The 267,779-nt window shown below is 41.7% G+C and overlaps 2 protein-coding genes across 10 annotated transcripts; one reads left to right on the plus strand and one right to left on the minus strand.

Moving 5' to 3' along the window:
• Nucleotides 1-40,549: 40,549 nt before the first annotated feature.
• On the minus strand, nucleotides 40,550-127,748 carry ETNK1 (ethanolamine kinase 1). Of its 3 annotated transcripts, none has more exons than XM_090043623.1 (9): nucleotides 127,600-127,748; nucleotides 70,575-70,834; nucleotides 69,078-69,218; nucleotides 64,935-65,077; nucleotides 63,111-63,167; nucleotides 56,923-57,006; nucleotides 51,331-51,491; nucleotides 48,469-48,542; nucleotides 40,550-47,271 (listed from the first exon to the last, which is right to left on the minus strand). In XM_090043623.1, the coding sequence occupies exons 1-9, from the start codon at nucleotides 127,609-127,611 to the stop codon at nucleotides 47,199-47,201; spliced, it is 1,005 nt and encodes a 334-aa protein (XP_089899749.1). In that variant the 5' UTR covers nucleotides 127,612-127,748; the 3' UTR covers nucleotides 40,550-47,198. The 3 variants fall into 3 exon arrangements, with proteins under 3 accessions (XP_089899749.1, XP_089899747.1, XP_089899748.1); XM_090043621.1 differs by lacking the exon at nucleotides 127,600-127,748 and adding an exon at nucleotides 90,144-90,415; XM_090043622.1 differs by lacking the exons at nucleotides 63,111-63,167; nucleotides 127,600-127,748 and adding an exon at nucleotides 90,144-90,415.
• Nucleotides 127,749-128,070: 322 nt separating this feature from the next.
• Nucleotides 128,071-242,144, plus strand: C2CD5 (C2 calcium dependent domain containing 5). Of its 7 annotated transcripts, XM_090043614.1 has the most exons (28): nucleotides 128,071-128,181; nucleotides 128,644-128,774; nucleotides 135,616-135,702; nucleotides 138,652-138,823; nucleotides 140,516-140,611; nucleotides 142,267-142,422; nucleotides 144,783-144,981; nucleotides 147,480-147,631; nucleotides 152,898-153,092; nucleotides 155,460-155,545; nucleotides 161,176-161,284; nucleotides 188,413-188,527; nucleotides 191,432-191,620; nucleotides 193,418-193,609; nucleotides 196,629-196,815; nucleotides 202,351-202,515; nucleotides 207,282-207,422; nucleotides 211,261-211,324; nucleotides 213,829-213,890; nucleotides 214,960-215,058; nucleotides 215,550-215,639; nucleotides 216,854-216,941; nucleotides 218,202-218,288; nucleotides 233,130-233,180; nucleotides 234,177-234,278; nucleotides 235,158-235,348; nucleotides 237,593-237,739; nucleotides 240,704-242,144. In XM_090043614.1, the coding sequence occupies exons 2-28, from the start codon at nucleotides 128,685-128,687 to the stop codon at nucleotides 240,833-240,835; spliced, it is 3,444 nt and encodes a 1,147-aa protein (XP_089899740.1). In that variant the 5' UTR covers nucleotides 128,071-128,181; nucleotides 128,644-128,684; the 3' UTR covers nucleotides 240,836-242,144. The 7 variants fall into 7 exon arrangements, with proteins under 7 accessions (XP_089899740.1, XP_089899741.1, XP_089899742.1 ...); XM_090043615.1 differs by lacking the exon at nucleotides 128,071-128,181 and having other exon boundaries at nucleotides 128,551-128,774; nucleotides 191,432-191,527; XM_090043616.1 differs by lacking the exons at nucleotides 128,071-128,181; nucleotides 234,177-234,278 and having other exon boundaries at nucleotides 128,552-128,774.
• The last annotated feature ends 25,635 nt before the right edge of the window (nucleotides 242,145-267,779 follow it).

Raw genomic sequence — 267,779 nt, forward strand, 5'->3', positions numbered from 1 at the left:
CCAGTCTCTAACTTCATTGGCTATCAAAAAGATGAGGATATCAGTACCACTATGAACTTTTTGAATGCATATACCTGTGGCTGCTATGCTTTGGGCTGAGCTTAATGCTATTATTGTGTGACATGTTTTATGAGCATGTCTCTTGGTTCAAGATCCATGAGAATGCCTTGTTTATCATGGAGCTTAGGTACAAGATAGGCTATGAGATCCTCGATTTTGCAGGACCTCTAGGGATGCCCAGAAATAGAACTTTAGATACTTATGTAGCTTTACAGGTAAAACCTTGCATTGCTATGAACACTCAAGCACTTAATTGGTTAGCTGGGGTTTGGGTGAATTGCTCATTTGGACCTAGGGGTCTAAATTCTACTTAAGCCTTTTTCTTGGATCAGGCACTAAGGGGTCTGACAGACATGCAGGAAGTGGCATGAGTTACAGCATTCTTCTGGACCCAACAAACATTTTTCCATTGCATCCCAGGGGTTGGGGGATCAAGGTCTAGTTTGGAGTTCTGTATTTGTCTGGAGCTGCTCACCCACTTCCCAGCTCTGGTACCATCTTCAGAATGGGAGAAGGAGAAGGGAGGGGAGGGAATTCTATCTGGGGTTTGCCTAGCCTGTGCCAGAGGGTGGGGTGGGTGGATTGGAGTTGTCCCCCCATCCCCCACCTCAGGTGCCGCCTTTCTATACTGTCCCAGGGGCAAGCCAGCCCATTCCTAGGTGGTCCCAGGTGGCAGGAAGCCAGCAGGGACAGTGCACGGCGCTGGAATCCCACCTCATACTCAAGCTTCCTATGCCCTGTGCACTGTTGGATTGAGCCAGGTGTTGTCTACAAACTGGGGCAGCACCTGCCCAGCTAGCACCCCACCTAGGTGGCCCTAGGGGGTGCCACCACCACAGAGGGAAGCAATGCCCTCCCCCTCCCATCCCCCACAGCCCAGTGGCAACTCATGTGGGTAGGCTTCCCTGAGGAAAAAAAACAAAACAGTGAGGGGCTTTTTATTTATTTGTTTGTTTTTATTCTGGTGGAGCCTGTATGCCTTTCCCATGGCCAGGGAGTGAGCTGCTGGCAGCCCCTGAGCTCCAGGGGCCCTGGTCTTTCTCCCACAGCAGCAGCACCACCCTCCCCCCCCAGGCCACCTGAGGCAGGGTGCTAGTGGGCAGGTGCTGTCCAGGGGGTGCTGCCACCATGGAGGGAAACACCAGGGCCACCCACAGCTCAAGGGCTGCTGGCAGCTTGCTCCTGGTTGCAGGAGAGGTGGGCAGGCTCTTCTGGAAAAAAAAAAAAAGTGGGCGCCTCGCAGCTTTAACTTTTTTGTTGTTGTCCCTGATGGAGCCTGCCCATGGCACAGAGGAATGGAGAGGTTAGCTGCTGGTGTGGCATCGCTGTTCCATCACAGTGATGGAACCCCTAAATTGAAACAGTGGGTCACAATTAAAACCAGCAAATTACAAACCCACTGTTTCAATTTAGGGGAGTTACACTCTCCTCATGTGTACAAGTACCCATAGGTACAAGATTCAGCTGGAGGAGGCTGACCTCCTGGCCAAATGGGACCAGAAGGACATGCTTTGACAGTTCAAAGTAGGCCACCACACCGGGAATATCTTCTGGGTGATAGCTGCCCAGATGGCTGGGCAGGGGCACACATGGCAGTAGTGCCGGACAAAGGCCAACCTTGCAGCCACAGCCCACTAGCAGCTGGCCCAGAGGGACAGATGCCTTTACTGGCTGTGCAGTCCCCACCTGGGTCTGGCAGGTGTGCAACTGGTCACAGGCAGGCAACAGCCCCCACTGCCACTGCTACAGTGGGTAAAGGGTGCAGGGAACTCTCAGGGCTGGTTCAGCAGTCCAGCTGGCACCAAGGGTTGGTGTCCCTAGGTACCAATTGGCTGGGCCCCAGAAGCTCCTGAGAGCAAGTAGCCCAGAGCTACTTGCCAGGGCAGCTTTTCATACTGCTGGGGACAGTACAGGTGCTGGCCTTGGGTTCTAACTCCCCCTGGCTGCAGATCCAGGAGGATCCAGGCAGGGTTATTTTGCCTGAGGTGGCACAATTTGCCCTATGCCAAAGTGCATGTCAAGGCACGTGCACCAAGGCAAAAAGCCCCAGTGCAAATTTGCACTGCTTCTATTTGAGCTGCTGCAAGTACATGTGCCTGTATGTGTGGATGTGTCCAATGTGTCCAAATCATTTCTTTCCACAAGCACATGAATTGGTGAAAAGCATGAGTGAAGTCGGAAACAACAATATTCTCACTAGGTCAGTGATTGCGTCCATAGCCTACTGAGGGCCAGAGAGAAAGAGGGAGACAAAACTTTACAGGTAAAGTCATTTCTTTAATCCCATTCTTTTCACCTATATCCAGAGCCTATCCTTTACGGTTTTAAAAGAAGAACATGAGATTAGAATTATCCATTAAAAGGTTCTGACTTGGGTTTTTTTTATAAAACTGAGTAAGGTTTAAGCCTTTTAACCCAGGCTAGACTACCTCTGTAACTCCTGTATTCTTCCCACACAGAATGAATTCTCTACAGTCAGTTGCCATTTTCTTTAAGCTCATTTTGTGTTGCTTCTGCATTGCAGGGGGTGCATCTACATGCTATACTACTGTGCTGTGGTTACTGTGTATTTATTTAGTATTTGTTTAATCAAATACTAAATAAATGCGAGTTACTGTGCAGTAATGCTGGTGAACACCTTTTAAGTGACATTACTTTCCAGTAGCCTAATATTACTATGCACTAGCATATTAGCACTGTTTGTGCTGTGACATGCTACTGCGCATTATTATTCAGCTACTACACATTAAGCATCTAGTGTAGACGTGCCCAGAGTTGAACTTGTTGGGACAAAGTATCTGACCCACAAACTCTGCTGTGTGCATTTTTAAGTCAGTGTGTGTTACATATCTTTCTTGCTGCCATTACACAGAGAATATAAGTCTGTTATACCTCTCAGCTTGAGAGCATATTAACTCAAGCTGGGATAGTCATGCATTTACTTCTGGGAGGTCCCCAATTCAATCCTTGGTGTTGGCCAAGATGGCACCTCTCTCACACATGTAGATTGATTCTGAACTTGTAAAACGTTGTTTCCATCCCCTACAAAGGTGTTTATGGGCTTGTCAGAACCCTACTGATAGTGTTGATGCAGGTATGTGTACGTGTCTGAGAGCCTAGACATGGAATACACTTACACCAATGTAAACAAGGAATGGACAAATGTTTACCCTACACGAAGGCAACTTCATCCCACTTACGGTAAAATTACTCCTGAAATAATCAGAGATACAACAACATCAGTGTAACTTGCACCACTACAGGGGTTGTGCCTCCACAGGTTGCTTTGGGAAACAGTCTGTAGCTGGCATCCCCTGCCACCTGGTGATAAAACATAGCAATAACAGCTTGCAGTCTAGGAAAAAGCCACCTTTCTACCCCCTGTGAATCCTGGCATACTTTACATTGGTATACAAAAGCAATGTAAATGAATATCATTAACATAAATGTATTGTATGTCCAGGCTCTGTTTGTCTGTAACATATTTCCTTTAGGTAATAAATCTGCTTTTTTAACAACTTTAATTCAGATGTGTCCCTTGCTTTAAGTTCTTTTTTTTATTTATTTTTTTTTACTAGAGAACACAATAGAAAAGTGACTGATGGTTTATTCTTTTCTATATCTCCATGCTATACAATATTTAACACTGCAGCAGCTGTCAATACCCTACCCACTAGCATACCAGCTTTTCCCTGTCACTCATCGTGTCATTTAGAAAGTCTTAAACAGCTTAGAACAGTGAATTTGCTTTTGTTTTCCTCTACCTTGAGTAACCTTTTGTAGCACTGAGCAAAATTAGAAACAAATTACTTTGAATGCCAAACACTTTTGTGAAAATATTCTGATGCTGCACAATACTGCGGGGTGTCAATTAAATTTGAGAAAAATTAAGCTGCTGTGCATTCTTGCTCACTCAGACATTGAGGTAATTATACATAATAAGGAGATCTGTTTAACAATCACTCCAAATCATGGCAACCTTGCAGTGTTATTGTGCTTTATATTAGCTAGTGACAGCAATATTGTTTTTAGAATATGGGAAATTAGCAATAACCCAGACACAGCATAAGCTTAATTTATTAGCAGAATTCTTAACATTACTAGACAAACTCAATTATTCCTACTTTCTGCTTCTTTACAGCCAATCAATGAGACCTGCTTTGCATGTGGCTTGGTTGAAACAAACCATGTAAGATCCCCAGTATCTTGAATAGTGGGGCTTGAACAACAGGTATATAACAAAAAGCATCATTAAGAACCTGAATATTCTGATAATTGTCCAGAGCCACATAGCAATAGGAAGGTTACCTCTCTTGTGTACACAAACAAACATCAGTGGCATATAAAATATATATTTTTAATCAGTTTCCTTTCCAAATGCATCACCACAATGTCACAACTGCTGAAGGATAGGAAAAGAGGGATCTCCTGAGTCACTGCATCCAGTGGCCTGAGACTGCAAGTAACCAAGTCATAATTACTTTGATTTTAAAGGACATGTAATTATGTTTGTTTGAGAAGAATGAGTGCATATGGATGTATTCTTAAATACCTTTAAGAGTCAGGATCCCTTGTGTTATAAAAAGCATGACTTTTCTACCCTTGTTAAAGAGAATGCATGAGCTGTTTGTTTGAATGTGTGCTGGAAAGAGGAATCTGGGGAACATTTTAGGCAGAGGTTTTACCATCAAACAAAGAAAAAGAAGCTCTAAGGATAAATCAGGTTTCCCATATCCGAAACATTCCTTGTTCATTGTTAGAAGAAAGCAGCTCTTTCCCTAAAGTCTTTTTCCACTGTTGTGTGACATTTTGAACCCTCCGGTAGAAAGAAAAAAGAATGCCAAGATTCAGTCCTGTACAAGACCTTCAGAGATAGCCGCTCAAAGAATGGCCTGAGAGCTAAAAGCACTTTTACCAGGATTTGAAACATCGCTCTACTTAATATAGCAAGAGGGAAATACAAGTCATCCTACAATCCACTCAATGAATTATGAAGATGGAGATGCTTGTAAAGCAGTTTCTTAGGAAAACTATAAAAACTATGGCATAATTCCAAAAGAATATGAACATTTCATTCCTAATTTGCTATGGTCTGCAAATAGATGTACTTTCCCAAAGTACCTATAGAAGAGACCTATCGGAACAAATGAATCCAAGGAGGATTACTCCGCGCTGGTCCGGTCCTGCAGGGAGCAAACCAGGAAAGCCAAGGCTGCAACTGAACTCCAAATAGCTTCAGGCATCAAGGACAACAAAAAGTCCTTTTTCAGGTATGTGGGGAGCCAGAGGAAAAGCAAGGGCAATGTTGGACCCCTGCTAAACCAGATGGGGCAACTGACAACTGACGCCCAGGAAAAAGCCAACCTATTAAATAGGTACTTTGCATCAGTCTTTCATCAGTCACACGGGATGCCCATGCCTGCTATGGGACAGGGAAATCTGGGTGAGGGGGATCCCCTACCCTCCATCAATGCTGACCTCGTGAAGGAACACCTTGAGAAGCTGGATACCTTCAAGTCAGCTGGCCCTGACAACCTGCACCCCAGGGTACTCAAGGAGCTGGCGAGCGTCATAGCCCAGCCCCTGGCACGGGTCTTTGAAAACTCCTGGCACTCTGGTGTAGTGCCCGAAGACTGGAAGAAGGCCAATGTGGTGCCGATCTTCAAGAAAGGGAGGAGAGTGGATCCGGCTAACTACAGGCCCATTAGCCTGACTTCTATCCTGGGGAAGATCTTAGAAAAGTTTATTAAGGAGGCCATCCTTGATGGACTGGCCCAGGCTAACATTCTAAGGGACAGCCAGCACGGGTTTGTTGCAGGTAGGTCTTGTTTGACCAATCTCATTTCCTTCTATGACCAGGTGACCTATCACCTGGACAAGGGAGAAGAGATTGATGTCATATATCTTGACTTCAAAAAAGCTTTTGATCTGGTATCCCATGATCACCTCTTGGCCAAACTGCCCAGTTGTGGCCTTGGCTCCACCATGATCCGCTGGCTGGGAAATTGGCTCCGTGGTCGGACCCAGAGGGTTGTGATTGATGGCAGTCAATCATCATGGTGCCCTGTAACCAGTGGGGTCCCTCAAGGCTCTGTCCTGGGACCCATACTGTTCAACATCTTCATTAATGATGTGGACATTGGAGTTAGGAGTGGACTGGCCAAGTTTGCCGATGACACCAAACTTTGGGGCAAAGCATCCACGCCAGAAGATAGGCGGGTGATCCAGGCTGACCTGGACAAGCTCAGCAAATGGGCAGACGAGAACCTGATGGTGTTTAACACTGAAAAATGCAAGGTTCTCCACCTTGGGAGGAAAAACCTGCAGCACCCTTATAGGCTCGGCAGTGCTACGTTGGTTAGCAGTACAGAAGAAAGAGACTTGGGGGTCATAATTGACCACAAGATGAACATGAGCCTGCAATGCGATGCTGCGGCTACTAAAGCGACCAAAATGCTGGCGTGCATCCATAGATGCTTCTCGAGCAAATCCCGGGACGTCATTCTCCCCTTGTACTCGGCCTTGGTGAGGCCGCAGCTGGAGTACTGCGTCCAGTTTTGGGCTCCACAATTCAAAAAGGATGTGGAGAAGCTTGAGAGAGTCCAGAGGAGAGCCACGCGCATGATCAGAGGTCAGGAAAACAGATCTTACGATGACAGGCTGAGAGCCACGGGACTCTTTAGCCTGGAAAAGCGCAGGCTCAGGGGTGATCTGATGGCCACCTATAAGTTTATCAGGGGTGACCACCAGGATGTGGGGGAACATCTGTTCACCAGAGCGCCCCAAGGGATGACGAGGTCGAACGGTCACAAACTCCTGCAAGACCGTTTCAGGCTGGACATAAGGAAGAATTTCTTTACTGTCCGAGCCCCCAAGGTCTGGAACAGTCTGCCAGCGGAGGTGGTTCAAGCACCTACATTGAACACCTTCAAGAGTAAATTGGATGCTTATCTTGCTGGGATCCTATGACCCCAGCTGACTTCCTGCCCTTTGGGCAGGGGGCTGGACTCGATGATCTCCCGAGGTCCCTTCCAGCCCTAATGTCTATGAAATCTATGACTTTGGCATCAGTGGGGAAAGACATCGCAGAGATTGTCTAGTGATTTCAAATTTATAAAAGAAACACTCAGAACAATTACAGTTGATTTCAAAGCTAGGAACATAGGGATAGTATGATATAGGGAAATGCAAAGGGGAAAAAAATCTCATGGCTGGTAGGAAAAATAAGCCATGAATTTCTAGGGCTGGAGTGGGGCATAAAAAAGTACAGGTGGGAGTGTCTGTCCTAAGCAAAGCTGAATGACATCTGTTTACTGAGATCCGAGTCCAAAGACTGCAAGCAGTAGAGCTGAGCAAAAATCAAAATGTGTCTTGAGGGAAATTATATTATTTCATCACTGGACTTTGGAAACAAGTCAATAACATCTCGATTTGAGTTTCTAACAAAACAAAGCACTTTGACATTCCCAAGACCGAGTTGTTTTATTGATCTGACCCGAAATGGGGTTGGTTCAACATTAAACTGCATTTGCTCATTGTGGCATTGTTGCCTTCTAGAAGCTATCATCCAGGGGCTTGATGTTTCCATTGCTTCTTGTGAGCCAGGCTTATTCACAGGAAATAAGTCTATGAAACTAATGTACCACCATCCTTCGGTCTGGGAGAAATCCTCTATCACAAACCTGTCTGCAGAGTCCCCCCAGAGCCTTCAAGTTTCTTCCTGCTGTCCTGCCACTTGTCTAAAGAAACAGACCAAAGTTTGCCCCAGAATAACTTCTTATCCCTGCAAGACTCAGCTTCACTGACCTTATACCAGACCTCACAGGTGCAGAAGGGGAATCTTTGCCAGCCCTAGGATGCCTCCTCTTTGGGCTGTGGAAGAAATTTTAGGTCCTCCTTTCCACAGAGTGGGCTAACCCAGAATATCACTTGCCCAGAGATCACTCTTCACCACAGGCAATCAGTAAGGAAATAAAAAATAAGGATTTATTATTTAGGAGAAAAGAATGATACAAGAAAAACTAACCATAAGTTTGGAGACAGAATAAAAAGACAAGTAAAGTTTCTTATCCTCTCATCTAGCTATACCCTAGCCTTTTGAGATCTGCCAGTATCTCCAAAACTCAGGTTTCCTGCTGATTTTGCCAGCCCTGGCTGCTGGCACCTTCTCCAACCCAGGAAAAAATCCAAAGACCAGGCATACAACATCCCTAAATAACTCCAAGCTGCCCCTATCAGCATTGTTACAGTGGCAGTTGTCCTTAGGTATACATCCCTCAGCTTCTTGGCTAAACAATGTCCAAACTCATAAAGATATATTCAGAACACGTAACATGATCTATGCACTGATAAAAGCAACATAAATGGATGTAGCATAACATGGGCTTTCCAACAAGACTACACATATCACATCGGTGAAATAAACATAAGAAACATTCATGACACCCCATGAACCCCCAGACCATATCACATCCTCATCATCTTATGAGAGATTTTGTCCTCTTGAAAGCAAGCCCTTATGAAAGAATGGGGACCAGAACTACAACTCCTATACTGGGATGCACTGATAAGGAAATGAGGTTCAATGTTTTGTTGAACCAATTCCAAAGGGTATGTGTAGGTTTTGGTCAAATCAACATAAAACTAAATATTTCGTCTTGATTTTTCCAAAGAACATGACAATTTTTAAGACAATTGAAAGTGTTTCCTCCTAAAATTTGGCTATTTCAGGAAACTGAATATTCCATCAGAAAAATCATTCTGACGGACATGCTTTAATGAACAGACATTGATCACTTGTCTCAAGAGTTTTACACAAATGTGAATATAGCAGTCCAGGATATAGCTCAACATATCAGGGAGAAGCATAAATTCAACTCCAAGACCATATTAACTTAGGGGACAAAAAGTATGATTGGCACCTTTGATACAAATGAGCAACTGCAAGTAATCTTCTAGACTGGACCAAAGCCAATGAGATGCTCATAAGATTCATAAAGGGAGTCAGCACATTATTTACCTCTTAGCATATGAGTTAAAAGACAGCTCTACCTGTGAGATGCTAGTAGCTTGTAAACTACTGAGACCAGCCACTGAGCAAGCAAGAGTATGCCATACAAGCAATAAGGAAAGACGAAAAATGTAATCCTAGAAAAAATTGCTTGGGGAGGAGGGGAAATGTTGCTGAAGGGGAAGACAAATGAACAGAATTACCCATTCTTCAAGTAAAAAGTAATTGTGTCTGTCTGCAAAGAATATTACATTTTTATATATTTGGAGACTAACGGCTTTTTAAAAACATAATCATCTCTGAGAAAAGATCAGGGAAGAAGATTTCAACCCAAATGGTGAATACTTAACAAAGCTATAGGTATTTGAAGAGTGAAAGTTTTACAACCAGCTTGGGGACCGGCTTCCAAGGTAAAACTCAAAGCTACAAGGGTGCACAGGTTTCTCATTATACTTATAAACTATATATATTTAGATAAAAGTATTTAGCTGGCTCAGAAAAATCTTCCTGTTAAGGAGGAGTTAGTAGTTAGACCAAGAGAGGGCTTTGCAATGCACATGAATGTCTCATCTGGTGTGAACATTTCAGCACTTCTAGTTTTTCATTCCTTTAGTCTGGACTTGAAATATTATCTCTACTCTGTAAAGCAACTAAGCAAAAACAGCTTAGTGGGGGGCCACTTTTCTTGTGTCTTAGACTTATGTGCTGGGTTGGCAAATAAACAAAATATATGGAAGGTGAATGCGCACTTTTCCTAACTGCTGGCTCTGCAACCTCAGAAAGACCAGATTTTTAAACATATTTAGGGTCTTGGCACAAATTACCTTAAAAACATCGTAAAGGCATCTGAAACAAGAGCAGGTATTAGTTAAGGGATGTTAAACTGACATAAGTACCTTCTAAATATTTCAAAGATATGCCACTACAGCTGAGGTTTATCTTCGATTCATGTTGCCCAGGTCGTTCCAGGGTATTATATGGGTGCTCTGGGGAAATAAAACCCCTTCCTTTTATTCCTCCAGCATTCCAAAATACACAGCTCCCAGCCACCCTCCAAATCTCTAGTGGTCTTCCTGCCCCACCCCCCTCCCACCCTTCCAAGTGGATAACAGCCCTCTCAGCATTTAATTGCAGAGCGAGCAATTAACACCGAAAAATGCAAGGTTCTCCACCTTGGGAGGAAAAACCTGCAGCACCCTTATAGGCTCGGCAGTGCTACGTTGGTTAGCACTACAGAACAAAGAGACTTGGGGGTCATCATTGACCACAAGATGAACATGAGCCTGCAATGCGATGCTGTGGCTAGTAAAGCGACCAAAATGCTGGCGTGCATCCATAGATGCTTCTCGAGCAAATCCCGGGACGTCATTCTCCCCTTGTACTCGGCCTTGGTGAGGCCGCAGCTGGAGTACTGCATCCAGTTTTGGGCTCCACAATTCAAAAAGGATGTGGAGAAGCTGGAGAGAGTCCAGAGGAGAGCCACGCGCATGATCAGAGGTCAGGAAAACAGATCTTACGATGACAGGCTGAGAGCCATGGGACTCTTTAGCCTGGAAAAGCGCAGGCTCAGGGGTGATCTGATGGCCACCTACAAGTTTATCAGTGGTGACCACCAGGATGTGGGGGAACATCTGTTCACCAGAGCGCCCCATGGGATGACGAGGTCGAACGGTCACAAACTCCTGCAAGACCGTTTTAGGCTGGGCATAAGGAAGAATTTCTTTACTGTCCGAGCCCCCAAGGTCTGGAACAGTCTGCCAGCAGAGGTGGTTCAAGCACCTACATTGAACACCTTCAAGAGTAAATTGGATGCTTATCTTGCTGGGATCCTATGACCCCAGCTGACTTCCTGCCCTTTGGGCAGGGGGCTGGACTCGATGATCTCCCGAGGTCCCTTCCAGCCCTAATGTCTATGAAATCTATGAAAATCTATGAGCCAACCCCCCATTCCTTGCCAGCCAGCCACTTTATTGTGCTACACTTCCCCTCAGTTCTGCCTTGATGTTTATTCTGTGCCAGGCAGCAAGCCCTGGCTATTCCTCCCATTTCATAGTCTCTGGGGCCAAGACCACTCCCCCATCCCATCCCAGCCCTTCTGCCCCCAAACCCAACCCCCCCACCTCCAACCCAATCTCAATTCACTGAGACATTGCAAGATTTTAGCCCTTTATTATTATTTTATTACATTTTTATTTCACTCCTTTCTCTTTACTATCCCCCACCATCACCACTTCAAACAGTTTTTCAAGATTTCTCCCCTCCCACCCTCCACTCTGGCTGAGCTCCTGCTGACTGTGGAGCCCATGCTGGTTTCTCTTCCAAGTTATATGCCACTCTCTCCCCCCCTGCTCTTCTACAAGCACCATACCTAGACTCCTGGCAGGCCTGGGTGAACTTTTAGTATCACCCTCCCAGCCCCTTCACTAGAGATAATGATAATAATAATTTTTAAAAATAACCTTTTTGAGCAACCTTTCTGTCCAGGCCCAAGGCAGCTGCCTGGTTCACCCATGCCTGTGTCCAGCCCTATCTCCCACCACGGGTGAGGGATAAAAAACAGCTTCCTGTCCTCTCCCCTGCTCACCAGCCCTCATAGTCATCTGAAATGACATGAAGTCTTCACCAGAGGTTGCTTTAAAAACACCATCCTTTAATGACATCACAACATTCCTCAGATTTGTAGTGTTATACAGGTAACCTGTGCCAAAGCCTAAAGAAACTTAACTCCACATGAAATCAAAATGTAAAACTTTAAAAAAGTATGGAGTCTGTTTCTAAGAGACTTGTTTGGAGCACTTTAAGAACAAGTTACCACATTTTCTCTTGAACAACATGCCCCCCAATAAAGCATGAACCTTGGTTTTGAAAAGCAGAATGTGGAAAAAAAGATATTTCCAGGGTTATAGCTGACTATATCACATAGAGTAAATCATCCTGAGAACACAGAGTTTCCAGGAAGTATGGCACCGAGACTTCTTGGTGCTAACTGCCTCACCCATACTGTCTCATGTGATGCCATACTTCTTGGACATTCTATGGTTCAAAGAGGACTTACTTTATGTCACAAAAAGTTAGATCCCAGGCTTTTGCAAAGGCAGTTTCAAGACTGTTAGTTCTTTACATAATTATTTTGTAAGCTCTTGTAAATAAAGTGTTGCTTCCACATCACAAGCCTCATCAGGATACTACAGGTAACATGCTTGGTGCTTTGGGCACAAACTATAGTGCTCAGCCAACAGCTATGGCTGTGAGAAGGTTAACATAGGACTCCACCATCTTGGCATGGCATACACAGCATCTCGTTTTGTTGCTTTCCCAGCAAAGGAAATAGTTTTGGGGGATGCTTTTTTTGAGGAAAGGGGCATGTGGTATGTAAGAAAATACAGTATCCTCTTCATGAATCACTAGCAATGTACATGTTGTAGCAATAAAAATATATATTTTGTCACTAAAGTCAGGATGTGACTCTAGATACATAGAGAGTAAATCCATTGACTAAGAAGGAGCTTTTCATTAAGTTATTCCTTTACAGAGTAGAACAGCACTTCAGTTTCTGGACAACATAAGTCATTAAAGTATCTTAGTCTGTGAAGCACTGAGGAGGACCAAGGTTTTGGAGCTGAAAAGTGTGGAAGCAGCCTCTGAAAGCAGTGGGATCATCTCCAAAGAAGGAACTAGTAAATCTGTTAATTATATTTACTAATATGGGCAAATAGATGTTGAGGATTAATTCTCACTGTCACCACTGCTTTGGAAGGTGTCATTTCATGGTGCAACTCTCTCTATGGCCACTAGGGGACCCGTGCTATATGGAGTTGGTCAAAATGACCAAATACTAACATGTTTGTTTTCTTTAATTTTTAGTTTTCACCTAAATATTTTTTGAGGAGGGAGGAAGTTATGAAAACCAGTCAGTTTAGTTTAAAGCTATTTGTGATTGAAAAAGAAAACATTTACTTAAGAACTAATACTTCCTATGGCAATTTCTATTTTGACAAAAAAATTACACATGACTAGCACCACCATCATTTGTACTTTATCACTGTCGCAGGGCACTTCAGTACCCTGCTCTTAGTGAGTCTTGAACTTAAGGGGGGAGGTGTGTCACAGGGCACTTCAGTGCCCTGCGCCTACAAAGAGGTACAGGTGCCGGTTGCTGGGGCAACGGCAGTTGGTCAGTTGACCGGAAGGGAGCAGGGTCTGACCTATATAAATACAATCCAGGCTGAGGCTAGAGAGGCAGTTCCCCGCTAGCAGCCGAGGAAGAGGGAGCTCTGCTGGAATAAGCAGAGTAGAGAAGCCTGATGGCCTGAGCAGCTTCTACTTGAGGATACCAGGTGGAGGAAGCCCTGGTAGGGGTTTGAATGATGGTTAGCCAGTTGGCTTAGAGTTTATGTCGTAGCCCAGGGGCTTGAGTTTCTGTTTGTAGTTTTATAAGACCAGGGGACCGGGTGAGGCTAATAGGGGTTGGAGGAGGCCTCATAGGGGCTCCACGGTAGTGTGAGGACCCCGGTGCCAGAGAGGGCACAGCATTCGGGGGTGCACTGACCCCAGCCCTGAGAAGGGGCACAAAGGATTGGGGGGCCAGGTAAGGCTGAGGCTGCCTGAGCCCCACAGGAACTTGTAGACCCAAGGAGGGGATTTGGGGGCCAGGTATGGCTATGGCCACCTGAGCCCCAATTGTGAGAAACCCCAGAGCGGGCACTCGCTTTGAGACCCAAGGAGTGGGGGTTCGGGGCCAGGCATGGCTACAGCCACCTGAACCCCAATCGAGAGCAGGCCCCAGTGCGGGCATGGTCACGAGAGCAGGCCCCAGTGTGGGCACGGTCACGAGAAGCCCCAGAGAGCGCTCGCTTAAGACTCAAGGAGGGGATTCAGGGGCCAGGCACGGCTACAGTCACCTGAACCCCAATTGTGAGAGGCCCCAGTGTGGGCACAGCCATGAGAGAGGCCAGGGAGCATCCGCGTGAGGGCGCAGGCAATTAAGACAGGCCCAGGAAGCCCATAAGGGAGCAGCAAGAGAGTGACCCTACAACCTCTGGTACATCTGTGAGGCTTGGGGCATGGTACAGGGGTGGTAGGAGCCACGCACAGCCCATAAGGCTGGGGTGCACCAAGTCAGTCAATACAGAACAGGGGCCAGAATAAACCAGAACACTGTGTCCAAGGGGACAAAAAGGCAGCCTCCCTTATAAAACAGCTAACATCAAAGATGTGGCGGGTGAGAACGAGGGTGCTTTATCTCAGACTTGGCATGATAGGGGGCGTCCGGAGAGATCACAGCCACTCCTAGGACCCCGCCCCGTGACAATCGCCATGTGTGGCTGGAGGTGCAATACACATGGCTTCCATCTTCTCACCACTGCCCATCAAGGTAGTTGATAGAAACAAAATGACTTGATTCTAAGCTTAGTTGGGACACACTGGTAGCAATGGAAAACACCCTTCAATACAGCACTACATGGCAATGACTACCTTGAAGACATGCGCATGTCTTCAAGTGATCAGTGTAACCGAGATCTCTAGTCTAATACCAAACACACTCAGTTATTAAAAACATGGCTTGTTTCTAAAAGGTTTGGTTTGTAGGAGTAGGCAGGTATTGGATTCCATGTTCTATTGTATCGTTGTTTTTCTACAACACTGGGGGCCTTATGTGGAAAGTCAGTTATGTTGTGACAGACTTAGCCTGATTTCCTAGTGATTACTTGAAATGTTCCATGGCAGCAGGAAAAGAGAAGGCTGTGCTTCCTTTAATACTGACCACATGTAGGAGGACTGAGTGGTTGGCTGACTGCCAGCACCAGCTGTGCAGTGATGGATTTGGAATGCCACTGTCTTATGCTAACTGAACAATAGAATTATTTGCTTATGCATGTGAAGATCTTAAACTGTTCTACACAAGAGAAGAGGGGTGGAGAGAAAAAGAGACAAGAAAGAGAAGTTGAAATAAATAAGCTAGACTGCAGCCAAAAAAGCAGGAAAATTATGGTTGAAGTTCCATTTTTAAATCACTGACATGATACTGATACATTTCTTGGAAAAGAACATTGTGTGGTTTAAAAGCAGAGGCTGTAAGAATAATGCAAATCCATATTTTATCCCATTCTATTCAGATTCTCAATGACTAACCCTGGTATCCAAGTGCTCAGTAAAGGCCAGAGCACTCAGCCTGGAATGAGGTCAGTGCAGCTTTGGAAGCATGTACTTGCTGGTGTAAAACATTATTTCCAAATAATTCCTTAGTGTTTTGTGCATGATACCAACTAGGATTCTGGCTCGTAATTTTAAAAATTCTTCCTCTTACTTTTGAGCACTTTAGAGCCTGTTAGGTATGTCTGGGAAGGCAGCCAAAGAGGAGGGAGCATGGTCACGTGCACAGTGACAAACAATATCAGGATATCTGAGTGAGATAGTAGCTTCTTTAAAGTCTAGTGAATTTTTACTGCTGACTTCCATAAAGCCAGGACATTACTCCTGATGTCAGTTTCCTGCTCTGTCAGGCTCATGGGGTGATCTTGAGCAAGTCATTCGGTTTTGACTTACCTCAGTTTACCCATGTGTAAAATGTGGACAGTGTTTATCATGCTCTACCTCACAGGATTGCTGCAAGTCATAATTCAGCAAGGCCTTAGCCCTCAGAATCCCTATCCATTTATACATTTTGCCAGTTCATTTGTATTCTCTCTCACATTCATACTATGCATGTGAATTATTGGCTGCACTTGTGGGAGAAATACCCATATTTATTTGGATACCACATGCACCCCCCCCCAAAAAAAAAAAAATCAGCCATCCCAAACAGAGGTGCATGTGTTAAACCAGGAAACCAATTTCCATGCTGGAATGGCAGCAGGGGTCTGCCCTCAGCACTGGCCTAGCTAGGACTAAATGTTTCAGCCTATAACAGGGTCCTGCCCCATTACTAGGGGTTTGGGGGAGTCTGAACAGCCCCATACCCCAGAAGCACTTCTGCACACCCACCCCAGACCTGGGAGAACTCACTGGAGGCTGGGGAACCAGGTCTTGGGATGTAGTGAGTCCCACAGCAAGGGAGCTGACACAGGTGTGGGGAGTGAGAGAGGATTAGCCACATGAGCCCAGAGTGGGGAGGATAAAAGACACTGAAAGCAGCCTCAAGGAACTGCATCTGGCCCAGGAGGCAGGCTGCCTGGAGTTGCTAGGGGGTTAAGCAGCTACCAGGAGAGCCCAGAGCAGGGCCTCGGCCAGCTAAAAGGCAGCCAGGGGGTGAAGCCTGGAAGAACAACTGGAAGACAGCTAAGTGATAACTTGTTTAACTTCTTTTGTTTGTTTTGCATAACTAACAAGCCTGGGGTGGCCTCTGGGTATTATCCACTAGCCTGGCTGCAGCAGAGGCAAGGTCCCTGAATGGTGGTTCCTTGGCCAAACCCAGCAGCAAAACTAAAACTGGTCAGCTCAACTAGCTTGACCAAACATATCCTGCTGTGATCTACCCATAGCAGCCTATACAGCCCCACAGAGCAGGGACAGAGTCCAGTCATTAGCATAGCTTCCCCTTCCATTGCTGCAGGGCCAACAGCTACAGGTTGAATCCTCTTGTGGCCGCTGCCCTCTTCATAGTTTCATAGTTGGTAGAGTGGGAAGGGACCCAAGCAGATCATCAAGTCCGACCCCCTGCCGTGGGCAGGAAAGGATGCTGGGGTCAAATGACCTGGCTAGGTAGCTATCTAGCCTCCTTTTGAAGACCCCCAGGAGTGAGCACCACTTCCCTTGGAAGGTGGTTCCAGATCCTAGCTGCCCTGACTGTGACATAATGCCTCCTGATATGTAGCCTGAATCTACTCTCCATGGCCATTATTCCTTGTTACTCGCAGTAGTGCTCAGGGGAACAGGGACTCTCCCATTGCCTGCTGGTCCCCCTTGACAAGTTTATAGATGGCCACCAGATCCCCTCTCCTCCCTCTATTGTGGAGGCTGAACAGGTTCAGGTCCTGTAGCCTCCCCCATAGGGCCTGCCCTGCTACCCCCTGCAGTAGCTGTTAACAGCACAACAGGGGGAAGGTGGAAAATGCTAAAGAGAGGACTCCAGCCCTGCTCCATGCAGCTGGGGTGTTCAGGCATAGGTCAGCTTGTATCATGGTACAGAAGACTCCGAAAAAGATCTTTTTTGCTTCATTCTGCCTTGCTGTAATAAGCTGTCTTTCTTATTGCGGGGAGGGTAATGCTGTGTGAATAAATGCAGTATTAGATGTGAAGGAGGGGCTGGAGCAGTGTAGGGTGCAGAATCCAAATACAGGGGATTGTGCAGGAGGAGGTGCAGTGCCTGTGTAGTACCAAGCACACTGGGACCCTGCTTGTTGTCGTGGCCTCTAGACAGCACTACAGTGCAAGTAATGATAGAAAAATCCATTTCATTCTATTGGCAGTCCCTGGAAATGAGGTCTTGCAGGATTAGACACTGTTAATGTATGTAAATCTCTGATTCTGTCATGCAGTGTCCATACATCCTGTTGAGAAGCTGTTGCATCATGAGTGATGTCATCTCTGTAGAGAGGACCAGTTCTGAAGCCCTTACCCACTTGGGTAGCCCTTACCCCAGGAACTCTAAATAGAGGTTTCCCTTGCTGTACATGCATTGCTGGAAAACAGGGCATAACTCAAATTCACATAAAGGGAACCCATTTTACAATGTAACAAATAGGGATATGTTCCAAGACCTTGACTGTACTGACACCCAGACCCATTTCTACTACTTTTACAAGACGATTTTGGTACTCGCCAACAGCAGACAGTATACACAAGCACAGGACATTATCATAACGGGGATAGCAACTACAGAAACACGTGTTGCAGACAACGAGCAAGAAGCACAGATTCACACAAGAGATTATATTTTGTTGCGTGTCACTGCCACAATGCCCCACACAAAGCAGCTGACTACAGACTTCCACCACACCAATTGTATAAGAGTGAATTTACCTTGCATATAATATTTTTGGTATAAAAAGGGTCATGCATAACAGTGAATTTGCACATACAGAACCCACATAAAGCAAGGGAAACCTGTACATGTGTATGGATAAAGTTATCAGGATCAGTCCCATGGTATGTAAGAAAAGGTCTACACTGCAACTTATTGTCACCTTCCTGGCCTAACCCTCTGACCACTTACCTTAAGAACACTTTTTCTTGCACTGCTACCAGCAGTCTAGTCTGATCCTAGAAGTTCAAATCCAGATTATTTTTATTCCACCTGCAGTATGTTCAGAGTTTACCAAGGTACTACAGGAAGCCAGCAGTGAGCCCACAGCTTCCATCCCTTCCTGTTACTATTGTCTCTGATTGGAGCCCAACATGGCAGAAGCAAAGAACAGGAGGCAGACTAACTCCTAGAAGAATTCTGCTTCAGGAACAGAAACCTGTTGGCCTTCAGCTGCAGCCAGATGACACACATTTGGATGGGAGGCTCCAGTTACCTCAGCTAGTTGGGAGTGACTCTTAGGGTCACCCCTAAATTGCAGTGCCAGCATAACCTAAAGGATTTGGAATGAAAAGTCCTGTGTAAAGACTTCACATGTGTTACTTCATACACTCTCTTCAGTGTTGTGCAATGAACCAACTGTAAATAAATGCATTTAGGCTGATGGAAGAACTCAAATGTATCAGCTTGCTTGGAGACATAGCTGTTTGTCATGCAAAGAGACGCTATAACTAAATTATTAAAATATGGAGGCTACTCTAGGTCTTAAATCATGCTGATATTTATGTGGGAGTAATTCCACTGAGCTCAAAGGCAAAATGTTTTTGCAGGATTGAGGCTTCCATATGTAGAAAATGTGGGGTGGAATCTTAACCCTTGCCACTGATTTCCAGGATTCCTCCCTGTGAGTCTCTTTGGCAATCTGCATTTAATTTTGTAGCAAAACACCCAGTTTTTCTTATCTCTCACACACACGCATGCACACGCGCCTACACACACACGATAGTTATGCATTCCCTTCCCTTCCCCAATTATTTCTGGCTTTTTTTTCTTTCCTTCTCTATTCCCTATAGACAAGCATAAGTGAGCTCAGACTTAGAATAAGCTTTAACATTTTTATTTTGGTAGCAAGTTTTTGGTTTTGGATATCCACTGTTTTATATCGCATTATTATTGGGTTTGCATTGATCTTTACTGTTGTATATTGTATTATTATCATTTTTGTATTGCTTTTATTGTTTCATATGGATATTGTATGGTTTAGACCTGTGATTGTAAGTGAACCAAAGTCGTGTCAAGTTTCCATTTCGTATGTCAAGTCTCCATCTTGTGTCCTCTGCCCGGGCGTCCCCTGTGTTGCAACTGTATGAGTCAAGTTCCCTCCCATGTAAATTGGTTCCCGGATGAATGAGAGTGATTGGGAATGATAGAAATACAATGGTAGCAGGCCTCTACTGAATGGCCTGTAATGACTGGGCCATCACCTCACATTGATTCATCCAGGAACCATGGACCTCACCCAGAAACAGAGACAAGAACCCAGCATTTGAAAGACAAAAGACCCTGCAGAACCAGCAACTCTATTATTGTACCTCACCATTACAGACACCCAAAACTGCACATGCCTGCATGGAGCACACATGCTCAGTACACCAGGGGCTGACCCTTGCCTGGGCATGCCTCCTGTCACTAGGGTCAGACAAGGTCTGCTCCTATAAAAATGGGTAGTGAAGGCAGACCCAGTGGGAATGCCATTTCCATCTCGACCAGACCAGCTTCATGTCACCTATCCACCCCAGAGGCCCTGCTGGTGACCCCCTCTGGGTAACACCTTGCTGAAGGAGACCCCGACTGGCCATCGAGGATCAACTTCCAGCCTGGGACAGGTAGATATTACCTGCACACCTCCTCCTACAATTTGGACTCTCTCTCTCTCTCTCTCTCTCTTCCTGGACTTCAGTGGACTTCAGCCCCTGCACCAAGCCTCTCTAACCCCTGCTGCCATTGTATGTATATGTGGGTGGGTGCAAGGGAGCCAATAAGACATGGTGTCACCATCTCCCCTGTTCAGTAAAACCACTGTCATTTGCAACGCCGAGTTGGGGCATGTTTTACTGAATCCCAGTCCCTTCCCTATCTTAAATTCCAGACTCGTTCTCTCTCTCCTAGCTGCCCCCCCGGCTAGTTTCCTGATCTCCTCCCAATTCCGTCTCCCCTTTTCTGCTACCTCTCAGCTTCTCCTTGATTTCCTGCTGTCCCTGCTGCCTTTCAGCCTCCCGTGCCATCTACTGCCTTTTCCCTGTGACTTTCTGCTGCCTCTCCCTGCTTTTCCACTGCTTCTGCCACCTTTCAGTCTCTCCTGCCACTTTTTCTGTTATTTTCTGCTGTCCCCCTGCTCCCCATGATCCTACTGCCTTTTTTCTGTGACTTTCTGCTGCTTTTCTCTGCTTTTCTGATGCTCTGCTGCCTTTCAGTCTCTCCTGTCACTTTTCCTGTGATTTTCTGCTGTCTGTCTCTGTTTTCAGGCTTCCTGCTGCACCTTCAGTAGTCCTCCCCCAACCCCTGTAGGTTCCCAGCTCCTCATGGCTGTCCTGCAGTTTTCTCCAGCACCTACTGCCACTCCCTGCAGCTTCTCTAGCTGCCGCAGAGCCATCCTCTGGCTGCCCACACCCAAATCCCCTCTTTAACACCCACACTTTCCCTTAGTACCATTTTCCCTCTACCCATCTACCTTTTCAGCTCCCCCATAGCTCTGGCTCTAGTCCCGGCCTCTGTGCCGGGATCGGTCCCCTGTTCTGCAGGCTTTGCGAGTCGTCTTTTAATCAATTAAGATCAATTAACCTAAAGTTACTCCTGAACCTCAGTTCTTCACCCCAGGCCCCTCTAATTTACTGGTTCTAATCCCGGTCCCGGTAACTTTCACTCCCTACCCTTCTACTTTCTTACCTTAACCTTTTCCCAGGTATCCCAAGTACACCAAGCACATACATAAATACATACACATCACAACACCCAACTTAGGAACTCACCTGTGTGTATGTGTAGGTGGGTGGTATGTGTGTGAATCAGTGAATACACATATACATACATATATAGATATCATCGTGTGTGTGGTATATGAATTAGTAATCCATGTATGTGTATTGGATGTGCAGGTATTGGTAAATGATTCTGTCTAAATTTGGTATGTGTAGCATATATGGGCTTAAAGTGGTGATAGGTATGCATGAACTTAGACTGGTTATTTTGAATGTGTGTGTATCTGAGTTGCTAGTGTGGGTGTGTATGCCCAGTAGGGGTGTCTGCACCTAGTGAATGTATGTGTGCGTAACTGATTTTTATGTGTGCATGTGCAATTGTACACTATGCCCTGCTGTCTAACAGCACAATATTGAGATCCTGAGCATTGGCCTGACACCTCAGGGCAACAATTTAACACTTTTTCCTTTTGTTTTTTACTCTCTCTCTTCTATCATTTGACAGAAAACATTTTAAATATTAATTTCTAGATCAAGTTGAAATTTTGTTTGAAACATTTAAAAAAGTTGAAATGTTTTCCACCAAAAAGTCCCGTTCCTTTTTATCTTTTAATATAAATTTGTTTTCTTTTGAAATGTTTCTTATTTGAAATTTTCTTACAACTTTTTCATAGTTTCATAGTTTGTAGGGTTGGAAGGGACCTGAGCAGATCATCTAGTCTGACCCCCTGCGATGGCAGGAAAGAATACTGGGGTCAAATGACCCCAGCAAGATGTTCATCTAACCTCCTCTTAACCAGCCAGCCCAGATGATCTCCACCCTAGAGTTCTAAAGGAACTGGCCGGAGTCATTGCAAGTCCCCTGGCACAACTTTATGAGCACTCGTGGTGCTCTGGTGAGGTACCGGAGGACTGGAAGAGGGCCAACGTGGTCCCCATCTTCAAAAAAGGCAGGAAGGAGGACCCGGGAAACTATAGGCCGGTTAGTCTCACCTCGATCCTAGGCAAGCTGTTCGAGAAAATTATGCTGGCACACATCCAGGAGGGGCCAGCAGGAGACTGCATGCTTAGGGGCAACCAACATGGGTTCATCAGTGGAAGGTCCTGTCAGACCAACCTGGTGGCCTTTTACAATCAGATCACCAGATTGTTAGATGCAGGGGTAGCAGTGGATATAATCTTCCTGGACTTCTGGAAGGCTTTTGACACTGTCTCTCACCCCGTTCTCATTAAGAAACTGGGGGACTATGGTGTAGACACCCACACAGTCAAATGGGTCGCCAACTGGCTGGAGGGCTGCACCCAGAGGGTGGTAGTGGATGGGTCCTTCTCAACCTGGAAGGACGTGGGCAATGGGGTTCTGCAGGGCTCGGTCCTCAGGCCCGCACTGTTCAACATTTTCATCAGCGATTTGGATGAGGGGGTAAAAAGCACCCTGTTCAAATTTCCTGATGACACTAAGATGTGGGGGGACATGGGTACATTGGAAGGATGCAACAGGCTACAATCAGACCTTGACAGGTTACAAGGGTGGGCGGACGAGAATAAGATGGGTTTCAACACAGACAAGTGCAAGGTGATGCACCTCGGGAGGAACAACTGGCACCATACCTACAGGTTGGGGAACTCCCCTCTTATCAGCACAGAGGTGGAAAGGGATCTGGGGGTCATCATTGACTCCAAGATGAACATGGGCCAGCAGTGTGGAGAGGCAGATGCATCTCAAGCAGGTCCAAGGAAGTGATCCTCCCCCTCTATGCGGCACTGGTCAGGCCGCAGTTGGAGTACTGCGTCCAATTCTGGGCACCACACTTCAGGAGGGATGTCGACAGCATGGAGAGGGTCCAGAGGAGGGCCACTCGTATGATCACGGGACAGCAGGGCAGGCCCTATGAGGAGAGGCTACGGGACCTGAACCTGTTCAGCCTCCACAAGAGAAGGCTGAGGGGGGATCTTGTGGCCTGTTATAAACTAGTCAGGGGGGATCAGCAGGCATTGGGGAAGTCACCGTTTCCCCAAGCACCGCCAGGAGTGACCAGGAATAACGGTCACAAGCTGGCAGAGGGTAGATTTAGGTTAGATATCAGGAGGCGCTACTTCACAGTCAGGGTGGCTAGGGTCTGGAACCAGCTTCCAAGAGAAGTGGTGCTGGCTTCTACCCTGGGGGTGTTTAAGAGGAGGTTAGATGAACATCTTGCTGGGGTCATTTGACCCCAGTATTCTTTCCTGCCATGGCAGGGGGTCGGACTAGATGATCTGCTCAGGTCCCTTCTGACCCTACAAACTATGAAACTATGAAACCCCTGGGGCTGTGCACCTCCTGGGTTAGATGGAGGTGCACTCTGGCCAAGAACCTACGTGAGCGTTCAGACCTGGCTGACTGCTCTTCCCAGCAGATGTCCGGGAAGTTCAGGTCCCCCATGACAACCACATCCTTAGCCTTCACTACCTCTGTGAGCTGACCCAAGAATTCCTGGTCAAGCTCTTCACCCTGGTTGGGAGGTCTGCAGTAGACTCCCGCCATTAAGTCCCTTTCACCTTGACTGCCTTGTACTCTAACCCAAAGCACTTCAGAGTGCCCCTCCCCTGGCTCCTTGCTAATTAACGAGGATGTGTATTCCTCCTTAATATAGGATTAATATAGAGCGTCATGCCCCCACCTCTCTTTCCTATCCTGTCCCTCCTGTACAGCCTATAGCCCTTGACATTGACTGCCCAATCATGCGTTTCATCCCACCACGTTTCCGTAATCCCCACTATGTCCGGGCTGGTGTCAGCCAGCAGGAGGGTGAGTTCGTCCTGCTTGTTGCCCATACTATGAGCATTTGTATAGAGGCATTTGAGGCCTCCTGTGGGTGTGTGTACTGACCCCCTAGTCCCAACGTTACCCTGGCCCCTCTCTCTTACCTGTTTGATTGCTTCGCTCGTCGGGCTGGGCTGGGCTGTAGTTGTGGGTGCTCTTTGGTCTGGCAGTCTGATATTTCCTCCGCCCTCATCTTCCCCTTCCCCTGACGAGCCTAGTTTAAAGCCCGCCGGAGGAGGTCAGCCAACCTAGAAGAGAACACACGCTTACCTTTAGGGGAAAGGTGGAGCCCGTCCCACCCCAGCATGTTTCTCGTCGTGATGTGCCGGTCGTGGCTGAGGAAGCCAAAGCCCTCCTCGAAGCACCATTCCTGTAGCCACCAGTTGGTTTCCGCGATGCACGTTTCATGCCATCTGCCTCATCCACTCACTGGCAGGATAGAAGAGAAAACCACCTGTGTGCCCATCTCCTTCAGCACGCACCCCAGAGCGTGGTAGTCCTCCATCAAGCGATCAGGGCTCCTCCTGGCCGCATCGTTAGTACCCACATGGACTAGGACCATAGGGTAATAATCGGCGGGCTGGATTACGGTCTGGAGCATCCCTTTCATGTCCTGAATCCTCGCTCCAGGTAGGCAGTATACCTCGTGTGCCGAGGGGTCCTGGCGACAGACAGGGCCCTCCGTACCTCTCAGGATGGAGTCACCAATGACAATCACGCAACGCTTCTTCCTCCTGGCCTTCTTGCCTCCTTCGGCTTGCACGGGACACGGTGTGCATGGAGTTGCCTCCTCCCCAGTTTTGTCCTGTACGTCCTCCTCCTCCAGGGCTGCCAGAGCTTCGTACCTGTTCTCCAGCCGGACTGTAGAAACTGGTGCTGCCATGTCTCGAGCAGCCCTGGCACTGGAGGTGACCATCTGACACTCAGCAGTGGAGGGCTCATCTTGAGGTGCATCCTCCTTGGTCATACAACCCTGCAGGGAAAGAAAATAGCTGTCAATTTCTTCCTCTGCCTCCCTGATTCCCCTCAGCCTGCTAACCTCCTCCTGGAGCTCCCTCACCTGCACCTCCAGGGCCCTAAGGTGGGCGCCTGCAGGACAGGTGTGGGGGTCCCCAGTCCCTGCCCCCTCAGGCCTTGCTGGGAAGCTCCCACAGGCCAGGGGGTTGGGGGACACAAGCCCCCCTGCAGGCTCCGTCTGGGTGGAGGCCTCAGACAAACCCCGGGAAGGCCGCGCCCCCTGGGCATGGGCCCTGGCAGCATTCCATGTCGACACCATCGTAGGAGTTCCTTGCTGAGTTCGGGTCCTCTGGCCCGTGTTAACAAGAGTCGGTCTCTCAGCCCCTCCTGCTCCCCCTCCGGCGCGAATGCCAGCGCAAACACTGGCACGCTCTTACAGACCGCGCCTGTTTGCGCGCTCTGTTCGCGCGGCTCGGGAGCACAGCTCCCTACCGGCTCAGCTAAGAGGGATCCGGGGGGCTTCCCCTCCGGATCCGGCTCAGCTGCGTCAGCCCCACTTACCTTAGGGGGATCAGCTGCTGCTGCCCCTGCTGCTGCTTCGTTCGCCTCTGCTGCTCTCGTCTCCACTCCAGGTCAGGTAAGGAGGCACACGTGTGTGCAAGACATCTTTTGGAGAAATCATTTGGCATTTTTTGCTGTAGATTATCAACAACATTATCAAATTATTGGAGTTTTTCATTTACCCATACCTTAGTAAAGGAAAATTTCAAAGTTTCAGAAAACTTTTTCAATAAAAAAATATTCTGTGGAATTTTGAAAAAAGTGAAAAATGCATCAGTTTGAACTTTGTGAACTGAAAACATTTTCAGGTTGTTTTGAACAGTATATTTTGACCAGTTCTATAGGTTTCATCCTGGATGGAATTGGTCTAGGTATGCCATAACCCTCTGGCAGTAGGACTTTACTGTGGAGGAATAGACAGACCCTAAAGTATAATGTGCAATTCTGCTGCATCAGTGGCCATGGATACAACTCACCAGAAGCCCAAGGGCTTGACCTTTTTTACATAAATGTACTTGACTGTTATAACCTTCCCACTGCTTCTATGATATGTCTAAAATAAATAAATTGGCTCTCAAAGGAAATAATCATTTTTCTTTTTCTCTCCTTCCTTTTTTTCCATTTTGCACTTCAGTTCCTTCTCTGAAAACCATTTTCTTAGTCATTATGCTTTTTCTCTCCCATCCATTACATTCTATTGACCTTCTTCATTTTTTGCCTTTTTTCTTGCTTACTCCCCACAGGGTGCATCTACACAAGACATTTACTACAGAGCTGACTAATAAGTAATTCGGCAGTAAACATCTCAGCATCTACACATGGACCCCTATTAGGGCTCAAGAAACTAATAACTCCGCTGCAGAGGTTTTTTTCAAGTGCAGCAACACACGTGTCGACGCTCATCTGACTGGCTGGGGCACACGGGTGCTTCAGTGCAAGAACTGCCTGCTGGCTAGCCCCACGCTGAAGCACCCACATGCCTCAACCAGTCCCTCCACAGCACATTGATCCCAGTCAGAGCAGCCGTTGGCTGGCAGACTGACCCGTGGGGTTCCCTGCCAGCCAGGGCTACTCTAGGATGAATAAACTCCAGAGCTGATTGCTCCAGAGTTAATTGCTTCCAGGTGCATGTTCAAACTGTGTGCTCAGAACCAAAAAACTCCAGAGAAATAAACTCCAGACTTTATTCATTTGCACTAACTGCAGGTGTAGACATGCCCTCTGTGTCCATTCTTTATCCTTCTGGTGTCTGTTCCCAACCCTTATCTCCATTACACTTCTCCTTCCTCCACTGACACTTCCCAAACATAGGGAACCTGAGAGAGTACTGCTTAACTCAGGCTCCAAATATATGCTTCTCAGTCATTCATCAGTGCCAGGACTGTGGACAGACAAAGCTCAGACTAACTCAAGCATTATCAGGAAGCATAATACCATTCATAAATCTTTGCTGTACATTCTCCTGAAGTTCAATTATTTCCATACATGGGACACTGTTCCTTAATAGGAGATCCTGACTGAAAAGCATAATTTTCCCTCACTGAAGTTTTGAAGAAAATCTGTTCCAAACCAGAAAAAAGTTGAGATTTAAAATTTTGCAATGGGTTTCATAGTTTCAAGGGTCAGAAGGGACCCAGGTAGATCATCTTGTCCAAACCCCTGCCATGGCAGGAAATAATACTGGGGTCAAACAACCCCAGCAAGATGTTCATCCAACCTCCTCTTAAAAACCCCCAGGGTAGGAGTCAGCACCACTTCTCTTGGAAGTTGGTTCCAGATCCTAGCCACCCTGACAGTGAAGTCATGCTTCCTGATATCTAGCCTAAACCTGCCCTCTGCCAGCTTGTGACTGTTATTTCTGGTCACTCCTGGCAGTGTACGGGGGAATAGTGACTCCCCCAATGCCTGCTGATCCCCCCTGACTAGTTTATAACATGCCAGTAGATCCCCCCTCAGCCTTCTCTTGTGGAGGCTGAACAGGTTCAGGTCCTATAGCCTTTCCTCATAGGGCCTGCCCTGCTGTCCCCTGATCATGTGAGTGGCCCTCCTCTGGACCCTCTCCATGCTGTCCACATCCCTCTTGAAGTGTGGCGCCCAGAACTGGACGCAGTACTCCAACTGCGGCCTGACCAGTGCCGCATAGAGGGGGAGGATCACCTCTTTGGACCTGCTCGAGATGCATCTGTGGATGCATGACAAGGTATGGTTGGCCTTCCTGATTGCCTCCCCACACTGCTGGCCCATGTTCATCTTGGAATCAATTATGACTCCAAGATGCTTTTCTGCCTCCGTGCTGACAAGAGGGGAGTTCCCCAACCTGTAGGTATGGTGCCGGTTGTTCCTCCCCAGGTGCATCAGCTTGTACTTGTCTGTGTTGAATCCCATCCTGAATCCCTAGGTTGAATATAAAAAAATGGTTTAGAGCCTCAAAATATTGAATTTATTAATGCAGAACCATTATGTTGAATCTTTAAACTTTCATATGGTATAATATTAGAGTTTATATTTTAATTAATCAAAATGATAGTCAAAACACTGTTTTTACCTGTCAAAACAAAATGCTTTGACATTTTCAAAATGAAAAAAGTAAAAATTAAGTGTTTTGACATTTCCTCATTAAAATACTTGTCCAAATGGACACACTCCTATGGCACATGTAGATTTTGACAAAATTTCATTTTTGACAGAAAACTGTTTTGCCAATTTTTAAGCCACCTCCAAGCTAAACTGAAAGGAATAAAAAAGTAGTTGTTGGGGGGGAGGGGGACTTTGTAGTGGGATTTTGAAGGAATTAGTTTGAAGCCCAGCACTATTCAATGCTAATATAAAATCACTGCTGATAAAGACACAAAATTTGGCTGAGTAGCAAAAAAAAAAATGAAGAGTAGGAACAATTCAGTTATGTAGAGTGATCTGGATTGATCTGGGCCCATTCCAGCAAAGTGCTGTTTTAATATTGTGAAAGACTGGTTATATATTGAGGAGCAAAGAGTGCAGGCTAGCAAGTATAAAATGACTTAGATGCCTTTCAGAATGACTTCTTTCAAGACAAATAAGTGTCATAGTGGACCAACAGTTAAACATCAACTCCCAATTCAAAGTTGTGGAAAAATGTACTGTTTTGATCCTATGAACTGTGAGGTAAAGAGAAAGAATAGAGAATAGAAGTACAGAAGTGATTTTTACCTCTGTATAGCACTGGTGAAATTGAAAATGGAATACTTGCATCTGCATTTTAAAGGGAGACTGAAAAACCATCGCAGGTTGCAAAGAAGTACTACCGAAATTACTTGACAGCTCAAAGAATAACTTACTATGAGAAACCTAATAAATGTAATCTGTTCAGCACAAGGAAGATTGAGAGATTAATTGATTGATGGTTAAAGAAAACTAGGTGCTAAAGGGCTCTTACCCAGAAAAGAAGGCCTTAACAACTACCGTTATCTGGAAGTTGAAGGCAGACTAGTTAAAATTAGGCCCAAATTTGCCATAGTACCTTGGAACATGGAACCTCAGGAAGTAGTGGAACCTTCTTCACATGATGTCAAATACACAACTGGATTCCTTTCTGGAAAAAACACTTAATTGGAAGACATGCTTTAGTTAAATAGGCACTGGTCTTAAGACAGAAAGAACATGCATGAAATTCTGAGGTTCAACTAGATCATTTACCACATTTTTTCACATGCTTCAAAATAAGACAAACACCTTGTTTTTTGAAGGTATAATCATGGCCAACTATGTGACAGAAAGCCTACCTGGAAACATAGTGGGCACGTTCACACATGCAAGCACGTGCACTTGCAGCAGCTCAAATAGAAGTGGTCCAAATTTGAAATGGGGCTTTTTGCCTCAGCACATGTGCTCAGACATACACTTTGTTGTGGAGCAAATTGTGCCATTTGGGGCAAAATAAGCCCTGCCTGGCTCCTCCTGGATCTGCAGCCAGGGGGAGCTAGAGCCCAGGGCCAGCACTTGTGCTGTCCCCAGCAGTATAAAAAGCTGCCCTGTCCTGGCCCCATCAGTATTAAAACCTGCCCTGATGAGCAGCTCAGGGTTACTTGCCATTAAGAGCTTCTGGGGCCCAACCAATTGGTACCTGGGGACACTAGCCCCTTGTGTAAACTAGACTGCTGAAGCAGCATCCCAAATTCACTTTTTAAAATACACCAAAATCCACATTCTTACACAATTAGAATGAGAGAGAGAGAAAGAAAGAGGGATTGATCAGATGGGCAATGTTTTATTGGTATATTTACAATGTTAAAGAAATTTGGAAGCCTACCAGTGTCTCTAGCATCACAATAAAATAAATCCTAAATATCTATATGTTTTCATGTTTGCTTTGGGCTTCCTTATCACATGGTGTGTGTGTGATGGTGGGGGATGTGGGATTTGCAGGACGGGGCAGAAAGAGAGTGGGGGAATGTGAGTCACTGTGTGGGTAGGTGTGGGGGGACTGTGGGTGTGGGGGCTGCTTAGGAGGGGTGGGTCCTCTGCATGAAGACTGCATGCCCCTGGAAGCAGTGGGCACCTGGTGGCAGTGGTAAGTGGGGAACTCCCGCAGACACTGTCGGCAGTGGGGTGCGGGGTGGCAGGCAGCGACTGCCCACAGACACCGCTGATAGTGTCAGCAGTGCCTTTTCTGAGGGGGTGCACTGCCACGTTCAGGGGGTGCACATGCACCCCCTATTCGTCAACAATGGTCTCCTGACCACCACAGTGCAGCGCCACCCCACCCCCCCAGCACATGGACTACCTTGCCTGCAGGGTCCCAGGCCCCTATGGGGGTAAAGCTTCCCCCTCAGCCCCCCTGCTCATTCCCCTGCTCTTATCCAGCCTTCAGAGGCTGGAGATGAGCAGGAGAACAAGCAGGAGGCTGGAGAGAATAGAAGAATGAGCAGGAGGCTCATTTTCCCCACCCCACCCCTGTTGATTCCCTCAGCTCCCCATTTGTGGCTGGAGAGAGAAGGAGAAGGAACAGGGGGCTGGAGACCAGCAGGAGGCTGGAAATGACCCCCTGGAAGTGAGCTGAACACATTCCCCTACTACCTTCAGCCTCCTGCTGGTTCTCTGGACAGGGGCAGCACTGGGGCCCAGGACACAATCCCAGGATATAGCGACAAGAGGGGGTGGCTCAGAGACCCCAGAGCCTACTACTAGCATGTGGGGATGGAAGGGGTGGTGCTGGACCCCAGTGCCCAAGTCTGGCCCATGGACCAGCCCTATGCTACTCACCTGTCCCAAAGGGCCAAAAGGTTGAGCACCACTGATGTTTCTCATATATAAATACAGATCTACTTCATAATAGATCGTGCTTAGTACTTAGGGCCCTCATCAAGACTGGGAAGACATGGGTTTTTTCTGATTAAGAGCAGGAATGTTTCCTACATGCCAGATGAATGCCCCCATCACTCACTCACCTGCAGAGCTGAAGACATTCAATGAACCAGCATTTTCCACTGAAGAGAGTTTCATCAAAATGATATTACCTAAATTTTATTTATGGCTGTCCTTACTGCTTTGAAGTATATATGTTAATTGTACTATGTACAGTTTCAGTGGACTTTAAAAAAATATATAATACGGAAATAAGTTTGGCTATCTGACATAATGTAAAAACATTATCTTCTTCAGTAAACTGTTATTTTGGGTTGTAACTAAGACTGGAATCCTTTCCTGCTAGGCAGTATGTAAACTTAAAGACAGTTGCTGCCATGAAGACCATACCACTCTTAAGTAGACAAAGGGCATGCCTACACATGCACTTTAATGCACAGTAGCCTATTTTACTGCTTGTTAAACTGTCATATAAAAACATGGTATTACATTAATGCACAGTAAAATAGGCTACTCTTCATTAAACATCATTTTAAAATCATGTGCTTTTGCTACTGCACATTAAGGTAGCCTAATGCACATTTCTTTAGTACTTCACATTGGAGGAACTAAATTTGACTTACATTAGAAAAAGTGCCTTAATGCACATGTAGACACACCCACAGAGGCACAGAAAAAGTGAAGGGATTAGCCCAAAGCAAACCATGGCAGAACCAGGAGTTGTATTCAGGATTCCTGGCTCCTAGTCAGTGGTAAGTTTTGTATGTTGGCTCCTTAACTCACTTGACTTACCATATATATTGGTTAACAGTATAAAGGTGTGTATGATTCAACAAAAATCCCCTCATTCAGTCTGGCACTGTCAAGAAAAAAATATATTAACATTTCCAAGGTGAGGACTGAAATAAAATTACTCTGAAGCAAAATTTAACATATTGCATATTTTGGCACTTGCAGCACTTCTCAATTTGCAACATCCTAGCACAAGCATATTACTTTTAAAGTGAAGTAGCCATAAATCAGGCTACTGTAAGACATGACTTACAAAGGTTCAAGATGAAAAATGGGCATAATGGCCTTGGTCTCATCAATTTACTGATGCATTCCATTTATTTTACTTTTAATTTGAATTACTCAGCCTCCTCCCCTTACCTCCTCCTCCAGGTTCCTTCTCCAAAGACCTACGTGGAAAAAGTAGGAATATTTACAGTTCTACCAGGACTGAATGTGCATTAGCTATCACCTCATTAAAACCTTTTCTATCACACTACCCCACAGCCTATGTTAACAGTAGGAGCCCTGCTGATTACAGTAGGCTCTTTTACCCAAGACATTCCAGATTCACCTTCTCCATACTTTGTTCAATGAGCAAGCCTGAGTCCATTCTGCCTTTACATTTTAAGGCCCAGTCCAGTTATTTTCAAAATTTTCCCCTCAACTTCTTTCATTATAGAAGCCTAAGTAATCAGAGTATGAATGTAACAAGTGCCAAGTGTTCTTCTCCATTACCCCAAATTATTAGCTCTGTTTGAAAATGTAAGCCAGGGGAACACAAGGAAATTACTTTCAATCTCCAACTTGCAAGCTTTCCTTAGATCTTTTCTCCTTAGAAAGCAGTAAACTTTCAGCGTTCTGTCTCCGTACTTTGCTGGCCAAACCCCTTTTTGTCCAAATAGCAATATTTGTAGTTATGCAGGCTACAGTAAGAGAAACTCACTTGTTTTAACGTTCCTATGAAATCTTTAGTGCAAGCCATTTATCTAGCCAGAATATCCTGCTTGAGACAATGGTGTCATTTCTTGGGTCAAATCTTATATATGTTGTTGGAGAGCAAGGCTTTTGTTACAGAATATTTTTAAGTAGCGGCAACACAGTCTGAAACCCACACTATTACTGCCTATACATGTGCTTGGGAGTGGGAGGGAGGAGGCATTTCATTTAGAGCAGTTCCCAGAGAGCTGCTGTAATAAAAATGCTGGAGCATCATGTGTATTAAGCCCCAAAATGTTTAAAAATGGCTACAGGATGCTTTAACTAAAGCTTGTTCAACAAGCTTTAGTTAAAGCACCCCAGCAGCCATTTTTAAACCTGTGGGAGGGTTATACACATAATGCTGTGGCGATGCTAAAGTATTCGAATTAGAATACATTGGAACACATATATAGGCACCATAGGGGCATGTGTAGACAAAATGGAGACCCTGCAGCTGTGGAGGGAAGCACCAGGGCCCTGCGCAGCTCAGGCAGGCTCCAGGGGAAGAAAAAGATCAAGCTTGCTGCTTTTTTTTTTTTTTGCTTGGTTGGAGCCTGCCTATGCAGGCTTCCTGCAGAGCCCCTGAGCTGCATGGAGCCTGGTGCTTTATTCCATGGTTGTAGGGCAGCAAACAAATTCCTTGGAGGAGTTTTAGTTTGCTGCACCCCAAGGCATTTAATGCAAAAGTGTTTAACCTGCTTTAAAGTGTTGTGCACACATGCCCCTTCTTTAGTCTACACATGACCTAGAATGTTAGCTTAACTCACCTGCACAAGGTGACTATTACTAGGTTAGAGAGAAGTACTGCATAAAACACAAACAGCTTAGTTCACATAATCACTCACTTGTTTGAACATATTGGGCTGGTAAACCAGGAAGAAGGCCTTTCTGTGTTTTTCTGTTTGCTTTTAAAACCTCCATTTCCAGAATCCAAAAGATGGAAGTAGTGTTAAATCAATTATAAAAATAAAGGTGCCCAACTACTTCAGACCTGAACAGTCACATTGTGGGGCAGCATCATGAAATGCTTCTTTTCGGATGGGCCAGGCCAAAATCTAAGCTATCTGCATTGGCTTTATTGCCCACCAGCTCTCACACCTGCCCTACAAGTAGAGTTAAGGAAAAAAGCACAGTAACCGCTGCTAGAAAGCTAAGGCCTTTAAGAAGAAATTCTCAAGTATTTAAAAGGTCAAACCACCTGGTTCTTAGTTTCCCTCCCCCACTATGTATAGTCTTTTTTTGTGGTTGTTGTTTCACTGGCAGGGGGGAGGAGGAGGAGGAGGGGAGAATATGCTGCTGTTTGTAAAGTACAACACAATTGGCAAACCCTCGCTTTAGAAAAGTGTAGGTTGTAGCATGCATGACTAACGATTAATGATGCTCATTAAAAAAATGAAGTTCTGGTGAAATTCATTAATGCTTGGCTTGAGTCTTGCTAACAGTTACGCAACATTAAGAGCAAGGCAATTACAGATCTTGGCTGCAACTCATTGAGAGAGAAAAAAATACCTTTTCCTGTTTAACTCAATGGATGACATGCTGCAGTACAAAAAATATGCTGGCTTGAAAAGCTAATGTCACTGTAAGACACACTCACTGAGGCTCCATTGCCACCTGTAGGTGTGTGCTGAAGCTTGCCCTGGGAAAGCATGACACAGAACTAAAGGCACTCATTGAAAAAAATGAGTTAAAATAATAGCTGTGCATCCATCTTAAATAAACCAGATTATTTTGATAAAATCAGCTTTCCCAGGCTTATTTCAAATGCCTAAATCAGTGATTCTCAACCAGGTGTGGGGTGCCATGTGGTGCTACCCAACATTAGTACTATTAGCCTTATAACCATGATTCACAACATAAATCCAGAGATTTTAAATAGGAAACCTTAGTTGTGATCTTTCTGTGTCCTTTGCAATAGAAAAAGCTGCTTTATTATTTTTCTGTAGGCAAAAAGTGAAAACTAAGAGCTAACGTTTTCCAAAGAGTCTTTCCAGATGTGCCTCAAGTCTGTCCAGGGGTACTTTGAATCGAAAAGGTCAAGAACCACTGGCCTAAATATTCTAGTTCAGTAGAGCTCAATTTTTGTACAGCAGCAGGCCAGGTGCTTGCAACCTGGAGGCACCATTCCCTCCAGTTGGGGAAGGAGGGAAAGGAGAAAGAGGGAAAGGAGGTGGCTGCCAGAAGGAGGGAAGGGAGATTTCCTCTGGTAAATAGTACCTGCCACATGGGGGAAGAGAGGGAGCTTACCAAGAGAGCTTCCTTAGTTAGCATCTGCCTAGAAAAATGGGGAATAAAGGAAATTAAGCAGCACCTGCTATAGGGGAGGAAAAAGGGAGAGAGCAGGAAGGGCTGCAGGAACAGCACAGTGCAGGGCAGGAAATGGGATGTGCTGGGCTGAGCTGTTTGCCACTGATCTCCCTCGTTCTAGAACAGATCCAGTCACTTCGAAGGCTAGATATACTAGCGTGTAGATTGAATACCATTGCTCTAGTAGGTACATAGTAATTGAGACCCCTTCGAATAATATTTATGAAATTCTTCATCCCAAAGGATCAAAAACAGGAATCTGTATACACATAACACCATAGAAAGCTGAGGTGAAGAGCAAGCAGGTGAACAACAGGTGACACCATACTTATAGGACAGGAAAGTGAAATCATGTTTAAAAACCTGTGTGTTCCCTTCTCCTATAAGACTTTCTAGTGTCTCCATACAGCAGAGTCAAGATCAGTTCTCTGAAGGACTGCAAAAGAATACGCTTCATGGAAAAGAGGTTCCATCCTAATGGGCTTAAAGCCAGCTTATATTAAAAAAACCCCAACTCTCTTTTCTCTAACTACCAGCATTACACAGTAAAGCTGTGGAGGTTTTGGCATGAGATCTGAGAACAAGATTTACCAAGGGGCTTAGGAACAGCAACCCTGTGCGTTCCTGTGACAAAGTTCAGCACCAGTTTCAGAGTGCCGTTCATAAGCTGATGTTTGGTGCCTGAGGTCTCTTGGAAGGGGAATTTGCAGCATTCAACCTGCTAAACAACATATCAACAGCAGCCAACACCAGGCTCATCTCAAATCTTTCTAAGCCCTCCTCAGATTCAGCTCCACAGCTCCAGAGACTTAAGCAGCAAGCTAGAGGAGTGCTCAGCCCACAGGCCAGACGTGACCCGCTGAACCATCGCATGCAATGGGCAGGGCTCACCACAGGCTGGGAAATTTGGCACCAGGGCAGCAGTGGCAATAAATGCTGCTACCCCTTCCCACTGCCAAAATCCCAAGCTGTGTGCAGCCAGATATGGGATAGGTGCTTCCTGCCCCCACACATGGCCAGATTGGGGCTGAGCAACATCTCCCACCCCCACAATGCAGCTGAATTGGAGCTGGGCCACACCCCCTCCTTCCCATGCAGCTGGATAGGGGCTGGGCTGCCCTCCACTGCACAGCTGGACTAACTCCAAGGGTGAGTTCCAGCCCAAGTGGAGTGGTATTCAACTACTGTTGTACAGACACGCGGAGCCTGAGGAAACAGACCATGTCAAAATGTTTTTGAATGAACTCCAGTCCTACTACCAGAAATCGGTGGGAGAGGACAGAAAGAATGCAGCCAACTCCACCTGGAAAAGAGATGCTTGGCACAGGATGTTCAAAGACTGCCCCTCCTCCTCCCGTCCCCTTTGGAAGGAGAGTGGACAAGGAGAATGAAAAAGACAGCGACACAACTGGACCTGGAGACAGCAAGGAAGACAGCAGTAGAATCAGTAGCAGCGGAAGCTAGTGATGAGGACTGTGAATGAACTGAGAACGTAAACCCCAGATAGGGGCTAGGACTAAGAGCTTGTGATGGGGTTAAGGAAAGGGAGGTGGGTAGGTGCACGGAGATGCAAGGGAGCTGGTGCATTTATTGTAATGGGTGTGCAGTTTCTTAATGTGGTTTTAAGGTGTGTGATGGAAAGTTTACATTAGATGATGTATATATAATTATACATATAGTTTTACAAAAAGGTATTCAACTACCGTGTAGCCAAGAAAACAAAATTCATGGGGCAGAAAACAAATGGAAACTAGAGAAATTATGATTTTCTAGCCCATTGATGAAGGTACTCTCTTTCAGAGCAGAAAGGCCTGTGCTCTTGTCCATACTGCCAACATTTTGCATTTTTATCCAATGACTCTAAAGCAAACAGCATGGTGTCAGGCACAGGTGGAGATCTCTCCTCTCTGAAGGAAACACATTCCTAACTGAACTGGTCAAGCTCTGCTTTCACTCCCATGAATTTTGTCTGTATAGTGGCCCAGCTTCTTCACAAGTTGGTTGGTTGCATGTCCTCATCCTAGCCTGGCCTCTAGCATAGTAAAGATGCTCTCTTGAAAGATAAGCCAAGGAGAATTCCAGGCTAAGGAGAGTTTGGAATCAATGGGCATTTTTACACATGCTTGTGGGGGGAGGGTCATGTTGGAGCCAAGTGCTGTAGCATCTTGCGTTTTAGCATCCCCATGCTTCAAAATGGCATTAAGGGTACTTTAACTAAAGCTCATCAATAGCTGTAAAATTCGTGTCAGGGCAGCCTCCCAGCACATCTACAAACACCCTACGTCTACCACTTCCTAGTCTAGTGCTGTTACCACAATGCTTTTAGGTGGGCAACATCAGCACCACTCTTTTCTCCTGTTTTTGATTAAAATTGCTGTGGGTGCTATACTCGCAACACGAGTCAAAGTTGGGCATGCTCAGAATGCTCCTACTGATTTGGGTCGCCCTAGGGATATAGGTATAAAGGACACCTAATTTGTGAAAGTATGAGCAAGGCTTTTGGCTTAGCCAAGATAACAGACCATCTGGGCATATATAACTACTGAAGTTTAGGCACTGAGGTTTTCTGTCAAAAAAAACTTAGTGTCCAGGAGGCATCAGAAGCACAAACAGGGCAAGACAATGTCTCCCTTTGAAAAAGCTTTCATTATCCTCTCACTGAAGGAAAATATTACTGGTATGTCTCATACTATCGCCTAATGGCATCCCTTTACCTAATGTCATAGATCATGGCGAACAGTCACTAATTGAATTTGTTGCAAGACAATTCTTAATTAGAGATTCGCACACAACTTTGGACTTCCTAAAAAGGGCTTGCTTAGTAAACTTAAGGAGAAGAGAGTGAGTTTTAGGACAAGGCCTTTAACACAAGGGCATTTTTAAATTGGCATATAATCCAAGATGATAACTCACTCTCAATGAATATGGGATAATTAACAGAAGACCAGCCACAGCTACTGTGTTACAGAGAATCTTGAAGATTCATGAAGGAAAAGTCAGAGATGTTGACTGGATCAAGCTAAGCAGTCAATATTTGAATCTACAACTTTGACATTGTTTGATCATTTTATTCTAAACATGAATAAATTGCTAAGATTTATCCATGCATAACTGTAGTATTACTACTTTTGCAGCAAAAACTGTAGATAAGATAAATGGTTTGTTTAGGTCAGTGAAGGCCAAATGAAGCTGAGGCATCTGATAATCTCAAATTATGCAATTCTTAATGCATATCACTACAATTCAACAAGGGAAAATTCAGTAAATCAAAAGATGAGTCATATGGTATTTATTAGTCCAGATTTCTTTTTTCCATGTAGTTTTGTCACTGATTTATGAAGCAAGCTTTGTTGTGTCATACAGTTAAACCACACTGTAAAATAAGTATAATTGCAACGGTTGCATTTGATAGTGCAAAGCTCCTTCTGTTACAGCTCCATGTTGTAAGACTTACTGCATAACAGACATTAAGTTTCCCTTGGGAGAGTCACTGCTGTCCTAGGAGAAACCACAAATGCACAGATGTTAGGAAGGACACTCCAGGAGAAAAAATAACCTGGGAACAAGCAGGATTAAATACTCCTAGGAAAACAAACCTCTGTACACATTTTCTTTTGAGAGAATCCACAGTACAGTCCTTCAGTATCCCAGGGTACTTTGCTCCTTCCCCTCAAACCTCCTAAGGAGACAGTAGCATGTGCTGGACTCTGGACTGTTGCTGCAGTTGAGCAGGGGGCAGAACATCCCCTATCCCCTTTATCAATCCTACATTGTGCTGCAGGGAGACATTGGCTGACCCAAACTGCTCAGTCAACCTATCAGTTTCCCTGTGCACTGCTGCCATCTGTCACCAGGCAGACTCAGGAATCTGTGGAACATGCTGAGATGTGTGGACAGGGTCCACCCATCTGCACAGCATCAGCAGGGCAAGCTCTCTGCTCTTCAAGGGCCTCAGCATTTGAATGTTTATTTGGGCATTTCTAGGTTAGTTTTTCTACCAGGAGAAGAAACTTGTGAGAAATCTTCCAAGTTATTTGAATGCATGCATGCAGCCTTAGCTTACTAAAGTTCATTTTAAGATCAAATTAAAAAGGTGCCATCAGAAAAACTAGATTCATGTGGCTGAATTCTTCCAGCATAGGTTACACTTACACAAAGCTGAAGTATTATGAGACTTCTTTGTACTAATTTAGATTGTGTTTTTAAAAGTACTATAGTCCTCTAATGGCTATATAAGGGAAGACTCATGTTTATTCCAAACATATTTAAAATGAAACTAGATAGGCAAGTTTTACCCTTAGTTCCATGAAATCAATTCCCATGGACAGCAGTAAGCCCTGCATGTACATGAGGAAAAGCAGAACTGGGCTCAAGAAATGTTACTCCCAATATGGTCATTACAGACAATGAGAATTTGAGTGCAACTAAAATCTACTATCTATTTATATGAATCCCCTCTTTTAGATGCATCAGTGACATGAGTCTTTTTAAGGGTGAAAGAGAGTGTAGAATTAACAGGATTTTTTAGAGCTACATTTCAAACATCATTTTTGTTAGAACCCCAAAACACCACTGACTAAGGTCATGTTATAAGTCTCAGGAGTAGTCTCCTTAGATGTTAATGGCAATTTATACTTCAAAGTAATATGGATTGTATCAAAGATTTGGAGGTTTTAGTATATAATCTAACCCTAAATACGGATAGGTATACAGGTTCTGCCCCAAAAGATAACTGATTGTGGCAAGTATGAGTCAGTTGCATGACTGTAAGAGTAGTGAGTGTTAAGTGGTTCATTCACACCACTTCCTAATTCTCCACTTAACTTAATGACCAAAACCACCTTTAATTCCTAACGCAGATTTGCTTATAGGCTGTTTTTTGGAAGCCAAGTACTAAATCCCAAAGAATACCATTTCCAGAGGAATCATTAACACCTCAAATGAGTGGCATTAAAAGGAAAATACATAGCCTGAATAATAGCTGAGCTATTGCATGCTGCTGTATTTAAGCCACTAAAAAGCAAAATCATCAAAAATACATGCCAACAGTGCCATAAGAAACCAGCTCCTTGTTTCCACCAGTTTAATTTACAAAATGAGTGTCCTTCTCTTTGAAAGATGCATTCCTTATTTGATCAGTGGTAGAAGGCCTTTACTAAAATACAGCATCAACACAATGCTTAGAGTCAAAAGAAATACAATGCATTCTAGTAAGAGCTGAGGAATGAACAGAATGCACATTAACTGACACACCACTAAGATAATATGTCTAGCTATTTTTGTTTTATTTTTAGACAAAATCCATTTAACTCATACTTAGCAAAAATGTAACAATAAAAACCATACCAAAAAATATCTTCTAGACAATGGTATGGTGGAATGTTTCCTTATTATGCTATAGCCCCATCTCTGAAAGGGTTTACACAGGTTTGGGTAGCTGGAATAATGGGACCAATAAACCCACTTCAAGTTACATTTAAGATATTGATCGCTTCTCACTGCCCAGACTATTCAAAACACTTTTGTAGAAAGCAGTATAGCACTACCATAGATGTCAGTTGAGATACAAACAGAAATCATCATTGATACATTTATAGTGGCTGCTTTGATAACACTTAAGATTACGATGACTAGAAATTAGAAAGTTTTTTTTTTCAAACTTACTCTGTGTGCGTGCATGCATGAGTGTGAGTACATTGCTGATAGGTCATTTTTAAATTATTTTCCCATATAATCACTTTCATCTTGTGGATCTCTCCCTGGTGTGAAAAATAAACACACCCCACAAAACCCTTTTTAAGATGGTAGATTATGGTTGTAAAAAAAAAAAAAAAAAAAAAAAAAAGCAACAGAAACAATACACAGTAGGACCTCAAAAACTTTCTATCTTAAAAAGATTAAAAATTAGATTTAAAGTGGTTCATGTCCTTTGATGCTTTTCTCCAACTTTTGATTCCAATGCAATAAAGTCAGAACTCAGTGCTTTTCTTTTTCTTCATACAGGCAAACCTTAATGGTCACAGCATTCCTGAGAAGTTTCTAAATTAAAATGTCTGTAAGATAGAAAAACTGGAACATAGAGGTTAAACCACTTCTAAAGACCATAGGGGAGTCAGTGTAATGTGCTGAATGAGAAACCCAGTGTCTGTAGATCTGTCCTCTGCTCAGATCACTCTGCCAGTTTAAACCCATTTCAATCAGCTCTTTTTGTCATTGAATAGGAAGCTATCATTAAGCTATCCATCTATTTCAAACTAGTCAGGATCTTGAAAAGCCAAATAATTATTTGTTCTTATACAAACAAACCAATTGTGCACAAACTTTTAAATATAGGATAGTTTTAAGAAAATTTATTTTCAGTCACTGGCCAGTTTTTTTTTGTTAAAGTAATAAACATAATTGAACAGATCATTTGGTAAATTCTCTTGAAGTCAGACAATGCAATTTCCAGTGTCTGACCACATCAGTAGAACAGTACCACACAACTGGCACGTGCAAACCATTTACACATTTTTCTTTTCCATTCCAGAGGTCTGTAGGCCACAAAGGTTGGCTCATGTTGTTGTGGGCCATCTGGACTTGTGTGGTTCTACCACCTCAGAGAACTTCCCTCATTCCAGCTGTGTGGTTAGCTAGCAGAACACCTACATTGTCCCAGAACAAGCTCTGACTTTGCTGCATTTTTCATAACTAACTATACCAACTGTGTTAAGCCTATGACATTAAAAGGTACAGAAAAAGATCAGCTGCAAGATTGCACTACACCATGTGGAAACATGATCACGTTTTTACTGTTCATCAACTGGAATTACCTCTTGCATTTGGGAAAGAGGACAGGAAGCCAATTGCTAACTAGCAGTTTTGTATTTAATATGTTTCAAATGTATCTTTTTGAAAGGCATATATTAAAACAAAATACCAAAACAGCACTAGAGAGCCCAAACTGATGGGTAGGAGTCAGCCCACTGAACCACCCACAAAGCAAGTGCCATGAGAATAAAAGGGACTGGGATCTGGTGGGTACAAAGTGGAAGGTTTTAGCAAGAAAAAATGTGATTTAAACAAGTATGTCCATTAAAAAAAAAAATGTTTTAGTGGAAGGGGACTAAGGATAGAGTTTAACTTCTGTTAACAGTCAACTTCCTTTTTGAAGTAGTTCAGCTTCAGCACTGAGCAATTTTTCCTTTAGAATTTGATTAAAATCTGTGAACTGCAAAAGTATAGTGAGATCAAAAGGCAGACCAAAGCTTCAACTGGCTTATTTTTCCTTCTTTGTAATTTGTGAATCCCTCCTCCCCTCAAATACTGACCTTTTGATACTTTTTTTTAGATCCCCAAGGCATTTAAAGTTAAATAATGCTTTCCAGGACCCTAGGTAACATGAAATATCTAGCTTCTAAAAAGCATCAGTACTTGTTTTGTCTGGCACATGGATTCTGACAGAATAGGAGTTACACAGTCATTTGTGTCAACTTGACAACCAAGATCATATACATTTAAAAACAAAATGCTTCTTCCTTCTCTGTGCCCCAATATTTTCCAGCAAGTCTGTTAATCACAGCCATGACAGTTAAAAAGGTAATTGTAATTGCGCAGAGCCACAGTATTTGTCAGCTTGTTTCTGAGGTTAATACTTTCAGAACAGGGGGACCTCCTAGCCTAATAACTGTTTATAGTAAGTTGGATGACTACTTGGAATATAGCTGTAACTTCTATACAAGAAAGAAGTTATGGGGTTAAGAAACTTAGTCTAATCCTAGGCAGGATAATACTTCATTAAAGAGAAAAGACGCATCTGACAGAATTCAGTTAATATATTACAGTAAACATTTAAAAATAACTGTATGCTGTTGCACTTTCATACAACATGCAAGTATTGCCATCAACAGTACAAACAAGGTCTACTTTAAAACTGTCACTTTATTCAATTCACAGACAAGACAGACCAATTCACTCTTCCATTTGACTACTGATCTAGGAAAAGCTTATTCTGAGAAAAAGCTGGATATTACTATAGTAGTATAGTACTAGTAGTATAGATAGTACTATATTTTCCTCCTAATAGGTCAGAATGGGATTTGATAGAGGACACTCATTATGACAAGGATAAGTGGGCCACAAATTTAGTAGTTTAAGTGTTCTGGAAAATGACAGCCAGAAGTATTTTAATGATTTGGTCTTTTATTATAACATTCACAAAGTTACAGGGTTAATAATTAATGCTTCTATGACAACAGTTTACATACACTGGAAACTGCTGGTTTAGGAATTTTCTAACAGACCATAACTCACTTCCGTTACTACAGGAACAATACTCTATAGAAAGGGTCCTTAATATTTCTGTTCAGAAGCGACCAGCTGCCAATGATGTATGTGAAGAATTACAAGTGTTCCCATTTAGAGTGAATGAGATTCAACAATTTCCCCTATATTGAAGGGCAATACATTTTCTTTTAATTAGCATTTTAAATTTGCCTTATTACTAGAATATAATTTTTCTTAAGCATATTACTGTATTAATTCCTTTATTTTCAGAATCATTATTCCCAAAAAGCAGATGTTAACATAAAAAGCAAATGGAAAGCAGACAGCAGAGGCAGTAAGACTATGGTGGATGCCTTAATAACAAAATTAATATGTTTTGTTACAGGGTGTGTATCTGATCATCACACAACACACACAGATCCCTTGAATATGGTCAATTTAACAACAACAAGATCAACAAAAAAAGCCAGCACACAAAGGTTGGATATCTTCTTTACATCAAAATTTCTACAAAGGAGAGAGTACAATGCAATACACAAATCCATAAATGCAAGATACAGTACAATTCACACTAATTTACAAATGGTTATTTACAGTGTTGTATGTACATATGCACTCAGACCCAGTTAATGAAAATCAGTTTAAAAATGCCTTTCTAAAATGCAGATTAAGAATCATAGATGGAGTTTTAAAATTATGTGAAACTGGTCATCACTTAAGTCTTTAATGTTTAGATGTTTTAGTAAATCAGGCATGGATTAACCAGGTCTGATTACAGAAATGTGTCAGAAGAAAAAAAATTCACACTATTCTGCTTTACAAAAGCAACCAGGCCACAGGTCTACTGAATGATACTATTCATGCATGAATGCCATTGTTAACAACCCTCTTTATATTTACAATATAGGTTTAAACTACAGCAAGAGTTATTAATTTAGGCATTCATGCCCTTAGTTTAACAAAGGCAACAGAATAACTTCTTGATTAGTCAAAGCCAGAATTACACAGGGATGTTTCTAGAGCTCACTTTTTTCTTTAAATACCCTTAAATTATTACAAAGAGTGAACTTTCAATATGAATTTCAGCAAACAAACGTGTGTTCCTTATTTGAGTGTTCAGGTGGTTGATTAAAAGCTTGTGCAGTTGCAGCTACAGGCCAATTATTTGCAAACCCACAATGCCCTAGCTGCTAGCTGACTCTGCTGTGGGCATAAAAACTAGTTACACCAGCAGGTAAACAATGCCAGGGATCTACATTGTAGCTATTTTTGTAATTACCTGTGCATATGCTCTTACCCCACAAAAGCTGAAGGGTGGCTACTTAGGAGGCTAGCTGTCATTTACCACAGGTTACAAGCACATGCACTCTGCAGTGGATTTACCTATGTAATGGGCACACTGTAAAACTGTCCTCATTTACCCTTTGACGACTGTGTGGTTGTCCCCAATTCGCAGAGTATCTTCTAGCAGAAGAGGAAAGTCCAAGCAGCACCAAATAAAACTGAGGAACATTCCCTAACAGCATCTCTCAAGAGCAACTTATTGCAGAAATTTCAAGCTTATCACATTTTAGTCTTAAATGGGAGTTGGAGCACAGCAGTACTTTTAACATACGAATGAAAAACCAAGCTTCTACTTACAGTGCCAAGCCCAGCCTTGTAACTTAAGTAGCCTTCTGCTTTTAAAATTTAGTTCAAACAAAACTTACGGTGCTAATATTCTTGCTTGTGAGCTCTACATAAAGAGTTCAGTGGAATTAGAAGCTCTACATAACCAAGGCTGAGCTCCAAAAATGAAGCCGAATATGTGAGAACATGGTTACCTGCACTGTAAAAACAAGCTTAAAAACAAAACAGCACAATTCCAAAACAAAATACTACTAGCATGTGACAAGGGAGTTCAGCTTAACAGCAACTGCACTGTCTTTAAAAACAAACAGCCACCCCATATAGATTTTAAAATACAAGATGAGCCTTAGAATAGCTGGGAGACAAGGCTCCATTAATTTAATTTCCCCAGACTAAAATAATTGAAAATGTTGCCACATTTTCACTTCCACATATTTCTAAACTACACATGAACAGTACAAGAAATAGACCAGCCACTCTGGCCAAAAGGACTGCTTTTACCACAGTTCTGAAATCAAGAGCTGAAACACTCCCACACTGAACAGAATCTTAGTCCAAGACACGGCATGCTGAAACGAGAAGCACCTCTTGTGGAGCGTGGAATACCAAATGCAAGATTGTCAGATTCATGCTCTTAGTGAGAAGTCAGGTTTTATTTTGGATACTAATATTAAAAACTACTCATTGCTCGCTAGTTTCATGAGCTCTAGAAACATCCTTGCTAGTGCTACAAAAGGAAAGTGTAACTTTGATTTTTAGCTACTCAGTTCTTTAGACTATACCAAGAGGATCTGCCCAATCTAATTACCCTTTTTTTTTTTTTTAAATAATTACTAACAAAAATGTTAAATCACGTAAAAAAATTTTTTACCCATTTTTTTTTTTGCTGTTTTAAGAATGCGATTGTTGGAAATACAAGATTGGACTAGTCACTACTGAATACAAAACTTAAGAAATGACTTGCTTTTGTAAAACAACAGAATGACATTCACAACTGTTTTTAAGGTGAAAGTGTTTCATTCACATTGATTGCTTTAAGCATCCTGGTACAATCCAAGCTTTTGTCAAGCTTGTGTGTAAATGACACTGTACTACAAAGCAATTTGAATAAATATCTTTGCTGGAGTCTGTGCATCAGGCTCTCCATATCTATTCTTAAGGTAAGTTTGTGTTTGCATATATTGTATATGCACACACTCGGACTTTGTACACGTGGGCACTTAAGTGACCAAAGTGCAAAGTTTTCAGAGGAATAATTGGAGTTGTCTAGGTGGCTGCTCAACTCCACACAGCAATTTAAGATTTAAAGCCTCCTATCCACCTGCACAGTTACTAAGCAAATGTTTTCAATTCATATTTTGTAATTCAGACCATTCTTGGTATTGCAGCTCTTTAAAAAGTTTTATGATCAAAGCCTCATTTGTTCAAACCTCACTCATTTGGAGAAAGTTTGCTGAATGTGAGAATGTACTAGTAAAATTTCTGTTATTATTTGGTAGGAAAATGAGAACACGTAAGAGAATCTACAACTACTTGACTAAGTATTAAAACCCCCCCAGAAGTAGAGGGTAGAAAGAAGTGAAAAAAGAAAGATTAAAATGATATATAGATTGTAAACTTAAGTGGCAATTATTGTTTTGCTCCCAAGTGCAACAGGATTTCCATTCACTAAGCTTTAGATCACGAGTCCATCCTGTTGGCTGCTATTGCAATATGTTAAAATATACACATAGTCCAGAACATAGTGTTCAAACAGTTTTGAAAAACTTTTTTTAATGGGAAGGAATAACTTGAGATGTTAAAATAGTGGTCTTTAAAAAAAAAAAAATGTACATTTACCAAAACAAGAAATCCTTCCACCTTAGTCAGTTTGGTACACTTCCTGTTAGACACTGTGCGATGGTACATATTCCTGAATAATCAGAGGGTCACAAAACCTTCACAGTTCTACAGAGTAGTACACTAAGCAGAAGGGGGGAGGGAAATCAAAATATTGGCATTTATCTATCACAACAAACAGGGAAACCTCTTTATAAAAAGTACCATGATGTGGAAAGCTGCTTTTTATCTTCCTCTTCCTTCCCCTAATTATTGTGTACTACCATTCACATACTTTTTGTATACAGTTCAAAGATTAAAAGTTTTCTGACCATGTACAGTTTAATATAAGTTAAGGTTACTTTAATAAAATAAATGCTAAAAACAAATCCTTTGGAACAATTTCACTGTCTCCACTCGAGTGATGAAAGCAGCAATGGAATCATGTTAAACTCATAATAAATAATTCACATACAACCTGTTAAATTACAAAAGTAAGGATTACCTTGCCATCTCTATGAACTTTTTATAGATTTAGCAAATTTCTAATCCATTTTACATCAACAGCAGTAGGTATGCTCTTCATTAGATTTAACATTAAAAGACTGTTTTAGAGGCATCATTTGTAAAGCAAAACAACGAAGTGAACATTATAGTACTTTAACAAATGTTTAGCTTTTTCCAGTATCTGTTCTCAGAAGAAAAAAAAAGTAGTTATTCTCTAGGATTGCTTCTTCATTTTAAGTTCCTTCTTCATTACTCAGGAAGTTTTAACGCTGTGACCTCTGGCTTCATTTTGAAATACTGGTTAAAACGAACTATTGCATACCTATTCAAAAAGTAAAATTGAAAGTTAGGAAGACCTGAGAATTCTTAAAAAGTCCAACTGTTTATGCCAAGAGTCTCAAAACCTCATTGGATAATTTCCCATTATTTTGAAGTCCCAGGAAGTTGTGCTTATTTATTTAGCATACTGTGCCATCTAGTGGTTACTGTCTAGAAAACTTTCAATTTTGAGAATCTTATGACGGCCTGATTCACTAGTTCAACAAGTTGCAAACACTACGTTCAAGTAAAATAAAACACTGAAATCAGTTTATTCGTTTAGTAACCACACAGCTCAGATTACTAATTTATGTTTGTGTTAAAGTGGCATCTTAGTTTAAATAAAAGAATTTTCAGAAGACACTTTTGTCTTAATAAACAATGTTTTTCCCTCCAAAAAGCAAGGACACTGATGTTTTATTACCTCAACCCCACAACATCAGCCATTATCTGGGTAAGGCACTAAATCCTGTGAAGGATCATTGAGGAAAGCATTTAGATTATGTCTGTGGAACACCCCTTGCCATGTGAAGGTCAGGAAGCCCTTGCTCAGGGCAAATAACTCTTAAGTCTCAGACCTAATGGGAGCCATTTTCAGCTCCAATATGGACATATCACTGGGACCAAGTAACTCAGCTTCTGTGACACTACCACTCCAATTCAGAAATTTACTTATCTAAAACCTCAGTTTGTGAAACTTAAACCATCAATATTTATGAAGCATTTATGAAGTTTTCGAATGCAAGACATTCTTCCTCAGGTCTCTGATCACAGGAAACAATGTCTTGCATTCAAAAGCTTGTTTGACTTTATTCCAACTACACAGTTGGTCCAACAAAAGATATCACCCTAAGAAATCGTTGCCTCTCTCAACTTCTGGACCATCATGGTGACACTCTTACACTACTATAAAGTACTCTAACATATTTTCATAGAGGATATAGGTCATGTTTTAAAATAAAAAGATTTTAAGACATCACAGGGTGAACGTCTCACATTTTTTGTCAATGGAATTTATCTGGGCATCCTGTTTGCCTTGAAATAATCTCACTATACAAATAAGAAATTGTGTGTACAGGTATTTCTTTAAAAAAATCCTGCTTGAAAAATGTTAACTAAAATAAAACTTAGGCAATTTTGATAGTCAGAAATTTGCCTGAGGAAAATAAATTAATCATTTATAGATAGTATAGTCACTTACCCTAGAAAATCAAAGTCAATGGTAGAATATTTGGCTTGAATTAAAGCCCAAAGTCCCCAAAAGAAATGAGAAGCCTAAAGGGAAAAATTATTGGTCAAGGATTAATAAGCTTAACATTCAAGTAATGAATAACATGGTTTGTCTGCAGAAGAATTCTGCAATTACCAAGAGCAAAAATTCATAGTTTTACAAAGAGAAATTTTGTTCAGGCAAATCTTCCTTAAGCAGAAATACCAGAAGTGTTACAAATGCCAATAATGGTAGTCAACTTCATAGAAATAATTCCTTGTCTGGGATCAGTTTTTCTAGAAAGAGTTCCTTCAATAATATTGTAGTAGAATATGAGCTACAGGTCATTTATTAAAGGAAGTGAAGGATGTGTAGCAATGGATCACTTATTTACATATTTGTTTGATTGTGTTACCTTGACACTTACACACCGTACTTTATACTACTAAGAATAAAACCAAATAAAAATCTCATTAGATTTAGATAAACATTATCTGTAACATCACCATTTAAAAAACACAACATTTACAGAAGTTTCACATCTTTTCTGACATTACTTCCCTTTTCCAGTGCAGACAAATTTGTAGGCAGTATTATATTGAAGCTCTGGATTACATGAATTGTATGATTGTTAATGTGGGGTTATTTATTTTTTTAAATACATTTTGGACTTATATATGGCAGTTGAGTTTGATAATTCCCTTGTGAAAGATGCATTTGTGTTTTGGACCACCCATGCTGCATATCATGCTTCAGACTTCTATTTATGTTTTGTAAATAAGTGCTTACAATAACGACCCAAGTCGTTTCCCAAAGCATTCATATACTTCGAGTATTCCACTCAAGTCTCTTTATAGATCTGAACAGTGTGAGCACTTGAAAGACATTTCAAAGTACAGGCATATTAAATGTGCATCTCTCACACGAACCATTTCAGTTTTGATCAACGTGTAGCAGTAGCACTTTGGAGTTTTTACACCAATCCTCATTAATTCTAGTTCCTGTTTTTCCTAATATAACCATGCACTAAGTTTAACTACATTAAAGGAGCCCCCAGTTCCTGTGGTTTACAGTATTTGTACATGTGTGGTCTGAAGATGCATCTTGAGCAGTTATGTAAACAAAGCCCCTATCCTGTTAGGCATTAATACAACCAAAGTTTAGAACTCTTGAAACAATGCTACACATTTTGAAGCAAACCACTAACTTAAACTAGAAAAAGTAGATTTGCAGCTAATTCAAGTAAATGGACAGCTGAATGAAATTACCACAGTTGGTAAAAAGGCTTACAACAATAAACAAGCAACAAATGCTGCAATACTATCTAGAATAAGGGCTTGTTTAGTGGGCCATCTTCCTGAAAAGCAAACCAAACCCCACTAGCTTTCTGCCAGAAGATTGGAGGAAACTGTGGAGATTAGTCAAGTCTATCTGGACCAAGAATTCAGCAGCAGCACTGAATAATTCTCTCCAGATGCAGCTGACAAGGCAATATTTACTGCCCAGATGTTTACCTCCCTGGGCATAAATCTGTATTACCATTACCTTTGTAAAAATTTTAAATCTGGGCAAGGGACAACTGCCATGAAACGTCATACTGATCTCCTGCAAAGTAGGATCAAACCTGATTAGCGCTTGGTAAACTGGGTATATTAAAGATATAAAGCTATAACAAGTGGCATTAGGAAGTCAGCCCTTCCTCAACCACTGCTCCAGCACTGTAAAAGTTACAGTTTTTCAAGTGAGAATGGATAGGAAAGGAGGATGGTGGAAGGGCACTCTAAGAAGGTGCAACTTCCACCTCTTTACTGCGTACTAAGACAGGCTTGCCCTCTGTGTAGTCTTCAAAGTATATCTGAAGGGGGAAAAAAATGTATTACTCCCTCTATGCTCTGAATAGTGATTTTGGACTTTGCCTTCCTAGTTCCATGTACAGTTATGCTACACACTCCCATAAAAAAAAAGTCTGTAACCTTCTACATTAGAATTTTGGACCCAGGAAGTCTGTGACAAATGTACAGAACATCTGTTTATAGAAGAAAATAATACTGTGCCGTTAGCAGTCTGAAATCAAATGTCCAGTATTGCCAAGTTAGGTCTTCATACTATTTAGCAAATTTCATCTGCTGGTGAATATTTATTGTTCTGCATGTTATATAACATAATACCCTGACACTTGGGCACTCATCTAGGGTAAGACCTAACAAGACATATATTATTGCATATATACAGGTATCAGTTCAAATCCTGATAGCATTTCTTCTATTTAATCAAAGCCAGGATTTAGGAATGCTGAGACTCTTACTTGAATGATTTCTCTGTTAGCCAATGAAGACAAAAGATGTGGCTTACTTCCCCTTGCCTGTGATGGAGAAATGTGTTACAGCCAGACTGACTTGATGACACTGTTGTCTGGGGGAAGTCAAACCTGCATAGCAAGAGAACTGCAGTTTTCTCCATACATTATAGTACAGAAAAACAAAGACTGCAGAAGAAGTATATTAGAGCCCAAATTCTTTGTAAATTTAGATTCCTGAGCCCTCAGCAAAGACAAGTTTGCAAATCAGCCAGGGGATTGGTGTGCAGAGCCACAGGAAACAGTTGTGAGGGACTGTATGAGGTGCTCCAGCTGACTGGAAAAGCAGCACCCTTTGAAGATAAAAGCCATAACAAAAAACAGCTGTGAGCTCATATTTAAATTTAGCTCTCACTGGGTGGCTAAGTTAGTTGCAAACCACTCATACCTACATGATTCAGGTGCTACTGTATTCAATTATACCTCTCAAATGTACTTTTGTGCAAACTACGAGGAATGTGTGGTATTGTATAGATTAGTAACCCAAAGAAACTTACCAACGCAAACTGATTTACTTGAACATACAACACTTCAACCTCCTTGTCAGTAACATCTGTGCCAAATCCTTTATACTCCTTGTAGGCTTCAAGGTAAGATCTCAGCCACTGCTCCTGTAATTCCCTACTGGGATAAAGGCTATAGTCTACCTCATTCACCCCTAAAGAAAAAAAAAACAACAAAACAAACGACCTTCCATTAGGTTTTTGGATGGCTATATGATGTTAAGAAGCTTGTTTCCCAGAAAAATCTACATATTTGTATAATATTTGATTTCCTCTGAAGAATTCCAGATGTTCATGTTGATGGCTACAGCAATGAAAAGTGCAACTCAATTTTGAATGATTTGGTACTTGCGTATTCGGCTACTGCCAACATACATGTGTACTTTTGTACTTTGATATACATGAACAACAGTACCTTTCCGCAGCCACATGGGAGAAGCCCCATGAAATAAAGCATTACAAACCAACAACCTTCTGAGGAATATTCAAAAACCTGTTTAATTCTAGCAAAAGAAAGAAGAATGATTTTACATTATCTGAATTTTTTCTTACTAAACATGAGACACTCATGTGTTATGTTTATTTTATCATGGACAAAAGAAGAATTTTCTGTGCATCCAGTACCGCACCACCATAAACTAATCCCCTCTTCTACTGACTCTTAACATTTGGAAGTTTCACTTGCTTCTAATTATACCATCCTTGATCAAAGTTTTATTTTTTGCCTATAAACAAGCCTGCAAGTTTGCCTGCATTACACACTACAATTCTCTTTGTATGCTTGTGCCTCTACCTCAACTCCACATATACTGAAATCATCAATCACACCTTCCTCTATCTCAAATTCCCTCAGACTCCTGTGGATCAGATTCTCCCCAAATAAAAGGGTAGTCCTGTGCATGTACGAAATCATAATTTAACCCCTTTCCATTTTGGGATTTGGGATTCATATCTGCCCTTTCAAATCAGAGGAATGTTTTAAATTCAGAGGTTCTTGACTTTTGTCAATCTATTCATCTAGCACAAATCCTTTGCCATCTCTCTCACTGTTGGTGCCTGACGGTACTCTGATATTTCAAGCATCTATTAAATCTGAAAGCACTCAAATTGCCAAAAACCTTGGCTGAATTGTCTGAGAGGAGCAACAGTACACAAGGCTGTCCTCATCATATATCTCTATGCAGCATACTACAAAGCAAACATGGGTAGGTCTCAAAATACATATATACACTGCCAGACATTTTGAAAATATAACTAACATAACTGCTTTAAAAATCTCTACTTTGGGGAACAATGCCAAGTAGACTAGAATTGGTGCATTTACATCACTATACTGTAGTAACTGGTATCCCAGAATTTTTACTATTGCTTTTTTGATGCAACTGGCTAGGGGTGCACTGATATATATATCTTTTGGCAGATATTGAGGGCCGATTATTAACCAGCCATATCGGCTGATACCAATCCAATGGCCAACTTGCAACCTAGCAGCATGGAGAGCAACATCGGCCCGGTAAAGGGGGTGAAGAGGCATGGGAGAGGGAAGGGGCAGATCGAGGCCCCCACAGTGAGGGAAGGAGTGGGGCAGGGGCAGGTGTTGCGCGGCTGGGGTGGGACAGGGGATGGAGCTGCAGGTGACTAGACCGGGGGAGCTGGGGGGATGGAACGACCCCCACCACTGCATGCAGCCCTGCAATAGGCATGGGGGCACACACACCCCTGAATCTGTGCATGGGCTGCCTGCTACAGGCCAGGGGCTGCACCAGCCTCTTCCCAGCAGGAAGGCCGGTGCTGGGAGGGATTGCTACGGGGTGGACTTTAGCCATTCCAACGCAGCCTAGCTCCCAGACCCACAGCAGGTAGCAGTGCAGCCCCAGACCCACAGCAGGTAGCCCATACAAATCTGGGGGGCACTCGCCCCCCGTGCCTCTGCCAGGGTGCACTGTGGCAGGAGCTAACCCTACCACCCCCTGGACGAGCTGCCCACAGCTCCATTCTGTGCCCCATCCTGGCTGGGAAGTTGCCTCTGTCCTAGTCCCACTCCCTCCCTCACTGTGGGGGCCTTAATCTATCCCCCCAAAACATGCCCCCTCCCCCTACTACAGATTTACAGGCCACACTCCTCTCCAAGCTGCTGGGCTGCATTTCAGGTCACATGCGTGCTGCAACTGCGTACATGTGTGTGGCCTTTATCAGTGATATTATCAGCCACATTGGCCAAAAAAGTCAACTGCTGACCATGTTAATTTTTCTTCTATTGGTGCCAATATGATATGGACTGATATATCGGTGCAACTCAACAACTGGCATACAAAAAAGGGAAAAAAAAAAGAGCCCTTATTTACACTTTTAGGACAAAGGGCATTCAAACAACCATACAGGACCAAAAACTTTTTTATGGGGCAGGTATGGTCATTCCTTGGTTTTTAAAGTTTTCTTTGGGAAACTTATCTTTAAAAACCAAGTTAACGTGGTACCAAGTTAAGTATGGCTTAACCTTTTTCTCATAAATCTGTGCAGTAACAAGGCATTAGACTTAGGTTAACAAGGATATCAAGACTGAGTCACTATCAAGTCTCCATAAAAAACTATGCAAGGAATCACAAGTCTGCTATTTGAAGGTGGAGAATATCATGTAGCACAGACATAATTCTCTGCCATACCTACACTCTGAAGAATGAAACATGACAGCACCTCACAATACTTTTACTATTCTTTTTTAATTCTAGAGAGAAAGCAAGATTAATCATAGAAATATAGAAAATTAGGGTTGGAAGGGACCTCAAGAGGTCATCTAGTCCACTCCCTTGCTCAAAGCAGGGCCATCCCCAATTATAGCATCCCAGGCAAGGCTGTCTAGCCAGGACTTAAAAACTTCCATGGACAGAGATTCCACCACCTCTTTAAGTACCTCTTCCAGTGCTTCACCACCCTCCTAGTGAGAAAGATTTTCCTAACATGCAACCTAAACTCCCTCTGCTGCAACCTGAGACCACTGTTCCTTGTTCTGCCATGTCACCACTGAGAATAGTCCAGCTCCATCCTCTTTGGAACCCCCTTCAAGTAGGTAAAGGCTGCTTTCAAAACCCCCTCAAGTCTTCTCTTCTGTAGCAAAACTCCCAGTATTTTTTTTTCTTTCAAAATTCATTCCCTTCCCTTCCCCAACCATTTCTGACTTTGTCTCTCCCTCTATAGATAAGTAAGCAAGCCAAGATGTAGGTAGTAAGTTTTATTTTTCTCTTCCCTCTGCAAATAAGTTCCCTGCTATTTTGATACAGATATCCATGGTTTTATAAGTGATAATTATTACGTTTGTCCTGCTTTTATATTGTGCAATTACTGTTTTAGGCCTATATATGTAAGTTAGCGCAAGTCATGTCAATTTTCCATCTTGTAATGTCAAGCCTCCATCTTATCCTCATGCCCAGTTGTGTAACCTATGACTCATACTACCCCTCCTATGCAACTTGGTTCCTGAATGAATGGGGATGAATGAGGGTGCTTGAGAGACAATGGCAGGAGGTCTAAAAATAGCTCCTTCTGAATGACCGAACCATCAACACCAATACCTGGACCAACGGCCCAGCCCTTGGAACCAACTTCAGCATTCAAGAAGCAAAAGATGAGACAACCCACCATCGTGCCAAGGCTGCACATGCTCAGTAAGAACACGTGAAGCCCTCTGGAACAGGGCTGATATTGCCTGGACAGCCCCTCCCCATAGGAGATCAGAGGTAGTCTGCCCCAAAAAGGGGTAGTGAAGACTGATTCCTTGGGAATGCCATTTCCATCTGGACCAGACCAGCTCCACATCACATCACCTATCCACCCCAAAGGCCCTGCCGGAGACCCCCCTCTGGACCCCCCCAAGCTGAAGGGGACCCCAACTGGGCATCGAGGACCCACTTTCAGCCCTGGGATAGATAGGTAGATATCACCTACATATTTCCTCCTCTAATTTGGACTCCCAGACCCTGCACCAAGCCTCTTTAACCCCTGCTGCCTGTTTGCACGCAAGGTGACAATATTTTATTGGTTCCTATCTCCCCTTTTCAATAAGACTACTATCATTTGTAACACTGAGTTGGGTTGCATTTTACTGAGCCCCAGTCCCTTCCCCTTCTTAAATTCCAGTCTCTCTCTCTCTCCATTCTCAGCCCTGTTCCTGCCACTTTTTGCCTCCTCTCTGTCCCTTTTCTGCAGGCTCGCAGGACTGTTGCTTTCTGCAGGCTCACAGCCTCGCTCCCGCCACTTTTAGCCTCTTGCCACCTCTTCCCAATCCCCATCTCTCTGCCTTCTCTTTCACTCTGTGTTCTCTACCCCATCCCCACCCCACTCCTAGTTTTCCTCTCTCCACGTACCTCTCTGCTTCCCTGTAGGCTCCTTGCTCTAGCTCCAGCCTCCAGGCTTCTCCCCAGCATTGCTCCTTTGCTCTGCTGGCTTTCTGCTTTCAATTAACACCAATTAACCTTAAATTACCCCAACTTCCCTCCAGTCTGTCAGTTCTAATCCCGGCACTGGCACCTTTAGGTTACTGCTGGTGGAGACTGAAATTAAAGTAACCCCAAGCCTCAGCTCCTTAGCCCAGCTCTCTCTAGTCTACTGGTTCTAATCCCGATCCTGACAACTTTCACCCCCCTACACTTTCACTTTGTCTTACTTTAACCTTCTCCCAGGTATCCCAAGTACACCAAGAACATGCATACACACCACAACACCCAAGTTAGGAACTCACCTGTATGTGTAGGTGAGTGGTATGTCTGTGAACTGATATACATGTATGTCACTGTGTGCATGATAGATGAATTAGTGATCCGTGTATGCATATTGGGTATGCAGGTATTGCTAACTGATTCTGGTTTAATTTCTTTTGGTCTGCATAGTGCGTGTAGGTGCTTGAATTGGTGATAAGTGTGCATTTGCCTACACTGGTAATTTTGGATGTATATGTGCCTGAATTGGCAGTGTGCGTTTGCAAGCCTGGTGGGGATGCATGCACCTAGAGTGTGTGTATGCACCTAATTGATTTTTGAGTATGTGCCTGTGCAATTGTATACCACGCCCTCCTGTTTAACAGTGCAAAACTGAGATCCTGAGAGTTGGCCTGACCCCACAGGGCAACACTCCAGCTAAATAAAAATAAACTCAGTTCCCTCAGACATCATGTGTGCCAGCCCCCGACCATTTTCATTGTTCTCCACTGGACTCTCTCCAATTTGTCCACATCCTTTCTATAGTAGGTGGCCCAATACTGGACACGGCACTCCAGATGTGGCCTCACCAGTGCAGAACAGAATGGAATAATTAATTCTCTTAATCTGCTTAAAAATGAAGCTAAAGGCAGATGGCAAGCACTTGGGAGTTCTAGGTTTATTTTTGGCTCTGCCAGATTTCTTGCCCAATTGGGGCCAAGTCAATAGTCCCGCATCCAAAGTACCATAGCTGCAAATTAAGGACATAATAAACCTCCCCCCTACCTCTCCCCGAGATATTCAATTCAGTGATGTTAATACATTTTGGGTTTAGCAAGTACAGTTAAAGAAAATGTAAACTGATTACTAGTTAAATTGGAAAGTCAATGTTTACCTGCAAACTCATTGAAATGATTTCCAATATCGTATGCCAGGTAGTTGTATCCAGAATATTCATAATCAATGAACTGTACATCACCTATGCGAGACACAAAAGTGAAAACATAAGTGTTCATATAAAATAAACCCTGTACCCTAATTCTGTGTTGTCCCTAGACATCTGCCAACAATATAGTCTCATTTGTGCCCAGCTGCATGCACTCTTGAGACATTCCAGGGTAAGGCTGTGAATTTAGTGGTATGAGCTTCCCTTATTTAAAAAAAATAAACAACAAAAAACCCCTCCCCTGATCAACAGCTTGCTTGAACATACAAAAAAAAAAAAAAAGAAAGAAAAAAAAATCCTAAAAGCCTATTTCATGAAATTTCCAGGTCTCAAGTTCTACCACATGGGGGCACTGGTTGCCTTTAAAAAAAAAAAAAAGATACTCGGATGCTGTTTGAGGGGAACACTCATAATTCTAAAAAACAAAATCTCCTCAAAGTATAACTAGACCTAGAAAAACAGGACTACTTGTCCTGCAAATGGAATTATAGATTAAAATAATTCCAACTACCCTGACAAGTAAAGGAGTATGGCTGGGCTACAAAGTGTGGTAGCATGCATGAAGTCAGTTTTGTAAGAGCTAGCTCTCCTCTCCTAACTTTTCAAGCATCTTCCAGTTTTGACTAGCTACATGAATATAATGCTTTTCATGTAGTGTGACTGAATCAGTCTCAGTCTCAAAAAAGTGCCATCAACCTGTACAACATCATCAAGCCCTTATGAAGTAGCAATACTATCCCAAATGCTACATTGTTTACTGGTTTGTTTGGGTTTTTTTTACAAGATTAAAACAGACATTTTATCTAGCTAATCAACAGGGAAGCTAGGGGAAATTAATCGCATCTAGACATGGCCTTTGATGCTTCTCTACCCGATCTGTACTACAGCAATGAATCAAGGTACAAGGAAGAAAGCGAGCTTTAAAAAGTAAGTAAAACAGAATTGTTACAGAACTTGGTTTCTTAACTGCAGTCATTTACCAAAATGAGAAAGGGTAAAGTGATGCAAACTTTAAATTATTCATGGTGGTAACTTCAAGTAGACAATTTCCAGTTCAATTTATAATTTTATTTCCAAGTACTGAGCTGAGAACAATTACTAGCTTACTCAATTACAGCATGAATGTGGTTCAGCTATTAAACGCCTTTCAAGCTACGTAATTATTCCTGTCTAGGTATCTAACTGAACTGTGCTGACTTGCTACAGGTTCTTCCTTAATAAAATGTTATACTACACATTTTAATTACACTTGAGGTAGAAATTTTAGAGAATATTTCATGTCACAGTAATAGTCGTGTCATTACTTAGGCTGGCTTTTTTGCCTTGAGGCCAAATTTAGAAGCTAAGTCCTCAATGAAATCCAACTTTTATTTTAAAATTAAGACTATTTTAAGGTTATCTGAATTATACTTGTAAGGGAGGGTAATCATTCTGAAAAACAACTGTAGTACAGATAGTACTTGCTTGTAAGACTTGTGGAGTTTAAAACAACATTAAGGCCCATTACAATGCATTACTGGACACAGCTCAACATAAAGCTCCCCAAAGTTAGCTTCTATACAGGACCAAATGCTTTGATAAGGTTTTTCAGTTCCAGTGGGTATATCTACATATGCTTTTAGTGCAATGCACTAAAACTCCAGCACAGTTCACACCAGAGTTAATGGCTCCTGGGCACATCTACAAGCATGCCTGCAAGTCTGAGCTGGGGGAGAGTAGCCCCCTTCTAGGTTGGCTGGGACAGGAGAATGCTCCAAGAGCAGAGCTGTGTAGCTAGGTAGCAGATATAGGTCTGGCCCCTGCTGTCTGGGCTGACCAGGAGCAATTTACACTCCTATAGCTCTTACATGTGCATTTAGGCAGAGTTTTTTTCACTGCCATAAGAGAGTATTGCCCTTGGTAGTACTATCTTATGGCAGTGAAAATTAGTTTCCTGTGGTCTAATAGTGTTGCGTGTACACACTGTGATACTACACCATAGCATATTAGTTTACTGCAGTTAATACATCCAGTATTAAGAACATATATTTCAGATTATAGTCAGCCCCTTTACACTTGATGCCTCCCTTACCTCATTTATGGAATATGTTGGTTAGCTTCCGTTCCATAAAATTAACAAGACACGCAATGTAATATAATAGGACTGCTTGAATATCTGCCAACTTCTCACCCCTTTCCCCTCCAAACTTGTATTATCCTTTTTCCACATTAAAAAAGGTTTTGTGTCCTGCCTACGTGGCTAATAACTAGTGGTTCTGTCAGACCAAGATGAGAAACTGAATTACAAAGCTAAGGGACCCCTCACAGAAAACGTCTCAATGGCAGCATACAAATGAGATTATCTTGAATCAATTTAAGGGTATTTAAATCACTAGAAACTGATTTTACCATTGTTGCCCCGAAGAATTACAGTTAAAAACAAACAAACCAACTTGAACCATCTGCAATTGTGAGGTTCATGAAATTGGTGTTGGTGTGTCTTAATATGTTGATTCCTTTACATAAGTAATTTATAAAGCTCAGTGGTTAAATATAAATACCAGTTAAAAATGCACAGCCCAACCCTGGTTAGCATTTTCACACAACTGAACTAGCCAGAGGAAAAAACAAAAAACAAAACAAAAACCCCAACTGCCCAACCAGTCAACATTTCCTGGATTCAGAATTTTTGATGTAAAATACATAAAAATTGCAGGTAAAAATTCTGCTTGCAAAGTATCAACTTAAAACATTTAAAAATAAATGCATTTTTTAATCCAAGTTCTGTGGTGCCATTAATTTTTATTACAGATAGCCTTCATTTTAAAATCTCATTTCCAGTTACAGTTAATGGTATTAAAAAAATAAGAAAACGAAGCTAACAAGATACAGATGAGGCTGTTACCAGGCTCTGCGCTCTCCTATGGGGAGGTGCATGTGAACAAGTGAAGCGATAAACCTCCAGTCAGTGCGTTTAAGTAGCAGGGTGCACGCCGCCACATGGCAGCAACAATGGCATACCTAATCTGTAGCAGATGAAGAAAATTTGGCACACTCACATTTGATAAGACACAAAACTTTAAAGAGAAAAGTTCTGCATTTCACTGCTCTCCTTTTTTCAGACCCATAGTACTGTGGAACTCAACCTTAAATTTAATGTTTTGCATGAAACATTCAAGATGCACAATTCCCTTCAATTTTCTCTCAAGAAAATAAGACTCACACAAAGCATCACTTCGTAAACACCTGGTAGACCAGATATTGAACTACCTCAATTTAGTAACCAAACAACAAAATTTTCTGGCTTATATTGTTATTCTTGGACTTTTCAGCTTGATTTATGTTTAATAATATAAGGACTTGCATTAACTGTAACTAACAATGGAGAAGAGCTCATCCAGAAGGGCTGCTATTTTTCAAAATGCTGCATTCCAAGTACTGCATACTACTACCCAACCAGTATTTTAGGGTGGGATTTCCTAAAGTACTCAGCATTTCCCCATGTCTGCTCCCACTGACATAAATGGGAGTGGTTAAGCCAATGTTAACTGCTACATAACCCCGTACTAAATCAAATTAATGGAGAACCTTTTTACAATTTCATTAGCATGTCAGAGGAAAAACTCCACTATTAATGCTAATTCTTTACTACTGCCTACTGTAAGACTTCACCCAGAGACAAAGGGTATTTCAAAACTGGAGACAGCATTATGGAGCTCATATTATTCACTTCAAGTCTGAGAAGCAATTTTATGCCCTCTATCAAAGACTTTAAATACTGCAGACTACATACTATTTCACTTTTCACATAAAAATCAAATGCATGATATGCAACAAGCATTTCAATCCACGTGGTTTAGTGTATTTGACGTTGCATTTAGTAAGTCAGAGGCCAAGTGATCAAGAGGGCAGCTGCTAGCTGTCTTCCAGGAGATGATAGGCAAAAGATGATGACACTTCTGTTTGTGCACTAGAAATGGCTGGACACATGTAATTATTTTTCACCCAAGTCATTGCTGTAGTTGCTGCACGAATATAAAATAATCATGGATAGGATAAGAGATGATTTTTGTGAGTTAGTGGGAAAGGAAGTGACCTGTAAAACAACTTCTGTATTAAGAGCAACCCATATTATAGAATGGGTTGAGAAACACCTAATGCAGTAAAGCGGGTTCAAATAGTAGGTGTATTGCCTTCTCCTCACATGGGCACCATATGGAAACTTCTGACTAGAGAACATCATAATTTTTCAAATATAAAGGCCTAATCTATATTCAAATTAAAATGGACTTCTGGGCTAAAGTTCTAGCGTTCAGAACAGAGAACATAATTAGGTTAATCAGATTTTTAAGTTCTGAGTACACAAAGAAGCTTTTAACATTATCAAATGGGAACTGTGAAGTACTGTTTTCTGGAAAGAAAAATAAATACAGACTACTTAGCCAAGTCAAGCTGCAGTGACAGATGAGTTACAGCTCAAGAGATGGGAGTTTGGACCTTGCCAAAAGCTCCAGCTAAAAAGTGGGCACACCTGATTTGTACAGGCTAAGGCGGCAAAGGTAGCTGGATGTAAAGGCCTTCCTTCACCATGCTAGTTTAATGGGCTACTCTACTTGGATAGACTGCTGACCATTTTGACTTAGCTGTGTATCTCTTTATGGTAAATATTTTAACATATACACTAATCAAGAATGGGAAAACGAATAGAAAGTGTGCTACAATGTTGAAAAAAACTGTAATGATAGGTATTGGTATTATCAGAGCATAGTGACAGATTCATGTCTTTGAAAGCTCCTCAGGACAAGTGTCAAGAATATCAGAACCAGAGGCTCTAAAAATTAACTGATAGCTGGGGGCCATTTAAATATAAAACACATAGTTCAGCTATGAAACTATATTCAAGCAGAGGTGAAACTGAGGTGAAACTCTATTTGAGTTCATCCTTCACAGAGTAATTTTTGTAGACAATTATGAATCTGTTACATAATGTGATGCCACTGAAAAATTTCATATCCGGAGTGACTAAGAGCAGACATTAGCAAAAACAGCAAGAGGCCATGTTTTCTAAGCCAGAGTGCGAGAAAATTCAGCCCATCTGCAGATGAGTAATGAAGTCTATTAAATGATGCCAGAACTCAATTCTTCACTTTAGTCCCTTTGGAAAGATGGTTAAGGTGTAGATATTTAAGAACGTTTACAACCTTTCTGTGACGATTAAAAAATTTAAATAAACTGGGAATTCAATCTAGCATTTGAGAGGACAGCATTAAGTAAAGTGTGGTGATAAAGCACCAGAGCCTTGTCTACACTAGGAGGTCTACAGTAAACTTGCCAACTGGTAATAATAGAACCAATGCAGATAATGGGTTCGGTCTGTACAAATTTAGATAGTACTTCTAAAAAGGCAAAAAGTGAAAATTAATAATTAATCATACAGTTAGAACTTTATGGAACAAATACAAAAGAGGAAGGTTGGAGATGTTGAGACAAGAAGCTAGTTGACACTAACCGCCTTAGGGATCAAAGATAACTGCAAGGTATTTATCACCTAAATTGATCTAGAAAGATACTACAAGGAATTTATGCGATTCCCTCATCAATGTAACTTTTAGCCAGCTTCCTACATTAGAAGCATGAGAGAGTAAAGTGCATCTTTAAAGAGTTTTCTTTGTATTCTCATTGCAGTAGGTTGCAAAAAGAATTCTTCACATACCAATAACAAATATTTTGCTTGACAGACTTGCAATGATTCATGCTTATTTTTAGTTAAAGTTAAAGCTGAGTTCCTACTTCAAGAATAGACTAAGATTATAATACATAACACATGGGTTAAAAGTTTTGCACTGTAAAAAATTTACAGCACTGAATACACAGCCTTTACTATATACAAATCTTTGTATTTTGCAGATGGCATTGAGGTTTGGTTACTATAAGAATAATACCTGTTGTATCTTGGGTTTGCAGAGTTCTTACAACAGTGTACATGATGTGCTGCAACATTCAAGTATGTCAGTTTTAATGGACACAGTCTAGCTATTTCATATATTTACAAATATTTTCCCATTCAGTTATTCACAACCAGCTTGAAGCCAAAGTGCTGTACATCGAGATTCCTCCCTCCTCCCCTCCCTGTCCCAAAACACTAAACACTCACACACTGGTTATTGTAGGATTGCTCATAAGTGAGGTACTGCTGGGATTGTTTTTCCTCCATTCTGTTTACAAAAAGAAAAGCATACAGCATTTGTTTCAAAAATGGGAAATTTAAGTCTACTGACCGTGACAGTGAACCTTTAACTGACTTACGTTTCTTTTACTGCTTAAACAGTAAAGTATGGTTCTATCATGAAAAGTGACTGTAAAAAAAATAGCATCCTTAAATCAATAGGTCCAGTCTATGTATCCAGGAGTATATCTGCTGAATTTATCAATAAAAATAAATTGTTAATCTGTTTAACTCCTATTAGTCCAGCAGGCCAACATGTCTAGAAGAGCAAACTGAATTCTCCCCCACTCCCCCTTCAATATATCAACATTTGCTTAGAGAATTTCAGTCTATGCAACCCCACTGAAATAAGGGCTTTAACATTTATGTTCTGAGTGACATACCTGTGCAAAGTATTTTACAGGTGTAATCAATGGCTATTTGGCATGAAGAACATTTGCTAGTAGCAATAATGTTCAAATAGAAAAACAATACTCAGAAGAGAGGTTATGTATATATGTATTACTGCTAGAAGATATTTTTCACTTTGTATGATTAGAAAAAGCACCTTTAATGTAGAAATGGTTGAAGCAAACAACCAATTTTCAAGTTAGAACCAACTTCTATGTTTTCTTTCTGGTCAAATTTTATGCAGCTTGTAAGGCATATTAGCTATACTTTGAGATATTGAATCTTCAAAACTGCTGAATGCTTGATGGAGCACACTTAAGTTCTATTCATATTCATTTCATAATTAAAAAAAGGTTTTTGGCATTAATGCTAAACAACTGCCAAGTTACAAAACAATACTAAGTCCGAAATCCCTCTTTACAGAGAACCCTCAATATCTGATTTGCGAGCCTTCCTACGATTACCAACACGTTTCTACATGATGAACTTGTTACATTCATTTCAATTTATAGAAATTTGGGGACAGGAGGAAAATTGAGTAGCTAGGTTGAATTAAGCATTTTATTTTCACCTTAACATTACTTCAGTGTCTCAATTTTATCACTAAGTTCACCTTGTTTGCGTGTTGTGAATGTATCGTTTAGTAACCGAACCTCAAACCACTAAACAAACTGAACTTTGAAAGAAATTAAGGTTATGTTCAGATTTTCTAGACATTTTCTAGCTTCCTGCGTTTCCTTTTAATATAAAGATTCCTCTCAGGAGTTCAAATATTTGTTATTATCAAAATAAAAATTCAACATGCCACTGCCAAGATGTGCAATGCCTACTTCAGTTGAAAAATATCTTCAGTATTAAGATGCCTATGTACCTCATATGCAGAATATAAACTGAGCCATTGAAAGTCACATAAGTATCATTAAGATACTTCATCATGTGGGTCTTCTCCTTGGCATCCAATATCTCTGATAAATCAGAACAATGCATTGATAATACAGTCACCTGTAGAAATTATTTCCTACAAGTGTTTGTATGACTGACAACCATTTCCACTTTAAAAAACCCTAAGAACACAAACTTGATACTTTGAAATTTTTGCTCAAAATTATGCATTAACAAACTTATTACATTGAAACTAAGAATATCAAGATTTGTCTCTGCAGACTAAAAGTATTTTAGAATTGAACTCTGGTTGCAACTACAAAAGACAACAAATATTTATAAAAATACCACTACTGTTGCACCAAGCTTTATTTAAAAGCAGCAAATGAATTTGACTTGTTACCATTAGTAAAACCTTAGTGATTTAACAACTACAACACAAGTATAGAATGAAATTTTACTTACAGCTGTGTTCAATACCTACCTTGTTTCTTGTTGTAGATAATATTCTTACACAACAGGTCATTATGACAGAGAACCACTGGTGATCCTAGATTTGACAGTTTTTCCTTCATCCAGGCCATCTCCTCCTGAAGGATTTGAGGACTTGGAACATCACTTAGGAACCTTGTTGGGGTATAAAAAAGTTAGAGTTGTCTGCTGAACAAAGCAATACCATATTTACTTGAATATAACATGACCTTGAATACAAGACAACCCCCCAAATAATTAGATTCTATACAGGCAACCCCCGCTTAGAGCTCTTAAAACTGAGCATTAAGCAAAATGAATGTTAAGTGAAACCAAAAGTATTTGATGACCCAAGATGGTGACCACAAGTATTTTTAAATGACCCAAGATGGCAACCATGAGCATTATAACAAAACTAGCTGAGTGTTAAGTGGAATCAGGTATCAGTTTAAAATGAGTGTTATAGCGAAGCAGCGCTAAGTGAAGCAGCATTAAGCAGGGGTTGCCTGTATAAGGAAAATTTATGCATTTGTTAGTTATCACTTTCCAGATACAGAATTTATTTGAAGTTTGGCTTAAATTTGTTCCCTCCCATTTCTACAGCAGGGAAAATAAAATTTTGGGGCGGGGGGGAAGGATCAGGTAGCCCTCTGCTCCCCTAACTTCTTCCCCCTGCAGCCTCTTCTCCCTCTCCTTACTGTTAGACCCTCCCTCCTTGAGCACATGGAAGTGAGAAGCAAATTTGAAATTGATCCATTTTACCGTTTTTGAAACTGCTCTAAGTTTTAGCACAGGTACTTCTTTAAATACACTTTTAAGCAGCACTTTGGTCCCAACTTACATGTTTTACAAACTGGGAGCATCTACGTGTGAAATTAGTGCGCTTCAAACTCTGGTGCAGTTTGGGCTGGAGTGAATTGCTCCGAGGCAGGGCATTTACATGTGCAATGCAAAACGTTGAGCTGGGATGGCATAGCCACAGCTAGAACAGCTAGAGGGGGGCGGGGGGGGGGAGGGGGTTTGCCTGCTGGCCTGGAGATGCTCCACCCTGGCTAGATGTGCTGTAGAGATGCTGGCTGGGGCATATGAATACTGTGTGGGGCTAGTTAGCAGGTAGTCTCCATACTGTAGCACCTTTGTGCCACAACCAGCTCTGGTTACCATCTACATATGCATTGCATTGGAGTAAGTAACTCTGCCAGAGAATAGTACTTTTGTTGGGCAGTACTCTCCTATGGCAGAGTTAATTAGTTTACTCTGGCTTCATAGCACTGCATGCATAGATGGTGATGCTTTACTGCGGAGCTAATATAGTCAACTCTGCAGTAAAGTGCACATGTAGATGCCCTACTAGGTATGTTACTAGTCCAAAGCCAATAGGCTCAGGATTTACCATATAGTTCACTGCGACCGGGCCCCAACAGAGACTACAGCATGTCAAGTCATAGTAACCTCACTGCCCCCTACACCATAAAAGGTCCATGTGCCAATAATTAGCCCCCACTCATGACTGCAACTGGGTGTTCTTGTTATGAGTCCTGGGATTCTCCAAAAATGTAGATGCAGATAAGACTCAGAGCAACTTGGCCTGGTTCCTCCTCACAGAGGTTGGGGCCACAAAAATAATATGCAACAGGCTAAAAGGGACCAACAGAGGGAATCTGGGTAAACTGTTTGGAGCCCTGTTTGGTGATGTCTGCCAGACATTTAAGGCTAGTGAAGAAACAGGAATCATTGGAAGTGGGAAAGAAAAAAAACAGCTCAGGTCTAGGAGTGAAGAGGAAGTCAGTGTGGTAGCTCACCTTGATTTTAAAATGAGCTGGTGCTGAGGTAGACTGTACTCAATGAGCTGCACTAACTTATCCTTCTGGTTGCCAAATGTGGGCCACATGTTTTATAGTTATGCTCAGTTCTAGCTGCATTTAGTCAACTTCATAGTCGGTTTCTATTACTGAGCACATACTGCTTTTGGCAGCAGTTAAGTGATAGAAAGTGTATTTAAGGAAGTTCTGTTATAAGATGAGGGCCTTTTCTCCCCATGCTGACTGGGTGAAAAAAATTCATCTTGTGAATGAGTAATTTGGATAGCATTTGCAATACAAGTTATACTGATATTTTATTGTTAGGATCTCAAGGCAAGCCAGGGTGCCACAACACCCTGTTTGAGAATCACTGCTTTACAGTAAGTCATAATAAACTCATCTATGCAGCCCAATTTTACTACAAGATTTTATACCTCACTTCTCAGCTTTCCAGCAACATCTTTCATGTAAAAATTACATGCAAGTTATTGATTTCAGTTCCCTAATTTTGCTAAGCATTCAAGAATTTAACATTTAAACTGCATTCTTCTGGCCAACACGTGTTCTTGGGACTAACATGAAAGTTTAGGATATGAAATACTGTAAAAGCACTAGTTCACTCAATCATAGAATCCAGTGAAACTGCCTCATAAGTTCTAGTAAGACGCAAAATAAAGTAGCAGCTGCGTTACTAGCACACAGTGGTTAAACACAGTCAAGTGAACTCTTCCTTCCCACTGGAAAACATCCTGCAAGTTAAAGCTACTGAGCTGCACAATACAGTATAACCTCATAAATCCAGATACAACAAACTGGAATTATCGGAAATCCAGCACTTTTTAAAACTACACGCCATCGGGGAGTAGCGGCAGCTGGTCCTGGAGCAATGGAGGGGGAAGCTTGCATATGGCAGCTGCCACCACCATCCACTACCACATGCTGCCACTCCATGTGCAGCTGCTGCTCCAGGACCAGTCACCACTACCCCCCTTCCCTTGCTACTCCAGGACCAACCACCGCATCGGTTTCAAAAATCCGGAATTTCCACATTTCCAGCAGGTGCTCAGTCCTGAGCATGCCAGATTCATGAGGTTATACTGTATTACTTAATGGGTGAACAGACTTGTAAATTGAGAGGACTATACAGAAAAGCTTGTAGGCAATATGAGGAAAAGGACAGAACCCTTCCCCACCATTAACTCACTAGTCCAACTTCAATATTTGTCCCTTTGCATTAGTTTTTTTTTTGTTCTTTTAAAGAGACTGAGGACTTTCTTCCCTTGGAGAGAGTTCACCTAGTTCTCCAATACAAAGTCACTCAGTGTTTCCTCCTTGTGGTATGAGGATAAAGAAACATCACATCAGAACAAGAACTACTGTATTTTCCCAAAGCCAAGACAACTCTGAACTTAAGACAGCCCCAATAATTAAATTTGATATGTGGTAAAATTCTATAAAATTGTTATAATAATTCATGTATCACATCTCATGTTAAATTCATCCCCACCACCTCACACTTGCTATTGAAGCAGGGAAAGCAGTGGCGGGGGGCCAGAGTTGACCCCTGGCCCTTGCCTTCTCACACCTTACTCCCTGCAACCTGTTTCCTGCCCCCCACATTTGCTCCCCCTGCTACATGCTACCACCTACCTGCACCACTGGCCACCACCACTATCCTCAACATCTTCCCTCCCCCTGACTGTCTCTACCCCTCCTCCTCCACAACCACTTACCCATACTCCAGACCTGCTCCATGCTGAGGTATGGAGTACATTTTGCTACTACCATGCTGGGTTGGGGTCCAAGTAGCAGTGGCAGCAGCTCTGGCCCAGGCTCCAGGACTTGGCTGGGGCTGCTGACAGTGCATCAGCTATTACTGGGCTGGGGCAAACATGTGCACTGTGGCCCAAGCAGGGCCATACCAGAACTGGAGGAGTGAGGGTGAGCAGCAAGGGAGCTGAAGCAGTGAAGGGGTGGAGACCACAAGCAGAGGGGCAGGCAGCAATTATGGTTCCAACCCTGCCCTGGGGTTATGGTGAGAACAGCCACCTGCCCCCATATACCCAAATCCAAGCCAAGGAACTCTTCTCATGTTAAAAAGACCTCTTCTTCGATTTGATGAAATCAGCTATATAGAAATGCAACACCAATAAAATTGCAATACATTTTACAAGACTTGACATTTACAAAGCTACTTAAATGATCAACAGTACTGCTTAAACAAAACCCTACTCTGCATCACCATGCAGGGCTATAATTATATGCCCTTTCTATATACTCCCATGTTAATGAGAAGAAAGCAGAGAAATTTCAGAGACATTTAAAGGAAAATATGCAATAAAAATAACATTTACCTTTTATTTACTGCCTCATCTGTAAATTCTGTGGGTATGAGAGAGAAATACTTCCCCATCTTCAGCCACAAGTTAGATTTGGGGATCCATCCATTATGTGCATGAATAGTATGGATTTTAGCAAGTTGCCTGGCTATAAGTCTGTAAGATAAAGTTTAAATGTTTATTTTATCCCAGACATCTGGCTAGTTAAAGCAGGTTGCCAAAACACCCACTGGTATTCCTGGCATCAGAAGAATACAGTGAGGACATGCACAGAACCTTGTCACAGGAAATCAAGGAGGATTCACAGACGATGAGAGGAGTGTCAGGTAAAAAAGTGCTGAAGATCATGAAAGATTTCAGTCATAACTTTGTAGACCCAATCCTGGGAAGCTTTCATAGAGAAAGAAAAAAATATATATATTCCCCTTAAAACTAAATAAAGTAAGCCTTGGTCCCAGCTCAGCATTATTAAAATATATAAAACCTAGCTGCTATATAATGATTTAAAGATTTCTAAAGGTTTGCAAAGGCACTATTAAAAAAGAAAAAGCACAAAACAGCTGCCAAAAGCTTCTTATGACAAGAATCCCTTAACTATGCACAGAATTGCACTTAACTAATGGTATGGTATTTAAGCACTTCCTAATTTGTAAGCAGTCTGAAAATGATAAAATAATTGGTTTTATCCATTTATCCAAGTAACTGAATTTTTCATAGCCCATTAGTGATCATAAGAGACATACCAGTATTACGTCACAGATTTGAATCAAAATCTATGACATTTAAAGATTTAAAAAAAACCCTAAAAATCAGCTTACTGGAGTTTTTTTTCATTACATCTCAGTAGCTTTCAGAAAGCACTGGCTCCCTTCATAGTTTTAACTATAAACTAGATCTTGAAACTGTTAGGAAAGCAGGCTTGGTGATGGTTGTCATGGTGTGGGAGCCAGCAGAGAACCTTTCATTGGAACTTACCCAACAATTTTGCTCTCCCTACAGTGAGCAGTTTTCATACTTTTGGTTCTCTTGAAATTTAAACACCTTTCTCTAGATTCCTTTTTAATAACCTTCTCCTGAAATTTTAAGATTTCAGAGGACAAAGCCTGAAAGACTTAAAAATTCTTCCCAAAATAAGAAGGTTTTCCCTCCAATATTTAATCTGGGGGAAGAGGGTAACAGACAGAGGTCTATGGCCAAGAAAAAAAAAAAGCTAGGCCAGCTTTTGTACTCTTAAGTGTGCTCGTACTGAGAATGCCAGAGGAGAGCAGCAAGTGTATGCAGGACATCTACTTTCACAAACTACACAGAGGAGTGAGCTGTGGTGGCCATACGGAAGGAAATCACAAAGCTGCTGCTGGTACAGCCAAGCAAGGCATTTGTATGTAGCTAAGAAGCTACATCCTTGTCCAACAGGCAAGTTTTCCCAAAAGCATACTGCAAGTCCCTGTGCAAAAGGCAACAATCTCTGCTGCATTCTAAGAAATTAAGTATTTTTTTTTTAAAAAGGCTTACCTGAAAATATCAGGATTGCAAACATGCTCTGGATCCAGTGCTTCTCCCTGCATGAACTCGTAGCATAGACCATTATTGAAAGTGCAGTACAGCTGCGGTGCACAGCCATGGGCCTGCAATACTCGGAAACTCTTCACTTCCTCATCCCGGTCTACTAAGAGTTCGGTCTTGTTCCCATAGATTCTAACTAAGACCACATCATCCATCTCATCTCCCACGTAGCAGCCAATAAGTTTATTGGTGATTCCATCTGTGAACAACTGCAATATAAAAATAACACATTAGCTATTCCACAATTCTACATCTGCTTGCTTGTACCCATGTGAAAAAAATCCACTCATTTTCTTAATTACAGGATCACTCTTTCTGTGGATTATTTTTTGTTTGTGGAGGATTTTTAGCTAGTAGCCAAAATGTTTGCTAATCCATGCACTTTAATCTTTTAAATAAGAAAAAAGAAGATAAATAACCAATATGGATAATTAAGTTTTGTGGAAAATGCACTTAATTAAACTGCATTTCAAGGTGTTTTCTAATAGATGACCAAGGAGGGCAGTGAGAGAGAGAGACTGGAAGTTAGAAACTCTACAAAAACAGCAACACGGGAGTTAATTTTCAAGAACGAGTTTTCAGAGAAGTGGTTTTTATTCTGTTCCTCAGCATAAGTTCCAGCAAAACAGAACTTCAGCCATACTAGTAAACATAAGTACAGCAGATATGAAAAATGTTATTTAAACTGGAAGGATAGCAAGGTATCATTTTCTAGGTTTGGTGTTCACTGCCTGAATGATCGTTAAAGAGATACATTTTGGACCTTGATCTTCCTTTCAAGGCCAGCTGAGGGGTATTTTTTTCTGTTTTGTTTTGGTTTTCTTTTTTAATTCAAGAAGAATCCAGTGAAGGTGATAAGCAACATTATGTTAGAGCCCCGGTGACCTCTTTTGTCTAATACCTGAGGCTTTCCTGGGTTAGGTGCGACAAACCAGGAATGACTAGAAACAAGTCACAAGCTGGCAGAGGGTAAATTCAGACTAGACATCAGGAGACGCTACTTCACTGTCAGGGCGGCTAGGATCTGGAACCAGCTTCCAAGTGAAGTGGTGCTGGCTCCTACCCTGGGGGTCTTTAAGACAAAGCTAGACAATCACCTTGCTGGGGTCATTTGACCCCAGTACTCTTTCCTGCCATGGCAGGGAGTTGGACTTGATGATTTGCTCAGGTCCCTTCCAACCCTACTAACTATGAAACTCTGAAAGCTAAAAATTCAAACCTTCAAGTAAAGGAATCAGTACTCCGCCTTCAGCCCCAGGTATTCTAGATTTGGGTCTAAAGAGAAGGACACAATGGCCTCCCCAGAATGAATAGTTTCAGGCAAGTCTCATTAGCCTTTTGTATTCTCTTTGAGAGCTATTTACAAGTGGCATTTCTGGCATGTGCATCTCAAAGAGGCACAATAAACACCTTGTATGCCTGTCATTAGAAAGCATTACTGCCTTGCATGAAGAGCAGTTTTTTAAGACTGCAGACATGGTTTTCAGTCATAACTTTAGACCCAATCTTGGAAAGCTCTCCGAGAAAGAAAAAAAAAATCTCCTTAAAAATAAATAAAATAACCTGACCCCACCCAGCATTATTTTATTTTATAAAATAATCTTTATAAAAATTATTTTTATACACATACATACACCCCCCGCCAGCCCTAATAAACAACTGCTACATAGTGATCTATTTAGAGATAAAATGGGTAGATTGCACAATAGATATGTATACTGAACACTACAAGTTCTGACTCTGGGTCTTGAATGGAAATGAGTAACAGTTGGACTTCTGTGCCTTTCACTCACAGGCATAAGAGGCAATGATATAGCCAAGGGCCCAGAATAATCTGAATGTGAATAACTGGTCTGTGTTCACACCAAAGGTGGAATATGCATGGACATTGGCCCCAAAGAACTCAAATGTCAAGTCTCTTAAAAAGGAATTCTATTCTTTGCTCAGCTTTATGCGGAGTCCTAGATCTAGGATATCTTCAAGATCATAGGCTCTGGGACTGTCACATCAGTGCACCAACCAAGCCACCCAAGTGTTGAATAAGCAAAGAAAGCCTGGCAGATTTCCCTCTGGAAGATGTCTGTTTCAATGACATTCACTAAAATGCAGCCATAGTCACACAACCAGGCAGACTACCAAGGCTGGTTACATTAGCCATAATTTTTCAAAGTGCAAGTGTTTAGCTTTTCAACACACAAAACATTTACATTCCCAGGCGGCAGGCTTAGTTTCAGAAACAATTAACAGAAACAAAGAAGTGACTGAAAACACTGATATTCCCATAAATATTAAGTTTACTGCAACACCACTAAAATTTTCAGCGAAAAGAGGGACAAGCAACTCAAAGCTTTGGTTCCCACAACAACCACCATTTGTATTCGTGTAGTATGCATCTGCTGCTTATGCAATTCTATTTATGGTCATAACATATCTTCTCTCCCCCCTTAATCTTTAGTTAGGATTACTACAATAAACAGCCTTTACAAGCATTACATTTGGATTATTGGATGTGGAAGTAGTCAGAAAGTTTATTTTGATGATTCAAAGGAAGATAAAAAATGCCAAAAGATTATACACATTTGTGTGTCACTGATTATAGGAACATACTAACTGCTCAGGTAAGGCAATTACAAACATTTCATTAAATCAGGGGTGCTCAACCTCTGACCTGCAGGCCAAAACTGGCCTGTGAAGCCATCTCATCTAGCTTGCAGAACTCCCCACTTGCCCAGAAATTTGGCGGTGGGGAAGTGGTGGCCATTAAAACCACCCTCCCCCCTACCAAATTCCTAAACCCAAAGCCCCACACACCTGGTGGGAGCCACGCCATGTTCACCCCCCTCCTGCCCCTGCAGGTCAAACTATGTCCCCTTCTCACCAAGGCCCAGGCCATGCCCACTTCTCCCCCTCCAGGCCAAGCCACTCTGCTTCCCCCATGGACCAGGTTAGGCCCAGGCCATGACCCATTTTTTCCTGGGGTGGGGGGGAGGGAAGGGGAGAAATGAGAAGGGAGGAGGCCATACTCCCTTTCTCCCCTATGGGGCTGGGTCAAGGCCTTTCTCCCTCTCCTCCCACCTCCATCAGGCCTGGTCATATACCTTTCCCTTCCCTTCTGCACAGCAAGTAAAGCAGGGTCAGGCTCAGGCCAGGCTGTCCCCCTCTATCTGCTCCTCTCCATCTGGCAGGATACTGGATCAAAACCACCACTGAGCCCGTGGGTGAAAAAGGTTGAGCACCACTGCATTAAAATGGTCATTTCCAAAATTTATGTTTAGAGTTCTTAAAAAGGCAATGTTCAAATATAAACTGCTTCAAATAGAAAGATTCCATTATTCTTCAATAACTGAACTGAAATCTGTTTGGGGAAAATGAGACCGACTTCTTTCTTTAAAAATTTCATAGAGGTAAAAGTGAAGAGGCCTTCTCTACCAGAGTCAAAACATGAACTATTCAGAGACCACCCAGTTTAAACTCAATGTAAGCTCTTGGATCTCCAGTCTCTCTTGGATGGTTATTCTTGCTCAAACCTTCTCCTCCTTTTTGTTTGCCCCCTTTTCTTTTTATCCTCTGGGGCTGCAGACCAGACAAAATTAAAACAGGAAGGAGAATACAAGGAAAAGTTCAAAAGATTTACAGGAGCTCTGTGGCTGAGTATTCAGGTACTGTCATATAGATTTTTATGAAAGCTCTGTAGAGCAGGTAGCTTTTCTTAAGATATTCTTGTCCTGCAAGAAGTGGTTCCCACGATCAGAGGTCTGAGCATGATGTCTCTTATGAAGTTGACTTGACCAAAATTAAAAAAAAATATATTAATATGCTGATATTTCTTGTTAAAAACAAGGCGCATTTGTAAAATAAGACTGCTTAATAAAAAGCTCTGAAGTGTCAAAAGTAATTTAAAGTCCTTTCAGCTTAATAGCATCTTTTATTTAAGCCTCTCTCTCTTTAAAGAGGACTCCTTCTCCAAGAACAGAATCTGATTTTGACTCCGATTGGTTATTTTTCCACATCCAATAAGAAGATATAAATCTCTTATAATGATGAAAAGTCTCTGCTTATCATAGTTCAGCTGCCCTATCAAAACCCGAGTAAACATCATGATAAAGTGAAGGTGATAGCTACAAAACCTTGACAGCACTTCCAGCAGAAGTGGGTTTAACTCAAGAAAATTAAATAGTTAAAATTGTCAATGTCAAAGGAATAGTTTGAAGCAAGGCGCTGGGATATCTTCTGGGCCGAACTGCCATAAAATCTAATGGATTTATTAACCTGTTGTGGTTGAGACTGACGGGGACTTGTGATGTATATAATTTATGGACAAAGTTTACTTCCATGTATCCAAACTATGACATTTCTTAAAGGAAAAATAAAAGGACACAAATATATTAAAGAAGATGGTTGTACCAATTTTAACCAAACAAATCTAGTGCAGTTTTAACTCTGAAGTCAAATCCCTAGAGCACAGACGGTCATAACTGACCCAACACAAGCCTCTATCTGAAAATACCATTTCAGACAACTTGCAGGCACAACATCTAAGTCCCTAGGTTTTTTAAGAAATTTGTCTTGTTTAGTTTCACACTGGCTTACTTCGTCCTTCACAATAAATGAAAATATGACTGTTAACAGTTCTTAAGATAGCTACAATTATTATTTAACACTACCACTTGTATGACCTTGTTTACAAAGTCTGAAACAACCTGAACTAACAAGTCAAGGCATTCAAAACCAAAACTAGAGGATTCATTTACAAAATCCCATTAAATGGGGTAGGAGAGGCAGTACTACATTCCCTACTTAGTGTTGAATGTTTCTAAACTAGTTCCAGTGATTAAAAGAACCTGTACTGGCAAGAACAGTGTATACCAAAGGCTCTCAACCTCCAGCACACAGGCCAAATGTGGCTCTTGGAAGCACTGTATCTAGCCCACAGTGCTTTCCATAGGCCAAGACATTTGGCAGTAGGGAGTGGTGGTCATTAACACAGCCACCATTCCTCTGGCCAAATTCCCAAACACCAAGCCTTGCACACCCAGTCAGAACCAGACCATACTCCTTTTCCCCCCATGGGGATGGGTTCGCTCAGGCCATGCCCCCTTCCTCCCCTGCAGGGTTGGTCCATGCCCCCTTTCTCCCCCATGCAGGCCAGGACACATCCACCCCTCCCCCTGCCAGTGGTGCCAGGCTGCCCCCTGTGTATGGCAGCTGCTGCGCCAGCCCTGGATCAAAACTACCATCTGCCCTACAGTCAGACCAGCACTGCTCCTTCAGCACACCAGGGAAGAAGTTTGAGCAATGGTATACACTAAAAACTAAGAACACAAAGCACTTAAGTGTTCTTTGTTACAACTAACATTTGCTTTAAACCGGAGGTGCTCAACTTCTGGCCACAGGACAGATCCAACCTGCAAAGCCATACCACCCAGCCTGCAGGGCTCCCCACGTCTGGAAATTTGGTGGCAGGGTAGCGGTGGCAATTATCTGTGTCACTGCTCCCCTGTCACCAATTTTCCAAGCTTTGTGCAGCAGGATTAGGTTCACGGACCAAACCGAGCCCATAGACCAACTTTGCAATGCCCATCCACGCCACTAGAGCAAAAGGTTGAGTAGCACTGTTTTGTAAACATAACCCTGTTTTGGGGGGGGGGGGGGGGGGGGGGGGGGGGGGGCTGGAGGGAAGGGTTGAGGTTTGTTTTTAGTTTTGCATTTTAAAAACCATACACTTCAGTATTCACTCAGCTGTAGCCCCGAATTTCAAATGAAAATACATTCTTCCCACCTCTCTCTCTGCCTCCTTCTCACACATCTCTTGCTTCAGATGCTCATATTTAGGGACCTACCTAGATAGTTCATGGCAGAAGTTTGTGGTGCAGTGGAACCTTTAATCTCACTTGTTTTGCCATGCACCCCCTCCCCCACCACTGAGCAGCTAAGGCTATTAATGCTGCCATCCAGTAACAGGAAGGGTACATAGCAAAAAGAGTGAGATTAAAGGCGCCACGAACTTCCACCATGATTTAGGGAGTTCCCTACCCATTTTGGTATGCACTACCCATTTTGGTATGCATGTATGGCAAACTGCCAGACCTGAAAGTTTCAAGCCAATGGATAATTTTCTCAAAATGCTGTTAAGTGCCTGAAGAAACAAAGTGCCTCTCATCCATACACAGACTAGCTAGGGAACTCTATAATAAAAGAAAATGTTAACACTACACCCAACATTTAAAACTTCACTGTTTTCTAGTTTAACATTTCTAATTATTATTTCAGAATAGAAGGTAGAATTTGATACAAGCATATTTTAGCAGTATACCCCCTAAAGAGGAGAATTGTTTAAATTTTTTATAGTAAGCAGGATTCAACAGATAAAAAGAAAAAAAATAGAAGGGTATGCAAATGGCAAAACAAAACCCCCAACCACACACAAAAACCCATCTTTTAAAAGGGTTAAAACCCTCTTTTAAAAGGTTTATTGCTATGAGTTTTCTAAAAATCTTGCAGTTTCTTTTGATTGCAGACAACTAGGAATTTAGGGCTTTTAAAGCCAAATGTATAGAACCTGAAAAGGTAGAACCTGTCATTTCCTCACAGTAATTTAAACATGGCAAAGTACTTGTGGAGATAAATGCAGAAAGAAGAGGAATGACAAAGTTTACAGCAGTGGAATCACATGGTTATTCTAAGGCACGTACATCATGATGGCTCATAAATTTTTCTTATTTTTTAACTCCCTTCTTGTAAGTGGCACTGCATAAACGAGCTTAAATTAGTTTGCTGTTTCACAACATTTTTAAAGCAGTTGAGGGCTATATTTTAACATATTAAGAGGAAGCTGCAATGAACAAATCAAGTAAGGTTGATATTTAATCTTTGCAGAAACAAAGAGATGTAGTGCTAACTAAAACTTTTGAGTTTTACCACTATTTTTAGAAGTTAAACCATCTTCTAGTGTAATATTATTCTAACTACTAAATCATAAATGCAGAAGATTTGAATAATCTTTTCCCTGGTCCTCTCTCCACAAATCAAATACAGCAAATTGATTCTAGCTATGACTTATGATTTTTTGAGTCTCTTCAAGATGACTTAATAGCATGCTACTATTCTCTACTCTGCTCTATTTCAATATAATTGTGTTAATTTATTTAAAAAATGACAATTGGAAGATTTTTTTTCCTATTGCTGTTTGAATGTGGTGTTTGCTTGAGACAACCCTCAGGTAAATGATTTTCATTCTTTGGCTGTAGCACACATCAGTTAGGTAGATGAAGTTTTAGTATTCACCTGTCACATACTTATCAAGCACAGAACACCAAACCCCACAGGACAGTCAGAATCTGCCCTTCATGAAAGGAATAAAACAACACAGGTGCAGGGTACACAGGCCAGGTGTACGCAGGTCATTATTAGTACATACTACTAAAAGGGATTTCACCTTTTCCAAAAAGTAAAGCTCAAAAATAAATAAATTTGTGGGCCAGGTCTCAATGGAGTCCATCTGTCACAGTTGGTAGGACAGAACCAAGGGATGATCAAAGCCACTCCATGTATGGGCTCACTGGGTATTACAAAATAACTGATGTGGTATATATGCACCTGGAGCAGGCCCTGCATTGAAAACATACTAAGGAAATGGAGTCAACACCTTCCAAAACAATAAGGGAAAATAAAGGTTTTGTTATAAACTATGAGAGAGTAAGAGAGCCCATGCCAAAGCTGGAAGCAGCTACCCTATACCCATAACCCCAAAGGACCCAGCTGAAACCCTTCATACCCAGGTGTTTTTGGAGGGGAGGAGCTGGGAACTCAAACCGCAGCATTAAGAGAAGCCTAGAGCAGGCAGGAGGGGAGACCACAGGACCGGAAGTGAAGGAGTCAGGCTGAACATGCTGGAGGAATCTGTGAGAGTCACATGGAGTGCTGGCAGGAGGCTCCTGCAGAGAGGGAACTCCCCGGAGAAGCTCTAGAGGAAGGTACAATGGACTGGGAGGGTCAGAAACTGCCTGCAATCTCCTCGGCAGCCAGCAGAGCCCAACAAAGAAAAAGGTACTGTAAAGACGCTAATAGAGGGGCACCATTAAAGCCTGGTACTGCAGTGACCCTAAAAGGGGCACAAGGAAAAATAAATGACCTCAGTGAGATGAGGGTACCGTGATGACCTCAATAGAAAAGCGCAAGAGGCGCAAACCTATGGACATGCACAGGGGAAGGAGAGAGTAGTTGCACTGACATTGTTTCCTAGTTTACTGCCAAAAGCCAGGTGACAATCCTCCAAGACAGGAGGCGTGGGTTCCTTTAATTTTTTTGTTAAGGTAAAGGCCCCAGGGAGGAACCCAGCGGCAGAATACAAACCTGAGGACGTCTACACAACTGGTGGACTAGGCGAAGGTGTAGGGGTCAAGGAGCCCTCAGTGTCAGAGGGCGGCGAATGACGACTAGACGGAACTACCCATCCAGGTACTGAACATCTTCCTATAAACACCAAAGACGTGGCAGGCGAGAGCATGGGTATGTGGATCTCTGTCTAAGACTCGTCCCATATTTCAGCCAGCAGGCTGACTGAGGTCTTATGAAAACACGCATCTAGATCAGTTGTCTGTATGTGTGTATAGTTCTCAGGAGGAGGAGAAAACAAAGGAAAAGGCTGCAAGGATGCTTGGGAGGGCAAACTACCCAGTTGGCCACTTGACATAAACAAACAAAACCCTGGCAAACAAACACTAGTGAAGAAGTGAGTAAGGTGAAGGAGAGAGAATGAAACTCACAAACAAAATGAACTCCTTGTGTTGTAATGAGAACTGTATGATAAACACCCTAAAAAACTGGATTAGCAAGTGGTAGTCTTAAGAATCTTTGAGCACTCAATTTTCAATGAACACTAGAAGAGCTGTTCTCAAAAAAATAAAAATAATAAGTAACCCTGACTGACAGTGAAGTACATCTCACAAAATAATAAAGCACATATTAAGAAAAATGTCAACTTTAAAAAGGAAAGCAGACGCTTTAATGCTGGGGTGGGCAAAATATGGCCCATGGGCACACCCCCAAGCCGTTTCCCCTGACCCCGCTCAGCTCCAGCATCATGTGGCTCCTAGCTGCATTGCTGGACTGCGAAGCACGGGGCCTGCGCAGGTACCCAGGATGTATGTGTGTGTATGTTCATAGGGCAAGTCCTACATGCACACCCCAACCTACAGATGCACCCATCCCCACCTCACACTGCCATACATGCATACCCCACAGCCACCCTGCCCCCGCACACATCCCCTCACAAACCCCATACCCACCCACACGCTCCCTCACCTCATACCCACACCTATCTACTTTCACAGACACACCCACATCCTCCCACACACACACCCCAACGGCTCCCCCACAATATACAAGAATAAGACTTCATTTTAAGCTATTATATACAATCACCTCTTCCATACTACACAAACACATGTAAACTAGGACAAAATATTTTTTTAAATCAAATCAATGAATGTTTTAAATGTTCACTTTTTAGAACAACTTGGTATTTTTCTGGTTCCGAGACTGCCAAACCCTTTGCTGAAAGGAGTACTTTTGGAGGGCAAGGAGAGTGACTTCTAGTCACAAGATGTAGTCCAGGGGGCAGGGGCACCTATCAAGGGGTGGAGCTACTCATGCAGCCCTTGACAGCTTGCTAAAACTCAGTAAGTGGCCCTTCAGCTGAAATAATTGCCCACCTCTGGTTTAATGGGAATACTGAATTGAGGGGAGCAGGAGAGAGGAAGGCTGACTGTTTGGAAAAACATTCTATTTTTTCTGCTTGATTTAAAAGACAAAAGAAAGGAATCTAGCTTTAAATAATGCAATATTATTTGGATCACACTCGAAGTACAACATTATTTCCTGGGTACCTCATTATTAAGAAGATTGAGAGTTCTGAGAAAAGCAATAAAGTGAGGTGTAGTGAAACAGAGAGAGAAAGACACAATTTTATTCATAGCCAAAGTACAGTCCAAGACAGGACAACAGACTACAACTATCTGAAGAATGGTATGCTAAGGTGCTGTAATTAAGAGCAAGGAGATAGAAGCTACAAAAGCAACATTTTGGCTGAATGGTATAAAACATGCAACAGTGAGATACTAGGCTGGTGATGTTTTAATGGCCTCAGATGCATTCTGAGTAAAACGGGGAAAGACAACAATAAAAAGTCTACATTTACAGTGCCAATCCATGATTACGGACATAAAAAGTAAGAGACAGAACACATGCATTTTCCTGATGTGAGGAGTATCAGGACTTAAAAGGATTTTTTTTTCTCCCCACAAGAAGTCATGGGCAAGAAGAGGGATTCCCCCTATTTTGGGGAAAAACATTCCCCAGAACATGGTATCACCACTCCAAATCACTAACTTCTGCTACCTTTTCCACGTCTTATGAAATACAACTTCTGATTTTTTCCTTATTCTGAACAGATATGCAAAAGGCTCAACCTTGTGAACACTTCAATGGATGGGTGTTAGCGTATGTCCTGACCCACAGGAAAAGCATAAATTCTGTTTCTTATATCATTAATAGAACTGAGTTTTGTTGACTTCTGCTCATCATGGTCATGAATTTTAGAAGCAATTCATGCCAAGCTTGTCTATTACCCCCTCAGTACAAGTCTCATTAGTGTTAAATGAAACTAAGTACATCAAGGAAATTAGATCCCATGATCTGATAATTTAGGAACCACTTGAAGTACTTGTTAGCATCTATTTGTAACATGCTGCTATAAATAATTCTTTGTACCCAGGAGTTCTTTCAATTGCTTATTCAAATGCAGTACGTTCTTCATGAACTTGTTTGAAGGTTTTTTAAAGCTATCGTTCAAATAAACAAGCTTACCACTTTGCTTCACAAAACAGTTTTATATGTACATTTTACTCCTTTATTCATTGTATCCTTAACGTAAGATTAAAATGAGACAGACACTCAGTTTCAAACGTCTTGCTTGCTTACCAGTGACACCGAAATGTAGAGGAGGAAAATGATTCCATGACGTAGAAATGCATCCACTGAACAGAACAAATAGGGGAGAACAGCTCTGAAAACAAGGAGGCATGTAAAAGGACAGGAGGCCCAAATCCAAAAAAGCCAAGTCATCAGAATAATGCACGGTCTAGTGGAGAGCAGCTGAAAGAATATATATACAAGATCCTAGGGAAATTCTGGAAGTAAATTCAGAAATAGGAACGCCAATGAATTTGACAAAGATGATTAAACACAGAAGATAGGTGGCAGCAATATTCTGGATCTCTAAGTTTTTAGAGAAAATTAGGAAAAGCATATTATAGCAATCAACATGATAAGTATTTTCAGATGAAATAAGGCCAAGCCAAAGATGAATTCCGACAGCGTTTCTACAAATTATGAATACAAAATGTGGCAGGAAGAGTAGCTCAAGTCAAAGCTCTGGTGATGAAGGTCTTGCAAACCTGAACTGATAGGAAAAAATAATGGTAATGGCATGAAAAAAATAGTCAAACAATAACTTACTGCTCTCCAAGTGAGGAGCCAAGACTCTTTATGAAAATTTAGGGAGATGGCCACTAACAGAAACATGACAGGCCAAGCGACTCAAAGAATAACGGTCACAAGCTGGCAGAGGGTAGGTTTAGGTTAGCTATCAGGAGGCGCTACTTCACAGTCAGGGCGGCTAGGGTCTGGAACCAGCTTCCAAGAGAAGTGGTGCAGGCTTCTACCCTGGGGGTGTTTAAGAGGAGGTTAGATGCACATCTTGCTGGGGTCATTTGACCCCAGTATTCTTTCCTGCCATGGCAGGGGGTCGGACTAGATGATCTGTTCAGGTCCCTTCCGACCGTAGAAACTATGAAACAGTACAGCAGGTTCAAGCTAGCAACATATTTGTGATACGATGGATAGAAAAACCATAACACAGCAACAGGCTTAAAAGCCCAAGCCTGCACCTGCAAGCTAATGCTCCTGGTATACAAAGTGACAGTAATGCAAGTCACATGGATCAAGCAGGAACAGGAATGGAAACATGTTATCAGAGGCAAAGAGTACATCTCTTAATAACAACACAACAGCTGGCAGTAGCTATCATGTACCAAGTAACTTCCCCTCCACATCTTCAAGGATGAAAATAGAAAAAGGAGCAATAGAAGTAGTTCTGCACTGATAGAAGAAGTAGTTCTGCACTGATAGATGCAAGAAGCAACGAACCAACAACCTTGGAATCATTCTAGTTGACACATTCACATTTTTAAAAACAAAAGGAATGTAGGACTCGAATGTAATGTGATCTACAGCCATCTGAGTCAAGACAGGGCTTTATATTAAAATAATATGTGATAATGGAACTAGAATTATGCAACACTGCACACACCCATATGGTAAATTACAGTGAAAAAGTATACACACACGGAGAGATAACTAATTCTGGCATATCATAATTCTGAAGGCTAGCCTTTACAAACCTAACATTTTCTGTTTCCTGTCAGTATGCCTACATGTACACAGCAAAAACTTGTGCAAATTATGACCTGTCAGTTTTACTTAACTGAAACTACAGCATTACATGAGAACCTATTATAGCCATCAGACTATTATTCCCACAGTATATTCAGCTATAATGTGGATTTAACAGGGCTTTTTGTTTGAAGTGCTTAAAATGCCCTGTCCTGCATTGCTAGTTATCTTCCAAAAGTTAATGCAATCGTACCAATGAGCTGTACTACTGGCTACTTTATTGTGAGCAGCAGAAACACTTGTCAAATGCCAGCTTAACCACCGCAAACCTGGCCCTCTGCCAGGTTGCAAGGGTAAAGCTTATACCAGTGTAACTAGTGCTTTCGAAGGCATAAAGGATTTACTCTACCATTCAGTGATACAATACAACTATTGATTCACTTATTTTATGTAACAGGAGAGGATGTAGCCTCTCCCTGTGGCCAAAACAGGTCATAATCTGTATTAAGATAAAATTCCAAATATCTATCAATGAATGATTTTACTAAGCTCTCTCAGAGTTGTGTTGTCAAGGGAAGACTAATCCCAGAAACCCTGTTTGTTGAAATAGGGCCCCTTACTATTTCCCATCTGCTACTCCTTTTACTGTGAATAGAATGGAGGAGGAACCAGGCCAAAAAGATGTAAAATAATAAACTGTGACACATGATCTAGCCTTCATCATTAGGTGGTCAGATATGAGTCAGTCAGACAAAAATGCAGCATTCTAGATTAACCAAAAAGGCAGAGAGCCATTAACTAGCATCATAATTGGTGTTAAGTGGCTGGCTATTAAAACCAGCACTTTATAATTAACTGATAATAGGGCACAGGGATAAATTAGCTTAATCTATGTTGCATCAGTCCTATAGCTCCTCCCTTTAGGTTACAACTGATGGTCACAAGCAAGGCAAGATGGAGAGGCCTGCACTGTTGCTGCCCATACTATAGTGTCTGGGGTAGAGGCGTGCAGCCTGCTGGACATGGATGGGGAGGGGTGGCATGCAGCCAGCTGGACAATATTTTGGGCTGGAGCCGTGATCCCCGTCTGTCTGTATCTGCAGCAGCAGGCAGAATTGTGGCTCCAGCCTGGCAGGGGGCTCCAGCCCAAAATCCCGCGGCACATCTGGACATGCCTGATGGCACACCAGTGGAGAAACGCTGCCCTAGGGCCTTCTCAAGTACCCCAAGGGTATGCGTACCCCCAGTTGACAACTACTAGCCTAATAACTGGAACCTTAGTGGGAGATGCAAGTTCAGTTTCCTTTTCACCTGGAAAGGTTAAATCCCTACCTTCCACCCCGCAGGAGTGCCCTAAAGACTAGACCAGTGATTCTCAACCAGGGAGCCACAGCACCCTGGGGTGCCTTGAGAGCCTTTTAAGGGTATCACTGCCCGCCATGCAATATAAGCACTGTTAGGTGCACAAACATGATTCACAAGATAAATCCAGATACTTCAAATTAGAATACATAGTGTCAAAAGCATTCAGACACATTGCAATCTTCCTGAGTTCTTCGCAACAGAAGAATTGCTCTATTTTTTTTTGACTGCAGAAAAACGAGAGTGAGAACTAAGAACTGTGATTTGCAGAGGGGTGATTCTGATCTAAAGAGATTGAGAACCACTACACTAGATGATAGGTAAGGCTAACCAGGGACACCCTCTAACCTTTCTGATGAAACTGCACTTTACATGAAATAATTCAAGATACATGGGGCCAAAGGGAGTGCAAAAGAAGCATGACCTTTTTATCCTTGTGGCTAAGGCACTCAACAAGAGGACATCCTGGGTTAATGGTCTTTTCTCCCAGGATTGTTTCTATATTTTATCCAGTGACAATTTCTTTTGTGTTCTTCTCAAGATTGCCACATAAGGGGCCAACATCAAATCACAGAGAATCAGATTCAGAGAAGCACAGCTGAAGATACCTACAGCAGCCATCTAGTCTAATCCCCTGCCTGAAACAGGACCATCCCTATCCAAACCACTGTATATACAATTCATTGTCCAACCTCCTAGCAAAATTAGTCAACCCCAGCAACAACAGACATAATACCCTAACCTCCCACAGGTAAAGCAAGGGGACCAAAGTAGTCTTCCTGTTGCTGTAAAAGTTAATATAAGCTCAAAAGATCCCAGAATGAGGGGTACACCTCTTGCTAAAGATGGCGGCAAAAATCCCCTCAGTTCACAGCAGTCTGATGGAGGGGATGGTGGGAGGAAGAGGGAAAGACTTCCTTCCTGATGTCTAGTACAAAGATCCATCCGACCCTGAGCAAAAGAGCAAGATCTACTAGGTAGGGACATCTGAGTTTAAGCCCCAGTAGGAGCACTGACACACCCCAGTCAAAATCTACAGCCCCCACTGCAGCCAACACTCAAGCCTGAGAGGAAGTCTTAAATAAACCCCAACATGTAGCACATGGGAAGGGGAAGAGGAAAGTGGGGGGGGGGATTCCCCCCCAGCCCCTTGTGGCAACCAGCAAAGCTCAAAAGCATGGGGAAATCAGATTTAGATCAATTTATATTAGAATACAATATGGCCCAAAATTATTCTTGAAGACATTTATGCTTCTTAGGGAGGGGGTTTGTTACAATAATTATGTATCACTAATGAATGTATGCTGAGAACCTATTCAAACAAGTCTTTGATTTTAAAATCTATATATTATTAAACAGTTTAGCCAGTCCAACTCTTTGTCTTTTCTGGTAGTGGAATGAGCTAGCATCCTTGGATGCTGTCACCACTCCTTTGAACAACACCATGCTGTAAGTGTTCAGCCCCAACAATGAAGTGAAAAGATACTGTGAGGGCACTTCCAAAACTACCTTTCTTTACTTAAGCTATGTTACTGAACAACATAAACAACATTTTTCAACGCCTCTTCCTGCTTCACCATTACATTCAGGTACACTGATTTCTTCCATCAGCATTAATACCACTCAAGAATGTCTAGTTCTTCCCCTGGTAAAAGTAATAGATGTATTACTAAAGAACAGCTTGGGGTGGGGGGAGCAATAAAGAGGTGGTAATTTCCCTAGAACTTCATTTTCCTCATACAATAATAGAAGGAGGCTTGTCATTTTAAGTTAGTGTGCCATTATGTGCTCCATTTTAAAATATATATATATATTAAAGCTGCATCCCAGTACATATTCCTAGGATATCCGTGACAATAGCCATAAGCAATGTAAAAATGTTAACAGAGTCTGTAGAAATAGCCCAGGTACGCACACCTTGACGTGACATTTTGCTTACATGAGATTAAGTCATGTAGACTTATTGCATTATCTGACATTACATGGTTATTATAATAAAGCTCCATTAATTGCATGCATCAGGTGATAAGACTGGAAAAATCTAACACAGCCCAATGTCAGCTATTGCACAAGCAGGAAGGATCTCACAATGGGTGTGGGCACCTTAAATCACTACAGCCTCAGGAAAAATTGAGAACTCTGACACCATAGTTAATTCTTTTCTCTTATTTCTTACCACCTGTATCAAAAGTATGTAAAGACATCCATCACTAGTATTTAAGCACATTAAACAAGTCACAATCCTTTATAAAAAAATAAGCATCTCCACAGCAACTGAAGTGGGAGAGGATTATGATTTCAGAAGGATAAGCAGATAAACACCTAGGCAACAAAGATCATCTTTTTGTGAAAGCACCTTTTAGATTAATAAAAGAGGGAATATGAAGTGCTAGTAGGAATGTTACTGGTTAGTGTTTTAAGAATTTGGAACAGGCTCGTAATCCATTATGAGACAGGATCAGACTCAATACTGTACTTTTTCTAACCTTGCCCTCTTAAGATTACTATCGCAAGTAGAACTCGTTAGCAGTTTTTTTCTGCAACATCATTGTATTAATCTACTTCCCAAATGCCCATCTTAAGTGCAGTCTACCAAAATCCTGACTTAGAAAAACTAAAACAAGTTACAAACCTAATGACTAATAAAAGAATTACTGGATAACTGAAAATATTCAAGAATTTAAAAATAAAGTAGCAAGACTCATTCATGCACATAAAGACAACTTAAAGGCTAGAAGGTGAGTAACAATACTAGACAAGCAAAACTTGTTTTTTTTTGTTTTTTTTTTTTTAGAAGAACTGTTTGTTTAATTCTCAGAAGAGACCATTGACTGACAACAGTCAATTTCTGAATGAAGTGAAGGGGACTAAAATCTGCTGTTACACTAGTAAAATGGAAAATATCTGTACAAGGAGCATATGTTTTGATGATATCGCTTTGGATATTTTAGGCAAGGACAGTGAACCAGGACAGCCCACCTGGAAAAAAGATATTTTTAAGTGTCTGGAGGTAAAAATGGGAACACTTAGTTCTAGATTCTTGTTAACTTTTCTTCAGATTCTAATCTCATGTTCAGACTTAAGTGATATGAAGAGCAATATTTAGATCAAAGGATTTTTTTTCTACAAAAAAGTGGGAAATGAAAAAAGCAGTTTGATTACTTAACTTGGAATATTTCCCACTAAAAGTGAATGTGAATATCCAAAGGCAAGAAAAAAAAAGTTAACTTCCTTGTTTTGAAACCAGCTTGTGTTATGTAACACTTCCTGATTCACTAGGATTTCCAATACAGTTTGGTATATTTAAATATTATAGTGAAAGGATATAACTGGGAAATATTCAAATTTTAACAGGATTTTTTTCTCTCCCTTGAAGTTCAATCAGTAAGTATGCTTGGAAAGCCTTAAGCATATATAACCAGTTATAAGTTTAAAATATATTTTATACTCAACTAAAAACCCTACATGTAGTAAAGCAGCAGACTACTTTAAAAAACATGGCAACTTGGTAAATAAGTTAACTGGGAAAGGTCTGGCCCACATCACAGCCCATTCCTGCAAACTACTTAATTTGCCTAGTTAAACTTTGGCCTTTTTTTTCCCTTTAATGTAAAGATCAAAGGTGGCTAGACACGCAGCTCAACTATGAAAAGATTCATATTAACAACCTATTTTGCTTGCTCATCAGCACATTCTTTAGCTATCTTGTGACAATCCTGCTACACTTCAGATAAGTTAAATCTGTATTCCATCCAATATACATCTCCAGCTTTTACTTCTCTGACGATTGTATTGTCCTCCCACAAACTTTTGTTCTGCTGTGAACGGTATAGGCGTACTGAATAAAAGTATACATCATCCCACTGCACTGGCCTTCAAAATCCAGATGTGTGACTGCATGGAGGGGAGAGGGGAGGAATAAACTTAAGTTTAGTTACCAGGGTGCAGCATTAAAAAATAGTAGGGGAAAAATAAGGGTGGTTGAAAGAATCTCATTAATATGTTCATCAGAATTAAATATACTCAAAGACACTAAAGTACAAACTGAAGAAATCTAAATAAGATCAAAATTATTCTACCTGCTAAAACATGATTAAAGCACATTTATTTTTAAACTTGTAGTACTGACCTATTTGTAACTTCACCCACAATATGCTCAGTTACACTGTCATTATTCTTATGTACCAAAGAATCAAAAACCAGTATTGAAGGTTTTTGTGGTATAAACCACTGACTGTTTCAGGAAAAGAGCCAGAATTATGAACACCATGGTCTACTGTTTAAAAAACAGCACTAAAAACTTAGCAGAAGCTGTGGGTCAGCCCTTGAGCAGCAAAGTATAAGGTTTTTTTAAATTTGTTTTCCAGCTCAAGAACAAGAAAATCCTCAACAGAGCATTTTTTTTTTTAATGATTCAATGAGAAAGATCCCATGAACTACCAGTGCTCAACTTTCTGGCAATGATGGCTTGGGACCGGCCCTCAGGCAAGCAGGATTGGTGTGTAGGACTGTGCCATCTGAGCTATGGGGAGCTCCATGGGCTGGAGATTGAACACCACTGCCATAAAATAGGAAAGAACTGAAATAACTGACTTTTCACAGCTGAGTAAAACAGGATGCACAAGACCACATCAACTACATTTTTCTTTTGTTGGGGGGGGAGGGAGGAGTGTCACAGTCCTTTAAGTACTGTTCAAAATGAATATAAACTTTTAGGGTAAGTGTGCCATATCACTACCTGCAGAGTGATCTTATCCCACAAACAACGGGTGAAAAGGCCATCACCTTGGGCATTGTGGCCTGCCTGCCAAAAAATTAGCCCCCAAATCAGCCCTGAGCCCCTAGTGCCACTCTGATCCTTTTCCCCTGGCTGCCCTGTGCTTTCTGCCACCTGCCCTATGCTCCCCAGCTGATCTGCTGTTCTGCTTCCTGCTCTGTGCTCCCTCCTTGCTCTACTTCATGCCCTAGCCTCCCTACCCCCTCTTCTTTCTGCTGCCTGCCTTGGGCTTCCCCTGTGTGCAGCTTCCTGCCCTGTGCTCCCCACTCTGCTTCCTGTCCTGGGCTCCATCTCTGCTCTGCTTCCTGCCAGCTGCCCCGTGCTCCATATCAGCATTCAAATTACAGGGGAGATGAGCCCCTGAATGAGACATGAGAGCCCACCTATAAGAGTTGAAAATCATAACCTGCAGGGTCTCTGATTTTATTAGGGCATCATAATGGACAGCCCAATTTCTTTCGCAGACACCCCCCCCCCAGAAGACTCAAAGTGCAATTGGAAGCTTCCTCCCCTATGAACCGCTGCTCCCTGCCCTGCCTGCTCGGGGCTCCCCACCAACCTGCCTCTCTGCGGCCTCCCCGCCCCGCCCGTGGGGGGCGGCCCCGTGGCGCAGAGCTGCTGCCGTTGCAAGCGCCCCAAGCCCAGCGGGGGCTTCGGCCAGACCCCCCAGCTCCCCCCGGGCGGGGCAGCCACCTGCTTTCCGCCCCCGCCCTCGCCCCGCCGCGGGGAAAGCACCGGGGAGGGAGGCCCGGACTGCGCAGCGGTCCCGAGAAGGCGGGGAAGGCGCGAGCGGCCTTTGTGTGCGAGCGCGGGAGGAGCCGCCCCGCCCCGCCCCGCCCCGCCCGCGCCCTGGGCCCGCCGGGCGCCGCAAGGGGACCCCAGGTCTGGTGTGCTCGGCCCCGCCGCCCCCCGGCTCCGGCCGCTACCTGCAGCGTCACCTCCTCGGGTCTCCAGTGCGGGCGCAGGCGGCGCAGCAGGCGCAGGGCGCCCGGGCGGCAGCCGGGCCCCTCCTGCTCGCGCACCGTGATGTCCAGCTTGGGCACCTCGGGGGCGCCGGGCGGGACGTGGATGTAGTTAGCCATGGCGGCGGCGGCGGCGGCAGTAGAAGCTGGCGGCGGCGGCGGGCGGGCGGCTGGAACTGAAGGGGGCGGGGAGGAAATTTCCAGTTCGGCTCCGAGCGGCAGCTCCGGCTCCGCCTCCCGCGGGGCAGGCTGGGATGGCGGTCCCGCCCCCGCGCACCTGCCTGCGGCCCCCCGCCCCCACGCGGCCCGGCGTGGCCTTCGCGGCCGGCCCGGGCTCGCGCCCCTTGTTCTCCTCGGTGCCAGCCCTGCTTTGTTGCCCTCGAGGCGGTGTGGGCCCCGGCTCACCCACGGCTACAGACGCCTCTCAAGGGGCCTATGATAAAGCAGCACCGCAGGTCATGGGCCGAAAGAGGGACCCGGGCGGGACAGGGAGGAGTGCGCAAGGGGGCGCGGACGGGCGCTGCCAGGTGAATTCTGTCTCTGTCCGGAGTTGGAAATGGGCCCACAACTCCTAAGCCATAGTGTCTTTCCCAGTCAGGCCCACTTGATGTGCTGAAAGATTGCAGCTTAGGCCCATCACAAAATGCTGTAAGCCTCCCTTAATTAGGAATGCCAGCAGGGGACGCCAGTTAATTCTGGGGACAGAGCAGGAAGGGGAGTGAGATCATAGGTTAATACCAGATTCAGAAGGGGACGCAGAGCAGAGCACACTGGTACGTACCCACGGTCTCCCAAATGAGTCGGGGGAACTTGTGGATGCCAACTTGTGAAAGGCATGAGCAGAGGAGTGAGGAAGTCAGCCACACACTCACCCAGGTTCCTCTTGGCCAGAGCCTCCTTCCTGGTCTTGTAGATGGCCAGTTTGGCCAGAGCAGGAGGAGGTTGACAGGAGGTCTGGGAACTTGGGGCCACAGACAGGGACTGCATGATCAAAAAAGTCCGGGAAGTAGTGCAGCCGGGGTCTCAGCAGGAACTTCTGGAGGAAGTAGAATTTCATAGATTTCATAGCCGTTAGACCTCATAAGATCATTGGGTCCAATCCCCCTGCCCAACGGGCAGGAAGTCAGCTAGGGTTAAAGGATCCCAGCAAGATAAACGTCCAAATGTTTTTTGAAAGTGTCCGGAGTAGGTGCTTACACCACCTCTGGGGGAAGTCTGTTCCATGCCTTAGGGGCTCAGACAGTAAAGAAGTTTTTCCTTATGTCCTGCTTAAAACGGCCTTCCAGGAGAGGCGCTGCAGCCTGCACTTGCCCTCAAATTAGCGTTGCCAACTCTGACTGAAGCTATTCCGAGAGATTTTAATAGGATATTTTATGAAAAATAAATAAATCTCCTGGGAGTAACAAGGAATAATGGGCTAGATATCAGGAGGCACTACTTTACAGTCAGGGCGGCTAGGATCTGGAACCAGCTTCCAAAGGAAGTGGTGCTCGCTCCTACCCTGGGGGGTCTTCAAAAGGAGGCTACATAGACACCTATCCAGGGTCATTTGACCCCAGCATTCTTTCCTGCCATGGCAGGGGGTCGGACTTGATGATATGCTAAGGTTACTTCCAACCCTACCAACTATGAAACTTGCTTTCAATAGTCCCCAGGAGGTGGATGCCAATTCCAGTTGACTCCCAGCCAGCCTGGGAAGGTCGGCAACCCTACTTCAAATGGAACAGCCCCACTCCCCACTTTTCTATTTCCATACCAAGCGCCACACGCACAATAAGAATTGAGGTGGTTTGGGTTTTGTTTAGCAGCTGGAGGGCCCGCCCTACTGTAGGACAATGGAGATCTCTTCTTCAGCTCACAGCTAAACTGGCCCCAAACATATTTCTGCCCTTAGAAATACTGCTTTTGGCAGAAGTGGTCCTGGAACCCCAATTTCTGCCTCCAGTGGTGCACTCCCCCACTGCTGAGAGACCCATTAGCTGATGAGGCTCCCAACCCTGTGGGCATAACTATCTGTCAATGTATTCCTTGCTACCTGTTCAAATTAAACTTGGATAGAAACCAGCTATAAAGTTGTTATACATTTTCAGCTTCTAACTTTTACAGCTGGATAGACCTTGTTATGGTATAACAGTTACTTAGACAAGCTAAACCTGCAAAGCTGTGCAATTAACCAGTGAATTGCATAATCCCTGTCAGGTATAGAAGGGGCCCTAAGGCTAAGCTCAAGTGAACTACAGTGACTTCTAGGATGACTCTAAGGAGGTGCGTCTACACAAGACACTTCATGTGCAGAAGACTAATTCTACTGTGCATTAGTGTGGTGGGCAAAGCCTGTGGTAATGCACAATAGATTTAGTCTAACGTGCAGTAGCACCACAAAAAAAAGCATTTATTTGCCCTAATGTGCAGTAGCACTGATTACAGTGCATTAAGTTTAGTACCTATCATTATAGCATGTTACAGCACGTTTAGTACCTGTCATTACAGTACACTAATGAACATGTAGACGCACCCAAGCAGCAATTTCCCAAACTAATCAGGGTTTATACTCCACTGCAGTAAAGTCAGCCACTCTCACCCCCACCTTCTTCAGCCACTGATTCCCCCTGTTGCTGCCACCCTTTCTGCCAGTTGTCTCTGGCACACTCCCCTCACAAAGGGGTTTGCCTCACGGCATAAGAACACTGCTTTAAGATACATCCTCAGCAACAATTTAGCAATCCAGAAAACTTCCATAAGAATCTGTTTCTGTACTATTTATAAAGCAGATTTACTACAGTTTGGCCTGTCTCTCATGAATGAATCCTCAGCTGTGCTAGGCCCCAAACAAAAGTAGTAGATGGTTCATCTGTTTAACTATTGTTAAACAGACAAGTAAATGAGGGGAAAGCTGTAATATATAAGGTAGGTACCATGAGGACAATCATCATGTCACTGCAACAGTTCTGATTTTTGGACCTCTCATCTCATGTCATCTCCCCAACCCCTCCAAGGTAACACTGCTTTAACAACTTTACCAATATCAGTTACAACCATAGTCACTTGAAAGGCCTTGCCTAATTTTGCCCTCCCCTGTACCTCTTGACCCTCATTCCCCAAGATGTTAAACTTGGTTCCCGTCTCCTTGTACACTTGAGTACATGCCTGTCAACATATAGAGCCCCACCTTCAGAACTGGTACTTTGACATTTAATAAGTCACTTACCTACCTTTCTTCAAATGCCTTTTATTAAATCTTGCCTTCCTTTTCTCTTAATTGAGAAAATCCACACTTCACCTGAAGTCAGACTTCAGGCACCAATTGAGAAAATCCACACTTCACCTGAATTTTTCTTTCCATTCTGGTAGGTGTATTGTATTTAGGTGTAAACTCTTTGCGGGGAGGGGGGCAGTGTGTGTGTGTGTGTGTGACAGAGAGACATATAAACCAAATTGTGTTTTATGGGGAAAACCCCAGTATTAATATCTATAAACACACTATTCCAGAAATTGTTTCTTTAACACCTAGGAATTACCAGGGTAATAACTAGACATGGGCTTGAACCAAACTATTACAGCAAAACAGTGCAGAATATTGACTTATTTAGAATCTGGATTTAAATGCATCAGCTTGAGTATATTTCTAGTGGTAATCAACTTCTGGTCAGGTCTCTTACCTTTGGGAGCTCTTAGATAATCTGCAGCCATCTATTTCTAAAGTTTTTGGTTGCTTGTGTCTTTTTAAATGCACTTAATATTTTTAAGTTTCTCCTGTGCTTTAAAATTTTTCACCTCTGTTGTTCATTTTCATTATTTCTCCTCTTTTGGGTCTTTAAACTCCTCTCAAAATTGACTTCATGATTAAGCTCCAGGAACACCTTCCTTAAACGCACCTAGTGATCTCATCATTCACAAATACATTCTTATTAGGGAATTGCAAGAGTTACATAATGCCATTGCATTACTCAGTAGAAGTGTATTAAAGAATGGAAAGATAAAACCTTTTTAACAAGGCAAAATAGCAAATGAACAGGGGCAGCAAACAGGACAGTTTACAAGCAGTTCACTAGGAGCAAGAGGAGGAAGGGGAAGGGGATCCAGGTACTAGATCCTGCTCTGGGATGGTAAGTGAGCCAGGGCTGCCTGTGTGTTTGGCTTGTTACGTGTTTGTTTGATGGACTGCGTGTTTAGGTGTGTGCTCTGAAAAGCTGGGAGTACTGCTAGCTGAGTGTTTGGTGCCTGTGTCTGACTAAAGTCTTTGGGTTCCAAGCATCCCACAACCTGCCCTGGCTCCAGGGCCCCACTCACCCCTGCCCCTGCCTCTGCCCCACTCTCTCCCTCACCACAGGGGCCTCAATCTGCCCTTCCACACCGCTTCCCCAAAACAAACTTACCTGCTGCAGCCACCCAGAGTCTGCACCCAGGCTGCCCCGTGGCCCAACACGCTGCACTGCATTTGGGGGCTAAGCCCTGTTAGACCTGGCCTTTTGCCACCTATGCTACCCACACACATCTTTGAAGGGGAGCCTTTAGTGTAAGGTCTTTCTTTAATTAAGAGTTGCTAACCTAAATATGTTTAGTATAAGTAGCTAAACTTAAAACTTAGCAGTTAGACCAATACCTAAGCCCCTTGCTTAACTACAGTCCTGAACAAGGGGGAGTTTGTTTAGAAAGTCTCTCTCACCCTTCTTTTACTGTAAGCTTTGTGAAGGAAAGCAGGGAAAAGGGAACCTTTCAGGACCAGGGAGGAATGAACAGGCCAGTTCACAGAGGAGTTTGCTAGGGAAGGTCTGCAGTTCTGCAGAAAGAAGCCTGGGGGCTACAGTGAACAATATGCTGAATATGAGCCAATAGTGTGCCCTTGTTGCCAGGGCTAACAGCATACTGGGCTGCATTAATAGAAGCATTGCCAGCACATCAAGGAAGGTGATTCTTCCCCACTATTCAGTGCTGGTGAAGCCACATCTGGAGTAGTGTGTCCAGCTTTGAACCCCCCACTACAGAATGGACATGGACAAATTGGAGAGAGTCCAGCAAAGGGCAACAAAGAGCTGGGACACACAACTTCTTAGGAGAGGTTGAGGGACCTGGGTTTATTTAGTTTGGAGAAGAAAAGACTCGGGGGGGGGGGGCATTAAGGGCAGCATTTAACCATTCAAAGAGTGGTTCCAAAGAGGAGGGAGCTAGACTGCTCTCAGTGGTAGCAGATGACAGAACAAGGATAATGATCTCAACTTGCAGCAAGGGAAATTTAGGTTGTTTTTCCTAATATCTTCTCTAACTAGGAGGGTAGTATAGTACTTGAACAGGTTACCCAGAGAGGCTGTGGAATCTCCATCCTTGGAGGTTTTTAACACCTGGGTAGACAAAGCCTTGGCTGAAATGATATAGTTGGGGTTGGTCCTATTTTGAGCAGGGGGTTAAACTAGATGACCTCCTGAGGTCCCTTCCGACCCTAATTTTCTATGATTCTTTGATTGAAAAAAGCATATGTCAAAGCTTAAGTGCTCCAACTTGCTTTTGTTAATTTCAACAAGACCATTTGTTTCAGTCAGGAGACAACACTGGGTATGATGGCAAGCACCATGTCCATCAACTTCAGTTGTTAATTGTTAATGACTTCAATGACTTAGTGAAGTCTTACTGACTTTATCAAGGTTGATTTTAGAGTATATCTAAAGCAGAAAGAGTTATGAGAAAAGCTTAGGGGCCCAAATTGTTTGGGAGGTAGCAGAATTGAACTTCCTCCTGTTTATACATTTACTATTTAGAAACCAGGAATTAGATGATAATTTATTAAACAATACTTAGGGACAAGATGTCTCTGTGGTTATTGCCATAAAGCCATGTTGGACCCTTATTTTTGTCTAGTAGTGTTTGAGAAACTGTTCACCTTAGCATTCAATGAGTTCAACAGCAGTTGTGTTGTGGTCATTAAACACATTTTTGTGTACCATAGGTGCAAATTAAGGAAACATTTCTTACAGAACTAAAGCAACTTCTTCAAAACTTCCAAAAGCAATTTGCATTGCTTTTTGCCTTTTCTGCACCTCAATTTCAACTTTTAACTCTATAAAACAGCACTTCTAGTGCCTTATCCCAAAGTCACCACACCTGCCTTTCATAAATCAGAATGCTAGGGAGAAAACTAGTAACAGTTAATTGGATTAAAGGATTTTTCTTGCAGCAGTGAAGTGAAAATATTAATATTTTTATTAAAAATATATTAAGTTGTTTCATGGCATGTCTACACATTACATGACTAAATTCTAGTCATCATCTTGTCACTATCTTTCCCTTCTCCAACTAGTCAGAAAGAACCTGTGTAGACACTTATGCCTCTTTCTTGCGCTCACTCTCCAGCACTAGAATGCTGTTGCCAAAATGTCAGTAATTGTCATATTTCTGTTTCAGGTAATGAATTTAAACTTTAGTCCCAGTTCATTGCAATGATGGTCTGTACAACTGATGATCTCACATTGCTTTATATATGCCCATGAAATAAGTTCCATAGTACCATTGTGAAAGGAGAGGTAGAGAAATACTGTCTTCTTTTTACAAATGTGAGAACTGAGGCACAGATTAATTTGCCATTAGGTCATGCAGCAAGTCAGCAGTAAAGCTGGCGATAGACTTGGAGTCAAAGTCCAATACTTTTACCTACATGGCAACACTTCTTTGAGAACATGTCATCTTTCTTGACACAAACAAGCAGCTGAATAAACTCTACTTTTCCATTCACAGTGTTAAACTCCTATCAACTCCTACACTTTTTATATTGATCTTTAAAGTGCCCTATTGATTGTATGGACACACAGGAATTTCATAGTTTTATGATCACTCTGACAACTCTTTATGATCAAAATTTTAAATTTTGATCTCATTAAATTGTAATTGAATCATATCATTTTATAAATAAATTTTACCTGGCTATAAACATCACCAAGGCAGACACTTCTAGGTTAGGTTTTCTGAATGGCAGTCTCTGGCTTAAACTGCAAGTGTTACCAACTGAATTGTTGATCTCACTCTGTTCAAGTTCATTTTATGAAAGCTATATGTGACAACAAAATAAGACCCTGGGTTTCTTGTAATTTTTTTATCTGGTTCTTTAGCAGTCTAGTAGGAGGCAGCAAGTCATTTGAAATTTGCACTTCTTTCAAGGGATTACTTCCCTACCATTTAATTTCTCTCTCTAACTGCCCAAACTTCCAAGGTATGAATGCTACTGTGCAAAATATGGTCATTAAAATGAGTGAACTAGCTATCTAGTAATAAATCGAGCAAGAATTAGGAATTATTGACCCATAGGGACTCTGGCCCCAAATGAACAAAGCTTTTAAACATGTGTGTAAGTTCATTATTATTCAGTAAGCCACTTGAGGCCATGCCTATGTTAACAGGACTTAAGCACATATTGAATAGGAATGAACTGCTGCTGAACCAGGGCCTCTCTGATTTAGCCCAGTGTTCTGAGAGTTAAACTTTGCAGATAAAGTCCCTTGTACTTAACAGCAAGCTGTCATTGATTAGATGAGGAAAAGTTTAAATTGATAAAACCACTTTGTGCTTTTATAATAATAAGAAAAGATTTTCTGAATTATCAAAGTACAAAATGAATATCCACTGTTGATTTTTAACTACAGCCTGTTGTAATCATTCTGCACTTGCTAAGTGCTATAGGTGGCCATGTTCGCATGTGTCTAGTGTTTATGTAACAAGTGCTGGGTGGATGGGAGACTCTGGGGCTGCAGCGTGGAAGCAGCATGCGGCTGGAATTTTCCGCGCGGGGTCTCTCAGGGGGAAGTCCAGGGCTTGTCAATAATGTGACGGTCACCGCCCCGGGCCAATGAGAAAGCGCCGCATGTAATTAGACCGCCCTGCATCACAGAGAGTATAAAAATCATCGCGCTGTGAACTTTGGGGTCTTTGCGCGCCCGACGGAACGTACCCTACAGATTGAATCGACACGGAGCGACCTTCGGCCTGATCAGCCGGAGGGAAGGACGCCAGACCCGCCTGATCCCGGCGACCCCTCCCCGCTTCCACACGAGTGTGAGTGGGTGCTCCCTGGTGCACCCAGTATAGTGATTTTGTTTGTTTAGTAATAAAATCAAGCCTGACCCTGTAAATCGAGTGTGATCTGCATAAGCCCGGCCATTATAAAAGATCCTGGCCACACAGCCAAACACATGGAGAGTTTTAATCTACCCTAAAGTCCTTCTCCATAGCAACAGCTATACACATAATGCGGGATACCCAAATCATCTCCATTTAAATGTACCCAAGATGCTTATATATTCTCTATTGTAGTATGATATGAGGAGTTATGCAACCTGAACACTTTCTTTGCCAGGAGTTTACCTGACAATCAGACTTTCTCTATATAATCTTCCACTCCTCAGTGAGTTGGAACTTAAAAAAAAAGTGCTGTAAATGTTATGATAATGTAGTACTAGCACTGCCTGAAGAGGTTAGAAATGAAGTATTGCAGTGTATCACCTATAAGATGTTGGTTCAAGTTTGGCCCAAGTCAACAGGAAGAGTGGACAAAGTCTTTGACATTCCAAATATCAGAGTCCTTTGAGAATTAAATTAATGGTTTGAGCCTAGATATCCACGTGACCAAAAACACTGACATGTTGAACATCTGTGTTAGCTGTTTCAGCAAAGACATTAGAACTAATAGGTTACCCTTTTACCCTTAGCTTTTTTTGGTGGCCTATTTGCACACTGAGATTTCACAGGGTAACACCAGTTAGTAGTGATTAGCTAAGCTTGTGAAGGGATTTTCAAGAGCATTAAGCACTGGTGTTCTTCTACTCTCACCTATTAACCAGACTAAGAACACAGATTGACTGGAAAAACCTCACCAAAGGATTTTCTTGTTATCATGTAAACATGGGACCTAAAGCTTTAGAGATTTGGGGGCCCATTATTGGCAGGGGCTAGCAAAGAGACAGAGGAGTGGCCAGGAGTGGCCCAAGAACTCTAAATAGATAGAAGCTCTTAGTTAATAGAAGGAACTGAATGGGTTAGGCATCATTTTGCATTTCTGTACATGGCTGTTTTGGGCATTCTAGTTTAAATTCAATTGTAAGTTTTGATAATAAAACACACATTATTGGGAAATGAATGGGCAAGACACTTTCACCTAATGTGCATGGGGTAAAGAATAAGCCTTGGCCAAAGGTTCAATCCTCCACCACTGAATCATGAAGCTGGAACACAAAAGAAAAAAAAAGCAAGCTGGCTGGTTTTATCAATCCCAGACAATAAACAAAAAAGTGGGAGTTCAATGGCTGTACAAAAACAGATTGCTTGCACTGTAAATGGAGTACTGAAGTTAAGATTATTGCTGAAACATTTGTGGGGGAGGGTGGCGGGTGAGGACTGGGAAATCTTTCTTCAATATACACAGTCTTAGTTGCAATGAATTCTTCAAAGTTTATTTTGGGCTCATCTCCCTTAAAGTTCTGTGTTTTGTCTAAAAGCTTGGTTATACAATCCCTCTAAGTTAGAACAGCCAGTACCTCTTCTGGGAGTCTGAGTCTGTATACTCTTGGTATGCAAGGGGAAGGGCATTAGTTCTACCTTCTCTCTCCAAATCAGTAAAGGTGAGAAAAGGAGCAGTTCTGGAATTTGGCATTTTTTTGTTAACCGGCCTGCCTAGCTAATAATCTATATAAACCACAATTCGCTTGGAATGCAGCAGCAAGTCTTAATGTGTATATTGCGACTGTAACACACATTGGATTCTGTCAGCTTATACTAGCTCCCTCCTAAATGTTATTTTGAAACTCTTACTGAAATTTATGGAAACCGCTCCATCCCCTGTGAGAGATCTTATTCCCATAGATTCACAGCAATTCCTGTTCTGAATTGATGGGAACTCACTTTTGAGAGACTGGGTTTTCCATCTATCCACTTAATCTATGGAATATGTTTACTGATACTTTCCCTACTGATTTCCTTTTTCATTTACATCCGTCTTGAATTTACCTTTAAACAACATGGTGGCTACCTTATTTAATTATAAATCATAAATTTTGTGTCATTTTATTGTTGTTTAATCTAGATAAACATTTTTAAATAAATAAAAATGAATGGACCCCAACTGCCATGTAAAATCTTATCTTCTCCCAGTGCTCAGGATTTAAAATTTGAATTCTCCTCTTACAAACAGAGAAGATATACCCATAAGGGTAAGTACTCAGGAATCCTTGGGAGTATAGAACCTTTCATTTCAGGAAAAATAGCACAAGCCACATTCCAAACTAACAAAATACTAAATAGCATTTTAGTGATACGGTTGACTGTACAGTCCTAAATGTTTATCGCCCAACTTGTTGGGATCCAGAATTATTGTTCACAAACCAACTCCCACTCACTCACAACCGTCTTCACAAATCCTGTTAGACTCAGTGGTGGACAAATGGGGCACATCTCCATGCGCAGGAACATGTGTTTCCCCAGGGACAACTAGCAGTGACACATTTTGGTATCACTGCTAGCTGTCTCTGGCCACGTACCTGAGCTGGCCCCAGCAACCTTACCTGGGGTCCTAGGAGCCTGCTGGGGCTGCAGCAGCAGCAATCCGGGTGTGTGGAGTCTGGCCAGCAGCATGGATCTGGCCAGCCAGGCTCCAGTTTTGGGCAGCACATGCTCCATCCACATGCACTACCGTGCTTTTTTCTGCTGTGTTCTTTTTTTATATACCTGGATTTTCTGGTATCTAATTTTGCTGCCACGCTGCAAATATGCAGCTTAAGTGAACAGAATCATGAGTGCTGCACATTCAAAAGGCTTTAAGGCACCACAAACTGCATGTTCCCGCTTGTGGGGATGTGGTCATGGAGCTCAAGAGGCATCTTTCCTGGAAAATTCTAGTTTAGTGAAGCCCATTCCACTTGACCCTGTCGGGGTCTGCAGCTGCCTGATCTAGTGCCAGATAAAAAAGTCAGCTTTACCACTACCACTCTTACAAAGCCAGGCTAATACAAAGACCAGACTGGGTGAGAAACAGAAGAAACACAGCTCTTGTAGAGATCTTCAGATCTCTTAGACCAAGGGTGTCCAACCTTTTTGAATGTGGGGCCAGATCATGAACTTTTTATCACCCAGTGGGCCAGCAAGCCTTATTCAAAGACCTCACGGGAAGTGGTATCACATCACCACCACCCCGAAAAGAAAGTACAGTGTTTACTTTCGTTTCCCGTTGCAGCACCTCAGGCCTCAGAAAACAGCTTGGAGGGCCGCCTGGCAGCCCACAGGCTGTATGTTGGACAAGCCTGTCTTAGACCATCCTAAACCTTTTGTTGTACAGGTTTCCCTTGCTTTATGCTGTACATGCATTCCTGGAAAATGGCGCATAGCTCAAATTCACATAAAGGGAACCCACTTTACAATGTAACAAATAGGGATACATTCCAAGACCTCAAATGTACTGAGCCCCAGACTCATTTCTACTGCTTTTACAAGACAATTTTGGGACTTACCTATAGTAGACAGTACACACACAGGGTGGTGGTAAATGTTACCATAATAGGGATGGCAACTACAGAAACACGTGTCGCAGACAATGAGCAAAGAACACAGATCTACACAGGACATTATATTTTGGTACATGTCACTCGCACAATGCACCGCACAAAGCAGCTGACTGTGGGCTTCCACCACACCAGTCGGATAACAATGAATTTACTTCACATATATCAAATTTTTGGTATAAAAAGGGTCATCACATAAGAGCGAATTTGTACATACAGAACCCACATAAAGCAAGGGAAACCTGTATTTGGGTTCATTAGCCAATCATTGTTCACTACCTGTGAGCTCTGTAGACCTTTTTTCTCAACTATACTCAACACATTTCTCTCCCTTTAATAAATATGTACATAAACTAGGTGTAATATCCAAGCCAAGCAAACTCCAAATAATACAGCCTAGAACACTGTACAGAAGTATGAGAGAAAATTTATCCAAAATAAGCCTACCAAAGCTGGCTGTTTTTTCCTTTCTCTTATAGATGGAACAGAGAGTTTCTATTTCCCTTAAGCTATTAGGGTGGAGGCTTAATAAATAATAGTAAGTTGGAAATGAGGCAACATTATATGATCAGCCATTATATGATCAGCATTATATGATCTAAAGAATACAGGTTGGGGAACAGTAACCACATCATTAGCCTTTATTTATGAATCCCTCTTTTGAAACTAAAAATATGCATACTTTTTAAAGTAGTATAAGAATTCAGAACTCAACTTTAATATTAGTATGCTGGCAATTTATGCTGCAAGGTATTTTGAAGCAAAAGAAGTGTTCTTTGTAGTAAAGGAGATTATGTTCTGGATTTACTGTAATAAGTAAAATTAAGAAAGTATCCCTATTCAACATACTTTCAAGTAAGCATGAACTAATGTGCTTTCCTGAATGGAAGCCTCAAAGTCATAGGTCTAATCCTTTGGTACTTTTAAGGCAAAACTACCCTTGAAGTCAATAGGAATTTGGCCTGATTAAGAACTGGGGTTTTTGATGTACTATGGGCTGAATTCTGCTGCCAATTAATTACATAAGATGAACAGTTTTGGGCCAGCACATAAGAACTTTATGTTCTAGGCCAGATCCTATTCCACCTATTAGGCAGCTAAATACTACTCAGGTGCCTACATGTCTAGGTGTGATCCTATCCTACCCTGCTTGAGCCTGAAAAACTTCAAAAGATGGGGGTGGGTTACTCTTGTTCTTGCTCCTTTTTGTAACCCAGGCTTAAGGCTAAGATGAAATGTGGTGCAAAAGTGGACATGTTAATTGTTTTTCAGTGACAAGTAGTATGGAATAGGATCTCATTTAGGCATACAGTAAGTGGAATACAATCTGGCTTTCTGTGTTGCAGCTTTTAAACACAATGATTTCAGTGGGACTACTGACGTGCTTATAATTATAAGTGTACTCAACTGCTTTGTTGGATCAGATTTTAGGAACCTAAAATCCACTTTTCTCTTGTACCTAGATTAACTCCTTGAATAGAAGTTCACGTATACTATGTTGTGTTGATGCAACCTCCAGCTCTTTCAGCATTGAAATCACAAGCTGCAGCTTGCTGCCGAGATGCTGTCACTTTTTCAAGATCTTGACACACATTACAGTGGTCTTCTGAAATGGAGGGAAAAAACCAGCATTAGTCTATTTTTGTACAATTATCATGAAGACTATTTTGAAAACTGATCACTAGTCTTCCATCCAAAAAGAAGGTATTCACTACAGGAAAACTGATGTTCAGTAAATTGAGAAGAAATCATACCTGTCATCATACTGTGGAACACATTGTTACAGAGAGTCACATTTTGTGGCTGGATAATTTTATGGCTAACATCTGCAGTTATTATACCCAGCACATGCTACAATACAGACAACTGACTCTCATTCTTGTTGGATAAAATTAAACTTTGCAGAAGTTGAAAGGGAGAGTGTTTTCTCTCCAAAATGATTATTTATAAGGTGTAGTACTGAATAACTAATTATGCAAGTTATTACCCTAAGAAATCCTTGCCTCTCATATAAGCCTATTGTAACATACAGATATGAATATTGCCACATTAAAGAAGACATTCCATATTCATTATCTCAAACTCCCATATTTAGGTCAAAAGGAAAAAAAGACTTCTGAGACTAATGCAACTTTACATCTTCCTGAACAAGCTTGCTACCCCTTTGTAAGCCATTGGGGAAATCCTGATCATCAGGATTGTCAGTGGGTGAGTCTACACAAGACATTTACTGCAGAGTAGACTAATTAGCTCTGTAGTAAACATCTTTTATTTACACATGCAGCCCTATTAGGCCTTATGAAACTAATTAGCTCTGTACCAGGATAGTACTTATAAATACCTTGTGTCACACGGTGACGGCACAGTATGGCCCTGATGGGGAAAAGGGGAACCCTGGGACCCAAAATAAGGCTGGGGAGAGGAGGAGAGAAAGAAAGAAAACAATAAGATCCTTACCCGCAGCCGACGATGCGGGAAAGCCGGAAGTGGCGGCGGGACCCACGCGGCTGATTAGCTGCGTCTTTTTAAAACTACGGCCAGCTGTGATCAAAAAAGGAGTGGAGGCAGCGTGGGGGCATAAAAGGTGCCCCGAGAGAAGAGGAGGGGGAGGAGAGCTGGAGACCAGCCAGGAGGGGAGACGCTCCTGAGGCCTCACCCGGAGGCAGGGGAGAGGCCAGCAGTCAGCTGTGAGGCTGGAACATGTTCCCTGACAGGGGGAAGGATAACACCCGGGGAGAGGCGGCGGATGCCCGAGCCTACAATAGCGGCATAAGGACCTGGGGGCAGAACCCAGCACTTGGAGCCACCCCGAAGAGAGGGGAACAGAGGAGGACCTGGCAATCCAGGTGGGATTGGCACGGGTTTGAGGATCACCTCAGAGTCCATCCCAGCAGGGAACCAAAATACAAGCAGCGAGAGGGGCTGCAGAGTCCTGGATTCTGCCAGGAGGAATCACACAGCGAGGGGCTGAGTGAAGAGGGAAACCAGAGTGTCTGGGAACATTCCCAAGTGCCCATTAGGGAACCGCAGCACCCAGTCATAGGGGTGCAGCAGATAGAATTATGTAAGGAAAGGATTTTCTCCGGGACAGGGAGTCCAAATTTTGATTTTAGCCCAGGAGACTTATGGGTAGTATTTTCTTTTGAGTTTTGCTGAGTGGCCCATGGTCAGAGGGACAGGGAGGAACCTTAGAAGGATTCCTCAACTGGCTAGATTGAGAGTCAGGACAAGCCCACGGATTTGCCACCAGTTATATCTGGGCATCACAAGGTGAGGGTAGGGTCGGCCCCGGGAATCACCAGCAACTTGGCATGGCTGGGTATTAGGGTGAGGTGTAGGGGAGGGTGGAGCCTCGCAGAAGACCATCACCCCAAGAGTCCCAATGCTGGATAAGCTAAAGTAGTCCGCTCCTCCACTGAAGGTTCAAGCAAAGTTGTGGCAGGCGAGATAGGGGTGGGGACTGCTTCTAAGACCGATCTGGCATAGACAATTCCAGGGACGAAGTGGCAGGCAAGCCCATACGCCAGAGGTAGAGCAGCATGAGACCTAATGTTCAAGGCCCACTGGTTGCACCTTGCTGTGGAGTTCTTTACTCCATAGCACCACACGCATAGACAATGACACGGCTGGCTGGGGCACAAGGGTGTTGCTTGCGGGAGCTGCTTCCCAGCTAGCCTCACACTAGAGCACCCTTGTGCCTCAGCCAGGGCCTCCACAGCATGTTCACAGATTTATAAATTGTATGGCCAGAAGGGACCTCGGAAGATCATCGGGTCCTGCCCCTGCACCAAGCAGGAAAGATTACTGGGTGTCAGGTGACCGTAGCAAGGTGACTGCCTAGTCTCCTCTTGAAGATTTCCGGGGTAGGTGGCACCACCTTTGCAGGGAGCTTATTCCTTAGTGTGGACACCTTGACTCTGAAAACGTTTTTCCTAATGTTAAGCCTGAATCGATCGTCCAGGAGACTCAGCCATTACTCCTGGCTTTCCCCTCGGGTGCCCTGTTGAACAGTTACTCACCGAGCCCTTGATGTCCTCCCCTAGTGTAGTGGTAAGCTGCTACCAGGTCCCCTCTCAGCCTTCTTTCCTCAGGCTGAAGAGTCTCAGCCGTTCCTTGCATGGCTTGCCTTTTAAGACTCTGATCATACAAGTGACTCTTCTTTGGACCCTTGCAAGCTTGTCCACATCCTTGTTAAAGTGTGGTGCCAAGAACTTGATGCAGTACTCCAGCTGTGGTCTCACTAGTGCTGAGTAGAGCAGAAGAATCACCTCCTTGGTTTTGTTGGAGATGCATCAACTGATGCATGCCAGAGTATTATTTGCCCTACTGGCTACAGCATCGCACTGCTGGCTCATTCGTTCTGTGGTCTATTATTACCCCCAGGTCCCTTTCATTCATGGTGCTAGTCAGCTCGGTGCTGCCAAGCCTGTAGGTTTGTTGGAGGTTGCTTGTCCCAAGGTGGAGCACTTTACATTTCTTAATGTTGAAATTCATCAGATTCTGATCTGCCCAACTTGCTAGCTGGAGTCTGCCTGTATCTGTTGCCTATCTTCAAGGGTGACCATGGTTCCACACAACTTGGTGTCATCCATGAACTTGGCTAGTGAGCTTTTCCCACCTCCCCCAAATCATTAATAAAGATGTTGAAAAGTACTGGACTGAGCACTGACCCCTGCGGGACACCGCTACCAACTTTTTGCCAGGATGGCACAGATCCATTTATTACAACTCTCTGGGTTGTATCCTGCATCTGGTTTCTCACCCACCTGGCTGTCTTGGAGTTAAGCCCACAATCCTCCAATTTTCTCGCAGGGATATTGTGGGATACTAGATCACAGGCCTTTTAGAAGTCAAGGTATACAATGTCAACCTCCTTTCTCATGTCTAGGTTGCAAATTACCCAGTCATAGCAGGAGATCAAGCGTGACCATGCTTCCCCATAATTTAGTTCCCAGACGACACTTGGCCAGTGAGCTCTTCATCCCTACATCCAAATCATTAATAAAGATGTCGAAAAGTACTGGACCGAGCACCAACCCCTGCAGGACACCACTGCCCACCTCTCACTAGGATGACACAGATCCATTTACTTCGACTCTCTGGGTTCTATCCTGCAGCCAGTTTCTCACCTACCTGACTGTCTCGGAGTTAAGCCCACAATCCTCCAATTTTCTCATAAGGACATCGTGGGATACTAGGTCAAAGGCCTTTTGGAAGTCAAGGTATACAATGTCAGCCTGCTCTCTCGCGTCCAGGTGGCAAGTTACCTGGTCATAGAAGGAGATGAGGTTGGTAAGGCAAGACCTGCCTGTGATGAAGCTATGCTGGCTGTCATGCAGAATCTCACCTTCTGAAAGCTTATCGCAGATAGACTCCTTGATGAGCTTTTCTAGGATTTTCCCTAGGATGGAAGTTAGGCTGACTGGCCTATAGTTACCAAGGTCCTCCCTTCTGCCTTACTTGTAGATGGGCACAACATTGCCCTCTTCCAGTCCTCTGGGACTTTTCTAGAGTGCCACGAGTTGTAAAAGAGTTTTGCCAGGGGTTCTGCAATAACTTCAGCCAGCTCCTTCAGCACTCTCAGATGAAGATCATCCGGTTTTGCTGACTTGTATATGTCTAATTTTAATAACTGGTCATACACCAATTCTGCAGCAATAGTAGGAAGGCCATTATTTCTATCATGCTCAGCCTCTACCTGGCATGGTTTTCCCCTTGGTCTGGTGAAAGACCGAGGCAAAGCAGTCATTCAGGAGTTCAGCTTTCTTCTGGGTGCTGGTAACCAGCTCTCCTGAGTTGTTGAGCAATGGCCCCACATTCCCATTTGTTTTCCTCCTGTTCCTATGTACCTAAAGGACTTGTAGTCCTTCATTCCCATTGGTAATCTAAGCTTGGTCACTGTTTTAACCTATCTTATTTGTTCCCTGCAAATGTGGGTGGACATGGAATAGTCCTCCTTGGGCCTGCCCTGAGCTTCCATGGTTTATAAGACTCTTTCTTCTTTCTTAAGAGGACCATGATTTACCTGTTTAACCAAGAGGGCTTCTCAGTCTTCTGTTACCTCTTCTCTGCATGGGAATGGACTTCCTTTGTGCTTCAAGGATAGTGTCCTTAAGGAACAACCACTCTTCTTGCACACCTTTTACCTTCAGTCCCTGGTCCCACAGCACTTGCCCTATTAGTGACCTAAGCTTGTTGAAATTTGCATTTTTGAAGTCCAAGACTTCAATCCTGCTATTCGATTTGTCTGTCTTACGTAAGACAGTGAACATGATGGTTTCATGGTCACTGTCATCCAGACTTCCCTCTATATTTAAGTTGGTCACCAAGTCATCTCCTTTGGCTAGGGCCAAGTCTAGTAGAGCATCACCTCTGGTTGGCCCATGCACCTCCTCAGTCAGGAAGAGTTCCTCGACACAGGTCAGGAAGGATCATGACCGATCCAAGTTGGCCAAGTGTTCCTCCCAGGAGTTGTCTGGATAATTAAAATCGCTCATGACAACCATGTTATGCGCATGTGTGGCCTCAGTCAATTCAATTAAGGATATTGGGCATGACTGCTTTAGCAGTCTAGTTCTGTATTGTTCACTCAATTAATTCAAAGCCATTCTGGATATGTACGCAAGTATAACCAACAGAAGAGTTTGGCTTTCAGCATATTTCACATTTAAGTAGCTTGATATTAGTGACAGTCATTTTGCCATTAGTGTAGCATAAGCTACAAGAGGTGGTCAATCCATGTACCACAAGTGGTATGGGCAGCTTCAGTGTGCAGCACACTGGGTAGGGAACAGGAAACACAGCAGCAGATAGGAGTAGAAAGCAAAGCAGCAGGAAAGGACAATAGGGCAGTGAACAGAAAGCAGAGCAACAGGTTGGATAGAAGTGAGTGCCATTTGGGGAGGATGTGAGGCTTACCTTGTAGCAGACCTGCCAAAAAATGGTTGGCTCCAACTGAATGAAAAAAAGGAATTTGTTTTGGGTGAAATCCAAAAGTCAATTAAGCAAGTGAACTTTATCTGAACCTGGCTAGGAGATCTTAGGCCAGGTCCAGACATTATACTTTTACTGTATAAATGATCAGAAACAGGTCTGTACCTGTAACAGAACAGAAAGTTTGGCACACCCAGACTAGTTTAAAAATGGCAGAATCCGGTCTAAGGTTTGTGTCTGTCCCTCCCTGCCCCAAAGGGCAAATGTGTGTTTTGTTTCTTACCAGTCTAAACTATGGTGCTTACAGAAAACTGCATCACTTAGATCGATTCCACCTCAGGCTTTTTGAATGTCTGTACCTAGCTTTACAGTTTTTCTTGCAAGGTTACCCATAACTGTCTGCTTTTTAACTAGTCAGAAATAGCTCCTTTTATTATATACCAGCATTTCCAGTCGCAGTGCAAAGCTAAATTTGTTACTGAAAGTGATAACTGCAAAGGTGGTACATGGAGCCAAACAAACAATTAACTGAGTTCTGCCTCTAAGTAATATAAAATTAATATTCAGTTGGCTGTAGCACAGCAACTGCAGCAAAGGCATCAGATTAATTCTAATATAATACCACACCCGTGGTCACAGACTAATTAGTATGTTTCATATGCTATATAACTACTCCTTTGAAATCCACACATATGATAATATTTCAGCAAGGCCTTAAATTCCTGACAGCATATTGTATTTTCATTAACTGGGAACTATAACATGAAAAAGACAGCTAAGTGTTATCTGCAAAGGTTCATACACTTTTAAACTAGTAAATCAATGCTATCTAGTTTTCCACACAAATAAAAACAATAACAAGGTTAAAAAAATATTAGGTCCATCTTATATGCAAGAACCCATTAAAAATTACTTAAAGTTGAAATGCATCCCTCAGGTCACTTTGCTAAGTTAGGCATTGAAGTGTGTGTAGCATATTAATATCCTGGTCTCAGATGGACAATCACTGGAAATCGAGGCCACAGATAAAAATACCATTTCAAAACTGATCAATGCTTTAGGACACTAATCAGTTAGGATTTGAAACCTGGCTTTGTCAGAGGCTAACTGTATTACCTTGGGCAAGTACATGGTACATCTGCATAAAAAAATATAAACTGCCATGCAGAGATAGCTATAAACACATGGGTGTAGCACCATGGTAATATGGCCAAGCTGCTTCTGGTTCTGGAGCTAGCTCCTGTAGAGTTATCTGGTATATCCGCATGCTGCTATCTTGCACTATAAGTACTTATTAGTAATCTTGCTGTGCCTCATTCCTCGTCTCGAAAATACTTCCCTACTGCACAGAGCATATTTAAGAAACCCCTAACTCTTATGTAAGTATTTTGAAAGTCAGACATAACAAAATTTCCGTTCTCAAGTAAAAGTGGCATATCAGCTTTGGCAGCATTTCCTGCCTTAACAACTTTCATACAGGCTTTTAGTGTTGTTTTAGTCTTAGTTTCAGTTCTTTCTCTTTAAGAAGACTTGCTTTAAAAATAATCTCATGCAAATGTTTGAAAATTATACCTTCAGGCAACCATGATTTTGAGACTTTCTAAAATAAGCTTCTTCATTCGAAACAGTAAAAATGTAGAAATGTTCAGAATCATTAGACTTTGAGGTGTGTATTTTCCTATTTAAGGACTGCTTTAACCCCTTAATAAAGGAGAGAGTTGTTCTATTTATTTTAAATAGAGACCATAAAATGTTTTGTTAACCTATTTAACTCTGAGGCCATACACCATACTTACTTGAATCCAAGACAAGGTTTCCCTCTACCCCTATTCAGCATGGGGAAAAAACCCCCCTTGTATTATATTCTAGTTTAGGTCAGGCAAGCAGCTGCTACAGCTTGGGATGGGACTACAGTGGCATATGCAGCACTTCAAGGGTGGATGAAGTAGGCGGTAAAGGGGTGCATGGTGCGGGGGGTGGGAGGAGGCATGGCAGAAGGGGGCAAGCAATGCAGAGGGGAGCATAGGCGAAAGGGATCCTAGGGGAAGCATGGGAAGTGGCAGGTGCAAGTGGAAGCATGGGAAGGAAAAGGATGCATGGAGTGGGGAATGGGGAGCAGGGGGAGCACAGGGAAGGAATGCATGGCCTAGAGGGAATGCAGGGAAAGGGACACAGAGTAACAGAAAGCACAAGGAAGGGGCAGGCAGAGCAATGGGGACAGTTGTTGTGGCTCTGGCCCTGACACAGGCTGAAGGCTGGAGCTGCAGCTGCTGCTACTGCCTGCCCCAGCTGGGTGCTCCATGGCTCCAGTGAAGACCGATCCAAAGCAGCTGCAAAAATAAATGGGCAAGGGAGAGGGGTAGACACCAGAGGGAGACAAGCAGCAGTAGGGGAGAGACACTGGGGTGGAGGGGAACAGGCGGTCAAGGGAGTGGAACAAATGGCAAGGGGGAATGGACAGATAAGGAGCATGGGATGTGCTGTCTGCTCACCAGCCACTGCTTCATCTACCATTGCTTTTCCTGTAGGATGCGGAAGGGGGCAGGGGATGAATTTAAGAGCGCCCCCCAATAGCTAGATTCGAGCCATGGAAAATTTAAATATTTATAATTATTCATGTCTAAAATCTAATAATCAGGAGATCATCTTAATTCTGAAGTCATCCTGGATTCAGGCAACTATGGTATTAATAAACTAGTTCAATCTGTAGAAGGCACTCTCATACACATTAAACCCTTTCTGGCATATACAGGGAATTAGAGTGGTTCCACTAACATTTCACCATTAAACAGGCTTTCCCTGTCATGCAGGGAAAGTCTGCCTGACATTGACCTTCTCCTTGCTGTGTGCACGTGAAAAATCTCATAAGGGCTCCACTGTACTGCCTGTCTATAGCACATATCAAATTAGTATGTTTGTTCAAAGTATCTTGTTAGAAAAAAGGTCTCATGGTTATCAATAGGATTTGATGTATTTGTACAGTGATAGAAACACCTATTGTTGCATTAGTTACAGCCACTGAAGTCACATATACACATTAGGATGTAGCAAAACCCGCAGTTTTTCTTTTTTTTTTCTTTTAAAAAACATTCCCTCCCCTTCCCCAGCCATTTCTGACTGACTTTCTCTCTGCCTTCTCTATCCCTTATAAGAGATTACAAGTAATATTAGGTAAGCTAAGTAATAAGCCCCTTTTTATATTGTAAATAGTGTTCTGTTTGTATTGATTTTTTACTGTTTTATATTGTATTATATTATGTTCCTATTATGTTTGTATTGATTTTTTACTGTTTTATATTGAATTTATATGATTTAGGCCTATGTCTGTAAAGTAATGTTGAGTAACGTCAAGTTTCCATTTTGTATGTCAAGCCTCCATCTTGTGTCCTCTGCCTGGGTGTAACCTATGTTGTAACTGTGACTCATGTCTAACCAGTCTCATGTAAATTGGTTCCTGAATTAATGGGCATGAATGAAGGTGCTTCAGATACAATGGTAGCAGGCCTCTACTGAATAATCAACCCAATGACTGGACCATCAGCTCAACAACCAGACCATTGTCTTGCATTGACTCACACAGGAACAGAACAGAAACCCAGCATCTGAAAGACAAAGACCCTACAGAAACCAGCTACCCCACCATTGTGTCCTACCAGACAATGAGGACACCTGGATCTGCACGTAGGCTTCTGAGCTGGACTGCCCTTGCCTGGACATGTCCCTTCCATAGGAGACACAGGTAGACCACCCCTACAAAAGGGGTGGTAGAGTGTGACCTTGGGAAACACTCTCCGTTTGAACCAGCACTGCTGCGACCCCCTCTGGACAACACCTTGCTGGAGAAGACCCCGACTGGCCATTGAGGATCAACTCACAGCCCAGGATAGTTATCACCCACCTTCTCCCCCCAAACACAGGATCTGGACTCTGTCTCTACACACTTCAACTTCAATCTCTCCACCGAGCCTTTTCCTCCCCTGCTACCATTGTGTAAGTTCGTGTGTGTGTAGGACTGTAGTATACTACCTGTTTAATAAAACTGTTAATTTAGAACCCAAGTTGGGTTTTGTCTAACTGACCTCCCAACCCTACTTCAATTCCTGCTCTCTGCCCCTCTGATCTTCCTCCCGCGTCTCTCCCCCTCTGCCTTTGCTGTCTCCCCAATCCTAGTCTCTTCCTGACTTCTCTCCCCAATCTTTCCTCTCTCTCTGTTCCCCTACTGTCTCCACTTTCTCTCCCCAGTCTCTCTCTGTGTCTCCCTCTGTTCCATTGCTTCCTGTCTCTGCCTTGCTGCTTCTGTGATCTCTGTGTCTCCCTCCGTTCTTAGCTTTCTGTTTCTGCCCCTCTGCCTCCAGCAGCTCCCCACAACCAAAGCCTCTTCCCCAGTTTTACCCAGCACCCGGAGACCTTCTCCAGCACCTGCCCCAGTTCCCTGCAGCCTCTCCAGCTGCCCCGCAGAGCCCCGATCTGGCTCCCAGAACCCCCACACCTTTTCCCCAATCCCCAGCAGTCCCTGCTGTAGCTCCCAGCTCCTCCTGGCACCTGGAGCCCTTCTCCAGCTCCCCCACAGCCTCCCAGTTCCCCCCACAGCCTTTCCAGTTCCCCTTTCCTGGTACCTTTGCTTCCCCTGCAGCCCCAGCCCCAGCCCCAGCGCTGGCTTTTCTCTGGCGTTGCTCCTTGCTCTACCGGCTTTGGGCTTTCCATTTAATCAGTTAACACCAATTTACCGCAAGTAACCCCAGCTCCCCTTCAGTCTGCTAGTTCTAATCCTGGCCCCAGCAACTTTCACTCCTGGTACTTTCTCTCTCCTATTTTCCCCTCTCTCATCTTAACCCCCATCTAGCTCCCTCCTTATGGAAATCTTTGACCCTTGACCCCCCCTCCCATATTCACCAAGCACCCTAGGTATCCCAAGTACCCCAAGCACACATATACCACACCACCCAAGTTAGGAACTCACCTGTGTACATGTGTGTTGTGTGTGTGAACTGGCATTATATACACACACACATACATATTGTGTGTGTGATATACGAATTAGTAATTCATGTATTTGTATTGGATGTGCTGGTATTGACAACTGATTTTTGTCTAATTTTGGTGTGTATAGTGTATATGTGCTTGAACTGGTGATAGGTGGGCATATGCTTAGACTGGTAATATTGGATGTGTGTGTGCCTAGTGTGTGTGTATGTGTCTAATTGATTTTTGTGTGTGTATATTGTTGGGGCTCGGCCCCAAGGTCACGGTGGGCCGAGGGTTCGGATCGGATCAGGTGGGATTAGCTGCGAGGAGTCAGAGCGGCTCGGGACACGTGCAGTTTCAAACAGAATTGATTTTATTTACTTACGCCACTGATGGTGGTGTAGCGTAGGCAGAAGAGCTTGCTTCAGTTACTGTGCATGAATGGACAGAAATAATGAAAGGGGGTCTGTTGGTTCACGGGGTTCTTGAGCCGAGCCCTTACTTTCTAGCCCGAAGGCTAGGTGCAGCTGCCCGACTCAATAGTCCCAGAACTGGTCAACAGCTCATATAGGGGAAATCCATAATGCACTCTTGGTCGGTGAAGAACGAACGAAGTCAGATGAACTGATGACAAGAAGGACGAGAATCCAAATCAGACAAAATCGGGTCGCTAATGAAGCCGTGGATACGTAAACTGGGTGATGCAGGTCGGGTCGTAGTCGGTGCCAAAACGAGGTTCGGTAACGGAGGATCAATACGAAGATGAAGATCGGTTAAAGTAGAAGTACGTTGTGAAGCCGCAGCAGCGGGGAGACTAGCGGAGCTCTGGTAGGTGGACCAGGGCTCTAGACCTAAAAGGCTCTCCTGAGAGAGAGTCTCTGCCGTAGCCCAGCAACTTTCACTCCTGGTACTTTCTCTCTCCTATTTTCCCCTCTCTCATCTTAACCCCTATCTAGCTCCCTCCTTATGGAAATCTTTGACCCTTGACTCCCCCTCCTATATTCACTAAGCACCCTAGGTATCCCAAGTACCCCAAGCACACATATACCACACCACCCAAGTTAGGAACTCACCTGTGTATATGTGTACATGTGTGTTGTGTGTGTGAACTGGCATTATATACACACACACACATACACACACACACATACATATTGTGTGTGTGATATACGAATTAGTAATTCATGTATTTGTATTGGATGTGCTGGTATTGACAACTGATTTTTGTCTAATTTTGGTGTGTATAGTGTATATGTGCTTGAACTGGTGATAGGTGGGCATGTGCTTAGACTGGTAATATTGGATGTGTGTGTGCCTAGTGTGTGTGTATGTGCCTAATTGATTTTTGTGTGTGTATATATGTGCAATTGTGTCCCCCCCCCCCGCAATCTAAGTGCAATTTTGAGATCCTGAGAGTTAGCCTGGCCCTACAGGACAACAAGGGCACTGTGTGGCTTGAATATAGTCATTCTTGTGGGCATAATGCAGCAACTGCAGAGCAGTTTGATTTGCAACTTTAGACTGGGAGAAATGGAAGATGCCTTTTCTCTAAAACCCAAGCCTCTAGCAACCTTTTCTCAGTTAAATCTTAAAACCAACTAAGAATCCTTAAAATCCTTGACCTGTCAATAGGGTTGCCAACCCTCCAGGGTTGTCCTTGAATCTCCAGGAGACTGATGAGAGTCACCCAGGAGATAAATGATAGGACATACATTAAAATAAATATTAAATGTTGAATCTGATTTATACAGTAGGCCATTGGGTTTTTAAAATGTAATAGTAATGTGCATTTGCCTTCCTGACGTGAAGTCTATGCAATGTAATTAATGTCACTGTGTCAAGTGATGACATCTCCTGGAAAAGATTCAGAGTTGGCAACCCTACCTATCAAGCACCTTGTTACACCCTCCCAATTACTTCATTTCTTTTGTGTGTGGGCACAACCACCACCTTCTTGTTGTCCATTGCTTGGATCCATAATTTGGGCATCAAATTTTAGTGGCAGAACACCACTGAATGCTTTTACAGGAAACAAGAATCACACACGGGTCAATTGCTACTACAAAGAACTGATTCATGTAAATCTTTCCACCCGGCTACAGGGATACTTCCATCATTTATTAAAACTTGTTACAGCAATTTAAATGGCACCAATACATTTAATAGTGGCACTAGACTAACAATTCTGCAGTTTGTAGCAATTGTGGGTGTTCCTCACCACCGAACAATGGGCATAAAGTGTCTCAAATTTGGAACCATAAAATGGGAAAGGCAGTTAGCGAACACTATTCAACATTTACCACATGCACTGCCACATTCCAGCCCTTATCCTATTTTTCTTTTTGGCACTTTTAAAGTGGTCAGGGCAGGCCTGCTCACTAGGACTATGCAAAGTTTTGGTCCCCGATTCTACAAATCAAATCAGAGGACCCTTTAATCTCTCCGAATCGATTTAGAATGATTCAGTGATTCGGACACAGAAACAGCCTTAAACGTTTTTTTCTGCATACCTCTAGGTAGCAGGCACCTCGATAATGCTGTGGTGCTGGGGCGGACGGAGCATCCCACAGAAGCATGGGGGGGCTCCCCAGCAAGCTCAGCAGCAGATCTGGAAGTAGACCAGAAGCACTTCCGGGTCCATCAGGGAGCATGCTGAGGGTCCCCCCCAAGCCCTCTGGCTCAGCGACTGGTGCATTCTGGGTCTGGGGGAACACCCAGGGTCCCCCTGCAGCCAATCGCCAGGCTGGGAGGGCACAGCCCTGCTCCCCAGCAGATGCAGAAGTGGACTGGAAGTACTTCTAGTCCACTTATAGATTCGCTGCTGAGCATGCTGGAGAGCCTCCCACGCTGCTGTGGGATGCTCCATCTGCCTCAGCACCACAGCAATCACAAGACGCGCTGCTACCTCAAGGTACATAGAAAAAACTTTTAAAGCTCTGCCTGTGTCCGAATCGCTGATTCACTGAATCAGCACAAATCGTCAGATTCAGATTCGGCTGAATTGAACTGGATCCAAATCAACGGATCAAATCACTGTCCCCAGTTTGGGCCGAATCCAAATCTGAATCGAATAGGGCCCATTTTGCACACCCCAATAACTCACAGTCCATAATTTCAAGTAAGACTTGTCTGAATGTTGTTAGTCTGTGGCTCTTAAAAAGAGAATGTAACATTCTTTCAGAGAGGTAGGCTTATTCTTGACCATCTTGGGCCACCACACGTGCATATTCATATAACTATACATATACATAGACAGACATCTATCTCATCTCTAGTAATTTCTTCTCTTGCATTAATTACAAATTTTATTGTCCAGGCCAAGAGGACTGTCTATCTGCTAGTTACCTAGTTTTCTGGTTCTGGCTACTGAGCCATTCTTTTTTTCTTTTTTTTTTTAACTTTAATACCCTAAGTTTTATTGTAGGGTATGTAATGGTGTTCAGCCATCACCTTAGAGACATATTAAATAATATAATTAAATTATGTTCTTAGAAGAGACTTGAAGCAGCTCTGCTAAGTGATGTTGGCGAATAAAATAAAATAAATTATAGCCGTGACCTTTCACTTGTGTATCTGATGGCATAGCATCTCCCATGACAGCTGCTTTGATTTTTTTTTCTGAACAAAAAAGCAGAAAGGACAAAGAAAGATAAAGGAGCATTTTTCACATTTTGAAAGCAGTTGGGAACAGCGTCCTCATATTTCAAAAGACCTCTGTAAATTTCTGTTGACAGGGCCTGTATTTCAAAGAACATTACTTTACCAGGAATTAATTAATGTTAAGCAGAAGACAAGTATGGATGTTGTCAAGGGCTCAGAGAACAGCAGCAAACCCAAGGTTCCCACTTTAATCTGCCCAATAAGTAGGTGTTTCTAGGTAGAATTTACAAGAAAATTTAAAATCACTAGGTGGCTAGAAACCAAGACAGATGACTAGGCTAAATTACAACAGTCAAAAATGTCAACATTATCGCTTTCTCTCCTTCCTGCTACTTGCATGCATTAGAAGATTTAGCAGTCAGAATGGGTGCCATGGGAGTTCCCCTCTGACAACAGTGGGTTCTGAACTTACACCCCATTGTCACGGGGGCACTTGGGTGACCCGTGCCTTGAAGGAAATAAAGAGAACTGCCAATCACCAGGGCAGCTCAGGTGCCAGTTGCTGGGGCAACCAGGCAGGTCATGTGACCTGAACGGGGCAGGGCCGGGCCTTTATAAACAGCCCAGGCCGGAGCCTAAGGGCAGTTCCCCTCTGGCAGCTGCAGCTCTGTGGGAGAGCTGAGCAGGCTGAGTGGATGGTTGCTGCCTAACCATGTTGACCAGCTGCAATGATGCAGGGGTAGAGAGGACCCTGAGGGAGGTATGGTTGAGAGCCAGCATGGCATGAGATTTCTTTGATAAGCCTGGGGCTTGTGTTATGGTGTAGCCGGCTGGCTAATAGTGTGGTTTAGTTACCATTATACCGGAGGACTGGGTGAGGCTGTAGGGGTGTGAGGAGGCCTCATGGGAGCTCCCCAGTAATCTGGGGGTTCCTGGTGCCCAGCAGGGCACAGCGAGTGGTGCCAGTGGGGCACAGCTGTTTGCGCCAGTGAGGTGTGGTGTGTGGGGGGCAGAGACCCCAACCCTGAGGGTTGTGTTGGCCCCCTCAGGCAGATGATCCCGAAGAAGGGCAGGGGGCCAGGCGCGGCTACGTGCCACCTGAGCCCCAGAGGGGGCGAGAGGCGTGGCAGAGGCCCCAGAGGGGGGGCGCTGGTGGTGAAACCAGCTTGGAGGCACCAGGTGGGGCGCCAAAGCCCGGTGGGGCGAGTTAGGGAGAAGCCCCAGTTGGGCAAGCGACCCAGACAGTGGTCCAGGGGACCAGGCGTGGCTGCGGCCACCTGAGCCCCAGCTGGGTGCAGGACCTGGAAAGGGTCCCAGAGGGCTCCACACGGTTGGAGATGCTAAAGAAGCGCCAGAGGAGGGCGCTGGTGTGTGATGAGCACAGGGGGGCGCCAGAGGAGGGCGCTGGTGTGTGATGAGCACAGGGGGGCGCCAGAGGGGGGCGCTAAAAGGTAAGGACTTGATAATGTCCAGGAATAGCTGCAAGGCTTGGGGTGTGCTGAAGGGGAGGTAGGAGGCACGCATCGCCCATAATGCAGGGGTGCACTGGGGCACCCCACTCGGAACGGGGCATAGAAGAGAGCGGTGTCTAGGGTGACAAGAGGCAGCCTCCCATTTGAACCTATAACATCAAAGATGTGGCGGGTGAGTTGAGGGTGGTGAATCACCTAATTGGACACAGCAGGGGGCGCTAGGGAGCTTCACGGCTGCTCCTAGGCCCCACTCTGTGACACCCATGCCTCAAGGTAGAGATTCCTTTCCTCTTCATGGAGGATGCAGATCACCCAGAAATCACTGCAACATGTTATCAAGAATATACACTCAAATGGATCAGCAGAGGTCCCAATATCAGCATCAATCAAGTATCAGGGACACTTGTTCCCAAGCAGTCCTCGTATGTGGAACTGACAATTTGTGAAGAGACATGCTCAGCCTATCCCTCGGATTCCCCCCTCCGCAAGCCAGAAATCCAGTTGACACAATGCTTGGTTCTTGTGGCAGCAGGTGGTGAGTATGTGGCTCTTCTTCTCCTCTGCACCCACCTAATCTTTCCCAGAACACTTACAACACGATTGTGAGGATGGGATTCCTGCTTTCCCATTATCCCACCAGAGCTCTGTGAATGTGAAGACAAGATTCTTTGGGTATATCTGATTATCTTTTATTAGACCAACTCAAATAGTTAGAAAAAATTCTTCCAACTATTTGAGTTGGTCTAATAGAAAATACCAGATTTACCCAAAGAACCTTGTTTGTCTATGTCCTTAGACCAACATGGCTACAACCTATACCCCTGTGAATGTGAAGGAACCATTTTCTCCTGCTTGCTCACCTCCCTCTGCTGCCAGTCAGAGCCTTGAGGGCAAGTTTTTTGTAGCAGGCTACTAAATTGGGAGTGATGGTAGCAAACAGTCCTTTCCAGTTCCTCCAACTGTTTTTATAACAGAGGTTAACCACACTCTGTACAAGTATTGAACTGGACTGACTTTATGTAAGCGCAACCCATACAATTTAACACCAGACTGAACAGGGGATTATAGGTCTATTTCTAAGCCCAGCAAAAAATTATAATGTAAATAAACCTCAGGAAAATTTTATATGATCAACATGAATATAACATTTTTGTCCTGTTAATTTGGGAATTAATCTGAATGGATTTCTGACAAACGTACATCAGTAGTTTGTAGTACTATCTTACATTCCTTATTTATATTTCATAAAGATTCAGATTTAAGGTTGGATCTCTTACCTAGGAAAGGTTCTGAATTTCACCCAGAAATTACTGCATCAAGCACAGCAATATGACACTGAACCAGAGTATCTCTTTACTGATTCACCACGCCTTACAATCTGTAAAAACTACCACATTCTGGGTAGCTTACTCCAAGACAAACCACTGTTACTAGTAAAATTTTGCACCATGTTTCCTGATTGAATGCATCTAGCTTTACCCATTGGATTTTGATTTGCCTTTGTCTACTATACAATTAGAAATCTTCCGCTCTTGTAGTTTATACTAGAGGCTTAACTTCAATTATTCTGTTAAGTTTCTTCAGAACAGATCAGAAATTATAGGGATGAAATGCTGTCACCATGGATATAACCAAGATAGGATATCACTCCGATGCCTTTCACAATCTACTGAGAGTGATTAGGGGTTCTAACTATAACAAACACATATGGTGAGATTACACATGAACAGTGTGATTGGGACTACATACTACACCTGTGTGAATAGGGAAGTATTGAATTCAAATTTGGCGGATTCGGAGGACAGTGATTCAATTCAGATCACTGTCCTGAATCAATTTGGCCTAATCAGCTTTGGAAGATTCGGCGCTGATCTGGAGATTCACATGGCTGGGGAGAGGCAGGCACAGCCAGGCAGCTGCAGGTTCTCCCACTGCTCCTTCAGCTGTGCCTGCCTCTGCCCTGGCGGAGGGAGCCGTGGGAGAAGCCCCTGTGGCTGCCCTGCCCAGCCCCATCCCCCATCTGACCTCCCCAACACAGGGACTGTGGGGCCCTCCTGGCAGAGCCCTCCTGTGCAGCCCCCACTCCCCACCCAGCCCCCAGCCAACTCCTCCGGTTGTGCCTGCCTTGGGGGGAGACCCGTGGGGACTATGCCCTGCTGCCACTTGCCTAGCTGGCGCAGGTGTGGGGGCAGGAGGGGAAATGCAGGCGCGGCTCACTCCGGGCAGCAGCAGGGCATAGCCTCCACTCCAGCACTACTGCACCCACATCACAGCTGTTAGCAGGGGCTCTGCCCTGCTGCCACTTGCCAATCACTGCAGATGTGGGCATGGCAGCACTGGGATTGGGGGCTATGCCCTGCTGCCACTTGCCCGCTTCCACCTGGAGTGAGCCACACCCACATCTCCTCCCTCCCCTCCGCCCCAGTTGGGCAAGCGGTAGCACGGCAGAGCCCTTGTTTCCAGTGCTGCAGCACCCACATCCCATGCCCCTCGCCCTGGCTGGGTAGCTTGTCCCAGCCCCAATCCCTCCCTCCCCTACACCCCTTCTCCCTACCCCAACCCCAACAGATTTACTAGCTGGAGGCTGCCTGTTTAGTCTATGGCCAAATTGGCTGAATCTTTTCTGAAGCTTTTCCAAATCGATTCAGATGCTTCAAATTGATTTGGAGCTTTTAATTTGTCCCTGAATTGGGCCATATCTCCTGTGAATTGAATCAGCTATCAAAGCTTCACATAGTCCTACTACATACCCTTTAAATCTTTGAATGGAGGGAGAGGCAGACACCCACTGAACAGTCCCACCCAATGCACATTTTTCTGGACAATACAGCTCAAGTGTTGGGATCATACATGTTCAAGGTACAGGCACCTCTGCAGGTGGTGCTCAGTGAATAACTTCAGTTGTGAGTGTTTCACCCTGTAGACTGAACTTAAAACAGTTTTATACAGAGATAATGCTGGAAGTCTAGGAAATGAGATGCCACCATTTCTTTGGAATGCAAGGTTGTCTGTGCTGATAATAGTTGGCCAAGACCTCTGCCACAGAGATTGTTTAGCATGAAAATGACCTAGGAAACTGAGCCAAGAATTGCTATAAATGGTAATAAGCAACTGTCTCTGCCCATCTTGATATGCAAAAAAGTGCATCTATCATTCATGTTAGCTCAAACCCATCAACTTAACAAGACACAATAAAAACAAACAAATCTGTTCCATACAGGACAGCCCAACACTTACATCTGTACTGGGAGTGGGGAAAGGAGGGAGGAGTCTAGGCTATGCCAGGGGCAGCTAACATAGCTTCCAATATTTTAATCTGAACCTTAAAGAGCATTAGGAGGGCATTTTAGTTAAAGCCAACCAACACAACTGAAAACTCCCCCCTTGTCTCCCTGAAAATGCATTTTTCTTTCCTGTTATTTAACAGAGAACTACTAAGAGTTACTAGATTTTTTTCACTCAGTGATTTAGAAACTGCCTTGAAAAATCATGTATTATTTTTTTTAACTCAAAGCAGAAGCACAAATAAAAGGGGCATTTTAGCATTCCTTATGGAAAAGTTTGATATCACTTCATAGAAAAGTAATCTTGTCAGAAAAGTTAGGACTTCCTCTAGAATCCCAGAGCTGGGATACAATTCTCTCAACTAAGTTCTAGAGAGAGAACATATTTTTATAACCTGCCCTACCCTTTTTCAAAAAAACCCCAATGCTCCTACTAATTTTAGCTTTTTCATACAGCAAACTGTTCCATAAAGGCAGTGCTTAAAATAAAACCACGCAACTGGACCCTATAAATTAAAAAGACAACATGCAAACTCATTCTTATAGCATACATGACAACTTTCTGGATTACCTTCCTGCCAAATAGTTCTTGCTTCACAAGAGTCCACTGGTCCAGACCTGCAGGGAGCAAACCAGGAAAGCCAAGGCAGCGACGGAACTCCAATTAGCTACAAGTATCAAGGACAATTAAAAAGTCCTTTTTTTAGATATATGGGGACCTGGAAGAAAAGCAAGGGCAACACTGGACCCCTGCTAAGCCAGATGGGACAACTGACAGCCAGGAAAAAGCCAACTTGCTAAAAGGGTACTTTGCGTCGGTCTTTCACGAGCCCCATGGGACACCCCTGCCCATTATGGGACAGGGAGGCCTGGGTGAGGGAGATTCCTTACCCTCCATCAATGCTGACCTTGTGAAGGAACACCTTGAGAGGCTGGATACCTTCAAGTCAGTGGCCCTGACAGTTTAAACCCCAGGGTACTCAAGGAGCTGGCAAGCACCATAGCTCAGCCCCGGGCATGGATCTTCGAGAACTCCTAGCACACAGGTGACATGCCTGAAGATTGGAAGAAGGCCATTGTGGTGCCTATCTTCAAGAAAGGGAGGAAAGTAGATCCAGAAAACTACATGCTTATCAGCCTGACCTCTATCCCAGGGAAGGTCTTGGAAAAGATTATCAAAGAGGCCATCTTTAACAGACTGGCCAATGGCAACATCCTGATGGATACCCAGCATGGGTTTGTTGTGAGTAGGTCCTGCTTGACCAATCTTATTTCCTTTTATGACCAGGTGACCTATCACCTGGACAAGGGAGAAGAGGAGATTGATGTCACATATCTTGACTTTAAAAAATCCTTTGAACTGGTATCCCATGATCACCTCTTAGCAAAACTGGCTAACTGCGACCTCAGCCTTACCATGATCCACTGGCTGGGGAATTGGCTCCATGGTAGGACCCAGAGTGTGGTGGTTGACGGAAGTCAATCGTTGTGATGCCCTGTGACTAGTGGGGTCCCTCAAGGCTCTGTCCTTGGGCCTACACTATTCAACATCTTCATTAATGATGCGGACACTGGTATCAGAAGCGGACTGGCGAAATTCACTGATGACACCAAACCCTGAGGCAAAGCATCCACACCTGAGGACAGGAGGGTGATCCAGGCTGACCCTGACAGGCTCAGAAAATGCGTGGAAGAGAACTTGATGGTATTTAACACCAGAAAATGCAAGGTTCTCTACCCTGGGAAGAAAAACCTGCAGTATCCTTATAGACTCGGCAGTGCTACGCTGGCCAGCACTACGGGCGAAAGGGACTTGATTGTCATGATTGACCAGAAGACCAATATGAGCCTTCAGTGTGATGCTGCAGCTAGTAAAGTGAGCAAAACTCCAGCTTGCATCAATAGATGCTTCTCAAGTAAATCCCAGGACATCATTCTCCCATTGTACTCGGCCTTGGTGAGGCCACAGCTAGAGTACTGCGTCCAGTTTTGGGCTCCACAATTCAAAAAGAAAGTGGAGCTTGAGAGAGCGCAGAGAAGAGCCACATGCATGATCAAGGGTCAGGAAAACAGACCTTACGTTGAGAGACTGAGAGCCATGGGACTCTTCAGCCTGGAAAAGCACAGCCTCAGGGGTGATCTGGTGGCCACATATAAGTTTATCAGGGGTTATCACCAGCATCTGGGGGAATGTTTGTTCACCAGAGTGCCCCAAGTGATGAGAAGGTCGAATGGTCACAAACTCCACCATGACCATTTCAGGCTGGACATAAGGAAGAACTTCTTTACTATCTGAGCCCCCAAGGTCTGGAATGGACTGCTGCCAGAGGTGGGTCAAGCACCTACTTTGAACGCCTTCAAGAGACAGTTGGATGTTTATTTTGCTGAGATCCAATGATCCCTGCTGACTTCCTGCCCCTGGGGCAGGGGGCTGGACTCAATGATCTTCTGAGGTCCCTTCCAGCCCTAATGTCTATGAAATCTACGAAATTCTTAACTGGGGTGGGCAATTATTTTGGTCAGAGAACAATTAGGGAATTTTAATGTGCTGTTGGTGGGCTGCATCAGCATCCTCCACCTCACTCCCCCTCCCTTACCACAGCTTACCAAAACTATCTAAGTGGCCCTAGAGCACAGCCAGGTGGTTGTAATGGGGCTGCAAGTGGGTGGGGAGCAGCATCCAGGAACAGGATAGGCAGTTGGAGCTAGGGATTTGGATTGTGGGACAGTGCAGGATTGGGGCCCAGAGCAGAACCGCGATCTGCGAACTGGCACCTGCTGCAGAGACATTCAGGCAGTAGATTACAGCTCTATCCCAGGCCCTGTGTTGTCACCCCTTCATGATCCAGATCCAGATCCCTAGCCCTGCCTGCCCCTCTTGCTCTCAGATGCAGCTCCCTGCCCACCCACAGCCCAACCTATCCACCTGACCATGCACCCTGGCCGCACAGGTCCTGCTTCCAGCAGGGAGTATGAGACATACAGGCAGCTGGGCTGGCTCTAGCAGTGGCAGCCAAAAGAAGCCACTGCTGGGGCTACTGGGAAATGGAGTCTGGCCGCCCTGCTACAGCACCATTGTGCACCCAGGGGTGGTGGGACTGGCCACTCGGATGAAGTTAAATATGTTTTTGAATGCAAGACATTTTTTTGGTCAGGTCTCTGATCACAGGAAGCCAAGCACAGCATAGTGAAACATAGTGCAGAGGAGGGGCTGGTAAGTTATAATGTACCATAAACACTGTATCAGTGTTTAGCCTTTGGTTCTTAGTGTCCAACTAGTTTATGAATTTTTGTTCCCAAGTTTACCTTTTAAAGGTGTCAGGTAGATTTTCTTTGACTGTAATTTATACAACCCCTGATTTCTTTCCAGGCAAGGAAGGTGAATTTGACTCTCTTCCCTTTTGATAGGCCTTGATCTCCTACTAATTACTTTTTTCTTGCTAATTGTGTACCTCTGGGAATTCCTCTCACCCCCACCCCTCTGCTGCATTTCACTATGCTATGACTGGCTTTCAGTGATCCGAAACCTGACAAAGAATGTCTTGCATTTGAAAGCTCGTCTACCTTTACTTCAGGTACATAGTTGGCCCAATAAAAGATACCATCCTAATAAATTCATTTGTGCACTGCTACCTACTCGTTCATTATTGCTCTTGGTTCTGTTTAACGCCAGTTCTTTCAAGCATGACGTTAAATAAAGTGTATTTTTTAACTTTTTTTGGTATACTCTCAAGACACTTTCACAAGCTTTTCCCCCTCAACCAAAAGGGTTAGTTTTTTTAAAATGGAAGCTGAGCTTATTATGTATTCTCATGTCTTCAGTAGCTGGAAGCTTAAGGGGAAAAATACCCATCTTCACATGTATAACAACCCACATTGTTATTTTAAATGGTAAAATCTCTGATATCTTTTTTTCCTGAATCTGAAGGCCACACATGACTTTAAGTCACTATTGTGTTGAACACAGAATACCAAATGTCTTTATTGAGAAGCCATTTAATATCTCATTTACTTTTTCCCCCCCTTCCTCATTCTCTTGTGTTAGAGAAGGGTAATGTCAGAGCAGGGTTTGTTTGTTTGTTTTTAAGTGTGCCTATGAAATTTGTTTAACCAAAATGTTTCTATTGCACTTCTACTTTTCTGGACCTTTTCAAAAACAGTTTTGAATTGCTTTAAAGGTTGACTCCAGAAGCAGATCAAAAATGTATTACAATTGAGAAATATATAAAACCCACCTAGGAATAAGTGACTGTTGCTAATCCAGGTATAGTTGTGAAATATTGTAGGTCACCTTGACTTCCAGTGTCTTTAGTTAAAAAGCTGTATCAGTACACTTGCCAAATCAACAGTAAACACTTTGTAGTCATCACATCTTCTACTGGTATCTTTCTATAGGCAACTCCTGCTTGACGTGTTTTTACTTAGCGCTAGTTCACTATAGCACTCATTTAAAATTAATACCCGATTTCACTTAACAAAACTAGCTCAGCGGTATAGTGCTCAGCAAAGCAGCAGCGGCAAGAAGTGGTGATTGGCTGTAAGTAGGTCGGCAGGAATGAGCACAAGAGCCTGCGCTGGTACTGCAGGGCCAAGGCCAGCAGGGACCCAAGGTGGCACAGCAGGAGCAGGGGTCTGGGCTGGCAGTGCTGGAGCAGCTTGCGGACAGGGGAGAAGCAGCAGCGGGGAGAAGCAGCAGGTGGGGGCAGTAATAAGTGCAGGGCCTCCACTAGGGCCCAGGTCCAGTGGGGACCCACAGTGGAGTGGCAGAAGCATGGGGCTAGCACGTGGTGCCAGAGAGGCCAGAAGCAGGCAAAGCAGTGGGAAGAGGCGGCTGTGGTGAGAACCTGCAGCAAGAAGTGGTGGTAACCAATTATTTCTATTCCCATTAATTCCTATGGGGAAATAGGTGTCACTTAACACTTGCTTTTTCCCAGAACCAATTAAGAGCTTTAAGCAGGGGTTGCCTGTACTGCTGTTTAAGGTACAAGTGTTTCAGCATGTCTCTTGGTGTGCTTCTAGGACTGTATCTTAGGTTTGTTACTGTCACTGTCAACACTCAGCTGAGACTCTTGTGCCATGGAGATATACCCTAATCCATCCTATTCCACTCTACCCAAGATGCATTCATTTCATTGCTTTTACTCAGCCAAACCCATTTGGTCACAGCCCACAACACCTTGTTTCAGGTTTCTGTGCAACTAAGACAGGAAGATAGAAAAAAGGTTTATCTGGATTCTAATTATTTGGCACCAAACCCTCATCATGGTATAGTCAAGGCATAGGTCAAATGCAGTTGCTCTACTGCAACAAATCAGTTGGAATCCAGTTGGAAATAGGTACTGGAAGAGACACAGTTCTAGAGCTTCAGGTTTGAGTTCCCAGTTGTAGGCTTCATGTGTCCAACAAGGCTAGATGCTTTTATTTCACAGGAATAGAAATTACCATGTATCCTGGCTCAACAGCACTAAACATTCCTTTTTCCTTCCCCAAAAGGGACACACAATACATCTACTATATCAGTTCTCAATTTTTTGCACCTTGCATCCCACCAACCATTTTGTAAAAGACAAACAAACAACAACACAAAACCCTGGTCCTCCTCATAATAAAAACAAAACCCTCCTGTTCGACATACCTGTTGATTCATTCATTTGAGGTGCAAACAACTCTGATTTTTTTCAATCGGGCAAGGAGTTAAAGTCCCACCTACACAAGCTTCACATCCCACCAGTGGGACATGCTCCACTGGTTGAGAAATACTAGCCTATATGACTGCTGGAGGGATCCAGGCCTACCTAGCTTTAAGGTACTTCCCAAAGCACAGGGAAGAGGTCAGAGACAGCCTCTTAGGTAGAGAAAGCTGGTAGAGATATGCCCTCTCCCCCGCTAACGCAGCTGTTCCTTTACTCCCGGGCCTTTCCAGGGGATTCAAAGTTGAGACCAATCGATCACTCGAGACTCGACTGCACCACCTCTCCCGGCAAACAGCACCGGCAGGCAGGCTCGGGGCCGATCGAGGATATGGCGCTTGACACCGTCACCTTGTAGCCAGGTCTGTGTATGAGCGCCGCCATCTTGGATTAGACTCCTAGCGGTCCCGAGTCCCGTTCACTTTCCGAAAGCGCCAGGAGGACGGAGGAAAAATGACCGAAACCATCAAGCACTACAGGGAAACAAAAGAATCATTTCCCACCAGGACCTCATTTATTAGGAGCTGGTACCTACCGCACATGCGCTTCAAGCCTCTCCAGCCCAATGGGCTTTGTATTGGCGCATGCGCACCTTTGTGAACAGACAAACTACTGCATATGCGCCTTAACCTGCTCCTTCCAAACGGCCTTTGCCTTGGGGCATGCGCGCCTCTGAGCGCAGCTGTCAGCTACTACGCATGCGCTGTAAGCCTTTGCAGCCTTATAGCCTTTGTATTGACGCATGCGCACCTCTGGATAGGGCGAATTACTGTGCATGCGCCTTAATCCTTCCCCTCCTAATGGTCTTTGCTTTGGCGTTGAGGGAGGTGGCAGCTTCTGCGCATGCGCCTGCCGAGCAGAGGGTGGGGCAGCAGAGGGACCCTCGGGCCGGAGGGCCTTTGCCGCCTTCAGCGCATGCGCAACGCTGAGTTGCGCTGCTCCGCCCTTCCCCGCTCCATGGGACGCGAGCTGTTGTTTTCTCCTTGCAGGAGGGGGTGGGAGCAGGTAGGGGCGGAGAGAAAAGAAGAAGATGCCGGGGAAGCTGAAGGTCAAGATCGTGGCGGGGCGTCATTTGCCAGTGATGGACCGAGCCAGTGACCTGACGGACGCCTTCGTGGAGGTTGGAGGGCGGGGGGAGCCCTGCGGGGGGGGTTTTGCGTCACAAGCCCAGTGGCGGCGCGCGGACACCTGCCGTGGCTGCGAGGGCTGTGACGTCAGCGCCCGCCAGTTGCCCCGGCCAGAGCGGCCGTTGGGACCTGCCCCCCCCCCGCGCTGAGGCAGGACCCAGCCTCGCGCTGGAGAGGGGCAGCGGGGACAGCTGCTGCAGGCCGCCACGGTGCGTTGGGGCCCCTTCTTGTTGAGAGGCAGCCACGCGGGCCAGCCTGTCATCGTACCCGGCTTTTTCATCCTGCCACAGCAGCGGTTCTCAGGGTGGTGCTTTGGGGCCGAGCGCACGCTGGGACAGATCCAGCCAAGCTCTGTGGGAGCAGGGGGCTGCCATGCCCTAGAGCTTGCCCGTGCCTATCCCAACCATGCACTTGGTCCCATCGAAGCCCCCCCTCTTTCCCCTGAGGATTTTTGCTTGTGGCAGGATGAAAAACACCCAGTGAGGATGACAGGCTGGCCCATGTGGCCACCTCTCAACAAGAAGGGACCCTTTTTGTCCCCTGACCCTGTCCCCTGACCTGGGAGAGTTCTTGCTTCTCAGGTGTCACAGTATCATAGAAAATGAGGGTTGGGTGGGACTTTGCAAAGTCATCAAGTGGAGCCTTTCTCAACCCAAAAGTGCGTTGCAAGAATAGATACAAGGGTGGTGAGCAAACTTTAAAAATAGATCAACAGACTTTAAAAATGGGTTCTCCCTTAGAGGAGAAAAACATGGGAAGCCATGGCTTTTCCTTGTAGGATGGCAGAGCCCCACACCCTACACCTACCCCCGCCCCCACAAACTGTGGGCCTAGGGGAGTGGGTCAGGAGTGAGTGGCTTGGGGTCAGGGCTGGCCAGTCTTTACAGACGGCTCCTGATACAAAAAAAGCTGAGAACCACTGATCTAGTTTAACTCACAGTTTTCTGGACCATCACGGCCACTGCATCACCTCAGCATTATCATTTTTAAACACATTATTCAGCATTTAGTAGCTATTTGGGATTTTTATTGTTTTTTAAAAGCATCTGCAGACATGGGGAGCATTTGTTGTCTTTATTCAAAGCAGTGCAGTTTTTCTGTTCCAGAATTGGAGATTTCTAATTGTTGTTTATGTGAAATGATACAACAACCTGTGAGTCAGGGGTCAAATGTTTCAAAAGTCAAAAAGACTATTTCCCCCACCAAATTAAAAATCCTTGCTTATAAACACAAGTATTGGCTTGGTGGAGAAAAAATATTTTGAAGATTTGGGCCTGAAAGGTAAATGCCTCGGAAAGGTATTTATGTGGATCAGAATGGTGACAGTGATGAAATCGGGGTCCTTGTATTCTGGATGAACTGTCTGGAGTCTGTAGTGCTTTTAAAATGTTATTGAAACTCATTAAAATATTAATAAGCCTTTGAGATGAATCAGCACAAAATACAACTTTGTGGTTGTTTCAGGCTCTTTGTAGAGGTTAGCACTTAGAACTGCAGTTATTTACAGCTGCTGTTAAGCCAATCTGTTGCAGACTGCTAAATGGAAAATTAAATCCCAGACTGTTTCCCTTTTTAGGCTTTTATAGAAAGATGTTGGAAGAGAGGCTTAGATCTTTGCAGTGATGAACAGTTTAAGTTAGATTGGATATCTTCAAAAAACATCTGGATACTCACCCTGCTGGGGTCATCTGACCCGAGCAGTTTCTCCTGCCCAAGCACAGGGCGGCTGGACATGATGATCTTGAAAGGTCTCTTCCAGCCCCTAACATCTATGAACGTTAGGGGTGCACTGATTGAGATTTGTGGGGGACACTAATGATAACCGATATTTAAGGAGGCATATTGGCTGATGCCGATCCAATTTCCAATATAACTGCCATCAGGTGGTAAGTCTGGTGTCATGTAAGGGAGGGGCGAGGGAAGGGGCTTAGGGGGAACAGATCAATGCCCCCCATGGTAAGGGAGGGGGCAGGTGCTGCCCAGCAAAGGGGGCATGGGACAGAGGCATGGCTTATGGAGTGGGGGCAGCTCCTGCTGTTGCTTGCACTCTGGGAGGGCAGGAGTGGGGGTGGGGGGTGCCCTTGCATCTGCCCAGCATGAGGTGGGCTACAGTTGCAGGGTAGAGCTGACACTGGTGCTGAGTGGGGCTCTTCTCGCCGGGGGCTGGGCTCGGAGCAGGCTCCAGCGGTGCTGGGAGGAGGCTGTAGCCACCCCAAGTTTGACCACAGCTCTGCTCCCAGCCCCATGCCACTGCTCAGCCTAGCCACAGCTTTTCCCAGTGCTTGGGTGGAGGCACGGGGCATCCATCTTGGGCTGCGCCAGGCGGGCAGCAGTGCGGGGCTGGGAGTGGAGCTACGGCAAAATTTGGGATGGCTGCAGCCTCCTCCCAGCACTGCTGGAGCCTGCTCTGAGCCCAGCCCCCAGCGAGAAGAGCCGTTGTAGCGCCGGGTCCAGGTCCACCCCGCAGCTGCTGCCTGCCCCACGCTGCAGGCCCTCACCCTCCCCTGCCATCCTGGGGTGCAAACAGTGGCAGGAGCTGCCCTCCCCTTTTAACTTACCAGATAGAGGCAGCTCTCCACACTGCCAGCTCTGCTCCTTGCTGTGCTGTGGCTGTGTGCAGTATGGGCGTTTATGGGCCAACTTATTGGCCTCATCAGACCGATATCCAATATAGACAATTTTATTTATATCAGTACTGATCTGATATCAGAACAATGTATTGGTACACCTCCAATGTACATCTATCTATGCATCTGATTCAGAGAGAGTTGCAAAATGGTGGAGGGGACTTAGTAGGTGACACTGGCAAAACAGAATGCCAGTTTTCTGGACCCCTGAAGCAGCATTCAGGCTGAAAGCCAGGGTTCTGTGGGCTAGATCTGGCCAGTGGGCTGGAGGTTGAATACCATCGTTGTAAATTAAAGAGTAGAAGATTGCAGTAGTTCAGGAATGAGATGACTAAGACCTAGGGAATTTAGAAGAGAATTGCAAGGGATAAGCAGGAGAGGCCTGAGGATCTAGCAGTAGCTTTGAGGTGTAGAACTAACTGAGAAAAGGAGTTGCAGGTGGTACTGAGTTCATTGCTTTTGCATATGTTAAAAGGTGGTATAATTACTTGTTATAATGGGGAAAGGAGTGGGTTGGAAGCTTTGGGGAAGGTGCCTTTGCTGTGTTGAATTTGAGTGAGCAGTTGGACATCAGGTAAGGAATATCAGGCTGAGCAGAGAAGCAGTGGCTAAAGAGAGAGGTAAGATTGAGAATTACCGTTGTAAATATGGTGCATTTTGTTAGAGAGATGAAACAGAACCCTGGACAGCACACAGAAAAGATGAGAGGTGTAGTATCAGACAGATATAACATTGTGAAATCTTAGGATTATTTTCTCCTGCAAGTATAGCAAAATTTGCCCACGTATGCCAATACCATCTTCTTTTAAGGACAAATAAAAGAACTCTTTTAAACTCATTAAATATATCAGAGTTAACAAGGCAATTAAAGTCAACCAATTTGAGCTAAAAAAATGGGTAAGACTGGTATATCAAGTTTCAGGTCAGTGTGTGTGTGTGTGTGTGTGTGTGTGTGTGTGTGTGTGTGTGTGTGTATATATATATATAAAAAAATACCTGAAAGCAGCTGATGTTTTACATGTGAAGATGTTTTAAACCATAGAATTACAAAACTAAATCTTTATAAATTGGTGGAAATATATAGGATATTAACTTAATTTGCAGTACTGGAATGTTTACAAATAGTCTTTCCATGTGGAGGGAAACCTCATTAAATTTCATTTTTGGATACTCCAAAGAATTTGGATGCTTTGAAGGTATTGTCACTCCCCAGCTGAAAGGATAGGTTTTTGTATTCTTTATAATATGAATAATTCAGAATATGGCTACTTTGAAATTCAAAGCATTTTCTAATCTGTTAGATAAGGAAAACCTTCTTTAAGAATGTTACCTTATCATTAAATTGTTGCCAGGAGCAGGATGTGCTCATGGTAATGGATTGTGAAGTTAATTAAATGTAGCCTGCAGTGAGCATGCCTGTAGAATACTTGGCACAGGGCCAAGACTCATAGTGGGCAAATATGCTGGTGGGAACCTGCCACAATACTAGGTTAGTGCAGTCCATCTGAATAAGACATGGTGTCAATTGCACTCTCTGCTCATCAGAGCCAACTCTTTCTCAAGTCCTAGTGAACCACTAAATCAAATTCATTTCACCTTCCTTACTCCAGCAATTGAGCTCCTTCCCATTTCCAATGCTTCCTATTTCTTCACTAGCCTTAAATGTCTGGCAAATGTCACTACATGTCTGTGTTGCCCCCCTCTGTCAGAACTTTGCACGTGACTGGTGTGGCCCTCCCCTCCATGGGGTGGAGCCAGACTAGGAGGCCCTTCATCTCATCTGCATATAGATTTTTGGAGGGTCCCAGGACTCATGACAAGAATGACCAATTATAGTCATGAGTGGGGAGTTAATTAGCACACATATCCTTTGTGGTGGGTATGTGGAGCACACATACAAACTGAAGAGTGCTGTGCTGTGGGGTCACCATAGCTTGAAATGCTGTTGACTGATGGAGCCCAGCCCCATGAACTATATCAGTGGTTTTCAACTATATCTAAAGAGTCTGCAAAAGATGACTATGATCAATCAAAAGTATGTGAATACCCACACATACAATTCAAAGAGGTATGTACCTTCATTTGAAATTTTTTAGGGGTCCACTAATGAAAAAAGATTGAAAACCACTAATCTATATTATAAATTATGATCCTTTTGGCTTTGGACTTAATATCATGCATAGTTTGTATGGTGTATAAACAGGTGCAGAAGTGCTGCTTAAAAGTGTGTTTATGAAGTACCTGTGCTGAAAGTAGCAGTAGTTTACAAAAGGATGAAATGCATTAGTTCTGGGTGAACAAAGTCTCTTTGCAAATTACTATGCATATATTCAAAGTCCAGTGGGTATATTTATTTCAAAGTCAGTGTTTTCTGGTCCCCAGCCTTTCAGTTAATGTGTTTTTCCTGTAACCATGCTTGCCCCATGTCTATATTTTCTGGAATTGTCAATTGTAGAGATAGATAAGTACCAACTAAAAATGGAATTCTTATTCTGCTGGTTTCTCTGCTATTTCATTACTCTGGTAATAAAATATAAAGATAATCATTTAAGAGTAATGTTATTTGATTCTCTCTTGATTCTCTCAAGAACACTATATTCAGCAAAAACAGGTTACTGATAAATTGTTTTTCTCCAATATGATAATTAAGAATTCTGGTAAATATTGGAACACAAAAAGGCTGTCAATATCAACAGTGAAGACTTTTCCCTGACTTACAGTTTTATCTATTGTTATGTTAAACTGGAAAAAATGCTAGAGGCAATGTTGTAAAGGCACCTTGCTTAAAGATGGCCTATTACAGAGCTTAAATTAAATTATAAATTGAGGAGATTATGATTGGTTTAAGGGTCATGCCCAGAGAGTGGTGGTGGCTGGATCAGTATCAACCTGGGAAGTTGTGGGCAGTGTGGTCCCCCAAGGCTTGGTCCTTGGACCTGTTCTGTTCAATGGCTTCATCAGTGACTTGGATGAAGGCATGGAGAGCACTCTGTCCAGATTCACAGATGACATGAAATTACGGGGTAAAGTAAACACATTTGTAGGAAGGGATCGAATCCAGGCAGACTTGGACTGGTTGGAAAACTGAGCACAAAAGAATAGGATACAGTTTAACAAAGACAAGTGCAAAGTTCTGCATTTGGGAGAAGGAATCACCCACACGCCTATAGGCTGGGGAGGACCTTCTCAGCGTCACAGTGGCAGAAAGGGATCTCGGAGTCATAGTTGACTTCAAGATGAATATGAGTCGTCAATGTGACGAAGTAATCAGTAAAGCTAACCTCACTCTATCATGCATTAGCAGGTACGCCACGAACAGGTCTAGGAAGGTGATGCTTCCCCTCTATGTAGCATTGGTCAGGCCACAGTTGGAGTACTGCGTCCAATTCTGGGCGCTGCACTTCAAGAGAGACATGGATAACCTTGAGAGGGTTCAGAGGAGGACCACTCTTATCGTTAGGGGCCTGCAGGTTAGGCCCTATAAGGAGAGACTGAGGGACCTAGATCTCTTTAGCCTTTGCAAGAGAAGGCTGAGAGGGGATCTTCTGGCGATCTACAGATTAATCAAGGGGGAGGAGGGCAGCAAGGAACAGGAGATGCTGTGTTTACCAGGGCACCCCTTGGAATAACTGGGAATAACAGCCCTAAACTGACAGAGAGCAGATTTAGATTGGACATCAGGAAGAACTTCTTTACAATAAGGGTTGCCAAAATTTGGAATGGTCTTCCAAGGGAGGTGGTGCTCAGCCCTACCTTGGGGGCCTTTAAAAGGAGATTGTACAAGCACCTGGCTGGGGTTATATGACCCCAGCGCTCTTTCCTGCCCAGGGCAGGCGGTTGGACTCGATGATCTACTGAGGTCCCTTCCAAACCTGACAGCTATGAAACTACGAGAGAGACTACATACATGGAGAAGGGAAGAAACAACCAAATACTAACTATTATAATAGAGACAGAAGGAAACTAAGCAAAGCATAGTTTTAGAGATATGTAGAATCAGTCACTTGCTGAAAAATGTTAATTGAATAAAGGGGCTATTTAAACCCAATGGAAAGAGATTTTGAATGTGTGTGAACTATATATATTAAATGTAAGCAAATTGTATGCAATTGGTTTCAGATACATAAATAAAAGTCTACTTTATCACTTAATATACAAATTATTCTTCTACTCTTATTTTTAATTGAATGACTGCTTGCATTTTTAGGTAAAATTTGGAAATACCACGTTTAAAACGGATGTGTATCCCAAGTCTCTTAATCCCCAGTGGAACTCTGAATGGTTTAAATTTGAGGTAACAAAGTTTTATAAATTATCATTTGTATCTCTGTCAATATCTGATTTGAAAAGCTTTATAATTAAGTATTTATATTTGAAAAGAAAAAATATATTTTGGAGAGTGAAAGCATTGTCAGAAGAATTTATAGACTTTATCTGAAGAAATTGACAAGTTAGCCTCCATATCACTTAACTTGTGTTAACACATATAGAAATCATAAGTTTGCATTGCTAGGTCCATGAATTTGGTCCAGCTGAGCTGAAATATGCAGTGCAATGGTAGAAAAGGGTGAAGTATAAATCAGAAATACAAATCTTTAGTTTTTAGCAAATAGGCTTTCAAGCATCAACATAGCTGAATTAAAATTAGACTTTGTATTAATTAGACTAAGTAAATTAGTCTTTGAAATATGTTAGCTTTACTAAATTTATAGAGTTATTGGCTGCTTTCACTATTTTATGTACTTCTTAATCAGGCACTGGTAGGAGTGCAACGATTATAGATTTTTGGGGCCAATACTGATACCTGATTTTTAAGGAGGCATATTGGCCGATGCCGACCCAATTTCCAAAATAGCGTGGAGAGCTGCCTCCAGCTGGTAAGTCCTTTGTGGTGGAGAGGGAGGGGGGCAAATCAACCCCTCCCCACAGTGAAGGAGGGGGCAGGAGCAGGCGCTGCTCATCTAGGGTGGGACATGGGACAGAGGTGTGGGGGGGGAGGGGGCATGTGCCCCCCGATCTGCACGGAGTGGATGGGCTGCAACTGTGGGCTGGAGCCGGGCTCTTCTTGCCAGAGGCTGGGCTTGTGGCAGGGACTACGGAGAGGGCTGCAGCCACCCCGAATTTCACTCCCGCCGCCACCACATGCCCAACACAGCCTGGCTCTTCCAAGCTCAACCCCTGCCCCTCCCCCCCCATGCGCCAGGAAGACCCAGGGCTGCGCCAGGTGCACAGTGGCACTGGGGGAAAGTTGCCCCCCGATGCACCGCACCTCTGTCCCGTGTTGGGGGAGGGGGGCGTTGAGTCGGGAAGAGCGGGGGCTGCACCAGGCATGCAGCAGCAGTACTGGAAGGGATCTACAGTGAAATTTTGGGTAGCTGCAGCCCCCACTTCAAGCTCATCCCCCGGCAAAAAGAGCCCGGCTGCAGCTGCAGCCTGCCTGCTCACCCCATGCAGATCCGGGGGGGGACGGGCATCCCTCCGGGGGTGCAAGCAAGCAACGGTGGGAGCCACCCCCCACCCTGACAAGCCACACTTCCATACCATACCCCAACCCAGCTGGACAGTGCCTACCCCTGCCCCCTTCCTCACTGTGGGGAAGGGTTGATCTGCCCCCCACCCCCTGCACCCCTTCCTTCCCTCGCTCCTCCTCTTCCACCACAATGGACTTACCAGCTGGAAGCAGCTCTCCAAACTGCCGGGTTGTGCTCCTTGCTTCCTGAGTGCACACACTATCATTTATTGGCCAAATTATTGGCCTCATTGGGCTGATTTCTGATACAGCCAATTTTCTTTATATCAGAGTGATGTATCGGTGCACCTCTAGGCACTGCTATTTAAAAGCAGGGTCAGACTTTGATATCTGTTTCCAATAGAGTTTTCAGCCTCCTCAGCTTTTGTTGTCCTCACAAGATGTGGACATTCATCATATTTCCACCAGTGCCCATCACATTGCAGGATCTAATTAGCTGACATTAAGATGAATATAGCTGCATCATAGTTGTCCTTTGATAGTCTCCTCAAATAAATCAGTTATATGATGAATTCTTGTTTCCTCATGCCAAAAGGAGGGAAATATTATAGGTGATTGGCATAGGCTACAGTGGTATTTTACTGCTTAAAAAAAGAATGGCTTGTCCCAAGCCTAGCCAAGGGGCTAGCTTGTCATGGCTGAAGGAGTTTTACTATGTCAATATTATGTATTTTGTCATAAGATGATGCCACAGTGGAAATACCTCTTTGTTCTATGTACAAATAGTGATATAATGCCTGATAATATTCTAAATGTATTTTAAAGCAATTATAAAACAAAATTGGTTGGATTAAAGAATTTATTTCAGACTGATTGCTAGGAAGCAAAGCTGTATGATAGAAAGTTTATTTTTTTCTTCTCTTTTTTGGGGAGAAGAGTTGGCTTAGCTTTGGGGAGTGGAGCAAAGTTTTGCATGAGCAAAGTTTTTGGCTAACAATAAAAAAAAAAATTAAAAAAATATTTTGCATGGAAGAGTATATTTGAGACCAAAGAAAACAAAACAGTATTGGGGAAAACATGGGAGTTCTATATTTCAGAGAATGGAATAACACTAACTACTTTAGACATCATAAATATGTGCTTGTATGCATTGTTTGGTCTGTTCATGAAATTCTGGAAATACTACTTGTTTGTCATGTTGCACTCGGTAGAACTGGTTCATGTGTTGTTAAGTATATAACTGCAGTATTGTGACAAAAATCACCTAATTGACTAGAAGAACATACTGTTAGCAAGAAGGAAATGTGTATTTGAATTTATTCTTCAAGGGTTGTGGTTACCTGCATAAAAAAGGCCTTTCCTGGGCCATTTGAAAAGGCAAAATTGCTATGTAAAACTGGAGCAGCAGTGAGCATTTTATATCTCGAGTATTGTGTAATACACTTGTATTTGAATGCAGGAAAGTCGTTTTTTTTTTTTTGAGGTGGGTGAGCTATGTAAAGAATAGGAAAAAAATAAAAATGCAGTTTAAAATGTGTGAAATTCATGCAACCTTTCTGTTTTCTTATATCCCACTGAAAATACTGGGGTCTCTCTTTTTTTTTTTTAACATGGTCATTTTGGGGAGTAGAGAACTTAGGAGCATATATATGCAAGAAATTGTAGTCACAAAGCTTGTCTGTATATTGCTTTGTGTAATTAAACACTCTCTCTTTGAAATTGCTTTCTTTATTAATTTAAATACAGACGTTTCATGTCAACATGTATTTCTAGGTAGATGATGAAGAACTACAAGATGAGCCCCTGCAGATCACAGTTCTTGATCATGACACTTACAGTGCCAATGATGCCATTGGCAAGGTGTACATAGATATTGATCCTTTGCTGTACAGTGAGGCAGCTACAGTTATTTCAGGATGGTTTCCAATTTACGATACCATACATGGTAAGTCTTGCTAATTTTTTTGTAAATAAAATTGTTTGACTTATTTCACTCTTCAAAAAAAATCCTCTTCATCTTAAAGCTTTTTACTACTGTCACTTTACTACTAAAGATACTATTTTTGACAGTTTAAAGCACAGGTACCATTAAGTTTTTATGGTGTGGTAAGTAAAAATGCTATGTTAAAATTAGTGCTAAATCATGTTTTGGGATACTGACTCTTTTTTTCTTTGGGATAATATAGCAATCATTAGGTACCAGTGAGCTGTCTCAAATCATATTGTACAGGTCCCTCTGCATGTTACAGGTATTGTGCAGTTAACTGGCTAATGTGCACAATTACCCAGAGGCCAGTTACACATGCAAAGCAGCTGTCAAATAAAAAGCTTCAACCATCTATAAAATTAGGCCTTGAAAATGTGTACTAACTTGATACCTGGTTGCTATTGAACTTTAATTTGCACATGTAGCAGCTGGAACTGGGAGCCCTGTCAGCTGACAAGGCTCTCAGCCACAGGGGTGCACCATGCACAGCATAAAACACCTGGGCCCTGTGGATTGCAGTTGCCACAATCCCTAGTGCTTGGGGGTGCAAGAAACTCCTGGGGCTGAAATATCACTACAGTTTTTTGCTGATGCAGGGGAAACCTGACATCAGGCTCCCCCTGCACCAGCAATAAGGTATGATGGGATCCAATGTGTGATCCCACAACCATGCCTCCTGTCATCTATGTGTGACATGGGAGGAGGCACAATTATGTGAATTGCACATTAGATCTCATCACACATTAGATCCCACTGTGCTTTTACCTGTGAAATTTCAGATAGGTGGGGGAAAAGACCCTTCATAAAGACATTTTAAATTATTTTTTTCAGAGTAATTACATTTCAAACAAATACCACTTCAGGCTAACTTTTTTTGCTGAAAGCAGAGTTTTTTATATGCTTTTTTGGTATTTTTGATCAAACCTTGTTTGGAGTATAGGAGAAAATGAAGTAACACAGGATGATATTCTTTCTTCCTACAAAGTCTTTCCGATATGGGATTTGTTCAGAATATTTTAGAATTGAGATAAAACTCCTATTAAATTTAGTTTTGTCATTGTTAATGGAGTTGAGATTTATCCTCAAGAACATTATGTAATAATTTATACATAGCTGCAGAATATTTTGTGAGTCCTCCTTTTACTATGTTAAGTTTTGTTGACATGATGGTTCATCCCAACTTGTTATATGAGATGTATATTACTGCATTGGTATAACTGATGTACAAGTCTGATTTGTTTTACTTTTTAATGTAAAATCAATTAAGCACTTGATCAGTAGTGGTAGAGAGATTATGTATGAAAAACTTAAGTGTTTAGGGATTGGTCATTTAAATATATGAAGAAAACTTCTTTTGCTTATGTAGGTTCTTTTATGTTCAACATTTTGTACAAACATTAACTCTCATTTACACTCTGATAAGCGTGCCTTAACTAGAATGAAAGTAAGTAATTCTGTGTTCTAGAGAAGTTATTTGGGGAGAAGAATTAAACATAGAGTTTGAAAATATCTTAACAGATATGCATGTTTTTGGAATCTTTCGGGGAAAGAATATATGGATTGCTAAAGGAAAATAAAACTATATAATTTTGTTTTTTAAGTTTTTCTTTCTGATAATAATGCTTACTCTCCATATTTTATTATTGACAGGTATCCGTGGGGAGATCAATGTGGTGGTAAAAGTAGACCTCTTCAATGATTTAAACCGATTTAGGCAGTCATCCTGTGGAGTCAAATTTTTTTGCAGTGAGTAAAAAACATTTTTTTGCTATGTGATATGTTTTTTGTTTGGTTATTTTGCATTTTTTAATGTGGAAAAACTGGACACATGCTAAGTAGTCCTGAAATGAACTATGACTTTGAGATAATGGTATTGATTTGTAGCTAATAATAGAATAAATTGTCTCATTGCTTATGGCTTCTTTGGGGATAACTTCCTCAGGGAAGAGACTACAAATTGCATTTTTTTCCTCCATCAGTCAGAAAAAGTATGTGATTTTTTTGATGAATGCTGACTCACTTTTGTGAAACACATCTTATATCCACAGGTTCAGCTGTGGGGGAATTATCCAAAAATGAGACCACATATGTGTAAATAAACTGATCTAGGGTCTGATCAAAATCTTATTAAAATAAGTACATTTTTATATTCTTATCATTAATGGTCTTCGCATCAGGCTCTTCTTTGATCCATTGCCTAAATCCCAATTCAGCAAAACTTAAGTTCATCAATAAAGCTTTACATGCTTTACTTATGTGAGACTTGACAGGCAAGTGCAACATGTACTAAATGGCGCAGTTAAAAGTCAAATAATCCTTGATACAAATATATGTGGTATGCCAAAACTAGAGAAAGTGTAGTCTTTGAACTGGTCTTTCTTGTATGTTGTCCTTTTCACAGATGATTTTCTGTCCTTCCAGCTTCCTCCGTAAGCAGAACTTAAGGATCTAATCTGAATTTATTGAAGTCAGTGGGATAGCTTGGAACATCATTTTAATTTTGGGTGTATGAGTATCTGTGACAAATTGCTTCCTTCATTAAGCAACCACTTTAAAGTACCTCAGAGTAATGAAGTTAACTGATTTATTTTTGATTATTTAAGACGCATACGTGCACAACCAAGCCCGCATTGCGCGTGTGTGTGTTTGTATGCATGTGCGCATACATGACAGTATTTTTGCACACTTGCTTTATGTGAAAAATAGCTTATAGTGGGTTGTTGTTTAGCTTTTAATTTCCCTTCTATTAATTGTCCCTATAAAAAACACTGTAAGTAATAAACAAGCATATATATAAACAACAAGAGAGTTAACTCAAAACCTACCTCTGACCTGGAGAGAGCAAACCTGGCTCTGTGCTGTCTCCTCGACACCACAACCTGCCATCTCTCCCCGCAACTCTTCCATGGGAGCTTTAAACTTCCTCTGGTGCTAAGCAGTCATCCTTGTCAGCTGGCCCCATACCCCTGAGCAGGCAGGCTATTACTTATTAACTGCAGCTAGGCTCCCACCCATGGGCCGTGTACGTGGTTACATAGTCACAGGAGGGTGTATAATAAAAAAAGGTGTCTGATAGATATGCTATGCAACTGGCAGCAGTGTCAGGTAGGAATACATGCAATGTATGATAGTATCTGCTGCTGCTGTTTAACGTATACAGTTTTATTATTATTATTAATAATTAAAGGGAATGTATATATTTCAGCATTAATTTTGGGATACAGTAGAATCTGGATGGTTTATATTTGGATGACTTGCAATCAACTTAATTTTGGGCACCAATAAAATAGCTATTTCTTGATCTTTTAATTATTTTGCTGGAAAGATAATTACTCATTTGTTTCCTGGGCATCTTTTTAACTACTAGACTTATCTCTCTCTTGCTTTCTTTTTCGTAACAGCTACCTCTATTCCTAAGTGTTATAGAGCAGTAGTAATTCATGGATTTGTGGAAGAGCTGGTGGTTAATGAAGACCCAGAATATCAATGGATAGACCGAATCCGTACACCAAGAGCATCAAATGAAGCTAGACAGAGACTTATTTCCCTAATGTCAGGTAGCAATACATTCAGTGTATGATGGTAACTGCTTCTGCTCTTCAAAGTATACAGTTTTATTATTGTTATTAATTAAAGAGGGTGTATGTATTTCAGCATGTATTAATATAAACTATCCAGTAGAACCTGGATATTTTATACTTGAATAACTTTCAATCAGCTTAATTTGCACTATGAGAAATAAGACTGTTGCTTTCAGTTCTCAGGACATATCCATTTGATTATTCCCAAGAAGTGGCTATACGCTTCTTGAATCAGTGGGTCAATATGTGATTCAAACTTGCAAGTCAAGGATGAGCCTAGCACTGTATATTGTGGCCTGCATAAGTTTGAAAGCAATAGTTATGCTGGCCAGTAGGGCTGCATGAAGCTTTGGTCCCTGATTTGATTCGGCAGGGATTTGAGCCGATTTGGTGGCCAAATCTCTGAATCGAATCAGTGGACCCTTTCATTTTTCTAAATCAAATTGTCAAATTGGAACCCTCTGAATTGATTTGGAAAGACTTGGTGATTCGGCCATAGACGCAGCTTTAAATGGTTTTTTTTTTTTTTTACATATCTCTAGGTAGCAGGCAGGTTGTGAATACTGTGATGCTGGGGAACATGGAAAGTCCCATAGGGGCACAGGGGGCTCCCCAGTGCACTTGGCAGTAGACCTGGAAGTGGACTAGAACCAGCAGCACTTCCGGGTCTGCCAGGGAGCGAGCTGAGGTGCCCACCAGCACTCCCCCCCCCCCCCCCCAGTTTGGCGACTGGTGCCTCCAGGGTCTGGAGCAGGGTGCATGGGGGCCCCCCAGTGTGCTCCCAGGCAGACCTGGAAGTGGGCTTACAAGTACTTCAGGTCTGCTTTCGGGTTTGCCACTGAGTATGTGGAGGGCCCTCCCCACCCCACGTTCCTGTGGGACTTTCCATCTGTCCCAGCATCTCAACATTCATGAGCTGCACTAGTACCTTGAGGTGTGTAGAAAAAACGTTTAAATAGCTGAATCATTCTGAATCTCTCTGAATCAATTCGGAGGTTTCCAGTTTGATTTGGAGAGATTAAAGTGTCGTCTGATCCGATTCGGAAATTCGGCCACCAAATTATGCTGAATCTCTGCTAAATCAAATCGGGGACTGAAGCTTCGCACACCTCTACTGGCCAGTAACTCCATCTCCTCATCGCAGTGCACCCTTAGTAATAGAAGATGGTGTGCAATTCCCATTATTATACTCTGCTTTTCCAAGCAGCACAAGCACTTCAGCTGTTCCACAGTTTGATATGCCTGAAATAAATTAGTAATCTAATAGTCCTCTTCCTTTACACTTGTAGTTTCCTCTCTCTCTGATTTGGTGGATTCTTTTTAATTTTAAGTGTAGTCCAGAACACACAATGTTGTTACAGTATGAGTGGGCAAGCAGGCCCAGCTCCCCTCTTTCTCTTCTTCCCCCACCTTCCTCTGTACTCTCTACTTTCTTCCAGCAGCATAGAAGTGCGAGGGAGTGAGGGTCACTCTGGAAAATGTAGTTTCTGCTGCTGATGGAAGGGGTAGTAATGCAGGGAGGGGGATGTCATCTCCTCTTCTTGACCACCAAAACCAGTGGGTTTTTTTGGCTGCTTGACATACATGTCATTGACAGCAAGAAAAAGGGGCAACATCTCCCACAGGAACAGAAAATCTCTTGTGGCTGGTCCACCGCTGAGCACTGAAACTGCTGCTCTGCAGTTCCTGCTGCCTTCTAGAGCCAAAGTTACAGCTGCTGCAGGGGAGTGGGAGAGAGAAGGTTGGGAACAAGTGACTGCATAGGACACAATACTTGCTGTTTAGACCTTTTACTGGAACTTGCCATTTCATATATATACCCGTATTTGGCTTGTAAAACCTCAGTTTTGCAAGAGCTAAGGATCTAGTATTGTGAAATATCCAGGTTCTATTATACTTGGACTACTTATGGTGTTAAGGAGTAGCTAGAAATTTCAAGGTATCATCTTGATCATTCCCCTCCTATGAAAAAAAAAAATACAGAAAACATTTAAAAAAAATGTAGCAGCATTGCAGTTAGCATTGGCTGGAAAAGGTTCATAAAGTAACAAATTCAGGATTTTTAATTGCTTTCTGACTCCTTGTTTTCCATACATTCTAAATAGAATAAGACAGTTAGAACTAATGTGATATCACTGTGCCAAACTTCTAATTAGCTGGAAGAAAGGCAAGGGGCCTTGTATCTAGTGTAATTATGCAGAGTTGCTGTTTTAATCACCCTGAAATAATTACAAATGTGAAAGGAACAAAATCCACAAAACAGCATAGGAAACATTATCTTAAATATAGTCCAGTTTATAAGTAGGATGGAAGTTAACTTGTGTTTATTTTTGTAGGTGAACTTCAAAGGAAGATTGGCTTGAAGGTACTTGAAATGAGAGGGAATGCAGTTGTTGGCTATTTACAGTGTTTTGATCTGGAGGGAGAATCTGGACTAGTTGTACGAGCTATAGGAACAGCCTGTACCTTGGATAAATTAAGTAGCACATCAGCATTCTTACCTGCATGTAATTCCCCATCCAAAGAAATGAAGGAGTAAGTATGAGTTCATAGTGTAAAATGAACAAGATTCATCTATTTTCATATTCATTCAGTTTTACATATCTGGTGTGGTTTTTTCCCAGCATTTGTTTCTACTTTATTTGTTTTTTCTTGTTAGTAACTTCATTTATATTTAGCAGTTTTGAGATGTAAACTGCTAGTTCTACAAATTATCTCATCTGATGTTGCAGTGGTAAACCTTGGTTTGAGCAGTGTCTTTCTGTATTATATCTTGTATTTCTACAGCCAGAGCATTGTGCATTCTTGGGTTGTGTTTCACCACTCTAGGTGGTAAACTTTCATTTCGTCTTATCTCTGCAAGTAACATGCTTTTTATGTTTGTAGGGGCTTTTAATAATATTTTACCTTCTGTGGGAAGTTTCCATTTAGCAGTTTTGCAGTGCATTCATATAAGGAAAGATAAGTATATTTGAGTTCAGATTAGTTTAGTTTAATGTTCAAGGGATGCAGGAACACTTGTATTTTGTGTTCCACACTCCAACCCCTCTCTCATTCTTCTCTCTCTTCCCACTGTATAAAACAAATGCCTCTGTATCGTACCTCATCCAGAAAACGGTTCATGAAGAGGAACTTGCCCTAATTCCAGTTGTCCAGTATGTCTACAGAACCATTTAATACTGTGTGAATTCAAATTTTTAACATGGATAAACAAATTACAAACATGTCAGTCTCATATTATCCTGAAGGGAACACGTTTCCAGTCTCTAAATTGCCACTGTGATGTTTAGTCATAAAATAACTCATACCATTTCTAAAATAATAATTAGATCACTGATATAGTAGGCAGCCACAATGCATCCTGTTCCCTCATCAATGAGTCTGATCACTTATACTTCAGTATTAAATAATTTAATTTTGATTTGTGAAATATACTGTCATCACAGAGCTTCTGGGCACATTAAACCACAGTCAGCTAAAAGTTATAAACAGTAGCCAACTTTTTTAGCAGCGTCTATAGATTATTAACACATGTTTGAAAAGAAGACAAAAAATAGTTAAACTGATGTATTCAGTTGTTCAAGAACTTGGAACTTGATAATTTTTAATGATTTTTTTTATATGGTCAAAATAGTGTATGAGTGGGTCTCAAGAAGAGGAGGGTTGACTCACATTTCTTGTTGTTGACCTTATTAATCAGAGTCATTAATACTAAAAAGTCAGTTATCTTAACATGTTAATGTTTAGCTGTTTCCTTATCTATTTTGATTTCATCTTGACTCCTGCATGCTAGGAATTATAACTCTTAGAGTCTGCTTAAAGCATAAGAGATCTTCGCTTACTAAAACTCCCTGAAATCATTTTAACATAACTTTGCAATCTGTTGTATGTATTGTTTTCTTTTCTTGCACGTTGGCTGCAAATTCTCTCAGGTCTCCGCTGGCTCATCCTCCAAGCCATGGATGTCGCTCGACTCACAACAGCCCAATTCACACTGCTACTGGCTCACGACTTACTCAGAACTTCTCTGTGTCTGTTCCCACTCTCATCTACACTGGTACGAGACTGCTCAGACTCAAGAGTTGGGGAGAGGCAGGCCACAGGCAGAGTGGTCGCAAAGTGCAGGCAGGCAGGCAGTGTAGGCAGGTACCACACATCTTTTCTCCCTCCTTTTCTCACTGGGAGTCCTTCTGTTATTGAAGAAGTCCTGCGGTGTTCAGCTGATGAAATTGAGGAAAGAAGAATTTCTTGGAAGAGCATGTGTGTCTGCAAAGTCTCTTCCACATAGCCATACTCTTCTTTTTCTTAACTTCACAAACTTACATAAATCAGATTTTAATATCAGATTCTATGCAGTTGGTCTTCCATGGTAAAGGAATGGGGGAACATTTCATTTTGAGTGATTGAATTTCAAATTGCTTTCAAGCTTAACCCAAATAACAAAAACATTTGAGGTTTGAAAGTCCTATGGGCAGAGTGTGTCATTTTGTGGAAGAGGCTGTGCTAGAAAACAGGTAAGAAGTCTTCACATAAGTGAATATGTTTCAATATGGTTTTACCCATAAAGGCTTTCCTCTTAGCTGTTTTTAGCTGTGGCATGCTGCTGATGCTATAGGATAAGGAAACATTTTTTCCTTCTTAAAATATATGTGTGTTTATACTTAACTATGTGTGTATTTATAAACACAAATATAGTTTGAGACCATCATCATTTTTTCTTTAATAATCTGACTTTATTTTTTTAAACCATATACTGGTATGAGTTTTTTTTCTTTTTCATACAGTTTTTTCCCTTGATTTGACATTTCATACCTTATTTGGCTTATTTGTTTCATGGCAGATAATCAGCATCTATCTGTAGAACGCTGAGTGGGTAAACAGCATTTTTTTGCCTTTGGCCTCATCCCCAGTCTCACACTTAAGGAATAATTGCTGGCCCTGCCCCAGTCCTATCCTGGTGTTCGGATCATGCTGCTGTCAGCCAGGTCCTTTGGCACAGGATTACTGAATATGTTTCCACCTTCTTCTGGCAGGATTCCCTTCAATGAAGATCCCAATCCCAATACTCATTCATCAGGACCCTCCACCCCTCTGAAAAACCAAACCTATTCCTTTTCACCTTCCAAGTCCTACAGTCGACAGTCCTCTTCTTCTGACACAGATTTGAGTTTGACACCCAAAACTGGTAAGGCGCTTCCAACCCCCCCCCCCTTTTTTTTTTTTGGTTGATTTGTGTTTCTATTTTATCTTTTCATTCAAATCCTTTCTCTTTTTTGGCATTTAAGTTATCAAAATGATGTGGAAATTGGAGACTTCAGATAACACAACTGAAGCTTTAAAAGATTTGTATAGGTCACTATCCCATGTGTTCTAAATCTGTATAATAGGCAGATTTGAGTAGCATTATATAATACAGCTATGTAAAAACTGGACCATAGCATCTCAACTGTTATAAAGAGAATTCTAACGAATTCTAATTTCTCCACTTCATATTACAAATCATGGGGGTACAGTCTTAATGTAATGTGCTGTCGGAATGAGGGATGAAACTTAATTAACAGTATCTGACCCTCCAAGTCTAATTTCCTATGTTGAAAATGTATCTCTATCTGCATTTCTGTTTAGTTTCTACCTGTCTTTACAAATTTTATTTTAGAAATAGTGCCTGATGTTGACTAAACCTGGCTGTATTAATCAAGTATGTTCTCATGTAACTTCTTAAAAAGTAGTTTTTAACTCCTTTAGATCATTTTAAGCTTTTAAATGAACGTTCCCCCCCAACAATTTCATTTTTTTTTTAATTTATTTTTCTTTACCTGGTTTCTTATGGAATGCAACAAAAATGTCTTGTTTACTCTTAGGGATCTATTTTGTAGCCGTGTTGGTCTGAGACAAAGAGAAATACAAAACTCTAAAACTCTTGGTTCAGAGGTAATACTTTTTATTAGACCTACTAAAAGTAGCAAAAAAATATGTTCTTTGCAAGCATTTGGGCTCATACACCCTTATCCAGGCTGAGGAGAAATCAAAGATTGTAGAAGTCCTCTTAGGTAGAAAATAAGCTCTATTTTGCACAGGAGACGTTGAGGCTGAACATATATCCTTGGTCTGTGAGAGTCCTTTTGGTTGAATTGCCCTTTGTAAATTCAGTATGATCTCTGAAAGTAAAGTTCTGTCTTCTCCCTTAACTTGCTAATTGCTTTGCTATACCAGAACAAAACGTGTAAAACTGCGGGTACTTTTTTTAATGGTGTTTCTAACCATGATTAACCATCCTGCCCCCACCCTTAGTAATAATTGAATCTCTGAACACTCCTACCTTTTTAATAATGAGAACTTTACAGTATGTTAAATTTTTTTACACTAATAATTTGCACTTGACAGTGTCTTTCTAGGGTATTGAAAATCACACAATTTTAGACAAGACCCACTCAAGCAGAGGGTTATAGATTAAAAAATTGGTAAAATCTTCAATGTGTTCCAAATTTTTAGTAAAAAAAAAAGTATTCAAGTAAGGAGCTTTTTTTAAGTTGTATTTCTCTATTTTTTATTTCTGTTTACCTTTTTAGCTGTTTCTTATCCTTTGAGGAGTGATTGTGAATATCTAAGGTGACCACTTATGTTTCAAAGGATTACTAACATATGGACTACTGCTTTAGAGCAATATTATTTCACAAATTCAGATATTTATATTATTGAAAGTCTCATAACTATTTGAAAAACAATCTAATCAAATTCTCCTGATACAGAACATGTGATATCAAGATATACTTTAATAAACAGGTCAGGTGGTCATCTTAGTAGAACCACACATCTGCAAGGCAGAATGAATAACAGCATGCACAAGTTTGTAAAGCTTCTGCAGCAGTAACGTTGGATCACAAAGCTGCAGTGTGATCTTGGTAGATGGACCCTATCTATCTGCATTCAATCTCATTGATATCACTGGGGCTTTGCACATTGAACTGATTGCAGGATTGGGGCCTTTCAGAGAGAGGAATTTTCCAGTATGTAGAGGAAGCAGAGCCACCCTCTTCAATTACAACTTTTGATTTTTCAATTTAAACTAAAAGCAGTCTTTGTTTAGTTGTATCAGGTAGTCGCTATCTTCTAGCGGTATGTTCTCTCTATTGCTGAATCATGTCTTAATATAGGGACAGTTGTTTGTCACAACTAAAGATGTACATAAATAAAGATATATTTATATATTAACCCTTAAGGTATCAACGTTTGATTCACATTGGTGTTTTATGACTTTATTCAGCTATAATACATTTTTTTCCTGGAAGTAATGATAATAAGAACTCAGGCAAAATTAATTCAAGGATGCACTTTAAATATCTTAGTCTTGATAAGAAAAGAATATAATTAAATTATATTAATTCTGGCACTGGTTCCTACAGATTGCAGCATTGAAATTTACTCTGCAGTCACTCTTAACATTATCTTAGAGGTCTCTTTATGCATCTAAGACCCCTGGCAGACTTTACATTTAAAATATGATTAATATATTAATTGAGCACTACATTTTAACATACTGCACATTCAAACAGTTTATCAGTGGATAACAAGGCACAAAAACCCAGTGTCTAAGATGTTACTTGTTAAATGTATAGCATCTTTGCAGCTCATTTGTATTGTGTTTTAATTTGCATGTGTGACGTTGCACATAGGATGATAATGTTTGGCCAGGTCCTCCTGCATCCCAGGGTAGACTGCTTCCTTCCTCTCCTCCCACCTTCTGTTTCTCATTCTGAACCCAGGGTGCAGCAGCAGGAGATGTCAGAGCTCATCACTGCCTCTCCTCTCTTCCCCCAACTAGCTTTCTGCTTATTTCAGAAGCCATTTAGTACCTAGTAAGAGCCAGAGTGTAAACAAACACTCAACATGATATGCTTTACTTCCACACAGCAGGAACCTGAGAGGGGAAGGGGGTGGAAGGATTTATTCATAAAGTTGTAGGCAGGACAAGATGGGGGGAGAAGAAAAACACATAAACAAAAATATCTCATGAAGTGTCCTTGGAGAGTTTGAATCCTGCTGGTCATGGCCCCACTCCTCCTCCCCCTTGCCCTTTGCATGGGTCTCACCTGCTCTGGACAGGGTATGCAGAAGCAACTCCTTCACCAAGGAGAAGCCAGCTGATGAGCTCATAGCTCGCTTCTCATTAGCAGCACAGTGGTAGGGGAGGTGGGGGAACTGGGGGATGACAGTTGGGTAATATTGAAATTTAGAATAAACATGCTTGTTTTTATTTTTCTTCAAAAAGAAAAGTTGATTGCTATTTAGGTAAGAACAATATAACTGAGAGAGCTGAATAGTTGGCCTATTTCTTGTTTTTGCTTTTTTTTTTTTTAAAGGATTTATTAAAAGGAAACTGTGATTCATGAAACTATATTTTTGGCTGTAGCTGCCTGACTTTTGTCTAAAACAGTGTTGTATATAAAATATGGCTCTAGTCTTACATTTTTCATTTTGAATGTTGTCCTTACAGATTGTTTTGATATTACTGTATATATGTACTGTATAAATGTTTTCCATTTCCTGGGCCTTTTGCTGAATAATATTGTCTCTGTTAAAGCTATTTATACTTCTATAGAGAAGGGTGCCCAGATTCATAGCTTGTCAAAATGGAAAAACTGTGAAATTCAAGGTGCAAACTGTTCAATCTTGCTGAGGAAGGAAAATTTGATATTTTTCTATGCTTCCTCAACCATGCTGTGTTCTTCTTGCTCAGAAAAGCAGCTGCATCAGCTGATTTCTCAAATGGAAACTGTACCCGCCTTAGGCTCCTTCTACATGTTACAGCTATTGCACAATTAACTGGTTAATTGTGCAGTTGAACTGAGACAGCTACATGTACAAAATACATGTCACACCATAAAAGGGTCCAACCAACTATAAATGTAGACCTTGAAAGTGCATACTAACTTTGTAGCTGGTTGTTATCCAGCTTTAGTTTGTGCTTGTAGCAGTCTCCCCTGTAGTTGGCAGCACTGCTAGCTGACTGGACTCCCAGCCCCAAGGGTGCACCATGCCCAGCTGTGGCTGGGATTCCTGCATCTTCTGGAGACTCATAGCCTCTGCAGCACCCGGTAGCTCTAGGACTGGGCCCCATCATCTGTGGGGTGCAGCTGTGATCTCCCAACCCTGAAGGTGTTGGTGCCCCCACACAGCTGGGATATCACAGCAGCTGCAGTCTCTCAGCTGCAGGCTGCTAACCACACTTCCCATGGCTGGGAGGTTGCAGTCCAGTAGGGAGTGCGTGTGGGACACAGTCGAGGCTGTGCATCCTAGCAGTGGATAGGACTTGCAGTCCTGGCTGCATATGGTGCACAGCTGGCACTGTTGAGTCCCCTAAGTGTCAGTACAAGGGAAGCTTGGGATGGCAATCGTAGGATCCCCCTGTACCTTCAGTAAGGCACGGTAGGATCTTATACTGGATCCCACAATCGCATCTCCTGTCATTCCATGTGTGGCATGGCAGGAGGCATGGTTATGTGTATTAGATCCTATTGCACCTTTATCTATGCATGTAGGGGGGGCCTTGCATAACAAGTACAGATACCAGAATGTCATGGCCAGAATACGTAGTTATAAAGAGATTACAAACTTGGATCTGCTTATTAATCTTGCCTACATCAATTCCAAGCCAGAAAAATATTATCATTTCTTTTATTAAATAAAACACTGTAACTACAGAGTAGATTGGATAGTGTCAACCAAATTTTCTGTGGTAAAAAGTGAGAGGAATTTCTGGATGCACTGAAGAGGTTGTTTTTTTTTGTTTGGAATTGGAAAATTCCTGCTGTAATTAGTGCTGCTTCTCATGCCATTGTAAACGGACTGACAAAGTATTACATATTTTTACAAGTTAACACTTGTAAATGGAAACACTTGGGTGTGGAAGAGGAGAACTAATATATTTGTGGAGGAAATTGAGGGGATGGGAACTCCTTTTTTCTGTGGGAGTAATATATATCTATATACATTGTCATTTTTATAGCCTTAAAATTTAGAATTTTTAGGTTAAACCAGAATTTAAACTTACAGCCCCTCTGAATAGGAGAACCTCTAAGAATAGGTTGTATCAAAAAGATTTTTTTAAACATTGTTTAACGGGAAGGCTTTGTCTTAGATTTTATTGGAAATTAATTAATCTATAACTGGATAAAATTCAGTTGAGCTCAATAAAATTAAATAGTATTTAAAACAAAGTTAATTATTTCATACTCAGATTTTTGATAACATGCTTTTCCATCCACATTATGGTGTGTGCCTTTACTGTCATTTCATTTTTGTATGCCTGTAAGAGCTTTTTAATGTACTAGTATTATGTATTTGTTCATTTGAAAAAAAGGTTTGCTTTTGTTTTACCTTCATTTTTTTTTCTTCTGTTTCTTTTGTCATTCTCTGAATCTACATCTTTTCTCTCTTACTTTCTTTCACAGTACCTTCCCCACAGGGACCTAGGATGTTCCTGTTTCCCAGCTCCCCTACACTCTCTCGTGGTTCCCCACATCTTAAAAAGTCCTGTCTCCTCCTCTCGGAGTCTAGCCTTAGCCCTCTTCAGTCTAGCCATGTCAGCCCAGTTGTTCTGAGGAAAAGTGTTTCTTTCACTGAAGAGCTCCTTCTGGCTGCTTCTGGTAGGATAAATCTACAATAGCCTTTTAAAACTGATTTATAAGAAAATACAAGGAACATTATTATTAGTCAAGCAGAGGCATCTAACGCACAGGCTTCTATAACTTGTCTTTTGCTAAAATAAGCCCTGGAAATTGTTGACTACATGACTTAAAGAACAATTATTTTTTCTCCTCTAGAAACTTGTAATAACTACAGTCTTCCCCCCTCCTTCCAGTTGCATTAGTATTTGAAATAAATAGCTTACTTTGTCGTAAAGAACTCTTTCTGTTCCAAGAAGGTCTTCAATCAGTACTGGTAGCTGAACTGCCTGCTATCAGATAACTACCCAATATTTGTATTCGTTTTCAGTCCCTTCATTATAATGTCGTTCCTTTATTTTAGAAGGAATAAATATTCCCCCTTTCTCAGCAGTTCATTCCCTTTTTCTGTTTCAATTGCATCAAATGCCTAGCAATTAACTAATTGTACTCTGTTTCAATCTTACTGCACACAAACTTTCTATTTGTGCTATCTCCTTTTTCATTTCATTGACACTGCTCATCAGATTGTCCTTCTAAATTACATATTTGATATTACTGCTTTTCTACAAATAGTGTTTTGATTGTTTTGGTGTGTTTTTTTATTTTTATTTTTTTTTAAAGAATGTGTTTCATATCAGATATTTTCTTCATTCCATGTCTGTCTCTTTTTAGTATTGTATAGTCCTTTGAAAATGCTGGTTTTAGATTTGATACAAAATAACCATAAATTTTATTTTTTTTATTGGGACTATACAGATACTAATCTTTCTTTGTTTCCTTATCCAAGAACAGCTAAAAACATTTAATGTCTGATAAATAGATAATATTTTAGTCATGTTAGCATTTGCCATTTTGAAAAAGTTTGGAATAAATTTATTTTATGTTAATACATAAACATTAATGCCATTTCCATCACTACATGAGTTTGTTTAAACAAACAAAAAAATACCCCGTCCTGTTTGCATTGAAAACAATCTTCCTTGTTTTGCTTTTATTGCATTTTGCAGAAAAGAAGGGAAAGGGAAATTAGCAATGTACTGTTATATTAAAATATTCATTTCAAAATGTTGTCTTTATTCATAGCTATCTGCATTGTGGTGTGTCTTTTATATAATCTTACCCTTGATGCTTAAATTTTTAGTTTGTCCTTCATTTTTATTAGTGAGTTCATTGATATCTGAGAGAATTTTGAAAGGTATGACTCTTGATACTTATTTTCAGTTAATAATTTAGTTCCAATGTAAGCGTGTGTGGCTATCATATAAACCATCAGTGCTAGAATGCTTTCATGCATGAAATACCACCAGAAAAAATGGATTCAGCAGAACTCTGCATTTATTTAAGGAAAAATTGTGTTGTATACCTTCTTCCCTACTGTCCCTGTCCATCCATCCCCCCCTTGGGTTTTTATGAACTGTCATGTCCCCGCTCCTCACCCCCCAATGGGTTTTATGAACACGGAGTAGGAAAGGCCTTCTGACAAGCAAATAAAAGCTATTTGGCTATTCTGAATACCCAGAAGTAGTTCCTTGCTGAACTGAACAATTCAGATGAGTGAACATATCATTACATAGATTTAAATTAGAATTCAGATCTAAATTATAGTATTTTTTTCAACGTTGAATGTTAGTCAATAGAGAGATGTTTCTTATATCTTTGCCTTTACAAAGTTCTCTCTTTGGTCCCAATCCTGTAGTAACTTCATTAGGAGATGTGAACCTTTGTGGAAACTATTGGTTTCTTATGTGACGGGGGGTGGGGGGGAATATTTATACCATGTAAATGTTTTAAATTGCATGCAATTCTGATTTTGTTTTAACTGCCAATGGAAAAAGGAATGGGAAGCAGTATTGCAGAAATGTTGGCTGGTGCCACTTCATAGGGCTACTTCTAATTCGATTATCTTTGACTTGGAGGGAATCCTGAAATCTTTTTTCATTCTTTATTCATATGAACTGAAACTTTGACTAGAAAGGGACTTATGGACAAGAAAAGTATTATGGGTCAGACCCTACGTCTGTTGCAGTTGATGGCAAAAACTCCTGTGGATATCAGAAAGGAAAAAGATTTGCAGCTGTGTAAGCGTTGCAATGCCAAGCCCCTTGGACCTTATTTTAATTTCTAGTAGGCTTCTATTTTAAGCCTATTTACACTGTCAGAGTAGGATAAAAAAGGATTTAGTATCAGTGGGAGTAAGGTCCCTAGTTACTGTTTTTGATTTGGTAAAACTGGATTTTTGGTGGCTGACTATGTTAATCATTTGAAAAAAAAAAAACAACAACTCCTCAGGCTATTATGGTCTGTAACTTTTTCTATGGATGTTATTTATGTTCTAATATTCTTCAGGAATGGGCAGTGGAAGTGCTGGAAAAGAAGGGGGGCCATTTAAAGCACTATTGAGACAGCAGACCCAGTCAGCTCTGGAACAAAGGGTAAGGCATACCTAATGATATTTTGTACTTCAACCATAACTTTTATGAAGAGTAAATCATTCCTGTTAACTAATCTGTTATAAATAGTGGGCTTTGCTTCCCACATTTAAATCCACGTTAGCCCGTTTAAGTCAGTGTAATCTCTCTATAAAAATATATTGCTGACATACGGTGGGAAAAAATTGGAACAAACAATTATGACCTGTCTAAGAATTGAATGTTATAGCTTCTGTAATAGAAAATAGAGGAAACAAAATAGAATTTGCTATTAATATAACTCATTAGATTCATGATGCTGCTATCATTTTATGACTTTGGTAGCTTACAACTAAATTGAATTTTGCCTGAAGACAGATTTGATTTATTCAGAAACATCATTATTTTTAAACAAATTGATTAACAAAGAGAAATCTTGAAGATAAAAAATAGTAACGTGACTTTAAATAAAACTACATTATATGAAATATGTACTTTATTTTTTGGTTATAAACTTTTATAATAAACTCCCAGGCATTATTAAAATGACTAATAAACCATATAGAATTACATGGGAGCTTTCTACAGTGTTTGGCAATATTATCAGTTCACTTAATTTTTATTTTTTCAGTCTGAAAATTATATAGCCATTGTTAAATGCATTTTATGTTGTATTGTTAAGATGTTCCTTGCGGCCTTATTAATGCATACTGTATTTCAATTATTAAAAATATTTTATAGCTTAAAACTGTTGATGTATTTAAAAGATAGGGATTTTGAATAATTAGCTTTTTGGAAACCAGTTCTCATTTAATAAGACTTTAACAGTTGAATTGGTTACTTGAAACAATATGTGTGTATTGAAAATTAAAAGAAATATCTGCTATACCTTTGAAACATAATTTTATATGAATAGCTACTTATCTGAGTAAGTGGATGATTCTCTTCCCATTTTTTGTGTTATCTATTACTAAGGGAGGATCGCCTCATAGGTTCTGTAGAAGGCGGGTATGTTTCACAACTTTGTGTGACTGTAAGACCTTTTTCCTTTTATTGAGGGCTTTTCTGGTTTTAACAGGCATTTAAAAGCTTTTCTTTTTTATACAGTTTTGTCAAATTTCTTTGCAATCTTGTTCATGTAGGGTTTTGATTTTTTTTTTTTTTAATTTTAAGAGAATTTAGCAAACCCACATTTTGGCTTAAGTAATATTTTTGCATGGTTGTATGCTTCACTTAAATTTTTCATTGCTCATAAAATACAAGTCCATAGCTTTTGCTTCTAATGTTTTAGCTTGAAAATATAGAAACTGTTAATATGTCACCTGCATTTCGTTGTGCTAGCATGTTAGATTTTTCTTCAATTTTAGATAAATTATGACCTAATTCTCACTTTTTAAAGTTTTTAAGAATAAAGTATATTAAAATGAAAACATAAGAAAATGTTAGGTACTTCAAGTGTGTCAGCATAAGGTTTTTTTATTATTATTTATTTTGCTAATACAACATTATAATGCCTAGTAAAGAAGAACAAAAATGTTGTAAAAGGAGGTGAAAAATGTTTAATGTCAAATTTTATCTTTAGAAAATAGTATGTGTAATATTAGTTGAACCATAACTATGATGGACTTTGGCTACATGTAGCTTTGTGTTTTGGAGATGTTTCTAGCTATCAATACTGGTTTTTGGTTTTGGGGTTGGTTTGTTTTTCATTTTTCTGACTTGTGGGGCTGGTGGCAAAAAGTAATCTCGTAGTTGAAAATGTCCTGAGAGCTAGGAAGTTATTCTGTTATCATAAAATTATGCATCTAAACAGAACAGGGAACTAGTAAAATTCTGACAGTGTTAATTAGAGTGGACTTAGATTTCTTCAGAAAAAACATGGGAGAAAATAAAGTTGTGATATACTCTGTTGCCTTCTGTGTTGGAAGAACAAAAGGAGTCTTCACAGAGAACCAGAGCCTCTTAGAAAAAGTTGATTGGTGTCATATGTTAGTATTAGGCCCTGGAATGTGTTCATTTTAAAAGTGCCATTGGATCTGGTCCCCAGTCCTAACAATTGTATGTCCTGCCCTGCCACACATGAATGGCAGGAGGTATGATTCTGGGATCAGAGATCAGGTCCCAGTCACATCCCTTCTAACTGTTAGTGCCGGGGAGCCCAGGTTCCCCTTGCACCAGGAAGTTGAAAGCTGGGTGCCTACAGCTCAGTGTCACCTGGTCCCATCCCTGTCAGCCATTAGCTGATTGTCAACACTAGCCCTGGGGCAACCCCAGACATGTCGCATGGTCACTTTATGGCACCATACAAACCAGCCATACAAATTTTCTCCATTTTGTGTGGAATGTTTTTATGGCTGGTTTACAATTTCATGGCACCTTAAATTGGGTATGTATGTAGCACTCTTGCCATTTTATGCCACAATTAAGACATTAATTGTGGCATAAAAGTAATTTACAGGGGCACTTAGGTAGGTTATAAAAGTTTTTTTGATTCCAAAGCTAAGGAAAGGTTTGGGTTTTTTGGCGGGAGGATAACTTTGCTAGAAATTTTGTGAAAATATATGTGAAACTACTATCGTCATTTGTATATAAACATTTATATACCCTTTGTTTGTAATATATTTTAATGAACAACAGATTGCATTCATAGTAACAGTTCATTTTATATATATTTTTATCTACAAATATATACTTTGTTTGTGTCAATAGGCAATCTTCAGCTGATTTTAACTATGAAAAATCTAGCCTGTATTTTTATAGAGGGGCAAATACTGTCCTCTTCTAAGTTTTATGCAGCCCTATTGACTACACCTTAGATAAATGCTGTGGTTTTCATTCTTTTTCATTCAGATTAGTGCTGTCATTCCTCTGCTGCTCTTGCTTTATTTTAAAAAAAACAGGTCTATTGGGTGGTTTCTGTGGTATACAGTTAGAACTGCTTCCTACCATACTTTCTTCACTATACATGGTCATATGTACACACACAATCTTAACCAACTATCACTGTGTCTCCAGCCTCCCTTTTTTGAGAAGGTCATTTGACCTGATAACTACAGGCATATCTGAATGAGATTGGACTCCTGGATCCATTTCAGTCTGGCTTTCATCCTGATCATAGCACACAGACTTTGCTTGTGGCTTCAGTCAACAATCTTTGCTTGGAGATCATCAAGGGAAATTGTGCCCTGCTGATCTTGCTTGATCTTTCTGTGGTCTTTGATATAGTTGATCATGAGGTGCTGATAAAGCATTTAGGTGATCTGGTGGGTATTTGTGGGAGTGCTTATAATTGGCTCCGCTCTTTCCTAGAAGGGAGACAACCCAAGCCATGGTGATGGGTCAGAGCTTGTCGTCCCCTTATGGCATTTTTAGGGCTCCATCCAGTCACCACTCCTATTCATCATACATATGATACTTGCAGGACAAGCTTGTGCAGAGTTTTGGAGTGAAGTGCCATTCCTGTGTTGATGCCCAGCTCTGTTCTGTCTTTCTCATCTCATCCTGACTGTCATCTCTTTCTTATGTCTTTCTCATCTCATCTCATCTCATCCCTCCTGCTGCTAGGGGTCTGGGCCTGCTCTTTCCGCTTCCCTGCCTCAGTGGTGGGGGGAGAGGAGGAGTGGGCCTGGGCCTGGGCCTGGGCCTGGGCCTGATGTGGAGGGTGTGGGGGAGGAGCAGGCCTGAGGGTTGGGAGAAGTTGGTCGCCATAGCAGTGGCAGGGGGCCCACTCCTGGCCCCAGCCCGCTGCCACCTCCAAGAAGCAGGAGTGGGGGATGGGGGCGAGGCAGGCTTCAGTGGTCTCGCCCTCCCCCCTGCTCCATTGTCACTGTCTGTAGGATGGTGGGGCAAGGCCAGCGCTGCTGGCCTCGCCCCTCCCCCACCTTTCGGTCTGCTCTGTTGCCTCTGGCTGTTTCAGTCAGCCACTCAGAGCGTGAATAAAGCGTTATGGACAGACAGACAGTTTAAGGCTTTTATAATATTAGAATTATAGGGGAGAAAAAGGGTCAAAAAGTAAGGTCTTTTTGTAAGGTTATCATGAAGGAGATTTGGGAGAACCATAAATCAGCATTGGAAGAATGGAATGTTTCCTCTTTCAGCTCAAAGCCCATGGATGGAGCATCAGTACTGAGCAGGTTGTAGTTTTAGCTGCCTGGCTAATTTGCTTTACCTTTCTCCGCCTTCCTTCAAAATAAAATTTTGTGATCAAGTAGATCCCAGGTTTCACACCCATTTTCTGTACCATGACACTGACTGGTCCACGAATTACTCTCTGCTTTTGTAGAAAGAGCATGCATGTTTGTAGAGTCCCTTTGTGTAATTGCTCTCCTTTCCAGTCCTCCAGAGAGCAGAAATATAACATTTCTGTTGGTTTTTGCTCCTCTTTAGTAACCTCGGTAATTCCAGGATTTAACTCTTGATCTTGACATTTTGTATGTCCATTGATGTCAAAGGAAAAGCATTTAGTGTTTTTGGTGGATTTTATATCTGTCATTATAAAATCAGGGATTTCACACGTTTAGTTTCTCAGACACTTTATGCCAGATATTGCCAGAGGAATCTTGATGATTTATCTTTAACCTTCACCTTGGTTATCTATAAATTAATCTGAATGCTAAATTGAAGCAAGTACTTGCCTCACTTTTTTCCCCTCTCATAAAACTATTATAGCTATTTCTCCCCTAACTGGCCATCAGAACTATGTAAAACATTGTTGCATGATTTCCATTCTTTTCTGCTTCTCTGCATTTAGAATTGGCAAATGTAAACCAATCTCCTTTTCCCCCATAAGTGTGCTATACTTAATGTACATGACTATAAAATTATCAATCTAATGTTATATAATTATAAAACAAAATTTTAAACATGGTTTTTAACAAAACATTTGGGGCCCATTTCATTTGAACATAAGCGATTTATTTTCAGCAAATACATCATTAAAGGCTATGATAGGCCTTTATTTAGTTTGTGTATTTTGGACTGTTTTCTTGAATGAAATGGTTAAAAACAGAATGTTGTTTTTCCACTTTTGCTAGATAGGGGGAATGCGTTTAAGAAATTCATAGGATCATAGTGACTTTCTTTTAATATTGTTCTAATAATTGTATTTAAAATCATACAATTTTAATCTAGAAAATGGGTAAATATTTTCTTTATTGAGAGCTATTGGTGCTGGCAGATCATTTCTTTGCCTCTTATATCCAAGACATTTTCAAAACTTGGATATCAAATTACCATCACTTGTAGCTACCAGTAGTAGAAAGTGCAGAGCCATAAGTAAGTTTAATGATCAATTCAGAAAATAAATAAAGCTTAGTTACCCTTTTAAAAAACATATTGGCTGACATAGACTTGCATTTGTAAAAGGATATTAATTCACAACTGAAATTTGTTAAACATTGAATTTAACAAAGCCTATGGGGGAAAAGCACTTGTATATCTTTAAAAAATTGCTGGCACTGCCTAGTGTTGGGTACATGGATTGCATATGATTGATACAGTGCATAGTAAGCTTAAAATAAGTGTTTGACTTAGTGTCACTGCTTTGCCTGTCTTTCAGGAAGCATTATAATCTATTGCATGTTGATTGGCAATCAGCAGTGCTTAACAGATGATAACTCTTTGGATTTTTCTTTTTCCTTTTTTAATTCCAACAGGAATTTCCCTTTTTTACCTTGACGTCCTTTCCACCAGGGTTCCTTGTCCATGTTGGTGGTGTTGTCAGTGCACGCTCTGTAAAGCTGCTGGATCGCATCCATAATCCTGGTATGTTGGCAAAATATATCTTTCATGTGTCATGTCATATCTTCGTTACTTTACATTTTTTTCAAAATACTTTTTAAAACCTTGTAGTATAATTATTGTAGTTTTTAAAGTAAGAATAACAGTGTCCAAAATTGCTTTTTCAGAAATGATACATTTCAGTAATTTCTTCTTAATGATTTGGGTGTAAAGTAGTAAAGGACTGTTAACCCACTAATCTAAAGCCAGCTAATACCTTTTGATTATGAGTGTGTGGGTTAATTTTTGGCCAGTGTTTAATATTCAGATTGTTCAAGTCTGAAGTGAAAGTTATGAAAGGAAATAAACCCTTTGTTTAACATTTTAAATTTTAATTTCCAGCTGTTTTACACCCTTAAAGATTAAGATTAGCCATTATGATTTAGCTCAGCCTGTGCCTTTTAAAAATGACATGGTATACACTGGAACCAAGTTGAAGGTATTTTTATTAGAAGTACAAATCTTAACACAGTTTTCTGTAAATAGTCTTTTTCCTGGGAATGGAAGGTTTGTGCTGTATGCCTTTTGGGGGGTGGGGGCGGGCAGGGAGGAGGTCATATCCTAATTCTGGTATCAGAGTTAAGCAATGATAGACTATACATTGAGAAAGTCCTAACATCTACTCAATCAAATTAAACTGTGTACCAAAATGCCACATACAAAGTTTGAGTTTGTAAGTGCTCCTGAAAGAGCAGCAGATTAAACAGAAATTACATCTATTGTGGCGTTTGCATACACTAGCCAGGAGCAGCAAGATACAAAGTTAGTTTAAATATATCTTTCTTTTTAAGCAGTAGTCTGTTTTGTCCTTTGCATTTTCTCTTGTTACCTCTCTTTTTGCAAACTGAATTAAACAATTTATTCATTAAATTGGTTAAAGATGCAGTTAAATGTGCCAGTAAGGGTGCAGCCAGGCATAACACTTGAACCATTATGAGAATGTCACTCATTGGGAACCAGTTCACAATTGTCTGGATTTTAGTGGCTGCACATACACTGCCAAGAGTTCTAAGTAGAACTTTTAGGAATGTAGTGCTTTCAGGCTGCTATCAGGGGGTAGCACCCAGCCCAGTATGCCTTATAGCGAGCACCCAACTCAGAATGCCTCCTAGTGGCAAGTGCCCCAGTATTCTCCAAGCAGGAGAGGAAAATCTGCAATTGCAGTTTTCTGCTCCCCCTTCTCACTAGCACTGAGTTCAATAAAGACCATTCCTACACAGTACAAAATCTGTGCAATGGTGCCTGGATTGGGGTTGCCCACTTGTGCGTGTGGGCCAAAAGGAGGGCATAGTTAGGTGGGTACAGGCAGTACACTTGCTTTGTAGTTCTGGGATCTGGGTGCTCTGGAACTGGCAGGGCTTTTATGGATTTTAAAAAGCACTTTCCCCCAAGCCAGTCATACATACACTTCATTTCCTGGCAATATGACAAGGTTCAGCACATCATAGGTTGATTTGGGGTTGAAAGAGTGACCAGTTGGTGTTGGTAGCTGGGAGGGCTGCCTGGATACCTGCTTCTGCCTTCCTGTGGTGCTGGGTGCCTGGGGGGCTGCCTGTAGGTCTTCATGCCATTTGTGAGGCATGGACTGAAATTGACCAGTGGCTTGGGGAAAAGTCCTTTTAAAAAGCTTCAGGGACCCCCTGGAATGCATAAGCAGGGGTGCCTTCTCTAGTTGCTCCTGCCAGCCTGCCTCTGGCCCTCCCCCCCCCACACGCCCCCCCGCCTTCCAATCCAAATCAGTCTGGGATTCCCTGAAGTTTGGTTAGTTGCCACCAGTGGAATGAAACGGATAAACACTTTGGGGAAAGTGTTTTTTAAAAGTTGTGGAGATACTGGGGAGCCCCCTTGAGCACCTAGCACCCCATGAACCCAGAAGCAGGGGTACCCCCTCTATCTACCTGGCCATCCCCTCAACCCTGATTAGCCTTGATGGTGAGGACTGAGTCAAGTGCAACTATTATAGGTTGTGGCAATAGGGTTCAGGCTGTGTACCAAAGCAGACAGTTTTTGTTTTCAGGAGCTGGGGGAGGAGGCAGGAGTCAGAAGTGGTACAGTGTGGGATGCAGACCAGACACTAGTTATGGAAAGCTTAGTGTCTGACCACGACACCGGTTCAAAATAATACTTGATTATCTAACAGTACTTTTGAAAAGTTCCAGGAAGTTTAAGCCATTCTAAATTGGCTTACATATATGGGCACTTGCACTTTAAACTAGAGGTGCCACTCATAGATCGGTCCGATATCCAATTGGCACTAATATAAAGAAAATTGACTGTATCAGAAACTGGCCTGATGTGGCCAATAATTTGGCTGATAAATGCCCGTGCATGTGTGCAGCTGCAGTGCAGCACGTAGGCAGTGAGGAGCACAGCCGGGCAGCTTGGAGAGCAGCATCCAGGTAGTAAGTCTGTTGTGGTGGGGCGGAGGACAGATCAAGGCCCCTATGATAAGGGAGGCATGGAGCTGGGGCAGAGCATGAGATGGAGCTACGACTCGTCTGAGGGGAGTGGGGGGTGGAGGAGGTGGGCGGCTCCTGCTGCTGCGCTCACCCTGGGAGGGCATGGGTCGTGAGGGTGTGCCCCTGGATCTGTGTGGGGTGGGGCAGGGCTGGCTGCAGCTACAGTTGCATCCTGGGGCTGGGGATGGCACCAGGCTCTTTCCGGCCTGGGCTGGGCTGGTCTGCGCTCCGGCTGGGCAGTGGCAGTGCTGGGAGGGGGAGTTATGGGAGGGGTTATGGCAAATTTTGGGGTGGTTGCAGCCCCCCTCCCCCCATACTCCCCCTCACAGCACCACTACCCCCCTCTGCCCCAAGCACAGCCTGACCCAGCCCTCGCAGGGAAGAGACCAGTACCACCCCCAGCCTGTAGTTGCAGCCTGCCCTGCCCCGCACCAATCTGGGGACACACGCTCTCCCCCTGTGCCCTCATGCGGTGCATGCAGTGGCAGGAACTGGCCCCCTCCCTTCCTGTGCCCCCTGGAAGAGCCACAGCTCCATCCCACTCCCCACCCTGTCCCAGCTGGGTAGCACATGCCCCAGCCCCAGCTCCACTCCTCCCTCACCACAAGTGCCTTGATCTGCACCCCCACACCTTTCCTCCCCCCTCCCCTTCCACCACAACAGACTTACCAGCTCAGTGCAGCTCTTCAAACTGCTGGGCTGTCTATCAGAAATCAGAATGGTATTGCCAATATGCCTCCTTTAAAATTGGCTATCATTATCAGCCCCCAAAATCTCTGTTGGTGCATCCCTACTTCAAACCACTTTTTAAAACAATCTAAGCGTTATGTCTTTCTGTACCCTAAAATGTCAGGTCAGGTACATTTTAGAAAATATGCTTAATTTCTGTGGTTTTTGTTTTGCTCCTGTTCATATAGTAGAAAGAGAGTAAAAAAATCTAAAAACTTTCAGACAAATGTACTCTTTTCTTTTCTTCACTTGTTATTTAAGGATTTTCCACAAATGTGACTTACTCAAACCCTTTTTTCTTTTATTTTTTTACAGTATGATTTTTAAGGCATACTTTCTTGTATTGTGCCCTTTTTTACTGTTTTACTAACTTTTGATAAGAGATTATGAAAGCAAAACATAAAGGGAGAATGTACACGCATATGCTCATTAAAAAGTGTCTGTATTTTGTACACTGAAATGGCTTTCAGGCTCTTAGACCATATTTTGTAGAATTTTTAGATTGCTCCTGACAAGTGAATGTAAGATGGATGATTCCTCAAATTCAGTATGTTGTAAAAAATCAATTAATTTTTAAAAAAGAAAAGAAAGTAATTCAACATTTATGAATCCCCAAACCTTAATCATAACTAGCATTTTAATAAATAGTTAAGTCAAATATTTTGGTAATATGAAGTACTATCAAAGGAAACACATAAACTGGCAAATAAATAAATGTTCAAAGGGGAAAGGCATTTAAAGGGGTTGTTTAACTTTAAAACAAAAATCTGGTAATTGCTATATACTGTTCACTTGATCACGCTTAGTCCTAGATTGCTACAGCATGCCTCCTTACTTTCTTCCCTTTCTATTTCAACCTCTTATTAACTCTACTGTCTGTGTCTTTCCAGTTCCTGTGAAGTGGTGTTGTCAATTGTGTTCTTGTTGGTAGTGTTTTTTTTCACTATTCTGCTCCTATACTGATCTACTAATTTGCTGTTTTGAACTCAGCCTTTGTCGGAATTATGGGTAACACAAGATCATACAAACTGCTAGACTGGAATAGTTTCAATTCAGGTATTTTACTAGTCATTCAGTACTACATATGCTGACAGAAATTATGGCAGCTCAGTGAAGTTCTTAGAAATATTTTAGGTCATTAATTAGGTTAATATTGCAAATTTAAATCTTTTTAACCAGGAAATACATCTATCTTTATTGTCTTTAAAAAAAATTCTTTGTTTAGTAAAAATTCACAATGTTTAATTTATAAAATAGTACTGCTAAAATCATTACCAACTTGGAATGTTTTTATTCAGTTGGATTTAATAGTTTTAAATTCAGTATTGATTAAAATATAAGCAATGATTTAGGGAATGTTTTCTTGTCTGTACAATCACATCAGACCTAATCTTGTGTGAGCCTGCACTTTTTTCCAAAATAGATCTTTTACTGACTTCAGATATTGGATGAACCTGGTTGCTCAAAAGAGTTTTTAAAAGGTAGTTTTAATTAGCAAATTTGTTCTTGAAATATTAGGGTTAGAATGTGCATCTGATTAGCCTTGTAATGTAAACCTGTTAGGATTTTGAAGGCCAGCTTAATTGTTTGAATTTTCAATAATTCCAAATAGAATTATTTCAAGTAAAAAGTGTTATTTCCTCTAAATCACGTAATCAGATTCTGGCAAATCTATACTCAAGTGTATAGTAGAAAGAGGAGTGCAGGTTTTGGAGGCTTCATGCATGGTCTGTATAAGGGTCAGAGAGTGTCTATTCTAGGAAAAGTGCAGGGGCTACATCTTTCCTATATCTATGAAGATATACTAGGTCCCTCATGGCCACCTGAGCCACAGGAAAGTAGGCCCCAGTCTGCTCACAGGGTGGAGTACGCTTGCCTTGAGTGGGTGGATCATCCCGGTTACTGTGGCCGTCCACATGGACTGCAGCAGGACTCTGCCTGGCAGGGGCGTTAGCACCCTCCTTCCATGCCCTCCCCACAACTGGAAGCTCTGGAACCCAAGGTCAGAGCATGGGCAGGCCTGAATAAAGTCAGTCCACATGGCCACTCAAGCTACAGAGAGGTAGGATCCAGCCTATTGGCAGGTCTCTTACAGGTTGTGCACTGCCCTGGGGTGGGCACATGGGGTAGGCACTGCTAGGGTGGTGCTACCCTGGGACACCCTTTGGCATTGCTCTCTGGTGGGGCCAAAAGTGGAGAGAAAAGTTTTTCTTGTTTTTCTCAGCTTAGTTCTTTCAAACTGTATATGCATGTTTTGCAGGGGGTAGGCCACTCTATCATTGTTGCTGTTTAATACTGAATAGTAGTTAATAAAACAGCAGTCATATTTGATCTTATTCAGGATATGTCCAGTGATCTTGCATGTATCACTGTGATGTGGCTGACAAGGCTTGTGGGTCAGTGTTTGCCTCAATCAGGGCAGGCAGTTATTTTGGGCAGAGGGCACTTATTTTACTGAGTGTTGGCAAGCCATCGAGGGCTGCATGACAGGCCGCCCAGGGCAGATTAATATTTTCAAAATTATTCAATGCTGCCTGTGGGCCTGGCAGCATAGAATGCCCTGGCAGCCTGCATCTGGCCCCTGGGCCGCATTTTGCCTACCCCTGGCCTAGATGGTTCCAGCCAGGTACTCAGGAAGCACTAGCCTAGATTGGAGGGGGCAGGTTAGCAGTGTTTTTCAATGAAAATCTGGTCCTTAGAATGTTCCCAAGCTTGTCCAGCATAGAGTGTGTCTACCTTACCCTCGAGACTAGGGATAGAATGGGGATTCTTTTGGTGTACTGATCACCCATCTGCATAGCAGGTTCACCGATAGAGTGAACAGAGCTGGTCTCGGACCTGGTGTTGAAGAATCCCAGACTCGTTATCTTGAGTGACTTCAGTGTCCATGTTGAATCTTGTTCTTCAGCACTGGAGCAGGTCTTCATCACCTCTGTGACTACCATGGGGTTATCCCAGGTAACAACTGGGCTGATGCATGAGACGGGCACATGTTGGACTTAATATTTGTTACCAACCTAGATACAGGGGCCCCTATTTACTGTGATGTGGAGAGGAGTCATTAAGACTATAAATGGACATCACAAAATTAAGTGGATAGGCTGTGAGAGAAGGGTCATTCCCACCTTTCATGTGTGGTAAGAATTCAGGAATCAGTTAGGTTATGAAGTACCATAAAACTGATATCAGTGTTAAGTCCTTGGTTCTGAATGTCCAGCCATCTTAAGGATTTTTGTTGACAAGTTCGCCTCTTAAAGGTGTTTGGTAGATTTTCCCTTGAGCATGAGGATAGTGAGGTCACAGAGAGAATGGTGGTTCTGTGAGAAATGTGCTTCTAATGGTATATGTATGTCTCTATCCTTTATTTTTATTCTGTGAAAATTTGTGCTGGCGCATAGTTGCCATTTAGTTTCACCCATGTCATTGCCATGAGGGCATTTGATGCATTGGATCAAATATATCATCTTTTGGGAAAGGCATGTGTAAGTACCATAGATTCTGATATTTTCATAATGGGTATGGAGGGGGATCATTGTAGTAGTAGCAAAGATGTTAAGCATTTCTTGCTAAGGCAAAGCTGTGTCCCACTTGGTTGATGTCTGTTGAGCAGTGGGGATTTTGCTTCTGATTGATGAGGTGGGCAAGATTAGGGGTTCTTTGAAAGCCAGGAATGGAGGGCTGGAAATACTTCTCTCAAGGTCTGATTTTGACATGTATGGGCTGCAGATGTTTGATTATTTTGATAGGCTCCAGTGTGGGGTGGCAAGTGATCACCCAGGGGTGTGCTGTCACAGGTTTTTTTGGTATAATTTAGGGTATTTGGATAGTTCTTTTCAGTCTGTTTCTCTCCTGGAGTGTCTTGTTGTATAAAGGTAGATTTAGGCTGGCCAGGGTGGGCATCATGAGTATTCGCCTCAGACCAGATACAGTGGTATCTGAGGGACTGTCTATAGATAACACCTTTTTTGGTATGCTTGGGGTGATTGCTGGTCTTATGGATATAGATATGGTGGTCCATGGGTCTTTTGTATATAGTAGTTTATAGGGTGCTATCCCAGATGTGGACTGTGGTATCTAGGAAGTTGATGTTAATGTAGGAGAATTCCAGAGAAAGTTTGACTGAGGTTTGAAAGGTATTAAATTAGAAGTGGGTCCAGGTGTTCAGTCCAGATAAGGAAAATAATAATTTATGTAATGCAAGTATAATGCAGGTTTGGTGCAGTTTTCTAGAAAATTTTCCTCCAGGTGGCTCATGAAGCAGTCAGCATATTGAGGGACCATCTTTGTGCCCATTGCTGTGCCTGTGGTTGGAAGAAGTGATGGTTGTTGAAAGTAAAGTGGGTGAGGGTGAAGTGAGTGAGGATGAAGTTGATTATTTGTGCAACATGCTATGGAAAATCTGCATGTATCCCATATTCTTGTAAATATTTCAGGCAGGCAGCTGTTTCTTCATAGTGTGGGATATTAGCATACAGGTTGGTGATATCCATGGTTGCAGATATGGCCTTCTCAGGGAGGTGGTTGATGTTCTGAATTCTACTGAGTAAGTCTCTGATGTCTTGTAGAAAACTTGCCCTTTGAGTGACAAATGGTTTCAGGATAGTTTCTGTGAAACCTGATAGCTCTTCAGTGAGGGTACTACAGTTGAATGTGGTGAGTCTGCCAGGGTTACCTGGTTTGTGGATCTTTGGGAGCATAGAAAAAGTTCCTGGTGTGGTAGAGTAGGATAGGTGGAAGTAGTTTGTCCTGAAGCTGGCATGGGAAGGATTTGATGATATTTTCTAGCTCCAAAGTAATTTGAAGGACAACCCAAGGAGAAGGGAGTTAGTAGAACAACTCAGTGATTTCCCTGAGTTCTTCCTATACCCTGGAAAAAACAAAATATTTCTTTATATGCTTGCTGCAAATGTTTGAAAATCATTCATTACAATATTTACAATATTCATTCAATATTTTCTACAACAGAAAATCCATTACAAAAAACCAAAATATTTTTATTGGCATCTAGGAGACAGTCTTCTGAATTATAGAAAAGGCAAGACTAAATTTGGGCACTTTAGGTTTCTCCCAAAAATCTCTTTAATTTTTTTATCTGTCATATTTTGGTGCATGCTGATATGCTCATTGAGAAGGCAGTTGTGAGACAATTGTTTCATTATTGGTCAATATGATTTGTGGTGGGGCTTTAGATCTTTTTTCTGAGGGCTGAATATTTCCTATCCGTTTTAATATCTAATGAGAATGGATGTATGAATATTAATTATTATACTAAATAAGCCTCTAAATGAATGTGATCTTTCTTTATTTGGAAATTTGCATTACCTTATAGAATCATAGAAATTAAGGGCTGGAAGGAACCTTAAAAGATCGAGTCCACCCCCCCTGTGCTGGGCAGGAATACTGCTGAGATCAAATGATCCCAGCAAGGTGTCTGTCCAGTCTCCTCTTGAAGTCTTCCAAGGTTGGGGATTGTACCACGTCCTTGGAAAGTCGGTTCCAGGTTCTGGACACCCTTACAGTAAAGAAGTTTTTTCCTTGCATTCAACCTGAAACCATCCTCTAACAGTTTATGGCTTTTGCTTCTTGTCTTCCCCTGAGCACCCTACTGAACAGTTTTTCTCCTAGCTCCTAATATTCACCCCTTACATACTTTGACAGCTGCCAAGTTCCCCCTTAGTCTTCTCTTCCCTGGGCTAAACAGTCCTAGATCCCTTTAGTCTTTCCTCATAAGGTTTGTCCTCCAAGCCCTTAATCACTTGTGGCTCTTCCCTGGACCCTTTCAAGATTCTCCACATCTTTTTTGAAGTGCAGTGTCCTGAACTGCACTCAGTGCTCCTAACCAACACCAAGTCGAGAGGTAGTATCACTTCCTTAGTCCTATTTGCAACGCATTGGCTAATGTATCCCAGTATGCTATTAGCTCTATTGACTGTAGTGTTGCAGTGGCGTCTCATGTTCATCTTGTGGTCACCTTTAACCCCAAGGTCCCTTTCAGCCATCATGCTGGCCAGGGCATCTCCTCCTAACCTACATTCATGTCACTGGTTACTTCTCCCCGGATGAAGCACTCTGCATTTATCCTTATTGAACTGCATCTGGTTTTACTTTACTCACCTTTCCAGCTTGTCCAGGTCCTCTTGGATCCGCATCCTAGCCCCTAGCGTGGCTGCTTTTCCCCATAACCTAGTATCATCCACAAACTCGGCCAGCATGCTTTCCACATCCTTATCTAAGTCATCAAAAGAGATGTTGAATAGCATGGAGCCAAGAACTGAACTCTGGGACACCACTGGCCACCTCCTGCAAAAACAATACAGACCCGTCCACTAACACTCTCTGGGTTCAACCCCTTAGCCAGTTCCCAGCCCACCTGATGATGGACTCTGCTAGCCAGTTTTTTTGGGTTTTTTGTAAGAGCACCATGGGAGACCCTATCAGAAGCCTTTTTAAAATCCAAGTATATGACATCAACCACATCTTCCATAGCTAAGCAGTTTGTTACTTGATCATAGAAGGAGATGAGGTTGCTCAGGCATGACTTGCCGACAAGAAAACCATGTTGACTGTCCTTCAGCATCATGCCGTCTTCCAGTCTCTTACAAATGGACTTCTTTATAATTTTTTCCAAAATTTTACCTGATATTGAGATCAAACTGACTGGCCTATAGTTTCCTGGATCCTCCCTCCTCCCCTTCCTAAAGATTTGCACCACATTGGCCCTTTTCCAGTCTTCCAGGACCTGTTCTGAGCACCATAAACATCAACATTGCTTGCCTCCTGAGGCTGGGGGGGCACGGCAACTGCCCACAGGCGGCAGGGAGCTTCCGCTGGTGGCCACAGCCGTGTCAGCAGTGAGGGGTGGGGTGGGGGCGACAACCAGTGATCAGCGGTGCCAGACGCTGCCAGCAGTGCCAGCAATGGTGGGGCAGGACTGATGAGCAGTGACCACCAACAGGCGCTGCTGGTCACTGCCAACACTGCCGATCTCGGGATGCACGGGCAATCTCAGGAGGTGAATATGCACCCCTATGCGTTGCCAATGACCATAAGTCTTCCAGTGTCTTCACCAACAGTCCTGCAGTGACTCTAGCCAATTCCCTCAGCATAGCAGTCAAAACTACTTTAAAACAAAAATAATCTGATAGATATTGTTTTATATCAAATGCATAACAATAAATATACATTTACTTTAAAAAAAATTCAACAAACAGTGTCTTTAAAAAAGAAACCTTGAACAAATTCTTTTTTTTTTTTAATCTCTTCTGTGTGTTTTTCATTTTAAAGTCTTCTTTCAGGTTTGCCCAAAGTCTTTAGGGGCCACATTTTCTTTTTAGTTCACTGGAAAACTGAGACACCCCAGTTTCCTATTATATGCACAAAAATAGTAGACTTTTTACCTGGAATTTTTGGGTTTGAAAATATGGAGATTGATCAGAACCTATTGAAATGGAATTACATTCTTTCACTAATTTCAGCAAGCTTTGGATTAGGCCTGTGATCTATACATCGTAAAGGAAGAAAGCAATAGTGGTGAAAATCCTCTGCAGTCCAAAAGACTCAATTAAGAGAACTAGAATGCATTTGGGGGAAGTATAGCTAAAAACATTAACTGCCGAGGGGTGTTTTATTTATGCAGCTGGCATTTAGACAGCAGATAACCCAAGGTCTCACTGACCTTGGCAGCATTACAAAAGAGAATCAGTGTAAACATTAATGATCCTTGAATAATTTTTCCAGTCTATTAGGCACAACATATTTTCCTTTTACATGCATTTATATCTTTGTGTGCTACTCCATTTCGGGGTCCTATCTGTTCTCTTCTAGATCAAATACAATATGTTAAATGCAAATACATTTTCATTTCAGATTTGTGCTATGCCTACCTTTTTATTTTTTTTATAGAAATCTCATAACTATACAGTAGTGGTTCTCAACCTTGTTAGGCTGAAGACACCTCTTGAAAAATGTCAGTTCTTAGCTTTCACTAATTTCATGACCTTAGAAAAATAATTGAATAATTATGTTACAAAGAACTCAGAACATGGCAGGTCAGAACATTTTTGACTCTATGGATTCTTATTTGAAATCTCTGGGTCCTGCGGATCACATATTTTTTTCACGCCTAACATGCTAATGGTACCCTAGTTGATGATCACTGCTGTATAGAATTGTATTTATTCTCTTTCAAGTAGATTCAGGATTATGAATCTGCTAACTTGCTAACTAACCCAGTCTACTTCAGTAGTTGTAGGGTTTTGGGGTAGGGTTAAGCAATGGCCAAGAATTTTTGCTTATTTTATGCTTACCTGAGGCCCTGATCCACCTCCCAGTGAATGGGAATGACTCTCATTAATTTTGTTGGGTGTTGGAGCTACACATTTAGAATACAGTCTCTGGCTGTTTGTCCAAAAAATATACAAACGTATGTGCAACAATGAATGCAAAAAAAAATCTATAAATGCAGTAAGAGCGTCAGAAACTTGAACATAAAAAGGAAATGTAGAAGTAAAATGTCTCCTTGTGGAATAATTCCCTTTTTGTTTTTGTAGCTTTGTGCTGATGTAGGTTGCCTCTTTCTTGCTGCCTAGTGTGCAAAGTATTCTGACCAAGAATTCTAGCCTGCATTGATGTCTGAGAATTTGGATCCTTTTGTGTTTGAAATTCTGTCTATATTGTTTTAGAGTTGTATTTTCTTTCTGCCGACTCCCCTGCATCACTAGATATCAGATTATTTGGTGTGTGTCCATATTTAAGGTATGGATTTAGCTGTGTTTAAATGACTTTTTAGAAAGTACATTATGCAGTTTGTTTTGCCATACAGTTCAGATACTGGATATACTTTATATGCTGTTTAGAAGGCAGACTATCTTGTTGCAGAATAATTCCTCCATTTTAAGATAGAAGGACTTTGAGGGCTATCTCTTTTAATTAGTGTATTTGTTGTGCCTGTTCATGCAGCAGGAGTTCTCCTACAGTACACCCCACCCCTGCCAGTCAACGTGTTGGCAGGAGGCAGGGAGGGAATTTTCCAAGGCTGGTCCCCACAGCTCCACAGGCCTTGGACAAGCTATCAGGGAGCCAGTGTTCTTCCTCTCCATTTGAGGGCAGGAGGGTTGGAGAGTAGAGGACAATGGGACATTTGGGTGTCTTGAACACACAAGATCCACATACAGCCACTTGAGTAAATGCAGGAGCACAGAAATCTTCTTTGTGGGGATTTATCTTTCTTGTGGGGAAAACTACTGTATTTCACAGTATGTAAGTTGGGTTTTGAAGCCCAGGTTTGGGGGCTTAAACATCCAACTTGACTTGTGCACTGTGCTGCATTAAAAAATCAGGCATGGGGCTGGGTTTGGCTCTCGTCTGATGCAGTTTCATCCCCTGCAAGTGGAGCTGCCTGGGCCACACCAGTGCGATTCACAGGGGAAGGAGCCACACCAGCCAAGCACCGAGCTTGGCCTCATCCTCTGCGAGTGGTGCCGGGCTCAGCAAAACCGCTCACAGCAGAAGGGGCCAGGCTTGGTGCTTAGGTGGTGCAGGGGACGAGGATGAGGATGAGGACAGACTCAGCATTTGCCTGGTGCAGCCCCATCCCCTGTGAGCAGCACCGCTCACAAGGGATGAGGCTGTGCCAGCTGAGCACCAAGCCTGGCCCTGATTTATACACCATGCCTATAAAAAAAAAAAAAAAAAAAAAAAAAATTATATATATATATATATATATATATATATATATATATATATATATATATATATATATATATATAATATAAAACAAAACAAAACAAAAACCCACTTACTTTTTAGATGGCAGAACTGGAGTCAACCTATATACCGTGTTGACGCCTGTACACCATGAAATACAGTAGTTATCTTCCAAGGAAGTGTCTTGAACAGCTGCATACTTTCTTTTTGTGCTGAAAAGACTCTTTTCCTAGCACAAATATAATGCCAGTCCATGACCTGAGTTAATTGCTAGGGGACGGACCCTGCACAAGTGTGGACTTTCATTTTGTTGTGCAGGTGGCTGAACAAGATGGTCATTGAAAATTGGACTAAAATGGCAAACAACATTTAGTAGCTGCCTTAGACTTGCCTCACTGAGTGCCTAAGATTTTTGCTGTTTAAAAATTGTGTACTGATTGTGCAATATGTATAATTATCAATAACATTTTTTATTTACATTGATAAAAACTGCTGTTACTTTCATTAAAAATAGTTCACGATGTATCGTTAAGTTTGCAAATATAGGGCATCTATACATGTACAGAGAGGCTGCTCTGACGTGCTGTAATTACAGCGTTTTGGAACAGACTCGATCTTGATTAATCAAGTCTGCTTGAGCATAGTAATTACTGCGCTCCAGAGGACTCTAGCATCACATGCATCAGCGTCCACATGCTGAAAAATGGCAGCAGAGGTGCTTTAACTAAAGCTCATTTGATGAGTTTTAGATAAAGGTCTCCAGCTGCTATTTTTCAGCATAGGGGTGCTGATACATGTGATGCTCCAGGTGCTTTAATTAGAACCACTCCTGGAACCACTCTAAAGCACCCTCTCCCTCCCCCCCACACCCCAGTCCCAGAGCATGTGTATAAATCCCCATAATCTAATTAGTGTTTAATGTTTAATACATACTTTCAAGGTCCTGAAGAATGTTTCTTTATATTTGTCAGGGTCTTTATTTTTATACTATTGTGGTCATATCCTGTAGCAGTCCACTAGGGCTGTGTGAAGCTTTGGGTTCTGATTTGATTCGGAGGAGATTCGGCCTGATTTGGCAGCTGAATCTCTGAATTCGAATCGCATCAGGAGACCAGTAAAAAGATCCAAATCGGTTTGAAGCTCTCTGAATCGATTTGGAGATTCAGGCAGTCCCCACTTGCTGCTTCAGGGAGCTTGAACCAGACTCTGTGCTGGTAAGTGTGTGTGTGGGGGGGTGGGGGGGAACTGGAAGAGGGAGGAAGTGACCATGGGGGGTGGACTCCTGCCAGGGCCCATCCCCTGCCTCCTCCTCCAGCCCCCCTGAGTACCCCATGACCCCCACCCACTCTCCCAGCCCCATCAATGGCTGCCATGCCCAGCTCCAGTGTCCCATCTCTTTAAAAAAAGAAAAAAAGGCCCACACTCACTGGCTCCTGCCAGGGGAGTGGGGAATCCACTACATGGGGGACTCTGCCATGAGCCCTCATCCCCGGCCTGCTCTCCCAGCCTCCCCCATGGCTGCCCCAGGTCCTGGTTCTTTAAAAGAAATAATTAAAAAGCCCCTCACTCACTGGCTGCTTCAGCGGCTGTTGGGCTTTCTGGGAGCTTGTGGTAGAGTCCACCCTGCAGTGTGGGGCAGCGGGGATCACCTCCCCCTGCCTGGCAGCAGCTGGTGAGTGCAGGGCCTTAAAAAAACAAAAAAACCCAAAAAACAAAACAAAAAAAAGAGCTGATGCTGTGTCCCGGCAGGGCAGCCATGAGGGAGCTGGGAGAGTGGGTGGGGGATGGGCCTGTTTGGCTTAGAGATTCGGTTGATTTGAGATGGCAATTCGAATTGTTGAATCAAATCACTGTCCCCTGAATTAGCCAGATCTGAATCCAAAACGAATGCTAAGTGCATCGCACACTTACTTTAAATTAGCAGACTGTTCGCCTGCTGATGGGATTATTTGGGATAGTGTTTTTTAAGATTGATAACTGTAACATGCTTCCTTCTAGTAATAGTGGCATTGCTAAACTTTCAGTAATAATAATATGAATAATAAACATGTGAGATGTTTATTATTGACAGACTGCCTGTGTTAATGCTGTTAGTGTTGTCACTTCCTTTAATTTTATTTAAAATACTTTTGATTTCAAAACTGACTAGTATTCTACTTAGTTCTGCCCCAGTGATTCTGGTATGCGTTACATTACAGTAGAATTAGTTTCCAGTTTGTAATGTACAAAGCACCAAAGCAATGTACAAAGCACCAAAGCAATTTTTCAGAGACGTTTCTTAAATTATTGCCTTTTTTGTTTATGGGATATTTTGCTTGAAATCCTAAAATTCATGTGTTTTAGTTCACATTAGACCAGATATTCTTAGTCTTCGGTAGTGACATCACGCTAGTGACCAATGAAAATCACTCCCTGTCTGAAGTGTCCAGCATATGGTTGTTAACCATGTCCAAATGACTTAGATAGCATTTTATGAGAGTCTCATGTAATGGGAATTGTCTCAGCTTGGAATTGAGGACAGGCAGCAATAGAAACCATTTAGAAGTTCTGGGCTCCTAAAGCAGTTGGGAGCATTAAGAAGTCCTCTCCAGGATCAGTTCAAAACCAGACTTTGAATTGTAGAGTTAGAATTTTGTGGTAGAACCCCTTAAGGGAAGTACAGCTCTGTATTCCACACTTGCTTATGTTAAGTGTTATCCAGTTTCCACATTTATGTAGAAATTATGGAGATACTGATTGCAAAAGTTGATTTCAATACTTAAAGCAAGGATTCAGTTATTTTGTATGGTATGAAATATACAATATGTCACCTCCTAGCATACAGCAGTTACTGCTGGACTACAAATGAATTTTCTGATTAACTTACAAGTAAAGTCACTGATTAATTTGCATTAAAATAATTAAAAATTACAAAATTTTACAAAAGCTTTACAAAATGAGCTATGTCAGTCTTTTCATCCTAATGATCATAACAGCAAAATTAATGGATGCTAAATTTTCAGTATAGTAAGAATTGCTTACACTTCTGTGTATACACTGGAAAAATCAAGTTAAGTCATTTAAATTATTAGTGATATTAATGATTATTTTTCTCATTATATCATTGTGTACCAGATTACCACAAGGGTTAGGCCATCTGTTCTGGGGAGTCTGGGGCATCAGAAGTAAGTCAGCCAATCACTGCTTTTTCTTGTTAGCAATTTATTTGGTTGCAATGACTTCTGGGTATGAAGGATGTGTCAAGAATTCTCATGGACTGATTATTGGGCCTGTTAGTATTCTCTAGAGGTTCTGTGGCTGCATACTAGTTTTAAAAGCTGCCTATAACATCGTAGTACTGTATCAGTTACTGCAAATATTGAAACGGCATTGCTGACAGAACTAAACAAGTAATACCTACAGTTGTCAACTCTGACTGAAGCTATTCCAGGAGATTATTTTTTCCAATGTGACATAATGTCATTAATTGTATTATTCAACCTGTTCACACTGTCAATCTCTTGGATTGCATTTAGTAGTTACTGGGAGATAGATGCAGATTCCGGTAGACTCCTGGCCAATCCAGGAGGGTTGGCAACCCTACAAATACTGCAGAGGCTTCTCAGATACAGTGTAACACTAAAAAAACCAAACCAAATAAAAAAACACTCAGACTGAGGTCTTACTGCTTCACCAGCAGCTCTCCAACCAGGGATGTGCAAACATACAACCTGCAGGCTCAGTCTGTCCTGTGGAATTCTGTGGTCATTTCCGCCAGGATACAGGAGGCCATGCCTGGTGGGCATGGCTCCCAGTGGCAGGTGAGTGAGCAAGGGCTGTGTAACACAGCTTTTGGTTGCCCTGTGGGAGCATCACCTGCTGCTTCTGCACAGCTGCACCATGGCAAGCAGCTGCCTGTCTTGCAGCCACTTGTCCTGTTGCTGCTGTTGCTACTGCAGTGGCCTCTACCACAGTGGTTGCTGTTGCAATGGCCACCCCATACCCAAGGCCAGATTCAGCCCACAATGAACCCCCACAGCCCAGATCCAGCTCAGGGTCCCATGTGAGTTTGACACCCTTGCTCTAAACCAATAGGTTATTTGGCAGATCAGACTCATTAATTGGGTTTGGCTACTTTCAGTTGCCCTAGAAGTTGCTTATAGAAGTTAAAAATTAAAACAAACACGAAGATATGGCTTTATTATTAAAAGTTTTTGAAAATTCCCAACAACAAGAAACCATGTTAAAGAGGAATTTAATTTAAGAATATGTATTAATAACTAAGGATAAATCACATTACCATGATGTTGTAATTATTCCAAAACAAAGCTTTACACGCCCAGGAAGTTCAGAAATAAAAGCCACACAGATAAGGCACTTGAAAAATGTTTGCTTTGTAGTAATGCCATGAGGTGGGGGAGAGAGGGAGTTGAAAAATGAAATGTATCTTTAAAATGTGTATATATATATATATTTTTTTTTTTACCTAATCTGAGCCCACAAGTATCTATATCTATGTCTGTATATTTATTTGTAATGGTTTGTAATGCTCCGATTTGGTAATATTTACATTCCTGTAATGTGAGAGGCAAGTATTTTTGTGGGTGATACCTTTTATTGGACCAACTACATGGTTGGGATAGTTTTTACTTTTGAATAGTATAATGCACATTAAGTTATTGGTACATATTCTTAAAGCACATTAAGTTATTGATACATATTCTTAAACTGAACTCCATTTTAAATTTTTTGGGGGGATGGGGGCTTGGATAATGTTATGCAATTACATTTGAAGACTCTATTATGAATCTATTTAAGGACAGAAGATTTTAACTTGAAATATACAGTGAACTAGTGGTATAATTAAAGTTATTAGAACAAACATTTCCATAAAACAAAACAGGAAGTCAGGTGTCAAGTCACATGTCTATATGTCCACATCTTGTGCTGCTGTGATTTGAACCTGACTCATCATGTTTTTTCCAAAATAGCATCTGTTCTTATATTAAAATTCATTAATAAATTATTATAATCTGAACAAATACATTAAATTGATAGTTTTCATTACATTGGGAATAGTTTGCAGGAGAGACCACTATAATTTAAAAGATCCATCATGCTTCTGAGGCAGTCATCCCAAGAAGTTCACAGCTTTGGAGGGAAATGTGTTTTTACAGTGAAAAAGGGGTTTTGTGTTTTATTTCTGTTACTATAAGAAAAAAAGAAAGAAAACCTGATGTGGAACTCTGTGATTTAAAATTTCCCTCAATTTTAAATGCTGCAAATCTTAAGACGACGTAAAGATTGTATGTGCAAAGAAGTTAAAGATGTGAACATTTGAAGACCCTTTTCAGTACATAAGCTAATATTAAAGTGTTGTTTCACACTATCTGGCAACAGTAATTATAAGCGATTTGTTTTCTTACTGGTATTATTGTGCAGTAAGTGAGAATGTATGTGTTTCTTCGCACAGCTGCTTGTTTATTTCCTGGTATCTGACAGGCTTTTAAAAATGGCACACAGAACAGGCCAATCTTTTACCTTAAGATCACATCAGTAAGCACAACAACATAAACAGATAATATACAATAACCACCTTGAAAATTTTCTGGGTACTGCACTACTGCTGCTCATCATTCTCAAACTCAGTCTGAATATGCACAGAATAACTTAAGAATAAATCCCTCCTCAAGTTACTTACAAGGTTTTATAGGACAAAGCTGATACTTTAAAATCATTGTGGAAACCAGCAACACCTGATACAAGTCCCAGAGTATTGGTTTAATATGATTATAAAAAGCCTCTGCTTAATACTTGCAAATGGGCTATTGAATTTTTGGTTTGCTGTAGTTTGAAGGGGTTTAGCCCAGGTATATAGCACATTGTATGTGACAAAGCATACAAGGTAGTTGCAATATATACATCTAAAATTATAGCCCTGACTACTTAGCCATATCAGTGGTCTCAGGGAGTTGACTTGGGCTATATCTGCTACCTAAGTAGCAGCTGGAAATTTAACTTGACTCCTGTGTTTAATAGCTAATCAACACAAGGTAGCCACGCTCACTCAATTTATCTTGACATCCCTTTTAGTTAGTTATCCCAACAAATGTACCACCACTGTCTTAACCAGACTGAATTTAGCTAACTGCCCTACTCACTTAGCCTTCCGGCAGCCTCAAAATACTGTGTATTCATCTGTTGCCAGAGAATATTAATTTGAGCAGTACCAGAGTTGTCTGTGTCATACCCAGATTAACCAAGATTAAAATGATCGGAGGCAAGGGGATTCTGTGTTTTGGCTCATGGTAACTTTCAGTAATCTCAACCTCTCAACTAAAAATAGAAGATTTTTATACAGGATAATATATGGCCAGGTTGCATGTGTCAAGCAGTAATATGTTGAGTACTGGATGAATACTTTTCTGTCCTTCAGGTGAAGGTGCAGTTTCCCATGCCTTGTATTGACAGATCCTATCAGCAATAGACTTAAATTCTTTCTTTTATTTTGAGCAGTTTATAATGGCCAAAATGCTTCCAACATCTCCAGTATGTCTGTGAGAAATTCTTAGTGAAAAACTTGAGCCAAAAAAGTCCTTTTTTTTTTTTTTTACCTCAAATGTACTTGTTGGAAAGTCATTCCTGTAGATTTTTAGACAAGATATATAATCCCTGAAAAAAATCTGCCAACTGAGATGTTAGAAAGGGAGATAAAAAGCACCCTTACCTCCATAGCATAATATTTGAAAAAGTAAATGAGAGTGTTAGTATTATGTACTTCTGATGCTCATTGAAATATGAGAGACAAGAATTTTTTGGGGTGATAGCACTTATTGGCCCAACTGCATAGTTGGGAGAGATTTTAGACAAGCTTTTAGGCACAGGGTACTTCACTTCATCTGAGGAAGGGTATCTTGTGTCTGAAAGTTTGTCTGAAATCTCTCCCAACTATGCAATTGGTCCAATCAAGTATATCGCTCCAAAGCAAGAAAACGTCATTGTTGCAGTCGATGCAGTTTAAGATGAGCTGACTTCTCTTTTGTCAGTTGTCATAGACAATCACTAAATCATGGTGCCCTGAGAAACAAAAGCCAGGGCAGTGATGTTTATGGAACATTTCATCAATAGTATTCTTACTGAAATAGTTGCCTTTTGCCTGGGTTATAAATATGGGGGTGTAGTACTTAGTAAGCAAGTATTAAAGAAGTCTGGAATGTAGTAAGATTTAAGAGTTTTTCTTTGTTTTCACATCTACTCTGTGTCATATCCTTCAGACTTCTAGGATGTTTGAATGCACTGTTCCTAGATTTTTATACTGCTGCTTAATTGGCTGAGCAAGTTGCTTTTTCTCAACAAGACTTCTCCCTATGGAGGAAATTGTTGCTTAATAGCACTTCTGACTTGAGTAGTAAGAGACAGGGAATGCTATCTGATCTCACGTGGCAGCAGAGAAATTGCAACCATTAGCTGTGCTGAATATTTTGCCTGTTGTGTCAGCTTTATAAGAATGAGCATATTATGTTTTCTATGCTTCTCTGTTTGCTGATATGCTTTCTTATTTTAGTACGTTCTAGACTGTTTGCATTTGTCAGTTAAATTAATGCTGTTTCTGTATCATAAAAAAAACATGTTTTACCTTCACAACTTTTAGCCTTGAGAATATAGACTGAGATTTTTTTCAAACCTGAGGTGGCTTTGAAAATCTTTCTCGTCATGGTTTAGATTTTTTGTTCAGTAATAGGTTCAGTCAAAAGCATCTAACTACCTGTTTGTATATATTTGTATACCACTCAGATGGTTGGACTCTTTGAATAATTACCTGTATCTGGTGAGAATACCTAGTATTCAAAGATTTAGATTGAAAATAGTCTTAATAATGCATGTGTTACCATTGAGGGCCAAATGGAAATCTAAGTCCCTACTTCAAGTGGAAATGAGGAAAGGTTCTATAACCACAGTAGAGGTTTTATTTCCCCACTGGTGTATGTTGCAGATTATACTATTGGACAGTATTGGTTATAAGCTCCAGTACCAGTACAGTTAATACAATATTTAAAGTAAATTTTAGAAACTAACTACTCCTATCAGCGGGGAAACGGAAAATATCTGGCCATGTTTAGGAGCATAATTCCCACTAATCCAGAATCGCATATCTCAAGCCCAACTAGCAGTGTTTGCTCAGAGTTCTGGTTACTTTGGGACTGCAGTAGCTTTTATTGCTACTGAGTCCCCTGCCCCAGAACTGGTGTGATTGGGTGGCTGTTCGTTATGAAAGATCCATTAGTTAAAAAATGTTACTGTCCCAAGTTACCACTCTTTTGAGACACCAGAACAAGAAACTTCTTGCAATAGACTGCAAATCTGATAATCAAAATTATTCTTTCTTAGAGCATTGACAAATGTACATTTTGAACAGGTCTAAGGAAAGAAGGAGCTACTGCTCAAAAGTGCACAGCAGCTGTTAAGCTGTAACTGTTACATATGTTTGTGAGCTAAATCTGCCCAACTTTGATCCTGCATGAAGCAGAGTTAATTGGAGCAGTTTTGCTACACTTATCAGTTACATAACAGCTGTTCAGAGCTCTGGAGCAGCTACAGCTCGCCCACCATTTTTTAAGTTATTACAAGATTGTTTGACCAGTTACAAGATTGTTTGACCATTCCTCTGCAAACATATGTTTGACCGTACCCTTGATGATAATCTTAATTATTTACTAAAAAACATCAATATTTACTCTCCATTGAGAGACTATCAGAGTTCACAGAGCAACTGTTTCTGGCTGCCTGCAGACTCAGCAGACATCTGATTCCATAGACCATGTGTGACAATAGCTCTGAAGTATGGACTGCTAGAATAAGAGGCCATTTCTGACAGTTACACATGAGTGTACATTCAGTTTACACTTTGAAGGCAGTTACTGCTAATCAAGGATCTAAAAAAAAATTTAAATTCTTAGATTCAAAATAATAGCCCCTTCCCCTGGAATACAGCATTAGCCCAGAGTCTGAGAGCTGGTTTAATATAGAGATCTAACTGTCTTATCTTGAGGAGGCTCTAGAGATGTATACTTCCTTACCAGAACTGCCCCATTTCTAGTGGTGTATAGGGCCCTCACCAATCAGGGTGGTTAAGACAGGATAATCTACTAGGACTATAAACAGTTTAGCAGAAACCAATCTTGTTTTTTAAAGGAAAGGACTGTGTCCTGAAGTGACTAAATATGTTTTTAATATAATCTATAATGCTACTTCTGCTTTATATCATCCAAAACTACTCAATAAATAGTAAATTTAAATTTCAGTTATAGGGGGATTTTATTTGTACTGCCTTTATAAAGAATACCTTCCCTTTTATAACACTGCTTTTCAAGTCTTCAGCTCTAGAAACAATATTAGTGTTTTCACTCTGTTATAAACATTCTAATTTTGAAACATTAATAAAAATAATCTTAACATCTTAATATTAACTTTTGCTCTAAAATAATTTAATAGCAGTAGATTTTTGCAAAGATTTGTGTTCCAAGTGTTAAGTAATCCTTGCTAAACTATTTAATAGATTTGCTAGAAAAAGCTTGTGATTGAGTGCTATGTATGCTTGCCTTTTTGCTTCCACCTAGAATCCAGGGCCATTACTTTCTGTAACCATTTCAGTGAGCTGCCATAGTTTTCAGTCTGTACTGTCACCTGATCCAAGCATGCGCCAAAATACCCACCGTTTCTGGCTACTGTCTGCTGAATCTGCTTTGCAAACCCTTAGTTCTTTAAGCTTTTGCTTTAGCCAAAAACTTTTAAAACAACAGACACCCTTTTGGAGTGTACTGGACACATGCCATCCTGCTTTTTTTACTCCTCTTGTTTATGTAAATCCTTAGCTTTACTAAACTTGTAAATGCTACAATGGCATCCCTGTGTGGAATTGTGTGGCTCATGTGTCAAAAAGGCTGCTTGTGAAAATATTTGTCAGAAAAATATGAATGCTACACATTGCACTGCATTCAGTGTTTTGTATCAATTATTATTGCAACGTTGTGGTGTCTGACTTCAATTCTATTTTACTATGCAAAGGTAAGTTCATGTATACTGTGTGAATATACAGTGTGTGTGTGTGTGTGTGTGTGTGTGTGTGTGTCAACTCTCTTGGTTCACATTTGGCCTCTTGGGGAAAAATATAGTAAACCCTTATACCTTACTTTCTTACACAAAAAAGTTCTATGTATTTATAAACTGTTTGCTGCTTTTAATCTCTTAAACCTTTTAGACCTCCTTTAATCTTTTACAATGCTAATTGGCTGGGTTTTCCTACTGAAAGCAATGGGGCAGAAAAAACACTTTTTTTTAAATGAAAATTTAGTCAGACACTTCTTATTATAGTGGGTTAATATTTTTATCTTCTTTCCAATGTTGACTGAAATTTCGGGAAAGAATCGGGGGGTTAAATGTGGGTTGAGCATCCCATAACTAATACCTCCTCTCCTTCAGTGTACAGTGTTATAGAATTAGCCAAACTGAGCAAATTATTATAATGCAATCTTCCTTGAAAGCTGACTCCTAAACTTTGTGATCTAAATACACAAATTCTTAGCTTGGGAAAATAATATGTGGAAACAAAGTTGGGACCCGTCACAGTTATTTTTGCCCTGCCTATTTCTCTTTGACTACTTCCTTCTTTTTCAGTTTTACTTTTCTCATCTGTGTTTCTTTGTAACCTTATTGCTTGGATTATTTATCGCTATTTTTTTTTTCTCAGCAAAGTATGCCCCCCCATCCCCACCCCCATATTCATTTCTTTCCCCATCTCATTCTCTATTTCCTGTACATATGTCTCAACGTTTCCCTTTACACATTTTTGTCTCAGTAACTGACTACACACAGAAATGGATTGTGCTAGTAAAAGTTGGTTTCCTTTTGTGTGAAACTCATATTAGGATCATGAGTCTGGTCACTTTGCTTCTGCCCCTGCAAAGTGAAAATGCTGTTTTAAAAAATTATTTTAACTGGTTATCTGTGATCCAGTCTAACTCATTGGAACTAAAGTAGCTAAATAGCCCCACACAAGTGTTTTGCATATCCTGGCTTTTCTGTTGTTACATTAGTATATTTAGCTGTGATAGATATACTCATCAATAATTATTTGTCTATGATTAGTTTTAGGTAGAGAAATATTCTTAATGTTAACTCATTTTGGATCTGACTTGGTTGTAAATCCCCTTCCAGCCATGGAGAGGCAGAGGTGGCACATTTAGATTGTATCTTGTTACTTAAAGACTTTGCCTCTACTTTGGCTGGTATAGTTCTCAGCCTAAACTAGTCTATAAAGGAGCTGTCTATAATATTTCCAACCTCTGACTGCTAAAAAGAATGAGACCTAGTGTGAGGATTTGACTGCAGATCCTATATGAGACATATCTCCTGTGTTCAAAATTCAGCATCCACTGGTTTTTCCCATCAGTGAAAACATAACATAGATTAAATTGTCACTAAAAATGTACAAGATAATTCACTGTAATCATTAAAAAATACAATGTATATGCACTGTATATGAGTTTTTCTTAGTAAACATAGTGAAACCTGTTTGAGGTAAACTGGAATGTTATGAAATGTGGCGTGTAATTGTCAGAAAATCCCAAATTTGTTCTGTTTATAAATTGTTGTGGAGAACTCCCTCTGAAATGTTTTTATATGCTTTAAACAAACAAAAAAAAATCTCCACCCCTTCGCCCCTTTCCACCTCCCCAACCCCCCTTAAAAAAAATAATTTTATTATAAGATTTCTGCAAGGAAAATGTTTACTGACCTGTTTCAGGACTATGAATACAAGTGGTAAAAATCTACAATTGTTGGAGAATATAATGGTAAAATCCTTAGTAGAATGCAGTATATTTTTTTTTCCCAAAATATACTCTGCTAAGCTTTTGATTAATAGAAAAAAATAATTACACATTAATTTGCTTTACAAGTGTAGATGGCAAATTCTGAACCCAAAGTTACAGTAAGTTTAGTTACATACATCATCTCAGCCTTATGGTATTTTTGGCTCAACTCAGAGATTTCCAAGCATCTAATAATTGCCCTTTTCACTTTACAGCACTTGCATGAGCTTGACAAAATCCACATTTTCACATGTACCTTCCTTCCCCTCCTCCCCACCGTCTCAAATAAGATGGGGAGAAGGCAGAATAAAGGAGGGAAAAGATTTTTTCCAGAGTTATGACTGCATGCAGTAGACCCACAGCCTAATTTTCAACTCACTTGCCCTCCCTTTTTTGCTAGCCAGACACTACAGTTTTAACCCTTTCATACCTGAATTGTCAGCAATTCTTGGCTGCTCAACTGTAGCTGCTGCTGCTGAAGACTGGACTTCATGGGTGAATCTAGAATTTTAAAAAGAGGTAAAACAGTCTTCAGAGCTATGAAATAGGTGCAGTTAACATAGCAAAACTGCTGAAAAAAGATGGCTTAATTAAGAGAGGGTTGTTAACACTGCAGGATGAGGAGCAGGAACCAGATAGATCGGGATAGGCAACACCCCACACAGGTGTCAGAGCATGGCATGCGAAGGCATTTTGCTTGGCATGCATGCTTGGGGGCAGACAGTCGAAGGGGCCAGAGCTGTGCTGCCACAACACGGATCAGACCCCTCACAGCTCCCCTACTGTCCACCTCTGGCATGTCAATATCTTAAAAGTCAAGGTTGCAGGAGTTTTTGACACTTCCTAAAAATGTTGTCGACACGTGAGGTCGACAACATTGAGCCATTAAGTCAATTGATCCCCTCCACCCTGCCTAAATAGAAATACTACTGCTACTGCTGGGCAGTTGATTTTAAAACTTTGGATGGAGCAGGAATCAAAGAAAGGTTCAACTTGACTGCTGTTCCCCCCTGCCCCTCTTCCCCCCCCCCCCCCCCCCGATTCTGCCCGTCTCCATGCAACTGCTGGCAGGGAAGAGAAGGAAAAGGAGTAGCCATCTTACAGAATCTCATTGCTTCTGTTCTGGGTAGAAATGTCAATCTCCCTAATTAAGGTGTGAATGCTAATTTTGGAAGGCTAATTTTTGGGGGAAACATGTTTCTGTGTTTATGCAAGTAAATATGGCATTTGTGTATATTGTCTATGTATACACCATACTGCACTTAAAAGTATGTCTTAACAGTTCCAAATATACCTTAGTTTTCTTAATTAGCATTTTAAATCCTGGTCTTCCAAGGTCTGCCCAAAATTCTGTTGATTTCAGTGGGATTTTGTGACCATGAGGGTCCACTTACACAAATTCCTTTGTAGCATCTGGTTGCCTTGAGTTTTTTTAAATCCTATTTTATTTGCCAATATCATTTAAATAATTTTTATTTATATATGCTGCAGACCACTTTTGAAAAAACAGAGTAGTGTTTCAAACTCAGTATACTATTGATTTAGTTTGTGAAGAATGTGCCAGATTAGTGTTTTAAATTTTGTATAGATGTATATGTATGTATGTTATTTTACTATTTAAAAGAATTGGATAAAAGCATTTTAGTAGCATTAATGAATTTATGAATTTGTAATATTTGTAGAAGTATATTGTGTTGTATTTTTTAATGGTTTTGCTTTCTGTTAAGCAATAAATTTGATTTGGTGAATAACGCACTTTTAAAAACTATCACATTTTGATGATATTGGAATTGAAGGGAAAAGTAATAATGAACAGAAATAGACATCACTTTATTTAATACTTTTTAAAATTTAGTAGCCTAACACTTAAAATGATTTGAATGCACACTTTTGCTTTGGTTCTGAAAATGGGATGAGGTGAACTATCAAAGTTGTAACATACTTCTTAACACAAAAATGTAGTTAACAAGAGAAAAAAGCTATTACTGGAGGATTTCACAGCAGCTTAAAATGAGTGATACTCAATCTTCATCGTTTTATGCAAATGAAGTACAATCCTCAGGCTTTTGGCTGCCCAACAGCATGACCCTCAAGTGGATAAAATTTTGGAACAACAGCAAGAACACAAGTAATTTGACAAAACCTGTTTAACTGGTGATAAGAAACTAAATGAACCAGCTATGATGGCTTTTGATCAATAACCAAAATATAAATCCAAGTAAATAAAGAAATAATTTCAAAATGTGAGGGAATACAACAGAAATTTGAAAATTAAAATTACCACTTAATAGAGTGTGTCTGTTATACTTTAATTACACACTACTTGATGGTAGCTACAGCCTAGTCAACTGATTTATACTTTGTCTTTCAGATGAACCAGAGACACGTGATGCGTGGTGGGCAGAAATCAGACAAGAGATAAAATCCCATGCCAAGGCATTGGGTTGTCATGCTGTAGTGGGCTACAGTGAATCAACTAGCATTTGGTAAATCATAATGATGATTTGATTTTCCTTATGCCATAGAATAATTCCAGCTTCAGTGGATTAAAAATGGTAAAAGAACTCTAAATAAGTGGATGTTGGTACTATAGCATAGTGTCCTTGGAGAGTTTGATAAATCAGCTTTTTTAGGATTCACAGTTTAGGTATATAGCTGTGATATTTCTTGCTTTTCAAAATGAACTCAGTAACTATTGTAATTATTCTTTATGCTAACAGACTTCGTCTGTAGAAGTTTGCTTTTAGCACTATTAACATTAGCTGGTTTACTTTAAAATTCACTAAACCTTATCTGCTGGAATTCTTACAGAGTTTATAAAAATACATTTTATAGTGCAACTGTCCTTGTTAATGAATGACCGGCAGTTAAATACTACTAAAGTAGTAAGCTTGAAGACATGGAAGCAGGAGTTGAGCTCGCATCTTGCCTTTCTAGAGCATGGCACTGTAATGTTCCTGTTATAGATCTCCTGGGAAAGTGGTTGCCTTAACTTCTACTTCCCAGTGCTACACAGAAAAAATAGAGTCAACATTTTGGACAAAATTTTCTCCTCCTTTGCCAGTATAAATGGTTTTTCTCTCACGCAGTGTGGTAGTGGCTCTGTCTAACATTACCCAAAAGAGCAAAGATACCAGGCCTTTCAGGAGTTGAATTTCCAGAAGAATGATCTGTGTGTAGGAACTGATTAATCCAAAGAAACAAAGGGCAAGTGAATTCTTTATGTGGGGGGTTTAAATCATCAAGTTAGGAAGCCAGGCTGATGTAAAAGATGGAGGTGTTCACCTACTGAGAAGAATTGTACCAGGAGTTTGATTTTTATATCACTAAGCAAGAGCATAATAGATGCTTTAATAAGAAGCTTTCTTGTCTTGATAGTTTTCAGTGAAAAAAAAAATTGATCACTGGAAAGGAAGTGTTAGGGTAAACACAGCATTTTTTTTACCTGTTCTAGTCAATATTATTACAGTTTTTTCTTTTTAAGTATCCTAAATATGGACGTATGCCTTCATCATCTTTCAGTTATTTGTAATATTTGACACCCTCTCTTCCCTTCCCTCCCCACCCCCACATTTGTTCATGTAGGAGGATTTGTGATAAATCAGTGTTGACATTAGCTTCAGTCCCCTTGGTCTATTGTTTTTGCTTGATTCATCTTTCTCCTTCTCAGCTCTTACGTTGACTTTCCAAATAACTTGTCTCAGTCATATTTATAGTTATTATCTCTAGACAAAGAATATTCTCCATAAGGGAGCTGTTGTGTGTTTTATATGGATACAGTGGTTCCTAGACTTTCCTATGGGTGCTCCATAGTTCTCAGGAATTAATCCTATCTGCTTGATCCCTCCCTAGTGACCTGAAAGAAAAAGTAGTGGCATGTGGGAAGATTATGCCCTTAAAGAACCAAACCAGACAGGAAATCAGTCTCTGTTTACAGTTACTCTGATAAATTACAAAAGAAACAAGACAATCAAGGCTTACTTCACAACATGGGTAAAAGAATCCATTTCTGAAATATGGAAAACGACCAAAAATGGTCTCTCCAAAACCATCAAAACAGACTTAACCAGATTCATTGCCATATCATATGGAAGAAACATATGAATTTTCACAAATTTCACCTTCCTTCTGTTTTAATACAGCCTCTGGAAATAAAGTCCTCCTTTCTGTAGCAGAGTAAGGGAACTAGAAAAACAACCTCAACAGTCTGTGTTATGTTTATTTTTTTCTAAGCTTATTCCATAGCTATTTTGTTCTTACGTGGATGTTCTTACAGACTATCCCACCCTTATTTTTAAGTGGTTTTCTGTTTTTCACCCCTGCTTGGGATTTTGGAATTTTTTTTCTGCTTTGCAGCAAATCAGCTTTTCATAAATAACATTACAAACAGTCCAGAATCACATTTTGGACATAATAATATTATTTATTTTATTTTAGAATTTGACTGGAGGATACAAAATATATTTAGTCACTCATTTCATAGTGTATTTTATATTTTCATTAGCTGGTAGAATATTTTGTTTAGAGAATGTTTTAGTGGTGCAATAATTTAGTACAATCCTGATTCTGTGCCTTAAAGAGATTAAAGCCTTGTTTATAATACTGGTGTGCTGGGCATAATAATTAGGAAAGGAAATTACATGTAAAAGGACAAATTTCTCATTTAAAGTAATGGAGAACAGCACTGTTTCTCTTTATCATGCGTGGCTCATTGTTTTTAAATCTGTAACATTACAGAAACTATAAATGTAAGTGTGATCACTACCTGAACTTGTGCAAACTTTTTTAAACCAAGAATGTAATTAGTTAACTAAATTATATGTGAATTTATACTTGCCATTCTAATTTAAAATGTTGCTTATATTTTATTGCTTTTTATCCTAAGTTAAGATGCAACTTTGTCAGTATTGTTTTGTAAGTTCATTTGATTATGCATGTTATAAAATTATAAGGTTTTCAACTTCCACCTTATATTATTGTAAACAATTTGCTGTAATTTGTAAAACACAAAAGATTCAAGATTTCACAAATAAGGTTATGGCAAGCTACTGCTGAGTTTGCATTTTGGTGGTTTCAGTAAAAAGTTATGGGAGCCAGGGATTCCTGTCTCTTCACTTCTTCTACAGAGTCTCTGTAGTTTTGGGCAAGTCTCATTAATCTCTCTGCATCCAGCTCTCTATCTGTATAAAAAGGGCAAAACACCAAACAGGAGTATTTGTGAAGATTTATTTGTTGATCTGCTAGTCATCGTTGTTACTAGTATCATAATTATTGAGGGATTAGCAATTTTATTGAATTCAGTGCGACTTTTGCATAGGCCTTTTAATTTCGTAGTTTTATATAAAACACCCAGTAACAGGAATTCACTTTGTAATTCTTTTCTTTTATAGTGAAGAGGTCTGTATTTTATCTGCATCTGGCACGGCAGCTGTACTGAACCCTAGGTTTCTCCAGGATGGCACCATGGAAGGCTGTTTGGATCAAAGGTTGTCATGGCAGCCTGGCTTCTTTTCCATAGGGTCAGAGAAGGGAGAGGTTGATTTTTTTCCTCAGAGCCAAGATAGTTCTTCTCTATTAGGGTAGGTTACAGTGTTACAGTGCAGGATGCGGGACCAACCACTTTACTGATTTTTCACTAACAACAACAACAACAGAAGTAATGGAATTCTGCACCAAATTAAATATTCTGTTTTTATTTCTAACAGCCTGAGTAAGGTAACACGTTTGACTACTAACCACAGAATTATAACTCGTGTTTTTCTTTGACACTCTTCAGGTATCTTTCTCACCTTAGCATAGAACCCTACAAAAATTGACTGTCAAATAATAACTTAAATAAGCTAAATTTTGGTGCAGATATAGTATTTGAACGACTGCATTGTGTTCAGTAGCTGTGTAGTAAATCAATTATGTTTTATATGCAATATAAAAATGAATAAGTTGAATCACTACAAAAGATATTTCTATAAACTGACATTTATAACTGTCTTAAAGCTTAAAGGAAAAGACTAAATTTACTAGTTAGTTTGATTCCCCCCCCCAGCAAAAAAAAAAATTTGTAAAATAATTAGTTTGGAGAGTAGCAATTTATATTGTCTTTTTTTATTGTCAATAGTACTTTTCCTGTATGTTCATTTGGATAATAGACCTACAGGATCTGTGCAGCCCAAATCATGTGTTTATAGCAGAAAGGTGCCTCATTTCTCTATGAAACATTGTATCTTAGCATTTTGCCTATGATTATTAGCATGTGATTATCTCTTCTGAAGATACACTTTTTGATCAGTTATTTAAAGATGTAGTCAAAATACAAGATATTTTAGTTTGTATTTTTCTGTCCCATAAGAACATTTAATAAACTCTCACCATGGGAAAGAATGCTTGTATGACATCTAAAGAAAGTCACATCCCTTATATAAAGAAAAATGGTCCCATGTACAAATCTTACTTAAATCTTTAAAATCTGACTCAAAATTTTTAAAGCAAAATAATGCTGTACAGAACAAAAGAAATATACCATGTTGCCTTGTACAGTAGTTAAAAAAAAATCATAATTTGATCAGACTGCATAGTCTTTGTATTTACAACAGTTACTCCAAGATATTTTTAATTGTTTCAAATCTGAGTGACTAGCAAGTTTGGCTTAATACTGTAGTTTGGTAAATTCTCTGGGCCTTTTGGTTTACAGTGGTAAACTGTATTATGCTGCTTTCCAGTAAAAATAGCTGTCATATTTAATCCATTGATTAACCTTTGTATAGTTTATTCAAACATAGTCTTGTAGGAGATGCTTCATACTGTATTTGATATGCATTTATACACAGAAGTTTGCCATAAATATGTTGCAGTAACCATGAAACATAGATCCTACAGCAATTGAAGTAGTATGTTAAACTAATATAAACCACTGGCAATTTTATGCATTCATTTCTTGATCTCTGACTAGATCAAGGTTGAAGCATAGGCATTATAACAGGGGCGGGCAATTATTTTGGGTAGAGGGTCGCTTACTGAGTTTTGGCAAGCCATCGAGGGCCACGTGACAGGCAGCCCAGGGCAGATAAATATCAATTTTCTAATTTTTTTAGGGGCCCTGCAGGCCGGATAGAGTGGCTTGGCGGGCGCCCCTGGGCCGCATTTGCCACGCCCCCCCCCGCACTATAAATACCATTTTAGTAAGTAGCTTGTGACAATTTTATTCTGTACACTGATATAATTATATGAACATTGTCACATAGCTGGAATAGAGAAGAATTGTACTGATATGGATGGCTTAAATAGGTGTGTGTATAGGATAAATTTATATATGTGAACACGTATGCTCTTGTTAAATTGATGCACACATTTTAAATACATTTTTCATGATGTACTTCTAGGATTGAAGAAACTTCACCTGCAGGTTGTGGATTTTGCCACATACCTTATGATGAACTGAACATGCCATTTCCTGCTCACCTCACGTACTGTTACAATTGTCGAAAGCAAAAGGTTCCTGATGTTCTGTTCACAACAATAGATTTGCCTGTAGAGGCAATGGTTATTGGGAAAGGATGTCTTATTCAAGCCAGGTATCAATCAGAATATTCATTTTCTGACTACTGTGGTAGATTTTCTTCTTTCTGTGGTTGAACAAAATTACAGGTTTTGTGTTATGTTCAGTTATTTGAAGTAACCAATAGCTAGCTGGCAACTTTGTAATTATACTATTTGTGTTCTTGATGAACAGCAGTTAACTTTGATCTCATTTTACATTGTCTCTATTATTTTGTACTTCCTACTAAAATTACTGTTTTTGCCTTCATGGTTGTGGAGGGCAAAGATTTGAAAATGAAAATAAGGAGTTATGCTCTGGTTAAATTAAGTCAAAATAGTGAACCAGTAGAATGAGAAACACAGCTTGGCATGCGGTAGAAAAGTAGAAATCCCATAATCATACTGTGTGCATCTACAGAAGACATTTACTGAGGAGCTGACTAATTAGCTCCACAATAAAATGTCACTGTCTACATGCGCGGTGCTATTAGGCTGCAGTAAACTAATTAATATTGCTGTAGAATAGTACTGCCTAACATAGTAGTATTACTTAGTGTGCTGCAATGCAGCTGTAAATGGGGACTTGAACTGGCTGGGGCGCAAGGGTGCTATAGTGCAGGGCTGCATCGAACACCCTCTTGCCCCAGCCAGCCCCTCCACAGCACTCTGACCCAGGTTGGAGCAGCCCCAGCCTGCCAAGCTGATTCCTGCGGCCCCCTGCCAACAAGGGCTGCTCTGTCCCAGCTCAATTTTCTGCAGTTCCAGGTGCATGTGTAAAGGCTGCACCCAGGAGCAATAAACTCTGGCACAGACTGTGCTGGAGTTTGTGTTGTATTAATATGCACATGTAGACACAGCCACTAAGATCTTAACCAAAATTTCCCTTTTAAATGAAGACCTCAGGTGGGATAGTACAGCCACAGAGAAAAAAATTTCTGTTAGAGATTTTTTTTTTACTTTGTCATTTTATCTTTAGGAATTCAGAAACATATTCAGAATATATGTTTAAAGAGAATCCTGCATGCACTGTTAAGTATCATGGGTTATTCTTTACAAATAAACCATGATACTGTACTAATATTTATAAATACAATTGTAGTTTCTTTCTTTTAAATATTTTTAAAAATACTTATGGTGGCGGAAATACTTTGCTACTTGCTAGAAATACAGCAGTGTTGCTTAGTCAGTCAGCTTGGGTCAGGAGTAGGCAAAATACAGCCCACAGGCCAGATCTGGCCCACCAAGGGATTTTTGTCAAGCAGCCAATGGCAGTCCAGTCCAGGAAGCCTGGGCTGTGACTGGTCCTGCCACACCCAGGTGTGAAGTTGGGCTGGGACTGTACAGCAACCAGACTGTATTTCCTGACAGCCCCAGTGGTTGCAGTGACTCCTGGCTGCTACTGGCACCAGACCCAGCCCCACTGCCCAGACACCCTGGTCTGTTCATCCTATACCCACTGCTAGGGGTGGGACCCCCCCAAGGGCAGGGTGCTTGGCTGGGATGGGGCCTCAGGCAGGTGGGGAGTGGCATCCTGGGGGCTGGGGAGACCCCAGGATCTTGTAGTGATGACAGCCTGGGCAGAACCTCAATTTGCTCCTGTGTGCCACTGCAACAGGTGCAAGTTCTGTGGGCAGGGGCGTGCTGGGAGTGGATCACGGCTCTTCCCCCATCTGGGCCCTTGTTGTTGCTGCCCCAAGAACCCTGATGCAGCTCCCCACAAGCCTGTGGTCCCATCCCATTTGCCTAACCTTGCACTCTAACAGCTCCCAACTGGTCTCCATGAAGACCCTGATATCGTGGGACGGTGACAACGTGGGGTCAGGGACATGCAGGAAACAAATAGTGGCCCGGCCCTGGCTCTGGCCCTGCACTTTCTCCATCTTGCAATCCCAAGAACTCTATGGAGACCATCTGGGACCTGTGTGGGATGAGGCCACAGCTGGGCAGGAAGCTGCATCCAGGGCCAGGGCAGAGCTGCGATCTGTTCCCTCCCTGCTCTTGTCTGTGGAACTGGCCCCTGTCTGGGATGTTTAGGCAACGAATCCTGGCTCTGCCTCGGTCCTGCAGTGTCACAGTCCCATGACCCCTCCCTGTGAGCCTTACCCTCCTGTCCCACTCCCAAACACTGCTCCTTACCCACCTGTGGCCTCACAGGGAGCCCACAACAGCTCAGCAAAACTTGCGGTGTGGCCCGCAGGCCCAAATTCCCACCCCTGGCATAGGTGGTAATACATCTGAGAGTGAAGGGCAGATTCAGTGTTTTTAGATTTGCGTGAATTTAATTACGGTATTGTAATTTCATGTTTTAAATATGAGCAATTGATTTTTTTGCTTTGTTATTCTGACTACTACACATACCGCACAGTCATCAGTACAAGTTCCTAGTCCTCTTGGATTGGCATACCTTGAAAGTGGAACATCTCTTGAAAGTAATTGATTTCTTGTGAGATGATCCAGGAAGGACTGCTTTAGTTATGTTATAGGAAGTAACTGCTTCTGTAAAGCACAGTTAGCTTGCTTACATCAAATGCCAGGATCTACTGTCTGCCTCTCATGCTTATTTATGATTCTGTATTAATGGCCTTAAAAGATGTGGCTAAAGGAAGTAGAAGTCATGGGGAACAGGTTTCCTTCTTGGCTTTTCCTCTGCCTTGTGTGATCTCGGATAAGTCATTTTACTCTATCTGTGCCTCGGTTTATTGAACTGAAGTGCAGCAGCACTTCCTACTTCTGAATTCATTAACATTCATGAATTTTATGGTGGAAGGTGTTTAAACAAGAAAGCCAAGGTACAGTCATGGCTAATTTTAGCAACATTTTACTGGCAAATATTTATTATAAGCCAAGACTGATCAATTTAATGCTGTGCTGACTGATGCTTAGGAAGGTGCTATGCTTAAAATATAAAATCTATTTTTTTCATTCAAAAAAAGAACTTGAATGTGTTTTCAGTTGTTAAAAATGTAAAGTCTCATTGCTTTTTGTTTTTAACCATTAATAAGCCTACATATTCCAGTCCTGGGTAATTCCATGCATCTGCCTTTCCATCAACAGGTTATGTCGCCTGAAAAAGAAAGCTCAAGCAGAAGCCAATGCAACAGTTATCAGCAGTCTGTTGCCTTTTATGGAATATGAAGTACACACCCAGCTAATGAACAAACTTAAATTGAGGGGAATGAATGCCCTTTTTGGACTGAGGATTCAGATCTCAGTGGGTGAAAATATGCTGGTGGGCTTGGCAGTAAGTGTTACTTTGTGTGCCTATTTTGAGATTCTCGTGTTCTATTACAGCATGTTCTTACAATTTCACAAAAACTTTTATAATGGTGGAAAGCATTTAGAAATTAGTATAGAAGTAATAATGATAGAAAGATCTGAACAGGCTGACCTTGATTGCCACAGGAGACTGGACTCTTTTGAACCTAAATTAGGAGACACATATCAAAGAGAAAAGAGAATTCCCCAAAATAACTTAATTGGCATATACTTCATAAAAATTATCATATTCTCTTAAGGTTGCTGTTAAAATAAATCTCTACTCTCAAACTGCATTTTGCTTGTATGCCAAATGGGTTTTGTCCCCTCTGGGTCAGTGACAAGAAGACCCATCACCTTTCCTCCTACTCAGAATATTGGTGGCTGCTAGTATCTTCAATTGTCATTTTCCATCAAATTACTTTGAAGGACCTACCTATATTGTTATTTTTACTGGTTTAACTGTGTGCAACAATTATGCCTTATTTTTCAGCTGCTTCAAACTCTATTGGAGTTTGTTCTACAGTATCAATTTTTTTTTCTTACTAGTTTAAAATAAAATTTAAATTTTGGAAAATTTATCAAGGAGACTAGATACAGTCATAAACCATTCAGTCACAGGTATCTTCAATTTCTGTCTGTGCGGGCTTGGAATAGCCACATAAGAGCCTGTCTCTCCCAAGGAATCTCAGTAATTAGATAGGTCGTGGGTGCAGCTTACAGGCTAGCTGTCCATGGTTCTCTACCATGGCTTGATAGACAAGTGCAGTGTAAAAACTAACCGTGATAACCACAAAGGTTGTCTTGAAATTCTGTGAGTGACTTAATTCCACTGTGTAGCTAGAGACTACATCATTATGCGCCTGTAAATATAAATATGCTGATAAGTCTCAACTCTGTCACTGCCACTTTCATGTGTCGTGATGTTTAGGACACATTGGGGAATCTGTATTTGACACCAGTGGATATTCAGAATATTATAGTCTGGTGCTGGAAATACAAATTGAAGCATGAGTTGAGGATCAACCTTAACTGAGACTTGTCTTTGAACTTCTGGTGCAAGAAGCAACCTCTGTGAGCTATCAGTGTAATATCACTGACTTCAAGAGGAATGTGGATAACCTGGAGAGGGTTCAGAGAAGGGCCACTCGTATGGTTAAGGGCTTGCAGGCCAAGCCCTATGAGGAGAGACTAAGGCACCTGGATCTCTTCAGCCTCCGCAAGAGAAGGGATGACGAGGTTGAATGGTCACAAACTCCTGCAAGACTGTTTCAGGCTGGACATAAGGAAGAATTTCTTTACTGTCCGAGCCCCCAAGATCTGGAACAGTCTGCCAGCGGAGGTGGTTCAAGCACCTACATTGAACACCTTCAAGAGTAAATTGGATGCTTATCTTGCTGGGATCCTATGACCCCAGCTGACTTCCTGCCCTTTGGGCAGGGGGCTGGACTCGATGATCTCCCGAGATCCCTTCCAGCCCTAATGTCTATGAAATCTATGAAAACCTTGTGGCCGCCTATAAATTCATCAAGGGGTGCAGAAGGGAATTGGTGAGGCTCTACTCACCAAGGCGCCCCTGGGGGTCACAGGAAATAATGGCCATAAGCTATTAGAGAGCAGATTTGGACTGGACATTAGGAGGAACTTCACAGTTACAGTGGCCAAGGTCTGGAATGGCTCCCAAGGGAGGTGGTGCTCTCCCTTACCCTGGGGGTCTTCAAGAGGAGGTTGGATGGGCATCTGGCTGGGGTCATCTGAACCCAGCACTCTTTCCTGTCTATGCAGGAGGTCAGACTTGATAATCTATTGAGGTCCCTTCCAACCCTAACATCTATGAATCTATGACTTGACAGTACATTAAGCTAGTGGTGCTCAACTTCCTGGCCCCACACACCAGATGAGTGACACAGGGCCTGTCCATGAGCTAGATCTGACCCATGCACCAAGATTTGACCTGCATGCTCAGATTAAGCCTTATACTGCCTTGACTTTGGGAAGGATTTAAATGTTTTGCCTGCTGTTTCTTCTCTTGCAAGCAGAAATTTAGATCAGGAGTTCAGATTGTTTGAAGGTCACATCTCATCTCAGAGACAAATAACTAACAAACTAGACTTGAAGGCTATTCCTGTCAGATTTATAGAAGACAAACACTGTTCTTTGCGTTTGAATGCAAAGAAAAGAATGTTGAAAGGTGCCAAAATCCTTGGTGCAGGATCCAGCATAAGGATTTTCAGTGCTGGTTACTTTAGTATGTTTGACATGAGCAACAAACAAGGAAAGGCAAATCCTTTAATAATATTTATGAAGTTGTTGGAGACAAGTGAGATACCAGAAGAAAAGGGCTGGCATAGTGGCCATCTTTTAAAAAGGCAAGAAAAGAGGACCTAAGGAACTACAGACTGGTTAGTCTCGCTTCAGTACCCAGGAACTTACTGGAGCATATCCTAACGAAGTCCATTTGCAAGGATCTGGAGGAGGAAAAGCTGATCACAAACACTCAGCCTGGATTTACTAAAAAGCATGATGTCAAACAAATTTGATCTCCTTCTTTGACAAAGTAACTACTTGGGGTGAGGAGGGATGAAGGGAATATATAGTGTGGATATATTGTATTTGGACTTCAGCAAGGCCTCTGACCTTCTCAGTGGGCTCAAGTTGCAGCAAGGGAACCTTCTCATGACCTTCTCATAAACGTGGATAGACAGCTCAAGCAAAGGGTAAATTATAAATGTTCAGTAGTGTGTGACTATGCTTGGTTTTCTTACTGCTCAGCTTTCATAGCAATCTCAGCAAGTAGTGCTTCCTGTTTTCTGCATTTGACTAGGAGATTGTTCAACATTGTTCAGTTATGGCCTGGCTGAAGTTAGTAATGTTTTTGTCTTCTGAATGGATATAGCAATGCTGTACATTTGGTCATGAAAATTCCAGCTGTATAAAATGCCGCAGTATACATCCTCAGCCAACTTATTCTGCTGCAAGCACATCAGACCTGTTAACTCTCACTGATGGCTTCCCATAGAATTTTGAATCGGCTTAAGAATTTCATTCTTTTATCCTCAAGGTATTCCATGGCTTGAGCCCAGAATATCTAAAAGAGCTCCTAAAGTTTTGGAATAAAATCTGTAGCTGGCAAATATACTGCCTGAACTCTAGATAACTCTTTACAGGAAGAATAAAGTCCGTAAGAGTGGGGACTTAGTTGCTGGTCTAAGAGTGTGATATGAACTCCCCAGGAGACAAACTGCTAATCTTACCACTCCCACTCCAAGTACAAGTTATATTTCTATGCTGTCATTTCTCTAACAATGTGGCAACACACATTTAAAAACAAAATAAAATTACCAAATGGCACTCTGATGCACATGCTTATGAAAGGATCAAAAATGTAATAGGTATATAGTCACTTTGTCTTAAGTTAACAATAGAATCTGTTTGGATGTGATAGGGATGAACACAGTGTTAAGTACCTCAGTTAAATAGATGGCCAGTGGTATCTGTGCTTAGTAAGGTTTGAACCTGGGGAAGACTTGTACAAGTCCATCTATCTCCACCAAACTGTTCTTTACCAAAGTCCTCTTTGTCCTCATCTGATGAAGCAGTCACATCTTTTCCAACATCAGGCACTGACGTGAACAAGTCCTGAAAGGCCTTGGAATCAGGACTGCAATGGGCATTGAAACAATAGTGATCCAAGAAAGATGCACGCAAGCAAGCTTTTGATTTTTCAGTTCTTCAGTACTGTTAATACTGCTCTCCTGATTAACACAAGTATGCTGGAGGAAGAAAAGCTGGTATACCTGTTGTTTTCCTTAACTTTGAATGGAATAAAAAAGCTCTATCAGAATCCATCTTAACAGGTTTCTGGTATTTTTATTCTTGTTCGACTCGGGAGTCTTTGGTACAGTCTGTGGAAAAAAGGGTCCACTCTGGAATACAAGGACTTCAAGAAATTGAATCTTTTGGATATAATACAGTTATCTGTTTTTGTTCAACCTTGAATCGTAACTTATGAGCCACATTGCTAACTTTGACATGGGAGAGGATTTATTGCCCCATTCTATTTTGACTCCCACAGGCTTGTAGAGAGGAGCAAGAGGGAGATCATTATCATGAGTCAGATGCCAGGAATATTTTTACTTTACTGGAAATGCACAGAGGACCTCTTGTCACATTCACACTCTGTTTCCAAAATTCAAAGCTACTTATTGTGCCTAAAAGAATTGTTTTTCTTTACCTAGCTCCTTATCAGTTTGTTTAAATCTGATATCAGGTATCAGATAGGCCTCCAGGATAGGCAACCTCAGTCTCTTCTTATGGGATAGCAAAAACATTTTTTCCCCCCAATTTAGCGATCCAGTCCCAGAAGTCATATGCAGATAATTGACCCCTTTCTTTGAGATGTTGTAGTTGGTGTGAATTTTACAGCCCTGTCCTTCATCCCCATCTTTTGGAGTTCTCTTCAGACATGAGCTTTGAATTTCAAGAGAAATGAGTTGCAGTCTTTCCATCCTTTTCATGCTCACATGGGAGCACAAGGTGACTGGACATAAGTCTGGCCCTGGTGAACACTGCTACTCAGGAAAGATTCTGAGCTCATGCACTTGAGGTATGCGCATACCTACAGTGTGATCCATGTAGGCTACAACTTCTCAAAGAACCACAACTATATGTCTGGTAAGTTACCGTTCTGTTTCTTTCTTTTATCCATCTCTATATCATTTTTGATATTTGCTTATAAGTTGAAATATCTCAACCCTGATGTGACTTAGCCTCTCTCCTTACTAAACTGGCTTAAAGAATCTGTAAGATTCTGGTAGATGGCTATCTTGCCTTCTCACTGTAAAAACCTCACATGTAGTAAATCTGAAGTATCTTTATTTATTATTTCTTTCTCTCCTGAATCAAAAATGGGTTTTCACCCACTGTGACTAGTTTATTTAAACACGTGTCTTTCATAAGATATTCCTATTTCTGTGGTATAATAGACTGATATAACACGGTTTAACTCCCCAATACTGGGAATTCAGCTTTATAATTTAACACTACAAAATGCTGTAAAATTAAGGCAGTGTATTTCCTACTGAAATCAAGGATTAGCTCAGTGCATGATTATTAGAACAAATATTACTGTATTCTGTATTATAATACAAGTATCCTAGTATGTAATAATTTTTAGGTATGAAACTACTAACCGGAGATGAAAGCCTTTTAGGAAGAAACACTGTTTTCTATTTATAATTTATTTGGGTTCCTAGATAAGTAAGACAGTTCCTTTTGAGTGAGAGAGATGCCAGGAGTGAGAAGTTATTTAAAAAACATCGTCTTCAATAAAGGTGGGTTATTTTACCTCAGAAGCAGGTTATAATACAAATAGGTTTGTTGCATTGCTAAAAAATCATAGGCACCACTGAAAATTATAAATGTCTTATACTGTTAGAAGTAGAAATAAGCACTGAAAATAAAACTTCAGTAAATTTGAACATATCTTGGATATATTTCTTAGTAACTTTTTCTTTTTTAGTCTGCCACAGGTGTGTATCTTACTGCTTTACCAACCCCTGGTGGTATTCAGATTGCTGGGAAGACTCCAAATGATGGCACCTATGAACAGCATATATCTCACATGCAAAAAAAAATAAATGATACAATAGCCAAAAACAAAGAGATTTATGAGATTAACCCTCCTGTAAGTAAAGTTCATGCAATCCTCAGTAAAGAGAATATCTGCTGTTATTTCACGATATGCACATCCCTAAACTCTTGTGAGCGAAAGCAAGCAAAGCATAGGCCATTAAGATTAAGCTAAACTTATTCAGTATAATATTTATATAAATTTCATAGCTGGTGATGTTCTACAAGTTTCTTTCTATATTCCCATGCCAAATCGCACTTCAGAGACACAGGAGATCCTAGAGCATCAGCCAACTATCTGGAGCAGCGAAAAGTAACTTGCAACTTACTAGTCAGGGTATGCACTCTTGCTGACTGGATAGATATAATCTTATTTTTCCAGGCCGGAATCAGCTTTTCTGAACCCCCAAGTTGGGGAAGGCACAAGTCCTGACAAAACTGGACAATATGAAAAGATGCCTCTTAAGTCTAGTGCAAAAGTGAAAGTATCTGTCCAATCTTTTTCTTTCTTTCATTTTTCTGTTTATATCACAGGAGAGGATTATGGTGGGAAACTTCCACAAGTATTTTAAAGTAAGGCCTATAAGATGGATACAATTTGCTGCTTTGCCACGTTGAAAATGGAACTCTATGAATTCCCATACCTAATTTCAGGGACGGATTCTGGAAAAGGCAGTATCGAAACTGTCAACCTATGAGATATCTTTGAACTGTGAAGGGGCCTCTCTAGCTAGTCACCAGATAGAGAAGAATCTGTCCAGCCTGATAACTAGATTCAGGTCTCTTGATAGGAGGGTCATTCTTGGACACATGAATTAGCACCCTGTATCCTAGAAAGAAAGGGATATTTTCATTTTTTGAAGCAGAGTAATTGTAGCTGCCAAGTAGGACCTTTAAGACTATATGAGCCATCCCAGTATTATAGTAGATTACCTCCATTTGCCAAAATTGATTCGGGTTGTGTGGGAGATGGTTGGGGATTTTTTAAGGGGAAAGAAAGGGTGCAGGCCCACTTCCACTCTGAGTGGCATTAAATAGCATCACATTCCATTAGATTTTATAGTGGTTTGGGCACTTAGTATTTCTCTGCTTAATGGGTTACTCTCTCATTTCACATGTATTTTCTCAGTAGCCCAGATTCCCTTTGCTTTCTCCAGTAAAGTGAGGAATACCTTTCCATTTTTGTAACTTCCCTTATTTAAGAAAAGTAATGTCAATTATAATGTATTATAATGCAATCCTCTCCATATCCAGAAACCTCCAAATGACGTTGAATGGCTGGGGCTGTCTTCAGAACTGGGTAGCAGTACTGATTGAATATAGGTATAATAGGATCTCTTTCTCTCTTCTAGTTTAGTGTAGGCTATATTGCTTCCTACTTCTCAAACCCTAAGAGAAATTGCCTGAGGAGAAATGATATCTGTTATTAGACCAACAAGATTTTTGCAAAAAAACAAATTCTTTAATTGCAAGCTTTTGGGCACAAACCCTTCATCAGGCATTGGGAGAAAAGATTGTAAAAGTTCTCCTGGGTAGAAATGAAAGTTCATCTTTCATAGGTTTCATAGGTTTTCACAGAGTCAATAGATGGAAAACTCCTCTGTGCAGTCGGTTCATAGTTGGTATGAAGCTTCTCACCTCCTGTGATGATGCAAATTACCTTGAAACAAAGGGAGGAGCAGGATCTCAGGTTTCAGGATGCCTAAGGATACCTGGATACCTAAGGAGAAAAAATAACTTATTACATTTTTTTAATGAAGAAAAATACATTTGTGAATATGTTCTCTTAAACTGTTAAGTACCAGCAGTTAATTTATCTGTGTTGATGATAGATCTGTTTTATTTCTTATTGTTCTTTTATGCATTGTGTAAGTTAAAAAAAAAAAAAAAAAAAAGGTTCATTTCATTGTTAATCATTCAGAGTCATGTGTATGAGAACCCTTTTGGCTAAAATCAAGTGTAGTGTAACATAATTCTAGTACAAAGAGAATCCTTATATCACAGACACAATAATTTTCTCTGAGTATTATGTGGTAGGGATAAATTAAATGAGTGAGAGACAGTCATGTGCATAGATATATCTTTTAATAGCTTAATTCTAAAATAAAATGATAGGAAAGAATTAAGAACAAATCTATTTACATTAAAGCAAGAATTGTTTCTAAATAAAAGCCAAAGGCTAGGATTTCTTAGGGTGATATTTTTCATTGGGCCATCTATGTAGTTGGGATAAAATTAGACAAGCTTTCAAATGCAAGACATTCTTTGATAGGTATGTGCCATAAAACCAATATCAGTGTTTAGTCCTTGGTTCTTAGTGTCCAGTTTATGAATTTTTGCTCCTAAGTTCATCTTTTAAAGGTGGTAGTTAGATTTTTCTTTGAAAATAGTGAGGTTTTCCTCCAAGAATAGTGAAGTCAGAGAGGGGAATGGCTTTTCTGTGGGAAATACGCCCCTCATGGCATGCATATGTCTGTCCTTTATATTTTTTTCTGTGAGAGTTCGTTCTGGTATGTAGTTGCTGTTTAGTTTGTATCTGCATAGTTGCCCTGTGGTACTTTATGCATTGGATCGAGTATATCATGTTTTGGGAAAGGCATGTGTAGAAACCATGAATTCTGGTGGGGCTTTTTTTAAGGTGGGAGTTTGTAAATAGCGGCAGTGAAGATGTGCTGACAGGTTAAGCATTTCTTGCCAAGGCAAGGCTTGTCCTGCTTGTTTGTCTGTTGGACAGTGGGGAAAAGTCTGATATTTGTTGACTGTAGGCTATAATTGTTTGATGATTCTTCTGATGAGTTCCAGTGTGGGGTGGGAGGTGACCTCAAGGGGTATGTAGCCAAAGTAGGTAGTGGGGAGAGGGAAGGTGTTGTATTGTATTGTAGCAGGTTACTGAGGGACATTTGCATAGCTCTTTTAAATGTACAATCTATTTCTTTCCTGGAGTGCTCTTTTTGTATAAAAGAAGATTTTATGCTGTCCAGGTAGGCTTCACGAGCATCCTCCTCAGAAAAAATGTGGTGGTATCTAAGGGCCTAGCTATAGATAACAGTTTTTTTGGTGTTCTTGGGATGATTGCTGGTCTTTGTCGTGCTAAATTTAATTAGGAATGGGATGGGATGGATGGAAATTAATCAATTGGTGAGACTATTCCTGTCTCAAATCCCAATTTATTGAACACCTAAGCACTACCGGTATTTAAGCAAGGCTTTAAATGCAGCACTTAACCTTTTAAGAAGACCCCAACAGTCAGTAATAGATATTATTTGTAAACCTTCCAATGGATAAAGCAAGTTCCGTGGGCCAAACAGCCTTGACTGTTCCAGGATTTACCTATGTCATATTCTTGGCTTCAAGTTTCTCCAAATTTGTGATGTCTCTTCTCTGTTTGCATTTTATACGGTTTCTTAGGGCTTTGGGTAGTTTTTGTGGTTGCTTGACATCAAGTTCCATGCAGTTTTTTGACTTAGAGTTGCAACTGCTGCAGTTATGATTTTTTCACCATTTGTCCAGTCAGCTTTTTCTGTTCACATGTCTTCTTTGTACTTAGTTGCATGCCTTTTACCTGTTTAGTTTGTGAACAGTGTTTAGTGAGCTGTATATTTTTTTTCATTGCTTAATATTACATACCTTCTGCACAGATATCCACCAGTTATCTTTTATATTCTTTTTTTTTCCTGTCAAACTGCTGTCTATCTTCCTGTCTTGGATTGTTAAACCATATCCTCTCAACTTTCTGTTGGCAGGGGTTTCAAAAGGGTTATCTTAAACTGTGGCTTATTTGCTTCGTGCAGTTAATTAGATCTAGGTCCAAAATGGTGTTGTGTATGCTAAGCATTTTGCTGAAGTGACTTTCAGGCCTAGTCTTGTAGACATAAGTATGATGGTCTGTGGATTTTCTGTATCTAGTGGTTTGTGTGGTGGTTCCTGGATCTGAATTACGGTAACTAGAAAGTTCATATTGGTTTAGAAGTATTCCAGATAAACTTTGATTGAGGGATGATAGTCGTTAAACCTATGGTAGAAATCGATTAACTGAGTACAAGTGTTCAGTCCAGATAATAACTATACCTGAATTTATGTAATGTAGATATAGTTCAGGTTTGCTGCTGTTTTCTAGAAATTTTTCATCCAGATGTCCTATAAAGAGGTTGGTATATTGAGGGGCTATCTTTGTGCCTATAGTTAGGCCCATGGTTTGGGAGAAGTGATGATTATTGAAAGTGAAGTTGTTGTGAGTGAGCATGAAATGGGTAAGTTGTGCAACATGTTGCTCAGGATCTGAGTCCACTCTATCTTCTTGAAGGTATTTAGGGCTGGCAGCTGTGATGTGAGGCTGCTTACAGACATGGGGAGTGAAGGGGCAGGGGAAGTGCTTTACTTTCAGCTTGGTGCGCACCCATGCTGAGCGCAGCATGTGCCCAGAAGAGCAGTTGCGTCAGGTTGACTTGGCTCACCCAACGTATGTCTAGCTCATGGGCTTCAGTGGAGGTTTTTGGTGCTTGTATCTAATAGTGGTTGAATCAGCTAATAGATAAAATCTCCAGAAAGACCTGCTGAAGTGTGCAAGCTATACAGAGGAAGAGCTGGGTCAAACGGATGAAATTCCACTTCTGGTAAAGCATAGTTTTTTATTTTGTTTTGTTGTTTTTCCTCTCCAAGGAAAAAAGGTTGTTGTGGTCCTGGCTTTTGTGGGATTTTTCCTTTTAGCTTTCTTCCTGAAATAAATTATTTTCATGTTATGAGATCGGTAAGACATTAGGAACTCAAATCCATTATAATAAATGCTAATGCTTCATGAAATTTATTTAAATGCTGTTTCAGGAGATACCAGAAGAAATCATAGGGTCTCCCATTCCGGAACCAAGGCAACGTTCTAGGCTGCTAAGATCTCAGTCAGAAAGTTCTGATGAAGTTACCGAACTAGACCTTTCACATGGGAAAAAGGATGCTTTTGTCTTGGAGGTAATATCCATGTCTATAATGCTTGTGTTCCTACATTTTGTTGTAAAATGACTGTAGAAAACAGAGAAGTCATCACTTTTATTTCCATACTCTCCTAAATTGCAGAAGAGATCTTCATTTCTTTGTAAGTAAAAACTGGAAAATTGAAGTTTGAGTCACCTCCTCTACTCTGCTCTCCTATTGTTTTTCAGACAGCTGGTCTCTGTTGGCCCTATTCCAAACAAGAATCTCCTTTTGTTATTGTGAAGCAGTACTAAGAATGGTAGCAAAAAGATAGTAAGGACTGCTGTTTGCCCCCTCCTTCTCCTCCCCCCACCCCCAAAAAATCAATATGAACATAGTCTTGTGTGCTAGCACTTCAGCATTTAGTGCTGTGCCACCATAGTTAGCTAAAAATCCCTTTGCTTTTCATGAAGGGGCTTGCTATTATTTTTAACAACAACAATAGTCACAATAACAGCAACTCCCTTTCATGAAAACCAAAAGGATTTCTTCATGTTCTTGTTGTTGTTATAATACGCCACCCTTTCCAGAAGACTAAGCTTACAACAAACTTTTTTGAAGCTGCAATTGTTTTCAACAATCAAAAGGCCCTAGAGTTTTGTGTCAGCTGAATAAATACATGTTATAATTTAAAGCAGGGCTTGGCAACATGTGGCCTGTGGGCCAGATCCAGCTCACAGCTGTTGGATCTGGCCTGTGGAGCAGTCTTCAGAGACATTCAGTGGCAGGCAGCTGCACCGTCACCACAGTATGGTGCTTTGCAGCAGTATGGAGGAGCAGTGGCAGCCAGGTCCTCACCCTGGCCCACCTTTGTTCTGACCTAGATCATTCTAGCATGCCACCAGAAAATGTTGATCCCTCATTTAAAGTAGCAATTCTTTTTCTGAAAATAAATAGCTAGTTTATTATTTTATTTCTAAATAAATACTTTGAAATATTATTCCACTGGAAGTGATGTATCAAAACTTCTGAAATTGTAAATTTTAAAGAGTTTTTAAAATAAGCATTGTATGAAAGCTTGGAGAAGTAGACTATTTAGTTTTAAATGATCCAAATAGTATAGCTTGGTTTATTACTTGCAAATTAAAGTTCACTTTCAGAAATTAACATGAAATCAAAACTTTTAGTATGCGTTTCCAAAAATGAGTAGCCAAAAGTTAGGTGAAACCTTACTTCAAATTTAAATGAAATAGACTGAGTTTCAAAAGTATGAAGTCATAGAATCATAGAAAATTAGGATTGGAAGGGACTTCAGGAGGTCATCTAGCTCAGCCCCCTGCTCAGAGCCGGATCATCCCCAACTAGATCATCCCAGCCAAGATTTTGTCTAGCCAGGTCTTGAAAACCTCCAAGGATGGAGATTTCATAGGTAACCTGTTCCAGTGCTTTGTTACCCTCCTAGTGAGAGAACTTTTCCTAGTTTCTAACTTAAACTTCCCTTTCTGCAACTTGAGCCCATTGCTCCTTGTTCTGTTATCTGCCACCACTGAGAGAGAGAGTCTAGCTCCAACCTCTTTGGAACCACCCTTCATGTAATTGAAGACTCTTATAAAATCCCCTCTGTGTTCTCTTCTTCACACTCAATAAGCCCTGTTCCTTCAGCCTCTTCTAATGTTTCCCAGCTCTCACACCATTTTCATTTCCCTCCTCTGGACTCTCCAATTTGTACATGTCCTTTCTATAGGACACAGTACTCCAGATGTGGCTTCACCAGTACCAAATAAAGGAGAAGAATCACTGCCCTCAAACTGCTGGCAAAGCTTCTAATAATGCAGCCCAGTATGCCATTAGCCTTCTTCATAACAAGGGCACACTATTAACTTATTCAGCTTACTGTCCACTGTAATCCCGAGATCCTTTTCTGCAAAGCTGCTGCTCAGCTAGTTGGTCCCCAGCCTGTACCAGTTCATGCGATTTTTCCATCCTAAATGTAGGACTTTGCACTTATCCTCATGGAACCCCATGAGATTTCTTTTGGTCCAATCCTCCAATTTGCCTAGATCTCTCTGAATCATATCCCTACCCTCCAGCCTCCCAGCTTGGTGTCATCTACAAAGTTACTAACGGTGCACTGTATGCCAGGTTCCAGGTCATTGATGAAGGTATTGAACAAAACTGGCCCCAGAACCAACCCCTGGGGCACTTCATTTGATACTGGTTACCAACTAGACATTGAGCCATTGATTGCTACCCATTGAGCCCAACTATCCAGCTTTACAGTCCATTCAGATTGCAAGAATGTTGTAAGAAATGTATCAAAAGCCTTCCTAAAGTCGATGTATATTACATTTGCTGCTCTTCCCCATATCCATGGAGCCAGTCATCTCGTCAAAGAAGGCCATCAGATTGATCAGGCATGACTTGCCCTTGGTGAATCCATGCTGACTTCCTAATCTTCATCTTCTCCTCCAAGTACTTAGATATGACTTCCTGGAGGACCTGCTCCATGTTTTTCCCAGGGCCTGAGGTGAAGTTAACCTTAGCAGTTCCCAGTCCTGTAATTTATATAAATCCATAAATGGGTTCATATGAAAGTAGGGCTGAAAGAAACCTGATGAGGTCATCTAGCTCAGCCTCCTGCTTAAGGTAGGATCATCCTTGACTGAACCATCCCAGCCAAGTGTCTGTCTAACCTGCTCTTGAAAACTTCCAAGAATGGAGATTCTGTAAGTAGCCTGTTCCAGAGCTTGACCACCATTACTCATAGTGAAAAATCCTCCAAATCTCCAACCTAAACCTTCCCTGCTGCATCCTAAGGCCATTGCGCTCATCCAAGACAAGCTCAGGGCAAATCAGCCTGTGCAGGGCCTGGATGTGGCAGGGCGGGGTGGTGGCAAGCAGCCAGACACAAAGCCAGCCTGGCTCCACAGGGCCTAGGTCTTGCCCCGATTTGCCTCCCCCCCCCGCCCCCAGGATGGCCCTGGCTCCCAGTCCTGTTCCTTACAGTCCCAAAGAAAACCCTGTCTTCTTTGTAATCACTCTTCAGGTACATGAAGACTCTTATCAAATTCCCCCCTTAGTTGTCTCTTCTCCAGACTGAATAACCTTAATTCGTTCAGCATTTCCTCATATCATTAATAATATGAGACCTTTCCCAAGCTTCTAATCATTGTTTTTGCTCTGCACTAGGCACTAGGCTCTGTCCAAATCCTTCTTAAAGTGTGGGGACCCAAAACGAGACATGTTAGTCCAGGTGAGGCCTCACCGGTGCTGACTAGAGCAGAAAAATAACCTCCCTTGATTTGTAAGTGACACTTCTGTTGATGCAACCCAGTACGCTGTTGGCTCATAATCAGTTTATGGTCTACTGGGGATGGTAGGGAGAGTTTTCTGGCAGCTGCTGGAGAGGTCCTTCTCTGCAGTACGGAAGCCTAGCCAGTTGTTCCCTAATCTGAATATATGCATGGAATTATTCTGTTCAAGTGTAGCACTTCACACTTGTCCTTGTTGAATCTTACCTGATTGATTGTGGACTGTTTCTCCAGTCCATCCAGGTCATTCTGGATCCTATCTCTGCCCTTCAGAGTATCTGCTACTCCACCAAACTTAGTGGCATCCAAAAATTTGTCAGTTGTGTACTTAATCCCATTATCCATTAATATTTATTTAATGAAGATATTAAATAATATTGGACCAAGGACAGACCCCTGCGGAACCCCACTTGATATCTCCTCCCAACTAGATGCTAAGCCATTGATAACTGTTTAAACCAAATATTAAAATCTGGGTTTTTTTTATGTAGTAATAATCCAATTGCAATACTTCTGTCTTACTGACACTACCTGTTGCAACAAATGGATAGGAAGAGTTTAGTATACTATGATTTTTTTTTCAGATTGATGATACAGATGCAATGGAAGATGTACATTCTTTATTGACAGATGCTCCACCACCTCCAGGTATCTTTAAAACATTTCACCTGATGTGATTAAAGTAGTTATAAGCTACTGGTAATCAGTTTCACCATATACTAGATAAAATAGAATTGTACAAGATCGTAAAGCTCAGAGCCAGAGTGGGGAAAAGGTCTGTGCAGTATTGTATTAGCTTGGAACAAAATTCAAAAAGCAGTTTGTATACCATTAATCTATTTTGGGAATCACTGTTGCCTGAAACTTTAGGCAAGGGAAATTCTTGAGTAGTACTGTGCTGCTTGCTGGTCATTTGTTTGTACCATTAGTAGAAATTCAGTATGGCAGTTGGGTTCAACATTTTTTAGGTGTTTCAACTCATGAAATGGTATCTCCGGATTATTAAATTCTGGATACCCAATGTAAAAGCTTCACTGAAAATACAAAATTATGTTTCTTTTAGTGAGCAGAAGCAAGCTCTGATAGTCCCTCATCCTCTGTAGGAGGGCAGGAAGCAGGAATGCTACTTACTTAGGCTGCCTATACATGTGGTCCCAGGAGAGTGGAGGAGGGGTGGGGGGGACATTGTAATTAGAGCAGCTCTTTGGAGCTCGATGAGCTTTAAAGTACCCCCACCGCCAGTTTGAAACATGGGACGCTGAATACATGAGATGTTGCTGGGATGCTGCAGCATGCTGGAGCGTTCTGATTAAAGTGCTCCAACAGATCTGATTAATCTTTAGCCACCCTTAATGTCAAACTCGCCTCCTATCCTGGACTGGGTCCAAATTGCAGGGCTCCTTGGTGGAGCAAGCTGCTGTTTGCTATGATGGAGATGAGTCAACCAGCTGGGGGGCAAGAAGGACTGCATCAGCACAGTCTTAGTTGGCTCCCTGCTGCTGACAGATATGGCCACTGGGGCCCCATAGCTCCAGATTCAATGGCAGGGCCTGCCCTCAGATTCCTTGGTCCCCCCCCCCGGAGCCATTTTGGCTGGATGGACTGGTTCCAAGGGCCAGATCAAGGTCAGGGACTTTACAGTATCTGTTACCTGCAGTGAGGTGATAGATGTTAGCAAGCAGAGCGGTTTGTAATCTCTTCAATACTTTACAGACTCGCAAGGACTTACAACATATAAAAACTAAGAATCAGTTAGGAGACTTAGACTTTAAATAGCTATATTTTTCATTGTGATAGAAAATAAACATTGAAAGTATAGTGGAATGGATGCTAGAACTTCATAAAAGGATACAGTTAGTGATCTATAGTTTTATTACACATTTTCAGCAATAGCTAATTTGCCAAAAATGTTCTTCCAGTTGCCCTAAAATTATGAATTTGGATTTAATTTGGCAACTAATTTTGTTTAGAAGACTTTTGGGGGCAGAGGGGGAAAGACAGAGGAGCCTTTAACAAACTTGAGGTTTTTCTCTGTTGCCTGTTATCCCATGGAATAGTTATTCCCAGGAGAGAGTCAAGAGGACTCACCCCTGAATATGCTACAGTTTAGTGGCTAGGTTTCCCCAACCTTCCAAGGCAGTGCCCTAGGTTCAAATACACTTTCTGTCTTATTCAGGGAAGTATCTGAATAAGTCTCCCACCTCTCCATGTTGTAAACACTGAGCTGGAGATGTTCTAGGGTGGTTTCCCCTCAAACTCTCCTATTAATGCTCTTCTGCTATAATATATATATATATATATATATATATGCTTGATGTGTACACACACATATATAGTTGAGAGAGAGATGCTGGATATATACAGATATATAGCTGTATCTATATACAGATATATTGTTATATGTATGCTTGATGGTTATAGCACTCATCTGGTTTCAGCCACTACTCAAGTGCATATTCACATATTTCATGCAAAGTGAAACAGCATCAATGGGAAATGTTGAGAGCTAATTACTCCAGAGTACCTTATAACCTGTTTTATCATTTGCCTGGAAGGTCAATGTTACAGTTCAAATCAGAAAAAGGAGAAGATTACTACTACTGTTAGCTAGTTAGTAAAACCCTATTATATTGCAAGAATTCTAAGGAGATGTATTTTATTTAACATTATTGCCACTTAGTCTATGACTATATTAATAACTATGCCTACATTAATAATTACAGTAAATGTAGTAGATTTAAGGTGCATATAAATTAAATAGAAATTGATGTCTGCCTGTCAAATGATTAAAAGGAAATTCCTCATTTTAAGGATTGTTTTATCACAGTGCTTTATTTGCAGGTTTTTTTCTGACTGATTGAAAAATAATTTATAACACAAATAACATAAAAATGGAGCTTCTAAGAATTTTTATATTTACAGATGTTTTATTTTTTGCTTCTGCATTGGTTGCAGGAAATGTATGTTTATATGCAACACTTTTTTTTTTGGAATACTAGTCTGGTGTGTTCCTGTAGTATTGCTGGATATTGATAAATTTATGAAAAACAATGTTTGTAAAAGTATTGGGGAGGTTAAATTTAGCTGTTTCAAAAATCAGTACTTCATTTTTATAGAATTCTTTATAACTATGTAAATGTTTTCCTTAACAGGTTTTTATAGTTGTAACACAGAAATTATGCCTGGTATAAATAACTGGACTCCTGAAATACAGGTAAAGTTACTCTTCACATGCATGCACACCACATATATGCATGTGCACACTATACAATTATACTGTTGACAGTTTATATCATTATGCTGTTTTAGCAGATATAACTGAACACTACAGTGTAAAAATAAGTTTTGCCAAGCTTTAGTGTTGTTGGGGTTTGGAGAGAATTTTAAAAATAGGGACACATCAACTACATCAACAGAGCTGTTTTAGAGCAGTGATCCCCAGCTAATTTAGTTCCACAGGCCAGTGCCAGAATGTGGGACTGTCTCATCTGGTCTGCAGGGCTGAAATATGGTGACAGCAATATTAATTGCTGTGACTCAGAGCCACAGCAGCTGCCACTCCTCCAGCCACCAAATTTCTGGCCCTGCAGACAGGCCTGTGGCCCAGATGACACAGCTCCATGCTTTGAATCTGACTCACTTACGTGTCTGGAAATTTGGCATCAGGAAAAGTAGGGGCGGCATTAATTGCCACACTTCCAGGTGCAGTTAATGCTGCCAACATTTGCCACGCTGACAGATTTCTGGATTCATGGGGAGCCCCACATGCCAAATGACATGTCTTCATGAGCTGGAGCCAGCCTACAAGCCCTCTCTTGGTCACCCCTGTCTTAGAAGGCCCGCCTAACTATATCTGTGCAACTCCTTTTTAAGGTAATAGTGTTGCATCAGTATACGTAAGTATTTATACTGGGATTGTGAACTGGTGTACAAGATGGTAAGAACTTAGATTTTATAGCTCAGATGAATTTGAACACATCATTATCTGTACATACAAAGTGGCGTGGCTTCTCCCACAACACTACTTCACCCTTGATTTTTTTTTTTCATATACTTATACACAGTTACCACAGTATTTCTTGGACACTTCCTTTTCTTTGTAAATTTATATAAAACATAAGCACTTCCCTTCAGTATTTGGCCATAGGCCTTAGTTTTTTCTTTCCTTGTCTTAATCATGACTACAAACAATCAGTTGATAATCATTTGCTTTATTCCTGTTGCAATATTTAAATGTAAAATTGAGGAAAATTTAAGGCAAATTTGTTAACTTTCTGCTTCAGATGTTCACATCGGTAAGAGTATCCAGATTAAGCAACGTTACCCTAACAAATCAAACGCTTAACAAGAACTTTAATGATCTCTGTGAGAATCTGCTTAAGGTAGGAATCCTACTTTTTAGAAATATGTTTTTATTTAAACGGTGGTATCATGAAAATCAATGACATACAAGAAACAGAGTATTACAGCATATGAATTCATTTAAACGCAAATACAATTAAACTTAAGCGTAACAACATTCTGAAGTCTGTTTAGGATTATTTTATACAATTAGATTTAGTTTATTTTGTATATCTAATTTGTAAGCATCTCTCAAAATATTAAAAATGCTGACCAATTTCCAGGATTCATGAAGGAAGAATCTGCTCTTTGTCTCAGATTATTACAGAAGCAGCAGTGTTAAAGCTGTTGCAGCAGAATGCACTAAACTTAATCATAATGGTTGATATCTCACTAATTGTTTTAAAAGAAATTATTAGAGAAATGATTTTTTAATTCCAAAAATGGAATTCAGTCTTTTGTCTCCAAAATAAATTAGTGATAACTATAACAGTAATATAGAATAACACAAATCATGTCTCACATTCAACAGAGTCTGTATTTTAAACTACGTTCCATGATACCCTGCTGCCTTTGCCACGTAAATTTCACTGTTGCTCTTCCAGAGGATGAATTAATTCAGGTAACTAACTTTGTTTGCCTGTAATGTTTGTAGCTTTGCCCTTTTGTTCTGATTACAATATTTCTTGTGAAATAAACTAAGCTAGATTGAGTCACTGTTATGTTTATGGAGGGTTAAAGAACTGCGTTGATTTAGTAATTCTTCCTTCTCTGATTCTAAGAACTACAGTACAAGGAGGCATTAGGGGATGCTGAAATGCCATCTTTCATACAGGGTTGGAAACTGAAAGTCTGAAATAAAAACCATGAGAGATCCCATGGCATGTACTATAAAAATAGGGCTATGTCCTTGCTAAATTCTTATTCTGATAACTTCATTACAGTTACCTAAATTTTCACGCTGTCGCAAATTAATCCAATGTACATACATCCTCATTGCTTTCGAAAGAATTTGCTGCTATGAACTGTTCTTCAGCTTCTGTTGACAACAGAAAGTGTGACTTAATTTCTCCAGTCAGTGAAAAGATCTCCGTATATGTATCTTCCCTATCTTACAAAGTACCATGAAGTTTAATTAACTGATGCTACAAGATGCTTTGCAACTTGGAGGCAAAAGATTTATTACAATACTATTAAAATCTAGTTAAAGAATGTTTTGTGCACAAAATCATAAGCTTACCTAAAATACTGTTAGGTTGCATTTCACAATAAATCTCACTTCTCTAATCATCATTACTGTTGAAAGTTGTGCTTATCTGCTATATTTCATCATTGTATCACTAATTATAATTTTGATAACTAATAAATTATCTAATTTAGGGGCTGCTCTGATGCTATAATTCCAAAACATCAGAGCAGACTCAATTAATCAAGTCTGCTGGAATGTGACAGTTACTGTGCTCCAGCAGCCTCCCATGTCTCATGTATTGCCCCGCCACCATTTTGAAGCACAGGGGCAGCACTGATACATGAGGTGTTCCGAGAAAATAGGGGTTAGCAATGTTTTTGGGCAGTGCGGCAGCCCCTTCCCTGAGATGCGAGTGCCAAGCAAAATGCCTTTGCATGCCAGCGGTTGCCTACCCATACTTTAGAGTACAGTTTTATAAAGAATATATGTGCTGAAATAAGAAAAATCAGAAAAGCTTCAATAAACTTTTAGTATCTCCATGGTATTAAATTTTCCTCAGTGTAGAACCTTAATCCTTGCAACATTTTGGAAGACAGTTCAAGAGAGATTTTACATTAAACCTGTGTGCTATGTGTTTATGATTGCAGGTTGCTGTCACAGCAGTTGCAATAACATTTGACAAAAATCAAGCTTTACAAACCAGCAAAGTCCCTGCAGAAAAATCATTGCAGAGAGGTAAACATTTTGAGAGATTTGAAGTTAATCGATTTTTACAATAATTTCTCTTGGAAAGAAATTTATGCAGCAAATTCTATTACTACTTAATATCAGTTAACCTAGATCTTCATTGGAGGATTCCTTATAACCAACAGGATTAATATTATGTGAAACAGAATTCTTGCCCTTTTATATTCAACGTGTTGGTTTTTCTGATACTTTTTAAATTAAATCTAAAGTATAAATAGTATAACTATACCCTGTAGGCTCTCACATTTTTCTGCTTTCACTGTATTTTGAAAAATGGATTGTTATTGTCACAGAACATTTGTGCTTATTCTCATAATTTGCAACATTTTTCTTTGTCTCAGAGGTTTAGAAAATTAATTATAGTACTCGCATAAGTTACAGTTTTTTGGAAATTGATGCATACAACATACTGGATAGAATGGAAAAGATTGATAGTGCGAGTATATGAATTTGCCAACAGAGTACCATCCTAAGATGGAGAAGAATGTATATTCTGTAGGTATTTAGCTAGGATCTAAACAGCTAATGATGGGAATTGGCAATTGATACTGAGCTACAAAGTGGTATGTTTCTAACACTAGTACAGTTCAATAATAATAGAAAGCCATTCCCTTCTCAGGAGCTTCTGTGAAATATGATGATGCATGCAGTCTGGCTTCTAGTATTGAAGGATAATTGCTATACTTGTCTTCCTATCAACAAAATAAATAAATGGACTCCATTTAAAGATAGAACAGTCTTTTCAACCCTGTAAATGGCTCTTCTCAGCCATACATTAACCTCACACATGAGGCTTGCTTCTACATCTAATATTTGTTTCATGTGGATAGTGGACTTAAGTATCCAAGCTGATCAGCCCCCCTTCTTTCACTTGTTAAATCTGGAATAAGTAAGGATATGTTGTAGAAAAATATATGGAAAATTTACCTTGGGTTGTTAACTAAGTTGAGGGAGACCTAAAATGCAGAGGTTGATTTAAAGGTCTTTTCTCTAAAATACTTTTAAATCAAGCCCTGTTGAGTAGAATTCAGATTCTACAGTATTCAGGCATTTTGTAGCTGTATTAGCAAACATCTAACTGTTTATCTACACACAGCATACATTGTGATGTGTTCATGTTGAGTAAATGTACTGGTCAGTTCTTATTCCATAACAATAGTTCATATTTATATGGGCAAAACTTTTATATTTTTGAAAAAATATCTGTTTAATGTGCTTGTGTGGTTGTTTTGTTTTTTTTTGTTTAAGCCTCTACAGACAATGAAGAGCAGCTACAGTTTCCATTAGAACTCTGCTCTGATCCTCTTGCTTCTCAACCATTCTCACCAGCTAAAGGTTGGTTAAATGAAAGAAAAAAATCTGGTTTTTGGTTTTCTAGTTACTCACCCCTGTTGTTGAATTACATTCTCATGAAAGGAGCTCAGAGTCATTTTTGATATCCAGTGATACTCCAAATGTATCTTCAGTCAGATTTCTCAAGCTTCGGAAAGAGGACAGCCTAGCACTCTTTTCTCCTCTTCCATCCCTCTCCCCCAGCTTTCCTGTCTTTTTTACTTACCATCTTTTCCATGTTCGTTATTATACATAGATCATCATAATATGGTTCACTGTTCCTGGATATCTGTAGTTGTGTCCCATGTGTAGTGTTGCTTCCACAGGTATCTTGTCTAAAATGACTGCCCATTGCATCAGGCTCAAATATCAGTCATAATTACAATAATGATAGTCAGATTTGTCTCATGCATAGAAAAAATGTTTTCTTTTGTGGATTTTGAACTCTTACTCGGTTGAGTAAAAAAGCATTTAGTTCCCCTTGTACAATTTTCTTAATGGAGTTCGCTGCTTTAGATGGAGCAAGTGAAAGGAGCTATTACTGATGGCTGTTGAATTGTTTTGTACAGTTGCTCTAGGCTGCTGAAGCTCCAGATATAGCTGCATTTCAGTGTTGAGTAAAGCAGTTCCTCTTTATGTAAAGTATGCTGAAAGGCCATATTGTCAGCTGTTACAAGTCTAGGCACATGGACTTCCATGTGTGTTAGCTGAAAATCTGGCCCCATATGCCTTGGGATGGAGGAAATTTAAATAGATACAGACAATTATTTGTTTATCATGGTATACTTTTTTCTAGGCGATTTGAAGAACTCCTTCACATACCTGTTGCCTACCATCAAATATGTTAGAAAGGAACTGGGTTTGTTCAGCCGCATTAATTCAGATTTATAGAATCTGTGATATGATAATAGTTTTTAATTTTTATTCTTTACTCCTATAGTGTTCATTTTCTTAATTGGTGTCTATGGAAGATCTTTAATATGCATAACCTTTGTACAAAATTGAATTTTTTTTATTAAAAGTACCATGAACATTATTTAGGTGCTCAGAACAGGAAATGGCTTATTGCAAGCCATTTTCATTAACTGCAGGAATGTGAGCCAAACTTTTTCCCACTTAAGACTTGTTACCTCAGTTTTAGCCCCTTATGTCTCTAATAGCAGCCTAGACAGTGACAGGTCCCAATCAATTAAATTAATTATACAGTTACCATATTTTCATGTCTCACCCCTCTCCCCCTCAAATAAGTCATGTCACCAAATAAGGCATGTTTTTGGAAGGCAGAGCATAGAAAAAAATTCTTCCAAATGCTTAACTGACTGTGTAATAGGCTGGAAAAACTGTATGTCCAGGAAGTGTGGCATCCCAGAAGACAGTCTGAGGTGAGGCAGCAGGAACTTTCTAGTGCAGCAGGGCAGTAACAAAGCTAGGCCCCAGACCCTTGCAATGGCAGTAACAAAGGTTTCTTTATTTTAATTAGTTCTTTATATAAGTTCCTGCAAATAGTAAAGTACTATGTATACACTATAAGCCTCATTGTCATACTATAGACTACATGCAGCAGCCTACTTGCACTGAGCCAGCTCAGTTTCAGACACAAGCTATAATGCCAATAGCTATGGCTGTGACAGCGTCAACAAAGGACTCCACCCTGTCTGCTTATTGGAGGCAGAAGCAAGCGGCAGCCATCTTGGTAGCCAGAATTAAGCAGATTGCTCTTGTATTCATCCGTGTTTCTATTGCAGCAAATTAAAATCAGCCCACCTATTTAAGACAGGCACTGTAATTTTAGAGGGCTAATTTTTGGGGAAAGTTACATGTGAACTTCAAGTAAATATGGTAAATGGAGCTCAGTTACATTATAAATCTGATAGTGGGGCCAACAAATTCCTGTGCACTTAAGCAAGTGATGCACTTACCTCATGCAGAAAGCTGGTATTTTTTAGAATCTAAATAGTAGTTTAAAAGCAAATAATTAAGCATAATTAAGCAAACAATGCATATATCCAATATTCATGTATGTGGTATACGTGGTATCAGAAAATTGATTTTCACATAGTATGGTTACTCCTAAACCATTTGTCTGTTTTTGTTGTTTGTTTATTAGACTGCTTGCATTTAGCTTCCCAAGTGATCTGGTTTTCATTAGGGATTTGAAAGGTTAATCATTTAACCGATAAGTGCAGTAATAACCAGTTAACTTACTGGTTCTCCTTCAGCTAGGGTCAGGTGCAGTCTGGCAGGGGAAGAGGGTAAGGGAAGCTGCACAGTGCCCCATCAGGAACTGGAAGGCAGCAAGGTGAGCAGGAAGGGCGAGGGGGAACTAGTACCCATAGCCTAAGAGGAAAACAGGGAGCAGCCTAGAGACTCATCAGTGAAGCAGTTAGCTGCTCATTCACATGTACTCCCTCCCTCCCAGAGGGCCTTCATGTGGGCTATGTTGTCTGATTGAGCTGGCCTCCTGCCCCCCACTCCCCCAGTCAAATGGCCCCAGGAGCCCAGACTGGCTCCCAGCAGCAGCTATGTTATTGGTTAGTCATTTAACTGATATAATTAGAAAAGATTAAACAAATATTTTTTAAAATAATATTTACATCCCTAGGATCCATCAGCCAATACTGTATACTAGTTATAGCCCGGCCCTCAGAGTAAGTCTTCAATAGATTAGCCAGTTATGAAAATCATAAAAATAATAATAATAGGAAGAAAAAGCATAATTATGTTTCCAAATTCCCATCTTCATTTCCAGGCAGAGGAGTGTCTCTCCTCTTTTGTCTTTATGATAGTCTCCCCAACCTTAATTAGACTGAAGGAACAATATTTCCTGAGAATTGTGTGGGAGCAAGAACCAACCTGTCCTACAACCAAATTGTGTTCTTTTGATAATTGGTTGGCTCTTATTTCTCCATTAAATTTTAAGTATCATGGCATCTCTAATTTCTTTTTAGTAAAGATTTCATTGATATCTCTGTATTAGTAAGTGTAGTATCTATTACTCTCTCAATATTGGAGGAAAGACAGCAAGAGGGCACAGCAGCCCCCCTGGCTCTTCAGGGATCTAGCAGACCTCCTGAGGCTAAAAAGAAAGGCCTACAAAGGATGGAAGATGGGGTTCACCTCCAAAGAGGATTATTCTGCACTGGTCCAGTCCTTCAGGGAGCAAACCAGGAAAGCCAAGGCTGCAACTGAACTCCAACTAGCTTTGAGCATCAAGGACAATAAAAAGTCCTTTTTCAGATATGTGGGGAACCAGAGGAAAAGCAAAGGTGACATTGGACACCTGCTGAACCAGACAGGACAACTGACAATTGTCAAGTCAGCTGGCTTTGACAATCTACGTCCCAGGGTACTCAAGGAACTGGCGAGCGTCATAGCTCAGTCCCTGGCATGGATCTTTGAGGACTCCTGGCGCTCTGGTGTAGTGCCAGAAGATTGGAAGAAGGCCAATGTGGTGCCGATCTTCAAGAAGGGGAGGAAAGTGGATCTGGCAAACTATAAGCCCATCAGCCTGACTGCTATCCTGGGGAATATCTTAGAAAAGTTTATTAAAGCGGCCATCCTTAACGGACTGGCCGATGCCAACGTCCTAAGGGATAGCCAGCACGGGTTTGTTGCAGGTAGGTCTTGCTTGACCAATCTCGTTTCCTTTTATGACGTGGTGACCTGTCACCTGGACAAGGGAGAAGAGATTGATGTCACATATCTTGACTTCAAAAAAGCTTTTGATCTGGTATCCCATGATCACCTCTTGGCTAAACTGGCCAACTGTGGCCTTGGCTCCACCATGATCCGCTGGCTGGGAAATTGGCTCCGTGGTCAGACCCAGAGAGTAGTAATTGACGGAAGTCAATTGTCATGGTGCCCTGTGAACAGTGGGGTCCCCCAAGGCTCTGTCCTTGGACCCATATTGTTCAATATCTTCATTAATAATGTGGAAATTGGAGTCAGAAGCGGACTGGCCAAGTTTGCCGATGACACCAAACTTTGGGGCAAAGCATCCACACCAGAAGGCAGGAGGGAGATCCAGGATGACCTAGACAGGCTCAGCAAATGGGCGGACGAGAACCCAATGGTGTTTAACGCTGAAAAATGCAAAGTTCTCCACCTTGGGAAGAAAAACCTGCAGCATCCTTATAGGCTCGGCGGTGCTACACTGGCTAGCACTACAGAAGAAGGAGACTTGGGGGTCATCCTTGACCACAGGATGAACATGAGCCTGCAGTGCAATGCTGTGGCTAGTAAAGCGACCAAAATGCTGGCTTGCGTCCATAGATGCATCTCAAGCAAATCCTGGGACATTATTCTCCCCTTGTACTCGACCTTGGTGAGGCCACAGCTGGAGTACTGCGTCCAGCTTTGGGCTCCACAATTAAAAAAGGATGTGGAGAAGCTTGGGAGAGTCCAGAGAAGAGCCACGCGCATGTTCAGAGGTCAGGAAAACAGACCGTATGACAACAGGCTGAGAGCCGTGGGGCTCTTTAGCCTGGAAAAGCGCAGGCTCAGGGGTGATCTGATGGCCACCTATAAGTTTATCAGGGGTGGCTACCAGGATCTGGGGGAACGTTTGTTCACCAGCACGCCGTAAGGGATGACGAGGTCAAACAGTCATAAACTCCTGCAAGACTGTTTCAGGCTGGACATAAGGAAGAATTTCTCTACTGTCTGAGCCCCCAGGCTCTGGAACAGCCTGCCATCAGAGGTGTTTCAGGCACCTACACTGAACACCTTCAGGAGTAAACTGGATGTTTATCTTGTTGGTATCCTATGACCCCAGCTGACTTCTGCCCTTTTGGTGTGGGGGCTGGACTCGATGATCTTCCAAGGTCCCTTCCAGCCCTAATGTCTATGAATCTATGAAATATTGGAGCACTCTGCTTGCATAATGGCTTGTGGCCACTACAGGGTAATATACTCCATATGTAACTAAATCACTTGGTTCTAAGTGTTCTTCTCATTGATTCAGTTGTACACTACACCACTTAAAACTTCTGGCTAGCCATTAATTTAATGTTTTGTCTTTTTACATACAGGTGCTGAGACTTCAATGTAACTGTCTAATTAATTCAATAATATATTATCTGCTTTGATCTCCCGTATTTTAAATTGGATTTAGCATACTTACAAAATATTTTTGATATATTAATCATAAGTGAATAAATGGTGACTTTTTTTTTCTATCATCCCTACGTCATAAGTCTCCAAAGGCTGATAGACATTTTTATATCTGATTTTAAATTTTTTCCAACAAAAAAGTATATATTATTACTATTATCTCCTGAGAGCAATAAAGAGCTGGATTCAACTTGAGAATGTGTCTGAATACTTACTACTTGGATCTGTTCTTTGTAAAGTAAAACCAAAGATCATGCAAATGAAAAGTTAGCATTTTCTCAGAGGCCCCCACACGTATCTGAAAAGCAGCAGCAACTATATAGAGAAGCCAGCCCTCTCCATTTCTTGGACTCTTTCCTTGCTCTCTTAGCCATATTCCTTCTTCCCTGTAACTTCCTATGTAGCTGGGTGCAAAGGAAGCCTGGAAATGGAACGAGGGAAAGTTGTTTGAAGCACCAAGCTAAGAAAGAGGTTGTTGGAGGTGCTGTTTCAGTTCTGTGCATGATGTCTAGGACCTATAAAAGACCATGAAAAAAGGGGTTCATCACTTCTTGCAGACAGGGTTCTTTGGGTAAATGTATCCAATGTATCAAGGATAAAGCCTGTAGCAATGCTGATCTAAGAATACAATTAATCAGTGTGCTAGTGGTGGATTCTTTTAGTAGACCAACTAGACAGTTGCAACTTGCTCACTGGTTCCTTGGGTAAATGTGATATCTTTTATTAGACTAACTAAATAGTTGGCAGAATTGTTCTTTACAAGCTTTCGGGCCCAAACACTAGGCCTGTACAAATAGGGAAGTATTCAATTTGGATTTAGCACTGATTCAGAGAGATTCGGCCATAGACTATAACGGGGAATCTCTGAAATACTTATAACTTTGTCATTTTTTGGCTGATTCAGAGAAAAAAATGCCGGGATGGTAGCCCCTTCTGAAGACCTGAAGCCTGCCAAGTTTTAAGGAGATAGGTGCTGTGGCAGATTTGGATGAAAACAGCAGTCATGGTAGCCCCTTCTGAGGACATGAGACCTGCCAGCTTTCAAGAAGATAGGTGCAGGGGTTTCTGGAAACTGCACCTCAGGCTGTTGACAAGCAAAAATTGTGACATGGGTGACAGTGAGTGTGTGTTAAGTGAGTGTGTGTTGTGCTTATAAAATTAACATTCCCTGAAATTTGAGTTGACTTTGTGTGATGGTTCAATGTTCTTGTACTGAAAGCAAGCAGAGAAATTTCATCTGGTTGAATAGCTTCCACTCAGCAAAAAAAACAACCTCTTGTGTTTTTAAAGAATTATGATGTTTGAACATCTTGGCTTTAGAAATCTTGTAGTAATAACAGTTCTAACTTGCCCGTGTAAATTATAGATACTGGGAGAGAGAAGGGCCAAAAATGTAATGTTTCCAACATCATATCTATAATTTTCAGTTTCTTGCTAGACTATACTTTTTGCTGATTTCTTCAGTCAGTCCAGTTGAGTCCAGCTAAGTGAGCCTTTGCTCTAGAATATTTTGTGAGGTCTGTTATAATTGGCAAAGAGCACTTGTGTTCTCAAGTGAAGGAAAAGTGAGATAAATATCTGATATCTGTTGAGAAGTATTGGATGTATGCCAGTTTCTTGTAAAGTACTGATCTACAATACTTTAGATGGCGAGGTTGGCTACAGGTGAGTTAAATGTTTCTGCATACTATTGTTAGTCCTTGATTCTTAGGCAGGAGGTTGAACAGGAAATTCTGTTGGAAAATGGGGAAATAAATAAAATGAGAACTCTGTTGGTGAATAGAAAGGGTTTGTAGGAAAATTCAGTGGTGATGAACCAACTTGAAAGAGTACATTCCCTGCACTGTTGTGGTAACAGATGGTATAGGCAAGGTATTCTGAGGCTGCTAATTTTGCAAGCCTGTTTAAGGGTTGTGCTTGTATTGTTTGACCATATTACATGAACACAAAATCTAATGGAATGTCTTGGAAAACTCTAGAGATAATCTTGACGAAAAGTACAAAATACATTAAGAAAAGTGTATGAACCTAAGTGGGGACCTACTCCTCTCTTTCATTCTTGTTCCTTTCAATTGTCTAAAAACAGTGTGTGGCGGGCATGTGTCTTGAAAGTATCTATCTGAATACAAGTTAAATGAGATCAAAATAGGAGAGTGTGGTGGAGCACCTTTAGGGGGTGCTTGCCACTTGGGGCTTTCACAGGCTCTGAGGTGAGCAGAGCAGCAAGGGGGGAACCTTTGGCAGAGCAGCAAGGGGGAAACCTTCCTCAGGAACTATTCTAAAGCGGGGAGGTGTGTGGCAGAGCACCTCTGGTGCCTGCCACTTTAAGAGCCTGAAGAGACAACTGGCAGTTGTAGCCCAGCTCTAATAATCAGTGAGAGGGGAGACGGTATGAGTGTGGCCCGTAATAGTGCAGAAGGCAAGAGGCCGAACACTGGGATGAGTTGAGCCCGGCCTCAGGCTAGAGTAGAGCTCAGCTGTTAGGAACATCTGCGAGGCTTGGGATGCAGTAGAGGGGTGGTTGGAGCTGCATACATAGGCCCAGGAGAACAGGGCGTACGAAGGGCAACCTTCTGCCTAATTAAGAACTTAATTTTTGAACAGCAAGGAATGGCAGGCGATAAAGGTGGGCGGTGTGCCCATAGGCAGGTGGGAAACGCACTGTGGCTGGTTGGGGAGTTCCCACTTTGCCACAGAGAGCAATAAAGTTTTCAGATGTTTCTAAATAAGTGACATTATAAGTGAATCGATAGGTGCCTTTATATTTAGATACCCAGCATTTCTAGTTTGCAGAGTTTTTTTTTGCCAACTTTGTTACAGTTCTGTTGCAGCAATCCTTTGATGCGTTTCAGAGAAAAAGCTTTTGAGATGGGTAAAAAGCCTTTATTCCCCCATCCAATTAAATTCTTTCTCAGTTTAGCTGGGTTAACAGTTGCAGATCATCATTTTTTTGTTTTTGCTTGCACTGCTACTCTTGTTATATAGCAATACTCCATACTAGGAATAACTGGAATGCCAGGGCAGCTGTAGCAATTGAAAGGAGACAGGGTGAATTAGGTTCCAACTTTTATATTTGACCCACCTCTTGGGCTGAGTACGTGGCTGACCCCTATGTTGTATTTCCACTCTTTAATCAGGGGTGGGCAAAACGCGGCCTGGGGACCAGATGTGGTCCACCAGGCCATTTTGTCCGGCCCATGGGGCCCCTAAAAAATTTAGAAAATTAATATTTATCTGCCTCTGGCTGCCTATCATGCGGCCCTCAATAGGTTGCCAAAACTCAGTAAGCGGCCCTCCACCCAAAATAATTGCCCGACCCTGCTTTAATCCAAGACCACGCCAACCAAGTGAGATGATTTTAGTAACAAACCTCACTGGAAGGATTCAGCTAGTCTGAGTCCTCTTGGGAGTACTGTAGATTATAGTGATGAGTTTTGGAATTTGTTGTAATATTTTGAGCTATATTCATCCCCAGATGTATAGCTAGCTTCATAGCAAATTTAAGGCTGGGTTCTACAAATTAATATTGAGAATTGTTTATTGAGAACATTTAATGGATATTATTCCCAAGTGGTAGTTTCCAAGCTGTGTTGTATTTTAAGATTTTTAATATATTTTTTAAAAGCTACAGTAATTGACCATCTCTGACTTCAAATTAACATTCTCATCTTGATCTTCAAATAAGCTTAACACGACTTGGTCAAATCTTTTCGTAAAGAGAGAACAATGTCTTTAACTTGGTACTAAACATAGTCATTACTACCCTCAGCCTGGAAAACAAGATCTAATATTTTTGGGCTGCAGAGGCTACTAGCTAAGATTTGACTTTTGGTTTTTAGCAAATTACTCCACTGTGATTAAAAAGACAGTTCTTCTGCCTTAACTAATAAATACCAGCTGATCTCACTATCATATGAAAGTTTACAATACATCTCATTTCCAATCTAGAATGATGGAGAGACGAAGGAGGTCCACGTAGTCAAAGTCATTATGGCCCTGTCAGTAACTTTCTCATTTGGTAGCAATTTCAGAGATTCTTCACTAAGCAAAGAAAATATCCTTGTCACAAGAGACTGTTGAATCAAGCTGCTTGTATCGTGCCATTGAAATTTTCTAAGCTATTTCCCTCTGGAAGTTCCACAAGGCAGCTGTATTCAATCTAACATCTATTCTTTATAGTGAGATCATTTTTTGAAGATGTGTTTTATGCATGGTGCTTATACTTGTGCCCTTCTACACAAGTCATGCAGAAAATTCCCCAGCTCTTAAGTTTTGTTTTTTTATTTTTTTTATTTTGAGGCGTCAGTATGTTGTCTCATGGACAGATAGGTCCTGATAGTTTTGCTTTATGGTCATAGAGCACCCTTCCTGCTCTGGTTCACTGGGGCTGTGGATAGACTACATGATTTCTACAAAGTAATATGCCCTGAAGGGTAGACAGATGACCACCTCTTAAGTTGGTTGCCCATACTGTGCAGTCTTACAACACCTAGCCAGTAGATTAAGTTTGCATTGAGCAAATGGTTACTTCACAGTTGACTAGAGAAGCAGATCCACAAGTAGTCACTGGTATAAGTTAAGCCAGTGTATAATTTCTTCCCATTTTCTAAGGGCTGACTTATGATAGTGAATTTTTTGTGAATATTTCCCACTTCTAGCCCAGAGTACAAGTAATTTACTTCAAAGCAAACATGTCAGCTGGTTTAAACCTTAACACTATTAGTAATAAAGAGCACTGACCGTTCTGAAGTATTTATAGAAATTTTGTCAAGTTTTGCTCCTTAAGTTTGGTTACCACTTTGTAATAGGGGTCAGCATGGTTATCAGTTACCCAGTGATGTATATCTTGTAGAACTTCCTTTTCTAGAGTGAACTTGCATTAGTATCCAAATTCAGCCTTAGAACCCCACTGAATTTATACTTGTTTGGAAATTTCATGTTAATCAGGGGAATGCTGAATGATTCATTATGAGTGGTCAGTGCCTCCAAAAAGTCATCAAGATTCCTGAAACTTTTGCCATTAGGAAGTGAAGCAAAGGAAATGAGAGTGGAGTTTCTATCAGCACCTGCTGAAAGAAGTAGCTGTGTTTAATCTAGAGAAATGAGTAGACAGATCTTACCAGCCCCAAAATCTTATTGATTCTGTGTAAAACTTTCAAGGTGCTTCAAATCTTTTAAAGTACAAAAAAATTATGTTGAATATTTAAAAATGCTTCTCTTTCCTTTTTCATAGATTTCATAGACATTAGGGCTGGAAGGGACCTCGGAAGATCTTTGAGTCCAGCCCTCTGCCCAAAGGGCAGGAAGTCAATGTGACTTACTCTTATCAATTTGACTTACCAATTTTTCCATCTTGGTAGAAACTGAGATAACTCTAGGGCTCTCCAGGGACCTAGCGGACCTCCTGCGGCTAAAAAGGAAAGCCTACAAAGGATGGAGGATGGGATTCACCTCCAAGGAGGATTATTCTGCGCTGGTCCGGTCCTGCAGGGAGCAAACCAGGAAAGCCAAGGCTGCAACTGAACTCCAAATAGCTTCAAGCATCAAGGATAACAAAAAGTCCTTTTTCAGATATGTGGGGAGCTGGAGGAAAAGCAAGGGCAATGTTGGACCCCTGCTAAACCAGATGGGGCAACTGACAACTGACGCCCAGGAAAAAGCCAACCTATTAAATAGGTACTTTGCGTCAGTCTTTCATCAGTCCCGTGGGACGCCCGTGCCTGCTGTGGGACAGGGAGATCCGAGTGACGGGGATCCCCTACCCTCCATAAATGCTGACCTCGTGAAGGAACACGTTGAGAAGCTGGACACCTTCAAGTAAGCCGGCCCTGACAATCTGCACCCCAGGGTACTCAAGGAGCTGGCGAGCGTCATAGCCCAGCCCCTGGCACGGATCTTTGAAAACTCCTGGCGCTCTGGTGTAGTGCCCGAAGACTGGAAGAAGGCCAATGTGGTGCCGATCTTCAAGAAAGGGAGGAGAGTGGATCCGGCTAACTACAGGCCCATTAGCCTGACTTCTATCCTGGGGAAGATCTTAGAAAAGTTTATTAAGGAGGCCATCCTTGAGGGACTGGCCCAGGCTAACATCCTAAGGGATAGCCAGCACGGGTTTGTTGCAGGTAGGTCTTGTTTGACCAATCTCATTTCCTTCTATGACCAGGTGACCTATCACCTGGACAAGGGAGAAGAGATTGATGTCATATATCTTGACTTCAAAAAAGCCTTTGATCTGGTATCCCATGATCACCTCTTGGCCAAACTGGCCGGTTGTGGCCTTGGCTCCACCACGATCCGCTGGCTGGGAAACTGGCTCCGTGGTCGGACCCAGAGGGTTGTAATCGATGGCAGTCACTCATCGTGGTGCCCTGTGACCAGTGGGGTCCCTCAAGGCTCTGTCCTTGGACCCATACTGTTCAACACTTCATTAATGATGTGGACACTGGAGTCAGGAGTGGGCTGGCCAAATTCGCCGATGACACCAAACTTTGGGGCAAAGCATCCACGCCAGAAGATAGGCGGGTGATCCAGGCTGACCTGGACAAGCTCAGCAAATGGGCAGACGAGAACCTAATGGTGTTTAACACCGAAAAATGCAAGGTTCTCCACCTTGGTTGAAAAAACCTGCAGCATCCTTATAGGCTCGGCAGTGCTACGTTGGTTAGCACTACAGAAGAAAGAGACTTGGGGGGTCATCATTGACCACAAGATGAACATGAGCCTGCAATGCGATGCTGCGGCTAATAAAGCGACCAAAATGCTGGCTTGCATCCATAGATGCTTCTCGAGCAAATCCCGGGACGTCATTCTCCCCTTGTACTCGGCCTTGGTGAGGCCGCAGCTGGAGTACTGCGTCCAGTTTTGGGCTCCACAATTCCAAAAGGATGTGGAGAAGCTTGAGAGAGTCCAGAGGAGAGCCACGCGCATGATCAGAGGTCAGGAAAACAGATCTTACGATGACAGGCTGAGAGCCATGGGACTCTTTAGCCTGGAAAAGTGTAGGCTCAGGGGTGATCTGATGGCCACCTATAAGTTTATCAAGGGTGACTACCAGGATCTGGGGGAACATCTGTTCACCAGAGTGCCCCGAGGGATGACGAGGTCGAACGGTCACAAACTCCTGCAAGACCGTTTTAGGCTGGACATAAGGAAGAATTTCTTTACTGTCCGAGCCCCCAAGGTCTGGAACAGTCTGCCAGCGGAGGTGGTTCAAGCACCTACATTGAACACCTTCAAGAGTAAATTGGATGCTTATCTTGCTGGGATCCTATGACCCCAGCTGACTTCCTGCCCTTTGGGCAGGGGGCTGGACTCGATGATCTCCTGAGGTCCCTTCCAGCCCTAATGTCTATGAAATCTATGACTTAACCCAACCTGGTTTCACTTGCTGCCTGTGGGCACTCTTCTTGGATGGACATGGGGTTTTGCTTGGGATGTTAAAACTCCTCCCATTTTATCTCTGTTTTTAGCCCGTGGGGCACACATTCTCCATGAGATGATACATGGTCCACCACTACATGGTATATCAAGACCTGTGATGACATTCATTAAAACTGATGACGTTCTCCTGCTTGTTTAGATCTTCCTCCAGTATTTTGTACAGCTGACATCTCTCAGATATGTCTATCTGTAAAAAAAAAAAAAAAAAAAAAAAAAAAAAAAAAAAAAGTGGGGGTGATGAATGATGTTTGTTCCTCTGTTGCAGTAACAAGAAAAGCTGTTTGCAGTTATTTAACATGGACAAGTCTAACAGCAAGCTTATTTGAAATAGATATGTCAGTGCTCTCAATCTGCTGTGATCAGTCTAAACTACAACCATCTATAAGGGTCTAGGCTTTATTGTAGCAAAAAGTGTACAAGTCATAAATTTGAGACAAGGCGGACAGTAATCTGTTTGTGTTTCTTTAGAAGAACAATTTAAATGCTTATGACGACCTTCTGCCCCAGTTTTTACAGTCGTATGGTGAAGTAAAAGAACATAAACTGTTCACTTTGTTTGTACTATATACCCAGATCATGGGAAGAAGAGCAGTCCTCATCAAGCCAAGAATTAACCTCAGCCTGACCTGTTCACTATTAAGGTGCTAAGTGCATGCCTTAAGAGGTGGCTGTGGAAATTATGGTATGTTAGGTATAAATATGCATTGAGGTACTATTTTCTAGGAGCAATGGGCAAATTGAAAGGCAAATATGTGATTCTTGGTGTCATTGCCTTCCAGTCTGCTTTAGGGATAGAACACTTACAAGTTGGAGGTAGATTGTGGCTTGAAGCATAGCCACAGGTGAGTCCCTAGAAAGAGTGATAAATTTCCTTCCCCAGTTCATGTTCCCCACCATCGCAGCATTTATGAGCTGCCTGGTACCTTGAGGTACATATAAAAACCATTTAAAGCTGTGTCCGTGTCTGAATCATCGACTCTTTCTGAATCTCTCCAAATCAATTTGGAGGGTTCAGATTAGATTTGGAGAGATGAAAGGGTCTTCTGATTCAATTTGGATTCAGAGATTCAGCCGCCAAATTGGGCCAAGTCAAATCAGTGAGCAAAACTTCACGCAACCCTACTCCCCTAGTGCTGGCAGCTACAGTGTCCCAACCCAGTCCAATCCTCACAACTCACCCCCCACCCAACCCCATACAAATTAAATTTAAATATGTAAATCAGATTGTTTCTCTACCTGGTCCCCCAAAATTCTTTGAATTAGTTTGCCGGTCTGCAGTATAAAAAAAGTTGGGAGCCACTGAGCTAGAGGATCTTCCTTCTCTGCTGAAATCACACTTATTTCCACATTTGGGGCTGGGAAGGAATTTTATCCCACAGTCAGATTGTTGTGGAGTATGAGTGTTTTTTCCTGCTTCTGCAGCAGGGGCAGTGATTCTCTTCCTTGACTTTCTTGAGTATATTAACAATTAACTTCCTGTCCTTGCAGTGGCAGAACATTGACAGTGCCCTTGTCTCCCTGCCTTACTGTTGTCAAGTTAGGGTGTTCTTGGTGTATTGGGGTCACATGTCTGGTAGCTGTGCAAGAGAACCATTTGTGCAGTTTTAAGAATAGGCTAGACATATGTAGAGGCGATCCTGCCTTGAGCAAGGGATTGGACTAAACGATCTTCCGAGGTCCTTTCCAACCCTACTTTTCTATGATTCTGTGAATTTGAATTTTGCTCTCTCCTCTATACTTAGTCCTTTTGTAAGTATATTCTTTGTGCATATAGACATCAAATTAGGTTGGTTATTAAACTGCTTCTTTGCATATGTATACTGCTATATTTCTTTCTAGCTATTTATCATTTTTGTATTCAAACAACAGATAAGTTTATTCAGTATCTCTTCCTAAATCATTCTCTACTATTTTCATAATTTTATTCATCCATAATTAGATTCTTGTTTTCATATGTTTTTCATAACACACTTCTATAAATAAATTCAACTTCTGAATTCTAAGTGGCAACTAATATTTATATCATAGGGCACAGATGTAATAATGAAGATAATGGTTTTGTATTGGTTTACAGTGTGCTCCCAAAGTGCATTCATCTAATCCACATAGTGGTATAATATATATATGAGGCTCATGTTTGTAATGAAACCTTAAAGTACCAGTAGATTTTATTTTCTGTCAGTGTAATATCAGAAGTCCCCTTTCATAGGAAAAAAATGATCCTTTCAACTGCATATTTATCTAGTTTAATGTTGTTCATACTTTACCTAAGTGAAATTCATTTTGTCTTATTAGAGGTCCTGGAGAGTGCAAGTTCCCACACAGGTATACCAGCTGCACAGAGAGGTAAGTTTGCTTAATTTAGCCCTAAGCCACAACAGGGTGAGCAATCTTGGACCATTGATGCACACTTCAGGTGTTCCTTCTTCCATCCAGGAAGTGTTTACTAATTGCCTAGGAATGCATGCTCTGATGTGGCTTATTAATATTAGAATGTATTTTTAAGAAATTACAAAAGAAAGGTAGTAACATTAACAATAACAGTCAAGTTTTTCTGTTTATCACAATATCTGCCAAAAAATAGTTTCTAGACAAAGTACTTTTGGCTATTTAACCCTTTTTTACTTTAATTTTAATTTGTATTCCTTTGGGGTTTTAGAGGGTAATAAGCTAATGATCAGTTACTAAAGGACTCTTGGATACTTAGAAATTGTTCTTAAAACCAGTTTTGGGTCCTTGTAAAGGTCACAACCAAAACAGCCTTCAGTTTGCATTGTAAATATAATTGCTTTTTGGCAGGAGGTGTGGGAACGGTGTTTCAGAAAAAATACTTTCTCATTTAAAAACTAACAGTTTGTTTCAGCTCATGACTTGTCCCTTAACCCAAAACTACTTTTCAGGTTAAAGTTATGGCATGTGATCAATAATGACATCCAGGAACTTTAGTTCATGACATGAAGCTCCTTGTGAAAAAATTGGAATACAAATTAAGATTAAACTGTGCCAAAATAACTTTAAGGTAACAGAAGTAGTGACTTAACAGCAGATTTTTAAAATCTAGAATAAAGTGTTAATGATTTCATTTGTTTTTCCAGTGATGAAAGCCAGTCGTTCACTTAGTTCACAGCTTGGTTCACATCACCAAAACCCTAGTACACTGTTTTGGAAAATGAGTTTCCAAACCAATACTGAAACTTCCTTTAAACAGATGTGGAAAGGATATTAATTCCTTTCTCAAACCCAAATAATTGCTTCATCAGAAGGAGCATTGAGATGAGCAAGAGACATCATCCATATTTTTTCTTTGTTATTTTTCTTTTGTTTTTCTGTCTGTGTTTTCAGCAACGTCAATTGATTACAGTTCCTTTGCAGACAGATGCAACAGCTGGATAGAGCTCATTAAACTGAAAGCTCAGACCATAAGGCGCGGATCAATTAAGACAAGTAGGCGGATGTTTCTACCACATTATGATAATCTGAGGCATATCTCTGATTTCCCAGTGGTGAAGGGTGGAGTTTCCTACCCAGCAGTGGAATTGCAGGTCAAATGTAGAGTAAATATCTGTGTGTGAAAGCTGCAGACATTTTTTGATGTCTGCTTAAAAACAAGTTAGGATAGGGATAGTGAATTAGGAAATGAACATGTGAAATGCAATATTTCAAGTGTTTACATAGTAAAAAGTAGTTATCAATAAATATATAGCTATAAATAGGCATTTAATGTATAATATATACACATACACTCTGAGTGTAGGTGTATGCATAATAGAAATTACTGGTGACAAACAGGCAGCAATTGTCCACCAAGGTGACAATCAAGGCAGTGGTCACTAAATTAGCAAATGGTGACTTCAGTAGTTCCCAGGCCACAGGTCTGATTGTTTTAATTAATAGTAAGGCTTTCTGGAAGTTGACAATAACAAGGAATTTTCTAAATGGAAAATACTACACTGGGGAAACATGACATCTTTCACACTCTTGTAATAATTTATTCTTCCAGCAGATATTTATTTCAAAATGTTGGCACCTTTTTCCTTTCACCTTCACTTTACAACTGATTGTTGTATGTGCAGCTGCTACCCTCAATGTTTTCTTTTGCAGGAATGCTACTCTTCCAAGTACTTTCCATTCCAGCTTTTTGTCTCTTTTTGCATGCACTGCATGATGATTTCCTTTCATGACATGGCTGAGCATCACAGGCAGCTGAATGTTGTCACCAAGCTATATGGAACCCATAAAGAAGAATTGTGTTTTGTTATAAGAACAAATCATTGATCTTACTCAATAGTTACTTTCTTTTTCTTTCTTTCTTTCCCTCTTTAGTTGCTTCACTTGACAAAGCAAGCCCGCTGGCTGAGGGACACTCACGTCACCGTTCTGTTCCATGCTCTACGAACTCTTCTGTCACAGTTGTTAAGATGACACCTCTTTCTTTTATACCTGGGGCAAAAATTACCAAATATCTTGGGATAATCAATATGTTTTTTATACGAGAAACCACTTCCTTACGTGAGGTGAGCAGCATATCAGGACTTTACACTTTTTTGTAAATTGAGAATAACAAGGCCAAATGAACTTCCATAGCTTAATGTCTTTAGAGACCCACTTGTAGTTAACCACACGGCACAGGAAAAGAATTATTTTTTCAAAACTTGGCTCTGTGTTAAGTGGGTGGGAGCATTTGTTGCTCCTGTGTTCTGAAAATGCCGTTGTTGTTTTATCTTTGAAATTGTTAGAAAGTCTCTAGCCCGTGAGAAATTATTACGTGATAAAAGAGCAGATATTTTTATAACTAATGGAGCCATTTGTTTTTTGATGGCTGTTTTGGATTTAGGACCAACATTACAAGGGCCCCAGGTAAAGTTAGAGTGAGCAGATGGAGAATGGCTCTTGAAAATCCTTTGAACTGCACAGTTGATATTGGTTCAAAGTTGATATTGGTTCAGATGTCAAAAGCAGCTCACTGTTAATAGCTGTCCTGTAGAAGTTTTGACTTCGTTTGAGTCTTGCAAGTTATGAGATCCTCTGATTTGTAAATTTTAAAAGTTTTTACCTGAAAACTGTCACTTATAAAAAGCCGATTCAACTTAGGCAATGTTTACACTGTAGTTTCTGTAGTGTCTGTAGCTTCCGGAGAAATGAAGATAGCTTTAAACTTGGATGCTGCTAGCTGCACAAGTGTGGATCTCACTGGCTAAACAACTGAGTAATTCTCTGGGCTCTTTGGGCACCTTTTGCAGATCGTGGTGGGATCTGTACTGCTGAAGTTACACTGCTAATTCTGCTACACAAGCTGTATTTATAGTACATAACCATATTCTTAATCTGTCACTTTTGAAATTTGAAGGTTCCTCCTTCTGAATTCTTCACAATTTTTAAATTTCCATTTTAAATGCGATCGAACACACTGCCCTCTGGTGTGCTGTAATAGAGTGGAAGAATTGCAACAATTGAAAATGCGTATGCCAAGATAAATAGATGTAGATATGTACATATATGGAGAGAGAATCCTACACAAAAGCTCCTACCTTATGACATCTGCTTTTATGGACTCTCAAGTGCTCTTGAAACCTGTTAACACTTTCAGAGGTGCTGTGAAATATAAAGCATTTCCAACATGTGGCAAAATAAGTAAATTGTTTGCAAAAAATGTTTTTGCAAAAGCTCTAGGTGCCATATTGGATGCCATATTGTCTAATTCCTCCTGTTGCCATCTACATATTCATTGTTCTAAACCGTTCCTTTTTCTTTGCATCATTAGATTTTTAGTCTCAAATTAATCATTACCCTGATCTTTTGCATCAGGTTTTGTAATAACATTCATTTTGACTTTTGACAGGGCATAATCAATATGTAATACCGAACTGGTGTTTGTTGTTTGGCTTCTGGCTACAGCTGGCTTTATGCATGGAAATATTGCAAAAAAAATTTGCTTTTCTCTCTTAACCATCATTTTAATATATGGTTCTGGTTCCTAACCTCTCTACTGACTTTCTGCATATGGGTTATAAAAATAGGTCCATACTTATCATTCAAATTAAACAGTCTAGATATGAATGTTTTGCTCCCTACCAGATGTAGCTAAAATGGTCTAAAGCAGGGGCATCAAAAATACAGCCCACAGAGATGGCCAGTAGGGCTCCTGGAGGGAGCAGGAGCTCAAGGATGAGGCCCACTGCCAAAACCCAGGGTATAGAGCCCGATTGAGGATGCATTTGGGCAATGGCAGGGCAGTTGATGGCTGCATTAACCATCATGGCTCAAATGATGCTCACCCCATTGATAGAGGTGGGTCCAGATATGGCCCATAAGGATGCCTGCAATCTGAATCCCTGCTGGGGGAGGGCCAAGTAACTTTGATATTCCTGGTCTAGAAGATTCTGGAAAGGCATGCAGGAGTGTCTTAAAAGTGTGGGTATAATCAAGTAATAATTTAAAGAAATATAATTAGAGGTGAATATTCTCTTTTCATTCTCAGTTCATTCTCTTTCCTTTTTACTTTTGTAATGTGTTCTGTTCATTTGGTTTTAAACAGAGGTTCTTTCATCTTTAAGATTATAAGTAATTCTTAGATTGGTGTTTAAGTTCAGTCTTTACTTCTATCCTGAAGTGTAATTTTACAATGCACTTTGTATGGGGAAGAAGAAACTCTCAAATATTTCTTAGGTAGAATGTTTAGAATTTAATAATATGAAAGAGAAATGCAAGTAGGATATTCAGTGATATTTTTTATTGTGCAGTATTTATTTACTTTTCAGGAGGGCGGTGTCAGTGGCTTTCTTCATGCTTTCATTGCTGAAGTGTTTGCAATGGTGAGAGCTCATGTTGCAGCCTTGGGGGGGAATGCAGTTGTTTCATATATAATGAAGCAGTGTGTTTTTATGGAGAATCCAAACAAAAATCAGGTAAGATATGATCAAAAAGACAGTTCTTCTGTCTTAATTAATAATCATCAGCTGATCTTGCATAAAACCAGTCCTAACAGAAGGTGTCTATATCAGATTTTTGTTTTAATCAGTCCAGTTAAATCAGACATAGACACAGACACAGAAGGAGGCATGTCTGTAGATTGCACATCAGATCCTGTTGCACCTTTACCTGGACATCTGCAGAAATGTGTGCTAGAAAAAACTACTACAAGGTGGATAGATAACTGGCTCAGTAGCCACAAGCAAAGGATAATTATTAACAGGCCCATGTCAGAATGTGAGGAGATTTTGAGTGGAATTCCACAGGTGCCCTTGGCCCAATGCTTTTCAACATATTAATAATTTGGATGCTGGCATACAAAGGTTCTTGAGCAGATTTGCAGACAACATGAAACTGGAAAGGATTGCAAACCCACTGAAGGGTGCGAGTACAATTAAGAAGCAGCTCAACAGATTGCAAATTTGGGTTAGAGCTAACAGGATGAAGTTCAGTTTGGACAAATGCAAGATGCTACACCTTGAGAGGAATAATCAAAAACACTAATATAAAATGGATAACATCTGGCTGGATGGCGTCTTTATGGAAAAGGATGTGGGAATCTCGATAGACTACAAACTCGTACAAGTCTATAGTGTGATTCAGCCCCACAACAGGCAAATGTAGTTGTGGATGCATCAATAGAAGCATTAGATGCAAAATATAGGAGGCGATAGTGCCTCTCTGCTCAGCACTGGTTGGGTCTCATCTGGAGTAGTCTGTGTAATTCTGGGCTCCACATTTTAAAAAGATATGAAGAAGCTAAGGTTCAGAGGTGGGCAACAAAGATAATCAAGGACTTGGAAAGAAAATCATATGAGGAGAGGCTGAAGGAACTAGGCATGTTCAGCTTGTGAAAAAGATGCTTAAGAGGGGACATGATAGCAGGTTTCAAATACTTGAAAGGCTGCCATAAAGAAGAGGGAAAGCACCTTTTCTCTCTTGCTGCAAAGAGGAGGATGCAGATCAATGGCTTGAGGTTGCACAAAGTAAGCTTATACTGGATATCTGGAAAAACTTCTTCATTCTGACAATAGTGATGTAGTGGAATGGACCATCTAGGGAAGTTGTGGACTTTCTATCACTGGAGGTGTTAAAGAAGAGGTTGGACAGCTACTGGTCAGGGATGATCCAGGCATAGCTATGTTTATATTCTACCATGGGTATTTCCTATGTTTCTGGGCTTTGCTGATTGCTTCTTTCTGCTACAGGTCAAGCTGTTTTGAAGCCTCTCTCAGAGGCATTGAGTGTTGGTTACAGTCAAGGCTGGATATTTTGACTGGGGTGTGCCAGTGCTCCTACTGGGACCTAAGCTGGAGGTCCCTGGCTAGGCGGTCTTGTACCTCCAGTCAGGGTCAGACCAATTGCCATATTTGGAGTCGGAAAAGAATTTTACCCACTGGTCAGATTGGTATGAACTGTGGGGTTTTTGCCTTCTTCTGTAGCAGGGGACATGGCCTTCTACCTGGGATCTCTTGAGCATGTATTAACAAGATTTCACAGAAGCAGGACATTGGCTGCTGTGGCTGTTGTGTCAGGCTTGAGGGTAGTCTTATGTAGAGTTTAGATGATGGTTTGAATAGGGATGATCCTGCCCCAGGCAGACTAGATGACATCTGGAGGTGCCTTGCAGTTTTATTTCTGTGATTCTATGGTGTACCCCTGTGGCTAGAATCCCAGATCATTTGATGTGGCTCCCTGCCGTGGGACCACATAGTGCCCCCCTCAGAACTGTTAATGCAACACATCTGGCCACACATTCAATTAATGACATGATAGGAACCAGTCACAAAGTTATTACACATTTTTTGTAGAATAACTTTGTGCTTTATTTCTTGTTTTATGATGCTATTAATTGCTTTAATGAGTGGCCAGGCCACAGCATAAGATGTGATTAACCAGGTAATCACGTCTTAAGTATAATGCAAGCTAGGGGTCTAAGTGATAAATTTACCCGATAGAGATAGCAGAAGTTGTTGACATTTAAGTGGTTGGTCCAGAGTAGCAATAAGCAAGGGGGGCGCGGTATTAATGTGTGTGGAAGTCAGCTACTGATGATGGAAGTTGTGATAATAGATGGCATGTGATATAAAGAGGAATGATATCCAAATTTAACTATAATTAAATTTGTTTGCTTCCATTTTATAGAATATTTACATGTAGTATGGAAAATAGAAGGCAAAAGCCTTGCTTTTGCAGTTTAGTGTATGAAGACATTTAGTAAAATGTAATTATTTGAAATTATTGTAACTAATTAATTCAGTTTTCCTGAAGGGCAAAAAGTTTTTGTAGTTATGAAACTGCATTGATAGAACAGGTATGAGAGAACAGTTAGAAATTACTAGCGTGTTAATAATATTTCCATTACCTTATTTGGAGAGATGCAATGCCATTCTTTACATATGCAAAATAAGCTTTATAGTGAAGTTTATATTTAAAATGTGAAGAGTAGTACAAGCGTGTGCTGTATATAAGTATTGAAATTATGTAAAGTTAATAAATAAATGACATTATTTGCAGATAAAGTTAGGTGTTCTCATATATCAAAATATTGTTCGTAAGAATGTTATTAATTGAATAGTACTATACCGATGCCATTTTAAAGAAACTAACATGACTGGGGGGGGTGGGGATATTATCTACTGAAGAAAAAAAACTATGTGAATTGTGAGGTATGACACTGTCACAGATCTAGGGGATATAAACTAACTCCACAAAAGTGACAGGGGGCGTTGTTTTTTAGGCTTAGAGTTAACATTTTGGAATGACACACAAGACATTTGGTATAGGAGTTTAATTGATTTTATTGATAGTTGACTGGCTTAAAATAGATCCCATAATTAATAGGCTTATTTTTTTTAATTGCATGTTTTGTAACAATCTATTGTCTCATCTGTTTGCAGGCCCAATGTCTAGTGAATGTAAGTGGGGATGCTGTGATCTTTGTACGTGAATCTGAATTAGAAATGGTACCAGTGCAGTCATCTACTGTTATCTCTCAGTCCACAAGTGCTGGAGGAGATGTCACAACATGAAGCCAGAAAAAATTAAATGGCTCTGCTAAGTGTAAAAGGTGTAAAATGATCTCTTTGAAGTGTGAGAATGGTTAGCTTTGCCTCTTCAAAATCAATAATTCTCCAAAGTATTAAGGGTAGCTAGATTTGAGACAATCACTTTGTCTACCTATTTTGTGATAGCCAGGGCAGTGTTTTTTTGGCAAGTACTTTCTAATTTTTTTTTAATTATTATTCCCTCTGAAATCTGAGCAGAAGATGCGGCATTGATCTGAAAGAATAGTTCAAGTAGTAGACATTCCAAAGAATTGATGAAGTAAGCAGAAACTTTAAATTTTTTTAATCTCACTCTTCACCAGGGCTGGATCAAAATATAACTCAGAACTGCATCTGGGACTGATGATGCTTTTTATGTTAGTTAACATTTCATTAAAAGTAAAACTGGAAAGTAATCAAGAAACCTAAATTCAGCTACCTTTCTTGAATGAGCAAGAGATTCGTGAGCAGATTTAAAAAATATTATTGAATAACTAGTAGTCTGAAGTAAGTGTGTATAATACTCCATCTAGCTGTTATAGGTCTGGAGAGGAAAAAAGCACCAGAAACAATATGTTCTGGATTTTAGTACGCTAAATGTTTTTCATCTATTTGAACTACTGAATGTTTTTTTTATTGTACAACATATTTTTTTATTTAAAAATGATGGTTTTTGTTGCTGCATTGTAGCCATACTATGGTAAAAATAAATTATTATATCTGGTTCAGGTATTATCATTTAATTTTAATATTAACATTTGTACAATGTTCTTTTTTTGTGTGTGGAAAGATTCCAGATGTATGAAGTCTCCTAGCATCCAGTATCTCAAGGCATTATTTGCAATAATGTCATAGATGAACCTCCTCTTAGAGAGCATCCCCTATATGTGGAGTTGGTCAGGTTTTCTGTTTAACGAGTTGGAAATGTCTGGCTAAATTTGACACAGGAAAGCTAAAAGTATTTTGAGACATTAATTTCTTCAAGTTGGTTTTCTTTTCCAGTAAGAACTGGGAGAGAATGAGTACCATAGAAAAAGGAAATCATCTATTTTCCACGAATCTCTTGTAGACTTTGATAAAGAATATAAATTTTTGGAGTTGAAGACAGATTCTTAGTAATATCTTTTGATTGTCTTGAATATGGAACTTGAATAAATGTATAAACTTGAATGTAAATATTCTGTGTAGTTCTGAACTTTAAACAGTGGCATGACTGTATGTCAGACCTGAATATCCCATTGTAAATGAGAAATGAAAATCATTCCTCTGCACAATAAATTTCTGTATAAAATTACTTCCGCTTTTTGGTTGGAGTATTTTGGGGTATAATTAAGCATATATTTATAAAAGCTTTTCTTGGAGGGGGGTAAGATTTTGTTGAAATATATGCTTATTGCTAAAGAAGAGCAGAGAGATCTCCGGCTACAATGCTTCAATTGGGTATCCTTCAGAGAGAGATTACTCTTCAAACTTAAGTACAGTTTTCCTAAGTTATCACAAAAGCACTATCTGACTAAATGAATATATCCCCTGCCTCCATGCTGAGTCCATGCTCTGCCCACTTACTCCAGCTCTACATACACCAAATTCCAGAAATGAGAGTGGAGCTGTCTTGAAACACCATTGAACATGTGCCAGGAAACAGATGCAAGACAAAGAGCCTAGGAGTGGAGCTGGGCCAAGCACTTAATGCTCCTTCAAAACTACCATATATTCCAGCATTGGTCCAGTTGGAGCAGAAATAAGTTGCAAGGCAAGCTGCATGTCTACACACCTGGGTATGGCACAGGGTAGACATGCCTTTAATGTTTACTGTAAGGCAGTGGTGTCAAACATGGCCTGCAGGCCATATGCAGCCCAGAGAGCTAGATTATTTGGCCCACAGACTTTGGCCTCTTTGGCACACAGGGAAGAGCAGTGGTGCTGGAGCCCCAGCAGCATGCAGCTTTTTCCTGCAGTGGCCGAATACCCAGGATGCCACGCTTCTTCCTGCTGGGTCTGAAACTAGCCAGAAAAGGACTTATATGTGCTGTATCCAGCATGGGGGGAAGGTGATTTGTGGGCCTAATCCAGCCCAGGCCTGTACCATTTATCAGGCCCATGGACTGGTTCTGCACAACTCATCCAGCTCAAGGGACCAGACCAGTTTTACAACCCTACTCTAGCAGCTGCAACAATGAGAAATGTCCTTGATGTTTTGCATGGTGAATCCTTCCATTGAAATTAATGGCAAAACACTTTATCATCTCAGAGGGATCTGGATTTAGCGCAATGTGAGTGTGGTCGTGTGTCCTATGTAATAAAGGTAGCCATGTACCATTAGCAAAATGAGAGGAAACAGAAGCCATTTGTACATAGGATAAAGCAAGGAATAACAACTGTGTTGAAATGCAAGCTATGCTACCTTCTCCCCTCTACCCCCCTCAAAAAATTAGCAGTGATACTTTTTATAAGGAATGTGGCAGATGGAAATATATATTTTTTTAAATATCACAAGTCTTCCCATAATGCACATTTCTGTTTCACAATTTACTGCACTTGTTTTCAAAGCCATGTGTCAGTACAAATAGACTTATTCACCTCCTGCCCTTCATCTATACAATATTTACAGGGAACATTCCTCAAATGGGACCACCCACCAAATATTTGTCCCTCTTTTTCCAGCATGGCAGAGCAGTACCAAACACTGCTTCTGTCTGTGAAGGAACTTCTCAGGAGCTATATACAAGACGAGCTGTGTCAGAATGCTGCCAATCCCCTGTTCTTGATGGAGAATGGGGGCTCTAAGTGTAGACAGGTACTTGGATCCTGTTTCACATGTGCCAGTGTTCTAGAAGAGGTGTCTCTGCAGGGATACATTTGTCATTTTACATGTTTGAAACCCAAGAAATTTGAACTAGGTCTGCCCATCACAGGGATTTAAAAGACGGATCAAATAGACCCTAGCCTTCTGGGTCCATCTACAGAGTAAGCTGTTGAAATAAGACAATGCAGCTAAACATTTTTTGTTAGGAATTCATTTATTCAGTCCAGTTTTGGCAACAGTTATCTGGGTGAAGCTATAACAGGAGCATAACCAAGCCCTGGAACCTCTTAATCAAACTGAAACTTCCTGCCTAAACCTTGGAGAACTAAGGAAAGACCATTCCCATAAAAGAAATAATGAGGAAAAAGGTTTCAATTTCTCAGTTTTAGAAAGGAAAGTTTGGAAACTGGATAGTCCCCCCCAAAAAACTAAAAATCAAGGCATTATTTTTTTCCCACTTTTTTTTTTCTTAATGCTGTCTTTGACCAATACTATTTTAACAGAACTCATGACAAAATGTATGCAAAGAATACTCCAAGTAGAAAAAGACTCTCTTTTGGCTCTAACCTCTGTAAAAGTGGCTAGGCATTAATAGCTTGCTGAGTTAAAGCCTCTTTTAAAACAAAAAGTTACTGTATGCAGCATTTAAGGGCATTTATAGATGTCCTTGAGTGGGGGCGCTTTATTTAAAGCAGCTCTCAAACCCTCGCGTGTATTGGCATCTCCACACTGAAAAGTGGATTTGACCACTTTGATTCGGAGATTCGCCAAATTGCACGAATCTCCGAATCAAACAGACCCCATCCCCTACCTGTTCTCCCAGTCCTGTCAGTGGCAACCCCGCCTAATCCCAGCATCCCGGCTCTTTAAAAAAAAGCCCCACGCTCACTGGCTGCTGCAGCTCCTATCGGGGGTTCTGGGGACTCATGGCAGAGCTCGTTCACACAATGTGAGGCAGTGGGGGGCTGCAGAGATTGCACCCCCCACCTGGCCCTGGCAAGAGCTGGTGATTGAGGGGCTTTTTTTTTTTCCCCTTTTTTTTTAAAGAGCCGGGACGCTGGGGCCAGGTAGGGCAGCCATTGATGGGGCTGGGAGAGCAGTCGGGATGCTCAGGGGGATGGAGGAGCAGGCAGCGGATGGGGCCTGGTGGGGGTCCCCCCCGTGGTCCTCTCCCCATCCCTCCAGTCCCCCCTCGCCCCCCAGACACACTTACCAGCATGGTCCAGCTCCCTACGGTGGCAAGTGGGGACTGCCCAAATCTCTCCGAATCTTTTCCGAATTGATTCAGAGAGCTTTGAATCAATTCAGACCTTTTATTGGTCTCCTGATTCAATTCAGAGATTCAGCCACCAGATCAGCACCCAAAGCTTCACACAGCCCTAGAATATGCTATAACTGCTGCCCCGGAAGGAACCTCACAGAATCAAGATACTATTCCCAACAAAAAATTGAAAGGAAATGGATCTGTTGACTGGATTGATCAGGTGATTACTCAGGAGAACCAGACGTTTACTTATTAAGTGGATAGTTCATGAAAATCAATAACCATTTATCCTGAATTAATTTGGATGGAGACCTGTCAGTTCAGTGTGTCTTCTGTATATCAAAGAAAACCCTCATCCAAATCGTTGCCAGAATCAGTGTTACAGACACATCTGCTTTCCTCTGAAATTAGTCCTGCTGGAGTAGGAAAGAACTCTAGCAGGACACATTGAACTAGATGGTGCTGAATAGCTATTACGAAAGAAGTTGCACCTCCAACTTTCCTCTTCCATCTGCCATATAACCTATTATGCCTAGAAACTTTTTGTGACATTCTCCATGTTTTAATACATTTTCCTCAGAAATCTTCCTTAAGTTCCACTTTTTCCAAAAGTCTTCCTGAAAAGAGAATATATACATATTTTTTAAATCGCAATGAAAAATAGTGGAACTAGTATATTCTACACTAAACCGCACTGTATCTCTTATTTGTATTTTTTTTTTTTAGAATGCATGTTCTTTAAGGTAGAGACTTTGTCTTCTCAATATTAATTACATACCTAATGGAGCATTGGTACTACAGTATTGGTGTAACCATCCAGGGAAGCTGATTTGCTATCAATATTCTCTTGATAAATAGAGAAGTTCATTCTCACAAAGCAAAAATTTCACTTTAGGAAGGATCCCCATAACAAATCTGATAGCCTGGAGATAAATTTAGCCACAAAAAACACTTATTGGGAAATACATGGAGACATTTTATTTTTATAACAACCTAATTTAAATACTAAAAATAGTTTCTTCCATTTTAAAACAGAACAAAGAAATGAGCTACAGTACTTATGTAAAATATGCTATCTAGCAGTAGATTTTTTGAGTAAGTTGTAGGATGAAAAGTTTTAGTGATGGCATGTTTGTCTCAGTCATTTTTGGACATGAAATGAGTTCTGGCAGCTGTGGAAACTTTTCTTTCATTTGGAAATGTGAATCACTTCAGTTGGGATTATAAAAATTGACTTCCTTTTGACATTTTGAATAACTGTGCAGCTGAAGGTAACATTTAGTTTAGTAAATGCAACTCCTGTTTTACTTCTCCAAAGCAATATTCAATCCAGCAAAGTGCTCTCCTCTTTTTATATCACTCTTTTTTTCTGTTTGCTACATGAATTGGCAAGCAGATACCTGTTTCTTTTCATTGCTGCATCAAGCAATTTATTCTTTTTAAGCATGAATATTTTTAAACAAAATTCATTGTTTTACATAATCCACATAGATTCATGCTTTCCTACATGTAATAACTAACAGTCTCATTAATGAGGTTTTCATTTTAACTCTTATCCCTCAACATTTTATAATGCAATAATATCGAAATAACAGTTATTATAAGTCTTTTTGTACACAAGCCATATTTTACAAAAGGTCTAAGACTTTCAAAACTGATTAGTGCTTTTGGGTGCCCTAATTTGAGTTACCTATGTGAAAGAGAGTGTGGCACTTCCTGAAAATCAGACTCTTCTAATATTTGGCAGTTTGGGCACTCAAAAGCATTATCCTCTTTTATAAATCCAAGGCAAGGTAATTTTATTAGTGGTAGAATTTCATTAGTCACTGTATATAGACTGCTATAGACCACCAACACCCTGTCTTCACCATTTGGATGACACACAAAGCACTAGAATCATAGAAAATTAGGGCTGGAAGGGACCTCAGGAGGTCATCTAGTCTAACCCTCTGCTCAAAAGCAGGACCATCCCCAACTAGATCATCCCAGCCAAGGCTTTGTCTAGCCAGGTGTTAAAAGCCTCCAAGGACACAGAGTCCACAATATCTCTGGGTAACCTGTTCCAGTACTTTACTACCCTCTTGCTGAGAAAATTCTTCCTAATATCTAACCTAAACTTCCCTTGCTGCAACTTGAGACCATGACTCCTTGTATTGTCTTCTACCACCACTGAGAACAGTCTAGCTCCATCCTCTTTTGAACGCCCCTTCAGGTAGTTGAAGGTTGCTATTAAATCCCCCTTCAGTCTTTTATCTCGGCTAAATAAACCCAGTTCCCTCCGCCTCTCCTCATAAGTCATGTCCCCCAGCCCCATCACCATTTTTCTTGCCCTCTATGGACTCCCTCCAATTCATGCACGTCCTTTTTGTAGTGGGGCCCCCAAAACTGGACACACTACTCCATTTGTGGCTTCACCAGTGCTGAATAGAGGGGAATAATCACTCCCCTTGACCTGCTGGCAACGCTCCTACCAATGCAGCCCAGTATGTCGTTAGCCTTCTTGGCAACAAGAGCACACTTCTGGCTCATAGTCAGCTTATTGTCCACTGTAACCCCCAGGTCCTTTTCTGCAGAGCTGCTGCCCAGCCAGTCAGCCCCCAGCCTGCACTGGTGCATGGGATTGTTCTGTCCTAAGTGCAGGACTTTGCCCTTGTCCTTGTTGAATCTCACAAGATCTCTTGTGGTCCAATCTTCCAATTTGTCTAAGTCACCCTGAATCCTAGCCCTACCTGCCAGCATATCTACTACTCCCTCCAGGTGTCATCTGCAAACTTGCTGAGGGTGCACTCTATGCCAGCTTCCAGCTTGTTGATGAAGAAAACTGGGCCCATGACAGATCCCTGGGGCACTCCACTTGATACCAGCTGCCAACTAGACATCAAGCCATTGATTACTACTCTCTGAGCTGGATGCCCTAGCCAGTTTTCTATCTACCTTACAGTCCTTTCATTTAACCTGTAATCTGTCCACTAGCAGCAGAAATGCAGTATACTCTTCTCAGGAAATGTGGGGGAAGCATGTTACTCTTTGTTCTGGGAGACTTTGTGAGCACCAACAGCCTAGGGTGGCTCACAATCATTTCCCTCTTTATATCATCTCAGAATCTGTGATGAGATAAATATTTGCTATCTTTACTTTTTATATAACTGCCAGTTGTGCTGTTTCTTCACTCTCTGCCTCTGGCCTGCACTGTGAGTTTCAGATTCAAAAAAATTACTTTATCATATAGAATTTGATTCACTGAAATCAGCTGCCTATAAAACTTTATATTCCTGAAAGTTTATATTAAATGCATAGGTTTACTAAAAATATATACTACAATAATTTTTAACCCAGAGATAGCCCTTGCTAGGTGCCAGATTACTCCAAGTGAGAGGTGAGAGGCTAGTGGATTTAGGAGACGGGGGCAGTGGGGGTAGTGCTCAGGGTTTAACTGGCTTCATATGATACTGGACCTTGGGGAGCATTGGATTTGTAGCTGAACAGCAAGCTGCTAACCACAAGGCAGAATGTTATGTTAAAAGTAACATTGCAAGACACTTAGGCAAGCATTTTCCTAACAATATAGTACTGTTGTAAGATATATAGCTCACTGTGTAAGAAGAACAGGGTGCAGACCACCAGCTATCATTAGGGAATAAAGCAGAAGCAAGACCATGGAGATGGTGAAGAAATCAGTAAGAAATCACAAGTGACAGAAAGAAGCAGGGGTCAGGGTCTTAGGCATGTGCTCATAGCAAAAAGACATGTAAATAAGTGAAATGCATAGGTAATTCCATGTTAATGAAATAAACAGTAAACAGGCGGAGCTTAAAATGGGGAGGAATAAAGGGGGAACAAAGGAGGGACAAAGGTGGAGTAAATGTTAATGAGCATAAACCAAGGTGTATAAATATGGAAAGAACTAATGTTCATCATGGCTCCCCGGTTTGTTGGAGCTAGTCTGAAGCTGTCTCCATTTTGAATAAAGCTGTTGAGCAATTTGTGCAGGTGATGCATGATGGCATCAATCCGTTGTCTCCCTAGTCTTTGGGCATTGCACGGAGTTGAGGTCTAACACTTAAGCTTTTTAAACTCATGGCACCCCTCCATAACTTTTGTGTGTTGAGCAGCACCCTATTTAAAAAACAAATTCATTACAATCCTCACTTCCTTGCAGAGGGCCACACAGGGACAGCCCTTATCCACTCAGCTCCTTATGCCTAAAGCCTGAGCCTGCCCTTATCTGCTTATCTCCTCACACCTTGCTTAATTCCTCACACTTCCTACTGCACCCTTCCAAGAATCTTATGGCACCCCAAGGTCCTTTAGCACCCTAGTTGAGAATTGTTGATATAAGAATAGGGTTGAAAAAAGAAAAGGGTTGTCTATCTATGGCCCACAGGTCTGATCCAGCTCACAAAGAGGTCTGATCCAACCTGTGGACACCCAATCTCACAGCGGGCATCAGTGGCAAAGAGCTGGGCAGTGGTACCCACTTGCTCTGCAGCTCTCCCCTCTACCATGCAGCGTGCTGCTCCACACCATCTGAACCTATGTTTGCTGCAGAGGGGCTGGGAATTTCTGGCAGCTGGCCCTTGTGAGGGTGGGGAGGGGATGAAGCAGAGCCTTTCAGCTCACAGCAACATCAGGGTTTAAGTTCTGGTTTGCACTAGCAAAAGGCTGCCAACCCCTGACAGAAGCCCTCACTTACAAGATTACAAGTTTAGGTAATAGCCTGCTGGCCCAAGGACTCCTGTTGTAAACAAGCATGAAGCAATAGAGTTCAACTAGTCCATGGAAGCTGCCAGTAGAGAAACCTCCTGGAACTTGGGTAGTATATGTGTTTATTGAGTGGGGTAGCCATCAAGGAAGAAGAACAAAAGAAAATTCACCAAAAAATAAAAGAAACCAAACCACATACAACTCCCACCTGAGACAATAGAAGTCTGGAAGTAGTGCTGGGTGAGCACTCTCCACCTTTTCTGTAGGAATTGAGCTACTGCAGAAAGGCGCATTAGTATCGGCGATCCTGACTGGGTAGTCTTGTGCTTGGGGTACTTGTGTGAGAGGAAGTCCTGAATCTCAGGATTTTTTGTGTTTTCTATCCAAACACTGTTGGGCAATGTGCAGAGACAATAGTCAGAGCAGGAATTGGAATGCAGGCCTCCCCTACCCGGGGGAGTGGCCTCATCATAGGGGAGAGCACTGTTGCCTTCCTTCCTGCACCATCCCACCACACCCAGGAGTCTTCAGCTGTTTGCTGCTTGGATAGGCCAACCTCACCATGAAGGGTTCAAAGTGCCCCCACTTAGAATATCCTGAAGCCCAGCGGTTACAGCACTGGGTAGGTAGTTCTGAAGAAGCTGAAGAGAACATTGACCCCAGAGGCTCCAGATTCCTGGGCAAATGTTCTAACCATTAGTCTGTTATGTAATAAATGGCCAAGGAACCATTACAGGCTATGTTTGAAAAAAGAAACCACTACAACTACCTTTTCTAAGATACTTGGTCCTCTTACAGATTAGTTGTGTTCTGAAAATATTCCCGCCAGCCTGAGTTTTCAGGAGACTGAGACAGAGAAGTGCCTAGATTCCAGTCAGGCCCAGGCAGGAGACAGATATACAAACACAAACTGAATAAAGGGTGCTGTGTATTTGCAGGTCAAACAAGGAAGAAACAAATGAGTTGTAGGTGTTTCCATGGTTAAACTGACACTGAGGAGGAAGTTTTTTGCATTGCAGGTTTGGACTTACAGCTGCCTAAATTCTGCCAGAGTCCTGATTTGAGTGCTTGAGTCCTCAGCAGCAGCAGCAGCTGGGGAGTCTCATAGTCTTCAAAAGAACAAAGAAAAGCAAAAGCCAATTTACTACATCATTTAAATCTGATATGTTCTATGATGCACTAGCTACTGATCAGTAGGGGTGTATGATGCAGGCTGTATTCAACTCAGATTCAGCCTGATTTGGGGACAGTGATTCCATTCGCTGATTCAAATCACTGTCCTGATTTGATTCGGCCAAATCTGAAGATTCAATTATGATTCAGAGAATCAATGATTCAGCCATAGACACAGCTTTATATGGGGTTTTTCTACGTACCTCGAGGTATTAGGCTCATGAACGCTGAGATGGTGGGGTGGATAAAGTGTCCCATGGGAGCTTGGGGGGTGGGGGAGCTCACACGCTTGGCAGCAGACCCAGAAGTGGACCAGAAATACTTCTGGTCCACTTCTGGGGCCACCTCCAAACCCCATGCTCTCCACACCCCTAGCTCAGCAGTCAGCCACACGGGAACCCTGGGTGCCCCCCCAGACCCAGGAGACACCAGTCTGGCACCAACAATGAGATGCAAAAGCTTGGAAAAATTAATGCCCAGTGATCAAAACTGTCAAACTTGGTCACATTTCTGAGGAGCTGTTTATTTACAGCCTTTGCATTTAGACACTTCAGTGAGCTCAGAACTTCTTCAGCGCTCTAGCCTGGATTTGGGTGCCTGGCAAGCTAAAAAAAAATATCTCAGATGCATCATATAATGAAGTGCATTTTTGGAAGTTTGTTTGTGGTTGAATCTTAGAAATTACTGCTCCAATGAGGGAGCAGTAAAGTCAGTTCTGCTCTCAGGCTTAAAAATGTTGAGGAGAATGCAGTATCATTGGCCAGTATTTAGTTTTAAATATAATTTTGGATCAGCTGACTGTTTCTCTACTAGATGAGCTTCACTCTACTCTAAGCACCTGAGAAGGCCAAGTGCAATGTCCTGTTTTTTTTAACTCCTCCTCTCCTTTCCAAGGTGTAACAGGGCAAGGAACAGCTGTTTTCCTTTGGTGCTATAAAGTTGCAAGTGCGGGGGAGACTCAGGTCAGGGACAGGGCAAAGATAATTACTTAGTAGACAGTCGGGGAGAGGGATCACACCCGGGGTTAATGTAGCCTGATCAAGAGCCAGTGGCTATTAAAGTCCACAGCAGGGACTTTTCTTTGGCCCCCTGGGCATGACGTGAAGAGAGTCAGCAGGGAAAGCCAGGAGCGGCAAACCCAGTGCTGGAACAGATCACTGATAAGACCAGCTGACTGGGTGAAGGTAACCACGGTGACTGGCAAAGCAAAGAGGTGAGAGAGAAAGAGAAAGAGAAGATACTTACCAGATTGATCCTCAGGCAGAGAGAAGGTCCCATGGAGGAAGAATCCATTGATACCTATGAAGGAAGGAAAGAAAGTGAGACTGGAGGTGAGCTGACAGGCTTAGGGGAGTCGGTTGCATGGAAGTAGAGGGTGAAGGAAGAAGAGCTGGAGTTATCTACAACCCATGGGAAATTCACTAATAAACCAGTTTACTTTTATCCTGCTTCTGGGGTGATTTACTACACCCTTTCTCATTGGGGAATTAACTTACTATTACTCCATCACTTCAAGGCATGGCAGACGAGCCCCAGGGAAAGAGTTTTCATTATTCACCCCACATGGCCACACAAGGTTTCCTGACTCTTTCTTATCCCTGTTTTTCATATTGGGAAACTAAAGTAAGAAGAGATTAAATGAGCAGAAGTGGGAGATTTTTCTGGGCATGCTGTTAGAAGTTAGCGCATAGACTTTCTAAGCTAAATTTTTTTCTCCATCAGATGGGTTTAAAACCAAAGTAACCTCACTGATGTCATATAATTTCCAGAAGCAAATCAGTAAAATAGGTCCCTTGATCATATAAAATACTCTGACCCTACATTTCAATAAATGGAAGTAAATGGAAATTACTTTCACTCATCATACCTCCAATGCCATCCCAAAGAGAGGTTCCTGATCAACAGGGAACCTGTTTTTTTCTGATAAAATAGCAAATTCTCTGATAAGAACCTCAAAATCTGTGGTTAAAATTAAAGCCCCACCCAAATCCCCTCAGGCCTGCTTGTTCGCCTTGCCCCTTACCCCTCACCCACAGACCCTGCTCCCCAGCCTTGCCAGAGGGGGACCTAACTGCCAGGGCTATGGGGCCAGAGACCCAGGTCTATGGCCCCTTACCCCCAACAGAAGACAGCGGCTGGAACACGGAGCTGACTCCTCCACTGATGCTGCCTGCTGTGGGCTTGGGCAGGGGCAGGGCCAGCTCCTGGTGGCAGCACACAGGCCTGGGGTACAGGGGGAACCTGCACTCCCCAGATCTGTGGGGGGGGTAGGTGCATGCTATGGGCTCATGTCCCCAGCCCTGCTGCCCTCCCTCGGGCCCTCCAGAGTGCAGCATGTGCTACCCAAGGTGGCAGAGAACAGCTGGGATGCATAGGAAACCTGCCTGCTGCTGCAAGCTCCATGCTGCCCTGGCCACACTTCCCCTGTAGATAGGGGCAGTAGTGAGGTGTACAACCCTGTGCTGCTGCCCGTGTTGCCCCTGTGCACACAGGGGAAGTCTTTCCAGGGAAGCACAGAGCTTGCAGCAGCAGGCAGCTTCCCTGTGTGACCCTGCTGTCCATTGCTGCTCTAGGTTGCACATGTTGCACTCTGGATGGCACTGGGGAGAGCAGCAGGGCCAGCAGCATGAGCCCTCACTGTGCACCCACACTGTCCTCACCCCCTGCACAGATCTGGGGGGCATGGGTCCTTCCCTGCCCCCCATGACTGCACGCTGCTGCTGGGAGCTGGCCCCACCCACTGCCTGGGACAAGCCAGGCCAGCAGTGCGTGGACCACAAGCAGTACACTATCAATCCAACCAGGCTGTGCACCCCCATGTGTGGCTTCCCTGAAGGGCCAATGTGCTGCTCCGGGGGTATGTGCTGGGCAGGCACTCCAGCAAGGAGCTAGCTGGGAGCTGAGGAAGCTGGGAGATGTTGGGGGAAGACGTGGAGTGCCCACCTGCCCAGCAGCATATGGAAACAGAGCAACGTTATCAGCCCTTTAGGGAAGCTGCACATGGAGGCACAGAGTCTGGTCTGGCCAATAGCACAGCCTGCAGCCCATGTGCTACTGGGTGGGTACTCAATGTCTTTCAGCAACACCTCCTCACTCCTCAGCCCCTAGCCAGCTCTTCAGAGCCAGCTTCCCCGCAAGCCCTGATCTGCAACCCCCAAGCCCCACTTACCTCACAGGTTCCAGGAAGAACAGTGAGCCTGAAGCAAGCCTTGGGTGACTGAGAGGCTTAGGACTCTCTCTTCCCCTTCTCCCTCCCCCTCTGGACAGGGCTGGGGGTTTCCCACACTTTTTGCAGATAGCTCTTGCAGACTGGAACTCTGCCAGCCTGCAGAACTCTTTGCAAAAGGAGGAAATCTGTGGGTTTCTCCACTAAAAGGTAAAATCCTCTTTTTCTCTGATAAAAATGGGAAATCCAGGGTTTTCTCTGTTTTTTCCATGGGAAATGGAAAACCCAGATCCCTGCTGATCAACAATCTGGTTGGAATCAGGAAGCACAACTGTGCAGTTGTCATTGTATTTGATGAGGAATCAAGATCCACCAAAAGCAACTGAGCATAGCTCAAGTGAAGTCTCTAGATCTAGATGAAGTGTTAATCTCTACCAAATTCAACAGAAGACCTCCTGTATCTGATGACTTACACAATGAACATTTGATTTCTGGCATGGTTGATACAGCATCTTTCACCAGCATATATGATTCAGTTTATGAGGAGCAGCTTGCAATATGCAGGAGTGACAGGAAGGAGCCTTACTCAAAATCACCCAGCAGACCATACTTTCACCCCTACCCTCATGCTCCATTTAGGTAAATACTCTAGTAACAGAAATAGAATCTGAGCTAATGAAAGTAATATTGAAGCTGTTTCTCTTTGCTAGCCTTCTAGCTAATCTTGATGTCATCTAGTGGAAAAATAAAAAGAAAATTTCCCTGGAGGAGACTTTCAGTATTCTAATTCCTCATAAAATTGAAATAGAGTGGTGAAAGAAAGAAAAACCACCAGCAAAGGCAAATGTCAACATGTAATTTGTTATAGAGGAAGGCCATTCAGCTGTGGAAAATGACTGCCAGTTTTACACACCTATACACACACATGCAACTCTCTATGCCTCTCCCACACATGGAGAAAATGTTCACCCTCCCTACAGGAAAGTGAAGCTATCTGCACTGGAGTGCTGCAATTCAGTTTCCTAGGTTTTTACTGAAATTGCTGATCTATTTAGACTTTGGCTTTAGTTCAATAGCCGATACAATTTGTATGAACAAAGTACACCCTTCACATAGGTTAGGGGAGGGAAAAACTGTGGGCTTGTGTGTTACTTGTTATCAAAACAGCCCTTCCATGTACTTTTGCCACCTCTGTTCTCATCAGGGGTCTTGTCATGTCCTCAAACCTCATACAAAATCCCTCTTTTTAATTGGTAAAAGTGTTTTACATGTTATGTGTGGGCCTTACATTATCCCAGAGGGGTATAATTGTTTTGTGCTCTGTGTCAGCATAGAAGTGTGCAGACAAAATATCTTTTTAATTTTACCTGTCCTACTAATATGCACACATAACATGGCCTCTAGGCACACTTGATAAAAAAGCAAAAACTGAATGTGATCATTTGCAATAAAGCTGCTTATGTCCCTGACGTACAGGTTCAGGCACCTTGCAGACCTCATGCTATCAAAAGCTTGGGCAGAAAAGATGCAGCCATCTCCCTCCACAAATAACTGGCAAGAACTTATGTGGCACAGGGAGAGTTAAATGCCTTCTGCACTGCTAGACAGCTGTTATAGGACAGGGTTTAGATGGTAGGTAGGACAGGGAGGGGAAAGGAAAGAGCAGAAAAGAATAAACTGAAGACAGGACAAAAGAGGAAAGGTCAAACAGGCTGGAGAAAACAGCACAAATGGAAAATGGACATCTCAAGAGGAAAATTGCATATAGAAAGACTAGTACCTGGAATACTCCTGAGAGGGGAATGATGGGAATAGAAAATGACCCCCCACCTGAAATAAATAAGGGACACACACTAAAATACAGCATTGCCATTGTTTCAGCATTAATTATGACAACCAATTTTTACATAGGACTTTTCATCAGTACATCCCAAAGAACTTTACAACAGGGGTCTGTATCACTATTTCCATTTTACAAATGCGGGAGACTGAGGGACAGAAAGGAGAAGTCCTGAGTTGTATGGATAATCGGTTTTCATCTAAGAGTGGCTATTATAAGTGATCGGTTCTCAGATCACTTATAGTAAACTGGTACAACTTTTCCATTTAGCCTCACAGCTTTTAAAATTGGCCCTTTCCAAAACTGTGGTAATGTACATTCAATCAAAGAAGGCTTAATAAGCTAATACATAGGGAGGTGCACAGAGTCAGTGATAGGGATATTTAAAATGCATATAGATGGAAGTAAAGGTTTCTGAAATGAAGTCTCAAACTAATTACAGCATCTTATTTAATGTTATAAATTGTGAAGTCATTACTTTTTCATCTTATTGTAAAGTATATAGTACAGTATAACCTCATAAATCTGGCATGGTTGGGACTGAACACCTGCCAGAAATTTGAAAATGCCAGTCCCGGAGCAGCAGCTGTATGCGAAGCGGTGGTGCGGGGTGGTGGTTGCCACTGCATTCAAGCTTCCCTCTCCCCTGCTCCAGGATTGGCCACAGCTACTCTCCGATGTAGTGTATTTTTAAAAGTGCCAGATTTTTGAAAATTTTGGATTTTTTATATCTACATTTATGTGCTTATATTGTAGTACAAACAGCAAGTCTTCTCACGCTTCTTGAGAGAGTTTTTTGACAGGAAATTATTTGGGACCCTTCAAGGAAGTTGCCTAAACCATTAGGAAATCCAACAGAAGCAGCTTAGAATGATTAATAGTGCCAGCAATTTAGCCATAGATTTATTTGATACCATACAGCCAGACTTTGAAAAATAGCTACCAGAGTAACATTATTTTTTCTGTAGTTCATTCTGTCAAAAACTTGCATGGCTTACAGATCTCAAATAACTGCCAGGTGAAAGGTAGAAATATAAATTCTATTTTTTTTCCTCTTAGCTTGAGGAATCACTTACACTTCTAAGCACTGGAATTCTAGTATTGTACAGAGATCGTGTTTTAAATTCATGTCACATATACTATAACTGTTACACTGAGAAGAGACAAGTAAAGTTGTCTGGAGTCAATATTACCAAAATAATGGTCTGCCTAAATATAGGTCCCATTGTTTCCTGTGGCTCTAAGTCTACAATAAGAACTTTATGGGTATACTTTTGAGCTTCCATGAAACCAATCTGCCTCAGTACATGAGAGGAAATTTTCAAAATGCTATTTTAAATAAAATATATTAAATTAAATAACTATCACTTCTATTGAATGGTAAAATATTTATCTCTAGATAATATTAAGATTATGAAAAATGCAAACCCCTCATGAAGGCAATTTATAGTTGGTTGTTCCAGGACACGGTCTTTATTGATTTTTTCCTTTCTTTTTTTGTGGGGTAAGGATGGGAGGAGGAGGACCGGTTAATTTAATGATATCAGCACAATACCTTGTTTTGCTGCAATGTTTAGCCCTCTTTGTATTATTATTTGTAAGTATTCACTGAATGTGCCTGTCCCAATTTTTTTCATAAAAAAAAATTGTCTGCCCCAGAATATCCTGGGACCAAGGCTTTCTGGGCTCCTAGTAGGAGGTATTGGCACCATGGCAGCTTTCACTGAGAGCTTAACTAGATCAGAGCAAAAGCTGTATTTGCAGGACATGGACTAACAGTTACAAACTGGTGTGCATTTAAATATAACAAGCCCAATTAAAATGTGGGATTTAAACCTCTTTTTGTTTACTTGGAGGAAGTGGGGCTGGGAGGAAAGAGCTGCATTTACCGTGACTATCTAGTATGTGTGAAAAAAGTAACTGCTTTGCCTTCACTAGGGAATAGAGCCAGACAAGCCTCAAATTACTGAGAAGTCCTGAATAATGATGCAAACGCATAATAACCCCCCCACACACAACCCCCCGCCCAACAATTCTATAACAACAACAAAAAAATAAGTTCCCTAATCCTCTAAATGCCTTAACATCACTAGACTCTTTTGATAGGAGTTTCATAGATACCTGCACACCCAGGACTAGAAACTGTATAACGTGTAAGTGGGTCTGGAAAAAGGAACCAAAAGTCAGTACTCCCACCTTCCAGCCCTAACCACTAAGTTAGTCAGACTCCCTCTTGCTTGTTCTCTCTCTGGCCTCATGCCTCTCCCTTTTGCATTCCTTCCTACACAATGGCTCACCTTCACCAGAAGGGGTAGAACCTGCCTTCATTCATATTAGCCTCTTGCTCTGATGGGCAGGTCACTCTCCCCAAGGGAATGGAAAGTATGGGTCTGACTCTCTGCAGGCTAACATCTAGTCTTCTGCCTCCTGGGTGACTGCTCTAATCAGTGGGCAGCAGTAGAACTGCCCCCACCAACTGTGTTTTATTAAGGGTTGTAACTGTTTTATTTTTTTTTCTTCTGTATAACTGCCGCGTGGCACTCTCACATTTATGTAACCTTGAAGTCTTAACTAGTAAGCTAAATGAGCGCTTTGTATTTTTGTCTGTTGGCATTAAGCTACACATGCGCATTTTGTAGATTTCATCTCTTATCTAGAAGTGTTAGTTTTGCAGAAATGAAACTTATGTAGAAAGTCTGCCTAGCAATTATTATGTAAAAGAAACTATCCTATCCCTGTATGCTCAGCTTATATCATAGTTAGTGTCACAGAGGCAGTCCAACCAACATCCATAAAGAGGCAAAGAAACAGAAAACAGCAGAGATGACGACCGGAAAACTCTATAGGCCTGATCACCCTATAGACCGGTTCTCAGCCTCTCCGTCTGGGCATACCCCAGCGAAGACAAAGGCCTCGAAAATCCGACAACTGACAACGATTCACTGTGTTACAATTTTGTACTGTATATCCCACTCATGAGCTGTTGACCAGTTCTGGGACTACGGAGCCGGCAGCTGCACCTACCTTTGGACTAGCTCCACTGTTGGAACGCAAGGGCTGGCTCTGGAACCTCGTGAACCAACAGACCCCCTTTGTATCCAGCATGCTGTAACTGACGAAACATCGGAGACTCCGCTCCTCGACTGCCTCTCATCGTAGCTTAGACAGCATATCTACACTCGCTATACTTATATTTACTGCAGCTTCGTTCCAACCGGCCTCCCCTCTTATTCGTAAAAGGGTGAGGCCAGGTGAGTGAATAAAATCTTTTTGTTTTATTCTATATCTACTCTGTAATAACTTCTACTACTAACAACCCATATCAATGAGCCGTTGACCAGTTCTGGGACTTAAGGAGCCGGCAGCCGCACCTAGCTTTGGACTAGCTCCACTGTTGGAGAGCAAGGGCTGGCTCTGGAACTTCATGAACCAACGGACACCCTATAAATTAAGAAACATTAACAGCTTACTCTAAGTCGTCTACTTGTGCCAACTCGGTGAACCTCGAGGGCGGCTATAAAGCTACCTCCAATCCCGCCCCACAAGCCGCGCGCTCGCACAGCTCCGCAAAGCCCGCGGCTCCCCTAAGCGGTGCCGGAACCGCTAGCCCGGCATTCTGCCACAAGGGTGAGCCCTGCTCAGTTGTTACAAAGAACAGCAGGAGGTATCTGCAATCAGGAGTTGGTTCTAGGCTTTGGATCCTTAGATGACAGAGGCATCTCTTTTGCAGCCCTAGCTCAGGCTGCTGAACTCAGTAACAAGGTAGGTTTCCAGACAAATCCCAATACTCAGGTTTCTCTATTGGCTAGCTGTAGACAGAAACTTTCTTAGTATATGGGCCTCCCCAGTCACCTGATTACTGAATTAACTTCCCTGCCTGACTAGCTTGGATGTTGAGAGTCCTGATTTAGTAGGGACCAGAAGGACTGCACCTCAGCCACGAAGTGGGTACCGGTGCACATTCACATTCTCTGGTCACCCAAGATGAATACTGCCCCAAATTGGTCTGTAACCCTCTGAGGAGTCCAGCATCACAACAGTGAGAAGGAATCCAGAAGTGAAACAGTATGACACACATAAAAGGAGCAGCTTGTCCCTTGGGCTTTGAATATCTATGTAAAATGCTTCAAGCAATACTCCACGTAAAGTGTATTTAAATACCTTTGAAAGCACTCAAGTAAGAGTGCTCAGTAGCTGATGTAATTTTTTTGTGAGTGTTAATCAGGAAGGATGATCCTGTTTTCTTCCTTGCCTTCTGTTCTCCTTTCCATCCTTATGGAGAGCAATAGAAATCTGGCTCCTTTAATCACATTTCTGAAACATTTAAAATGGCCTAAACTTCATTCCTGAATTTTATCTCCATTTTTGTATTCTACTACTGCCCATCCAGAAGAATTGAAAGCTAATAAATAAATCTTCACTTGTGTATTCCTGTACACAAATCAAGGTGACCTTCATATCCTTGCAGTCTTAAGTGAGCCTGTTAAATAGCTGTTTTACTGTTTGAATAGATAATCCTTTGTCATCATGAACTGACTCATTCTGAGCTGGAAGAAAGTGCACTTGTAGTTCTACACATGAAAGGCTAACATTAGTTTCAGGTGATATAATTTAATTATTGCACACATCCAAAAAGGAGATGGTTTGCAGCTGAAAAATGTGTTCCCTGAGATGAGTAAATCTCAGCTATGTAAAAATAGGCAGGTGCTGGGCAAATTTGCTCATTCGATTCATGAAATGCACTTTGGCATTGTCAAGCAATACTTCTGCTGTCCTTAGCTCTGAATCAAAAAGAAAAGGAGAAAAAGGGGGGGCAGGATATAAGAAGAAAAGAGAAGCATGCAGGGACTAGTATTTTAATTACCAAAATCATCTAAGAATTCTTTCCAAATTACACTAAACTTTTCAAAGCAATTAAGCCTGCTATGCATGATTCTCTGCATAGATGCCAGCTATGCCATCTTATTGAACCAGATTTTGACCTTTGGATATGTCCTACTCAGAGGCATAAGAAGCCCTTTCAATGTCATGAGCATGGGGCAGGGAAGAGGTAGGGGTTTCTGCTGAACACTGGAAAGTGGAGCAGGTGGAAGTGGAGTCTGATAGGGCTCTCTTCCCTCAGATGGCAGCTGCAGCAGGCTCATGCTGCTGCTGAGAAACAGGCAGTAGTGCAGGCTCTCTGGGGGCCCCTTCTTGTGCCTTGTTTTCTCTCTGCCCAATCCCCAGCCCTCTGGCACAGGGCTGTGCCTCCCATGGCAAAGCCTCAGAGGGTAGAGGCATCATTCCACCTACCACCCTCCAGATACATTACTGAGTGTAGGGTTGTATCCGCCCAGCTCCTATAGCGAAGCAGGGGCAGCAGAGTGGCACCTTTGTGGCAAAGATAACTGGAGAGATGACACCAGACTGGTGCTCCCTCTAAATTGGTACCCAGGGCTTGTGTCCTGCTGTCCCTGCCCCCACTCCCCCATTACGCTATTGGTCCTATTCTTTCAATGCATATCTCTGCATGTCTCTAATAAGGTCCTCTGTAAGAGTGCAATCTGGAAGGAATCAGTTTGAATTCCTTAGATACTCAAGAACAATCATATTTACCAAAGATATCAGTTCTCTGTTCAAAACCATGTTAACTCCCAGTTACAGTTTCTTTCCAAAAAGAATTAATAATATGGCATGACTAAAACATGTGACCAAATATTGCCTCCAGGGCATCACATCTCCAACGTGTATCTAGTGCCAGTATATTTATTTTTTTAAGTTTAGAGGAGCCCAGTGCAGATGAAAAATGATCTTGTATGTTAGATGAGTTTAAGATCATTTGTCGGTGTTTGAATACACTCAGGTCTCTCTTTATGCAAATTCTTTTTGTGCGAATTCACTTATATGCAACAACCTTATTTATACCAGAAATTGCTTTGTGCAAGAAAAATCCGATCTTATGTGAAATCACTCAGCAAGGAGCTCCTTGCAGGCTGGCAGAGTTCCAGCCTGCAGGCAGGGAGGTGAGAGAAAGTGGAAGGAAGTGGCGAGGGAGGGGGTGCCATGCATATGTACAGTGCATGCACATGGCCCCAAGTAGCCTCTGGCAGGTAAGTGGGGGGGAAGAGGGAGACTGAGACCCCTGTAGGGAGGGAGCTGGGTAGGGCTGAAGGGTACTTGGGGCCTGGGGCAGCTGCAGGGGCCTGGTGGGGAGCAGGATTAAACCTCCAGTGGCTCATCGGGAAGCGGGCTGACTCCCCACTGCTGTGCACACTTCCAAGGAGAAGGGGTGGACACAAGGGCGCAGTGGGCCCTAGCCCTGATCCTGTGCTTGACTCAGCTCCTCTCCCTGCCTGGTCCCAGCACTCCACACCCCATTGCTCTGGCTATGCTCCTCTTGTGGTGCAGTGCTCACACCTCAAAGAGTGCTATGCACAGAAGGAGCATCCCCAGGGCAGTGCAGGACAATGAGCTGCTGTTCCCTGCCACCCTGCTTCCCTGACCTGGGTGGTTCTCCAGCCCAGCAGGTGCAACCCAGTGTGGTTGGGAACAGCGTGGCTCCACAGAGAGGCTACGAGCTGCCGGCTGAACTGGATCATGCCTGCCAGGTTGCAGAGGTGCCCATGGCAGGGAAGCATGGAACAGCGGGGCCACACGGAGAAGCAAGCAAGAAGCGGCACTTGTAGCGGGTGCATCACCAAGGCAGAAGGGGCTACCATCCCTGCTGTTTTCACCCTGCTGAGTTTTGCTTGTCAGCAGCCTGAGGTGCAGTTTCCCAGAAACCCCTGCACCTATCTCCTTGAAATTTAGCAGGTCCCTTGCCCTCGGAAGGGGCTACCATCCCTGCTGTTTTCCTTTAAATCTGCCCTAACACACGCACACACACACAAAACATGAGTTTTGCTTTCAAGACTTTGAGGTGCAGTTACCCAAACCCCCCTGCACCTGTCTCCTTAAAAATCGGCAGGCTTCATGCCCTCAGAAGGGGCTATCATCCCTACAATTTTTTGTACAAATCAGCCAAAAAATGACAAAGTTATAGGTATTTCAGTGATTCCCCATTATAGTCTATGGCCGAATCTCTGAATCTCTCTGAAATGGTGCTGAATCATCTGAAGCTGATTTGGCCAAATCGATTTGGGACAGTGATCTGAATCTATGAATCAAATCACTGTCCTCTGAATTAGCTGAATCCGAATTGAATACTTCCCTATTTGTGCAGGCCTAATGGACAGCACATGCTGGCTGCACTCTGCAGCTTGCACAGCAGGCAGCACACAGGCTGGATCCAGTGCTATGGGCACTCCCCGTGGCCAAGGGAGATGGCACATGCTGTATGCATCACCCTGCAAAGACCTCTGGCATGGACTAATACTGACCAGCCCTGGAGCCAGTGTACGGGGTCAGTCCAGTGTGGGCACTACATGCAGTGTGCACCTTGGACCAACCCCTATGCTACAAACAGTGTCTGCAGTGCCAAAGAAGGCCAGCCTGCATGCCAGACCAGCTCCATCATCTGGGGTCAGTCCAAGATCCATGGGTCAGATTATATTCCTCTATGGGTCAGATTTGGCCCCTAGACTATCTGTTTGACACTCTTGATATAGATTTTAGTCTATAAAATTCTCATTTCACTGGATAGGGATGTCATTTCACAACTGTCTGGCTTAACCGCTCTCTTCTGTTCTCAATTACTTTGGTCTGGAACATAAACAAAATTTCTTTTGGTATAGTAGGAAGTGAAGATGCCTATCTTTCTCAAATTACAGAGTTGCCACTGGCTTAAAAGAACAAGGCTTTCAAAAGCATGCAGTAACTTTTAAAGAAAAACTTGTTCAAGTCCACTGAGTTTGTAATAGTTGTAGAAAATTTGAAATTATGCCATATTTTCCCAGAGTTTGTGAGAGGAGAAGGAGCAGAAGTGGAAATAAAGTGGCTGCAGAAACATCTGAAATAAATAAACCCAGGCAGAATATTTTTTTATTTTTTGTGGAAAGTACTTTGAAATTGCCCTGGATGCTTAATAATGCTCATTGCAAAAGTTGAGATGCAGTAAATAGGTCTTCACACCATGCTGAAAGTGACCACAGTTTTAGGAAATTGCTCCTCATCATAACTGAAAGGACACTTAAATGTAGCCATTGTAAAGGCCACTGTTTCTATCAGTCTGTCTGCCTCAATTTTTGGTGTACCTATCTTGGAACAGATTAGTCCTGTTTCCCCTCCTGTATCCCACCCCTCCTCCACTAGAAGCAGTCAACATGGACTCTTGTTATGACCTTATCTTAGAGGTATGTCTCCTTAGCACTTCTGAAAATCGACTTAAATGAGTTTAAAGTTGAGTGTTCAAAATTAAGGCACTAAGACTGGCTGTGTTTGAAAATTTTGGCCACAGTCTAAACTCAAGTAATAACCTAGCTTGTATTTTTCTCTGACTTGTGATTATGTAGCATAAGCAGTGTGTGAATGAACCTAACACTTAAATTCAAGACTGAATAACAAGAAACAATTGCATGTCAAATCGTAGGACTCAACTGCTTCCAGGCTATTAGGCCTGTGCAAAGTAGTTAGTATTGCCTCAGATTCAGATTTGGCCAATTCGGGGGACAGTGATTCAATTCAGTGATTCGAATCACTGTCCTGAATTGATTTGGCTGAATCTAATTTGGAGATTCGGCTGCTGCCAAATCAGCTGAATCTCTGAATCACCCAGGCCCATCCTCTGCCAGATCTCCAAGCACCAGCAATGGCTGCCCCGCTCGCCCCAGCTCCTGGGTCTTGAAAAAAAAAACACTGAGTCACTGGGTGCTGCCAGGCGGGGGCAGGGGGGGGAAGCAGGGGCGATCCCTGCTGCGCCCCACTGCCCCAAGCTGTGTGGGAGGCTCTGCCATGATCCCCCGATCCCCCCCACTGTCCCAGTCCCATCCCAAAGCTCTGACGCCACTGCAGGAGCTGGTGAGTCCTGGGGGGGTTTCAGGTTTTTTTTCCTTAAAGGAGTGGGGCAGGCGGGGCAGCCATGGGGAGCAGGGCTGGGGGAGTTGGTGGGGGTCAGGAGGGTTGGAGGAGCAGGCAGAGGATGGGGGGCTGGCAGGGGTCCCCCCCATGGTCCTCTCCCGCCTCCTCTAGTGCCCTTCCCCCCAGTTACCAGCTCCAAGCCTGGCTCTAGCTCCCTGTTGCAGTGGGAGGGGACTGCCCAAATCATCAAAACTCTCTGAATCTTTTCTGAAATTTCAGAGAGCTTCAAATCAATTTGGACCTTTTTATTTGTCCCCTGATTTGATTCATTTTTGGAGATTTGGCTACCAAATCAAGCTGAATCGCCTCCAAATCGAATCAGCACCTGAGGCATCACACAGCCCTACAAGCTATAGCCTTTACTCTTGTACCAGACCTAGAAATCCTAAAGCAGGTCTTAGCACCATTTTGGTTGGATTCTTTATAGAAGGCAAGGTAGATTTGCACCTTATAGACTAACCAAAGAAGACATATACTATAACACGTATTTCTTTGCTTAGCTGTATATACTTCAGCTCACAAAAGCTTGTGCTATATATAATCTAATTGGGTAGTCTATAAGGTTTAAATCTACCCTGCATTTTACTTGACTTCAGACTATCACAGCTAACTTCAGCTCTCTGGATTCTTTATAGACCAGTTAAGCTCTTTATACACAGTATTATTCAAAGAGATATTTAGCAGTTTCAATGCATTCACTTTTTATCTTGCCTTAGGGAAGGCAATATGCTTTATCTTTGTAAAGCTACATACATAGAAAAACAAAACTCCCAGGCTTCCTTCTGAGAGATTCTCTGCCCATTCAGCATTTCTGGGTTTTGAAAGTTACTGTAAGAGAAATGCGGACTTTGCAAAATGTTTGACATTTCTAATTACTGGTACTGTAACTGCAAAACACAGATGTATTATTTATTTTAATAATAGGTCTAAGCAGCAATAAAATACATGCCTTCTCCACCAGGCTTCAGCTGTGGGAAGTATTTTGACAATCACATCTATGGTATGTGACTACATACATGGAGGTAGGAGTTATGTCGTCGTAAGGTCTGTTTTCCTGACCTCTGATCATGTGCGTGGCTCTTCTCTTAATTGTGGAGCCCAAAACTGGACCCAATACTCCAGCTGCGGCCTCACTGAGGCCGAGTACAGGGGGAGAAGGACATCCCAGGATTTGCTTGAGAAGCATCTATGGATGCAAGCCAGTGTTTTGGTCACTTTACTAGCCGCAGCATCGCATTGCAGGCTCATGTTCATCTTATGGTCAATGATGACCCCCAAGTCTCTTTCTTCTGTAGTGTTAGCCAGCGTAGCACTGCCGAGCCTATAAGGATGCTGCAGGTTTTTCTTCCCAAGGTGGATAACCTTGCATTTTTCGGTGTTAAACACCATCAGGTTCTTGTCTGTCCATTTGCTGAGCCTGTCCAGGTCAGCCTGGATTAGAGGCATCCCTATCCAAACTTTCCTATATAAATTATCATCTAAATTATTAGTAAAACTCACAGTCAACCCTGACACAACCACAAGACATAATGCCTTAATCTGTCACGAAAAAGGTTGGGGGACCACAAGTGTTCAATATCCTGTTGCTAATAGGGTTGTTAAAATATGATTGAGAGGGGCAGTGAAGAAGGCCACACCCCCTCACTACAGAAGAAGACAAAAGCTCCTAAACTCCATCCCAATTTGACCATTGAGTAAAATTTCTTCCTGACCACAAGTATGGTGATTGGTCTGACCCTGAGTAGAGGGACACGATCCTCTAGCTAGGAACCTCAAGGTTTAAGTCTCAGCAGAAGCACTGGCACACCCCAGTCAAAATCCCCTCTTCAGCTGCAGGCAAGACCCCATGCTTCCAGGAAAGGGGAAGAAACCCATCTGACACATGTAGCAACAGGAAGAGGATATAATTCTTCCCCACCCCATCTGGCAACAAGCAAAACCAAGAAGCATAGGAAATATCCAACGTAGAGCATAAGTATAGCTATGCCTAGATCATCCTTGCCCAATGCTTGTCCAGCCTCTTCTTCAACACATCAACAATGGAGATTTCACAACTCCATAGACAGCCTATTTCATAGTAATTGCACTGATTGTGCTTGTTTTTGGTGGGCACAAAAACAGGTGCCTTCTTAAATCTGGGTTTAAGATTTTGGTATCAGCTGCTGTTCTGGTATGTAGTCAATTGTTTCTGAGCCATGCCAGGATCTCTGACTGATGATTTGTGTGGTGTCTGCAGGGTGCAAAGGGGGAAGAAAAAAGGAAAAACCTGTTTGCTGATGTAACTCCCACAAATACATATAGATGTACATCACAATGTATGTTGTATCTCTAGAAAGGGTTTGTTGATGTTTATTTTCCCAGTAGACTTATGTTATCCATTAGATTTTATGCCACCATCTGGTCTAATTAATGAGTGTGAAATATGCCTTTTTTAGCATGAGCTTTATCAAGTGACAGACATTCCAGATTGGTATTTAGTGAGATAAAGCAATTCATCTTTTCCATTCCTTCTCAAGGGAGAAACCTGTTATTTCCTTTCTCTCAAAAATATTTTGAAGGATTCTTTACAGCTAGCATTGCAGTGGAAATAAAGTAGAAATTATAGAAATGCTATGAACTTAAATAGCACAGTCTTAGGAATGAAAAAGTCTGTGTACTTTCTTGGAATATGCACTTACCTTAACTGATTAATTACTTGAATACTAATTAAGGCTTGTTACTTCCTTTTTCCTTATGCCTCTAATAGTAGTCCTGAAATTGACAGGCGCTTGTCATTTCACTAATTAGCCAGTTAAACAGAATGCAATTACATTGTAAAGTAGATAGTGGAGCTGAAGACCTTCTATGCCTTGAAGTGGCTTATGAAGTTAACTGATATCCATGTCGTTACAATATAAGACGTAGACAACTGTTGGGACCAGTATTGTGTTGTGCATTTAAGCAAAATGTGCACTAATCTGATATGTATGTAAGTAGAGGATA

Source organism: Crocodylus siamensis, chromosome 4 (assembly GCF_052110815.1).
Source record: "Crocodylus siamensis isolate JL-2025a chromosome 4, ASM5211081v1, whole genome shotgun sequence".
Lineage (NCBI taxonomy): Eukaryota > Metazoa > Chordata > Crocodylia > Crocodylidae > Crocodylus > Crocodylus siamensis.

Excerpts from the sequence above, each read along its gene's own strand:
- ETNK1 (XM_090043621.1), bottom strand. The coding sequence starts at position 90,299 with ATGGCTAACTACATCCACGTCCCGCCCGGCGCCCCCGAGGTGCCCAAG. Across the intron at positions 69,219-70,574 it reads TGCAATCCTGATATTTTCAG|ACTTATAGCCAGGCAACTTG; the intron begins GTAAGCCTTTTT and ends TTTATCTTACAG. Across the intron at positions 65,078-69,077 it reads GATGAGGCAGTAAATAAAAG|GTTCCTAAGTGATGTTCCAA; the intron begins GTAAATGTTATT and ends TACCCCAACAAG.
- C2CD5 (XM_090043614.1), top strand. The coding sequence starts at position 128,685 with ATGCCGGGGAAGCTGAAGGTCAAGATCGTGGCGGGGCGTCATTTGCCA. Across the intron at positions 188,528-191,431 it reads AGTGAATCAACTAGCATTTG|TGAAGAGGTCTGTATTTTAT; the intron begins GTAAATCATAAT and ends TTTCTTTTATAG. Across the intron at positions 207,423-211,260 it reads AGGATGCTTTTGTCTTGGAG|ATTGATGATACAGATGCAAT; the intron begins GTAATATCCATG and ends TTTTTTTTTCAG.